We start from the raw sequence: 288358 nt of genomic DNA, 5'->3' as shown, positions 1-288358 counted from the left end.
TGGGAGCTTTCCCCATGTTGAAATGCCAGTTGTAGAAATGCTGGGCTCTCACTGTACATGTTACACCCATTCTGGCAAGAATTTCATCTTTTAACCGTGTATAGTCTCTAGCAGCTTCTTCTTCCAAGTCATAATAAGCCTTTTGGGCTTCACCGAGGAGAAAAGGAGCAATGATTCCTGCCAAATGGTCTTGTGGCCATGCTTCCTGTATAGCTGTGTGTTCAAATGCCACCAAATATGCCTCCACATCATCCTCTGACGTCATTTTCTGTAAGCAGCCGCTTGCCTGTATCCTATTCACAACTTTTGCTTGCGTAGGTGCTCCCTGAGCAGTAATACGCTGCACAACATCATAAAGCATGGCAAGATCCTGTTTTTGGGCCTCAGCCAGGGTCCCAATTTGTAAAGCTAAAAGTCTGTTACACTCTTGCTGAGCTGCAACTGATGCTGCAGCCTGACGATTAGTCTCTCGTTGTATAGACGCAGCCTGCAACAGGGCCTGTAAAACATCCTCCATATTTATGTGGGTCTGTACCTTTAAGGCTTCCAGAACAGTAAAGCAGGCACTAACAATCCCACTTCTGACACCACTGTGACAAAGCCCTTGCAGGAATAGTCACTTCAGCACGAAATATAGTGGTTTAGGCTGTTTTATTTTTATCAGCAGTTTTAAACATGGGGTGTACTTCCCCTTTAAAACAAAACATAAAACAAACAAAAGCCTACTCCTTTTTAAGAGACTAACTATACATGCAATATTTCCTTACTAGCCAGTACTGGGCAGCTAAGCTGATCCCAGTTAACAAAACAAATCAAAATAAGCAGAATAGAACAAAGTTTGCTCACCAGTCTCTTGTTTCTACCAGCTATAAATTCAGACATGCAGCAAGGTCTCAAATCCTCCCTCTCTGGAGTAGCCTGCATAATGAGACACTGATTCCCTCTACAGAACTGCTTATAAAGGATCCAAATGATTTAACCAGAATCAGCTGTGGTGAGCTACTAACAAATTAACACTTTGTTAGAGGGGAAAAAGTGACCTTTCCAATCTTCTGCTAACATACACTCCTTCTCTCACCCTGTCACAATATATATATAGTATCTCACAAAAGTGAGTACACCCCTCACATTTTTGTAAATATTTTATTATATCTTTTCATGTGACAACACTGAAGAAATGACACTTTGCTACAATGTAAAGTAGTGAGTGTACAGCCTGTATAACAGTACAAATTTCCTGTCCCCTTAAAGTAACTCAACTCACAGCCATTAATGTATAAATTCTTGGCAACAAAAGTGAGTACACCCCTAAGTTGAAATGTCCAAATTGGGCCCAAAGTGTCAATATTTTGTGTGGCCACCATTATTTTGCAGCACTGCCTTAACCCTCTTGGGCATGGAGTTCACCAGAGCTTCACAGGTTGGCACTGGAATCCTCTTCCACTCCTCTATGACGACATCATGGAACGCATCCCCACCTTCCTTTGAGGATGCCCCACATATGTTCAATAGGGTTTAGGTCTGGAGACATGCTTGGCCATTCCATCACCTTTACAATCAGCTTCTTTAGCAAGGCAGTGGTCATCTTGGAGGTGTGTTTGGGGTTGTTATGTTGGAATACTGCCCTGCGGCCCAGTCTCCAAAGAAAGGGGATCATGCTCTGCTTCAGTATGTCACAGTACATGTTGGCATTCATGGTTCCCTCAATGAACTGTAGCTCCCCAGTGCCGGCCGCACTCATGCAGGCCCAGACCATGACACTCCCACCACCATGCTTGACTGTAGGCAAGACACACTTATCTTTGTACTCCTCACCTGGTTGCCGCCACACACGCTCGACACTATCTGAACCAAATAAGTTTATCTTGGTCTCATCGGACCACAGGACATGGTTCCAGTAATCCATGTCCTTTGTCTGCTTGTCTTCAGCAAACAGTTTGCGGGCTTTCTTGTGCATCATCTTTAGAAGAGGCTTCCTTCTGGGATGACAGCCATGCAGACCAATTTGATGCAGTGTGCGGCGTATGGTCTGAGCGCTGACAGGTTAACCCCCACCCCTCCAACCTCTGCAGTAATGCTGGCAGCACTCATTTGTCTATTTTCCAAAGACAACCTCTGGATATGACACTGAGCACGTGCACTCAACTTCTTTGGTCATCCATGGCGAGGCATGTTCTGAGTGGAACCTGTCCTGTGAAACCACTGTATGGTCTTGCCCACCGTGCTCAGCTCATTTTCAGGGTCTTGGCAATCTTCTTACAGCCTAGGCCATCTTTATGTAGAGCAACAATTCTTTTTTTTAGATCCTCAGAGAGTTCTTTGCCATGAGGTGCCATGTTAAACTTCCAGTGACCAGTATGAGAGAGTGTGAGAGCGATAACACCAAATTTAACACACCTGCTCCCCATTCACACCTGAGACCTTGCAACACTAACGAGTCACATGACAGTGGGGAGGAAAAATAACTAATTGGGCCCAATTTGGACATTTCCACTTAGGAGTGTACTCACTTTTGTTGACAATGGTTTAGACATTAATGGCTGTGTGCTGAGTTATTTTGAGGGGACAGCAAATTTACATTTATACAGGCTGTACACTCACTACTTTACATTGTAGCAAAGTGTCATTTCTTCAGTGTTGTCACATGAAAAGATATACTAAAATATTTACAAAAATGTGAGGGGTGTACTCAATTTTGTGAGATACTGTGTATATATATATATATATATATATATATATATATATATATATATATATATATATATAAATAAATAATAAAAAAAAATATATATATATATATATATATATATATATATATACATAAATACATAAGATTGAACGGATATAAAACCCAAAACATTTCTTTTGTGATTCAGACAACATTCCAATTTACTTCTATTATCTCATTTGCTTTATTCTTTAGATATCCTTTGTTGAAGAAATAGCAATGTACATGGGTGAGCAAATCACACAAGACATCTATGTGCAGCCACCAATCAGCTACTGAGCCTACTTATGTATGCTTTTCAACAAAGTATATCAAGAGAATGAAGCAAATGAGAAAATAGAAGTAAATTGGAAAGTATTTAAAATTGCATGTTCTATCTAAATCATGATTTAGGTTTAATTCCCCTTTAAATAACAAATCTTTTATAAGCTGAATGACTAATACATAATTACAAGGTAGATATCATAACAAAGCACTGAGTATAGGAAATAGCTTAAAGAAAAACATTAACATAATACGTACAAAGATAATTCTATAATGTATGCGTCATGTCAGTTATGTAAGCAGTTAAATAAATATATAAAGGGATATGAATTTCCCATGTTGAAACTTATGTGTAGATAGAGAGAGAGAGAGAGAGAGAGAGAGAGAGAGAGAGAGAGAGAGAGAGATGGATAGATAGATATATAGATATATAAGATAGATAGTTAGATAAATAGATGATAGATAGATAGATAGATAGATGATGGATAGATAGATAATGAGATAGATAGATGATAGATAGAAAGTGAGATAGATAGATAGATAGATACTCTCTCACACACACACAGCCCCCTAGAGAGCGCAACAGCCTATTGAGCATACCCTGTAACTTTAAGTAAACCTAGCCCTGCTATTACAAATGGTTAGGAAATAAATATATAGCAATACATTTATATGTGACCCTTAAGAAGTGTAAAATATTGATCAGCAGTACCCATGAGCTAGTTAGCTTTCCAAAACTGTTGTAAAAGAAGCAAAATATTCAAAGCCAAAGTAAACATGGAAACTAATTAATTCAACAATGATGATGACTGGCTGGTCTGTTTTTATTTAGATTTTGTTCACATAACCAATAATATGATGCATGCAATTAGCAACTTCAAACTACTTTTAATAGTTTTTTTTTATGACAAGATAATTTTTGTTCCTGTTTACCAGCCCCCTGTATCATGTGACATTCAACAGCCAATGAGAAAAAGAAAGGGCAGAAAAACCAAAAATATTTCATTGACTGAACTATAGTAAGCAGCAGTACTGAAAGAGCAATGTTTCTGGGCTCCCGTCCTCGAGCTGAATACAAATGGATGCATAAGTCTTAAGACCGCTGCTTCTTAACTCCTGTTTCCGGGGAGCTCACGCCGAAACAGTTACATTGGGGCCGATACGGGGATTGTTAAATCGGACCCAAAGTATCTACATAGCCTCTTTTCTCAATAGCATTGTATCCCCATCAAAGCCCATACCTCCCTTGGGGACATGATCTAATACCATGAAATGAAGATGATTCACCTGATGCCCCCTCTTAAAAAAATAGGATAGGACAGGTAGATGTCTCCTTTTAGGGTTATGAACAATAAAATTATTTTGAGTATTGTGCTCTTTTATTTGATGAGAGGTCTCCCCCACATATAGAAGGCTAGACGGGAATATAAACGCATACACAACATATGTAGACGGGCATGTATAGTACCTCTTAATGGGATATTTTTTTACCAGAAACGGTGACAAATATTGTCACCCCTAATACTACTATTACAATGAGAGCAGTTTAGGCATGGGAATGTGCCAAAACATTAAGGTTTCAACACAGTCGGTTTAACAAAAGAGGGAACTTGTCTAGCCCTAACAAGCTGTCTGCCAATAGTGTTACGCTTTCAAAATGCTTAATAGGCGGATTTTGAAATTCCTCAATATCAGGCATGGAATCTCTAAGCATGAACCAATTCCTACAAATAATTCTATGTAGGCCAAAACTGGTACCATTATAGCTAGACACAAAGGCCAATAGTGTATTAACCTCATTAACCACCCTGGGTTTCAGATCAATAGCAGCCAACTACTCACGGGAATAATCCCTATGTTAAAATCTATTGCACATCTCATTTAAAGGCAATTGTTGAGTGGAAGGATTTTATACTATTCTCTTGACCCTTAAGAGTTGTGATTTTAGGTATAGTCCCGAAAACCCTAGGTGGATGATGACTCTGTCATAACAGTAATGCATTTCTATCCGTGGGCTTCCTGAAAAGATCAGTATCATTATGAGATCTAGCAGTGAATTGTAAAGCAGGGGCCTGATCTTGTACACTCAAACAGAATTCCTCAATGGATTCAACGTCGCCTTTCCACACATATCATCAATGTATAGCCACCATGCCAAACAATTATGGAAATCAGAGTCAGTATACACTATACACTCCTCCACTCCATCCATAAAAAGGCATACATACGCAGGGGTGACATTAGAACCCATCGAGGTACCCCATAACTAAAGAAAGACCCTGTCATTGAAGGAAAAATATTTATGAGTTAAGACTTAATCCAATAATTCCATAAAGAAATTAATCTGATTATCAGACTATTTGCTTGATCTGGTTAAGGCCCCCCAGGTACTGTTCAAACTATCCTGATAGGGAATAACAGTATATAAACTCGAAACATCCCAGGTGGCCAAAACAACCTTACTAGGTAAATCAGGTAAATTATTTAATTTAGTTAGAAAATCCCCAGTGTCGTTCAAATAGGACCTACCCTTCCTAACCAGAGGTGTTAAGAACTTCTCTAGAAACTGAACTTTTGAGCTAAACCAAGAATCTATAGAAGCCACAATAGGTTTACTTGGAGGGTCATAAAGTATGGTATCCGTATGGCCCTTAGGAAGAATGTAAAAATAGGGAGCCTTCTGTCTTATTGGCATAAGAAAATCAAATAACTTTTCAGTGATAACCTCTGATTCTAAAGCATTCAATAGTTCCCTCAAAAACTGGGGCAATTGATCCAGGTCCAACTCCCTGTACTCCTTAGTATCACTTAGCTGCCTAAAGATTTTCTGCTTATAAGATGATGTATCCATCACAACAACAACTCCGCCCATATTGGCAGATTTTATGGTGATATTGGGATTACTTTTTAATTGTTCAAGAGCTAAACGCTCATCAGGGGTATGGTTAAACCATACTTCACTCGTATTCTTTTTCCCAATTACATTTTGAAATTCATTATTAATCACATGCATAAAGGTATCCACAACAATGCATGATTATAAACACTTGGCGTAAAAGAACATTTACAATATAGCCCAAAGTCAGCAGGGTCCAAACCTCTGTTACTGTCCTTAATTGTATTCAAAGGTTGTGAATCAAAAAATGCTTTTAATTTAATGAAACAGTATATATGTTGTAAATCAAGTTCCACTTGGAAAGTGTCCACTTGCTCACTGGGGGGAAAATATTATCCCTTTGACAATAAATAACTCTCAGCAGAAGATAATTGATAGCTAGAGATATTAATAACATTGTCCAGACTTACTTCCTTGTGTGCCGTGTGCGCCGCTGGAGAACCAGCATTTGACTTCCTCCTAAACCTACGGTGTCACCTCGCCTTGTGTAAAGCTGACATCCCCAAAGATGTTGATGACAATTTAGTATCTAAAAAGACAAGGCTGCCTTGATACCTTATTTCTTAGTGCAGGCTGACCACTGAGGCTTGGCTTTGGCCTGGTCACGGAACCCCATGGCTTGCCAATTATAGACTTTCCCTATCCCATAGTCAGCCTCATCATGTCGGAACTTCCGGCATTTACGTTCCTCAACTTCCTTCCAGAACATCACTGCTCCATCTTTGGCCATCTGTAACAGGCATTGGTAGTCCAACAACGAAGAAGCTTCCCATAGCATAACTTCCTGTGCCTTAATCTTATCTTCAAGGGTAAGCCTACCTGCCTCTCAGACCACTACCTGCCCTGACATTGTGGTTATTTCCCTCTGTTTGTGCCTCAGTTCTGTGCCTGTATCTGAGTTGTGTGGTTGTTTTCCTGGCTTCTGTACATGGCTTGTCTTTTGATCTTTCTCCTGGATCACCCCTGTGTTTGTGTCAGGGTTTCACCCTGCTTTAATTTGTTATTTGCTGTTGGCTGCCAATTTTACTCACCTCTCTCCCCTCGCTTTCTGCAGAGTGTGTAACGCTGCTCACTACACCTAGGCACCCTCTTATGACCAAACTGGAGAACAGCATCAGTGAGAGACAGGTTGCAATCCCAGAATTATTATGTAATCACTTACTATTTAAAGTGCCTCAGTTCAGTCTGCCTTTGCGCTTGTGTTATCTCAGACTTCTTTGTGAGTTCCTGTGTTCTAGTTCCTGTGTATAACATGGCTTGTTTGAGGTCCCTTCTGGTTCCTGATGCCTGGCTTGTTCCTGACTCTGCTGATCTCTTAGTTCCTGACCCCGGCTCGTCAGACTACTTGCTTTGGCTCCTAACCCGGCTCGTCTGACTACCAGCTCTGGCTTTGTCTCCTGGTTTGTCATTTGGCTTTTGGACCCTTTATTATTTTTTGTTATTATTAATAAAGGTGTGATTAATTTGGCTTGTCTTATGACTATTCTTCTGGATTTCCCCTATTTTTGGTGATTGATCGGACTGCTCGGCTTGTCTTCAGACTATTCTCCTGTTACTACCTGTGTATCCAGTCCTTGGCCCAGCCCGAGAGTGGGCACTACTCCAAACTTTCGCTCCGGTGTGGGCATTACTCCTGCTAAGTCCTGTGGTTCCCACCAAGGCTCTAAATCCTTTGTCCAGTATTCAACTCCAGATAGATTCCAGTACAATACACTATTCCTTCTCTGTCTTTGTAGCCCTGCCCTTTTTAACTCCCACGATGGATTTAAGTCTGACACCTCTACTTCTGAGTTCCAAACACCTGAACATGCTCCTCCAAGCGTAACATATATATATATATATATATATATATATATATATATATATATATATATATATATATATGCATACACTGAATTTGTGCACATGCTCAGTAGGATCTGGTGCCTCAAAGAGTGTACATATAAAAAGACTGTGCAACATTTGATAACGGAAATAGATTGGAAAGTCTCTTACTACTGCATCTTCTGTCTGAATCATGAAAGTTTAATTTTGACTTTAGTGTCCCTTTAACTTGTAAACTGAGCTTACAAAAAAAAATTTGCAATGAAAATGAAATGTGGGCAGCAAAGAAAACGTGACATAAAAGCATTTAAAAAATTGTATGGTTTCAACTAGATTGGAATGACTTTGAATTAGAAAGACATGTATAAAACAAACCTGCAAGAATCTTTTATGGGATTTCTGACTGGATTGGAATAAAAGTCATTGTATTATGCATAAGGAACCTCCTTGCTCCTGAGAAAATAAGGTAATGTGTTGTCTGTTGAAAAAGTCACCTCACATACTCTATACTCATATGCAGCTTGATAAATAATGGAGCCCTAAATATTAGATAAGGTATTGGACAGTGGGTGCCCATGTAAAAACAGTAGAAAAAAATGAAGCAGACAAAATATTTATTTATCGACTACTGCAACTCAGTCCTCTCTGGTCTACCTAGCTGCCGCATAGCCCCTTTACAATCCATTATGAATGCCTCTGCCAGGCTCATCTTCCTTACTCGTCGATCTTGATCTGCTGCGCCTCTGTTCACTGGCGTCCTCTTGCCTCTAGGATTAAACACAAAATCCTCACTCTGACATACAAAGCTCTCAACTGCACTGCTCCCCCCTACATTTCAGAACTTGTCTCTAGATACTCTCCCTCCTATCCCCTTCGATCAGCTCAGGATCTCCTCCTCTCCTCCTCTCTTGCTACTTCCTCACATTCCCGTTTACAGGACTTCTCCAGACTGGCCCATATCTTGTGGAACTCCCTGCCTCACTCCATAAGACTCTCCCCTAGTTTTAACAGCTTCAAGCACTCCCTAAAAACTCTACTATTCAGGGATGCTTACAACCAACACTAACCTTTCCTAACTCCATTGCTTTCCCCTTGAACCCCTTAGAATGTAAGCCTATGGGCCCAGCTGTTTACAGATCACCTTCATAAGAGCCGACTACAACAGTGAAACTCTCAGCAGGGCCCTCTAACCACTTGATCCCTGCAAAAGCTATCCTGTACACCGACTATGGCCTCGCTTCCATTGAGTCGTAATTCAGTTTGCGTGCACTCGCAAACCGTTAAATATGCTGTCGAAAGCAATAGCGTTTAACGACTGTTTCCAATGGCGCGTTATACCTCAATATCGGCTGCCGGACTTCGGCTGCCGAAAAGATTTTCGCGTCCCATAGAAAGTAATAGAAGCCGTTAATCGATAAATTATACCAGGTTTCCATTGAAAGCGCTAACCGTTAATACATTGTCGGAGGCTGTCGATACATTGAGATATATTACCCCCAGCTCAACTAGGTGTAAAAGAGGAATATTGTGCTTTTTGAGACCTATTTTCTATTGAAATTATAAAACTTGCAAATAATGCAAGTGTTTTAATGTAGAAATAAATTGTTATAAGTAATATTTATTGTTGTCTCATGTATAGAAATAGTTGAACTTATATTCTAATAGAAATATCAGTATATATTTAAATATAATAATATATCTACAGAATGCAAACTAGACCTATGCCTAGGGCAGCAAGAAATATTACTTATATTTATGAAGTGTTAAATATAATTATATTAGAAAATAGTATTTGATTATTAAAAATATGGATAAGTGTTTTTTTATTTTTCTTGAGATCTGATCACAGGTAATAAGCACGGACGTTAAACGTAAATTCTATAGCGTAAGGTCGGGTTACCTTAGCAACTAATTGATTTTCAAGAAATCTGACGTCAGATGGAAGCGTTAACACAACGTTAACTTACAGCTACACGAAAAGAGCGACTGCGCGCAACACGCTAATCTTTTCAATGGAAACCTGGTACTAAAATGCAGCCGTAAATTACTTTTAGCTGTCGGCCGCTTCGGTAGCTTACGGCTCCATTTTTAACGACTCAATGGAAGCGAGGCCTAAGTTTACAGCGCTGCAGAATCTGTTGGCGCTCTACAAATACCTGATAATAATAATAATTATTATTATTAATTTGCACTTTTTATCAATAAAGTTCTCTTAATAAAGACCTGTAAAAAACAAACAGTTTCTGCTTTGAGCACTGCATGCCATTGCACGATGCTCACAACAATTCCTGTTTAACCAGTACATACAGCCCTGCCTTGATTCATAAACCAGGAAACAAAATTACTAATATTTCCACCTATGTGGTCTTTGAGATGAGGCACTAAAGAAGAGTGTGCACGGAAGACTAGGAATGCTTACAACTTGCTTGACAGCTGGAATATTATATATTTCTTTATGTTTTTAATTGACTTTATACAGATGAATCGATATACTTCATTGTGGACATTCAGAGGGAATCACTTATGGTTTTTGGATCTTTCCAATTGATGAAGAGGTTATCACATTGTCTTCTCTTAATTTTAACTATTGGTGAGTTATTTTATTTCTTACAGACTGGCAAAATAATCCAAGCAAGTACACCAGGGACAGATTTCTGCCCTGTGACATAAAATAGTTTCATTCCACTAATAGTAATTGTACATGAAAAATGTGAAAACTGTTTAAAACATCATTAGTTTGGTTTTAGTGTTCTAATAATAGCCTATATTTATTTCAATTACCTTTCTGATTAAAGTACTGCAATATATTTCTAATGGTACTATGTATATAAAAGTATTAAACAGGATATAAAACTACCTTTTGATTGCATGAATAAGCTGTATTATTACATGCAAATATTGTCCAAATAATTACATAAGATATTGTTTAAATCTGGTCTGATGCCTCTCCGAGCTTTTATATATATATATATATATATATATATATATATATATATATATATATATATATATATATATATATACAGAGATAGGGAGCTGTCACTATAGTTTACTTGTGAGGGGTTATTAGCTCAGAGGGAAAAAATCCACTCAGTGTTAACTATAGGACAGCGTACAATTTGTTACCCGTCTGTTGCAATTTCTTAATCATGGAAATAGCTGAACAATTTGTAATAGTTATTTTTACTCTCACAGGATTGTTCATTACTTTTCATGTGCTTGCATTTTTGGATTGCAGATCTTTATTTTATTTTATTTGGCAGTCCTGTGTCCACTCTCATTGGAGATGCTGAAATGTAAAATACATTTACTGGAATTTTTCTTTTTTTTTTTTAAATGAACATTTTCCTGTCTCATTAAAGGCACAGTCCACTCCAGAATTTTGTTTAAGAAGATAGATAATCCCTTTATTACTCATTCCCCAGTTTTGCATAACCAACACGGTTAAATTAATATACTCTACTTTTTACCTCTGTAATTACCTTGTATATACTCCTCTGCAGACTGCCTCCTTATTTCAGTTCCTTTGACAGACTTGCATTTAAGCCACAGGGGTGAGCACAATGTATCTATATAGCACACATGTAATAGCACTGCCTAGTTGTGAAAAACTGTCAAAATGCAATGAGATAAGAGGCGGACCTAAAGGGCTTAGAAATTATTATATGAGCCTGCCTAGGTTTAGCTTTCAACAAAGAATACCAAAAGAACAAAGCTAATTTGATGATTACAAAAAAAAATTGGAAATTTGTTTAAATTTACATGCCCTATCTGAATCATGAAAGTAAAATTTTGACTAGACTGTCACTTTAAGGGAGTGTAAGCTCTAGTATTGCTTTTAGTTATTTCTATGCAGCTTATCTCACCTTTTATTTTGGCTGCATACTGAGTTCAACCATTAGTGTTTTTTGGGGAGATTTTTTTTTGTACAATGCTACCCTATGGTAGACTGTTTGTAATCAATACTTTATCTATGCACAATAGCGTTTTACACTAAAACTGGACTTGAATCAGGATGTTTACCTGTGTGCTTGCTTTACAATCTGTATACCACAATATGCAACAGCAGCAAATATGGAACAGAGTTTACGGTGCTGGTGTAGACAGGGTTTCTACCGTTACCCCATAATCATAGTAAATAAAATATGTCCACAGCACTGTATGCATGTTTTGTGCCTATGTTTTCTTTAAGAAATAAAGAAGAAAGCTTAAAAGTGTTTGAAAAGGGTTCAGCAGCAAAAGGGTTAAACATACTTTTTGGCAAAGTACCACTTACAATAAAATAAAAAATATTATATATTAAAGTAATAAAGAATTCATAATCACATTAATAATAAGACATTGTTTAAAACCATAGATACAAGTATATTAACTAAACATAGGAGTCTAATATGACTTTAAATGAAATAGTTTATTAAATATTCTTAGAAATGTGCTATAAGCCACACCCCTTTTGCAAAACTGCCTTTAAGGTTGCCAAGCAACCAAATTCACAAACATATTGGTCATTGTATATATTAGTATATATCAAAGTGATCATTAAGTTCAACATCCATTTTAATGTATCAGTAAACTTCATACAAAATCATAATACTAAACATATTGAATTCCTGAAAATAGTGATATTTACTTGGAATTCACTTGGTAGAACGAATAGTCCTGTGGACCTTTCTTTTGGACAATTGAATGTTGATAAGAAAATCCATTAAAATTCGGTAATCAAGGGCCTGATCCGATATGCAGCGTCGCCCACAAAAGCCGGCGACGCTGAATTTTGCGCTGGTTTGGTATCACATATACGGCGTAACCTAGAAGTTACGCTCGTATATTTCTGCCTTGGCCCGTAGTTTTTTGGGCCATAGGCAGGTATACCAAACCCGCGCAGTTTGGTATCCAATATACAGCGTAAGGACTTACGTGGCGAAAATGGAGAAATCTTACTCCATTTTCACCTCGCCACAAAATGCAGCCATAGTAAGCCTTACGCTGTGTATTGGAGCACCGTAACTCCCTAAACTACCTGCTAAATAAAACCTAACACCTAACGCATGCGCAATGTCTATCTACCTGTCAACCGCGATCCCCCGCCGCAATCCCTAATAAAGTATTTAACCCCTAAACCGCCGCTCCCGGACCCCGCCGCCACCTACATTAAAAGTATAACCCCCTAATGTGATCCCCCTACACCGTCGCCAGCTACATTACATACCCCCTAATGTGAGCCCCTTACACCGCCGCCATCTACATTATCTACCCCCTAATGTGAGCCCCTTACACCGCCGCCATCTACCTTACCTACCCCCTAAAGTGAGCCCCTACCCCGCCGCCATCTACCTTACCTACCCCCTAAAGTGAGCCCCTACTCCGCCGCCATTTACCTTACCTACCCCCTAAAGTGAGCTCCTACCCCGCCGCCATCTATTTTAAAAATATTAACCCCTAATTTAATCCCCCTACACCGCCGCCACCTATATTAAACACATTAACCCCTAATTTAATCCCCCTACACCGCCGCCACCTATATTAAACACATTAACCCCTAATCTAATCCCCCTACACCGCCGCCAGCTATATTAACTATATTAACCCTAATTATATTAGAGTTAATATAGTTATTATATATATTAACTATATTAACCCTAATTATATTAGGATTAATATAGTTAATATCGTTATTATATTATATATATATTAAGTATAATAACCTTTTCTAACTCTAACATCCCTAACTAAATTCTTATTAAAATAAATCTAATTAATATTACTAATATTAATTAAAATATTCCTATTTAAATCTAAATACTTACCTATAAAATAAACCCTAAGATAGCTACAATGTAATTAATAATTACATTGTAGCTATTTTAGGGTTTATATTTATTTTACAGGTAACTTGGTATTTATTTTAACTAGGTACAATAGCTATTAAATAGTTAATAACTATTTAATAGCTACCTAGTTAAAATAATTACCAATTTACCTGTAAAATAAATCCTAACCTAAGTTACAAATACACCTACGCTATCAATAAATTAAATAAACTACAAATATCTAAACTAAAATACAATTTAATAAACTAAACTAAATTACAAATAAAAAACACTAAATTACGAAAAATAAAAAAAATTACAAGATTTTTAATCTAATTACACCTATTCTAAGCCCCCTAATAAAATAATAAAGCCCCCCAAAATAAAAAAATTCCCTACCCTATTCTAAATTTAAAATGTTAACAGCTCTTTTACTTTACCAGCCCTTAAAAGGGCCTTTTGCGGGGCATGCCCCAAAGAAAACAGCTCTTTTGCCTGTAAAAAAACCCACAATACCACCCCCCAACATTACAACCCACCACCCACATACCCCTATTCTAAACCCACCCAAACCCCCCTTAAAAAAACCTAACACTACCCCCCTGAAGATCTCCCTACCTTGTATTCACCCAGCCGGGCAGAACTCTTCATCCGATCCGGGGCGATGTCTTCAGTCAAGCGGCAGAGAAGTCTTCTTCCATCCGGCGATGTCTTCAATCAAGCGGGAAAGAAGAAGTCTTCATCCCGGCGATGTCTTCAAGCAAGCGGCAGAGAAGTCTTCTTCCATTACGGCGATGTCTTCAAGCAAAGCGGCATCTTCAATCTTCTTTCTTCTCTCCTCCGCCGCGGAGCATCCATCCGGCACGACGACTGAACGAGGAATGAGGTACCTTTAAATGACGTCATCCAAGATTCTATCAGCCAATCGGAATTAAGGTAGAAAAATCTGATTGGCTGATTGAATCAGCCAATCAGATTCAAGTTCAATCCGATTGGCTGATTGGTTCAGCCAATCGGATTGAACTTGAATCTGATTGGCTGATTCTATCAGCCAATTAGATTTTTCTACCTTAATTCCAATTGGCTGATAGAATCCTATCAGCCAATCGGAATTCGACGGACGCCATCTTAGATTACTTAATTTAAAGGTACCTCATTCCTCGTTCAGTCGTCGTGCCGGATGGATGCTCCGCGGCGGAGGAGCGAAGAAAGAAGATTGAAGATGCCGCTTTGCTTGAAGACATCGCCGGATGGAAGAAGACTTCTCTGCCGCTTGCTTGAAGACATCACCCGGATGGAAGAAGACTTCTCTGCCGCTTGATTGAAGGCATCGCCCGGATCGGATGAAGAGTTCTGCCCGGCTGGGTGAAGACAAGGTAAGGAGATCTTCAGGGGGGTAGTGTTAGGTTTTTATAAGGGGGGTTTGGGTGGGTTTAGAATAGGGGTATGTGGGTGATGGGTTGTAATGTTGGGGGGTGGTATTGTGGGGGTTTTTACAGGCAAAAGAGCTGTTTTCTTTGGGGCATGCCCCGCAAAAGGCCCTTTTAAGGGCTGGTAAGGTAAAAGAGCTGTTAACTTTTTTAATTTAGAATAGGGTAGGGAAATTTTTTTATTTTGGGGGGCTTTATTATTTTATTAGGGGGCTTAGAATAGGTGTAATTAGCTTAAAAATCTTGTAATCTTTTTTTATATTTTTTGTAATTTAGTGGGGGTTTTTTGTAATTTAGTTTAGTTTATTTAATTGTATTTTAGTTTAGATATTTGTAGTTTATTTAACTTATTGATAGTGTAGGTGTATTTGTAACTTAGGTTAGGATTTATTTTACAGGTAAATTGGTAATTATTTTAACTAGTTAGCTATTAAATAGTTATTAACTATTTAATAGCTATTGTACCTAGTTAAAATAAATACCAAGTTACCTGTAAAATAAATATAAACCCTAAAATAGCTACAATGTAATTATTAATTACATTGTAGCTATCTTACGCCTAGATTTAGAGTTTTGCAGCCAAAGGGGTGCGTTAGCTACGCTTGTTTTTTCCCCCCCGCACCTTTTAAACAACGCTGGTATTTAGAGTTCTCTGAAGGGCTGTGTTAGGCTCCAAAAAGGGAGCGTACAGGCATATTTACCGCCACTGCAACTCTCAATACCAGCGGTGCTTACGGACGAGGCCAGCTTAAAAAACGTGCTCGTGCACGATTCCCCCATAGGAAACAATGGGGCAGTTTGAGCTGAAAAAACCTAACACCTGCAAAAAAGCAGCGTTCAGCTCCTAACGCAGCCCCATTGTTTCCTATGGGGAAACACTTCCTAAGTCTGCACCTAACACCCTAACATGTACCCCGAGTCTAAACACCCCTAGCCTTACACTTATTAACCCCTAACCTGCCGCCCCCGCTATTGCTGACCCCTGCATATTATTTTTAACCCCTAATCTGCCACTCCGTACACCGCCGCAACCTACGTTATCCCTATGTACCCCTAATCTGCTGCCCCTAACACCGCCGACCCCTATATTATATTTATTAACCCCTAATCTGCCGCCCCCAACGTCACCTCCACCTACCTACAATTATTAACCCCTAATCTGCTGACCGGACCTCACCGCTACTCTAATAAATGTATTAACCCCTAAAGCTAAGTCTAACCCTAACCCTAACACCCCCCTAAGTTAAATATATTTTTATTCTAACGAAATAAAATAATTCTTATTAAATAAATTAATCCTATTTAAATCTAAATACTTACCTGTAAAAGAAACCCTAATATAGCTACAATATAAAAAATAATTATATTGTAGCTATTTTAGGATTAATATTTATTTTACAGGCAACTTTGTATTTATTTTAACCAGGTACAATAGCTATTAAATAGTTAATAACTATTTAATAGTTACCTAGTTAAAATAATTACAAAATTACCTGTAAAATAAATCCTAACCTAAGTTACAATTAAACCTAACACTACACTATCAATAAATTAATTAAATAAACTATCTACAATTATCTACAATTAAATCAACTAAACTAAATTACAAAAAAAACAAACACTAAATTACAAAAAATAAAAAAAGATTACAAGAATTTTAAACTAACTACACCTACTCTAAGCCCCCTAAAAAAATAACAAAGCCCCCCAAAATAAAAAAATGCCCTACCCTATTCTAAAATAAATATTTTACAGCATGCCCCAAAGAATTCTGCTCTTTTGCCTGTAAAAAAAACATACAATACCCCCCCCAACATTACAACCCACCACCCACATACCCCTAATCTAACCCAAACCCCCCTTAAAAAACCTAACACTAAGCCCCTGAAGATTTTCCTACCTTGTCTTCACCACGCCGGGTATCACCGATCCGTCTAGAAGAGGGTCCGAAGTCTTCATCCTATCCGGCAAGAAGAGGTCCAGAAGAGGCTCCGAAGTCTTCATCATATCCGGCAAGAAGAGGAGATCCGGACCGGCAAACATCTTCATCCAAGCGGCATCTTCTATCTTCTTCTATCCGGTGCGGAGCGGGACCATCTTGAAGCAGCCGACGCGGATCCATCCTCTTCTATTGACGTCCTAAGTTCGAATGAAGGTTCCTTTAAATGACGTCATCCAAGATGGCGTCCCTCGAATTCCGATTGACTGATAGGATTCTATCAGCCAATCCGAATTAAGGTAGGAAAAATCTGATTGGCTGATTGAATCAGCCAATCAGATTCAAGTTCAATCGGATTGGCTGATCCAATCAGCCAATCAGATTGAGCTTGCATTCTATTGGCTGATCGGAACAGCCAATAGAATGCGAGCTCAATCTAATTGGCTGATGCCGACCGAGTAACCCTCCTGATTGGGAAATTGTCAGGGAGAGCCTTGGATGCCTTCCAAGCTATCCCCTCGGAGGACCAAAAGGACTATGACCGGGTAAAGGCACACATCCTAGCCCGGTATGCCCTCATGCCGGAAGCTTGCAGGCTGAAGTTTCAGGGACTAAGAAAAAAAGAGGGGCAGCCTTTCACAGAGTGGGTACCACAGCTCACCCACTCCTTGGACTACTGGTTCGCAGGATGCCAAGTAACCACCCTGGCTGAGGCCTCTCAGCTCATCCTCCTTGAACACTTTTACGATCACTCCCTGCTGGAGGTACGAGACAGGGTCAAGGACTGGAGGCCTGAGACAGTTGACCAGGCTGACGTTCTGGCGGATGAGTTTTTGGATGCTCTGCATCAGATTCGACCTGAGCACCGCCCAGTGGGCAGCTCCAATGCAGCCCCAGCTCACCCATCGGCAGGCCCCTGGTACCCTCCAGCTCTAAAGACACACCCTCGCTCCTCCGGGCCCAGTCCACCCCTGCCGACGGCAACTGGGTGCTTTGAATGCAATCCATTGGGGCATGTCCAAGCCAAATGCCCGACGCTGGAGAGAACAAGGAATCCACTTGTGGCTCAATGGGCCAGAGCACCTACTGGGGGCTACAGGGCCACCACCCACTGCTTAGAATCAGAGAGCCCAGCTGACCAAGCACAGTGGGCAGAAGAAGTAGGGGTCCTACATGAGGTGGACCTCGTCACAGCAGCCACAAGCGACAACCGATTGCACCACTGCCAGGCCATCTGGATCAACAGCTGGCAGGCCCAGGGACTGCGGGACAGAGGAGTGACTATTACCCTTGTCCAGCCAAACTTGGTCACTCCTTCAGACCCAGACACAGTTCGTGTGGCTGGGGGTAAGGTGCTCAGATCTCTACTGCACAGGTCCACCTGGATTTGGGTGCCGGCTCCCGTGCCGTGGAAGTAGGGGTCATGAACCATCTACCCGCAGAGGTACTACAGGGCAATGATTTGTTGAAAGGTTTATCTAGGTAAGTTCAGGAGCAGCAAATAACCTAGGTTCTAGCTGCTGATTGGTGGCTACATATATAAACCAATTGTCATTGGCTCACCCATGTGTTCAGTTAGAAACAGAAGTGCATTGCTGCTCTTTCAACAAATCATACTTCAGAGTCAATTTATCAAGCTCCGTACGGAGCTTGATGCCTCGTGTTTCTGGCGAGCCGTAAATTATGAAGCAGCGGTCTAAAGACCGCTGCTTCATAACCTGTCCGCCTGCTCTGAGGCAGCGGATAGAAATCAACCTGATCGAATATGATCGGGTTGATTGACACCCCCTGCTAGCGGCCGCAAATCTGCAGGGGGCAGCATTGCACCAGCAGTTCAGAAGAACTGCTGGTGCAATGATAAATGCTGACAGTGTATGCTGTCGGCATACATTGATGTGCGGCGGACATGAAACGCTACATCGTATCATGTCCGTCCAAACAAAAATAAAACGACCCACAAGAGAAAAAAAGCAAATTTGATAATAGAAGTAAACTGGAAAGTTGTTTAAAATGCTATGTTCTACCTAAATCATGAAAGAAAATGTTTGGGATTCTTGTCCCTTTAATTCAAATGCATAGAGCTGGGCATATGCTCTATTCTATGCCTTACCAGGAATATAACATAGAGAACATTCCCATGCACAAAGACGTCACAGGCAGGTGAAACCACATAAACTCTATGACAGCCATCCCAATACACAGCACCCAAGATACTTCAACCCTGGTACTGAGCATACTTGTGGGAAGTGAGCTCTACATTTCTTTAGTGAGAGCAGCAGAACTGTATTACTATTATTTTATTTTAAAGACACCTTGCTGCTGCTATCACAAAACAAAAACAAAACTAGCTGCACACAGGTCTGCCCCTATTATGATCTGAGAAAGGGAAGACGATTACTCCATGCCTAGGAGACAGAGAACAGCTCATCTGTCTATTGGTGGCAGGTGCACCGACATTGTTGTTCATTACTCGGCCCCTCACTGCCTACTCAAATATAGATCTAAAATGAAAATATTTTATCCAACATCTGAAATTGCAGAACTTAACAACGGTGAGTTCAGATACCAACCTGAAGTTAGACAGTTTTTTTGTTATTCATTATTCATTATGCAAAATCTAATGGGGAATTCCATGTTAAATAAAAACAAATAAACAAATATGAAAAATACGTTTTGTGTCACTTAGTGACTACTACCCAACCATACCGCTGACTGAGCATAACAAAATAATATCAAAGTTAAGGATCTAACTTGGGGATAAGACACCTCAGAAGCCATCTAAATGTACTGCCCCTTTTCACCCTCGTAGGTGATAATGCGAATACATAGATCATATAAACATCTGCCCTATAAAAACTAGGCTTTGTGTCACTTAATGTCATGATCCGGTGTACAAGCGCTCAGGAAACAGACCCTCTGGGCAGTGGTAGGGATCTGAAGACACCGACCCCTGACCCGGGGGGGGAGTATCCTGGACGTGGATAGATGATATTCTGTGATTCATAATTGATAGAAGTTATTGAAGAATTAATGTAGAGTGCAATATTTGTATACAATATATTCTGGCTTCACTGTAAGTTATAATTAGTTAACAGGAGTAGCTGCAGGATTCAATGAGAGAAATATATAGCAATGTGGAATGTACAGGCTTCAGAGTAAACAGGTAGAAGTTTGACACTTAGATGCAAACTAAGGTTTGTTGCAGGTTCACAGTATATAATGTTATATAAGGTTGTATGTCAGAGTTAAGCACAGCAGTGATAAGCAAGTTGCAAGTCTTAGGCATTAATTACTGTTTTGTGCATATATGTGCAAACCAAGGTTTGTTGCAGGTTCACAGTTCATAATATTATGTAGAGCTGTATATCAGTATAAGCAAAGTAACACAAATGTGACAAGTTGTAAGTCTTAGGCATTAATTACTGTTTTTGCATATATATGCAAAGCAAGGTTTGTTGCAGGTTCACAGTTCATAATATTATGTAGAGCTGTATATCAGTATAAGCAGAGTAACACAAATGTGACAAGTTGTAAGTCTTAGGCGTTAATTACTGTTTGTGCATATATATGCAAAGCAAGGTTTGTTGCAGGTTCACAGTTCATAATATTATGTAGAGCTGTATATCAGAATAATCAGAGTAGCACACGTGATGGACAAGTTACAAGTCTCAGGCATTGTTTGAGCATATATATGCAAACTAGGTTTGTTGCAGGTTATTTCAGCAATGACAACTAGAAGCAGAGAAATAGTTATAAAGTTCTGAGTAAGATGATGTTATTGTAATTAGAGAGTGATGATAAGCAAAAGCATACTTGATTTATAATAAAGTTCAGAGTTTGTTAAGTAGCTGTGTCCAGGAAACAGAATGGGATTATTTTTGATACTTGCGGTTTGATGATATTTAGCATAGGTAGTAGAATATGCTGTATCTTGGAATAGTTGGTAAATTCATGCAGGAATCAGTCACAGATCTCAGTTGTTCAGGATCACAACTTCAAAGTTAATGCAAAGCACATTAGACCTGAGAAGGCTTAAAAAGAGGCTGAGGTAATCAGGTGCATGAATGATTAATCAGGCAGGCAAGCAAGCTGAATGTAAATACTGCCCAAATGCAGCAGTCAGAGAAGGAAGTCTTAAAGGGATAGTGACATTAGGCTGAGATATGTTACACTTAATGACTGCTACCCAAGTATACCCCAGACTAAGCAGAATTCAGTGACACCAAAGTTAGGACCCTAAATTGGGGATCGGACCCCTCAAGAGCCCCCTGAATACACTGCACTTATTCACTCTCATAGGCGATAAAGGCAAACACATACACTGTATATACATCGGACCTATAAAAACTAGGCTTTATTTCAGTGACTACTATCCAAGTAAACCCCAGAGAGAGCATAATACAATGACATCAAAGTTAGGACCCTAACTTGGGGATAGTACCCCACAAGAGCCCCTTCAATGCATTGCCCCTATTCACTATCATAGGTGATAAAGGATAACACACAGAGGATCTTCTTTACTGTACTCTGAAGGGGGCAGTCATGCTCCTGCCTTTTCCTCTTGTGGGTGTGTATGCCGGATTGTAAGAAAGTGCCCTGCTCTATCCATTGCATTGGGGGAGCACAAATTATTTTACAGGATACATACATCCTCCAAATCTCTCCGTGTATAAACAATTACATGAAGGGATGAGCATGTGCACAGGAGATGTAGATTCCCATAAGTTTGAAAAGATGCTATTTCACTCCCCACAAGTTTAGTTTTTAATGCCAACCAGGTTTCCCACCACATGCCTGCTATGGCGACGTGGAAAACAAGCTGTATACTGTAAAAACTGTGCAGTATAAACTGTTCTTGAGGTTGTGCCCAAGTGGATAAACTTCATAATCTGAAAATCTACTTTTTTTTTCTTCTAAAAACTACCAAGTTGCTCATCATTAAATGAAAATGGGAGAATGGTTACACTTAAAGTGAATGTAAATTTTGCTGCTAAAGTGCCCAGTTTTAAAAATTTGATTAAAAACGTGGGCACTTTAATTCATCAAAATTTACATTTCACTCGTTGTGAAAAAAAACAACAGGAGTGAAATGTAAATTTTTATGAATTAAAGTGCCCCTGTTTTTAATCGAATTTTTAAAAAACAAGCACTTTAGCATCAAAATTTAAATTCACTTTAACACCTGATTAATTGTTTTGTGCAACTGTAAAATACAATGATGCCATAGTAAAAAATGGAAGCCAATATCACTTTACAACAGCCAAATGGTGCTTTTTAAAGGGACATGCTTCCCAAATGCTGAAACACTTAAAAAGTAATGCAGCGTATCTGTAAAAAGCTGACTTAAAACATCACATGAACATCTCTATATAAAGGAGGAATATATTTTCCCTTAAAATTTCCTCAGCACACACATCTAATTGTAAAGGGACTTTAAACATCCAATCAGAATGCTGATAAACAAAACTGTCCATGTCAGGCCCAGGAGATTCAATATGCTTTAGCTCCCAAGCTGTATTTTATCTATGTATTTTTGGGATTAAACCGATGCTTAGCAAGTGACATTGATGCAAACATGACATGCTCTAGCAATTATACCATTTAATTATTGCTTTACAATATACAATATCCGTTTAAAAAGTACCAGCTAATTGGACTAGCTATGTGGGGTCACAACAAATGAACATATTCACAGTTTTCATCATATGAACAAAACAAACTTTAAACCATTTCCTGAACAGGAGACTATAGTATTATCTATTTTATATGTGTGTTTATTTCACATTGTTTATTAAACATTATTTTGCAGAATGCACCGTTTATGGCTGTCAGAACTTCTCAAAGAAAAATGTGAAGTTTAATGCAACTAACTTTGTTTACCTCTTGCTATGGTCCAAAGAATTGAAATTCAAAGAAATACAATGTTGAGATGCATAGATTATTTTATTAGAGGCTGGCATTTGTGAACATTAGTTTTACCAGCAGATGTAGAGTTCAGTGTCCAATATTTAAGGTTAGTTCAAAAATGTTCTATGTATAATCCTAAAGATCTGTTTAATTTAGCAATTAGCATAAACTGATACAATCATGGCAAATTAATTAAAGTGTTTTTCAACCAGTGTGCCGTGGCACACTAGTGTGCCGTGAGAGATCCTCAGGTGTGCCACGGCAGACTGACAACAGTGTGACATATTTTTTAAACTTTGCTTGTTTTTTACTCCCAGTGCAGGGGTAGTTTGTAGGAGGCATGGCATAACAGCACAATACATACAGTATGTGTGTGTTTGTGTGTATGTATATATATATATGCTGTATTAGGCTACAATGTGTGATTTTTTTAAAAAATTTGGGATGGTGGTGTGCCACAGGATTTTTTAATGTAAAAAAGTGTGCCACGGCAAAAAAAAGGTTAAAAATCACTGCACTAAGGGGCCTATTTATGAAAGACCTGTCGGACATGATCCAACATTGCGGATCATGTCCGACAGACCTCGCTGAATGCGGAGAGCAATACGCTCTCCGCATTCAGCATTGCACCATCAGCTCTTGTTAACTCCTGGTGCAGCGCCGCCCCCTGCAGATTCGCGGTCAATCGGCCGCTAGCAGGGGGTGTCAATCAACCTGATCGTATTCGATCGGGTTGAATTGCAGCGATGTCTGTCCGCCTCCTCAGAGCAGGCTAACAGGTTATGGAGCAGCGGTCTTTAGACAGCTGGTTCATAACTGGTGTTTCTGGCAAGCCTGAAGGCTCACCATAAAAACGCGCATTCAAGCTCCATACGGAGTTTGAAAGATATGCCCCCATATAAGTAATATAATTTATAACATGGCATTTAAGGAATTTAATGAAGAGTAGAATATTTTTACTATGTTAAATTAGATTTGCACAGATCTTTGTGTGTTGCATTTTCACACAAATAAATCCAGCCTATCAAAGAGCCAAATTCTTCTATCCATGTTCGTATTTGGTATTTGTTAATTAAACAAATCGCCAAATGCACATGCGTAGTGTGCAGTACATGTGTGCAATAAGCAACTCTTTCCTGCTGCACATTACCACTGTTATTATTATATCCAAGAGATTACAATTTTTTGCCCCTCACTGGAAAAATCTCTCCAGATGCCCATGTAAGGGCCAGATTATAATGTTTGCATGCGAGTGATAGGGGGGTTTATCTCGGGTGTTTGCGCTCATTGGGTTTACCACGGGTATTAACAGATGAAAGTAAACGCAATCGCTTGAGCACAATCGGGATTTATGCTGGAATAATTACCACATCCTCAGAACTCTGGATAATTGTTTTGCGAAACTAAAAAGTTGCACAAAGCACATCAAAAAGTTGTACAAAGTATAGTTACACTCATAATAACAATATAACATTTTATAAAAATATTGCACACAAAAGTTATAAGGGCTCAAAGATATGAGGTCTCAGGTGTTAGAAAACAAAAAATGCAGGCAAAGGGCCTTAACATAGAGAATGAGATACATACATATACATGTCTAAAGATGGATATGTATGTATGTATGTATATATATATATATATATATATATATGTATATATATATATATATGTGTGTGTACATACTGTATGTATTTATGTATTTATATGTTTGTATATATATATTTACAGACATATATCTATACTATAATTGCATTTGTAATGCGTCCGTTAGTGTCGCCAGTTGCGCACACATCCTCAAAGGAATGTTGGCGAGGCAGCCAACAGAATGATGCATCCAGGTGGATTCCAAAAATGGCATTTCGGAATCCACCGGGATGCAGCGAAGGCAAACGGAGTGTTACAAAAAAAAAAAAAAAAAACGCCCGCATTAAGTTTTTTAAAAAAACAAAACGCACGCAATAAGTATTTAAAAAAATAAAATAACCGCCCGTACTAAGTATTAAAAAAACAATAAACTAACTGGCCACACAAAGTATTAAGAAAAAAACAACTACCTAATAAAATTATTAACCCCTAAATCCGCAAACCTCAACATCGCAAACTACCTAATACATCTATTAACCCCTAATCTACCTACCCCCACAACGCATTAAACCTAATTTACCTATTAACTCCTACACCGCCAACCACAACACAAAAAACTAATTAAATGACTAAGCCCCATAACTTAACACCTTCTAAATTAACCCCTTAATTACAGTAAAAAAATTACTACATTACAATAGAAAATAAAAAAATATGTATATTACATTAATCTAATTTCAGTAAATAAAAAAACGCTAACATTACAAAAAATAATAAACAACACTATCCAAAATAAAAAAATTAAACCTAATCCAATGAAAATAAAAAAGCCCCCGAAAAAAAACAAAAAAAAACTAATCTAATGCTAACTACCAGGGCTTTTTGTAGGGCATTGCTCAAAGAAATCAGCTCTTTTACATTACAAATAAACCAAGTCCCCCCTAACAGTAAAACCCCCGCCCACCAAACCCCCCAAAATAAAAAAAAATAACACTAATAAACCTAAACTACCCATTACCCCTAAAGGGGCATTTGTATGGGCATCGCCCTTAAAAGGGCATTCAGCTCTTTTGCATTTACCCCCCCCCAAAAAAACTAATCTAAATAAACAAAATCACCCAAAAAAATAAACTAACACTAAAGCCCCAAATAGGTACTCATGGTTTTAGAAGTCCAGCAAAGAAGGTCTTCTTCCAGGCGGGTCTATCATCTTCATCCACAGCGAAGGCGTTGCGGAGCGGAGGTCCGGATCGGTCTTCTCAGAAGTGGCAATCCTCGGCGGTGGTCATCTGACCTCCAAAATCCTAACATAGGTATTTTTATATAGGGCATTCCCACCTTAATTTTGTGTAGTGCTATTAGTTGCTTTCTTGGTATAAAGAAATATGTATTTAGGAAAAAACAGAACATATTCTTGTATGTGAAGAACATTGGAATGTGAAATATTCATATTTTCATGTCAGGTTAGCACACATGAGAATATGTGATCGGGTTTGTACGTGAGTTGGGTTTTAGTTTTTTCCCCCACTTTTTTTGCTCCATTGACTTCTATGGGTGAATACGTTAACGTCCACGCGATCTTCTAAGTTTGGCTTTTTGCGCTCGTCGGGTTAGCAGTTTACTTTCAACTTATAATACCAGCACAACCTGACAATCACAAAAAGCTTACTTCTAGCACAGTTAATGCTCAAGTGGGAGCATTAATTAGCGCTCTAATTGTAATCTGGCCCTAAGTGTCCACACAGGGTAATACCGAATACAGATAGAAATGATATATTTGTGACCATCTAGCTGTCAATATTTAGTTTAGACTAGAGTGTTTTTTGTTTTTTGTTTTTAACATTAAAATGTATTTCGCTAACAAATTGTTCTTCTCATAGATATGGAGATAAAAATTGGAAAATAGCAAAAGATTGCCAGAACACTAGTACGCTATACTGCAACTTAACAAAGGAGATTATCAATGATGAGGAAGACTTTATGGAACACCAGTATTATGGGAGAGTTAGAGCATTGTCACAATATTGTTCCTCAGAATGGGTTATATCAAATAGATTATGCCCCAGAGAAGATAGTAAGTATAAACCTTTTCTAAGCAGCAGCACTATTTCATATACAGATCTCACTGTTTATTTAAAGCAGGGGTGTCCAAACTTTGCTCTCCAGAGGTTTTGGAACTACATTTCCCATGATGCTCAGCTAGATAAAATGCTGGCTGAGCATCATCGGAAATGTAGTTCCAAAACCTCTGGAGAGCTAAGTTTGGACACCCCTGATTTAAAGTAACCCCTCTTTCCATTTACCTGCATACTATTCTGCTTTTGCTTACAATGTTCCTTTTATGAAGTGACTATTTATATGGTACTGTCATTTATTTAGCTCCTCACTTGTTTTTACGTCGTTCATATTAAGATCATTTAGTGGTTTCTACATTATTCCACACAAAATCTTTCTTTGCACAAGCTAACTTCTTTTTAGCTTTGCCAGGGATTTTCAGCATTTTGGGTCTGATTAAAGGGACATGACACACTCTGTAATAGGAAATGTTTTTTTCATGTGTAGTAATACAGCTTTGCAATATACTTTAATTCTTTTTTACTCCCTTTATCTGTATTTTAACTTAAGTATGATATTTGGAAGTGTGTGCTGCAGACTTCACAATTCTATCTCTGCCACATATCTGTCCCTAATTGGCTCAGCAGTGGTGATAAGATACAATTCTAAAAATTATTACAGTTTTGCTAACAAAATGACACTGACAAACCTTGCCTATTACAATAACTAGCCCAGATAGGTTTCTCCAGATATGTGGAGTTTAGCAGCAAATAAGGTGTTAATATATCCAGAGTGTTTTTTTTACTCAGCTTTATAGCTCCCAACCGTCCTGCACCCTGCTATGATTGCTTTGGGTTGGGAGGTATGCCCCACTTCCCGCCTGCATACCTTCAATATCACGGTTTTAAAGGACTGGTCAAGCCCCACCATGACCCTCTCAGACACGCCCATCCTCTACCCAGACACGCCCCGACATTCCATCCCAAATATACCCCCACCCACATAATGCAGGTAGGCCATTTTTATCAAGTACTTTAACCTCTAGCATCCCAGAAAGCATCAGGCAAATGTTGGGAGGTATGCAGCTTGTATGGTAATTTATTGCAAGACTAGAAAAGATGTTGTATGTCCCTTTAATAACATCACAATTATTATTTTCCTTGGCAAAACTAAGACAAGTAAATATATTTGAAGTAATAGGTGAACATTGGTCGTAACCATAACTTTGTAAGGTTGACCTTGACCCAATAAAGGCCATAGCAAGATAAGAATTTTCTCCAAGGAATAATATACTATATTAAAGGAGACACCCTATGAGTCTTTTTTTAATTAATATGTTTAATTATTTTTATTTTGTCAGCCCATTTTAGCCAACCAGAACTGAACTATATTCAGGATGTCCACTCCGTAAAAATCTTTGTACAAGCACCGTCAGTACAAAATATTGAAGAGATATATAGTAATGAAGTTGAATATCACTTGAGTTTGTCCAAGCCAGAGAAGCAGGAATTGGTAAGCATTTATTTTCTGTAATCCTCCTTTGTCATATTAGATAATTTGGACTCCAAATGAAGATTCCATTTTGTTTTATAACTGTATGGCTTAAGAACAAGAAAAGACATTTAATAATATTAAAGTGAATTGATACTGTTATGTCATTTTATGTAGAGTGCATCTGGACCTGTTTTTGAAAATATCAACAAGATTTAACTTCAAATGATGGGGTTGATCACAATCTATCATTTGTTAATTATCTGTAATTTAATGGCTGCAAAAGATCCCTATTCTATGTCGATTTGATCACAGTCAGCCATTTTCAATATTTATTAGCACCGCCTTTTTCTTTATCGGTTTGCTTAAAAACGGCCAATAATATATTTAGCACATCCTGTTTTTGTTGATCATAATCAAAATTTTGATAATTATTAACAATTTTTAGGGCCATTTATTTATAAAGATGACATTACAAGTATTCAACAATTGACATAGATCATCTCATTAATCTTTCTAATGACTCTCTGGAATTCTATAACCAAGATGTTAAGTTCTCTCTAAGCATGAGTCCATCTGAACGAACGATCTATTCCATTAAACTTCAACATTTTAAAATAGAAAAAACAACCTTCAACATTAATATCACTTGAGGTGGCAGAAGATAAACAGAGTACACAGCCAGCGTCACAACTCCCCAGGGTGCCAACCTCTCTTGTAGAAGCTTTACACGTCAAAGAGTAATTAAAAGAAATCAGAGAAATCAAAATGCCATTGACCCCTCAGCTGTGCATGTAACAAATAGTTTGAGTTCCTAAGCGGATACAGAATTTATTTTTGCAGTCAAGACTGAAGTGTAAGTAAATAGGATTCCCATTTTCTCATAAAAGTAGTTCTATTTTGCATATCTCCCAGAGAATGTGCTTGTTCATAAAATAACTGTTGAAGTCATCTTTCACAGACTTTGCATCTAACCATAGCTGCAAAATACGTTTTGTGGCTAACAGCACAACATTGTACATAAGATTATTCTTCGTTGCTATCCTTTCTATCTGCAAACTGACAACTGATTCAGGTGTGAGCACAATTTGAGATTGGCAAGTGGCTTCCAATCAATATGTATAATGTTATCACAACATATGTAAAATATCCATATCAGGTGAAGAACACTTTGGGCATTCCCCTGAGGTTATGAGGGTTCATTTATGAAATCATTGTGGTGCAATAAATGTGTTGTGTAAGAACTTAGTATAAGCCTCTCTTATGTCAGCAACTAGTGTGGCTTTTCCTGACATTTTGTATGCTCTGTTGTACAAGGGCTCAGAAACATTGTCACCCAATATAGCAGTCCATTTTCCACTAACCTGCTGTAATGTAATGTTATTAGTAGCTTCTAATAGTAATTTATATGTCAGCGATAATGAGGTCAGTCCATTTTCCACTAACCTGCTGTAATGTAATGTTATTAGTAGCTTCTAATAGTAATTTATATGTCAGCGATAATGAGGTCAGTCCATTTTCCACTAACCTGCTGTAATGTAATGTTATTAGTAGCTTCTAATAGTAATTTATATGTCAGCGATAATGAGGTCAGTCCATTTTCCACTAACCTGCTGTAATGTAATGTTATTAGTAGCTTCTAATAGTAATTTATATGTCAGCGATAATGAGGTCAGTCCATTTTCCACTAACCTGCTGTAATGTAATGTTATTAGTAGCTTCTAATAGTAATTTATATGTCAGGGATAATGAGGTCAGTCCATTTTTGGTCAAAGAGATCATTTTGTAGATGTGATTATTAGTAAATTGTAGTAAAATTTGTAAAGTTTAAAGAATTAGTGCTCAGTATCTAAAACTAATCTAAACTTTACAAAGATGCTTCTTTTTTAAAATACTTACCATTGTGTTATGGAAAACAGAGTGCCAATCCTTCTTCTTCTGTATTTAGCATATTGATGACGAATTCGGCTTCCTCCAATCGTTGCGTGCCCCAAGTTTTTTTGGGGGGTGTTTTTTTTAAATTAGATTAGGGTTTTTTATTTTTTGGGCAGCAAAAGAGCTGAATGCCCATTTAAGTGTCAATTTAAGGGCAATGTCCATCCAAATGCCCTTTTCAGGGCACATTTTAATTTAGGTTTTTTAAAGATATGTTTTTGATTTTGGGGGGTGGGGGTTATAATGTTAGAAGGTTTAGTGTGTTTTTTCACCAAAAGAGCTTATCGCTTTAGGGCAATGCCCTACAAAAGGCCTTTTAAAGGCTTTTGGTAGTTTTTTTTTCAAATAAGGTTTTTTTATTTTGGAGTTCATTTTTTTTAAGGGCAATAGGATTAATTTTTTTGGATAATTACTTTTTTATTTTCTGTAAATTTAGATTTTAAATTTTTTGTAATGTTATGATTTTTTTTAAAGATTAGGTTTAATATATTTTTACAGTTAAGTTTTTTTTTATGGTAGTTAGGATTTATTTTGTAATTTTTGTGTATTTTAATTTGGGTTAAGTTAGGGGGTGTTAGGTTAGGGGGTTTAGATGCTAGTTTTTGCGATGTGGGGGGCTGGCGGTTTAGGAGTTAATAGAGTGTTTAGGTACATTGAGATGTTGGGGATGGCGGTTTAGAGGTTAATAGTTTTATTTAGTGTTTATGATGTGGGGGGATGGTGGTTTAGGGGTCAACAGTTTATTTATGAGTGTAAATGTACTTTGTAATGTATTTTTGATGTGTTTTGTATAAACTTACTTTTTAGTTTCGGAAAACAGTCAACCACAGCTCTTAGATGGCGGAAAGGATTGAAGTGTAAAAAGCGATTGCGCTAGTGCATTTGCTATTTCACTGCACCTGTAATATCAGCGGAATGAAAAAAGCTTGTGAAAAAGTGATTGCGCTAGTGCAAAACCGTTTGCGCCTCACTTGTAATCTAGACCACTATGGGGTGTCTGGTATTACTGAGGCCAGTGCTCTAAAAAAGTATAGAACCAGGTCACAAGTGGAGCGCTAAATATCCCTTGTACACTGGTATTACAAGTTAAGCACGCTTCCCAAGGCTTCAAAGGGAGACAGCATCAGAACCTAAGCGCATCGAATGAGGTAAGTAGCGCAGCGATGGCAGCAAATATAAATATATGCATTTTTATTATATACATATATATTTATGTGTTTATATGTGTATATACACATATTTACACATAAATATATACAGTATGTATATAAGCATATACTGTATATAGAGTTCCGTTAGAACACAATGTAAAGGCACTTTTAAGTGCAGTTTTTTTTTTCTAACACCCCAATTTCATCATCTCTACCCCCCAAAATACTGAATTGTGTTGTTTTTTTATTAAAAAAATAAAAATGGTACAATTTTTATTTTTTAATAAAATACACTACACTGTATTTTGGAAAGGGGGTTTGGGGCATATTTATAAAATTAACCAGAGGTCTGATCTGTGGTTAATTATATAAGCGCTAATTGCTGCTGCAAGCTCGATTTAGCAATAACCACTTGTTATGGCTGGTTATTTATCGAGGGCACATTTGTCCATTTGCAGGCAAGTTATGAAAAGAGCTTTTCTACACCAGCAAGAAGGGCCCTTCTTGTAGGTGTAGCCCAGCAGTCATTGCTTTTCCCCCTTGCTGTAAACTGATTGTTTTATAGTGGTTTCCAGGCCACATTGAAGCCGCACTGCACTGCAAGAAATCTCAGGCTTAATTCTCTCCCCAATGCTAAAAAATATAGTCACCATCCGCTTGTCTTTACTAGACCACCTCTGCCACGGATTCTGGCAGCGCTCAAACAATGCATCTCCTCTGCACCTCTAGCAGCACCTCTAATGTTGCTGTGGTTTCCCTCTGCCTCCCAGTGGTGGAGCTTCAGGAAACCCTCCTGCCTACTGTAGGCTTCAGCTGAGAGAAAAGTCTCCACCAAGAATTTGCGGCAACTAGTCTGAATGGCGGACTGTGATATTGCCGGGTTATGTATAAAGCTTGGCAATTCAGCTATCATTCAGGTTTCCCACCCACTGTAAGTCTCACATATATATTTTTATACCAGGAATTTTTTTGCCAAGAATCTGCTGCCTGTAGTTAATATTGCAAATAATCCAAAATGTGGCAGCAAAATAGGAGTTTTATTATAAACACACACAGGAACAGCAGAGCAACGTTTCGGGAGTAACCCCTTTGTCAAGCTGATTTTACACTGTTCAGAACATCAATTTATACATAGCCCCCATTAGAGGGCGCTAAAGAGCATATAAAAATTAACTCTATCATATCCATTGTTAAATCATTACACATTATGACAGATAACTTGATATACATGTTTACATTATTTACCAAAAATAATATACTGTATCTAATAAGGTGCAATAGAGTACAATAATATATTTCCTACATTTGATCAGAAAGCAAAAAAGGAATTCATATATATACACACATACATAAATTCAATGTTACATTTAAGTTATTTCAAAAACAACATATCCAAAAACAACATATCCAAAAATTACAAAATAGGCATATCCTTTACAGGGAGATTGTTTACAAAAACACAGATAGATCTAACTCTCTATTTAACCCAGAGGGCTCTATTGTGCCAAGCTTCTGAATCCAGAATGATTCCTGTTGTTTTAATAAACATTCTCTATCACCACTATGACGTGGTCTATGTACACATTCAATTACCTGAAACCTAAGTTGGTTTATCGCATGACCCATTTTTAGAAAGTGGTATGCCACTGGTGCAGTGACTTTTTTCATACGTATATTACTTTTATGTTCAATTATCCGGTCGCGGATACTACGGGTAGTTTCACCAATGTAACTCCGCCCACAAGGGCATTTAATTACGTAAATTACAAAGGCAGAGTGACATGTGAGGTATCCATTAATATTATATTTATGACCAGTGGTTGGATGGTAAAACATAGATCCTTTAATAAGGTTTCCACAGCAGGAACAACCTAAACAAGGGAAATATAACTTTGAGTATTCTCTTTCTTGCTAGTGCCAATGTCAGCTCTAACTAAATATTGTTGCAAATTAGGTCCTCTTTTATACTCCGGCATAGGAGTATTTCAAAACTCTGCCACTTCAGGGTTATATTTACTTAAAATGTCCCAATGTTTCCTAATGATTCTCTGGATAACACAACTTTGGGCATTGTATTCAGAAACAAAAAACATTCTTTGACTATCTTTAATCTTTTAATTTCCCTTTCTTGGAGCATAATAAATACTCTCTTGGGGTATATAGGGCAAATTGTTTCTCATTTTTAATAATGGTCTCAGGGTAACCCTGCTCCAAAAACCTATCACTCATCTCATCTAATCTGTAATTAGAAACCTTTTCATTGGACACAATCTTTCGGACCCTAAGGAATTGACTTTAAATAAAGAGGGAGGGGGCACTATCGTAGCATAAAAGACTATTATGATCAGTTTCTTTTCTAAATAAGTCAACTTGTAAACCAGATTTAGATTTAATAATTCTTCTGTCCAAAAATACCATGCTCTCTTCACTCCATGATAACTTAAATTTAATGTGACTTGTAGTGGCATTCAGATCATCAACAAAAGCCAACAGGGATCCAACGTCGCCCAACCAAATGCCGAAAATATCGTCGATATAGCGCCACCAACAGGTGCCATATCTATTAAATAAATCATGAGAAAAAAAATTAATTTCTCTTCATAAACATTCATAAAAATATTAGCATAATTGGGGGCGACGTTGGATCCCATGGCTGTACCTTGCACTTGCAAGTAATAATCATCTTCAAACAAGAAGTAATTGCAATATAGGACAATTTCAAGTAAATGGATAGAAAAATCAACCTGAGTGGAGTTATATTTACCATTATTGCTAAGCACCAGTTTAACAACACCTAAGCCACTTTCATGAGTTATGGATGTGTACAAACTTTCCACATCAAGGCTGAATAGTAAATACTTATCAGTAGATAGATTCAATGTGTCAATCTTCTGCAAAAAATCACCTGTATCTTTTATAAATGAGGTGGATAATTCCACATACGGCCTTAGTATTTTATCCAAGAAGATTGAGACATTTGTAGTTACTGAGCCATTGCTGGAAATGATAGGGCATCCTAACATTGCACAAGCAAATGCTCTGGAGGCTCTGGCCCCTGCTCTCACGCAACTAATAGCGCAAGATCAAGGCTTTTCAATCATCCTGATCGGATCTAATTGGGATGTTTTAACTCTGCCACCTTAAAGGGACACTGAACCCAATTTTTTTCTTTTGTAAATCAGATAGAGCCTGCAATTTTAAGCAACTTTCTAAGTTACTCCTATTATCAAATTTTCTTCATTCTATTGGTAACTTTATTTGAAAAGCAAGAATGTAAGTTTAGATGCCGGACCATTTTTGGTGAACAACCTGGGTTGTTCTTGCTGATTGGTGGATAAATTCACCCATCAATAAACAAATGTTGTCCAGTGTACTGAACCAAAAATTGTCTGGCTCCTTAGCTTAGGTGCCTTCTTTTTCAAATAAAGATATCAAGAGAACGAGATAATAGGAGTAAATTAGAAAGTTGCTTAAAATTGCATGCTCTATCTGAATCAGGAAAGAATAAAATTGGGTTATGTGTCCCTTTAAGACTGCAGAAATGGCACCCTATACATTATATTGTATAGTCTATGGGGACTTGTGTAGCTAAATAATTTGCTAATCTTTTCTAAAGTATTGTAATCAACCCCTATGTTAGAATCAAGTTCTGTAGAATACAAGTAAATCTAGAAATATTTGTATACTGCTCTTTAATGTACTTGCTAAAAACTAACTGTTAAAAGTATCCTTTTAATTGAACATAGATATATAAATATGTATTTAAAAATAGATTAGAAAAAATGACCTAGAACTGTAAATGCTGCTTCTTTATTCTAGTTGGAAAGGACACAGGACAACAATATATTTGAGTTTTCTGGCTTGAGTCCTGACACCAAATTCAATGGAAGTGTTTATATTCTGATCAGCAAGGAGAAAAAAAGTGAAACTCTGGATTTTGTGGTACAAACACTCCCAGGTAAAATGTGTATTTTTCTTTTGTTTTCACTTAAATATATCAACAGAGCCATATATTCAATAACTAAACAGAAGAAGCATGACCTAATTCTACTGATTCCTCAGACTCACAAGGCTTTAAGGGACAGTATACACCAATTGTCATATAACTGCATGTAATAGACATTACTATAAAGAAGAATATACACATATAGTGATATGAAAATACAGTATAAAACCTTTTAAACTTACTTAGAAGCTCCAAGTTTAGAACTGTTGATGAGATTAGCCTAGGACACCCACTATAAATTGCTTAGAGCAGAACCTCTTCCCCTTCACCTGCATATGAAAAGACTCATTATACAAACAGAAGCAGTCTGAAGTCTGTATACCTCAGTATACATCTAAACATTTGGGGCTTGGGTAGGAGTCTGAAAATCAGCACAATGTTATTTAAAAATAAGCAAAACTATACATTGTTACAAAAACACACCCAGATGGGCTATATAAATGGATTGTCTACAAAACATTTATGCAAAGAAAAATCTAGTGTACAATGTCCCTTTAAACACAAGACCTAAATATAAATATATATGTGTTTCTTTTCTCTCGCAGACAGTTTACCAGTGACCCTGATTGTGTGCGCTTTTGTTACCTCTGCTTGTCTGTTAGGCGCTGGCGTAATCTTCCTGGGTTACAAATATGCCAAAAAAACTGAAAAAACTCCAGGCTCATTGGTAAGGTTTACCTATAGAAATAGTAATATTTGTTTTATGTGTAGCAACTTACATGCACACTGTCAAATTGTAATATCTATTTATATTAAAGGACATCTTCAAAGTAGCAGTTCATAGCAAAATCATTTTTATATAACCCAATCCCTTCTTATTTTTCCTAGATCCAACTAGGTCCACTGCTTTGTTACATCTATGATTTGCTATATTAATTGTGCAAATTGTGTAGTTGAATATATATATATATATATACAGTATATATAATTTTAAAGGGACAATAAAGTCAAAATTAAACTTTTGTGATTCAGATAGAACATGTGATTTTAAACAACTTTTCAATGTACTTCTATTATCAATTTGCAGTATTGCTTTGTTCTCTGTGTATCTTTGGTTGAATAGCAGGCTCAGGGCAGCAATGGACTACTGGTTGCTAGCTGAAGACAACTGGTGAGCAAATAACAAGAGGCATGTATGTGCAGCCACCTCTGACCAGCTAGCTCCCAGTAGTGGATTGCTGTTGCTGAGGATAGGAACATATGTTTTTCCACAAAGATACCCAGAGAACAAAAAATAAAATTTACTTTTGATTTTACTGTCCCATTAATGTAAAACAATTAGATATAATCGTTCAGAACTAACAGATTATGTGGAGTAGGCAGATGGATATAATGAGCTGAAATTTACAGAAGAAAATAAAAAGATTGGTTATCTGTCAAAAAAGTTAAGAGTTAAGAATAGGCATCGTACTTTGCCTATGGTAGTGTCAGTAAAGTCAAAATTAAACTTCCATGATTCAGACAGAGCATGTGATTTAAAAAAATACCAATTCACTTCTATTATCAAATTTACTTAGATATCCTTTGTTAAGCGTAAAGCTAGGTAGGCTGATAGAAGCTCAGGAGGGTGCACGTGACTTTAGCAGTCTATGGCAGCAGCGTTTGTATCTATATATAACATTGCTATAAACACTGTTGCAAACACTGGTACCAGATGGCTAGACACACGTGCATGCTCCTGAGCTCACCAAGGATTACTCTTTAATAAAGGATAGCAAGAGAACTAAGCTATTTGATAACAAAAGTAAATTGGAAAGTTGTTTAGACTGTCATGCTCTATCCAGTCCATTTAAGTTTAATTTTGACTTTACTGTCCCTAAATTGGAAAATTGAAAATGAAAAGGGCACATTTTTGTGTACTTTTTCAGAGAATCCCCCCCCCCCCCCCCCAAAAAAAAAAAAAACAACCTTCTCATCTTTAAAATATATATATATCTAGGGAAATTAAAACAAAAATACCTATGTTTCTATGAGATACATTGCAGTCGTTGTTACTTGTGCTAGGTGTAACTCACTATACTTCATTTTTCTCTTTGTCACATGAGTCAAAAATCCAGCAATTCTGGATTCCTTGACAGCAAATTCCTATTGATCATTACACAATTTGAACTTCTACTTGTGACTCAGAAAATGTCCTCAACTTGATATTTAGACAGTTTGAAGGCCTTCTTCCTTACTGAAGCGTACTAGAGGTTGTGTATATACAAAACTAATTTGATGGCTCTGTGCAAGAGAAATAAACTAGTAATGGCACTGCTGTCATCAGAAAGCTTACAAATCATTGAGGGTTGTAAATTTTGAGTTTTGGGATTCTCTTTCCCAGAATTCAGAAGAATAGTTTACTTTTGTATGAATACATCTTTCTTAAAGGACCAGTAAACACACTAGATTTGCATAATCAACAGATGCATGATAAAAAGACAATGCAATAGCACTTAGATTTGTTTCTGATAAATTTCATTTATGTCTATTTCCACTCCCCCTGTACCATGTGACAACCATCAGCATATACGTATAATTTGTGAATTCCTGCACATGCTCAGTAGGAGCTGGTGACTCAAAAAGTGTAAATATAAAAAGACTGTGCACATTTTGTTAAAGGGACAATAGAATTGTTATTGTTTTAAAAGATAGATCATCCCTTTATTATCCATTCCCCAGTTTTGCATAACCAACACTGTACTTTTTACTTCTGTGATTACCTTGTATTTAAAGGGACAGTAAACCTTAAAAATAATGTTATATAATTCTGCACATAGTGCAGAATTATATAACATTATTTAAGTGCTATAGTTCTAATAGCCTTTTTTCTCTTTAAATATGTAAAAATTACGGCGCTTTTACAGACCTGCTCTCTGCTCTCTGCTGAGCGGGTCTGTAATATTTAGTCAGCGCATCGGGCCAGCTGTATAGTCACAGCCCGGCCCGACCGCGCCATAAGACTAAGTGCAGCTCGTTCCTGTGACAGGAGCGAGCTGCACTTAGTGCTATGGCGCGGTCGGGCCGGGCTGTGACTATACAGCTGGCCCGATGCGCTGACTAAATATTACAGACCCGCTCAGCAGAGAGCAGAGAGCGGGTCTGTAAAAGCGCCGTAATTTTTACATATTTAAAGAGAAAAAAGGCTATTAGAACTATAGCACTTACATAATGTTATATGTGCAGAATTCTATAACATTATTTTTAAGGTTTACTGTCCCTTTAAGCATCTTCAGACAGCCCCCTGATCACATGACTATTTTTTTCTTTGTATCTATTGACTTGCATTTAGTATTGTGTTGTACTAAATCTTAAATAACCCCTCGGGCGTGAACACATAGTTATCTATATGGCCCACATAAACTAGCAGTCTCCTGTTGTGAAAAGCAAATGCAAAAGCATGTGATTAAGAGGCTGTCCATAGAGCCTTTGAAACAGGAAGAAATTTTGAGTTTTAAATGTTATAAAGTATATTAATCTAACAATGTTGGTTATGCAAAGCTGGGGAATGGGTAGTAAAGATGCTATCTATCTTTTTAAACAATAACAATTGTAGTGTAGTCTGTGCCTTTAATTGAAGTAAATTGGAAAGTTGTTTAAAATGTAATGTCCTATATGAATCATGAAAGTTTAATTATGACTTGAGTGTCACTTTAATTTTATAAGAGATTGACTACAACAATGGGAATTAGGGCGGAAGGGAGCAGTATTAGTAGAAATATACAACAAATCTTTTTCTATCTATAACTAGCATAAAATTGTTCTATACTAACAAAAAGCCTGCAGGAGTCTCTGCTGTTATAACATAGTCCATGTGATGTTCCCCAAGCAGGCTTGGTTGAAACCTTTGTAGGTATAACATCCATAGCACTGAACATATAAATACATACAGTATGGTTACAAATACACAGTTTACCACAAAATAAAAGACAGCTTATTTGCATGATATAGTAGTAAGAGTTTCATGGCACAAGACTAGGATTGCCATATTGCTGCTTTTACCCCTTAAAGGGACAGTAAACCCAAAAACGTTTTAAATATTTTTTTAAAGTTCATTATATATATTACATATTTCAAATAAGTACCTGTTAAACCTTTTCACTTGTTTTCTAGTTATTCCTCAATAAAAGTATTTATTTTGCCAAACCCATTTTGTATCTCCTTACGTGGACCCTATAATGATGTTCTACTTAGGTAGAATCATCATGGCGACCCACATGCGCATATAATTATTTTAAAAGTAACGCATGCGCATCTTGGCCCCTCAAACCTAGCTAATGCGACACGTCACTATACTGACATGGGAAGCAGGGCGGACTTCATAATAGTGACGTCGACGTTGGTGGGAGTGGCGCACCCGGACGCTGAACATTCACCGAGCGCAGGGGGAAATATCTGTGTTAGGTTGCTTGAGTTAAGTTTAATAAGTAGCCCTAGGCTAACGAGCAATTCAATTTGATCTTAGTAAAAGGAAGTAAACCCATAGACTAACAAGCATTTTTTAACCTCTAGAAAACGAGCATGTTGGTTTTTATTTCTTAAAGTAGACAACCCGCAGTGTGACCAGCAATTATTTTTAACCACTAGACTAACGAGCAAGTTTTTTTGTTCTTACAACAGATTAATCGCAAGAGCTGCAAAGATTAAAAGCAACAGCAATTTAGGATGTGACTAAAGTTAATTATTAACATCCTAAGTTGCTGTTGCTTTTAATCTTTGCAGCTCCTGCAATTAATCTGTTTTTAAGAACAAACAACTTACTCGTTAGTCTAGGGGTTAAAAATAATTGCTGGTCACTTTGCGGGTTGTCTACTTTAAGAAATAAAAACCAACATGTTCGTTTTTCTAGGGGTTAAAAAATACTTGTTAGTTGACTTCCTTTTACTAAAATCAAATTAACTTGCTTGTTAGCCTAGGGGTATTTATTATACTTACCTAAAGTATAAACCCCTGTAGTATGTGGACACTATTGACATTCGCAACCTCGCGCATGCTAGGTTTCAATAAAGAGCGTCCTTTTAATATTTAAATAAGATGGGCAGAAACAATTGCCTATTGGATGTTGATGATCAATTAATTTTGCATAAACTCTGCCTATTTTATGGGCGGTCGTTACTGCTTGTTGCTTGTGAATTTTAAAGTTAAATTAAAGATATTTAAAAGCTTCTTTTCAGGAAAAAAGTAAGTTAATTTTATTGCATATATATCTCTAATTTTAATTATGTATTTTGTTTTGCTAATACTTGGCAAAGATTTCTAACCCTTTAAGGACAAGGCCATTTTTTAATTTCCTTCCCTTAAGGACCAGGGCTATTTTTACATTTATGCAGTGTTTGTGTTTAGCTGTAATTTTCCTCTTACTCATTTACTGTACCCACACATATTATATACCATTTTTCTCGCCATTAAATGTACTTTCTAAAGATACCATTATTTTCATCATATCTTATCATTTATTATAAAAAATATATAAAATATGATGAAAAAATGTAAAAAAACACACTTTTTCTAACTTTGACCCCCAAAATCTGTTACACATCTACAGCCACCAAAAAACACCCATGCTAAATAATTTCTAAATTTTGTCTTGAGTTTACAAATATCCAATGTTAACATGTTCTTTGCTTTTTTTTTGCAAGTTATAGGGCAATAAGTACAAGTAGCACTTTGCTATTTCAAAACCATTTTCCCCCCAAAATTAGCGATAGTTACATTGGAACACTGATATCTGTCAGGAATCTCTGAATAACCCTTCACATGTATATATATATATTTTTTAGTAGACATCCCAAAGTATTGATCTAGGCCCATTTTGGTATATTTCATGCCGTCATTTCACCGCCAAATTCTATCAAATAAAAACAATCATTTACTTTTTTACAAACTTTTTCACAAACTTTAGGTTTATCACTGAAATTATTTACAAACAGCTTGTGAAATTATGGCACAAATGGTTGTTAGTGCTTCTCTGGGATCCCCTTTGTTCAGAAATAGCAGACATATATGGCTTTGGTGTTGATTTTTGGTAATTAGAAGGCCGCTAAATGCAGCTGCGCACCACACGTGTATTTCAATTTACTTTTGTTATCAAATGTGCTTTGTTCCCATGATATCCTTTGTTGTAGAGATACCTAGGTAGGTGTCTGGAGCATGGATGGGCTCTTAAGAATATGTCCCTGCTTTTCAACAAAAGATACCAAATGGATTTACTACATTATACTTTAAATAATAGGTCCGTTGACTCCCAAAAATATATGGTGATGCACAGGTTTTAAAAACCTTTATACTGTCCCACTAAAATACATAATAAACAAAACAATTGTAAGAATTGAATATATCTTAGGATAATATTTCAAATCTGTAGAGGAAAAGAAGGGAAAAATATCACCTTACAATGAAACACTTTATAACTATAAGTTGCATGTGACTAATATTTATTTATTATATATTTAGGTTTTTGGAAGCACGCAAGCTGTCCAGCCAATGAAGCCATCAATGGATAAAGTGATCAGTTTTCCCATTAGTAATCCCTCCTGTCTGATACATTTTACACCATTAATGCCTGTCAGAAGTCCTCATACAGCACTTGACAATAAAGGTCAAACTGTTTACAACAATCACTTTCAGAATCACACAACCATCAGTGAGCAAGTGCTTAAGTGCTCCATGCCATCCTCATATTGTCCCCAGCCACAGAGAAATCTTACAGATTATGGATTGTTTGAGGATAAGACTGAGTTGGAAACCATAGTTAAACCATACCTCACTAATAATACAATATCAGAAATGAGGGAATACAAACAGACTCATGTACAAATTGAGCCTTCACCAGTAATTTACCAATCACCAGAGATTCCAGAGAAGGTGGATAATGACATTTTGTGGCCGTTTTTAAATGGAACTTTCTTGTTAACAACCGTCAAGGTCTCAGATGATACGGATAATATGGATTCAGAGACACTGATGGAACAAAACGAGGATCCGAACACCATTATGTTATCAGACACAAGCACTCATGATCCACTTATTGATATCTTCAGAGAAGAACAAGCCATAGAGGACTCTTCTTTAATGATGCTCATAGACAGACCATATTCTTTACAGTGTCAAAACAAGAACTTGCACTCTGAGACACTTGAGAGCTGTACCAGACAGGAACTGTATATGACACAGCACTTTGTTGCAGATTAGACTATATAAAAAATGCCATCTTAAAGGGATAGTAACGTCAAAATGAAACGTCCATGATTCAGATAGAGCATTCAATTTAAAACAATTTTCCATTATACTTTTATTATCAAATTTAGTTTTCTTTCTTATATTTTGTTGAGGAGTAAACCTAGGTAGGCTGATAAGAGTTTACAAGCAAATGTCTATAGCATGCTATGGCAGCAGTTGTATTTTTACAAACACTAATTCCAGACAGATAAAGATACGTGCACGATCCTGAGCTCACTAAGGATTACTATTTAACAAATAATATCAAGAGAACTAAGCAAAATTTATACCACAAGAACAATGGAAAGTCGTTTAAAAGTGTTATGTTTTATCAGTCCATTTAAGTTTAATTTTGATTTTAAGATGATAGAACCTTTATATGTTTGTTCTTATGATTTGAACAAAATGACAAATGTATTTATGTATATAAAAATATATTTTAACAGCTTTTTTTTGGTTTAACTGCATTTTTAAATAGATTTACACACGTAAGAGATGTTTATCTTCCCATGAATTAGGTTATCAAACTGACCTAACACCTACAGATTGTTTCTAGTTCATTAATCTATAATGACTTCCTCAATAAGTGCCATATAATTATAGTTGTCTTTTTGTATTATTGTATCTATTTAAGCCCAGGGTATTTACTGTATATTGCTAAGTGGTAATAGGAAAATATAAATGTTTCAGAAGGATTTAGACATAAGTAATATAATAACTTCTTTCTTCTAATGTGAAAACATGTGTTATTAAAAGATTAAAGGGATATGAAACCCAAAATATTTCTTTCATGGTTCAGATAGATCATGTGATTTTAAACAACTTTACAGTTTGCTTCATAGAAACATAGATTTTGACTGCAGATAAGAGCCATAGGCCTAGCAAGTCTGCCCTATATTTCCTTAAAGTATAAATGTATCTAGTATGTAGGATAGCCTAATGCTTGTCCCATGCATTCTTAAAGTCCCCCACAGTGTTTGTCACTACTACCTCTTGTGGAACTTTAGTCCATGAATCAATCCCTCTTTCTGTAAAGAAGTGGTTCCTCAAATTACTCCTGAATCTACTACCCTTTAGCTTGAGATCTTGAATATTTCTTTTAATGTAAAATACTAACTTGTTTAGCTTTACTAAGCCCTTTAACATACTTGAAAGTTGCTATCATATCACCTCTTTCTCTTATCTCCTCTAAGCTATACATATTTAGGTCATTGAGCCTCTCCTGGTAAGTTTTATTTTTTAGACCATGTACCATTTTGATAGCCCTCCTTTGCACAGATTCAAGTTTGTTAATATCCTTCTGAAGATATGGCCTCCAGAACTGCACACAATAGTCAAGATGAGGCCTAACTTATGATCTGAATGTAAGTTAAGATGCCGGTCTGTTTTTGGTGAACAACCTGGGTTGTTCATGCTGATTGGTGGATAAATTCACCCAGCAATAATCAAGTGCTGTCCATTGTCTTGAACCAAAAATTGCCTGGCTCCTTAGCTTTTTCAAAGCAAACTGATATTACAAGTACATTGGAAAGTCATTAAAAAGTATTGTTTTATTAGTCCATTTAAGTTTAATTTTGATTTTAAGATGATAGAACCGTCATATGTTTGTTCTTATGATTTGAACACAATGACAAATGTATTTATGTATATAAAATATATTTTAACAGCTTTTGTTGGTATCTTTGCATTTTTAACTAGATTTAAACACAAAAGAGATGTTTACCTTCCCATGAATTCGGTTATCAAACTGACCTAACAGCTACAGATTGTTTCTTGTTAATTTAACTATAATTACTTCCTCAATAAGTGCCATATACTTATAGTTGTCTTTTAGTATTATTATATCTATTTCAGCCCAGGGTATTTACTGTATATTGCTAAGTGGTAATAGGAAAATATAAATGTGTAGTTGTTATATATTATATTACGTTTGTGTATGGGCTTATCATGGTAGTTTAAAAGAAGATTATCGCATATCATGTGGCTGGTAATTTACATGTGGATGTAAAGGACCAGTAAATACAGTAGATTTGCATAATCAACAAATGCATGATAAAAAGACAATGCAATAGCACTTAGTGTGTATTTTAAATGAGTAGTAGATTTTTTTCTGACAAGTTATGTCTAGTTCCACTCCTCCTGTGTCATATGACAGCCATCAGCCAATCACAAATGCATATACATATTTTGCACATGCTCAGTAGTAGCTGGTGACACAAAAAAGTATAAATATAAAAAGACTGAGCACATTTTGTTAATGGAAGTAAATTGGAAAGTTGTTTAAAATTGCATGCTCTATCTGAATCATGAAAGTTTCATTTTGACTTGAGTGTCCCTTTAAGGACAGCCTATGACAGTGCTGCTAACATGTATGTGGCCTTAGAGAAAGCTTTTCACAGTGCTGCTAACATGCGCATAAGTCTGTGGGTAAGAACAAAGTATGAGGCCATTAGTATGCACTTAGTCTTAGAATAAGGGCCCAATGCAAAGCCAATGGGAAGGGCTTTGTACATGGCTGATGTGCACAGGCCTAGCTTGAGATAAAGAGATATTTATGGAATAATATAAAGGGATAACAGTGACACGTACAGGGCTACAGTCTGAAGCATTTCTATACATTTTAAAAAGCCTAGAACTCAATATTGCTGCTGAACCAGTCAATTAATCATTATTTCCTACCATTTAATGAGGATTTAAAATAGTATATACTTTTGATACAAATGCCATCGCTTCTGTTGTCTCATTTGACAGATGTTATTGATAAGTACCACAACATCTACATTTCCTACAGATAACACCAAAAAAGGCAGTAAAGGAGCCTAAATATTGCTAGAAATCTCTAATGAACCTGTGGCAACGTTAAATTTAATCTATATATATATATAACAAGTTTTTGTTGGCGGATGTATATAACAAGCTATGATGTTTGTTTATCAAGGTTTTTTTTTTTTTATCTAAATGACCATTAAATAAATTAAACACATGGATAAATTACTGAAGTGCCAAAACAAAGTTTAAAGCATGTCATTGTTGCTAACTAATTTGAAGAATATTGTTTATAAAGAATTTTCATGCATCATTTGTTTGTTTTGAAACAAACTGGTAAATTCAATTTGTTTTCTTTACAACTGGATGTCTTTAAGCATTCTTTAAATAACTTCTTTCTTCTAATGTGAAATAAAGGTGTTTTTAAAAGATTAAAGGGATATAAAACCCAAAATGTTTCTTTCATGGTTCAGATAGAGCATGTGATTTTAAACAATGTTCCAGTTTATTTCATAGAAACATACTGTAGATTTTGACGGGAGATAAGAGCCATAGGCCCAGCAAGTATGCATAATATTTAAATTAGAAATATATATAATATAGATATAGCTCAGTGGTAGAGCATTTGACCGCAGATCAAGAGGTCCCTGGCTTAAATCTGGCTGTCCACTTTCAAATATCCTTTGAAGAGCAATATCTTAAGGAATATTTACTCAAAAAAGGAAGCAACACATAAAAATGTAAGAATAAACAGGTACGTCTTTGGCACAGATAAGGGGATGTGGCTCAGTGGTAGAGCGTTCAACTGCAGATTAAGAAGTCCTTGGTTCAAATCTGGGTCCCCTTTCAAATATTCTTTGAAGATTTTAGGTTATGTTTACTAAAAAAGGAAAGCGACACATAAAAATAGCTCTGTGGTATCCCCCGCATTCCTCAAGAAATTGCAAGCTAGTATTAATTCCTATATATGGGGCCTACACAAACCTAGGATAGCAAAAACAACTATTTATCAATCTTTGGATGAGGGGGGACTCGGTGTACCTAATATGACATTATATTATCAAGCAATAACATTGCAGAGAATCCTAGAGTGGCATACGGCAGTTAACTCCAAGGCGTGGGTTTCACTTGACTCACAGCTCTTAAAGGTGCCACAGGTAGGCGCACTATGTTGGATTGCTAAAAAATACAGACCACCAAATATACAAAAAATAACTCTATTGCGGCAGGTATTTCAAAATCGGGATAAGATGTTAAATAGCTACACAGGACTATCATCTATAAAATCCCCACTGTCCCCTGTCTTCACAAATGCTGAATTAAAAAAAGGGCTAGAAATAGGAGATAGTGGAAGAGGTGAGATTGGCTACTCAATACCATTTTGCGTACTAGTCCACAATAACAAACTGAAACCGAAGGCTGAGCTGCAGGACATAGCAGGGGGAATCTTTATAAATTGGTTAAAATATGCCCAATTAACACACCTAGTACAAACCTCTCCATATAGGGATGACCTCATACGACAACTCACTGATTTTGAAAAACTATGTTTAAACACTGCACCACTTAGAGGTACATTATTTATAGCAAGAAAAATATTAAGTAAACTAAAAAATACCTCACTGCCCACTTATGTTAATAGATGGCATCAGGAGCTGTCAACAAACATGGAGCCCAAACATTGGAAACAATTGTTCTATAGTACTCATAAAGCTTCAGGGTCAGCTAATATTTTAGAACTAAATTTTAAGATTTTGACAAGATGGTATCTGACCCCGCACAGACTGAAAACCATCTACCCACATTTATGCTGGCGTGGGTGTGGGGAAGCGGGTACTATGATACATATCTGGTGGGCATGTAAAGAATTAAAACCAATATGGAGAGAAGTAGAAACACTGGGAGAATTTTTGTTTGGTAAAGGTTACACATTGCAGGTACCTCATGCAATTATTTAATCAGAAACCTGGAAAATTCTGTAAAATACGACAAGCGGTCTTCCAGATAGCACTCAATAGCGCCAAATCTACTATAGTGAGAATGTGGAAACTAAAAACACAACCCACAAGACAGATGTGGATCAATAGAACAGATGAGTTATTTATATTAGAAACGTATGGATTCTATAAAAAACAGAAAATGGAAGTTGCCCTCCCTTGATGAAAGCAAGCAAGCAAAAGAACCCTCCGTCCACCCCTTCCCCCCTCCCTTTTTTTTTCTTCCTTTTCCTCTTTTTCACTTCGTTATGAGAACATTAGAGTACAGGAGGAATTTAAAACAGATCATAATTAAAATAGAGGTTTTTATGTCTTGTTAAAGGTTGGCCTTTACCGAAAAGTTTACCATGTTACCTTATCCTTGTTTTATTATTTTGTAAGGATGGATAGTATTACGAACAATGTGTTTCCATTGATTGTATCCTTGAAAATGTGAAAAATAGAATGAAAATTAATATAAAACAAAAAATAGCTCAGTGGTAGAGCATTCACCTGTAGATCGAGAGGTCCTTGGTTCAAATCCAGGTGTCCCCTTTCAATTATTCTTTGAAGAGCATTATCTTAGGTTACATTTACTAATAAAGTAAGGTAGAGAAGCCCAGTGCAATACTGCATGACATGATAATTTTGTTACATTTACCCTCAAGGCTTTTTATTTTATCCAACTTTTAGACCAGATTGGGTCATTTAAGTTTTATTACACTTAAGCTTTGCACTTTCTATTTTGTTATTTAATGCATTTAGATTCTGTATACAGCAGTGATTTTATACATTCAAATTATGCTTTGACATTTTCTGTGTTACTTTAACAAATTGTGGTCATACTTTGCAGATTTCTATGTATCTTTTACAAATACCCTGGGCTGAACATGATATGCTCTAAGGATTTTACACCATGTGGTCTTATGTGGTTTTATCTCACTAGCTATATCAAGGTGATGTTTTCTCAAAATTCATAATACACTTATTTAACTGACAAAAAAGTAATATAAACTAGAGGCAAACACAAGTTTAATTTTATTGAAAAGATTTCAGTTTAATTTAATTGTTCATATGTTTTAGTAAAAAACTAGTTTTTTTAATTTGGGTGGTTTTGGTATAGGAACAAGATTAACAGTAAAGTGAGATATTATAGTTGTGCGATAAATAAGCAGCTCATTGGCTTCAAAGGTAGAAATTGCTCCTTTTTACAAAACATGTTTTACAGTGTGATAAATATTTAAAAGCTCAATATTGTGACCAGAAAAGCTGTGCCCATTTTTATGCAAAATATTAATATACCGTACTGTTAATCTTGTTTCTAGACCAAACTAAAAAACACTTTTTTAACAATAAATAAATAATGAACACAATTACAGTATAATGCATAAATGTTACACATCATACAAATGTGTACTCTATACCCATAATGCCCCAGCTGAAATGTATTTCTAATTAATTTACAAGTTTTGCTATTCTTTTAGAAGCAAAAAGGCTCATTTCAAACATGTAAATTGCTAGTGACCTTTCACAATGTATAACAGTATTGATGTAAACATTTTGTATTGCAAAGGATATTCATGCTGTATGGCATTGTATTAGTGATTTGCATTTGCATAAGGAGTAACTGGTAAGTTTTTGATAACTTTGCAGTGAAATGGTTTACTTTCAGCTCTGGTAACTTTAGGGCTGGCTTAACAAGGGGACCAAGTGGGTCCAACCAGGGGTTAAGTCTACACAAAAGTGTGGGGACACACCAAGACTTCCACCCCATCACAATTAATATTATTTTATACACACAAGTACACACAAACTGTATTTATATGTATATAATCTATATACTCTGGTTAATAAAAGCACATGAAAACCAATGAAGGGTTGAATGGTTGCCTTTGGGCCTGAGGATAGACACCCATGGTTATATTTTTACATGGCAGGGGTGAAATTTTTATTTGTTATTTAGGATTCAACTGATACTGAATACTGAGAAGCCAGATACACACTTTTTAGAACACATGAAGGGACATTTGTATAAAGATGATGTTGAATAATCCAAAAAGCTAAGAGCCTTAGTAAAATTTTAGTATATGATACAGCCTGGCTCTCAGGATGTGTAAGGCTCTGTAAGGTAACCATCAGATATAATGTTCTTGATAAGGTTTGTGTGTGCACACAATCTGCAGTAGAAGCAATGATAATGTGATTAAGTAAAACTATGGTCACAAGGCGTCTGAATGTCATTTTCTTTTACAGTTAAAACGTATACCAAGTATATGTGAAGCAAGTAACACTGGCAGATGAAGCAGGAGGCATCAGGGCACAGTAACATTAAAAGCAAAACTGGGCAATTTGCACTTTGGGATGAAATTGGTAAGGTTGAATTGGATGAAACTGGTAAGGTTGAATCTGCAACAAATACATTATCTTCCACAGGAAAGTATTCTGCCTGCTGACCATAAATATATAGACATACAGACACCAGCATAGATAAACAGACTGCACATACTATTGGTGTATAAAATAAAGTATTTTGTCTTATCCTACTACAAGATGTTTCACAAACACCTTTAATTTTATTTTCCTTTATGTGTACAAATGTATTTCCCATGCAAACCTCACACCAGTTATCTCTGGAAGAACTAAAAAGGAATTCCAATCAGAGAGAAAGGAGAAAGCTGGAAGGACATGACTCTTCCCTACTCGATGAGCAAATTTTTTCTTTGGTGAATTACTGAACTTTTTTAAAACAACTTTAAAATAACTAAACTAGACACACATGATTGCCTGTTGTTTAATGTCAAGATCCAGAGTGTCAATACTTTGTTTTTAACTCACATGGTACATAGCGAGCTTAGCTACAGTTTCTCACATCCTTCTTCCTCCCCCCACCTTCCTTTCTAGGGTGGGTTAAGACCTCCTTGTCTGACAGCAACTTCAGACTCCTCCTTTGTTACAGAGTCTCACCCACTTAAAGGGACTGTGTACACATATTTTCATAAAACTGCATGTAATAAACACTACTATAAAGAAGAATATGCACAGATAATGAAACAAAAATACAGTATAAAACATTTTAAAAACTTACTTAGACACTCCTAGTTTAGCACTGTTGTTGAGGTTAGGCTGGGACCCCCAATAAAAGGGGCTGGGAAAGCAAGAAGAGAAGACACTCCCTACCTACCCTGCATAAGAAAAGCTGCATTACACAACCAGGAGTCTGAAGACATCAGTATACATCTACAACTTTGGGCTTGCTTAGGAGTCTGAAAATTAGCACATTGTTACTGTGCTTCATCTCCTCCCACCAGCAGCAGCAATGTTTACTGAAGCATTTCTGTTCTCTATCCAGTGGAAACTTAGTTCCACCTGCAAAAATAGTGCAGAAACTTTGTTCTGCGCTCCTGCTGGACTTGACCTCTGGGTCCAATGGACCCAGCCGGCACTTGACAGTGGCCGGCATTTCAGAGACTAAGGGCCTGATATTCAAAAGCTCTTGGGTGAGATGATCTAAGATGCCTCGTCAGTATGGAGAGGTCCCTAAAAAATGTTAGAAACACAAATTTTAATTTGAAAGTTATTTAACTCACTATGCAAGGTTCTTTTATGTGTAGAGACACCTACATTACAATATAAGGTCTAAAAACAACTCCAAATATTTTGCATGATTTCTCTCCATGCTGGTGTGCTATTGAATATCAGGCCCTAAGTATCAGACTTGGTGATAGTCAGACCATCTCTCCTGTCCTCTGTCTCTTCCTTTGTGGGGGAGTTTGATTTCTAATCCAGTCAGAAAGGTGGCATTGAAGCGCATTGTTTCTCTCCCCACACCAGCAGACACAACTATTGCCCCGCTCACAGCCTGGTCAAAAGAGAGGTTGCCTGATAGCAGAAACTCGATTAGCCCACATGAGCCCTGCCCCCACTGGACTTACACTGCATGCCACAATGTTAGTTGCTGAACCGGTTGTGAGCTGCACACCATTTGTGGCCAGTGGAGAGGATTGGGCTGCTCTCTCCTTACTGTGTGACACCGAAGTGCAGTAATCCTGGCAGCATGACTTTTAGGGCTGCTCCCCGCGAGTCCCCAGCAAGATTCAGAAGGTAACTCACATAATAGCACACCCAGTCCCAACCCACTGAACTTTAATGCACACAGTTTCACACTTTTTTAACAATAAATAAATAATGAACACAATTACAGTATAATGCATAAATGTTACACATCATACAAATGTGTACTGTATACCCATAATGCCCCAGCTGAAATGTTTTTCTAATTAATTTACAAGTTTTGCTATTCTTTTAGAAGCAAAAAGGCTCATTTCAAACATTTAAATTGCTAGTGACCTTTCACAATGTACAACAGTATTGATGTAAACATTTTGTATTGCAAAGGATATTCATGCTGTATGGCATTGTATTAGTGATTTGCATTTGCATAAGGAGTAACTGGTAAGTTTTTGATAACTTTGCAGTGAAATGGTTTACTTTCAGCTCTGGTAACTTTAGGGCCGGCTTAACAAGGGGACCAAGTGGGTCCAAATAGGGGTTAAGTCTACACAAAAGTGTGGGGACACACCAAGAATTCCACCCCATCACAATTAATATTATTATATTATTTTATACACACACGTACACACACAAACTGTATTTATATTTATATAATCTATACAGTATTTCACAAAAGGTCGTTATTTTGGAATACTGCCCTGCGGCCCAGGAAGGGGATCATGCTCTGCGTCAGTATGTCACAGTACATGATGGCATTCATGGTTCCCTCAATTAACTGTAGCTCCCCAGTGCCGGCAGCACTCATGCAGGCCCACACCATGACACTCCCACCACCATGCCTAACTATAGGCAAGACACACTTGTCTTTGTACTCCTCAACTGGTTGCCACCAAACACGCTTGACACAATCTGAACCAAATAAGTTTATCTTGGTTTCATCGGACCACAGGACATGGTTCCAGTAATCCATGTCATTAGTCTGCTTGTCTTCAGCAAACTGTTTGCAGGCTTTCTTGTTTCAGTCACCTCAGAGAGTGTCTGTATATTCATGTTTCAAACATTTATCTTGGATCAGTTTAATCTACATTCTAGTCTAACTTTATAGTATTATAAATCTAGTGTTATATCAAATATATTTTTACTGGCAATAGTGTATATTACAACATCCCATCAAAAAATTGTATTGTGTTTACATAAATTAAATAAACAAATGATGGCACCTCATTTGTCAAAAAAACAGGCACACATCAAGAGGTTTTTAATGGGGAAACTGAATGGGTTTCTCTTAATCAGTGCGTGTGTGTGTGAGAGGTATGGTGCACACAAAAAAAAAAAACCTGGTTACTAGATTTTTTTGGCCTGGCTCCTAGATTTTTAACACTCTTGTCAAGGACTGTATTAAAAATAAAATCACTCACACAACACGGCACCTGAACATCACTGACTATTATTATGATTATCGTTCATGACATGACATACAATATATATATTTTTGAATGATTCAGATAGAACATACAATTTAAAACAAATTTACAATTTACTTCTATTGCCAATTTTGCTTCATTCTCTTGGTATCTTTTATTTAAGGAACAGCAATGCACCACTAGGAGCTAGCTGAACACATTGGCAAGCCAATGACAAGAGGCATATGTGTGCAGCCGCCAATCAGCAGCCAGCTCTCTGCTCCTGAGCTTAACTAGGTTTTTTCAACAAAAAATATTAAGAGAACGAAGCAAATTAGGTAAAAGAAGTATTCTCTATCTCAATCATGAAAGACATTTTTGGGTTTCATGTTTTTTAAACGGGTCCCCAAAAATCTAGTTTGCAGGGGGGCCTAGAAAAAAAAATGTTTCGCCCCTGTGGGTGTGGGCTGATAATCTATTGATCTCATTCACTAGGACTGGAACATATAAATGGCCAATGCATGCTGGGATTGGAATAGTAATTTAAAACTGAGACCACTATTCCAATCCCAGGATGCATTGGATTTAATGCAGTGTTATGGATGCAGATAGATAGGTAGAAGTTGCTGGGGGGGGCGTCAGTTTCTTCTCTGACCCAGGCAGCACAATGTAAATTTGCCACAATACTGCTCCACTTGTAATCTAGGCCTAAAAATGTTTTTTAAAAAATCTGTCATTGGCCATTTTTGTACAGATGTGTATGGGAAAGGTGGACCAGGATCTGCCTGCTAGATCACTACCTGCAAATGAGTAGATCCAAAGCCTCTTAGTTTATTTCCTATTTCCTCTGAGTAAGTAGTGACAGCATTGAAAACAGATAAAAAAGATCATTCAGAAGATCAATTTTATGTGCAAGCTCAATTTTTTTTCTTTTGCTTACCACATGCATAAGTAGGCCACACTGACAAACCTCCCAAAAAGTAGACCCCCATCTAACAAACGTATTGGTCCCCTAAGTATAGATGTTACTTTGTGGCCCAGAAACATGTATTAGGCATTTCATATACTTATGAAAGCTCTGAACTTGTAAACACTTCTCTGAACCGATTTGTGTGAATAGAATCTTGGCCAGAGGCAGAAAGCAACAGTAGAATACTTTGATCTTATTTGCAATAGAATGAAGAATATAACTGTGAGTACAGGTGGAAAAAAGCAATATCTGCAATGAGCTATTACATTTTGAATGCTAAGAACCTAGGTGTGGTGAAATGAAGAAATTCACCAAATATTTTAGTTTTTCAGTGCTCAGAACCTGTGCTTTAGAAAGTAATCCCTAGGACTTTAGGAGTGCAGCCCTATACTAATTGATAATTCTGTTCTCTACTTGAGGATTACATATTACATTCAGACTTATTCTTTGCCAACTGATTTTCAGTTAACTGAAGGAATATATGGAAGGGTATTACTCATAAGGTATTACTCATAATAAGGCTAAAATACATTAACATTTTCTTGATGAAACAAAATACAGATTTTGTTCAATTGTTTTAATAATAAAAATAGGATAAAGAACAATTTGTCAATTTGTATTCAGTACTAAGTATTGACAAGTGTACAGATAATAGTTAAGCCCAGACTGATTTACAGCAGGAACATTCCTCTTTGGGAAAGGCACATTTGGGTTAAAATACAGCTGCTTGGGGGTGGGGGTGACTGCCATAGAACAAACTATTATGCCGTTGTTTGTACCCTGATTGAGCGCTTCTCTCTTTTTGTGTATGTTAATAATGACCCTTAGGTATTAGTCTCCTTTAGGGTGATGTCAGGTAACCAGGCGTGGAGCACAATGTGTCTAGAGGGATAAAGCTGCACCTCACCCAAGAGGTCCACACAAGGCTAAAATATTCATCTGAGGTTACTAGTCTTGTTCAGAGAGTGATTGCCTACTATTTCAAGGTTGGGCTGTGCTTTTTAGGCAGGCCCACAATGTTACACTGCAGGAAGGCTCCTCTTTGACAAAAGGCACATAAAGAGGATGCTGCTGGGGTGGTAACTAGCCACAAGCTACTATGCTTCTCTCATTTTGTTGATACTTCACATAAGCTGTTTAACTATCTTATAACCAGTCCTGTTTCATGTTACCGTTCCTAAAGCACACTTTGCTCACACTGATATTTTCCCATTCCAGCTTTTAGAACCTTTACCATTCTGAATTGAGTCTGTTGGAAGTCCCAACCCTCTCTTTATCAAATTCTTCCAGCTTTCATAACATCAAACTAAAGTGTCATAAATCTCAACAACATACCCAGTATCACAATAGCAGGTATTTAGCTTACTGATATCTAATTACCTAATTTCTTTAAAGAAATGTGTCCTTAAGACTCAAGATTATTCCTCAGCTGGTTCCTATTATTTTGTCTAAAAGGCATCAAAAACTCTGTGCCATTCAATCCCTCATCTTTCATTATCAATTACTAAAGTCTTCTATATATTTATAGAAGTTTGGCTCGAATACTTTTGGATCTGTGCCAAAGTTAGTAGTATGTATATATGTAGGTATTGCAGATCAAACAATACTGAAAATAATAATAATTATATGGTATTATATTCAGAGAGAATCTAATGGCTGTTTATAATTTCTAATTTTAAAAAAAATGTATATCTGTATCCACAAGAAAGAAAGAGAATGACTCTGGGAATTTGAGAAAGGAATCTGTTTCTATGGTAAATTTGCTATAACATAATATGATGTTTCACCCTAACAGACCAAAAGGTTGTGAATATGTGGGAAGCAGGCCAAAACCAGCACAAAACATATTTGCCAAAGACATCGAAGTAGAAGATCTGTCTGGCAGCACAAGTGTTAATCAACGCTATAGTTGAAGATGTGTGTCATTGGAAAAAGTAGGATGGGATTGTATCCAGGCCTGAGATCACATGGGCAGTGTAAAATGCTGGAATGTTGTGATAATCCTTTACACCTGCCACACCATAGTGACAGCAGTGATAGGGTCTCTAGTGTTGCTTGCTGTCTCTAGATCTGCAGGAACTTAGTAACATGCTATGTTTATACAGACTGACCCATCTTGCCTACAATATAACATGATGAATCTGATTTATTAAATAGATAATGATAAAATAAACACAGAAAAAATAAACCCGCAAATGGGTACATAGCAGGAGCAGAAGGGAAGGGCAAACCACTCAACTGTAGATTATTTGAAACCAAAAATGAGTGTTTGGGAACTGAATACAAGATTTTCTTGAAAGATTAAAAAAAAAATTAAAAAATCAACTTACAATATAAAGCATAATTGTTGTAAAAGGTTGTCATCTTTCATTTAAATATAATGATGGTAGAAAATATACAAGAGACTGCAAAATGTTACATACTAGCAAATAAATCAAATAAAACCTTTAACAGAATTTGCATGTCAATTGTTTCATTGGCTAAGGGGAAAACACAAATTCTTCACATGGTAACCTTAAATTAGTAATTATATTTAGCAGAAAATATTTCCACTCATGGTACAGTTATACAACACAATATCTTGATTTTTACTATTATGAATGTAGTTATATTACAAGGAGGTTACAAGTTAACAGTCTATTTCTGTATATCTTGTATTGTGAGATCAAACCCCTCCCAATGTTCTTTTTAAAAGCCCATCTTAATCCCTGGTATATTTTTATACCCATGATGAACTTTACCTTCCAGTAATAAATGGAGTCGGAAGCTTTTTTTGAAACGAATCCAAGGATTGTTTGGGATTCTATGCTCATAAATGACATCTTATTTTTATGATGCTGAGATCCACCTCTCAGGCTGATGAAGGAGTCGGAGCTGAAAGTCTGAGGTGAAAGTAACTTCTCTTCCATTGTCGTCTCAGTTAGTGTGAGTATAACTTTTTATTCCTTAATGACGTGCATTGTGACAAGTCTGAAGATAGAAAATGCCATTTAGAAAATACAAGCATCATTTAAAATACCTTACCTTTGTCAGGAATAATTTGAATAGATAATCATTAAAGTCACACTGTAACTCACAAATTGACTATATCTCTTTGTTGAAATCATTGCGTATTTTTATATAAAAAAATTTAAAGATGCTTTAGTGCTTACCCCTTGAAACAAATGAATTACATAATTGTATGTAAAACTATAAAATAATGCAAATGTATTGACAGTAATGCATTAAAATCTATATCTGATTACTTTAGAATGTTTATGTAGAATAGAGCTGGTTAATTACTTATAGGGTATTAGAAAGGCAAAGTGACTACAGGAAGAATAAAAGATAGAACAGTACTCCATGAATATTGTGGTCTATATAATTAGAAGCACAACTACTGAGAATCAGTATTATAAGTTTGTTATATACCTTATACTTAAAATACATGAAGAGTTTGTTTTTGATGTTAGGATATAAAAATATACACGCATAGTGCACTATTTGAACATATTAAAATATTTTTTTGCATAAAAAATTGTTTTAAACTGATTTTAAAAGGAACAGGAAACATAATCCATCCCTAAAGAAAGAGGGACGATTTATCAAGCTCCGTATGGAACCTAATGTCCCTGTTTCAGCGCGAGCCTTCAGGCTCGCCGGAAACAGAAGTTATGAAGCAGTGGTCTAAAGACCGCTGCTCCATAACTTGTCCGCCTGCTCTGAGGCCGCGGACAAAAATCAACCCGATCGAATATGATCAGGTTGATTGACACCCCCTGCTAGCGGCCGATTGGCCGGAATCTGCAGGGGGCGGCATTGCACCAGCCGTTCATATGAATGGCTGGTGCAATGATAAATGCAGACAGCGTATGCTGTCGGCATTTATCGATGTGCAGCGGACATGATACGCTTCATCGTATCATGTCCGCTCGCACTGTAATAAATATACCCCAGAGTGTTTACTGACTTAATATGGAGAACACATACAGCTCTATTAATTAAAAAAGAAGAAGCTGAAATATATTTTAGGCATAGAGCGGTAATAAAGCACAATTATTTATATCCCTTCATATGTAAAGAATTGTCTTAGTAATCAAGATGGTTAAATTAGATCAATCTAATAACCTGAAAACCAGTGCAAATTTTTTTATATATATAAAAAAATACTATTTGTAAAGGATCTCAAATGTATCTTATAGGGTTACTCAATGTAATCTAGCCCTCCCCTGGTCTCGTTTTACTCCTTCCTATGTTGGGGATTTTTTTTGCACATACTGCTCAAACAATTAGAGGGAACACAGTGTATAGGCTCTTCACACACGTGGGGGACAAACATACATGGAAGGTACATGAAGTTAGACAGTGAGTCTAACTGTTAGTAATTAGTAAGAAGACAAAACTTATTTCTTATTCTTGCATATAATTCCTTTACTTGTGTGGTATATTAATGTATAAAAAAACCAAAACATTGTGTACATGTCTGACAAGGGGTTTGTTTGGGAGTCTTGGGACTACTGTATATTCTAATAATGGGGTTACAAAACGTTTTCCATTGTAAAAGGGGAAGCTGTGCTACAGAATTATTATTATTATTGTCAGGTATTTTTAGAGCGCCAACAGATTCTGCAGTGCTATAAACATAGGCGTGGTATACAATGTAACATGTATAGGGATCAAATGGGCAGAGGGCCCTGCCGAGAGTTGCACTGTTGTAGTCGGCTCTTATGAAGGTGATCTACAAACAGCTGGGCTCATAGGCTTACATGCTAAGGGGGGGGGGGGGTTTAAGGGAATAACAAAGGAGGAGAGGAGCTAGGGTTAGGAAAGGTTAGTGTAGGTTGTATACATACTAATAACACTCAAGGGGCACTATCACAAAAAAGTGTGTCTGTAAGTGTGTAGTTAACAGACAAAAGGACAATGTATGATACTTTATACAAAATAAATAAGCAACATATATATGTATCAACTGTAAACAAACCGTAACAAGTGTACAAAATATCAACATATCAACAGAGTCATGAAAACATCCAAATCAGTTTCAAAACAGGCAGCTCTCCTCAAGATATAAGGCCATCCACTTCAAAGAAATCCTATAAGAGTAGAGAAGGCGCCACATCGCATAATTCTGTATGGTAAAGTTACAGGAAAGTAGCAGGTTGCGTAAAACAAGTGTTTCTTAAACACATATATCGTTCAGCAACGCGTTTCTCAGTCTCCAAACTGTTTCATCAGGCTGACAGCTAGTTAAACCATAAACAGGATGGAACCTTCAAATGGGATCCTATTGCCTGAATATGAAGAGGATGAAGAAAGAATATTCTTCAATTGTACTTCAGTTAAGATAATTCAATGGGCTGTGAGGTTTCTATTTTTCTATTTTATTTAATTTTATAATTCTGTAATTTTGAGGGCTTATGTATTGGAAAGGACATTTGTGAGGGGATTGCAGATTGGGACTAGATTTAGGGGTTTAAGATGGGAGAGGGATTCTATAAGGGGTTTATTAATGAGGGGCCCTGCAGAGGGCTTACTAAAGGGAAATATTGCACATTAGGAGTCCTTTGGGTGTTATTCTGTTTGGAACAGATTGAGGTTTGATTTGTTGCGCTTGGAAAGGATTGAAGATACATTTTGGGCTATATGGTCAGTACAGTTAAGTTAAACTTATTTTCTTTGGAGGAGGTCATGGCTAGGGTTAATGTATCAGGTCAACACAATCACTGTTATTTATGGTAGGGAGATTGCAGTTAGAGTTAACATCGTGGAAGGGGTTGGGGCAAAGTGTAACAAACTGCAGTAATGGGTGTGGAGTGGTTAGGATTAAAATGGAACATACAAAACACACATCCAAGTGCCACTTATGCTTAGTGCAAGGTTTAAAGGGACAGTATACTATAAAATGTTTTTTTCCTTAATGTATTTCCAATTACTTTTTTTACCAGCAGCAGAGTGTAAAATGTATGAGATTTGCTTTTTTAAGGTTTATTTATGTATATGAATTAGCTAATTTTTTGTTTTGAAGTCACAACCTAATAAAATGGGTTGAGCTTGTAGGTATAATCAGATTTCATTACTTTATCACATTGTGTACATAAACCTGCTTCTTTATTTTATATCTGTCAATAAACCAATCACCAATACTTGGACAGAACAATGGAAAATTAACATTTTATTACCTTATTTCTTCTATATCCCATTGTGAGTGTAATTTCTTCTTCAGGCTGTGTTAACACAGCTTGGCCTTCAGGCCAAAAACTTTAAGGATGGGTGGGGATACCACAGGCTAAATAAACTATTTCAAATGCCAATATAAGGGTAATGGAAATACTTGTAAACAATTTAATACACTTCAGCAGGTAAAGTGGATCATTGGGAACAAATTAAAGGAGGGGGTGGGATTTTTGAGTAAACTGTCCCTTTAATTGTCAAAAGTCAGCACTTAAATATTTATGTATATGCAATTGCAAATGGATATCTACAGATTAAATTATTTGGCTTCAATAAAAAAGAAAAATAAATAGTAGATTATTAAATGAAAATTAAATAGAACCTCTGTGATTACGCATTAACTTTTGATACTCTGGGGTCCATTTATTAATGTGCAGACGGACATGATCCAATATAGCAGATCATGTCCGCTGCACATCAATAAATGCAGACAGCATACGCTGTCAGCATTTATCATTGCACCAGCAGTTCTTGTGAACTGCTTGTGCAATGCCGTCCCCTGCCGATTCGCTAGCAGGGGGTGTCAATCAGCCTGATCGTATTCAATCGGGCGGATTGCTGTCCACCACCTCAGAGGTGGCGGACGAGTTAAGGAGCAGCAGTCTTAGGCCGCTACTTCTTAATTTCCGCATCAGCCGGAACTGAAGCAGAGTTAAATAGACCCCATTGTATGTAATAGGACATAAAGGAAAACTTTTTTTTAGCTATATTTATATATATATATATATATTTATATATATATATATATATATATATATATATATATATATATTTTAGCTAAGTGCAGCATCTAAAATGTCGAAATTTCTTTTCCATGAAAAAATTGAAATAAAAGTTGATTAAATTGAAATAACTAATACAGCTGTATCAGTTCTGTACTATGCTTATTGGCTGAGAGGTGTTGCCTCATAATGCTCATTGGTTGACAGGAACCTGTGCTAATGTTCACTTAGGAAGAACCTATAAGCTTATTAGCATTAGTAGGAAGAGTGCAGCTCGTACTGGTACATTATTAAAAAAACTTTTACGATGTATTTTCCAAGCAAAAAATGCCGGCAGGTTTGAAGGGACATAAAACACAAAAATGTTATGATCCATAGAGCATACAATTTATAAACAAATTTCCAAATTACTTCTATTATCTAATTTGCTTTGTTCTCTTGTTATCCTTTATGGAAAAGCATACAGGAGGCTGCACATATATACCTCTTATCTTTGGCTAACCAATGTGTTTAGCTAACTCCTTCAATACAGGATACCAAGAGAATAAAGCACAATTGATTATGGGCCAGATTACAAGTGGAGCTCTAAACATCGCTTTGGTGAAAGCTATATTTGCACACCACTGAGTAATACCAGCACACACTAATATAACAAGTTGACACAAGATGCGCTCCCATCGGCTCCAATGGGAGCCTCGTTCTCATGGCGTGTATCACTAGCGCAGCGAAAGGGGTAACTAACGCAGCGATGGCAGCAATATTACATATATATATATATGTATATGATTAAATACATATATATTTATGTGTTAAAATGTGATAAATTAGCACTCCACTTGTAATCTAGTGCAATATAAGTAAATTGGAAAGTCGTTTAAAATTGTTTGCTCTATCTAAATTTTGAAAGAAAAAATATGGGTTTGTTATACCTTTAAATGTTAATATTTAATATGAATGACAGAAAATATTTGTTTACAGTATCACTCTCCATCGATGCAGCTACTCAGGTATTCAAAGATCAGCACAGATGCTTTTGCTGATACAGCTTCTGAATGCTCAACCTTTTTTAAAACAAAAATTTTACAGACAAATACAGGGGGGATTGAGGGCCCTATTCCCGTGGGAAATTACAATCTAGATAGGTAGGAGGATGGAAAACAGGAGGTGGGGACTGCAAAGGTGAGAATGATATTAGTGAGGATATAGATCAGGGCAACTGTTAGGTAAGTGAAATTCATTTGTTACTGAGTCGGGTGATAAGCTTCCCTGAACAAAAAGGTCTTTAGGGAGCGTTTAAAGGAGGAGAGGTTGAGGGAAAGTCTGACAGCTCAAGGAAGGGCGTTCCAGAGGGTTGGTGCCGCACAAGAGAAGTCCTGTAGTCTATCATTGGAGGAGGTGCTGGTAGAGGACGCAAGGAGCAGGTCGTTGTTGGATCTTAGGGTGCGGGCTGGAGTATATTTGTTGATGAGTGATGACAGGTAGGGTGGTGCAGCATTGGTGAGGACTTTGTAGGCCAGGGTGAGAATTTAGAATTTAACTCTTCTGTGAATGGGGAGCCAGTGAAGGAACTCACAGAGAGGCGCAGCAGAAACAGCGCGTCTGGAGAGGTGGATTAGCCTGGCAGAGGCATTTAGGATGGATTGAAGGGGAGAGAGGCGGGAGAGAGGGAGGCCAGTTAGTAGGTTATTACAGTAGTCAAGTCAGGAAATTACCAGGGAGTGGATTAGCTGTTTAGTAGTTTCAGTGCTCAGAAACAGACACATTTTGGAGATATTGCGTAGGTGGTTGCAGCAGGATGAAGAGAGCAATTGGATGTGCGGAATGAAGGAGAGATTTGAGTCAAGTGTGACTCCAAGGCAGCGGACTTGGGGTGATAGGGAGATAGCGGTGCTGCCAAGAGTGGTAGAAAAATTAGAAACTGGAGTAAAATTAGAGGGGGGATTAGAAGTAGTTCGGTCTTGGACATGTTTATGTTTAGGTTGTGAGAGGCCATCCAGAGGGAAATGCCAGATAAGCAGTCGCTGATGTAAGAATTGACAGAAGGAGAGAGTGCAGGGGTGGATAGGTAGATCTGGGTATCATCAGCCTAGAGGTGATAGTTGAAGCCATAGCTGTTGATAAGTTTACCCAGTGAAGAAGTGTAAATAGAGAAGAGTAGAGGACACACATTAAAAATAAAATGTCGTCTTCATGAGTGGAAACGGAAGTAGTGCATTAATGTTTCCCCAAATAAACAGAAAAGCAAAACTACATTGTAAGCGATGTTAAGCATCATATTATTATTTTCAGGTGAACCATTTTTTTTGCTCAAATGGAGAAAACAGTCACAGTTCTTAAAATGGAGGAAGAAGAGTGTGAGCAAAATAAACACAGACTTCAAATGGAAACAGCAACTTACAAAAAGAAATTTAAGACAAGGTGAGTTCTATCCTGAATAGCATCAACAAACTTAGGCCTAGATTTGGAGTTTGGCGGTAGATGGGCTGTTAACGCTACGCGGGCTTTTTTCTGACCGCACCATAAAATTAACTCTGGTATCGAGAGTTCAAAAAAATGCTGCGTTAGGCTCCAAAAAAGGAGCGTAGAGCATTTTTTCCGCAAATGCAACTCTCGATACCAGAGTTGCTTACGGACGCGGCCAGCCTCAAAAACGTGCTCGTGCACGATTCCCCCATAGGAAACAATGGGGCTGTTTGAGCTGAAAAAAAACCTAACACCTGCAAAAAAGCAGCGTTCAGCTCCTAACGCAGCCCCATTGTTTCCTATGGGGAAACACTTCCTACGTCTGCACCTAACACTATAACATGTACCCCGAGTCTAAACACCCCTACCCTTACACTTATTAACCCCTAATCTGCCGCCCCCGCTATCGCTGACCCCTGCATATTATTATCAACCCCTAATCTGCCGCTCCGTACACCGCCGCAACCTACGTTATCCCTATGTACCCCTAATCTGCTGCCCCTAACACCACCGACCCCTATATTATATTTATTAACCCCTAACCTGCCCCCCTCAACGTCGCCGACACCTGCCTACACTTATTAACCCCTAATCTGCCGAGCGGACCTGAGCGCTACTATAATAAAGTTATTAACCCCTAATCCGCCTCACTAACCCTATCATAAATAGTATTAACCCCTAATCTGCCCTCCCTAACATCGCCGACACCTAACTTCAAACATTAACCCCTAATCTGACGACCGGAGCTCATCGCTACTATAATAAATGGATTAACCCCTAAAGCTAAGTCTAACCCTAACACTAACACCCCCCTAACTTAAATATAATTTACATCTAACGAAATTAATTAACTCTTATTAAATAAATTATTCCTATTTAAAGCTAAATACTTACCTGTAAAATAAATCCTAATATAGCTACAATATAAATTATAATTACATTGTAGCTATTTTAGGATTAATATTTATTTTACAGGCAACTTTGTAATTATTTTAACCAGGTACAATAGCTATTAAATAGTTAAGAACTATTTAATAGTTACCTAGTTAAAATAATAACAAAATTACCGGTAAAATAAGTCCTAACCTAAGTTATAATTAAACCTAACACTACCCTATCAATAAATTAATTAAATAAAATACCTACAATTACCTACAATAAAACCTAACACTACACTATCAATAAATAAATTAAATACAATTTCTACAAATAACTACAATTACATAAACTAACTAAAGTACAAAAAATAAAAAAGAACTAAGTTACAAAAAATAAAAAAATATTTACAAACATAAGAAAAATATTACAACAATTTTAAACTAATTACACCTACTCTAAGCCCCCTAATAAAATAACAAAGACCCCCAAAATAAAAAAATGCCCTACCCTATTCTAAATTAATAAATTTAAAAGCTCTTTTACCTTACCAGCCCTGAACAGGGCCCATTGCGGGGCATGCCCCAAGAAAATCAGCTCTTTTGCCTGTAAAAAAAAACATACAATACCCCCCCCCAACATTACAACCCACCACCCACATACCCCTAATCTAACCCAAACCCCCCTTAAATAAACCTAACACTAAGCCCCTGAAGATCTTCCTACCTTGTCTTCACCTCACCGGGTATCACCGATCGGTCCTGGCTCCGATATCTTCATCCAACCCAAGCGGGGGCTAGACATCCACTGAAGAAGTCCAGAAGAGGGTCCAAAGTCTTCCTCCTATCCGGCAAGAAGAGGACATCCGGACCAGCAAACATCTTCATCCAAGCGGCATCTTCGATCTTCTTCCACCGGTGCGGAGCGGGTCCATGTTGAAGCATCCGACGCGGATCCATCCTCTTCCGGCGTCTCCCGACGAATGACGGTTCCTTTAAGGGACGTCATCCAAGATGGCGTTCCTCGAATTCCGATTGGCTGATAGGATTCTATCAGCCAATCGGAATTAAGGTAGGAATATTCTGATTGGCTGATGGAATCAGCCAATCAGAATCAAGTTCAATCCGATTGGCTGATCCAATCAGCCAATCAGATTGAGCTCGCATTCTATTGGCTGATCGGAACAGCCAATAGAATGCGAGCTCAATCTGATTGGCTGATTGGATCAGCCAATCGGATTGAACTTGATTCTGATTGGCTGATTCCATCAGCCAATCAGAATATTCCTACCTTAATTCCGATTGGCTGATAGAATCCTATCAGCCAATCGGAATTCGAGGGACGCAATCTTGGATGACGTCCCTTAAAGGAACCGTCATTCGTCGGGAGACGCCGGAAGAAGAGGATAGATCCGCGTCGGATGCTTCAACATGGACCCGCTCCGCACCGGTGGAAGAAGATCGAAGATGCCGCTTGGATGAAGATGTTTGCCGGTCCGGATGTCCTCTTCTTGCCGGATAGGAGGAAGACTTTGGACCCTCTTCTGGACTTCTTCAGTGGATGTCTAGCCCCCGCTTGGGTTGGATGAAGATATCGGAGCCAGGACCGATCGGTGATACCCGGTGAGGTGAAGACAAGGTAGGAAGATCTTCATGGGCTTAGTGTTAGGTTTATTTAAGGGGGGTTTGGGTTAGATTAGGGGTATGTGGGTGGTGGGTTGTAATGTTGGGGGGGGGTATTGTATGTTTTTTTTTACAGGCAAAAGAGCTGATTTTCTTGGGGCATGCCCCGCAAAGGGCCCTGTTCAGGGCTGGTAAGGTAAAAGAGCTTTTAAATTTATTAATTTAGAATAGGGTAGGGCATTTTTTTATTTTGGGGGTCTTTGTTATTTTATTAGGGGGCTTAGAGTAGGTGTAATTAGTTTAAAATTGTTGTAATATTTTTCTTATGTTTGTAAATATTTTTTTATTTTTTGTAACTTAGTTCTTTTTTATTTTTTGTACTTTAGTTAGTTTATGTAATTGTAGTTATTTGTAGAAATTGTATTTAATTTATTTATTGATAGTGTAGTGTTAGGTTTTATTGTAGGTAATTGTAGGTATTTTATTTAATTAATTTATTGATAGGGTAGTGTTAGGTTTAATTATAACTTAGGTTAGGACTTATTTTACAGGTAATTTTGTTATTATTTTAACTAGGTAACTATTAAATAGTTCTTAACTATTTAATAGCTATTGTACCTGGTTAAAATAAATACAAGGTTGCCTGTAAAATAAATATAAATCCTAAAATAGCTATAATATAATTATAATTTATATTGTAGCTATATTAGGATTTATTTTACAGGTAAGTATTTATCTTTAAATAGGAATAATTTATTTAATAAGAGTTAATTAATTTCGTTAGATGTAAATTATATTTAAGTTAGGGGGGTGTTAGTGTTAGGGTTAGACTTAGCTTTAGGGGTTAATCCATTTATTATAATAGCGGTGAGCTCCGGTCGTCAGATTAGGGGTTAATGTTTGAAGTTAGGTGTCGGCGATGTTAGGGAGGGCAGATTAGGGGTTAATACTATTTATGATAGGGTTAGTGAGGCGGATTAGGGGTTAATAACTTTATTATAGTAGCGCTCAGGTCCGCTCGGCAGATTAGGGGTTAATAAGTGTAGGCAGGTGTCGGCGACGTTGAGGGGGGCAGATTAGGGGTTAATAAATATAATATAGGGGTCGGCGGTGTTAGGGGCAGCAGATTAGGGGTACATAAGGATAACGTAGGTGGCGGTCGGCAGATTAGGGGTTAAAAAAATTTAATCGAGTGTCGGCGATGTGGGGGGACCTCGGTTTAGGGGTACATAGGTAGTTTATGGGTGTTAGTGTACTTTAGGGTACAGTAGTTAAGAGCTTTATGAACCGGCGTTAGCCCAGAAAGCTCTTAACTCCTGCTTTTTTTCGGCGGCTGGAGTTTTGTCGTTAGAGCTCTAACGCTCACTTCAGAAACGACTCTAAATACCAGCGTTAGAAAGATCCCATTGAAAAGATAGGATACGCAAATGGCGTAGGGGGATCTGCGGTATGGAAAAGTCGCGGCTGAAAAGTGAGTGTTAGACCCTTACCTACACGACTCCAAATACCGGCGGTAGCCTAAAACCAGCGTTAGGAGCCTCTAACGCTGGTTTTCACGGCTAACGCCAAACTCCAAATCTAGGCCTTAGTTTTCAATATTTCTATATGTCAACATCTCTAATATTAATCTATATATCCAGTATTAGAATTGTCCTCAGTCCTGTGTTAGTAAGAACGTTTACCACTGAGTGGATTAGTTTGTAACGTTTTCTTTCCCAGCTAGTATTTCCCCCCCCCCTCTGTCTTGTATAGTGACATTTTTTATATAGTGACATTTTTTTATATAGTGACATTTTTTTCAGCCCTGTGTATATCTGTTGTAATATGTGATCTGTACAGTTTATGGTTCAGTGAGGTGGCTAGTTTTGTGAAGTCTACAATCTGTCAGGAATAACAAGAAGAAGCTTCATTTCTGGTATCCAATTACGGCAAGATGACCATGTTTAAATGAAAATAAACTCTGATGAGGTGCCACATGATATTCAATATCCTGCAGCAGAGGCTGTTCTGTTGTGTTAATGAAGTCACATGCAGTGATAACAAAATAATTGCCTGTTTATGGAATGGATTTGGAGAATTGTGCATATATAAAACCAATAAGAAAATGACTGGCAAAGCCAAAGTTCTCTTATGTGGTAAAAATCTCTTAAAGGGACAGTAAAATCAAAATTAAACTTTCATGATTCGGCTAAAGCATGCAATTTTAAACCACTTTCCAATTTATTTCTGCTATCAAATTTGCATCATTTTCTTGGTATTGTTATTGAAGAGTAAAACTAGGTAGGCTCATAAGAGCTCAGGAGTGTGCATGTGTCTTTAGTACTCTATAGCAGCAGTGTTTTGCAACATTATTTGTAGCTTTGATATGCAATGTTTCAAAACCCTGCTGCCATAGAATACTAAAGTCACATGCACACAAAAATGTGTAGAGACCGATAAACAGTTGGTTTGACAGAGGCTTTTCCAGGGCCGGCTCAAGACATTGTTCTGCCTGGGTCCGAGAATGAAATGAGGTCCCCCCCAGTAACATTACTGATTAGCACATCAACCCTCCAGCCTGGCTGCCCCTCTTACTCCTACCTGCAACCAATGCTTATGCACAATTGTACTATAAGTGGGGAGGAAGATAGGGAAGCGCTGTGCTAATTTTTATAAGTGTAAAAGTTAATTATTATTATTATATTTACCTTTGACTGAGTAGGTTGAGTTTGTATCTGGTTGCTTCCTAATGTCATTAGATTAATTAATAGATTAATAGATTAATTTTGCCCATGCACAAAACCAATTTTAAATGGATAAATTGACTTCAATTTTTTTACATCCATGTCACTTCAACTTCCTAAACAGCAACATCGGTGATCGGTGCTCTGTTACCATAAGGGTTCAGATTGCCATATCATTACAGATAGTGACATGGTCTGTGTTACTGTCTGTAACAGTCTCCTTTAATGCCGATGGGAGGTGCAGGAGGGAAGGAGGGAGGCGATGGGCAGCACAGAGGCGAGGGAGAGAAAGGGAGTGGGAGGCGCCTTAGCCCACAGAAAATAAAGTTTGGAAGTGAGAGGCAGGAAATGGACGCTACTCTACAAAAAAATAGGGAATCAGGGTGGGGGGACCCTACTTGGGAACCACTACACTACAGAAAAAAATAATAATAAATAAATAATTATACCTAAACTGGGTACTGGCAGACAGCTACAAGTGCTCACTAGGGTGCCAGTACTTAAGATGGCATACACGATTAGGAGGGGGAGGGTTAGGGGGCTGTTTGGGAGAGATCAGAGAGGTGGAATGATAAGGGGGATCCTACACTGCAGAAAATAAATAAATATATAAAATTAACTTATGTAAAAATAAAAAAGCTGTAAAACTTAATGGGATACTAAACCCATTTTTTTTCTTTAATGATTCCGATAGAGCATGCAATTTTAAGCAACTTTCTAATTTACTCCTATTATCATTTTTTCTTCGTTCTCTTGATATCTTAATTTAAAAAGCAGGAATGTAAAGTTTAGGAGCTGGCCCATTTTTGGTTCAGAACCTGGGTTATGCTTGCTTATTTGAGGCTAAGGCCTCTAGTTATCAAGCCGTCAACCACAAATACGCTGCAATTCCGCAGCGTATTTGTGGCGAGGCTGATTCGCCTAAGTTATCAAGCCCTACAGACCGGCAAAAGTAGAATATAGTGACGTAAGCTTCGATCCGCCGGACTCAGTCCAACACAGATCGATTCTTACGTCACTCCAGATGTTCCGAACGCAAGTTCGGCACAATCTGACTACTTTTGGAAGTTATCAAATGACTACCAGGTACGCTCGGCACTTTTCCGGCCCAGCGTACCTGGTTTTCAATCCGCCGCCCTGGAGGCAGCGGATCCCATAGGAATCAATGGGAGTCTGACCATAGCGAAAGTTCATGTTCGCTGCTGCCCGACATCCCATTGATTCCTATGGGAGATGTCTGCACCTAACACCCTAACATGTACCCCGAGTCTAAACACCCCTAATCTGCCCCCCCTACACCGCCGCAACTAAATAAATGTATTGATTGAATCAGCCAATCAGATTTTTCCTACCTTAATTCCGATTGACTGATAGAATTCTATCAGCCAATCGGAATTCGAGGGACGCCATCTTGGATGACGTCACTTAAAGGAATATTCATTCGGCGAGTAGGCATCGGTGAAGAAGGATGGCTCTGCGTCGGCTGCTTTGAAGATGGCTCCGCTCAGCTCCGGATGGATGAAGATTGAAGACGCCGCCTGGATGAAGACTTCTATCGGATGGAAGACCTCTTCAGCGCCCCTTGGATGAAGACTTCTATCGGATGGAAGACATCTTCAGCGCCCCTTGGATGAAGACTTCGGCCCGGCTGGGTGAACACGACTCAAGGTAGGGAGAACTTCAGGGGGGTAGTGTTAGGTTTACTTAAGGGGGGTTTGGGTTAGAGTAGGGGTATGTGGGTGGTGGGTTTTAATGTTGGGGGGGGTTGTATTTTTTTTTACAGGCAAAAGAGCTGATTACTTTGGGGCATGCCCAGCAAAAAGCCCTTTTAAGGGCTAGTAAAAGAGCTGGTTACTTTGTAATGTATTATAGGGTAGGGACTTTTATTATTTTTTTTTAATTTTTTTTATTAGGGGGCTTAGATTAGGTGTAATTAGTTTAAAATTCTTGTAATCTTTTTTTATTTTCTGTAATTTAGTGGGGGGGGGGTTGTAATTTAGTTTAGTTTATTTAATTTTATTTAATTGTAGGTATTGGTAGCTAATTTATTTAATTAATTTAATGATAGTGTAGTGTTAGGTTTAATTGTAACTTAGGTTAGGATTTATTTTACAGGTAATTTTGGATTTATTTAAGCTAGGTGGTTATTAAATAGTTAATAACTATTTAATAACTATTGTACCTAGTTAAAATAAATACAAAGTTGCCTGTAAAATAAAAACAAATCTTAAAATAGCTACAATATAATTATTAGTTATATTGTAGCTATCTTAGAGTTTATTTTATAGGTAAGTATTTCGTTTTAAATAGGATTAATTTAGTTAATAAGAGTAATTTTTATTTAGATTTATTAAAATAATATTTAAGTTAGGGGGTGTTAGGGTTAGTGTAAGACCTAGGTTTCGGGGTTTATTAGTTTAATATAGATGGCGGCGGTATAGGGGGGGCAGATTAGGGGTTAATAAGTTTAATATAGGTGGCGGCGGTATAGGGGGGCAGGATAGGGGTTAATAGGTATTATGTAGGTGGTGGCGGGGTCCGGGAGCGGCGGTTTAGGGGTTAAAATATTTATTATAGTTGCGGAGGGATCCGGGAGTGGCGGTTTAGGGGTTAATACGTTTTTTAGAGTAGCAGTGGGCTCTGGGAGCGGCGGTTTATGGGTTAACATGTTTAATATAGTTGCGGAGGGATCTAGGAGCGGCGGTTTAGGGGTTAACATGTTTAATATAGTTGCGGAGGGGTCTAGGAGCGGCGGTTTAGGGGTTAATAACTTTATTTAGTTGCGGGGGGCTCCGGGGGCGCCGGTATAGGGGGTAGAACAGTATAGTATAGTCTGAGTGCTTAGTGACAGCCTATCAATAAAGCTGTGAAAAAGCCGAAGAGCAGCGAGATTGGATGAGTGATAACTATCACAGTCCGCTGCTCATCGCCCCGTACTTGGTGCGCGGCTTTTTGACAGCTTTTTTGATAACTTTGGCGAGTGTATTCAGGTCCGCGGCGGCGATGTGAGGCGAGCTTAGGCGGGCGTATTGGGGCCGGCGATGGCAGGTACATACGGAGCTTGATAACTAGAAGCCTAAATGTAGCCACCAATAAGCAAGCGCTATCCAAGGTGCTGAACCTAAAATGGGCAGGCTCCTAAGCTTTACATTCCTGCTTTTTAAATAAAGATACCAAGAGAACGAAGAAAAATTGATAGAACAGTAAATTAGAAAGTTGCTTATAATTGCATGCTCTATCTGAACCATAAAAGAAAAAAATTGGGTTTAGTATCCCTTTAATACTGGCAGACTGTCTGACAGTACCTAAGATGGTATTGAGGAGAATGGGTGCGAGGGGGGTAAAGGTCAGGGAGGTGGGAGCTATAAGATAGGAGGTAATCCTTACACTATTGTACACTAACCCTTGCCAGTTAACTAATTAACTCCTTCACTGCCAGAGATTTCAGTAGTATGGTGCACAGCTGCAATTAGTGGCCTTCTAATTACAAAAAATCAATGGCAAAGCCATGTAAATAATTTCAGTGAAAAAAAGTTTGTGAAAAACGTAGCCATTTGTTTTATATGATCCCATTTGACGTTGACAGTGGCATGAAATAAAACAAAATTGGCCTACTTCAATACCTTGTGTTGTCTACTAAGAAAAATATAGGGCTAGATTACAAGTGGAGCGTTACATTATTGTGTGCCCGTAAACAAGCAAATTCACTCAGATCAGATCTCTGTTTAATTTTAAAAAATGTCCCCCAAATGCTCCCAAAATAAACTGTTTGGGGCTTTTATAAAATAAAGTAATGTAGCATCTTTCATTTTTTTAAATAATAACTGCACAAAGCAGTTTTTAGGGTGTGCAATGTTAAAAAAACAGCACTAAAAAGTGCATTTACTTTCCGGTCCATGGGGACTGTGGTATTACTATAAATATACACATATAAACACATACATATATGTATATATTCATATACATATACAGTTAGGTCTGTAAATTAATTGGACACTGACACAAGTTTTGCTATTTCGTCTGTTTACCAAAATAAGTTCAAGTTACAGTTAAATAATAAATATAGGCTTAAAGTGCAGTCTCTCAGCTTTAACCCCTTAAGGACACAGCCATTTTTCAATTTCTTTCCCTTAAGGACCAGGGCTATTTTTACATTTCTGCGGTGTTTGTGTTTAGCTGTAATTTTCCTCTTACTCATTTACTGTACCCACACATATTATATACCGTTTTTCTCGCCATTAAATGGACTTTCTAAAGATACCATTATTTTCATCATATCTTATAATTTACTATAAAAAAATTTATAAAATATGAGGAAAAAATGGAAAAAAACACACTTTTTCTAACTTTGACCCCCAAAATCTGTTACACATCTACAACCACCAAAAAACACCCATGCTAAATAGTTTCTAAATTTTGTCCTGAGTTTAGAAATACCCAATATTTACATGTTCTTTGCGTTTTTCGCAAGTTATAGGGCAATAAGTACAAGTAGCACTTTGCTATTTCCAAACCACTTTTTTTCAAAATTAGCGCTAGTTACATTGGGACACTGATATTTTTCAGGAATCCCTGAATATCCCTTGACATGTATATATATTTTTTTAGAAGACATCCCAAAGTAATGATCTAGGCCCATTTTGGTATATTTCATGCCACCATTTCACCGCCAAATGAGATCAAATAAAGAAAAAATTCACTTTTTCATAATTTTTTTTCACAAACTTTAGGTTTCTCACTGAAATTATTTGCAAACAACTTGTGCAATTATGGCATAAATGGTTGTAAACGCTTCTCTGGGATCCCCTTTGTTCATAAATAGCAGACATATATGGCTTTGGCATTGCTTTTTGGTAATTAGAAGGCCGCTAAATGCCTCTGCGCACCACACATGTATTATGCCCAGCAGTGAAGGGGTTAATTAGGGAGCATGTAGGGAGCTTCTAGGGTTAATTTTAGCTTTAGTGTAGTGTAGTAGACAACCCCAAGTATTGATCTAGGCCCATCTTGGTATATTTCATGCCACCATGTCACCGCCAAATGCGATCAAATAAAAAAAAATGTTAAATTTTTTTACAATTTTAGGTTTCTCACTGAAATTATTTACAAACAACTTGTGCAATTATGACATAAATGGTTGTAAATGCTTCTCTGGGATCCCCTTTGTTCAGAAATAGCAGACATATATGGCTTTTGTGTTGCTTTTTGGTAATTAGAAGGCTGCTAAATGCTGCTGCGCATCACACGTGTATTATGCCCAGCAGTGCAGGGGTTAATTAGATAGCTTGTAGGGAGCTTGCAGGGTTAATTTTAGCTTTAGTGTAGAGATCAGCCTCCCACCTGAAAGATCCCACCCCCTGATCCCTCCCAAACATCTCTCTTCCCTCCCCCACCCCACAATTGTCCCCGCCATCTTAAGTACTGGCAGAAACTCTGCCAGTACTAAAATAAAAGGCTTTTTTTTTTTTTTATGAATTTTTTTTTAAAAAAAAATATATGTTTAGCTGTGATGGACCCCCCCCTTAGCCCCTAACCTCTCTGATCCCCCCCAAACAGCTCTATAACACTTGCCCACATCCTATTTGCTGCCATCTTGGGTACTGGCAGCTGTCTGCCAGTACCCAATTTGCCTCCAAAAAATGTTTATTTTTATTTTTTTTCATGTAATTAAATGTTTTCTGTAGTGTAGCTGCCCCCCCTAATACCCTCCTCCCTCTCCCCCTCCCAGATCCTTTTGAAAATTATTTCCCCCCCTCCCTCTCCCTCTCTCCCCCCCCTCCCTCTCCCTCTCTCCCATTCATAAATTCATTGGTGGCAGTGGCTGTTACGCGATCGCGCGCACCTACGCGCGCGCCCGCGCGCTCCCTGCAGGCCCCCGCACGCTCCCGGCACCCGGCGTGCACATTGCACATTCAGGAACCGGATGCCGGGTAGCGATGGGCCGCCCACCCGCCTCCCTGAAGCTGCTCCCACCCACCAACGATCGGGCCCATCGCAACCGGTGCAGAGAGGGCCACAGAGTGGCTCTCTCTGCATCGGTTTGGGAAAAAAGGTATTGCAGTGATGCCTCAATGTTGAGGCATCACAGCAATACCTTGAAAGCGGCTGGAAGCGATCAGGATCGCTTCCAGCCGCTTTAAACCCTGATGTCGTACAGGGTACGTCGCTGGTCTTTAAAGACCAGGTTGTGTGCGACGTACCCTGTACGACATGTGTCGTTAAGGGGTTAATGTAAAGATTTTCACATCCAAATTGGAGGAAGGGTTTAGGAATTACAGCTCTTTAATATGTAGCCCCCTCTTTTTCAAGGGACCAAAAGTATTTGGACAATTGACTCAAAAGCTGTTTCATGGACAGGTGTGGGCTATTCCTTCATTATTTCATAATCAATTAAGCAGGTAAAAGGTCTAGAGTTGATTCCAGGTGGGGCATCCGTATTTATAAGCAGTTGCTGTGAACACACAACATGTGTTCAAAGGAGCTCTCAATGCAAGTGAAACAGGACATCCTTGGCTGCAAACAAAAAAGAAAGAAATCAATCAGAGAGATAGCTGGAACATTAGGAGCGGCCAAATCAAAATTTTGGTACATTCTGAGAAAAAAAGAACGCACTGGTGAGCTCTGCAACACACAAGGGCTTGGACGTCCACGGAAGACAACAGTGGTGGATGATTGTAGGATCCTTTCCATGGTAAAGTAAAAAAAAAACTAACAACATCCTGCCAAGTGAAGAACACTCTCCAGGAGAAGACTTCATGAGAGTAAATACAGAGGGTTCACCACAAGGTGCAAACCATTTATAAGCCTCAAGAATAGAAAGGAGAGATTATACTTTGCCAAAAAATATCTTAAAAAGCCAGCCCAGTTCTAGAACAGCATTCTTTGGACGTATGAAGCTAAGGTTTATTTGTATCACAATGATGGGAAGAAAAAAGTATGGAGAAGGCTTGGAACAGCTCATGATCCGTAGCATACCACATCATCTGTAAAACACGGTGGAGGCAGTGTGATGGCATGGGCATGCATGGCTTCCAATGGCACTGGGTCACTAATGTTTACTGATGATTTGACAGAAGACAGAAGCAGTTGGATGAATTCTGAAGTGTATAGGGATATATTGTCTGCTTTTTTCACTTGCTGAAGACAAATCTTAAGGCAGAGAGACCTACGAACAAACAACAACTGAAGAAAGCTGCACCAAAGGTCTGGCAAAGCATCCCAAAGGAGGAAACCCAGCGATTGGTGATGCCCTTGTCTTTTTTAGACTTTAAGCAGTCATTGGGGCCTATCTATCAAGCTCCGAAAGGAGCTTGATGCCCCGTGTTTCTGGCGAGTCATCAGACTCGCAAGAAACAGACCGCTGCTCCATAACCTGTCCGCCTGCTCTGAGCAGACGGACAGACATTGCCGGAAATCAACCCGATCGAGTACGATCGGGTTGATTGACACCCCCCTGCTGGCGGCCAATTGGCCGTGAGTCTGCAGGGGGCGGCGTTGCAGCAGCAAACTGCACACTCTTGTGACCTATTTATAACTGTCTCTAAGTGGCCACAGCAGGGAAGGTAACCTAAGTTACAACATGGCAGCTCCCATTGTTTTATACACACTAAACCTTTACAATTATTTTGTCAATATTTAAACAAATAATGAAAATTTAAAAAATACATCTACATGTTACTCTCAGACTGATCTTTTCATTGCATGCTTCATTCTATCTAGCATTTATTTAGTGTTTATTAGACATGTGTGATTCATTTCGGATCGATTCGGAAATTCGGCCGAATTTCTTAAATTCGGAGATTCGGATCGATTCAAATTTCCGAACTGAAATAGTGCCGAATCTACTGAATAAATCCGAATTAGTTTGTATTTATTCGGTAGATTCGGATGGCAATGGATTACACTAGTATTGTACAGTATATTAGGTTATATCACTCTGCTATGGGTTACATCTAATATACAGTACATAATACTAGTCTAATACACAGCACATCCCACCTAACACATATCGAAATTCCGAATCGAACCGAATCGAATCCAGACAAATTTATTTGAATCCGAATTAATCCGAAATGAATCCGAAACGAATCCGAAATGAATTCATTCGAATTTTTCCGAATTCGAATCAATCCAAACCGAAATTCGAAAAAATCTGAATCGATCCGAACCGAAACAAATTTTTCGATCATGCACAAGTCTAGTGTTTATTGTTCCTTTAATTACTTAATTACTGCTAGTGCAGCTGTCAGCACTGTGTTTTCTCATGGTCATCTTCTGCCCACCACAGCTCACTCACAACCACTAGAGCAACCACAACCACTGCACCAGCTCTATATACATTATAAAAGTTTGATTTTGGCTTCACTGTCCCTTTAACATTTGAACAGATCTATTTCTTTACTGATATAGATACCACATTTATTTGTAGAATATGAATGCATTCAAAATCATTGCTTACAATTAAAAATGTGTTATTAAATGCCAACAAAAAACAAGAAAGCAGATCAATTCTGGGTTTCTGTATTTGTTTAAAAGGGCAATAAACTCAAAACCGAGTTCCCCATACAATGTTAAAGAAAGGAAATAAAGCAACATCATTTATTCTGTTTGTATTTTCTATAAAATACCTCTCAGATTTGTAGCTGTCTTATTCCATTCTAGGAGACTGGAGTGCGTCGTCATACTTAAAGGGATATAAAAGTGCAAAAAATAACATGCTTCAAATGTGTTAAGCACATAGTTAAAGACAGCTCCAGAGCAACAATGCACTGTTGGGAGCTAGCTCATCACATCTGGTGGGCTAATGACAAGAGACAAATGTGCATTGCCACTAATCACTTGCTAGCTCCAAGTAGGGAAATGCTGCTTCTGAGCCTACTGAGGTATGCTTTTCAACAAAGGATACCAAGGGAAATAAGTGCTTTCGAGCTTAGAGGTAAAGTGAAAAGTCTGTTAAAATTGCATGCTCTATCTGAACCATGAAAGTTTAGTTTTGACACATGTTCCTTTAAGTGTAATAAAATCTACTTCCTCCTGCAACTTTCTAAACAGTGATTGCTTAGAACAGAGCACAAACTCATTTACACCTGTCCCTAAGGGACTGCAGTAAAGGAGACCAGGAACATTAATTACTCCAGGCTTTTCAAGGAGTGTATCCCTGAACTTAAATTGAATTGCAAATCATTTATATTAGGTAAGAAAAATTAGAATGTTAAATGATTAATGTTGAATATAAAAGTTTCTTTAATATCCCTTTAAAAGAAATTTGATACAAAAACTCAAAGTTTTGTGTTTGTTTTTTTATTTGAGAGTGGGGCAGGGCCGGATTGGAAATAAACATCAGCCTTGGCATTTTAAGACAACTTTCCAAATTACTTCCATTATCATATTGGCTTCATTCTGTTGGTGTCCTTTATTGAAGGCACAACAATGCATTACTGGGAGCTAGCTGAACACACTGAATGAACGGATGGCAATAGGCATATATGTGCTGCCACCAATAAGCAGCTAGCTATGTATGATTTTTAACAATCAGATAATAGAAGTAAATTAGAAAGTAGTTTAATAGTATATGCTCTATCTAAATCATGAAAGAAATATTTTGGATTCCATAACTATTTAAGAGAAATAATAACTTATGAACTTATGAATCCAGCTCATTATTTTTGTGCCTTAATCATAGTCCTGGTATCCTTCATTAGCTTCCAGTGCTATTAAAAGCTTCTAATTGAGAGAAAAAAGATTAAGAGGAAGTCTTCAGCTGTTACTAATGAGCTTCCAGGCAGTAATGTATCATTACATAGTTATGCTAGAAATAAAACGTATTTAATCTATGACATATCCATTCTTTCTCACTATACATTTATATAGGGTTTTCAGCTGTCCTCTATAAAAATACTGGGTGAGTAGAGTGTGTCTCAGGGAAATGCAGTCTGTGTTGTGATAAGATCTCAGATTAGACACCTGACCCTGTTGTCTTTCTATAAACCTAAAACTCACACTAGTCAAATCCAAATGTCCCTGATACCCTCTAGAAGCCACAAACCCACATGCAACTTCTGATCCAGCCCAGTGATACTACAGCCTTTTTAAAATCCAAATCAGACCTCACATCAGACCTAAATGTCCGTACAGCTTCTCTATCAGCTGCATATGCACATCAGATCAGACCCCTGACATTACAACACCATATCTTATACTTCTTGGGTTTCAGTCTGCTGCTCCTATTTTCAATGCATGCAGAGTGCTGTCTCCCAAAATGATCTGTGTGTAAAAAGGGCCAGAAGAATAGGACATCGCCAAGCCTGGCTGCTACACTGCATAGCATCCAGGCAGCAATGTGACAAGCATCTAAAGCAAACTACAAAGAGCAGGTGTGATACTAAAACCCATGTCACCCATTCACATGCCCCCATAAGTGTGTTAGATATACCCTGATTTGATCTGACCAGACAGTTAAAGGGACACTGAACCCAATTTTTTTCTTTTGATTTACATAGAGCATGCAATTTTAAGCAACTTTCTAATTTACTCCTATTAGCAAATGTTCTTCATTCTCTTGGTATATTTATTTGAAAAGCAAGAATGTAGGTTTAGATGCCGGACCATTTTTGGTGAACAACCTGGGTTGTTCTTGCTGATTGGTGGATAAATTCATCCACCAATAAACAAGTGCTGTCCAGAGTTCTGGACTTTCTTTTTCAAATAAAGATAGCACGAGAACAAAGAAAAATTGATAATAGGCGTAAATTAGAAAGTTGCTTAAAATTGCATGCTCTATCTGAATCACGAAAGAAAAAAATTGGGTTCAGTATCCCTTTAAGTATTTGTGTAACACTGGTGTTAGAGACAATTAATTAGCATGAATGTGGAGAGGAGCGACAGCAGGAGAAGGTATGGTCAGCCTTGTATAACTGCAGCCCTCTCATCTAAAATGATAAGTAATTACTAATGGTTTAACATGTGAAAGTGGTCACATGTTCTTAAAGGATTACTTTCTGTTATAATTTTTAAGCTAAACAACTAACATATTAAAGTTAATAAACATTAATTAAAACCTACTGACCTATATTTTCTCCAAAACAAAGTTTCATAACGTTCTAAAAGTTATATCTTTTATTCGCCGATGATGTCACATTATCCTGCCCACTATTTTCAGCACTGCATGTTCAAAATACTTAAACCAATAACTTTGTGTTTAAAGCGCCATTTTGAAACCTAGGTACTGTAAACAGATTGGTACAGAGCAAAGGATACCCACGGAGTGGGTTTGGAAAACAATTAAATTTGCAGACAAGATTTCTGATATACGGTAGAGATATGTTAATGAAATGCTATTGATAAAAAGCGTATTTGGGGTAGTTAGTTAGTAACAGGCATAGAAAATATTTACTTACAGTGGCCCTTTAAGCATTGAGAAGTCCATTTGCAATCACATTTTATGGTAATTGTATCTGCAATCTTTCATATCATGTCGCATTTCTTTTCAGCAGATAACAATTTATGAACGTCCGCCATTATTGTCAATGTACTTTTAAAATGATCACACTCCAAAAATGCTTCTACTGTTAATGCTCCAGAAGTTTGAAATCTTTACCAACCAAAAACGCAAAATTGTTATCATTGTCATTAATCTCCTGATTTCCTATTACAAAAACTAAATGGTCAGGATTGAGGAGAAACTTAAAGGGACACTGTACCCAAAAAAATTCTTTCGTGATTCAGATTGAGCATGAAATTTTAAGCAATTTTCTAATTTACTCCTATTATCAAATTTTCTTCATTCTCTTGGTATCTTTATATGAAATGCAAGAATGTAAGTTTAGATGCCGGCCCATTTTTGGTGAACAACCTGGGTTGTCCTTGCTGATTGGTGGATAAATTCATCCACCAATAAAAAGTGCTGTCCAGAGTACTGAAACCAAAAAAAAGCTTAGATGCCTTCTTTTTCATATAATGATAGCAAGAGAACAAAGAAAAAATTATAATAGGAGTAAATTAGAAAGTTGCTTAAAATTGCATGCTCTATCTGAATCACAAAAGAAAATATTTGGGTACAGTGTCCCTTTAATAGCGGTTCCATGAGTTTGAGTTTAGTAGTGACAATACAGAATGAGGGGCCTGCATGTTTATTCATCCATTTTAATAGTGTTTAATGATTCTAATAGGTGACATGTACAGTTAACTTTTGTGTTTCAAAACCATAAAGATATGTGTATATGCCCCTTTAAGGGATCTGATCAGGGCTGTTATCAGTATAGGGAGAATGTGTGTTTCTTGGATTATTTAAAAAAAAAATATTAGGGTAAAAGTTCTTATTATTACTTTTTTAACTTTGATTAAAGAGGTAGAGTTTTTGTTTATTTTGGAGACGTTGCTTTCTAATGTTTTATAATAAGCCAGGGTGATTTCAGAGTGTTTTGCCCATGTGCAAAAAAAATATTACATTCAAAAACTTTCAGAAGTTGTTGTCCTGGGTTTATCAAGTCCTTTTTAGGAATTTGATAAGCGAAACAAAGGCTCCATAAATGTGCCGAAAAGCATAAAGAATTTGGATTAAGATAAGAAAAACAGGACTGGCACATGTTAAGCATAGGGCCTTTTTTTTTTTACCAAAATCTATGATGAAAAAAGAGCTGTTGATAAACAATGAAAGTAGCTCATTGTCGGCAAAATTACAAGTTATGCACTTAACCTGGTGCGTAAATAACGCAAAAACATTAGCGGTACCGCACTTTCTATAGCGCTGCCATTACAAGTTACAAAAAACCTTCTTGTGCTGTGCGATATGGTGCGATAACCTCCATACCGCACAAAAGCCAAGGCCTGACTTGACATGCTCGTGCACGTTTTCCCCCATAGACATCAATGGAGAAAAAACTGTGATTGCGGAATGGCGATAGCTATAACACAATCCCCATTGATGTCTATGGGGACAAGAAGGTTATGTAAAAACCTAACACCCTAACATAAATCCCTAGTCTAAATACCTCTAATCTGCCACCCCCTCGACATCGCAGACACTAATTAAAATTCTTAACCTTTATAGTCACGATTGTGGAGTCCCTGGTCAGATCCATTATCTCATGAACTAAGTGTTATAGAGATTAAAGCATACGGATTAGATAGTCCCAAAACAGTTCTTATGATATGCTAGTATAACAGTCCGGGACAAAAGGTAAAAGGTAATGTTCAAGTGTCCATATGCTTTCCCCCTAGAGATACACAGCTTCTGCCTTTAAAGGTCCATAAAAATCAGCCTAATACTGCATATATAATAATTCATAAAGGTTTATTTAATAGTTTTGCATGTTTTTTTGTTTTTTAAACAGGTATGTTTTATAATAGAAATCTTACTTTAATGTTCATAAAAAATAGTCCCATGTGAAGGTTATCCAAAACGCCCCAGAAATGGGCGTTATTTTATTTTCCCATGTCCAACCCTGTCAGTTTCGGCAAACTGCTACAATGGGATTATAATAATAAATAAAAGTTATCCAAAACAAAAAGTATATGAGAGTTGAGATGTAAATGCCATATATCAAACACTCTGGCGGACTCTAAAAGGTTTATCTCCGTGAAGCTCCGTATATGCAAGGCATTATCAGTGCTCAGGATGCTTCAAAGGTTGCTATAGCAACCATTGCTGAGCCGCTCGCTTGTGAATGTGCAGGGGCAGGATAAGGTTTTGATTGGCATTTAATCTCAATGCTGCAACCTGCATTTCATAGAAGACGGGGAGAAGAGCTGCTTGAATGCTGGAATGCGCAGGCTCCGACCTACATGCTGGTCGTCCGAATCAGAGATTTATTGGATTTGAAATCGGAGATTTCAGTGGGCAGTGGAAGCAAGAAATGTTTGCCAGGCAAATATCTTTAAAACTGTTAATTATATTTATTAGATGTATATTGATGACATTTGGAACATGTAATGAGCTGTTGATTAACCTTGTGCTGGAAAATGACTACAACGTCCCTTTAATTATAGTGCTCAGAGGAATAATGGATAATTCCGGTTCCTGTTAGGTAAGTGATCCTCCCCGGTGCCGCTTGCACTTTCCCCAAAGTGCTGAGTAGTAGGTAGGATGTTTGAACTTACACCAAACTTCTGTTCCAAACGAACGATGAACCCCTCTAGTGCAGGTCTGGTTGGAGCGTCTTGTCGTAGGCAATAGCGGTGAGCGTGTTCCCGGTCAACCACTTCCTGATGCGTCACCAGCGAAGCTCGTTGATGATAGGCTATTGGAAGGAGAGAGGGGGAAGGTTCCTCTCATAGAGAATAGAGTTCCAGTAATAGGTACAGCAGACAAAAAAAAACGGTGTTCCCAGCCGTTATAGTAAACAATAATGGAGCAAAAATGGAAGTCACGCTGGAACAAATGCTCCATTATTGTAAAATTATTAACCCCTAATCTGCCGCACAACCGCATTGATAACACCTAAATAAACTTATTAACCCCTAAACCACCGACCCCCACATCGCAACACACTAAATTAAACTATTAACTCCTAAACCTAACACCCCCTAACTTTAAATTAAAGTGAAAATATAACTACCGTTAAATTAAAAAAAAACTTACCTGCAAAATAAAAAAATAATAATTTTAAGCTATAAATAAACCTATTACTATTTTAAAAAACTAAAATAAATGAAAAATAAAAAACCTAAGTTACAAAATGTAAAAATTTAAAAAAACTAACATTACAAAAAGTCACCAAATTTACGAAAAATAAAAAAAATCTAAGATTACAAAAAATAATAATTAAATTATCCAAAATAATAAAAAGTAAACCTAATCTTATTCCCCTATAAAAACAAAAAAGTCACCCCAAAATAAAAACACCCCCTAATCTAACAATAAACTACCAATATCCATTAAAATGGCCTTTTGTAGGGCAATGCCCTAAGTTAAACAGCTCTTTTACATAACAAAATTACAGAGTAACTCCTAACAGTAAAACCCGCCTACCCAACCAACTCCCCAAAATAAAAAATCTAACTCTAAAAAAACCTAAGCTACCCATTGCCCCATAAGTGGGAATTTGTATGGACATTGCTCTTAAAAGGGCTATCAGCTCTTTAGTGCCCATTAAAATAAAAAAATACATAATCTAAAAAAACAAACAAACACTAACCCCAAAAAATGTACTCACCGTTCCTGAAGTCCGGCGATGAAGGTCTTCATCCATGCGGCTCCATCTTCATCCATCGAGGGACCATCTTCTATCTTCTTCCCGGGGGTGCGGAGCAGTCTTCCCCAATACGCTGAACCGGATCGGTGGTCCTCTTCAGAGGAGGCTGTCTTCATAGGAGTGGAGGCTCCTCTTCATGCAATCTCCGCCGCACACTGAAGATTGAATGCAAGGTACCCCTTTTATATTTGGGGTACCTTGCATTCCTATTGGCTGAAATATTCAAATCAGCAAATGGGATGAGAGCTGCTTAATTTTGGTTATTTATTTTTAGTAATTTTAGTGTTTTGTTTTTTGTAATGTTATTTTTTTTTATTTTTTCATAGTTAGGATTTTTAAATTTTGCAACTTTTTTATTTTTCGTTTATTTTAGTTTTTAAAATAGTTATATTAAGTTTATTTATAGTTATTTTAGTAGTAGCGATGTGGGGGGCGGCAAATTAGGGGTTAATAGGTTTAGTATAGTATTTGCGATGTGTAGGGCCGGCAGTTTAGGGGTTAATAGGTTTAGTTTAGTATTTGCAATGTGGGGGGGCTGACGGTTTAGGGGTTAATACTTTAATTGAGTGTTGGTGATGTGGGTGGGCGGCAGTTTAGGGGTTAATAGGTTTATATTTATAGTTGTGAGGTGGGGGATGACAGTTTAGGGGTTAATAGATAGTTTATGGGTGTTAGTGTACATTGTAACATTTTTGTTATGAGTTTTGTGAAACATTTTTGTTTTGCAAAATCCACAACTACTGTTCTTTGATCACAGAATGGATTGTTGCGGTATAAGCTATAACGCTAGCTGAATAGCCGGACCACACAACCTGTAATACAGGAGACCTGAAAATCCCACACACAAAAGCCAATTTTTGAGTGCGGAATGGAGAGTTGTGGTACAGGCTAAAACGCTTGCGGTATAGCCGTATCACTGCGACTTGTAATATGGGCGACCTGCCATTCCGCCCACAAAGTCCAATTTTTCAGCGGTATAGCCGTACCGCAAAACTTGTAATTTAGGTGTGTGATTGCACACATTTTATAATGAGCTCATCTTCAGCCAATAACATTCAGATAATTATCAAACAATAGATTGTGATCAAGCACATAATTCTTTGTTTTTCCTCTTTTATATCTACCAGTGATGAAGATCTTGAGAATATCCCAGTATCCTCCATTGACCTTTCCATAGCAAGGGCTGAGCAAGTTCTGAGATCAACCTGGTGAGTAGCTTTACTCTTATTAAGATAATTACAAATATGTTGTTGAATTAAATCTCTCCAAATTAATAATACTGTGTTTATATTAAAGAACTGAACATGTCTACCATTTATGTTTTATTATACACTCATTAACACTAGCATTGTCAGCTTCCATTAAAAACATCACTACAGAAGCCATCCTTAAAGAGATAGTGCACTGTAAAATTGGTTTCTGTAAAGCAAGTTTCCCTTGACTTGTTAAACCAATTTCAAAGCATTAAATGTATGTAAAATTGCTTGTTTAAATGTATTTTTGTGTATGAAATCTGAAACCACTACAATAAAATTGTCTGAGCTAGATATCATTATCTGCTCTCATTCACCCTTAAAGGGATAGAAAGGTCAAAATTAAAATGTGCACAAATGCATTTCAATTTTTAAATATAAGCATTTTTGTATTATAATTCCATAACCAAAAATGCTTCTAGTTAAAGTTATTATTTCAAGTGCATATACACATAAGCTATGTGTGAATAAAGCATTAGGATTTATGCATCATTCCTGCTCAGAGAGCGCCTGGTGGTGGTGTGTATTGTGTCAGTCGAGACTTCATTTGTATCATACAAGCTGGTCCTGTGAGAAGTTGTGGTGTATGAATGCTGGTGTGCACGATATTCACAACATATGTACGTATGATGCTGTAAAACAGTAAACTATATGGCCCCTAGTTATCTAGCCGTCAACCTCAAATACGCTGGAATTCCGCAGCGTATTTGTGGCGAGGCTGATTCGCCTTAGTTATAAAGCCCTGCTGCCCGGAAAAAGTAGAATTTTGTGACGTAAGCTTCGATCCGCCGGACTCAGTCCGACACAGATCGATTCTTACGTCACTCCAGGTGTTCCGCACACAAGTTCAGCACAATCTGACTACTTTTGCTAGTTATCAAATGACTAGCAGGTACGCTCGGCACTTTTCCAGCCCAGCGTACCTGGTTTTCAATCCGCCACCCTGCAGGTGGCGGATCCCATAGGAATCAATGGGAGTCTGACCATAGCGAAAGTTCATGTTCGCTTCTGCCCGATATCTCATTGATTCCTATGGGAGATGTCTGCACCTAACACCCTAACATGTACCCTGAGTCTAAACACCCCTAATCTGCCCCCCCTACACCGCCGCAACTAAATAAAGTTATTACCCCCTAAACCGCCGCTCCTGGAGCCCACCGCCACTCTAATAAACTTATTAACCTCTAAACCGCTGCTCCTAGACCCCGCCGCAACTATAATAAATGTATTAACCCTTAACCGCCGCTCCTGGAGCCCACCGCCACCTACATTATACCTAGTAACCCCTATCCTGCCCCCCTATACCGCCGCCACCTATAATAAATTTATTAACCCCTATCCTGCCCCCCCTACACCGTCGCCACTATAATAAAATTATTGACCCCTAAACCTAAGTCTAACCCTAACACCCCCCTAACTTAAATATTAATTAAATACATCTAAATAAATATTATTCTTATTAACTAAATTAATCCTATTTAAAACTAAATACTTACCTATAAAATAAACCCTAATATAGCTACAATATAACTAATAATTATATTGTAGCTATTTTAGGATTTATTTTTATTTTACAGGCAAATTTCAATTTATTTTAACTAGGTAGAATAGCTATTAAATAGTTATTAACTATTTAATAGCTACCTAGTTAAAATAAAGACAAATTTGCCTGTAAAAAAAATCCTAAAGTTACAATTACACCTAACACTACACTATCATTAACTAAATTATTCCTATTTAAAACTAAATACTTACCTGTAAAATAAACCCTAAGATAGCTACAATGTAATTAATAATTACATTGTATCTATTTTAGGATTTATATTTATTTTACAGGTCACTTTGTATTTATTTTAGATAGTTAGAATAGTTATTAAATAGTTATTAACTATTTAATAACTACCTAGCTAAAAGAAATACAAAATTACCTGTAAAATAAATCCTAACCTAAGTTACAATTAAACCTAACACTACACTATCATTAAATTAATTAAATAAATTAGCTACAAATAACTACAATTAAATACAATTAAATAAACTAACTAAAGTACAAAAAATAAAAATAAAATACAAAAAACAAAAAATAAAAAGTTACAAACATTTAAAAAATATTACAACAATTTTAAGCTACTTACACCTAATCTAAGCCCCCTAATAAAATAACAAAGCCCCCCAAAATAAAAAAAATGCCCTACCCTATTCTAAATTACGAAAGTTAACAGCTCTACATGGAGTGCAGAATTATTAGGCAAGTTGTATTTTTGAGGATTAATTTTATTATTGAACAACAACCATGTTCTCAATGAACCCAAAAAACTCATTAATATCAAAGCTGAATAGTTTTGGAAGTAGTTTTTAGTTTGTTTTTAGTTATAGCTATTTTAGGGGGATATCTGTGTGTGCAGGTGACTATTACTGTGCATAATTATTAGGCAACTTAACAAAAAACAAATATATACCCATTTCAATTATTTATTTTTACCAGTGAAACCAATATAACATCTCAACATTCACAAATATAAATTTCTGACATTCAAAAACAAAACAAAAACAAATCAGTGACCAATATAGCCACCTTTCTTTGCAAGGACACTCAAAAGCCTGCCATCCATGGATTCTGTCAGTGTTTTGATCTGTTCACCATCAACATTGCGTGCAGCAGCAACCACAGCCTCCCAGACACTGTTCAGGAAGGTGTACTGTTTTCCCTCCTTGTAAATCTCACATTTGATGATGGACCACAGGTTCTCAATGGGGTTCAGATCAGGTGAACAAGGAGGCCATGTCATTAGATTTTCTTCTTTTATACCCTTTCTTGCCAGCCACGCTGTGGAGTACTTGGACGCGTGTGATGGAGCATTGTCCTGCATGAAAATCATGTTTTTCTTGAAGGATGCAGACTTCTTCTTGTACCACTGCTTGAAGAAGGTGTCTTCCAGAAACTGGCAGTAGGACTGGGAGTTGAGCTTGACTCCATCCTCAACCCGAAAAGGCCCCACAAGCTCATCTTTGATGATACCAGCCCAAACCAGTACTCCACCTCCACCTTGCTGGCGTCTGAGTCGGACTGGAGCTCTCTGCCCTTTACCAATCCAGCCACGGGCCCATCCATCTGGCCCATCAAGACTCACTCTCATTTCATCAGTCCATAAAACCTTAGAAAAATCAGTCTTGAGATATTTCTTGGCCCAGTCTTGACGTTTCAGCTTGTGTGTCTTGTTCAGTGGTGGTCGTCTTTCAGCCTTTCTTACCTTGGCCATGTCTCTGAGTATTGCACACCTTGTGCTTTTGGGCACTCCAGTGATGTTGCAGCTCTGAAATATGGCCAAACTGGTGGCAAGTGGCATCTTGGCAGCTGCACGCTTGACTTTTCTCAGTTCATGGGCAGTTATTTTGCGCCTTGGTTTTTCCACACGCTTCTTGCGACCCTGTTGACTATTTTGAATGAAACGCTTGATTGTTCGATGATCACGCTTCAGAAGCTTTGCAATTTTAAGAGTGCTGCATCCCTCTGCAAGATATCTCACTATTTTTGACTTTTCTGAGCCTGTCAAGTCCTTCTTTTGACCCATTTTGCCAAAGGAAAGGAAGTTGCCTAATAATTATGCACACCTGATATAGGGTGTTGATGTCATTAGACCACACCCCTTCTCATTACAGAGATGCACATCACCTAATATGCTTAATTGGTAGTAGGCTTTCGAGCCTATACAGCTTGGAGTAAGACAACATGCATAAAGAGGATGATGTGGTCAAAATACTCATTTGCCTAATAATTCTGCACTCCCTGTATTACCTTACCAGCCCTTAAAAGGGCCTTTTGCGGGGCATACCCCAAAGTATTCAGCTCTTTTGCCTGTAAAAAAAAAATACAACCCCCCCTAACATTAAAACCCACCACCCACACACCCCTACGCTAACCCAAACCCCCCTTAAATAAACCTAACACTACCCCCCTGAAGATCATCCTACCTTTAGCCATCTTCAGCCAGCCCACCACCGATGGAGCAGAAGAGGACATCTGCAGTGGCCAAAGTCATCATCCAAGGGGCGCTGACGAAGTCTTCCATCCGATTGAAGTCATCATCCAAGGGACGCTGAAGAAGTCTTCCATCCGACACCACGTATCTGTAGTGCAGCACATGTTTGTAGCACAGCAAATTTTAATTAATACATTTCTATTACAAGCACATTAGCACTTCACATAATTATGGAGGGGGAAGCACTTAGCCTCAACAACTCTATTTTTGATGTACAAGGTAGAAAAACCTACTTTCAGTCAATATTCTCATTGGGAGAAAAATAATTTATTGACAAGGATATAAAGAGCTTATTTAATCAGCTTGAAAGATTATTGATGATGGATCTTCGTTTAATGTGGGATGTAGTAGCTTTTGAGCATTATCTTCAATCCAAAAGAATCCCTAGGGGATTAAGGATAAAAAAGTTTCCTTCCTATGATTTAAATGATGATGAACTGACAACTGAGTGGAAATACGCACTTACTACTTGCTCACTAACGATTATTGACATTCTTATAAGGAGTAAAAACTTAAAAAGAGATTCCTTAAAGGGACAAATTCTTAACATTAAACAGGAACTCAAGAATTATAAACAGGATGAGGAGTACTCAGACTTAAAATCCAATATGAAGAAAAGAATACGAAAATGTGACAGTGAATTGGCCTCACTTAAAGGCAGAAAATTCAACAGGGATCAAGATGATTATTTAAAAAACAAAGTGTACGACCTCGTAGGTTTTCTGTCAACCATCAGAGGGACATGGATTCAAGTGCCAATACAGATGGTGAAGAAGAGAGCCGAAGGTTCAATAAAAATAAAAATAAAAACAAAAATAAAAACAAAAGTAAGAACAAGCACAAGAACCGGACACACTTGGCAAGCACATCTACATCAACAGTAGAACCGAAATCCATCTTAAAGAAAAAGCACAAAAGTAAAAACAAGAAAGTGGTGTTTTCATCAACTGAACATGATACTTCTGATCGAGATTCAGTTTCTTCAGATGAGAGTTCTTCTTCCTCCTCTTCCTCCTCTTCTTCTTCTTCTCTTTCCACCCTTCCCTCACTCTCGTTACAGGATTCATCACGTGAAGGTCGTGAGAAAATAGAGAAAAAAGAAAATGATGTCCGCCCAAAAGTGAAGAACCAAGAGATCCCTTTAGGAAAAGAAAAAGGACGCGCAGAGCTGGATCCAGGAGAAGGAAGAAGGGTCTCAAAGAGGGGATCAAAGAAGAATTAGCGCTCAGTGTGATCAATTTATCTGACTTTCAACCAATGATCACATTAATGTTCTATCTCGGGGTCTCGGTTTTTCCCCCACACATAATTTTTCAGTTTTTAACACCTTACTGGATGTCAATAAATTTGTCAGGAAGTTGACATTGTATAAGCACTTTTATACCTCTGTTGATTCTAGTAATGTTGATGATGATGCATTTAATGATGTCACAGGGGACAATGTGAATTCATTATATCCCAATACCATAGCTCCAGATACTGATTCCATTTTGAGTCTTGATTTCAAAGACATGTCCACTTTGGAACAATTCAAAATTCTGGAAGTTAAAGGTAATGGGATAGATGATTCACATATACCGAAGCCCAAAAAAGCAAGATCAACCTTTTATCCCACCCAATCAAGAGGTACACACATTAATCTATTTCAAAAACAAGTAGAGAAAGAAATTTTTGAATTGGGTAATCAAAGAACACGCACTAACTGCCATGACAACCTTAGCAATAGACAAAAGATAGCCATTAAGCAATTAGAAAGTCAACAAGATTTGGTCATCCGTACATCGGATAAAGGTGGGAATGTGGTTGTGATGGGCTAAACGCAATACATTGATGAGGCTTACAGGCAATTAAATGATGGCATAACATACAGGAAATTAACCTCTAATCCTGAGAAAGAATTCTCCAGGAAACTTGACAGACTACTTGATGATGCCCTAGCGTTGGGTTTTATAACAAAAGAGGATAATTCGTCATTAATACCATTACATCCTGTGATGCCGGTCTTTCACCACCTACCTAAACTTCACAAGGACTCAGTCAACCCACCAGGTCACCCAATAATATCTGGGATTGGCTCATTATTTGAGCCTCTTTCTGAGTGGGTTGACTCAGTCCTGCAACCCTTGGTTCAAATTTTGAGTAGCTATTTAAGCGATTCCTCCCACTTTCTTACAATTTTAGATAAAATCAAATGGAAAGTGGATTATAGGTGGGTGGTGATCGATGCGGTGTCACTGTATTCATGTATACCCCATGCTTTGGGCATACAGGCGATCTGTTTCTTCCTGGACAATTATACCAATTACTCAAGGGAGTTCAAACCATTTTTCTGTGAGACTGTCGATTTCCTACTATCCCACAATTATTTTATGTTCAATGTTGAATACTTTCTACAAGTGTGTGGTACCACGATGGGGGCGAAATTTGCGCCCTCATTCGCTAATTTATTTGTGGGATGGTGGGAGATCGGCAGTTTCTACATCAGTAGTAATCCGTTTTTGGAAAACATTTGTGTATATATATATATATATGAGATTTATTGATGATCTCATTTTTGTGGTCAAAGATAACTTTGTCTTTGAGGACTTCTTGGATTTTGTAAACAGCAATGATTTGCATTTGAAATTTACAGGTGAGATTCAAGACAAAGAAGTGCATTTTTTGGATCTCACTTTGTATGGTTCAGTTGAATCCAATAAGGTTATCACAGACACTTACAGAAAACCAACATCCGGTACCACGATCCTACACGCCACGTTGTGTCACCCCAAGCATTTAATAAAATCAATTCCCAAGAGTCAGTTCTTAGGATTCGCAGAAATGCAAACTCTGATGATCTGTTTAACCATCAAGCCAGCAAACTGATGGATAGATTGATTGCTAGGGGTTATGATTCGAATCTATTGCAGCAGCCATTGGACGATGTCAAGAAGAGTTACAACCCTTTGCGCAGTAGAACTGGAAATTGCGCTAAAAGAGAGGTATTTGATAAAGATGTAGTAGTTTTTTCAACAGAATTCTCCTTACAGTTCAATGACTTATGCAATATCATCAAAAAGAATCTTCCAATACTTAGGGGTGATGACACTTTAGTTAATCTTGTTGACAAGATTAAATGTGTATCAAAAAAGGCACCAACACTTGCCAAGAAACTCGCCCCTAGTATGATCAATAGCAATATTGGAGAAAGAGGGACGCACTGGCTTAGTAAGAAAGGAACTTTCAAATGTCTATCAAGGAATTGCCACTCATGTCAACATATTTCTATGGGAGTAGATTTCATAAGTCATTCAACCAAAGATAAATTTAAGATTGATCATTACGCCAATTGTGGCACCACTTTTGTAGTCTACCTCATAGAATGTACCCTATGTTCAGAACAGTACATAGGTCAAATCTCACGTGCCCTTAGGTCCAGGATAGGAGAACACAGAAGAGACATAAAAAAATATAATAAGGATTCCAGTGTAGCAAGACACTACAATGGTCTACATTTCACAGATCAACCCAAGTTCACAGTAAAAGTAATAGATGTAGCTAAAAGGCCTATTCGAGGGGGAAACATTTATACCATACTATCCAAAAAAGAGCTTTATTGGATATGGAAACTTAATACCAGGACACCCCATGGTCTTAACAAAGAATGGGACATCAGTTACTTTGTTGAATAAATATAATTAGCTTGTGGATGATCCTATGTGAACTGTTTGAGAATGTACAACATTTCATAGTATTTGCTAAATGGAATGCTTTTCACTATTGCAACTTTTATGGAATTGCAATACCTAATACCTATATTGATGCATGTATATGTTTTCACATTAACATAGTATTTATGTATAGGTTATAATAATTCTATGTGCTTCTTATCTGTGGTCAAAAGGTTTTGCCTCAATAATCAGATGTCATTTTATTTTGATCCACATCAATTTCAGTATCATCCTTCATGCCCCAATTGACATATTTTGACAATGAAACTTTAGTATATAGCAAATTGTACATGACAGTGCTAGTTTTCTAAGTACAAAGTTTTCACTTTTTTGGTGAGAATCTTTGAAAGGGTCTTTTTGGTAGACTCTTTAATGGAATTTTCTTTGCTATTTCCTATACATCATATCTATCAAAGTTTATTATATTGTAACATTAGACCAGATTATAAAAAGTAAGGTCTAATATTAAAAAACTTAGAAGTAGTTTGAGGCTATGTATAGAATTATGTAATTAAAATTCTTCATTATTGATATATTTATTGTTATAATTGCCTTGGTGAAATACTATTTTTGGCATATTTATGCTCATATGGCTTTTTCATGTATACATTTGAAACTCAATAGTGAGAATTTGCAATGATGTTTTTTTCATTTTCTATTTTGATTGTTTTTATTATTTTTTTTTCCATGTGTTTTATTATTTGTAATTGCATATTATTACATTATTCTTCCACCCTTTGTGATGCACCATTTACACCTTAGTATTTGATTGTGAGGGTGTGATTTGGCCTTTAAAACTCTGATTGGCTAAGAGATGGTTAAATTGTGCATCACACAGGTGGGGAGTTATCCTATGATTAAGTGCTGAATAGCACGAAACATGTTAGGACTCCTCTCCCCCCTCCTGTGAATTTTGCTTTTTTGCTTTTATGCTGTGCTCTGTTGTCTTGCACTGGACATGTTTTTCATTTTTTAAATGTCAGAATAAAGGTTTGCATTTTATTCTACGGTTCTGGAGTGCTGCTTCCTTCTGACTCTTGCTTCACGAAGTTTGCTTGACTTCTTCCCAAGCTGGCACCCCGCTAACAGTGCATTTGTATTAGCCGAATTTTGAGGGCTATAATTGGCCAGTCCCTCACACACCTCCTGGGCTGTAGCTACGTCACCCCCGTGTGTATCGATTAAATAGTTAATAACTATTTAATAGCTATTGTACCTAGTTAAAATAAATACAAAGTTGCCTGTAAAATAAAAATAAATCCTAAAATAGCTACAATATAATTATTAGTAATATTGTAGCTATATTAGGGTTTATTTTAAAGGTAAGTATTTAGTTTTAAATAGGATTAATTTAGTTAATAAGAGTTATAATATTTATATGTATTTAATTAATATTTAAGTTAGGGGGGTGCTAGGGTGAGGGTTAGACTTAGGTTTAGGGGTTAATAATTTTATTTTAGTATCAGCAGTGTAGAGAGGCAGGATAGGGGTTAATAAATTTATTATAGGTGGCGACGGTGTAGGGGGGGCAGATTAGGGGTTAATAAGTTTAATATAGGTGGCGGCAGGGTCCAGGAGCGGCGGTTTAGGGGTTAAACAATTTATTTAGTTGCGGCGGGGTCCAGGATTGGCAGGATAGGGGTTAAAAAATTTATTATAGGTGGCGGCGGTATAGGGGGGCAGGATAGGGATTACTAGGTATAATGTAGGTGGCGGTGGGCTCCGGGAGCGGCGGTTTAGGGGTTAATACATTTATTATAGTTGCGGCGGGGTCTAGGAGCGGTGGTTTAGGGGTTAATAACTTTATTTAGTTGTGGGGGGCTCCGGGGGCGCCGATATAGGGGGTAGAACAGTGTAGTTTAGTGTGGGTGCTTAGTGACAGCTTATCAATAAAGCTGTAGAAAAGCCGAAGAGCAGCGAGATCGGATGAGTGATAACTATCACAGTCCGCTGCTCATCGCCCTGTACTTGGTGCGCAGCTTTTTGACAGCTTTTTTGATAACTTTGGCGAGATTATTCAGGTCCGCGGCGGCGATGGTAGGTGAGCTTAGGCGGGCGTATTGGGCCGGCAAAGGCAGGTAAGTAGACACGTTGATAACTAGTCCTCTATGTATGTAATATTAATATATCCTGGGCTGGATATTTTTACTAATCCACTAATCCCAGACAGGACTGTAATGGACAAGTGAGAAATTATCATTTTGTCCTTCTTTAACATAGACTTGTAATTTTTTCTGTCTCCTATACAACACAATTTTCTTTAACTAATAAACGTTTTGATATTTTTCCATCCTAAAACCACAGAAATGCACACACACAACTATACAGGTACTGATTGGTAATAATACTAGGTATGCTCTGTGCACTGTGCTTGCATTGCTGATATAACATTAACAAAAGCAATCTTTGTATTGTATTTCCATGTCCCTTAATAACATTACAGAGCTCTAAATTATCCTGCATCTTAAGTCAAAGCTAGAATTTGAGAGCTCTGCTGCAGCTTCCTATTTCCTGTGAATTTCTGGATTTTAAAGTGAATCCAGGAATCATCCCAACTCCGTCCACAACACACCCTGACTGTGCCCATGACATGTCAGCCATGTCTTCGGAAAACATGTGACTCCACCCCCACCAGTCATAGCTCCACCCACAGAAACCTCTGTCTCCCATTATTACAAGTCTCCTTTATTCAGCCAGTCTGGGAATGCATCCAGGAAATGTTGGAAGAATGACAACATATATATAATGCATCACATTACATATCTTTAATCTAAAGACATGGAGCAGTCTGCTTCCTGCTTTAAAAAAATCATAATAGATAGATGATAGATATATATATAGTGAACTTTATGTGGATTACATATACTGCAAAAAGAAATGAAGTAGTGTTTTGGGAAGACAATCCTACTTTTGTGGCTGTCCTTCAAAACTCTGTACTAGATGTAATAAAATGTATTGTTCTTGTCTTGTTGTCTTTAGACATCAAAATTATTACAGATAGGAAGTGTTACCCTGCAGGAACCGCAAGCTTTGTCCCATGTAAACTAATTGACCTGATACTTTTTTACATTACTTTTACTCTTGCTTCCGGACTTCATTGAGAGGGCACTTGGCACCACTTTAAAGTGACATTAAACTGCTGGGTACAACTACGGCCTAATGGTTACTACTCACCATGTTAATGTTTTCCTCCTGTACTTGCAGCTCTCTTTAAAGTAATTCTCATATTTTAACCCTTTACAGAATCCAGTTTATAAATCTCTACATCTTTATACTGGGCACTGCCATCTTGGTACTCAAGCATTGTTGCATCCTTTAACAGAATCATTGTAGTGATGTTACAAGCTTTTTCATAGTCGTACCTTGCACTTTGGGTTAGCTTGCATAAAAGAAAATATAAACTTTAAAGGGACAGTCTAGTCAAAATTAAACTTTTATAATTCAGATAGGGCATGCAATTTTAAACAACTTTCCAAATCCCTTGTATCATCAAATTTGCTTTGGCTAAAATGCAAATCTGTCAAGAACTGAAATAAGGGGACAGCCTGCAGACTGAGGCTTAGATACAAGGTAATATAAGCATGTTGGTTATGCAAAGCTGGGGAATGGATAAAGGCATTATCTATCTTTTTAAACAATACATATTCTGGAGTAGACTGTCCCTTTAAGTGTTTAAACAATTTTTTTTACACAGTTTAAAAGTTACATAACAAACAAAAAAAAACATTGGGATTAATATAAAGCAGTGCAGCCACTAAACAAAACATACACCTCCCACTCTGTATTGTGCACACTAAACTGAATAGCATGATACAAGTTGTCAAGGAAATTCTATCACTATTACAGGGTGTGAAAATAATGAACTCCAAGATGGTAGCGCCCAGAGCGAAGATGTAGAGCTTCACTAACCAGCACTTAAAAGGGTTAAAATAACAGAACAGCTTTGAAGACAACTGTAGGCACAGGAGGAAAAACAATACTAAGACAAGTAATAACCAGACAACTGTAGTTGTACCTCACAGTTTAATATCCTTTTAAAGGGACATTAAAGTGCAAAAATTTCATGTAGACATGTGCGATTCGTTTCGTTCTGAATCTAAATTTGGACTAATTCGCAAAATTCAGAAAATCAAATTGATTCGAATTTCTGAATTACCCTAGCAACGAAACTAAACTAATCCGAATGCATTTGTAACGAATAAATCCGAATTGGTTCAGATGTATTCAAATGGCCATGGGCTAATCATAATTCAGTATAATAATTAAATTTAGTGATATTTAGTGAGATAGAACACTGAAATAATTCCGTTTGTGTAACTTAAAACCATCTGAATCAACAAAACACATACCGAACTTCCGAATTTACGAATCAATCCAAAACGAATACATCCAAATGCATTTGAATACATTGGAATCCGAAATGAATACATTCAAATGTATCCGAATTCGAATCAATCCGACCGGAAATTAGAAAAAATCTGAGTCGGTCCGAAAATAACAGAAACAAATTCTTCCGATGTGCACATATCTAATGTCATGCTCTAAGCATTAAAGATTTAGCACTAGTTACCAGCAATGCAATGTGTTTAAAACGGGTAGTCATAGTTTCGCGCACAAGCCTGAGAGCAATGTTGGTTTCAGGAATACAGCCACTAAGCCAATCAGCAGTGGCAGGGTCACTATAATGTCCCTTTAATTTGATTAAAATAGACAACATTTATTTAAAAACCACAAAAAAAAATGAATGAAATTTCATACATTTCAAAGCAATAATAGATTTGTATAAAAGTCAGTAAAAATTATTATTTGAAATAACAAGGTTAGATTGAAAGATTTTTTTCACATCGAACTGTAAGCAAACATTTTGATCTGCAACAAAACTCTAAACACACCCAAGGAACACTTTGTTCCACCTCTTTGCCAGTACTGTGAGACAAATTTTTTTACTAGAAATATTTCTTCCAACAGTGGGCTAGATTACAAGCGCCGCGGTGTGCTAATTTATTACCTCACATAAACGCAAACTGTGCACAAGGTAAAAAATTAGTGCTGTCAGGTTAGCGCTGGTATTACAAGTTGAAAGTAAAATGCGCAAGAGTGAAAGACTCAGGCACGCTAACTTCAGGACTTTGTATATTTCAACCAGGTGTATTGTGTCCCTCCACTTGTAATCTGACCCAGTATTTGCAAATAAAATATAAATCTCCTCTATAAAGTGAGGGTCCTCACATAATTGGTGTACTAGCAATCTACAGACATATATAAAGTAATGTTTTGCCAATGTGGAACGTAGAAACCGGAGAATCCAACTGTCCCACATATTGAAGGGTTGTCATTGTCTGTGCACTCTGCTGCTGTCCCTCCCACAGCTTTCCTTTAACTGTATATGTCCCAGTTTCTAAAATAAAACCAGGGAATACTTAGACTCCACCCATAGCTGTCCCATTTACCTCCATGGTCCATGCCATATCCGACCATTCCTATGGAACAGGACTACAACATCACAACTACACTCTTTCTTGCGATGACTCCACTCACAGAAAACTCAAAGCTCAACCCACAAGTCTCCCTCCCATGGCATAGATCATACTGTCCCAGAAGGCATCTGGGAAATGTTAGGAGGCATGCAGTAATTGTTTAAAGGGACACTAAAGTCAAAATTTAACTTTCATGATTCAGATAGAGCACACAATTTTTTTTATTTTTGTTTTTACAATTCCCAGCCATTATCTAAATATACACAATCTTTCTATATGCACACTTTCTGAGGCACCAGCTCCTGATGAACATGTGCAAGATTCACCAGTATATATACACGTATATGCATTTTGTAATTTGTAGATGATGGTCGCATGATGCTGTGGGAAGGGAGACTTTGCTGTGTAAAAATATTAATATTTTCATATGCATGTGTTTTTCTAATAGGATGTTAAGTATTTTGAATAATTTGATAAAACCTTGCCATCTTGTCATTCACAAGAAAAAACTGTGAGAACTGTAGGGCAGAAATATTTAAATAATTATGCTGGGATTTAAAAAAAATTACATTCGTTCGTTCGAATCGAATTTCGAATGTTTACATAACATTCTAACATTCGATTTCGAATGTTCGGTTTCAAATTTTACGATTACATTCCAAAATATTCTTTTCGAAAAATTCAAATTTAGATTGTAATAGTATTTCTAATGCTTTTTCTTTAAATGTAAAAATCGAATTATGCAATATTCGAATTCGAAAAATTCGAATTTAGATTGTAATAGTATTTCTAATTCTTTTTCTTTAAATGTAATATTCGAATTATGCAATACGTGTATTCGAATTCGAAAAATTCGAATTTAGATTGTAATAGTATTTCTAATGCTTTTTCTTTAAATGTAATATTCGAACTATGCAATATTTGAATTCGAAAAATTCGAATTTAGATTGTAATAGTATTTCTAATGCTTTTTCTTTAAATGTAATATTCGAACTATGCAATATTTGAATTCGAAAAATTCGAATTTAGATTGTAATAGTATTTCTAATGCTTTTTCTTTAAATGTAATATTCGAACTATGCAATATTTGAATTCGAAAAATTCGAATTTAGATTGTAATAGTATTTCTAATGCTTTTTCTTTAAATATAATATTTGAATTATGCAATACGTGTATTCGAATTCGAAAAATTCGAATTTAGATTGTAATAGTATTTCTAATGCTTTTTCTTTAAATGTAATATTCGAATTATGCAATATTCGAATTCAAAAAAATCGAATTTATATTCGAATTCGAAAAATTCGAATTTATATATTTGTAATAGTATTTCTAATGCTTTCTTTAAATGTAATATTCGAATTATGCAATATTCTATATGGAAACATTCGAAATGATATATTTGTATCTATTTATGTATCAATTTACTAGATCCCCGCCCTACCACATGAACTATTGAACTTCTGAATAGTATTTGTTAAATAGAATGTCAAATTCGAAATTTCGAATTTTTGAATTTTTAAGAATATTCGTTCTTATCGACATTCGGATTTTGAATTCGAATTTTGGTAATAACATTCGTTTTACATTCGAACATTTACACATTCGCCCATCCCTAATACACACCTATGGAATGCCCATGTTCAGCCCATTTTATGAAAAACACAACAATTACGCTCTGTATTTTGTACTTATAAGTACAAATGTTTATGTGTTTTTTTGCGCATGCAGTGTACTTAAATTACGATTTACTGTGTGCATATTTAATATGATTTATTCCGATATAATTTACATATAATTTTTGATGAGCAATTTTATTATGTTTTTTGATGCACATTAACAATTCCATTTTTCCTGTGTATTTTTGTGTGAATGGTTAAATTATTTGTTTCGCATTTTATATTACAAATTTAATTGTGCACTATTGTAATGTCTGCATCTCCTTCCCATAAGAAAATGCAGTATACGCCCCTTAGTGAAATAACATGTTTTCAGGGTAAAAAGCAACTTTATATACTTTCCCCAGGGAAATAGGACTGGCAAACATTCTTATATAATCTCCCCAGCCCAGAGACCTTTAGATAATCAGCCCCTAAGTGCTTTTGAATTGTCTATTAATTATGCATTTTTTGATTATGCTATTCTACATTGCTTAGTGGTGCATTTTATCCCACACATTGTGAATTGTACTGATTATGTCCCTTCAGTGATTCAGATATTTGTGCATTTTGTACAAAATTCTATAAATGGAGTAACAAGTCAGACAATTTACGAACAACTTAATTTGTTTGTTTTTTTATTATTAACTTGCATAAATACTATAAATTTCAAAACATTTTAAATGTAATTGCAGGGAATCAAGAGCAATATGTGATTTCCGAGAACTGAGGCTGGAGACCAGAGGGCAGAAAGGAGCAGCCTACGGGAATGACATGGAAAAGATGGAAATTGATGTGTTAAGGGCTTGCCGATCCTTGCGTGTAAGGGTTGATCGCAAGGCCCTGCATAGAAAAGTAAGAAAACAGTATAACATTATCTATGCTATCACTAAAAGCTCATGCTTATTGCAGCAGAATAATGTTGACTTGCTCCATCTGTTTTATATTCACATTTTCCTATTCTAGCTGATAATAGTAATATTAAAAATATCCATTCAATAAAGATATTTGTAGACCTCCCAGCTATCTCTATTTGAGAGGGACAATCTCTAATTTTGAGCTCTGTTCTGCTGTCCCTCTAGCCGTATGTCCCTATTTGCAGAAACTTCTTAGCCACACCCATAAACTGCCCAGACACGCCCACAATTCCAAAGCATGCAATTTTAACCAACTTTGCAATTTACATCTATTACAAAATGTGCTTTGTTTTCTTGGTATCCATTGTTGAATTCTAAACCTAGCTTGGGAATATGAACGTTTTTTTTCCTTCTCAAATTCCCAGATATATTATTCTAAACACTTTCTAGTAAATCTTGTGCATAGAGACACTTAAATAATGTTACAATTCTTAATAAAAAATAGCCATTTCTGTAATGATTGCAAGCTCTCCGCTCAGATGAGATGATTTAAACAGATCCTTCCGCACTGCGAGATCCCTAGTGAAATTTTTAAAAGGCAGAGTTTGCTTTTTTCTACTCCAAGGAGAGTTCCCTGCATTTCTGTATGTGAAGGTGAGACAAGCACAGTGAAATATAGCCCTGCATGACATGATAGTTCCGCTGCATTTACACTTTTTGCTTTGTATTCTATATTACATTACACTTCATATTACATTTTATTACATTTAAACTTTGCACGTTCTATTTTGTATTTTATTTTGATACAGCAGTGTATTTTAGAATTGGGATATTACAAATTCTGATTATGCTTTCACAGTTTCCGTGTAACTAACAAATTAGGATCATACTTTGTATATGTATGTGAATCTTTTAAAAATGACATTGCACTTTGCTTTTCTTTTAATTAAAATAAAACTGAAAAACAGTCATCTTAAATTTCCCAGAGAGCTTAATTATTTTCTATGGGCCAGGTTATAAAACATTCTCTAGTTTGGAAAGAAATTATCATGCAGACTTCACAGGGGCTGAACTTACTTAATTTTTTAAGAAAAATGGCAGAACCTGGAAGTCCCAGAGAGATGAGAGATGCCTTCCATAGAAAGTAATGAAGCTCTCTGGGATACAACATTTTATATAGGAGAGAGAATGTAATTGGAGGTCACCTGGGGCTAATATTAAAGCTCAGTTTCAATCAATTACAAATTAAACTGAAATGTTTTCACTACAATGTAACTTGTGTTTGTCTATATTTTTGTATATATTCATTTTCTGTTAGTTAAAATAAGTGTATTGCGAATTTTGAGCAAACTTCATCTGCATACAGCTGGCGAGATACCTTAGTGAGACCCACTTGCTTAAAATGCTTACATAATTTCAAAAGATTTGCAAGAGAGATTCAGACATACCCTGGGAATTTCCCTGTTTAGCCCAGGTTACTGCCCTTCCCCTCCCACTTTCTGAAACTGTCAGTTTTAGTTTAAAGAGAAGCAAATACAAAGTGCAATTTAATTTGGAAAAGATACACATAAATATACAAAGTATGATCCTAATTTGTTAAACGCAAAAACAGTTTTTTGGCCCGCAATAGTGCGGGTACACCACCAGCAGCAAGACTACATGCTATTATTTATAACCTCCCTCCCTCCTACAGGCTTCCTGTTATAGCGCTGTGTCACTGCTGGCGGCAAGAGCTGCTCTATCAAAAACACAAGTCCCATTAACGACCACAACATACCCTGTATGTCGCTGGTCCTTATGGGTTTTTTGCCCCGTAATAGTTTGGGTCTTGCCACGCGCTATTATATCCTCCCTCCCTCCTGCAGGTCTCTTGTTATAGCGTGGACTCGGCGCTAGCGGCAAGAGCTTTACTATTAAAAACACATGTCCCATTAAAAGACCAGCGAAATACAGGGTGTATCACTGGCCATTAAGATGTTAACAAAGGATACCAAGAGAACTAAGCAAATTTGATAATAGAAGTAAATTGGAAAGGTATTTAAAATGTAATGTTCTATCGATACATTTAAGTTTAATTTTGACATGCATCTAGTACATTCTTGGGTCAATGTTTTATTGACCAGGAATTGCTCATGTTCTGTTGACTCCGGTAAGACCCTAATGCTGTGTGCTGCTGTCTGAATTATACATAATCAAGAAAAAAAGGAAAGGACCCCTTGCTCCATAAAACACAAAATCTTTATTCTTGTCCTTAATATTGGATAGCAATTCTTCCAATTAAATACAGAGAGAATAGCGCAGCACACAGGCTTACGCGTTTCGGCAAGCAGCAGTAGTCTTAGCCTAATGTGTACGTTATTCTGGGTTCTTAAAAAGTCTCATTGGTTATCAGATTGCGCTAAACCTTTTTCTAATGCCTTGTTAGAGGTAATGTAAGACACCTGACAGATTACTAGTCTCTGTGACAGCTACAGAAATATATAGAACAGAGTAATTCATTTATGGTATGAATAAAACGAAACCTTAAACAAATACAAGTCAATTACGGTAACAAGTCTAGTAATACAAACTCTCCATTGCTAGATAGCCAACCGCTGTAAACTGTTCAAATATATAACATGGGTTAGTAAAATACAAATTTAACTGTCTACACAATGTCTGTGACAGTCTAGATAATTCTATAGATTCATAGTTAAAGATAGGAGTGAAACTCAATGTGCACATTTAATGTGCAAACGGTATATACATTTGTCATATCTTAAGGTCTTACAATGTTGTACTCTTCCTCTTTATAAGAACTAAATTCAAAGGTTTTTCGAAGTTATATTTATGTTTACTGTGTATTCTATCCTGATATCTTGTTTATATGTAATAATTTATAATGTACATATCCAAATATTAGATAGGTCTCATTATAAGACTATCAATGGAAACCTTATTGTAATACTGGTTTTAAAAATGATATCATATTTTTCCATCATGTTTTTCCACAAAGTGGCGTACTAAAGGGGTAGTAGATTTACCACGAGTGATGGTTGAGATATGTTCTCGAATCCGAGACTTGATATCTCTCGAAGTGAGTCCAATATATTGGACCCCACATGTTTCACATCTCAACATATAAAGAACCTGAGATGACATACAATTCATACAGGTTCTGATTTGAAATACCTCTCCAGTTATATGGGATGTGAAAGTCTTTGTTTTTTCCAAGAATTCACATGGCCGACACTTTTTGTGGCCACAGCCTTACATGCCTCTAGTACTCATCCATGTGCTAGTACTTGACTGTTCATTTTTGAGAGCTGTGGGGGAGAGCATATAGCCCAATGTTGGACATATCCTGGAAGTGCATTAAACCCCTTCCTTTACCAAATCCATTAATTTATCGTCTACTGACAGAATTGGAAAGTGTTTCCGAATTATGTCAGCAATCTGGGGAAATTGTGTACTGTAACTAGTTATAAAGTTAACACCTTTGAAGGTTTTATTGGATTGTGATTTTTTTTGCTAGCAATGAAGCTCTCTGATGGCTGCCTACTTGGTTCCTTGCTTTTTTTGTTAATTGTTTTTCGGGAGTAACCCCTTTCTTTGAGTCTATTTTCCAGATCTTTTGCTTCACGGCAGTAGACATCATATTGCAAGCAATTTCTCCTTAATCGGATAAATTCTCCTTTTGCCACTGCAGCCGATGTGTGATCTGAATGACAACTCTTGCCGTGAAGCAATGAGTTACAGAAATCCCCAATTCCAGTCTGGGGACCATCCCATATGAACATCAATGTACCTCCCGTATGAATAAATATTTCTTTTGAATGGGTTTCTATCTCCAAAGATGTGGAAGAATTCCCATCAACCTAAAAATAGGTTGGCGTATGATGGGGCAAATTTTGCCCCCATCGCTGTTCCATATCTCTTGAGATAGAACACCCCCTGGAACTCAAAGAAATTGTGAGTTAACAGAAATAATATACTTTTGAAACTCTCCTGAATACTCTGTAAGATGTCTAAGGAAAAAGGAAATAGCTTTCAGGCCCTCCTCATTAAGAATGGAGGAGTAAAGGGATACAGCATCAACTATCACCCAGATATTAGTATCTTTCCACTCAAATTTCTCCATTAAATTAAGAACGTGTTTAGTGTCTTTAATATATGAGGGTAAAGAGACAACAAGAGGTTGGAGTATAGTATCCAACCATTGAGATAAGTGTTCCAGTAATGAGCCTATTCCGCTCACTATTGGACGACCCTGTATTTGATTTAGAGTTTTGTGAACCTTTGGTAGGTGATGGAACAGGGGTATTCTTGGATTCTCCACATTAAGATTTTCTGCTGTTTAAGCATCAAGAAACCCATGTTCCATACCGTCATCCAAAATTTAGAACAACTGCTGTCTAAAATTATTTCTAGGGTCCCTAGATAACACAGTGTAATTGTCAGTATTAGAAATTTGTCGCTGTGCTTCTTCTATATAGGTGAGTTTGTTTAAAATAACTACTGTGCCCCCTTTATCTGCATACTTTATTACAATATTGGGGTCTTCCTGTAGTTGTTTAAGGGCTACCTTCTCTTTCCTATTTAAATTATGTCTTGTAGAAACTTCCACAGACTTTAGGTCAATAAGATCTTTCTTTATTCGATTGAAGAAAGTTTCTATTATCCCCCCTCTACTGTGTATGGGATAAAACCTGGATGTTGGTTTAAGAGAGATACCCCTATTATTGACTCCCTCTTCATCAGGATTATCAAATTGTGATTCACAGTCTTCTCGGAAGGTCAGGGCAGTGTAGTCAAAATCAGTTGTTCCTGTATCATCATTATGTTGTTGTTGTTCAATGTCTTTCTGACCATGGAAATGTTTCCTTAAGGTTATATGTCTTATCAGATGATTCACGTCCACTATGGTCTGGAAGACATTAAAATCTGTGGTGGACACAAAAGAAAGACCATAATTAAGAACCTTGAATTGTTCTTCAGTTAGTTCTTTATTTGATAGGTTTATTACATTTCCTACTTGTACTTGCTTTGTCCCCTCGACCCTCTTAACTGGTACTTCTCCTGTGGTTTCTGATTCTCCATAGGAACTGACATTAGTCCTGTATCCAATGGAAAAACCTGATCTAGGTCAGTTACTGCTGCCCCCTGTATGGTGGCCCTGGAAGTGTACTTGGTGCCCCCTTGTTTATGATGTTGATTTTTATTATCTTTTGGTCTAACTACTTGTGAATACTCAACTATGGTGTTCACTGTAGTATTTTTCATAATACCTGTGTGTATAGTTCCCATATCTTCATTTCCTGATTACTTTTTATCTGAGGAATATTCTCCCTCAGTCCCTGAAAAAGACACTGACTTACTCACTATCTTGCCTGCCTGGCCTTTCTTATTGTTTTTATTTATACATTACCAAAAAAGATTTTGATTTCTGATAATGAGGTAGAAAATAAGTATAAAAGCAAATGCATATCTTAGTCAGCTTTGAAAATCACACTTTTTATAGGGGTGCTGGGTCTGCTATCAGATATATCATAATATATTTGATATTTACCCCTTGATGCCACAATATTATTTCTCAAAGGCATATTATGGTAATATTGTGAAGAATGTATTAACATAGAAATTGTAGAACACATGTCTGTAAATAAATAACAGTTTGTTAACCATGATGTTTTATATTGTTCAGGCTGAAGAAAAAGCCAGACAGATGAAAGAATTTAAAGAGCTATGTGCAAGACGTGCACCTATGTTTTGGATACCACTAAGAGCACATTGTGTGTGGGAGAGGATGGGGGTCACACTAGCCTGTACTGTGATGGGAAATCCAAAGCCAGAAGTACAATGGTAAGATGCTAGATATTCACATAATCATACCACTTACAACATATGTTACTGTAGCAAATATATTGTTTTATATTGAGTGTTCTCTCGACTGCACTCCATTTCCAAAGAACCACTTTAATTGGCAGTATAACTGTTTGCTTGATTAGTAGAGGGCTGAAAATTCCTAATATATTACTTACCCACTTTTGGCCAGTATAACATATCAGTGTAATTTTACAGATTCACTTATGACCAGAACTCTGAGATTTCTTTTTTCAGATTAATTATGGCCAGTAAACAATGACAGTGTTATGTTATTTTATAGATTCTCTTATGACCAAAGATCATGGCAGCATCATATTATACATTCTCTTATGGACCAATTGAACATTGCAGTGTTATATTACAGATTCCCTTATGGCCAACAGAACATGGCATTATCATATTACATATTCACTTACGGGCCAGTAGAACATTGCAGTGTTATATTACAGATTCTTGTATAGCCATTAGAACATGGCAGCATCATATTACAGATTCTCCTGTAGCCAGTAGAACATATCAGAGTCATTTTACAAATTTACATATGACTAGTAAAAGCATTATATTTCATATTCCATTATGGCCAATATAACATATCAGATTCATACTCATATTACAGATTTACTTGTGGCCAACTGGCCAATATAACTTGAAAGTGTCATATTACAGATTCACTTATGGCCAGTAGAACATGGCAGTGTCATATTACAGTTTTAATTATGACCAGTAGAACATGGCAAAAATGGATAGCATACATAAAAAGAGAAAGTTTCCATCTGAATAGCACACACTTTTACCAATGAATCAGGGATTAAGCCAAAGAGGTAGATAAATCACCATAAAATAAAAATAACTTTAACTAAAAATAGGTTTAACAATATATATGTAATAAAACACAATGATTAAAACAATTATATCCACATTCCAAATGTATGGAGCCCCATGTTCTGCATGTTCTCTTGAATCACCATAAATACAATTTAAAGACAAATCAAAACAAATCTCCCGCTGCATGTTAATTGTGCTGTTCAGTCTGAGTATAAAAAGATTCCTAGTCAATTATTACTATGATTTGAGGAACTCCCAAAATGTGGGGCATTCGATTGGACTTACATATGTCTCTCAGACTGACAAAAAATACAACTGCCATATTTATGCCTTCTGATTTACAAAGTAATCATGAATATATCTCTATCACAAAATATAATATAACACAATATTTAAACAAGGAGTCACAAAAAGAGTACTGGGGCTCCAGGATGTGAACCATGGTGCCCTATTTTTTCTTAAAGGCCTGCAACACACACACACACACACTATATGGCCATAAGTATATTCAAACCTTACCATCAAACATAAATGAGCTTGTTAAACATCCCTTTCAAAAACTATGGGCATCAGAAGTAAGTTGTTCCCCCCCCCCCCCCTTGCAGCTATAAAAGCTACAACTCTTTTGGGACGGCTTTCCAATAGCTTTTGGAGTGTGTCTTCCAGAATTTGTGCCTATCCATAAAAATAAGCATTTCTTAGGTCAGGAACTGAATTTGAACCAGAATATCTGGCTTGCTGGCATTCCAATTCTTCCCAAAGGTGTTCAATGAGGTTGAGCTTAGGGCTCTGTGCAGGCCACTAGAGTTCGTTCACACCAAACTAGTTAAATATCTTCATTGGCCTCACTTTGGGAACAGGGACACAGTCATGTTGGAACAGGAACAGGAAAGCAAGCTTTTGCCATAAAGTTGGAAGAACCCTTATATGCATACAAGGTTTGGATTTCAGAGTAATTTGGATTTTGGAACATTTGACTCTGTAAAATGAGACAGTTGGGAACCAAGTGTAAACAAAAATATCTTGTGTCATTTGGGCAATATTTACATGTCATAAAACAGCTTATACATGCAACCTAAAGGTAGTTTTATATCCTTTCTAATACTTTTGTATACATAGTGCCATCAATACAGTACTGTAATCAGAAATGTTATAGTTGTTGTTTTAAATAAATATACACTAGCATTTTGGAACACAAAATCGAAACCATAGACACAGGGACCCCAATGATCAAAAGTTCCACGAGGCGGTGAGAAATTCAAAAGGGATCTGAGGCTTTTCTATTGGCTGATTTAAAGTTAAATTGGAAAATCAGCCAATAAAAATATGGGGGAACCTAGCATTTAAGCTTCAGTGTGCTGCTGTTTAAAGCATGGAGAAACATCAGATGGAAGAGGATGAAGGATCAGATGGAAGAAAAGAAGAGGACAGCCCCAGAGGACTAACGCCTTGGATGAAAACCGAAGAGGAGTGCCACCATGGACACGCCGCTGTCCCCCACTAAGGGCCCGTATTCAAGTAGGTGAGTAAAAGATTTTAGGGACTAGCTGTAGTTTTTTTTAAAGTTACATCACTTATGCCATTTCAGGACATTTTTTAGGATAGGGTTTTTTTTTTTTAAATCTCAGGATTATTTTAGGATAGGGTTATTTTATTTTAGGATTTTTTTAGGATAGTGTTTTTTCAATTTTAGGATTTTTTTAGTATAGGTTTTTTTTTTTTTTTTTTTAAATAGGCAAAATAGCTATATCACTTATGCCCTTTTAAGGGCCTTTTTTATGATAGATTTTTTAATCTTAAGATTTTTTAGGATATGTTTTTTTTTTCTAAAAAAAACAAAATAGCTGAATCACATATGTTCTTCTTAGGGTAGTTTTTTTTTAGGGGGTTGGGGTGCTACTTTGGTATTAATATAGTTTTTTTATGCAAAAGAGCTGTGATTACTTCAACTAGGACACTGGCTGACAAATGCCCTTTTCAGGGCAATTTTTAGAGTTAATTTTAGTTTCAGTATAGGGTTTTATTAGGGGTGAGACTTTTTTTAAGGGGACTTTAGTTTTAGGATAGGGCTTTTACCAGTAGTGTTTTTTATTTTTGATTACGGGGTTAAGTAGTACATACAGAGAGAAGCTCACTCACAGGAACGAGCAACAAGCTCAATAACATTGTTAGCCTGTTTCATGGTGATTTACCACCTGGGTGCAGGGTCTTTTAGCCCAGTAATGCTTTCCTTAAGTATATCAGTCTCATCCCGCCTATTACAGTCAGTCCAGAGCCGAAATACCAGGCAATTCCTCTCTGAACAAGGAACGCAACAACCCCAGATGATCATTTCGGCCTTTATTGGGCCTCATCAGTGAGGTGTAGCCATATTCCTCTAAACACACTGAGCAAGGAGTCCACGTCTGCTTGCCCCCTTTTTTTTTAATACAATGTTATTGAGACGGTTGTTCGTTCCTGTGAGTGTGCTTCTTTCTGTGTGTATTAAGTCTCCCTAAGGGAAAAAGGTGCAACAAGACGTGGACTCCTTGGTTAGTGTACTTAGAGGAATATGGCTACACCTCACTGATGAGGTCCAATGAAGGTAGAAATGAATGTCTAGGGTTGCCTGGTATTTTGGTGAAAGTTTTATTCTGTGAAAAACATTACTGGGCCAAAAATAGCACCCTGGTGGTAAATTGCCATAGAACAGGCTAACAATGTTATTGAGCAGGTTGTTTGTTCCTGTGAGTGTGCTACTCTCTGTGTGTATTAAGTCTCCCTAAGGGGGTTAAGTAGTGTAAGGGCACTTTGCAATGGTGATTGTAGCAGTTAGGAGGTAGTTTGTGATGAGGTATATGGTGGATTAGAGGTTAATAGTGTGGCAGGGTAGTTTGTGATGGGGGTGTTGAGGTTAGTGGATTAATAGTATAAAGGGTTAATAGCGATGTGGGTTATGGCAGATTAGTGGTTAATAGTGTAGCAGGGTTAGGTTACACTGGGGGTGAGGGTGCATAAGGGGTTAATAGTTTAGAGGTGCATTTATGTATATACAATTTTTTTATAAGCATTTACCTGTATGATGCATATTATAAGTATTGTATTGACTTTAAACAGCCTTTTTTTGCTTTTTCTTCTTTTTTTTAATAATATTTATTTTGCATTATATAAATGTGTTATAAAAGTCAGTAACCAAAACTTTACATTTTTACATAACTGCATTTTTTTTACTTTGCAATGTTAAACAGTATGCAGTTATGTAAAACTATAAAGTCGCTGCTACTGGCTTTTATAGCATATATATATATATATATATATAAATATATTATTGTTTTTAAAAAAAACATTAAAAAAACAGCTGTTTAAAATTAATACAATTCTTAAAAAACATAATATTGTATTATACAATAGGATAGATATACATAAAAACATTGTATATACATGTATCAGCATAGCTCCTATAGTTTAACTAGGTTATAATTTGTTGTTTGTTTGTCTTTATTAGTAAGGTAGATCGCAGACATAATGTAGATATAGGCATTCGGTCGTAGTCTGCTGGGCGTTCCATAGGAGTAACCTGCATTTTGCTTGGGAAATATTGCCAGTAGTGCAATATATTCCAAGCGCTGCCCTGCAGGTTAGGTACAGGTGTTCAGTCATATTTGTCTTGCCACCTTTTCAGTGTCAAGATTTCAAGTGTTAGGCATGTAGTGTAGCTACTTTTTAATTATTTGAAGTGTTCCTACACAGAAACCTCTTTTTGTTTTAGCAAATGCACTGTCTGTGCTGTGCAGGAAGACTTTAAATACAGTCCCCCTTCTAATATTGAAGATGAGTGTCAATATGTGCGGTCTTTTGCTGAAGCCGTGATCCCTATTATTTTCTATGGGAGACACATCGCCACTCGTCAGCACAGTATGGTTCATCCCACTTTTTATATATATATATATATATATATATATATATATATATATATATATATATATATATACACTGTATATATATATATATATATATATATATACACTGTATATATATATATATATATATATATATATATATATATATATATATATATATATATATGTATATATATCACAAATGTCTCTAGCTCACAACTTTCTTTCTTTTCAGAAACATTTATTGTCCAACGTTTCGGCCATAATTTGGACCTTTGTCAAGGTAACATACAAGGTAACATACAAACACAATGTGCAAACATTTATACCTTACAGGTTAATTAAACCACACCCATATTCCAGGTGCATTACATCCCTGCCATCTAGTGGAAGACAATATATACTGCAAATATTTTTACTTCATCAGATAAACTTTCTGTAATTGCTTCCTTCATTTTTCTTACTAGAAAAGACAAGATGCAATAAAAATAAATCTATAGTGCAACAAACGTATGTAAATTACTATTTACATTAAACCCACATCCTAATTATCCTTGGTGAACTAAAAAGATGTACCAATACATATTTTTTCAGAGAAAATATGCAAGGGATAGGTAGGTATTTAAACCTCTGGGGCATACCTATTTATACCTTGCATGTTTTCTCTGAGAAAAATATGTATTGGTACATCTTTTTGATAAAGGCCCAAATTAGGGCCGAAACATTGGACAATAAATGTCTCTGAAAAGAAAGAAAGGAGTCATTTGTGAAATATTGAAATATTGAAATTGAAAATTTCTGACTAGCTCTGAAGAATCTTTGAAAGTGTGCAGACCATATCTGTATATATATATATATATATATATATATATATATATATATATTATATAAAATATACTATGGCTATTTTATCCAGTACCGCCTCCAGTCCTAAGTATATAATTTTTGGGATTGGTAAAAATAATAGCTTGCATATTACAGAATTTCTCTTTATTTATAGATAAAAGTGGATATCTAATATCTTGATAAAAAAAACAAAGGCCTAGTTTCCATTGCTGTGTAAACTAGTGGTTACATAAATCGTCTATAGACCTCAATGGAGATGAAACTGGTTATCACCAGTTTAGACAGTTAACAATAGTGATGAAAACTTGGCCAAAGTGTTTCACAAAGTAATATATGAGAAATATTCTTAAAATTTCACATGATAATTCATATTCTTTCATAATATTTATTTAGACTATCATGGTAATTAAATAACAAGAAATACAGGTATGCATTAACTAAATACTAATATGACAGTTTACACACACCCATTTAACTAGAAATCCATCACTACTGCGTTTAGCAATTTACCAACTGAAGCAAATTATTAGAACACTTTGGACTAGATTACAACTGCTGCGGTAAATATTTTTTTTGAGTTAGCAAAAACATCGCTGTAGTTAAGCCATTTGTATTACAAGTTTAAAAAAAAATCTAGTGGTAACCCGAAAAGCGCAAATATCCTAAACGGAGTTTTCACGTGCATGTATTCCCCTATAGAAATCAATGGAGACAAAAAAGTGGAAAAAAACTAACACCCTACTTGTGCAAATGACCTCGAATTTTCGCATTCCTCATAGAAGTAAATGAAGAAAAAAAGTAAACAAAACACCCTACCTTAAGCCCCTAGCCTAATAACCCCTAAACTGCCATCCCCCCACATCACAAAGTACCTAAATAAAATATTAACCCCTAAACCGCAATCCCCCCACATCGCAAACACTAAGTTAAACTATTAAACCTAAACCTCATCCCCTCACATTGCAAGGTACCTAAATAAAATATTAATCCCTAAACCGCCATCCCACCACAACGCAAAGTTATAAACTAACATCTAAACCCTTAACCTAACTCCCTCTAACTTAACTCAAATGAAATACCCCTAAATTAACTAAAAAATCCTAACTACCTTAAAAAAAACAACTTACCTGTAAAAATAAATAAAAACCTAATCTTAACTTTAAAAATAAAAACCTAAGATTACACAAATAAAAAAACCTAACATTACAAAAAATAAAAAAAAATAACATTACAAAAATAAATAAATCAACATTACAGAAAATAAAAATAAAATTACCAAAAATATAAAACGTAATCCTATTCTAAAGCGATCAGCTCATTTACTTAAACCCCCACAACCCCTCTAAGATTATAACCCCCACTCCATCCCACCCCAAAAAATAAAAAAAAAACTAACTAAAATAAACTAAATTACCCATTGCCCTGAAAATGGCATTTGAATGGGCATTGCACTTGCAATGGCATCTAGCTCTTTTGCTGCCCAAAAAAATAAAAACCCTAATCTATAAAACTCACCCCCCCAAAAAAAAATAACACTAACCCCAAGGTTGGTTCTCACCGATGATTATGGACAGCGCTCCATCTTCATCCAGGCGGTGCTCCATTTTCATCCATCTTCATCGCAGATCCCTCTTCTAACTTCATCCTGTGGCAGCAGTGGTGGTGGGTGACGTTGGTACCCCTCTTCAGATCAGTGACAGGGAGCTCCTCTTCATGCGGTCTCCAGCCGCACACTGAATAGTGAATGCAAAGAACCCCTTTTATATAGGGGGTACCCTATCATTCCTATTGGCTGATTTTAATATTTTCTATTGGCTGATTTGTGCACAATGTTATCTATATGGGAGTGTGCACAAGTTTATCTATATGGCACACATGAACTATCACTGTCTGGCTGTGAACAGTTAATAAAATGCACTGAGATAAGCGGTGGCCTGCAGGGACTTAGAAGCAGGCAGAGATTTAGAGGTTGGCTGTGCAAAGCTGGGGAATGAGTGGTAAAGGTGTTATCTATATTTTTAAAGAATAAAGAAAATCAAGTAGACTATCCCTTTAAGTGTTATTAGCCTTCTATAATTCTATATAGGTTACCTTGATTTGACCTCTTAATTTGCCGCATGATCTAAATGATAATCAATTCAGTTGCCACTAAATTTGCTTGGGGTGAGGTAGAAAGGAAATACTAGATAAAATGATGTGTTCAAAGCAAAGAGTAGCTTTTGAATTATATACATAAATAAATTAAAGTTATATTTGTTATTTAAATATAAAAGAAATACTTGCAAACTTTTTTATTCATAAAGTATATAACATAATTTTTCCTAGGCTATTAAAAGACTGTTATTGTATCATATCTCTAATGCTGAGGCCTGTTAGTGACAGTTATTAATGAGCTACTAGAATTACAACCTCACTGTATTTATTGTCCCTTTAAACTTTGTATTAATATGTGTTTGACCAAAAACCTACAAACTTCAGCATGGAGTATTACTCATCTTTCCAAACTGTCTTATAATTGAAACTATTTGAAAGTGGGTGCATTATTAAAAAAAGTTATATACCTCTGATTTTCCAACCTATATACATACTTGCTACTACAATATAATGCCAGATTAAAGTGCTCTTTTCAAACAACCTGCCTTGTTTTGGAATGACTGTAATCATTCTGTGCCAGTATTACCGCCGGAGAATTTAGGGAATCAATTGTATAAAATAATACAGAATTATATTATAATGAAGCGGGGAGCTTAGAAAGATTTTACATATAGCACCATTTGAAAATTAATAAATAAATCAAAGGGACACTTTGCAGCTGAGCACTCAAGTAAGGAGTATTGACCAAACCCACAAATTATTTTCATAGCTCCACACCAAAAGGCCCACTGTAAATTGCACACAACATAACCAAAAATATTAAATATTATATTATTGTATCTAATATGTAAACTAATGGTCTACTACTTTGGTAATATCACTTCCAGTTCTATTATTCATCTCCACAGTGCTCAGTCTGTTCAAGCGCCACCCACAGGAGTAGAACACTTGGCCAGTGTGCTGGGCTTATTTACTCTTGGTGTAAGCTGTGGGAGACATAGATGTCAAAATATGTAAACAAATATATACATATGACCAACAAAGACCTCATGTCTGACATCCACACCAATCCTGTACCTAATGGCAAAATTTAACAAAGTGGGACATTTCCTGCACATTTATTACTGACCATGATCATGACCATTGGCCTGGGGGCCAAAATCTGTGACTGTCTAAAAAAGATCAGGGCAGATGGCAAGTGAACATTTAGAAAGTATGGCCTCTATCATACATTATGCATAAGACAGAAGAACAAGAGGTGTTCGTTTTGTGCGCATAATATATACAGTAGTATATTTTATTTTATGTTCATAACCTTTATCCCAAATTCAGTACTAGTCTTTACTTTGTTGGCAAGTACTTCAGAAATATTTGTAAACAATTTTATATTTAAAGGTGTCACCTTAATTAATTATTCTGCAGCAGAATGTAAATGAGGCTTATAAATATAATAGTCACTGTCAGCAACTTTACAAAACAAAGGATGATTAATGGATATTCCACCCTGATTATGTTTGAGATCAGTATTACTAGTGTGCAACCCTATTCGTGGGTGCCAATGGCATTGCTAGCTGTTTAGTACAGCAATTGTTCTACTGAGTTATAGTAAAGCACACAACTGCCTTCTGTTCCTCCATATCTATAAAATACATAGGGACATTTAAAAAACAAAAACAAATGATATGTAGACAAAAATGTCTTAGAATAGCTGTCATTTGTCACTGATCTTCAAAACTAACATCAAACTGACACTTTATGTCAAGAAAATAGTACAAATAGCATCAAAAGCACACAAAATAATTCAATTAACCCTATGCTAATGTTTGTTGTCAAAATCTCTTCCTGACTGAGATCCTTCAAAACTTGAGCTGTCATTCACAGACTATACAAGCAATTGTTTTACAAAGCTAAATTTACTAAGAGAAATTGAGATAGTATACTAAGGTCGATGTTTATTAAAGGGACACTGAACCCAATTTTTTTCTTTTGTGATTCAGATAGAGCATGCAATTTTAAGCAACTTTCTAATTTACTCCTATCATCAAATTTTCTTCATTCTCTTGGTATCTTTATTTGAAAAGCAAGAATGTAAGTTTAGATGTTGACCCATTTTTGGTAAACAACCAGGGTTGTTCTTGCTGATTGGTGGATAAATTCACCCACAAATAAAAAAAAATGCTGTCCGGAGAACTGAACCAAAAATTAGCTTAGATGCCTTCTTTTTAAAATAAAGATAGCAAGAGAACGAATTAAAAGGGATAATAGGAGTAAATTAGAAAGTTGCTTAAAATGGCATTCTCTATCTGAATCACAAAAGAAAAAAAAAATGGATTCAGTGTCTCTTTAAGCTGTTTGCTCAGGTCTCATGTAAAGGTACACTCACAAATCATAACTCAGACACTGACACTGTCTTCTCCACAGAAAATAACCTCTTTTTTTTTAGTTTCTAAATTGACAGGCCTGCATGGTTTGTCAGTAACTTAAAGGGACAGTAAAGTAAACATTAAAACATCCATGATTTAGAAGGAAATTGCAATTTTTTTTTTTTAATTTTTTTTTAAATCAAAGATTTTTATTGAGGCAATACAAGAAAAAGAAAGGACATGAACATAATTTCCATTTTGTGTCAATTTGGGAAATTTTGCATACAAGACATTGTTTATCCATTGGACAATGAAACCTTAACATAGAAGATAATAAAGAAATCGTAATTCAAATATTATATGTGTATCTCAACAAAAGAACATAATGAATGTAAAGGACATTGTATGCAAGTACAAAATCAAATACATATAATCAAGCATTACCTCTTTTTTCCTTTTGTTTCCTATATAAACGCATAAGAAAGTGATAGAATTTAAACAACCCAAAAAACTTATACTTCTTATAGAGTGATATGTTAATTATGAGATAAGTGTATTTATTATCTAATAATTTACAAATTATATGGAGTCATAACAAGTTGCTCCTACTGGATGTACGTAAATGGAGGGTAAAGTGCCTCATTTTCTTTGTAGATAGAAGCTCAGAGCAACTTATGACAGAAAGATATCAACTGCGGATAAATACCGCTTATTTGTCCACCTAAAGCAAGGGTGGACAGTAGCTAAAGGTGAGGGTGGGGGGCGGAGCCATAAGTTATGTTGGGTGAGCCTCTCTCCTGGGGAAATGTCAGCTGTAGACGATGTGGGAAAAAGGAAAAGGGGTATGACCCGCAGGCAACCAGTACTGGCAGGAAAGGAAGGAGAGGGGCCCAGCAGTTAGTAGAGAAGTAGGGAGGGGGAGGAGGGCGGCATGTACTTCTAGTTGCAGTTTGCGTATCTTACGGAGAATATGCTGATCAGTGCTGAGTCCAGGTGTGTAAATATCTTGGGCCTTATTATAGATTGAGAGGAAAAGTGGAAATTATGGCTCAGAAGGTTACTCTAGTGTACTCATGTACTCTTTTGTTATAGCATATGTGAGGCTGACAACTAACTCTATGTAGTAGCACAGAAACTACAGCATAGTAAATGGGGGAGCACAAAAATATATGATGTGAAGTGGAGTTTAATGTAAACACATAGGTTAGACAGAGAGTCTATGAAACATCTAGGAGCCCCAACAAGATTCAAGTATAAAAATATGTGCTCTCCTTGTGGAGCCTAGTACTAATATGTAGTAAGCAAACTACTCCTGCAATGTAAGGGGGCGTTGGTGCGAGCCTACTAGGAGCATAACAATGAAGAAACTATATGTATATATGCATATATACACTCATATATATGAATAAACTATATGTATATATGCATATATACACCCATACACATGAATCTCTTGGAAAAACAGTTTTCTATGTGTATTATAAGTGCCTAGGCGCAAAAGAGAGGACTATTGTGGAGTAGTAGAAGTATGTGGGGAAGGCTAGTAGGCTCTTGGGCCCAAATGAGTGTGAATATGTATAACCATAATCATGTAGGGTGTGGTGTGTGACTAAGATAAATCATTATCAAGTGGATGCTCAAATATCTGTATAAACAGTGTGTCATAGTAACTGATGTCGTGTAATTATAACAGAAAAAAAAACTAGTATATACTTTCTCACAATGCCCAATAGACACGGATGAAATGTCAGCCCAAGTATGAAATAGTATATATAAATTCTTGAATGTGAGCCTAGGGAATAGGAGGATATATATTAGCATAGGCAAGGGGGAAGAGCCTCTCTACACTTGAAAGTAAATGTTAGAGTTTGGAATACTGACACCTATTTTAGCAGCTAGATAAAAACATTAATATGAAAAGTTAAGTACAAAACATTAGTTATTGACAACTTTCACCTTAAGCAAATATACAAACTAAATCAACACATTAAATAAGGTGTACAAGAGAGAGAAACAATGGCTGAACATTAGGTGCTCTGCTGACCAAATATATGCGTAAACCTCAATTCAGGAAACATACATAGTGACAAGTGAATCTTACAACTGAAATGGCTACAACAGCTACAGAGAGTGTAAGCAGAGAAATAAAAACTATGGGTAAAACATTTGCCTTAATAAACTGCACAGTCTGATAATTGTGGACCTGCCTGTTTCTCTATCCCCATCACTAAGCAAAATCTAGCTGGCTTATGTAACAGTCCCTCAACTGGAGGCAATGAAAACTTGAGCAGAGTACATGAAAAAAGCTGCTGGGTAATATGTGGGGCAGCAGAAGAGGCAAACATATAGCATCATAGGGTCTCTGAATCCTGGGGGAGTGTGCTCTATGTTCTCTCACAGTCCGTGTAGAAGGGTTAAAACAGCGAGAGTATTGAGAGCTGAGCAGGGTAAAGTGTAGAGAAACAGGCAGACACATTCAGTTAATTCACTTTGAAGTGGTTTACGGCCATATTCTTAGGTTCTCTAAAGAACCATCATTTAGGCTATCATTGGGAAAATCTGCTGACAACTGTGGTAGATGGATAATTGTACTTCAGTGTCTGAAGAGTTGTGAGCAATTACAATCTAATACTAACGCACACCCAACGACATAATGAAGGGCTGCCTTACATAAGTTAATGTCTGAGTCACAGGATAGGTTAAGCCTTTTAAACAATCAGTAGTCTCCCATCCTGAGATGAAGCACCGTGAAGACAAATGTTCCAGATCGGGGCATAGTGTAAATTGGGTATATATGTCTGCCACGCATCGGCTATGTAAGTTAATTTGTTCCCCAAAGCATATACATTTCTGACTAATGAGTCGTCATGAGGAGGTACACTAGGGGTATGTATATCATACACAGCTATGCCCGCAGGGGCCATGTGTGAGAGTGACAAATTATTTAACCGATCCCTAAGCGCCTGGTCACAAATGTAGTGGGGAAACGTATAAGTCGGCACTCATGGCCGTTCAGAAAGCAATGCCTCCAGGCGTATGCATGCAACTGTATTCCAGCCACGTGTAACAAAGAGCGGAGATGAGTGTGGCGGCTTAATGTCATCCTAGGTAAAGTTCTAGCATCCATAAGAGAGAGTTCTGAAAGTCCGGCTGGCAGCAAGGGACCCACGCTGTCAAGTAAGCTATTTATGTGACAGGTAGAGTAATGCTTCGGGACTAGTAGTTCCTGAGGTCCTGTAATTTCTGGGTAATCAGCTTTACGCTGTCGGGACCTGTCCAGGGTGTGAGCCTCATGAACTGTTCTTGAGACAGGTAGAGTATGTGCCGACTTGGAGGTTTGCTCCGGCACCACTAACCTCTCAGCCGATAGTATATATCTATCAGCAGGATTGTGTGTAGCTGGCTTCAAGAGCGCTATGCATTCATTAAAGTTTTCCTCCATCCGCCATGATAGATTTACGAGCAGGGACTGCACGTATTGTAAAAGTTGTCTTCGTTGGCTACAAGCGTCATGTTTCTTTCCCTTTTTCTATTTTCTTTCTTTCTGTAAGTGCTATCAGTTTTATGGGAGAGATTGCGGTAGTCCAGGAGCCACTCTTCACATCTTTTGTTCGTTTCAGAATTTGTATCTGATCACTGTGACCTTGTGGCAGTCTCAAGACATGTAAATCGAAGTAAAGTTCCCTTCTTCTACCACCAAGCCCAAAAATATTTAATCTCTAAAGTGAGTTTGCAGGAGACCTTAGCAGGTTTTTTAGGCTTTAGAAAAGTTAACAATAAGCCCCCTACAACAATATTAAGAGCCGGAGCTCTTGCTGCTTGGCAGTTGGCTCCGCCCCCGGAAATTGCAATTTTAAACAACTTTCCAATTCACATATATTGGATAATTTGCATTGTTCCTTCTGTATCTTTTGTTGAAAAGTATACCTAAGCAGACATGCACTATTGGAAGCTATCTGCTGATTAGTGGCTGCACATATATGCCTCTTGTCATTGGCTCACTAGATCTGTTCAGCTAGCTCCCAGTAGTGCATTGCTCCTCCTTAAACATAGGACACCCAGAGAACGATAGTAGAGGTAAATAAGAAAGTTGTTTAAAATTGTGTGATCTGTCTGAATAATAAAGGATAACATTTAGGTTTTATTTGCCTTTAAGTCTTTAAATTGCCCTAATGCACATTATAGTATTCTTATTTTCAAAGTTATAATATCTTCAAATAGTGTAATCTTGTCACAAACTGAATCCAAAATAGGTTTTTAAACTCATCATCTTTGAAGTTGTGAACGTCACTGGCATCAACAAGAAGCCAGACTCACTTCTGGTGTTGCGAATAACAAATAAACAAGTGTAGGTAGGGCAGTACCTAGAAGATATTAATTTGACGCAACTAAAAGATATATACGACCTGACATTTTTAGTAAATACTGTGAAGATTAAAATCCTCTTGAATAAATCTGCCCCTAGGCAGATGAAAGGCACTGGGGGATTGTGGGTACTTACAAGCATTTATAGATTGTTTCCGGCATTGTCAATGAACTATCTTTGCATGATATATGATTTCTTCTCCGGTACCAGCAGCCGAGTATGGGCACTTTGCTTGCACGCAAAAGATAGTGTGCCACTTGTAATCTAGCCTAAGGTGTGAAAATGCACAATCTGGAGTACATCTCAAATTACATTTAAGGGTTAACTGTTAACAATTACAAAATTTCACCCCATTAACATTTAAAGGTATAAATATGAAATGACTAGTGCAAAGAATTGTATAACCTGTTTTTCCTCATGGTTCCTTGTCAGAATTAGAAATACCAATCATTTTATGAACCCCTGTTGAAAGGAAGTAAAAAAAATGTGAAGTTAACAGGTATATTTGTAACATTTTAAATATCAAGAAATTTGGAAAGCGGAGCATGCAGAAATCATCTTACTTTGAAACCAAATACATGGTACCTACTTCCTCTAAACAAAGTGCAAATCTCATTACTAATCTAAGCAAATCCAGGAAAAACTCTTGTTGTACACTCATGCAGTCAGTATATACAGGACTTAAAGGGACAGTCAACTCAAAAAATGTCATTGTTTTAAAAGACAGATAATCCCTTTATTACCCATTCCCCAGTTTTGCACAGAAAACAGTTATATTAAAGGGACACTAAACCCATAATTCAAGTAGAGACTACAATTTTAAACAACATTCCAATTTACTTGTATTATCTAATTTGCTTAATTCAGTAGATATGCTTTGTTGAAGAAATAGCAATGCACATGTGTGAGCCAAAAAAAATAATTTAAACAGCCTCTTCCTCAAAAGAGAGAAAAGGGGCTTTTAAATACCTTGGCGCTGCAGATTGCGGCTAAAACTAATAATAAAGAAATATGCTCTGTTATAAGTCAAGGTGCACAAAGTAAAAACTTGGCCTCAGATTGGATAACAATATAAAAAAATATATTTATTTGATACAATGTTTAAAAGCTGATCAGCGGGGAAATGGATTAAAAAATGTAACAAATATTTGCAATATATATTTGCACAAGAAATTACAGTACAAATGACTAAGGTGAGTGAAAACTAAAAATTGAATACACAAAATTGAATACACAAAAGTAAAAACCCCTGTCTAAATAAACCAAAAACAAACTAAAAACAAACTAAATAAGTGTAGCATCAAATAAATAGATGAATAACAAAACAAATTCGTTTAGTAGGAAAAGAGGACAAATTGAGCCCTGTGGTAAATCCAGCCGGTGGAAATCACAACGAAGATAGTCGACATCCACAGCTGAAGTTAGATTCGGCAGAGTGGTGCTGGAACGAGAAATTGATTCAGATAAAACAGAGGCAGAAAACCAAAATTAAGGTGTTCACTTTTACTTACACCATGTCTTGGTTTCTGCAGTGGCGATGAAATCCTTTGGGTGGGCTGCAGCAGAGCCAGATAAGTTTTGAAAGCGGTGAAGATTTTCCTTTTTGCGGTCCCGCTCAAGTTTGGAACAAACACAGATGCCGGTCTGTGAACGTAGTGCAGCGTCAATTGGCGTGTAGTGGGAGGAGCAACGCGTTTCAGCCCGATCAGGGCCTTTGTCAAGCTCCAGAAGAGTGTCTGGCAGAGACTTTTAAACCTGTATAGGCTGATACTCATTGGTTAACAGTTACTAATAGGCGTGTCAGTACAGATGCAAGATAAAATAATAGCAGCACTTTTGCTACAAATAACACAATTAGTTTGTTACTTTATGTCATATTTTAAGTAATTGCTATCCTAGTAAGCAAGGTTATAAAAATAATGACTAAATATATAATAAATAATCTATATGGTTATTTCAACCTTCCTTTCTGAGGCCAAGAAAGAATTAGAAAAAAAAGGAATACATTTTCCTTCTTTGTGCAAAAATACTGACTTGTAGCAGAGAACATTAATTAGCCTTAGAACTCTATGCTTACTTGAATGATATACAGAACTTATTATTTAGATAAAAAGCATTAATAAAAAATCAAAAAAAAATTCTTATAAAAAATCTAATAAGAAATTTAAAAATTTAAAAATCTAAAAAATGAAATATCTTGAATAATTAATATGTGAAGACAGCTCATGGGGGATAGAGGAACAAAATGCCTTAAACAGTTAATGTGTGAAAAAGGCCTATGGGGGATGAAGAAAAAAACAAATGGGGGATTAACAGTGAAACAAACATGGATTAGTCTCTAAGGTAGCAGCCTATATCAAAATCAATATTTAAACCATTAGGGTTTAAAGTTTTTAAATCAAAAATCCATTTGGTTTCTTTTTTAATAAGTTCAGACTGAATATTACTACCTCTCCAATTGTGCTTTATTTTTTCAATTCCCATATAGGAAAAGTGTGCAAGGTTACCATTATTGCAAGCTGCAAAGTGTTTTGGCACAGGGAGATCTTTATTTCTGTCTGAGTCATGCTTCTCAATTGACCATATGTGTTCACGTATACGGTCGCGTAGCGGTCTTTCAGACTCACCTATATACTGTTTGCCACAGCGGCATTGTATTAAATAGATTACATATCTGTCGGAGCATCTAATGGTGTCTTTGATTTTATAGGACTTTTTAGTGACATTAGAAGTAAACTCCTTTTCTTTTCTGGAGTGTTTACATGATATGCAGGTTAAGCAAGGAAAAAAAACGTTTAATTTTTTTACCTGTTAGATCAATCTGCTGCTGACCTTTGTTACCTTTAGTTCTTTTTTTATTTTTATTTTCAGTAGGGGCTAAAATAGTTTTTAAATTCCGTGCCCTTTTATATACTATTTGAGGTTTAGCAGGTAGTATAGTGCTAAGATGTTCATCGTTCTTAAGAATACTCCAATGTTGATTCAAGATCTTTTCAACTAAATGTTTATTACTGCAATAACTAGTGATGAATGGAATAAAAGATTTGTCCTCATTTTTTTGTAATTTCCTATTCTGAGAAATTGTACTTCTATGAACTAATTCTTGCCTATTAACATCTCTAACCTCTCTTCGTATTTTTTCAATTTTACTCTTTTCATAGCCTCTTTCTATAAATTTTTGGGTGAGTTTTTCAGACTGGTTATCAAAATCTAACATGTTAGAACAATTTTTCTTAACACGTACAAACTGACCCTTTGGGATATTTTCTATCCACCTCGGGTGGTGGCAACTGGTGTGATGAATATAGCTGTTAGCATCTACACTTTTGAAGTGTGTTTTGGATAAGATCTTATGATTATCAGTGAATAATTCTAAGTCTAAAAAACTAATTTTTGACTTACTTTTTTCGTGTGTAAATTTAAGATTTAGTTCATTATTATTCATTAAAAGTATAAATTCATCTAATAAATGTTCATCACCTCTCCAAATAATGAGAATGTCATCTATGTAGCGACTATATGACACCAGGTTTGCTCCAAATGCATTATTGGTAAGAAATGACTCTTCCCAATGTCCCATAAATAAATTTGCATAACTTGGAGCAAACCTGGTGCCCATAGCCGTGCCTCTTTCTTGGTTATAAAATTGATTGTTGTAATTGAAAAAATTATGTCTTAGAATGAATTTGATAGATTCCAATAGGAACTCTCTTTGTTCATTTTTCATCATAATGTCTTTGTCTAAAAAATATTTTATAGATCTTAGGCCATCTGCATGTTTAATGCAGGTGTACAAAGATGTGACATCGCACGTGACCAGAAGAAAATCTTCCTGCCACGGGATGTTCTCTATAAGCCTTAAGACATCAGTAGAGTCTTTTAAATAAGAAGCAAGCGACCTAACATATTTTTGAAGGAAGAAATCTAGATACTCAGAAAGATTGGATGTGAGAGACCCTATTCCCGATATAATGGGCCTACCGGGTGGGTTGGTCAGAGATTTATGAATTTTCGGTAAACACAATGCCGCTGTGGCAAACAGTATATAGGTGAGTCTGAAAGACCGCTACGCGACCGTATACGTGAACACATATGGTCAATTGAGAAGCATGACTCAGACAGAAATAAAGATCTCCCTGTGCCAAAACACTTTGCAGCTTGCAATAATGGTAACCTTGCACACTTTTCCATATATAATCATATGATTTGTAAAATTAATGGATAGATTGTCTTTTGCAGGTTAATCTTCCCCCCTCTGATGAGACGTTATATTAATACAATTTCACTTTAGCCATCTACCTCCATAATCTTTGACTGCAAATTGTAAGATCTGAGACAACAAGAAACAGGACCTAATAGAAAGTAAATGGTGGAAGGGAAGAACTTGAAGCTAGTGAGCACCATGCAGTCAGCTCAATAACTACTAGTTAGTTACTCGTTTTGGTAGCCACCTGCTGGGCAGAGGTGGTAACTGCAGCAGAATGCAACTTGATTGTAGAATGCCAATATCTGAAAGCAGAAGAAATATGTTTGTTCTTCACACTTTAAACTTATACCAAATTCAGCATTATGCCCAGGGGTCAAGTGCAGCAGGAACACATGGGAACAGAGTTCTTGCACTATTATTGCAGGAGGAACTAAGTTCCCCCAGGACAGAGAACATAAACCCTTCAGTAAACACTGATGTAGCACAGTCTGGTGAGAGGGTTAGTGAGATCCTCTAGTAATGGGCAGTAACACTTCCTACAATACACTAAATACAAGCCTGTCAGAGGTCCTGCTTTGTGCACCCTGCACTGTGTGGGACACATGGTGCTTAGAATTCTGGGTGGCTTGCTCTGGGTTATTTAGCTCCCCTCAGCATAAATAGGATTATTGCACCTTAAGTGGGTGTGACAGTTTTGGAGTCTCAGACCCAAAGGCAACCATTCAGCTCTTCATTGGTTTTAGTTTGCTTTCATTAATCAAAGTGTATAGATTACATACATATAAATACAGTGTGTGTATATATATATATAAAAAAATATTAATTGTGAGGGGGGTGGAAGTCTTAGTGACTTCCCACACTTTCTTTGTAAGACTTGACCCCTGAATGCCCATGTTCATTAGATAAACTTTTACTTTTTAAGCCACTTGTGCCTGTGTATATCACTACTAACATATCCACTTACCATTGCCACACCACAAATACTGGTGTTTAAGAAGAACCTCCAAATGCAGTTTCTAATTGGTAGTACAGTGCAGCCAATAGTACAAACAAGAAAGAACATACCCCTCTAAGAGAAAGTGACCTTATGCACTGATAACTTATGGTCCGATCATTGAAAAAATGGCCCAATACAGTTTTGTTTGTATTCAAGATGTATTTAAAGGGAACTTTGATTCTGCACATGGTCAAAAACCCTTAACATAGCCAGCAATGCCATATTGGATGAACTTATTAAACAAAGGTCTACATTAATTGATTACCCTTGGTTAGTGGGCTGTAATTTACGTATTTGATTGTATTATGTGGCCAAAGACATGATATCTCAGACAGGAAATGAAACACTGCTAGAAACATAAGCATACAAAAATCACAACCGCAACATCAAAAAAACATGTTGGTAAACACGTTCTTATGGTAAACATGTTCTAAAAATGCCTTATTTAGTTATTATTCACATTTCAATAGATATGAAATTCCTTCTTAAGTACCCTGTTTCGTGATCTTGTGTCACTGTTCAGGGAGGTTGTGAAATTCATGGTATACCTTAAAAAAATAACATTAGAGTACAGTAGTATATTGTTTTAAAGATGATGATGTGTCATTTTTGGAGATTTTTTTGTTTAATGCTGTTATCCTGCTTAGTAAACCCTGATTCTGTACAGTGATAATGTAAAGTTCTGGTGAAATTGAAGCAGCTCCATTGTTTCAGTGGAGTAAATCTCACAAGTTTTTGCTTTGACATGAAACAGTGTTAATGATTAAATTCCAATATTGTCAAGCAGTGCAGGCCACTTTATTCTATAAGATATTAATTTGTCTTCTTGATTCTAGATCAAAATCACATAAATCATAAAAAAGTTTCCACTCAATCAATTAACGTTTAAACAGGTATAATAAGGGCTTCTGCTGTACTATAGACATAAATAACCCATCAAACACACATGCCCACTATGCCCATCGTGCCCCTATAAAAAAGCCTTAAACTGTCCTAAACAATTATCAATAAGATTTTGGAACATAACACGTTAATTGTGCACATTTCACTTATTACTATCATTACAAATTATATAAAGAGATCAATCAAAACACCTCAAATGTATTATCTAAATCTGTGAAATAGTCATTGTATCTAACATATTTGTTTACATTTCATTGCAGATATTAAGAACTTAAAGGAACAGGAAACCCAAAATGTTTATTTCATGATTCAGACAGAGCATTCAATTTTAGAAAAAGTTTCCACTTTACCTCTATTATCAAATATGCTTTAGTCTCATGGTATTCTTTTTAGAAGATCATACCTAGGTAGGTTGTTTGCACATGTCTGGAACACTACATGGCAGCAAATTCTACTGTCATCTAATACTTTTTAAAATAAATAACTTTGTTAAAAGTATTCTTGCAAAACTGCAGTAATACAGTGCTCCAGACACGAGCACGCTGCAGAGCCTTCCTGCCTGTTTTTCAACAAAGGGTAATAACAGAACAAAGTAAATTTAATAATGGAAGAAAATGGATACTTTATAAAAATGATATCCTTTATCGGAATAATAAAAATATTGTGTTGCATGTCCCTTTAAAAATAAATAGTACGTTTTTGTGCTGTCTGTGAAAACCTTTTTTGGGCCTGAGGTCTTTTATCCACAGATGTAATTTGGGATTGTAATCACTCAAAATCCCTGCTGACAATATGCTAGATTATTGCTCCCTCTCCTCCGTTAACTCCACTAGAAGTGAGCTTTTTGCTTGCGTCAGGTAGCGTGCGTATTACAAGTTGAAAGTAAAACGTTTTTGCACGAGGTATAGATATATACAGATATACAAAGGAATATCTATTTATAAATACTTAGAACATATTTCCCGATGTAGAGAACATTGGAATGTGAAATATTTACAGTAAATATGCAAACACTTTATTAAATATGAATATTGCATAAATATGTTTTTACATGTTTTCAGCTACTTGACTGCAAAGGGCTCCAATGCACTTCTATATATGTCTATACATGTATACATATGCATTTATATGTGTATATATGTCTGTAAACACATAAATACACATATAAATACATACACAAGTGTGTGTGTATATATTAATATATATATATATATATATATATATATATATATACACATATAGTATATACCTGTATTGTATATACATATATTTAGACTTGATATCTACTGAAAACATTGGCAAGACCCTTTGGTAAGCTTTACAGCAGATACTGATAGTATTTTGGGTAAGCTTTGCAACAGGAATACGGTCTTAAGCAGGATTCTGGGAAAACAGAAGGGACAGTTGTCTACTACCCTCTCTTTTTTTTTCCTCCTTGTCAAACTGTAGGGTTACTTGTTAGATCTAATCTTCTGTAATTCCAGGTGGTAATGGGTACTATCAGTTTGAAATTATACGGAGGCGCGTCCCATATAAAAGCCTGGTAACAAAGGCACAATCTCATTTAATGGTCGCCTAGGCAGATTTACAGTTTTTAAGTAATATCAAAATATAGTAAAAGAAAATATAACAAGTCCTAATATACATATATATATATATATATATATATATACAGTATATATATATATATATATATATATATATATATATATGTGGGTCGAAAGAGAATATTCTCAAAAGTAAATAGGCGCACTGCTATACAATTATGAATAATGTAGTATTAATATACTGTATGGTGTATACAAAAAACAAAGTTCAAAACCAATCAGTTGGTACAGGTTAGTTCTTTCCCAGTAAAGTTCTGTTATAGGGTAAGTGATAGCGCTTACCAGAGCCAACCTCAATCCTATGAGGTAAGTGATCCGCAATGGAGTATAGATGATCCCTTTGGAACTGTGTGCTCTCGTGGAAATCTTTTGGTATCTGTTGCTCCTTGCCAATGAAGATCCTGGACTCTCTTATGAAAGCAAGAATGATTCTTTGGTTCTCTCTATGGTATTTGTTGAAGTCCTGCTGGTTTTTAGAGGAACTGACAGGTCCTGCTAGAATCGGCATCGATACTTATCTATACCTTATTTCCTTCACCAACTACCGGTACAGTACTTGAAATTACATGGTATCCTTGTACTTCATTCTTGTGGATTACACATTTATGTCAATTACAGGATAATCCAAAACTTATTACCGGTTACCATTGTTGTTTTTCACAGATTTAGCTATAACTGCTTAACTCTGTCACTTTATTAGCACCTTGCTATTACAGCTGAACAACCATTCTTTGCTGTTCTATAACAAATTCAATTGCAGCACTTCCCTGAACATAGAGTGACTTTCAGGGTTTTTCCATGCTGCTATTTTTTTTAACCACATACCAAGTTTAAAATGTTTTTAATGTAAGCATTTTTTAATTATTTATTATTCATCTGTAATAAATAGCTTCTCATATTTTACGGTATTACACTATGTCTCTGTCTCTACTTCTTGTATTTTATAACTAATCTCTCATGAGGACAAGTGACATCCCAATACCAAAAGAGAGAATAAATACTCAGAGAGCCCAGGATTCCATTTGGATAGAAGTCACTCAAGACACACTTGTGTTTAAAACCAACAAAGAGTGAACTAAAGGACCATTCCCACTCTAACAAGAGAGTCCAGGATTGCCATTCCCTCTGATGAAAAAAGACCAGGAATTTCTTGAAACATCCAAAACACCATCTCTAACATCTTGCTGATCACTTACCTCATAGGATTGAGGTTTGCTCTGGTAAGCGCAATATACTTACTTTACACCAGGACATACATTTAGTTTCTGCTTTAATCTTTTTGCAGTACTACTCTATGTTGTTTTTCTCTTTTTCTATTCATCTATGAGAATATTGGACATCCAAGCTTCTGAAAGAAGAAGGAATCCATTGAGAGTCCAAGATTGCCATTGCACCAACAAGTTCCTCTAAAAACCAGCAGGACTTCAACAAATACCATAGAGAGAACCAAAGAATCATTCTTGCTTTCATAAGAGAGTCCAGGATCTTCATTGGCAAGGAGCAACAGATACCAAAAGATTTCCACGAGAGCACACAGTTCCAAAGGGATCATCTATACTCCATTGCGGATCACTTACCTCATAGGATTGAGGTTGGCTCTGGTAAGCGCTATCACTTACCCTATAACAGAACTTTACTGGGAAAGAACTAACCTGTACCAACTGATTGGTTTTGAACTTTGTTTTTTGTATACACCATACAGTATATTAATACTACATTATTCATAATTGTATAGCAGTGCGCCTATTTACTTTTGAGAATATTCTCTTTCGACCCACATTTTATTCAGTGACACGGGTACACTGACTCACACTTTAGGCTGCACGCTCAGTTTTTATACTTATCTATATATATAAGTTTTGGTGCACTTCTTATCAACCAAGTTAGTGCAGTCTCATAAAAGCATTACATCTTTAAATACTGAACGATCTTTTTCATGCAATCTGTAACTTACTAGCTATTTCTTCTATAGTAGTTTTAGCGCTGGTGACCCCCCTTTCTTCCTCATATATATATATATATATATATATATATATATATATATATATTTATATGCATACATACACACAAACACACACACATATATATATATATATATATATATATATATATATATATATATATACGCAATTAGGCACTACATTGCCAAATCATTTAAAAGTTTAATTTTGTTAGCGAAAAGTGCATTGTTTTGTAGTCCAGGGACATACCCCTTGAAATATAGTAAATGTTCCAATTAGAAGCAAACATAAATGAGCTCCCTCAGAGATGAGAGGTGGTAAGACAGGCAAATAAATAATGAAAGTACATTACAAAGTTTTGAGGAGGGGGATTTACTACAGAAAATTCTTAATACATTTGATGTAGTTAATTATTATTTTTATAAACTCACCAAAGTAACTAGGTATTAAATGTATTCTAAATGCTTTTTCTGAATGTCTACTGCAGACACTGCACTGGCCACAAGATGGTGCTATTGGTAAATTATTAGTTGTAGGTGTCTAAAGCTAAATAAAGAATATAAACTAGAATAAGAACTTGACTTTTGAAAGCAAAATTATCAATATATAAAATAACAAGTAAATTTATATTAAACTCAAAAAAATCCAAGATGAAAGAACAATGGGGCCGATTTATCAAGCTACGTATGGAGCTGCATGCAGGTGTTTTTCTGTACGAGCCTTCAGCCTCACCGGAAACAGGAGTAAAGAAGCAGTGGTCTTAAGACCGCTGCTCCTTAACTTGTCCGCCACAGCAATCCGCCCGATCACATACAATTGATTGACATACGGTTGATTGACACCCCCTGGGCTGCGAATGTGCAGGGGGCGGCATTGCACAAGCATTTTTAGTGACATGCTTGTGCAATGATAAATGCCGACAGCGTATGCTATAGCGGATCATGTCCGCCTGCACATTGATAATTCGGCCCCAATATCTTGACTAATAAAAACGTGATACCACTAATGAACAAATGAAACTATAAGAAAAAAGTGCAGATGTTTAAGAAACTCTGATTATTTTAGGCAATAGATTAGATTTTCCACACTATTTTGAGATGTTTCAGAAACAAATAATCTAAAATTGTCTAGATTCATTATAGCTATATATTGATATCTGTTTTATAGTTTTTTGCTTTTGGTCAGTTCTGAAATTTGAATATTAAGCTATATCAAAATCATAACACAATTTTTCTCTGCAATCACAACATAGCAAACAGGACCTTATACTTTGTGCTTAAAGGGACAGTCTACTCCAGAATTGTTATTGTTTAAAAAGATAGATAATCCCTTTATCACCCATTCCCCAATTTTGCATAACCAACACTGTTATATTAATATACTTTTTACCTCTGTGATAACCTTGTTTCTAAGCCTCTGCAGACTGCCCCTTATTTAATTTCTATTGATAGACTGGCATTTTAGCCAATCAGTGTTCTCTCATAAATAACCCCACAGGCGTAATCACAATCGGCTAGATTACGAGTTGTGCATTAGGCTTAAACAGCAGTGTTGGCCGGTCCCAATGCTGCTTTTTAACGCCCGCTGGTATTACGAGTCTTGCAGGTACAGGTGTACCGCTCACTTTTTTGGCAAGACTTGGAAATACCGCAAATCCACTTACGTAAATTGCGTATCCTCTTTTTTCAATGGGACTTGCATAGCACCGGTATTACGAGTCTAACAAAAAGTGAGCGATAGACCCTCTCCTGTCAAGACTGGTACCGCATTTTAAAGTCAGTAGTTAAGAGATTTACACTACAACGCCGTAGCATAAAACTCTTAACTAAAGTGCTAAAAAGAACACTAACACCTATAAACTACCTATTAACCCCTAAACCGAGGCCCTCCCGCATCGCAAACACTAAAATAAAAAATGTAACCCCTTATCTGCCGAACCAGACATCGCCACCACTATAATAAATATATTAACCCCTAAACCGCCGCACTCCCGCCTCGCAAACATTAGTTAAATATTATTAACCCCTAATCTGCCGTCCCTAACATCGCCGACACCTACCTACATTTATTAACCCCTAATCTGCCGCCCCCAACGTCGCCGCCACTATACTAAAGTTATTAACCCCTAAATCTAAGTCTAACCCTAACCGCCCCTAATTTAAATATAATTTAAATAAATCTAAATAAAATTACTATAATTAACTAAAGTATTCCTATTTAAAACTAAATACTTACCTGTAAAATAAACCCTAAGATAGCTACAATATAACTAATAGTTACATTGTAGCTAGCTTAGGGTTTATTTTTATTTTACAGGCAAGTTTGTATTTATTTTAACTAGGTAGAATAGTTATTAAATAGTTATTAACTATTTAATAAACTACCTAGCTAAAATAAAGACAAATTTACCTGTAAAATAAAACCTAACCTAAGTTACACTAACACCTAACACTACACTATAATTAAATTAATTCCCTAAACTAAATACAATTAAATACAATTAAATAAAATTAGCTAAAGTACAAAACCCCCCCACTAAAGTACAGAAAATAATAAACAAATTACAATATTTTTAAACTAATTACACCTAATCTAATCCCCCTAAGAAAATAAAAAAGCCCCCCAAAATAAAAAAGCCCTACCCTACACTAAATTACAAATAGCCATTAAAAGGGCATTTTGCGGGGCATTGCCCCAAAGTAATCAGCTCTTTTACCTGTAAAAAAAATTACAAATCCCCCCCAACATTAAAACCCACCACCCACCCAAAAAAACCCTACTCTAAAACCCACCCAATACCCCCTTAAAAAAACCTAACACTAACCCCTTGAAGATCAGCCAATCGGAAGTAAGGTAGGAAAAATCCTATTGGCTGATTTAATCCTATTGGTGATCCAATCAGCCAAAATGATTGAGCTGTTCCAATCACTGTTATTACGGGTTTATTTGCTGAATCCTTAAGAGAAATTTGTATTTGTTTAATGTGAAACTGGTAGGTTTGTGGAAATGTAACTATGGTAAATAAATATGCTTTACTTGCTAATCATTTGTGCACAAACAATATTTGTGCTCAAGTGGGAAAAACCCCATTTCAGCTTGTAATGTAAGCACAGAGATGCTTACGGTTTAATTTGAGTATCAATTACACTCGAGCACAATTAACATTACATCTCATATTGTACAAAGACAATCTTTTCAATCCACCTGAGGTTCTGTGTGAAACTTTGTATGCACGTTTGGGCGCTCGTGACTAAACCATTAGAATTAAAGTGAATGTAAATTTTGATGCTAAAGTGCCCGTTTTTTTAAAACTTTGATTAAAAACAGGGGCACTTTAATTCATCAAAATTTACATTTCACTCCTGTTGTGAAAAAAACTTACCTTTTAATCTTCACAGCAGCTCCAGCTTCCTCCGGTCTCACAAGCCATTTCTGATGTCAGAAATGATTGATAGGTCATCCTCCAATCACAGCTACCACCCGAGGATTGATTCAGTGTCTGATTCACTGCTGTGATTGGAGGAAGCCGGATGCCTCATTTTAGACCCAGGAAGAGGCTTTGAAACGGGTGGAGGAAGCGGGAGTGGAGCTGCTGTGAAGATTAAAAGGTAAGTTTTTTTCACAACAGGAGTGAAATGAAAATTTTGATGAATTAAAGTGCCCCTGCTTTTAATCAAAGTTTTAAAAACCGGGCACTTTAGCATCAAAATTTACATTCACTTTAAGTAGAGAAGCTGTCATTTGAATAAGTTATATATATAATGTATATAAATTACATAACAGGAACATTTGGTTAAACATATGTTTCTTAGGCTTTTCAAGTGTGTTTATAAACCATTGTTACAAAACCTCTCAATATTTCCCAGAGGGTTTTCGGGGCAGGATGGTGATGTGGACTTGTTGGTAGTGTCCCAATTGTGTTTGGTGGGCGGAGCTGGGATATGAGGGACAGGGTTGCCGGTGTCTCATGTATGGGGTTGGGCGGAGTCACTGTGTGTCTGGTGAGAGCTGGGCAATTCCTGGAAACCTGCAGCTGAGGGAAGGAAAAAACGTGAAGATCTTCTAACCAGTGACTGTGTGATTATGGTTGGGCAGTATGTGCTGCAAAAGCGAAAGCAAATTCTGTCATCTAATTTATTCAGTACTGATGGCGACTGCCTCCTGTGTTTGAAATCATAAAGTTTCCAGACTTAAAGGGGACAATAAACCCACATTTTTTTCTGTCATGATTCAGATAGAGCATGCAATTTTAATCAACTTTCCAATTTGCTTCTATTATAAATTTAGCTTTTTGTTTGTATCCTTTGTTGAAGGAGCAGCAATGCACTACTGGGAGCTAGCTGAACACATCAAGTAAGCCAATGACAAGAGGCATATATCTGCAGCCATACCAGCGGAGTCTGAAAGTGGTTCGAACATGTTAACACCTTGTTTGCTGCAGTTGTTTTTCAATGTTCAAACTCCACCCACTACTTCCCTTATTTGGAGGAGCCAATCCAGACTTGAGCCTAAAGATAACATGGCATACCCCATTGTATTGTTTTGACAAAATCTCCATTGTTGGGCATCAGCTGAAAAAATACAATATCAAACCTCAAATTAGGTTAGGTTTGTGAAGCCTGTCTTCCTCTACCAGTTTTCAGGACAGGAAAATCCACAGTTTTTAGGCTTGAATTACAGAAAAAGGGGCAAATAAATAATGAAAGTATACTGCAAAGTTGTTCTTCTATGCATAATAAATCATTTTATATTACAATCTCAGAGTGCTTACAGTTCCTTTAAGTGACTTCTACAGGGTATTGCTGTCCATCAGAAAATACTTACGAGCAGTTTTTTACATTATTTTTGGGCTTTCCAAAAAAAACAACAGCATTGCACAAGAGCTGCTGGTGCAACGCCGCCCCCTGCAGACTCGCGGCCAATGGGCCATCAGCAGGGGGGTGTCAATCAACCCGATCGTACTCGATGGGGTTCATTTCCGACGATGTCTGTCCGCCTGCTCAGAGCAGGCGGACAGGTTATGGAGCAGCGGTCTTTGTGACCGCTGCTTCATAACTGCTGTTTCTGGCGAGTCTGCACACGGGGCATCAAGCTCCATTCGGAGCTTGATAGATAGGCCCCAATGTGTCCTGTATTTTCCTATAGAAGGCACATTACCACTTGTCTGTATAGTGAGGGGAAGCCCACTTTTTTATAATATTTCAGCCAGTGGGCACTTGATGAGACTGGAGAGACGGAAATAAGCATTTCTTGTGAACCTGGTGATTTTTAGAAAATGGAGCCTTAGGTGTGTAGAAATCCCCACGCTTCTTCTATTTGAATAATCCATGTAGCTATGGCAATTTACATTAGGAATCTATCCTCTCTAATTTGACATCCATCGACTAAATATACACGTTCATTAAAGCTTCATTTTATTTTCCTGAATTGGAGATGAGCCAATTGCAATGTACCTTTTTAAAGAGGATTGTGCTCACAGAAAGCTGTATTCTAGCCTTAGTATATAATGCAATAAACTGTAAACATATTTAACCTGAAATGTTCACAAAAGTGTAAACATACTGTAACTCATTTGATATGTAGAAATGACATGATTCACTTTTCAGTAGTAAAATAATTTCTGTTCATATCTAGGTATAAGAATGGGGTGCCAATTGATTTAAGAACTTCCCCGCCTGGGAAATACAAAATCCTTAATGAATATGGCATGCTGACCTTGGAGATCCGCAGGTAAGAGTTTATTGTGCTTTAGACAATGTGAGTTTGTGTGTTAAGAGTTTTCGAATCAAATGGTAAAAGGCATGGAAATTCTGAAATTAAAGTAATTTTAAAGTTTAATGAATAAGTGCCCGGCAACTAAAAATAATCTTAAAAACAGGGGCACTTTCATTCATTAAACTTTACAATGACGCTTATTTTTTAAAATACTTACCTTTGCGTTATGGTAAACATAACGCTGATCCTCTGCCCGCAGCTCCTGCTTACATTAGCATATCGATGACGAATCTGTCTTCCTCAAATCGTTGCGTGCCTCATGAGCTGGATACCAATGGGGTCACACAACGATTGGAGGAAGCCGGATTCGTCATCGGTCTGCTAAAGAAAGCAGGAGCTGAGGGTGGAGGATTGATACTATAACGCAAAGGTAAATATTTTAAAATCTAAGCGTCATTATACAGTTTAATTAATTAAAGTGCCACTGTTTGTAAGATTACTTTTAGTTACCGGGCACTAATTCATTAAACTTTACAATCACTTTAAACTTTCTTAGAAAATAACATATTGTATTACAGGTAGAAAACCCTTTATCCAAACTGCTTGGGACATGAAAAGGTTTACATTTTGTAATCGTTTGGATTTTGGAATATTTGCAACTATAAAATCAGACAGTTTGAAGAGGGGATGAAACCAAGTGTAAACAACAATATCATGTCATTTAGGCAATATTTACATGTCATAATACAGCTTATTCATGTAACCTAAAGGTAGTTTTGATATAATTTTTAATACTTTTGTATACATAGTTCCATCAGAAAGATAGTACAGTACTGCAGTCAGAGAGGTAATATTTGTTGTTTTAAATAAATATAGACTAATATTTCCGTTTTAGAACACAACAATCAAATAAAAACACAGGCAGAGAAGATTGTGACTTACAGACAGGAAAAACAGTAATTTTTGATCATTTAAAAAAATAAAAAAAATAATAATAATTAAAAAGTTTGGATTTCAAAATGTTTGGATTTTGGAATTCTGGATTTGAGGATTTGCATCTTTATTATATTATGATATTAAATTCTCCTCAGTCAGGGTTGCCACCTGGACACTTATGAGTTATACATGATGCAGGGTGTGCAGAGAGGAATAGGCATAGTGGCAGTGCTGTTCAGTGTCACTATTTGTGTGCAGTACAGGGTGGAAATTTGTGTTCCTACCTTCACACCCTGCAGCATGTGTAACTCATAACTGTCCAGGAAAACATGGCTGAGGTGGCAACCCTATCCTCAGTTGGGAGTTTAATTGTAGATTTGTCATGCTTTTTAACATCTGAATAGGAACTTAAACTCTGATATTAACGTAACTGACTTTCATAGATTATTTTATAATTGTAAAAAATATATGTGCGTGCCAATGTGATTTGTGTGTAGTGTGTGTAGCAGGTAAACTGTGTGTCTATGGCTGCATAAGCACATTTAGTAACTATATAATGTATAGGGTTAGATTACAAGTGTAGTACAAAAATATAAGATCTATTGTGCGTTAACATCGTCCAAGCATAATCAATAGTGCTTCTATTTCTGTGCTCATTACAAGTGCAAAGCTATTTAATTTTTTTTGTGGATCAATTGTCTAGGGCACATATCAGATAGCGCAGGGGCACTAACTATCTTAGATAATAAACTTGTAAGGGGATGCACAGTAAAATCCATGTCAGATATTGGGTTAAGCAGTTAGCCAATTATGGCCTAGATTATGAGTGGAGTGCAATATTGCGCTTTTGCAAGGGCGATACTTGCGCTCTACTCAGTTATACCAACGCATGTAAATATACGCTGGTATTACAAGTTAGGCGCAATGCATTGTCTGGAAACCTTGCGCTCACAAGAGTATGCTTCCATAGGCTCGAATGGGAGCTTCGTGGTTCAGATACGGCAAAGCACCTAACGCAGCGCAGGGGGCAATTTGCTCAGTGTTGGGCAGCAAAATAAAAAAATATATATGTATATGAATATATACATATATATTTATGTGTTTATATGTGTATATACAGTTGCAAGAAAAAGTATGTGAACCCTTTGGAATGATATGGATTTCTGCACAAATTGGTCATAAAATGTGATCTGATCATCATCTAAGTCACAACAATAGACAGTCACAGTCTGCTTAAACTAATAGCACACAAAGAATGACATGTTGCCATGTTTTTATTGAACACACCATGTAAACATTCACAGTGCAGGTGGAAAAAGTATGTGAACCCTTGGATTTAATAACTGGTTGAACCTCCTTTGGCAGCAATAACTTCAACCAAACGTTTCCTGTAGTTGCAGATCAGACGTGCACAATGGTCAGGAGTAATTCTTGACCATTCCTCTTTACAGAACTGTTTCAGTTCAGCAATATTCTTGGGATGTCTGGTGTGAATCGTTTTCTTGAGGTCATGCCACAGCATCTCAATCGGGTTGAGGTCAGGACTCTGACTGGGCCACTTCAGAAGGCGTATTTTCTTCTGTTTAAGCCACTCTGTTGTTAATTTACTTCTATGCTTTGGGTCATTGTTCTGTTGCAACACCCATCTTCTGTTGAGCTTCAGCTGGTAGACAGATGGCTTTAAGTTCTCCTGCAAAATGTCTTGATAAACTTGGGAATTCATTTTTCCTTCGATGATAGCAATCCGTCCAGGCCCTGATGCAGCAAAGCAGCCCCAAACCATGATGCCCCCACCACCATACTTCACAGTTGGGATGAGGTTTTGATGTTAGTGTGCTGTGCCTCTTTTTCGCCACACATAGTGTTGTGTGTTTCTTCCAAACAACTCAAATTTGGTTTCATCTGTCCACAGAATATTTTGCCAGTACTGCTGTGGAACATCCAGGTGCTCTTGTGCAAACTGTAAACATGCAGCAATGTTTTGTTTGGACAGCAGTGGCTTCCTCTGTGGTATCCTCCCATGAAATCCATTCTTGTTTAGTGTTTTACGTATTGTAGATTCGCTAACAGGGATGTTAGCATTTGCCAGTGACTTTTGTAAGTCTTTAGCTGACACTCTAGGATTCTTCTTCACCTCATTGAGCAGTCTGTGCTCTTGCAGTCATCTTTACAGGACGGCCACTTCTAGGGAGAGTAGCAGCAGTGCTGAACTTTCTCCATTTATAGACAATTTGTCTTACCGTGGACTGATGAACAGCAAGGCTTTTGGATATACTTTTATAACCCTTTCCAGCTTTATGCAAGTCAAAAATTCTTAATAGTAGGTCTTCTGAGAGCTATTTTGTGTGAGGCATCATTCACATCAGGCAATGCTTCTTGTGAAAAGCCAACCCAGAACCGGTGTGTGTTTTTTATAGGGCAGGTCAGCTGTAACCAACACCCCCAATCTCATCTCATTGATTGGACTCCAGTTGGCTGACATCTCACTCCAATTAGCTCTTGGAGATGTCATTAGTATAGGGGTTCACATACTTTTTCCACCTGCACTGTGAATGTTTACATGGAGTGTTCAATAAAAACATGGCAACATTTCATTCTTTGTGTGTTATTAGTTTAAGCAGACTGTGATTGTCTGTTGTTGTGACTTAGATGATGATCAGATCACATTTTATGACCAATTTGTGCAGAAATGAATATCATTCCAAAGGGTTCACATACTTTTTCATGCAACTGTATATACATATTAACACATCAATATAAATGTATATAAGCATATACATATATATCTATAGTAAAAACACAGTCCCCATTCACCTCAACGTAAAGGCACTTTCAGTAACTTTTTTTTCCCAAACACTTCACATCCCTCACTTTAACCCCTTATAGCTGCTTCATGTAGTTATAAAATAAAAATATGAGCATCTTCATTTTTTAAAATTTTAGAACTGCCCTCTTTATTTGGGGGGCAATTGGGGCTCGCGGGAGCATTAACCAGCCACTTGTAATGGCTCCACTTGTAATCTAGCCCTATGGAAGTGAAGTGTGTGCCAAGCTGATGATGCACATGTAGCGCTATACTATTATTAATAATAATTACAGTGGTATTTTGATTATGCTCAAAAGCATCACTTAACTCTCCATTTAATATGAGCTCAATTGGACCGATTTATTAAAGTGCAGATGGACATGATACGATGTAGCGTATCATGTCCGCCGCACATCGATAAATGCCAGCAGCATATGCTGTCGGCATTTATCATTGTGCAATGCATATCGGCCGCTAGCAGGGGGTGTCAATCAGCCCGATCATATAGGATCGGGCGGATTGATGTCCGCAGCCTCAGAGCAGGCAGAAAAGTTATGGAGCAGCGGTCTTTAGACCGCTGCTTCATAATTGCTGTTTCTGCGAAAACAGGGGCATCAAGCTCCATTCGGAGCTTGATAATTCAGCCCCAATGAGTGCACTGATTGCTCTCCCTGCACTATCTATTAAAATTGTAGGACCCATTAAAAAAAAATTCAGCTGTGTTAAGATGCTTTGTTTACAGGGACATGAAACACAATTTTTTTCTTTCATGATTTAGAAAGAACGTGCAATTTTAAACAACTTTCTAATTTACTTTTTTAATCTAATTTGCTTCATTCTCTTGATATCCTTTGTTGAAAAGCATATCTAGATAGGCCGGGTAGCTGCTGATTGGTGGCTGCACATAGATGCCTCGTGTGATTGGCTCACCCGTGTGTATTGTTATGTCTTCAACAAAGGATATCTAAAGAATGAAACAAATTAGATAGTAGAAGTAAATTGGAATGTTGTTTAAAATTCTATTCTCTACTTGAATCACAAAATAAATTTTTTGGGTTTAGTGTCCCTTTAAACCATCTACTTGTAATACCAGGTTGTGTATTATACCTTGCGGGGTGTTGGACTTTTGCTTGTGCCCCACTTGTAATCTAGCCCCTAATCAGAACTCACCGGACACTTAAATAAAGGAAATATTATTTATTTAGCATGATGTTTGAGGCTAAGGACTCAATGTACCAAGTAGCGGATGTTGCTTGTGAGCCCTTACAGGGCAGGCTCACTCTTGCGATTATTCTTTCTACAATGTAAAAAGCAGTGGTCATACAACCTCATGACTTTAGAGGTGGTGGAGATAGAACACCAGAAACATGGGGGGTGGTGTTGTATAAGGAAGTCCCTGTGCAAGGGTATATGAGGGTAGCAGACACTTCTACCATTGCATGTTGGGAGCCTTGCCCTCCTACCTTTCAGTACATAGGACCCTAATACTCTTCTATATAAATCTATTTGGAATTTATTTTCACCAGAATGCAGACATCTAAAGGTAGACTTGCAATTAAAATCTAAACAATATACTCTGTCTCCTCACAAACAGATGTTCACTGGAGGATGCTGCCGACTATAGTGTTGTTGCTACAAATATGTTCGGAGAGGCAACATCATTCGCTAATGTCCTTGTAAAACGTAAGTATATTCCCTCTTGGTTTTGAAGATGCGTTGCTTTGATATAAAAGCACTGACGACCTAACAGAAAATTGATTATATACACATTTAAATATACTTTACTTGCTTAAGACCAGGTTTAAGATTACATAATATCTAGCTAAAAATCAGAAGATTTGGGAAATACAAAATTAGGAATAGTTCATAAAACAAGTCTGTTAAATGATACATTAATGTATGTGTTACGGTTGCCTCCAGGCTGGCTGGAAGTTGGACCGTAGAAAAGGATGCTCCTAGCGCTCACCAAAGGAGCAGCAGCACCGTAGACACTCTAACTGCTGCAAAGCCACCATAAGTAACGCAGACTCTATGAACCACCGCTGCTGGGCTGGTATCTCGCCGTCTGCTCTGCGCCCTGGACCTACGACCAGGCTCCAGTAGGTGAACCTCTTCCTTCTGTAGCAATCCCCGTAGCTAAGGGAGTATGAAAAGCATAGCAATCCCTGTAGTAATTATAGCTGAAGCTGTCCCCTACAAACATGAGTCAAAGCTGCAAGTTAGAGGGTCAGAAATAGGTCTGATGTGCTGGAGCACACAGCCTGCTTTTTATTGAGGTTACATGCAAACAGGACACTCTCAGGGGGAGGCATAAAATCCCCCATCACACATTTGATATTAGATAGAGAGACACTCCCTTTGACAGGCCACAACATTACTTCAGCAGATAACATTTTACACACAATAAAACAATGCAGTCCACCTTATCACTACTAGAAGTCTGATTAGACAATGGGAAAGTTTATCACTAAACTTAATTAGAGCTGATCCCAGCAAACTTGTATTTAGAATGCTTCTTGAAGCTGAACAAAGTTATCTCTGTAGTTCTGACCGAAGGGTCTGTCACATAGCACTTAATGGCACACAATGAAACTGAACCAAGTGGGAGAAAGCCAGGGACAAGTCATTTCACAGGTCTGGGGACATAGTCTTAAAGGGGCATTGTTCACCAAAGTCACAATATGTCCCCAGACGGTTCTTAAAGGGCCACACACACCCAACAAAAGTCAATATGTCCTCAGGGGCACAATCTTCCAGGGGCCATAGTCATGTGGAAGGAGGCTGGCAAATAGGCTTCTCCAAAATCCAGGGAAGCAGGGCAATTTTCCATTTAAAGGGCCAGTTACAAACAAACATATCTCCCCTTTTGGAGGGAGACTAACCAGGCACCTGACCTTCTGCCGGTCAGTGCCTAAGTTAGTCTCGCAACCCACCCACAAATAATTGTTAGCAGCAAAGTAGCCCCCCCACAATACGTAGTACTGGCCTGTAAGTTCCAGGTTGTAGGATGAAAGTGTAGCATCCTCGGCCTTCCTGGCGCAGCTGGGCAAATAGCTGATGGTACTTGGGGGGCAGAGGCCAGCGGCACTCTGCCCTGGTGCCAGCGCTTCTGCTGGGGTGAGGGGTTTGCAGGCCAGTTCTGTAACAAGGACAAGGTCTGTAGGGCAGAGGCCAGCAGCGCTCTGTCCTGATGCCAGCTCTTCTGCTGGGGGAATTGGGGCATAGTCCTGCCCGGTGGCAAAGGGAACGTGGGGGTCAGTGGGGGTTAACATCTCCACTGTTAACCCTGGGCCCAAGTTAGGAGTTAGCTGGGGAGGGGGAGATTGGCTTACCTCCTCCTCCTGATACTCCGGCGGCCGTTGGGAAGGGAGGTCGATGCTCTCCGCTTCCTGTGGAACATGCTGCGGCTGGGGAGAGAGACCGGTTGTCTCCTCTCCCTGGAAGGCACACTCCGGCTGGGGAGGGAGGTCGATGCTCTCCCCTCCCTGTAGTTGGGTCTGTCGCTGGGGATCTGGGCCGCCTGCCCAGCATCCCTGTAGGGCCGGTAGAGAGACTGCGGTCCCATCTCCACCTGCCTGCTGGGGGTCCTCCCAGGACCAGTCTATGAGGCCTGCTGCCTCTGGTATCTCTGGTTGGGGTTGGGGAAGGAGACCGGTTGTCTCTTCCCTCTGCACAGTATACTGCCGCTGGGGAGGGAGGTCGCTGCTCTCCTCTCCCTGTGGAACATGCTGCGGCTGGGGAGAGAGACCAGGTGTCCATACCCTCAAACTCCACAGTTGGCGCTCAAAGGCTCGTGCCGCTTCGTTCTCAGTAGCCAATTCCCGGATGAGGCGACTGACTACCTCCTGTGCAGGGTCTGGACCATATCGGACTAGCCGCCTCTTTACCTCTGGAACGAAATCAGCACCCTCATAGCGACGGATCAGGTTGAGGTGCTCTTCACAGGGTTCTGACCAGTGTCTTGTCAGCTCCATGCTGCTGTAGGTAGGGACGCTGCGCAGTGGCTAGCGTTGCCCTCAATTACTCTCCTACGATACCAGTGCTGTTGTGGTGCTGCTCCTTGCGCTAGGACGCGATCCCACCGCTGCCGCCAAATGTTACGGTTGCCTCCAGGCTGGCTGGAAGTTGGACCGTAGAAAAGGATGCTCCTAGCGCTCACCAAAGGAGCAGCAGCACCGTAGACACTCTAACTGCTGCGTAGCCACCATAAGTAACGCAGACTCTATGAACCACCGCTGCTGGGCTGGTATCTCGCCGTCTGCTCTGCGCCCTGGACCTACGACCAGGCTCCAGTAGGTGAACCTCTTCCTTCTGTAGCAATCCCTGTAGCTAAGGGAGTATGAAAAGCATAGCAATCCCTGTAGTAATTATAGCTGAAGCTGTCCCCTACAAACATGAGTCAAAGCTGCAAGTTAGAGGGTCAGAAATAGGTCTGATGTGCTGGAGCACACAGCCTGCTTTTTATTGAGGTTACATGCAAACAGGACACTCTCAGGGGGAGGCATAAAATCCCCCATCACACATTTGATATTAGATAGAGAGACACTCCCTTTGACAGGCCACAACATTACTTCAGCAGATAACATTTTACACACAATAAAACAATGCAGTCCACCTTATCACTACTAGAAGTCTGATTAGACAATGGGAAAGTTTATCACTAAACTTAATTAGAGCTGATCCCAGCAAACTTGTATTTAGAATGCTTCTTGAAGCTGAACAAAGTTATCTCTGTAGTTCTGACCGAAGGGTCTGTCACATAGCACTTAATGGCACACAATGAAACTGAACCAAGTGGGAGAAAGCCAGGGACAAGTCATTTCACAGGTCTGGGGACATAGTCTTAAAGGGGCATTGTTCACCAAAGTCACAATATGTCCCCAGACGGTTCTTAAAGGGCCACACACACCCAACAAAAGTCAATATGTCCTCAGGGGCACAATCTTCCAGGGGCCATAGTCATGTGGAAGGAGGCTGGCAAATAGGCTTCTCCAAAATCCAGGGAAGCAGGGCAATTTTCCATTTAAAGGGCCAGTTACAAACAGCAGTTTGTAACAGTATGCATACAATTGTTAAGCCATCTGGCAGCCAAGCAGTTAACACTATGGAGTTGATCACAATCTCTCAGCTGAAACCTTTTTGTCTAAATAAAGAGCACTTTCAATTTGACATAATCACATTTTTAGCTATTTCAAGTTTTTTGCTTTACGATAGGGCCGAAAAGTTCTCGCAGATCACAGTCCATTTTCAAGAGTTTTTTCAACACATTTTAAAGAACAGTTTTGACTTTTCAAATTTCAAACCTTAAAGGGACATTAAACCCACATTTTTTCTTTCATGATTCAGATAGAGAATACCATTTTTAAACAACTTTCTAATTTACTTCTGTAATCTGATTGGCTTCATTCTCTTGATAGTCTTTCCTGAAAAGCAGTAGCTTCTGATTGGTGGCTGCACATATTTGCCTAATGTTATTGGCTCACCCGAGTGCAATGCTATTTCTTTAACAAAGTATATCTAAAGAATGAAGCAAATTAGATAATAGAAGTAAATTGGAATGTCATTTAAAATGGTATTCTCTCTATGAATCATGAAAGATTTTTTTGGGGTTTAATGTCCCTTTAAGGCACTTGTTAAAGCCCAGGAATGGCATTTTTGACATCTTAGACTGTTTCCAACTAGTCTTGGAATGCTTGAAATCATCTTGCACATGTGCAAGACTCTCTGAAATGGTCACAAGAGACATTTTAGAGTTGTATTAACATTTTTTTTAAATACATTTTACATAGCTCAAATGAAAAAGCCATGACTACTGTCAAAATCTTGTTTCTAAAAAGAAAAGATCACGCCAAAAGTTAAAGGGATACTAAACCCAAATGTTTTCTTTCATGATTCAGATAGAGCATTCAATTTTAAGCAACTTTCTTTTTAACTCCTATTATCAATTTTTTTTCATTCTCTTGGTATCTTTATTTGAATGTAAGCTTAGGAGCCGGCCCATTTTTGGTTCAGCACCTGGGTAGAGCTTGCTGATTAGTGGCTACATTTAGACACCAATCAAAAAGTGCTAAACCAAAAATGTGCTGGCTCCTATGCTTATATTTGTGCTTTTTCAAATAAAGATAAAAAGAAAACGAAGAAAAATTGATAATAGGAGTAAATTAGAAAGTTGCTTAAATTTGTCTCCTCTATCCGAATCATGAAAGAAAAAAGATGTTGGTTTAGTATCCCTTTAATTAAATACATAATATAGTATAGTATTTACAGTATAATACATACATATAACACAATATATGTGCATGTATAATATACTCACAACCCCCAAGTTCATATAGCCCAGCAGTCAGGCACAGCATCGGAAGTCATCAGACAGGCTTCTGATACTCTGTAAGTGTGCTAAGTGCCTCGTGGGTCGAGGCACTTAGTAAAATGACATAATATATATATATATATATATATATATATATATATATATATATATATATATAGCAATCGTTTTAATAAAAATAGCCCCATATAGCCACCTTTCCCCCTCCCCATGTGGCTTCAAAGATGGCGATGCCCAACGCATCATGGGGCTTCTGGGGGTGTCCCTAGCCTGCCTCATCATAGGGGCAGAATAAAAAAAAAAAAAAAAAAAATATTCCATTTGTCTGATCATGTCAATATTTGTAAATATTGGCACTGATCAGTGTGGATCTCCCTCCCTCTCCTCACTTGCATTTTTGTGGGAGAGAGAGAGAGAGATCTGTGTTCAGGAGAGAGAGGTTTATTTCATATATTTGTTAAAAATTGTAATACAGAAAGGTTCTTTTCAGAGCCATTAACCCCTAGCTTGCCAGTGATCACTATAAATCACTGGCAATAGCATAGCAGCACTTTTTTTGCTCTCTGCACATTTTTTTAGGGGTTAATATTTTTTTGTCATGTTTTTGTGAGACCCAAAGTTTCTTATCAGAGTCATTTAGCTAGTTTAAATACATTTTTGTAAAAAAATTGTGATCCATTAACCCATAGCTTTCCAGTGATCACAATAAATCACTGGCAATAGCATAGCAGCACTTTTTTTGCTCACTGGCTCTTGCACAAAAGCACTTTTTTGCTTACTGTGCATTTTTTTAGGGGTTCATGTTTTTTAGTAATTTTTCAGAGCCATTTAGTTTATTTAAATTAAAATTTTGTGTTGATTTTTTTTTAGTATTTTTTTTTCTCTTTGACAGATAAAATTAAATCATGTCACAGAGAACATATAGTGCTGAGGAGGCATATGCCTTTCTTGGTCAGATGCCTCTATGTCTGACTCAGACCCCAATTTTGACCCTGCCATATGCTCAGATACATCATTAGATACAGTCTCAACTGATAGTGATGTATCTGTGGCTGCTACCCCCCCATGTAGCCCCCCTGCCAGAAGGAGGCGTGTTGCTCCAGCTGCCATTGCTGCTGAAGAGTGGGTAACACCTCATCACCAGAGGCCAGATATCCCACCCTTCACTGCAAATCCTGTCATCAATGTGGATGTGGCAGGATTTAGCCCCCAACAGTTTATTGAGGTGTTTCTGGGCGATGATATATTGGGAAACATTGTCGCCCAAACTAATTTATATGCCCATCAGTTCTGTGCTGCAAAGCCTGACAATTTTTTGGCAAAGCAGCAATGGGCCCCCATCGATGTGCCAGAATTAAAAAAATTCTGGGCATGGACTATGCTGATGGGCATCATAAAGAAACCCTCCATTCGCTCCTACTGGAACAGTAGCCCAATTTGCTCTGCCCCCATTTTCTCCCAGAGTATGTCGAGGAAGAGGTATGAAATGATTCTACATTTCCTGCACTTCAGCGACAACAGCCTGTGCCCCTCTAGGGAGCATCCCCAGTTTGACAGGCTGTATAAAATCCGCCCCCTGATTACCCACTTTACTGCCAGGTTTGCAGAGGCTTATACACCTGGAAAGAATATATGCGTTGATGAATCCCTGATGAAGTATAAGGGAAGGCTGGGATTCAAGCAGTATATTCCTTCCAAGCACTCCAGGTATGGGGTAAAGGTGTATAAGCTCTGTAAGAGCGAGACTGGGTATACTCAGGCCTTCCGGGTGTACGAGGGAAAGGATATCCACCTTGACCCTCCAGGCTGCCCAGAACATATGGGAACCACTGGCAAGATTGTCTGGGACCTGATTTTACCCCTAATGAACAAATTATACAACTTGTATGTAGACAATCTTTATACAAGTGTCCTTTTGTTCAAGCTACTGTATTGTTTTGATACAGTAGCTTGCGGTACAATTCGAAAGAACCGCGCAGTTTTCCCAAGACAACTTGCACGCACCAAGCTAGTAAAGGGGGAGACCTCAGCTCTGCGCCAAGAGGAGCTGTTGGCAGTTAAGTACAGAGACAAGAAGGATGTATACCTTCTTACCACCATCCACACAGAGAGGACTGTGGAGGTCTCTGTATGTGGCAGAGCTGAGAGCACAATGAAGCCAGTGTGCATCAAGGCTTCTAACCGGCAATCTGGGTGGGGTTGATCTAGCAGATTAGCTGCTGCAGCCCTACCTAATTATACGGAAGACGAAGCCCTGGTACAAAAAGTTTGCAATTTACTTAATGCAGATTGCAACCCACAACACTTTTTTGTTGTTCAAAAAAGCAACCCCTGGAATGAAACTGACTTTTTTTACAGTTTCAGCTCCAGATCATTTCAGGGATTTTGTACCAAGATGCACCTGCTCCCCGGGCGGTGATGGGAGAGAGCAGAGTTGGGGCTACCCATTTTATTTTCAAAATCCCCCCTACTGCGGCGAAGCAGAGTCCTCAGAAGAAATGCAGAGCCTGTACCAAGAGGGGGCAGAGAAGGGACACCACCTTTTACTGTCCTGATTGCCCTAGACAGCCTGGACTCTGCATTGGGGACTGCTTCAAAAGGTATCACACACTGGTAAATTTTTTAAATTTTTTTTTACATTTGACATTGGTTTTTTTTTGGGGGGGGGGGGTTTGGTTACATTTACTATTAGAGTTTTTTCTTTTTGTTTTTTACTTTTACTGTGCCAGACTTATATAAGTTCTAAAATTGGTGCTGTATTTTACCAAAACCCCTGTCAAACCTATGCATGGGGACATGGGTGTACTCAGGGGGTCTTGCAGAAAACATCCTGGAGTGTTTTCTTGCAATAACTGGCTCTTCTAAATCATAGTCAAAAAGCAATGTGTGTAAAAATGAAAATTGAAAAATTACCCTCATACACTTTCTACAATTTTTTTGGCTAAAACGGTTGCATCAAAGGCATCAAAGCCCTCCATATACAATAGCTTGGGGTGTCAACGTTTCAAATATATACACTTTCATGGCAATAAATAAAACTGGGGTATGCAATAGGCCCCAAATTTAATATAGGCCTATCAATAGAAATACTTTCACTTTCAACTCAAATTACAAGTCATACAATTGTAACTGAACCTTCCCTAAATCCTGGCACACCTATGCATGGGGGGCATGGGTGTATTCAGAGGGTCTTGGAGAAAACAACCTGGAGTGTTTTCTTGCAATAACTTACAACAGGCTCTCCTAAATCATAGACAAAAAGCAATGTGTGTCTACAAATGATAATTGTAAATTTACCACCATACACTTTCTACAATTTTTTTGGCTAAAACAGTTGCATCAAAGCACTCCATATACAATACCATGGGGTGTCAACATTTCAAATATATATACTTTTATGGCAATACATAAAACTGATGTTTGCAATTAGGCTCCAAATTAAATATAGGCCTATCAGAAGAAATACTCTCACTTTGAACTCAAATTACAAGTAATGCAATTGTAACTGAATCTTACCAAAATCCTGGCAAACCTATGCATGGGGGGGCATGGGTGTAGTCAATGGGTCTTGCTGAAAATAACCTGGAGTGTTTTCTTGCAATAACTTACAACAGACACTCCTAAATCATAGTCAAAAAGCAATGTGTGTGTAAAAATTAAAATTTAAAAATTACCACCATACAATTTCTCCAAATGTTTGGGCATCAAAACACTTCATATACAATACATTGGGGTGTCAACTTTTCAAATATATGCACATTCATGGCAAGCAAATAAATTGGGGTAACTAAAAAGGACCCCAAAAAGAAGATATGTTAAATGTAAAAACAAATCACAAACCCATGTCAGAAGTTTGGCATTGCACCCCCCAAACAAGCCAACAAACCTATGCATAGGTGGTATCACTGTACTCAGGATATGTTGCTAAACACATATTGAGGTGTTTTGTGCCAGTAACACATAACAGGAGCTGAGAATCCATGCCTAAATTACACTTTGTGTGAAAAATAACACAAAAAAAGACTACCCAAAAGTTTGACAAAGACTGGTTGTTGAATTAGTGCCTGGAAAGTTTTAAAATACCAGCATTTCAAATACCCTAGGGTGTCTACTTTTAAAAAATATATGGTTTGATGGGGGTAAATTGCATTGGCCGGCTTCAAATATGTCCCAAATAGGACATGGGATCATGAGATGTGAAAATTCCAAGTTGGAAAACTGGAATGCGCCCCCTAAAAATAAGGCCTTTTAGCCCCCTGAGAACCCGACACACCTAGTCATGGGTGGTATCACTGTACTTAGGAGATGTTGTTGAACACATATTGAGGTGTTTTTTGTATCAGTAACACATAACAGGAACTAAGAATCCATGTCTAAAGTACAATGTGTGTGAAAAATAACACACAAAAAATGACTACCCAAAAGTTTGACAAAGACTGGAGGTTGCATTAGTGCATTAAATGTGCTCAAATAAGAGCATTTCAAATACCCTAGGGTGTTACTTTTAAAAAATATATGGTTTGATGGGGTAAATTACATTGGCCGGCTTCAGAAATGTCCCAAATAGGACATGGGTGCATGATGACAGATGTGAAAATTTCAACTTGGAAAACTGGAATGCGCCCCCTAAAAATAAGGCCTTGTAGCCCCCTGAGAACCTAGCAAACCTATTCATGGGTGATATCACTGTACTCAGGAGATGTTTTTGAACACATATTGAGGTGTTTTGTTTCAGTAACACATAACAGGAACTGAGAATCCATGCCTAAAGTAAAATGTGTGTGAAAAATAACACAAAAAAAAGACTACCCAAAAGTTTGACAAAGACTGGTGGTTAAATTAGTGCATTAAATGTGCCCAAATAAGAGCATTTCAAATACCCTAGGGTGTCTACTTTTAAAAAATATATGGTTTGATGGGGTGCATTACATTGGCCGGCTTCAGAAATGTCCCAAATAGGTCATGGGTGCATGATAACAGATGTGAAAATTTCAAGTTGGAAAACTGGAATGCGCACCCTAACAATAAGGCCTTTTAGCCCCCTGAGAACCTGGCAAACCTATTCATGGGTGATATCATTGTACTCAGGAGATGTTTTTGAAAACACATATTGAGGTGTTTTTTTTTCAGTAACACATAACAGGAACTGAGAATCCATGCCTAAAGCACAATGTGTGTGAAAAATAACACAAAAAATGACTACCCAAAAGTTTGACAAAGACTTGTGGTTGAATTAGTGCATTGAAAGTGTTAAAATTTGTGCCCAAATAAGAGCATTTCAAATACCCTAGGGTGTCTACTTTTAAAAAATATATGGTTTTATGGGGTAAATTACATTGGCCGGCTTCAGAAATGTCCCAAATAGGACATGGGTGCATGATGACAGATGTGAAAATTTCAAGTTGGAAAACTGGAATGCGCCCCCTAAAAATAAGGCCTTTTAGCCCCCTGAGAACCCGACAAACCTATTCATGGGTGGTATCACTGTAAACAGGAGATGTTGTTAAACACATATTGAGGTGTTTTTTGTCAGTAAAACATAACAGGAACTGAGAATCCATGCCTAAAGTACAATGTGTGTGAAAAATAACACAAAAAATGACTAACCAAAAGTTTGACAAAGAAGGGTGGTTAAATTAGTGCATGAAAAGTGTTAAACTACCAGCATTTCAAATACCCTACGGTGTCTACTTTTCAAATATATATTCGTTGTTATGAGGTAAATTACATTGGCCAGCTTCAGAAATGTTCCAAATAGGACATGGGTGCATGATGACAGATGTGAAAATTCCAAGTTGGAAAAATGGAATGCGCCCCTAAAAATAAGGCCTTTTAGCCCCCTAAGAATCTGACAAACCTATTCATGAGTGGTATCATTGTACTTAGGAGATGTTGTTGAACACATAGTGAGGTGTTTTTGTCAGTAACACATAACAGGAACTGAGAATCCATGCCTAAAGTACAATGTGTGTGAAAAATAACACAAAAAATGACTAACCAAAAGTTTGACAAAGACTGGTGGTTGAATTAGTGCATTAAATGTGCTAAAATAAGAGCATTTCAAATACCCTAGGTGTCTGCTTTTAAAAAATATATGGTTTGATGGGGTAAATTACATTGGCCAGCTTCAGAAATGTCCCAAATAGGACATGGGTGCATGATGACAGATGTGAAAATTTCAAGTTGGAAAACTGGAATGCGCCCCCTAAAAATAAGGCCTTTTAGCCCCCTGAGAACCTGGCAAACCTATTCATGGGTGATATCATTGTACTCAGGAGATGTTTTTGAAAACATATTGAGGTGTTTTTTTTTCAGTAACACATAACAGGAACTGAGAATCCATGCCTAAAGTACAATGTGTGTGAAAAATAACACAAAACAATGACTACCCAAAAGTTTGACAAAGACTTGTGGTTGAATTAGTGCATGGAAAGTGTTAAACTACCAGCATTTCTAATACCCTAGGATGTCTACTTTTCAAAAATATATGGTTTGATGGGGGTAAATTACATTGGCCGGCTTCAGAAATCTCCCAAATAGGACATGGGTGCATGTGTAATGACAGATATGAAAATGTCAAGTTGGAAAACTGGAAAGCGCCCCCTAAAAATAAGGCCTTTTAGTCCCCAGAGAACCCAACAAACCTATTCATAGGTGCTATCACTGTACTCAGGAGATGTTGCTGAACACATACCGGGGTGTTATTCGGCAGTAACCCTTAACATTCTCAGTAAATGTATTCTTAAATTGCTATTTTGTCAAAAAATCACAATTATTTTTTTTTTTTTTCAAAATTTAGCATAGATTGGTGGTAAAATGGTTGCATAAAAAGAGTCAAAATACCCCAAGTTTAATACCTTAGGTTGTCTTCTTTTAAAAAATATATACATGTGAAGGGATATTCAGGGATTCCTGACAGATATCAGTGTTACAATATAACTATCGCTAATTTTGAAAAAAAAATGGTTTGAAAATAGCAAAGTGCTACTTGTACTTTTTGCCCTATAACTTGCAAAAAAAGCAAAGAACATGTAAACATTAGCGGCTAGATTACGAGTTGTGCATTAGGGTAAAAAAGCAGCATTAAGAGGTCCTAACGCTGCTTTTTTACGCCCGCTGGTATTACAAGTCTTGAAGGATTAGGGTCACTGCACACTTCTTTGGCCTTACCGCAAAACGACTTACGCAAACTTCGTAAAGTTTTTTTTCTATGGGACTTCCATAGCACCGGTATTACGAGTCTGTCCTGGGAGGCCAAAAAGTCAGCGGTACACCCTCTACCTCCAAGAGTCCTAACGCATTTAAAAGTCAGTAGTTAAGAGTTTTATGGTACAACGCCGTAACATAAAACTCATAACTAAAGTGCTAAAAAGTACACTAACACCCATAAACTACCTATTAACCCCTAAATCGAGGCCCTCCCGCATCGCAAACACTATAATAAAAATTTTAAACCCTAATCTGCCGCTCCGGACACCGCCGCCACCTACATTACATTTATGAACCCCTAATCTGCTGCCCCCAACATCGCCGACACCTATATTATATTTATTAACCCCTATTCTGCCGCCCCAATGTGGCAGCAACCTACCTACACTTATTAATCCCTAATCTGCCGCCCCCTACTTTGCCGCCACTATAATAAACATATTAACCCCTAAACCGCCGCACTCCCGCCTCACAAACATTAGTTAAATATTATTAACCCCTAATCTGCTATCCCTAACATCGCCGCCACCTATCTACATTTAATAACCCCTAATCTGCCGCCCCAACGTCACCATCACTATATTAAAGTTATTAACCCCTAAACCTAAGTCTAACCCTAGCCCTAACACCCCCTAACTTAAATATAATTTAAATAAATCTAACTAAATATTCCTATCATTAACTAAATTATTCCTATTTAAAACTAAATACTTACCTATAAAATAAACCCTAAGTTAGCTACAATATAACTAATAGTTACATTGTAGCTAGCTTAGGGTTTATTTTTATTTTACAGGCAAGTTTGTATTTATTTTAACTAGGTAGAATAGTTATTAAATAGTTATTAACTATTTATCCTCTTAAGGACATATGACTGAATTTTTCCGTCATAAAACAATTGAGCAAACTGAAAGCTGTGTCCTTAAAGGGTTAATAACTACCTAGCTAAAATAAATACAAAAGTACCTGTAAAATAAAACCTAACCTAAGTTACACTAACACCTAACACTACACTATAATTAAATAAATTAACTAAATTAACAACATTTAAATCAATTAAATTAGCTAAAGTACAACCCCCCCCCAACTAAATTACAGAAAATAATAAACAAATTACAAGATATTTAAACTAATTACACCTAATCTAATAGCCCTATCAAAATAACCCCCCCCCAAAATAAAAAAACCCTAGCCTAAACTAAACTACCAATAGCACTTAAAAGGGCCTTTTGCGGGGCATTGCCCCAAAGCAATCAGCTCTATTACCTGGAAAAAAAATACAACCAACCCCCCCAACAGTAAAACCCACCACTCACATAACCAACCCCCCAAATAAAATACTATCTAAAAAAACCTAAGCTCCCCATTGCCCTGAAAAGGGCATTTGGATGGTCATTGCCCTTAAAAGGGCAGTTAGCTCTTTTGCAGGCCCAAAGTCCCTAACCTAAAAATAAAATCCACCCAATATACCCTTAAAAAAAACCTAACACTAACCCCCTGAAGATCGACTTCCCGGGAGAAGTCTTCATCCAAGCCGGGCCGAAGTCCTCAATGAAGCTTCGTTGAGGACTTCGGCACGGCTTGGATGAAGACTTCTCCCGGTAAGTCGATCTTCAGGGGGTTAGTGTTAGGTTTTTTTAAGGGTGCATTGGGTGGGATTTATTTTTAGATTAGGGTTTGGGCCGCAAAAGAGCTAACTGCCCTTTTAAGGGCAATGCCCATCCAAATGCCCTTTTCAGGGCAATGGGGAGATTAGGTTTTTTTAGATAGTATTTTATTTGGGGGGATGATTGTGTGGGTGGTGGGTTTTACTGTTGGGAGGGTTGTTTGTATTTTTTTTTTTACAGGTAAAAGAGCTGATTACTTTGGGACAATGCCCTGCAAAAGGCCCTTTTAAGGGCTATTGGTAGTTTAGTTTAGGCTAGGGTTTTTTTTTATTTTGGGAGAGCTTTTGTATTTTGATAGGGCTATTAGGTGTAATTAGTTTCAATATCTGTAATTTGTTTATTATTTTCTGTAATTTAGTGGGGGGTTTTGTACTTTAGCTAATTTAATTTAGGTAATTGTATTTAATTTAGTAAATGTATTTAATTGTAGTGTAGTGTTAGGTGTTAGTGTAACTTAGGTTAGGTTTTATTTTACAGGTACTTTTGTATTTATTTTAGCTAGGTAGTTATTAAATAGTTAATAACTATTTAATAACTATTCTACCTAGTTAAAATAAATACAAACTTGCCTGTAAAATAAAAATAAACCCTAAGCTAGCTACAATGTAACTATTAGTTATATTGTAGCTATCTTAGGGTTTATTTTATAGGTATGTATTTAGTTTTAAATAGGAATAATTTAGTTAATGATAGTAATTTTATTTAGACTTATTTAAATTATATTTAAGTTAGGCGGTGCTAGGGTTAGGGTTAGACCTAGATTTAGGGGTTAATACATTTAGTATAGTGGCGGCGACGTTGGGGCGGCAGATTAGGGGTTAATAAATGTAGGTAGGTGGCGGCGATGTTAGGGACGGCAGATTAGGGGTTAATTATATTTAACTAATGTTTACGAGGCGGGAGTGTGGCGGTTTAGGGGTTAATATGTTTATTATAGTGGCGGCGACGTTGGGGGCGGCAGGTTAGGGGTTAATAAGTGTAGGTAGGTTGCGGCGACATTGGGGGCGGCAGATTAGGGGTTAATAAATAGTATGTAGGTGTCAGGGATGTTGGGGGCAGCAGATTAGGGGTTAATACATATATTGTAGGTGGCGGCGGTGTCCGGAGCGGCAGATTAGGGGTTAATAAGTATAATGTAGGTGTCGGCGATGTCGGGGCGGCAGATTAGGGGTTAATAAGTATAAGATTAGGGGTGTTTAGACTCGGGGTTCATGTTAGGGTGTTAGGTGTAGACATAAATTTTATTTACCCATAGGAATCAATGGGGTTGCGTTACTGAGTTTTACGCTGCGTTTTTGCACGTGTTAGACATTTTCTCAGCCGACTCTTCCCGTTCATTCCTATGGGGAAATCGTGCATGAGCACGTACAACCAGCTCACCGCTGACTTAAGCACCTCTGGTATTGGAGTGCGGTAAGGACCAAAATTTTGCTCAACGCTCACTTCTTGTCTTTTAACGCCGGGTTTCTGAAAACTCGTAATACCAGCGCTGCAGGTAAGTGAGCGGTGAGACAAAACTGCTAGTTAGCACCGCATAGCCTCTAACGCAAAACTCGTAATCTAGGACTAGGTATTTCTAAACTCATTTTGTTTCCATTTTTTCATCATATTTTATAAAAAAAAATTTAGTAAATTATAAGATATGATGAAAATAATGGTATCTTTAGAAAGTCCATTTAATGGCGAGAAAAACAGTATATAATATGTGTGGGTACAGTAAATGAATAAGAGGAAAATTACAGTTAAACACAAACACCGCAGAAATGTTAAAAATAGCCTTGGTCCAAAACGGTCAACAAATGGAAAAGTGGTCTGGTCACTAAGGGGTTAATCAACTTTCTAATTTATTTCTAGTATAAAATTGTCTTTATTTTCTTGGTATCCTTGATTTAAAAGCAGGATGGTAAGCTCAGGAGCGTGCACATGTCTGCAGCAATATATAGTAGTAGTAGGTTTGCAAGAACAGTAGATGGCAGTACTTTTTCCTGCTATGCAATGCTCCAGATGTGCATACTGCCTATCTAGATATCTCTTTATTAAATAATAACATAAGAACAAAGCAAATTTGAAATTAGAAGTAAATTGTAAACTTCATTAAAATTGTATGCTCTATCTGATTCATGGAGAAAAAAAAAGTGGGTTCGGTGTCCTTTTAAAATTGTATGCTCTATCTGATTCATGGGGAAAAAAAGTGGGTTTGGTGTCCCTTTAAAATTGTATGCTCTATTTGAATCATGAAAGAAAAAATCCATATACCTTTAACAGTACATTGGTTAATACAAAAATATGTTATACTTTTTTTTTAGAATACAAAGGATTAAAATCTGGATGGGATTCGGTGTCATATCCTGGTAAGATTTCATAATACAATAATCTGTGTTGACTATGTATTTTAGCTCTCAGAACTAAACTGTCTTTACAATGAATGGTGAATGAGAATATTGATAATTAGCAGGTCTGGTCTGATAATCTTTTTATAATTTCAGTTGTATATAAATACTGGTTAATCATGCAAGCACACCAACAAGCATGTCTGTGTCAGTTTTAAATAGTTTACTATATGGGAAATAACTAAATGTATAAATGTATACTATTTCCCTGATCACATTGACACTACATAACTGATATGATGTAATTATTATTATTTTAATAAATAAAAGTATACATTATAATTCACATTGTTTGCACTGTGTCCTTCATTATAGTTATACTGTATATTGCCTTATGCAATTACTGCTTAAAATGGTTATAACAGAAAATTGTAGATAATGTAACCAGCATGAGTTGAAAAGGTTCATGCAACATAACCTATTAATGCTTTAAAAATACAATATAATAATTCAGCTAATTTTCTAGGCCTTTGCATTCAGTGGTTTCGGATTCCGCCGAATGAGGAAGAAGATGGCCGCTCGCGGCATTCAGCTCTTTTAGGAGCTGGATTAATTCTAGTGAAAATGCAACACACCAAGACCTGTGCAAATCCAGATATTAGTGTGTTGCGCTTTTACAAGAAGAAATACGTCTCCAAAAAGAGCTGAATGCCGCGAGCGGCCGCCTTTTTCTGTATTCAGAGACATCTGAAATCTCTGAATGTACAGGCCTAGAATTTTCTATAGCCTTATATACAACAACCAGATTATACTACATTGTCACACTGCAACTCCCTAAAACAGAATGGTCATTAAAGGGACACTGTACTTACGGATGTTCCCTCACTAACATGATGGAGCTGCATATGAGCATTAGTAGGAAGTACAAATCAGCATTGATAGGAAATACTGATGTACATGAGCGTATGTAGACATTTTTCCAGGGTGGCAATAAAGCGAAAAAAATTGCCTAGACAATAAAACCAAACACACACTTATCGATCACACGCTATCCCGACACTGCGTTAAACCAACTGCACTAAAGCCGAAGGTATTTATGAATATTTAAAATTCCAATGTTCTTCATATAGAAGAAAATTTTATTTTTATTTTAATATATATATATATATATATATATATATATATATATATTATATATATATATGATTTCTTTGCAATATATATATATATATATATATATATATATATATATATATTTATATATACTGTATATATATGAATATATACAGGTAAAGATAGATATATATATATATAGATATGTATATACAGGGAGTGCAGAATTATTAGGCAAGTTGTATTTTTGAGGATTAATTGTATTATTGAACAACAACCATGTTCTCAATGAACCCAAAAAACTCATTAATATCAAAGCTGAATATTTTTGGAAGTAGTTTTTAGTTTGTTTTTAGTTTTAGCTATTTTAGGGGGATATCTGTGTGTGCAGGTGACTATTACTGTGCATAATTATTAGGCAACTTAACAAAAAACAAATATATACCCATTTCAATTATTTATTTTTACCAGTGAAACCAATATAACATCTCAACATTCACAAATATACATTTCGACATTCAAAAACAAAACAAAAACAAATCAGTGACCAATATAGCCACCTTTCTTTGCAAGGACACTCAAAAGCCTGCCATCCATGGATTCTGTCAGTGTTTTGATCTGTTCACCATCAACATTGCGTGCAGCAGCAACCACAGCCTCCCAGACACTGTTCAGAGAGGTGTACTGTTTTCCCTCCTTGTAAATCTCACATTTGATGATGGACCACAGGTTCTCAATGGGGTTCAGATCAGGTGAACAAGGAGGCAATGTCATTAGATTTTCTTCTTTTATACCCTTTCTTGCCAGCCACGCTGTGGAGTACTTGGACGCGTGTGATGGAGCATTGTCCTGCATGAAAATCATGTTTTTCTTGAAGGATGCAGACTTCTTCCTGTACCACTGCTTGAAGAAGGTGTCTTCCAGAAACTGGCAGTAGGACTGGGAGTTGAGCTTGACTCCATCCTCAACCCGAAAAGGCCCCACAAGCCCATCTTTGATGATACCAGCCCAAACCAGTACTCCACCTCCACCTTGCTGGCGTCTGTGTCGGACTGAAGCTCTCTGCCCTTTACCAATCCAGCCACGGGCCCATCCATCTGGCCCATCAAGACTCACTCTCATTTCATCAGTCCATAAAACCTTAGAAAAATCAGTCTTGAGATATTTCTTGGCCCAGTCTTGACGTTTCAGCTTGTGTGTCTTGTTCAGTGGTGGTCGTCTTTCAGCCTTTCTTACCTTGGCCATGTCTCTGAGTATTGCACACCTTGTGCTTTTGGGCACTCCAGTGATGTTGCAGCTCTGAAATATGGCCAAACTGGTGGCAAGTGGCATCTTGGCAGCTGCACGCTTGAGTTTTCTCAGTTCATGGGCAGTTATTTTGCGCCTTGGTTTTTCCACACGCTTCTTGCGACCCTGTTGACTATTTTGAATGAAACGCTTGATTGTTCGATGATCACGCTTCAGAAGCTTTGCAATTTTAAGAGTGCTGCATCCCTCTGCAAGATATCTCACTATTTTTGACTTTTCTGAGCCTGTCAAGTCCTTCTTTTGACCCATTTTGCCAAAGGAAAGGAAGTTGCCTAATAATTATGCACACCTGATATAGGGTGTTGATGTCATTAGACCACACCCCTTCTCATTACAGAGATGCACATCACCTAATATGCTTAATTGGTAGTAGGCTTTCGAGCCTATACAGCTTGGAGTAAGACAACATGCATAAAGAGGATGATGTGGTCAAAATACTCATTTGCCTAATAATTCTGCACTCCCTGTATATATATATATATATATATATATATATATATATATATGATTGTACAAGGAAATAACAGCGCTCACAAATCCTTATATAAACAGAGTAATGTGAGGTTGATATGTATGTTAGTACAATATCAGTAGAGTCTGAAAGTTGAGGATCAAAGTTTCTTAAAAATGTATGAAAATATCAAAGAAGATCCATATAGTGAGCTTTAAATGCAGTGATTTCCTTTACCAGAATTTACCTCAATCATATGAGGTAAGTTGCCGCACTGGAAGGGATATTCAGTTCCTTGAAATTGGTTGGTCCGGAATGCCCAGGTATGCTTCTAGACTTTCATCCACCCCTTGGAGTATGTAGAGATCTTTTTCCCTTTTTCTTGCTTCCAATGAATATCTCACAGGATGTGTGTGTGGATGTGCCCGTCACCTCTTGGAGTATGCAATCTTGGTATGCACTTTCTCATCGGCAGATGTACCCAAGAAAACAAAAAATCATATATAGTGTAATACTGTTTTATTATATGATCAGAGATAAAAATAAGCAATCATTGAACTCACATGTAATGTCCTCAAACACTGTGAGGTATGATAAGCAGCATAAAAAGCACTTTTCCTTATTGTAATGCAATGGGTGATACAGGTGACTTTCCCATTTGCCTCATAAGGTAGTTCAGTATAAGCACAAGTCCGGTATAAATACCAATATACAATAGTAAAATAATGCAGTAAATAATATGCAGAAAATTCCAAAGTCGGGTAGTAAGATACCCTATGGGCATCTACATAGGGTATCTTACTACCCGACTTTGGTATTTTCATGTCATGGTAACGCTTTGGCGGTTTTTCTGTCAGTGAGAGGGGTCTAACCCTTAAATTGTTTGTTACACTGTTCACTATTGTTGGTCTGATGAAGAGGTGAATACCCCAAAACGTCACTGAAAATAAACTAAGTTTGGACACTCTTCAAGACCAGTGAGTGCTTTGTTCTACACCTACTATTTGCTTGCTTCTTAGCACCCTGGCATTTGTCTATAGTTTGTGGGAGTGCACTTATCATACCTTCTATATATATATATTTATATATATATATATATATATATATATATATATATATATATAAAAACACACAGGTGTCCGGACAGATTTCTCAAAACAGGTTCCTTTATTGAAGAATATAACATGTAAAAGCTTGCACACAGCGGCTCTGCAGGTAACTATGAAGAATTAGCTTGTAAAATAGTAACTTGTAGGCATAGGAGGTAACATGGCCAGATGGATAAGGGCTGTTAGGTGCACAGATAGTGGGCTATGTCTTACGAGTTTCAGCTCCTATAGAGCCTTATTCATAGACTGCATAATGCCCACTACTGACATGCAGCTTTAAATAGGCTAACCTAACTTATTATTGGTTGTGATGTAGCCCTAATCATGTAACAGGTGTGTACTTTTGAATGGGGGAGGTATAGGGAGATGTGTGATTAACTTGAAAGCAAGCTATTAAATGTGTTATGTGCTGCATTCATATCCACTCTTGGTAATATCTCCTTAAGAGTAGTTAGAAACTTAATGATGTCTCCTCCAAAGGAGAAAAAAGTAATAGATTAATCAATTAGTTAATTAATTAATTAAAAACTACAGAGAGGAAAAAACAACAACAATGGTGTTGTTGAGCAGCACACAGCATGTCAAATAACTACAGCTTTGGGGAGACCCTTGTAATGATACATTTGTAATTAGATTGGTGCGAGTATAGATTAAGTTCAGAGCTATAGAGCACTAAACGTTTGTATTTTATAATTTTTGGTATTGATCCTGCTTAAGCTAGTTATCTAATAGCCAATCTCGTTTGAGTGGCATATAACCCACATATGTGCTCATGAGACGTGCAATAATTGCTTGCACGTCCCATGGGTACCCATGTACTATTGCATGTACTCAGTGTCAAATGCCTATTGCTGGATACTGAAAAAGAACTTAATCTTAAGATTTACGCCATATAAACAAAGTTATATATGGTAATACTTGATTAATTCTGCTTCTATTATAACAGTATCAAACGGCCTAATAATGGCACTTCTAGTAATTATTTTATTTTAGTGAATGATTCACATAAGTGATATTTTCAATATGATAACTTATTTGTGGTAAAAATACTATACTCAAGGCGCCAAGATATAGGATGTTGGGTTTCCCTAGTCCTTAATATCTCCCTGTGGTATAATAATACCAGTGGACCTCAAACTGAATGTCCATTGGATCATAATTGATCACTTGAGCTATTCAGGAGTTGCTTGGTAATGATATCCATAAATCCAATTTGTTAAAGGATGTATATATAATAGGATATAGCAGTAACAATATCTTTTTCAGGTATTGATAAATGCTAATGTATCCCAGGCTTGGATTAGTGGGAAATCGCTCTAGGATTGCCAATGGTTAATAAGATCTGTTTCTATATTGAGACCTAGGGGTTGTCTGGTTCCCAGTGTGAAGATCCAAAAGGCCTCCTTTCTAAGGAGGTCCCTTGATCTATCACCTCCCCGTGGCTTCTTTGGAATATGATCTATAATTAACCATGTAAAATTCCTGACATCTCTGTGATGTACCTCTATGAAGTGCTTGGCTGCTCCTGTGGTTAGGATACCCCGCTCAATTTCATTGAGATGGGCTCGTATCCTCTCTCTCGCCTCTCGGGAGGTACAACCTACGTACTGCTTATCACATGCCAAGCATGTAATCATATAGATAATATATGTCGTTCGGCAGTTTGTACAGTAGGAATGTGTGTATACCTTTTGCGTGACTGTAGATTGGAATGTCCTGTTGACACTCACATAGCCACAAGCTTTGCAAGTGCTGTTCCCACATTTGTAATGCCCTTTTTGAGATAACCAGCTGCTTGTCGGTTTTTGCTTTTTGAGTAAGAAGGGGGAAACTCGGTTCCCAATTGTTATGTTCCGCTTTGGGACACAAAAGCAACCCTCCCTAATCTCATCTTTTAAGATGTCATCAGCTAACAGAATCGGAAGATTCCTCCGCAAAATTTTGCAGACCTGGTAATATTGGGAGCTGTACGTGGTTACAAAAGTAGGTTTGTTCCTAGAAGGCTTTTGTTTTTGTTTCTCTTTAAGTAAAGTAGACCTATCTTGATGCAAAACATCATTGAAGGCCCTAGTTATGGTCTTTTTATTGTACCCTCTCTCAAGAAATTTTTGGGTAAGGGAGTGACTCTCTAGTAAGAAGCTGTCATGCTCTGAGCAATTGCGCCTTAATCTTAAAAATTGGCCTTTTGCAATCCCATAGCTTGTATGTCTAGGGTGACAGCTCCTAGCATGGAGGAAAGTGTTGGATGTGATTGGTTTAGTATATAGTGAGGTGCTTACTTTGTTCTCCAAGGGCCTACCTATCAGAATGACATCCAAGTATGGTACCTGGACTTTATCAAAGCTGTGGGTAAAGCTTAAACCCACCGTGTTGTCATTGATATACTCACAGAAGTTTGCTAAATCTCCTTGTGTGCCAGACCATACAATTAGAAGGTCATCAATATAGCGTTTATAGCTAGTGATTGATGACAGGAAGGGGTTCTGATCAGAGTATAGGTGCGTCAATTCCCACCAGCCCATGAAAATGTTAGCATAGGCTGGTGCGAATTTCGCACCCATAGCTGTCCCTCTCTGTTGGAGAAAAAAGCTTCCTGAGAACTCAAAATAGTTATGAGTTAACAGAAAATCTAACACTCTCACTATATATACTTTAAGGTCAGTGTTGTAGTTGCTGAAGTTATCCAGCATGTATCTTGTGGCTAATATCCCTTTATCATGTGGAATGGCCGAATAGAGGCCAACCACATCAATCGTTAGCCATCCCATTTTGTCATTCCAAGAGTGTTCTTGCATCAGTCTCAAGAGATGTTTAGTATCCCTCAAGTATGATGGCAATCCATACACAAGGGGTTGTAATAAGGATTCCAGCCAATTTGATAGATTCTCAAAGAGGGATCCTATTCCCGAAACTATCGGGCGTCCTTTCACCTCCTCCAAAGATTTATGTACTTTGGGGAGGTGATGGAATATCGGTACTATCGGATGCTGAACATTTAAATAATCAAATGTTTCGTCGTCAATGATCCCCTGGTGTTTTCCATCATCAAGCAAATCTAGTAGGAGGGACCCAAAGCGTTGTGTTGGATCCCCAGGCAATCTTGTATAAACCTCTTTATCAAGTAATTGCCTTTCTGCTTCCTTAATATAATAGGATTTGTCCAGAACAACTATGGATCCCCCCTTATCAGACTGCTTGATGATGATGTTGTCCCTGTCTTGTAGTTGTTTGAGTGCCTTTCTTTGTTGTGTGGTGAGATTCTCATGTTCCCTATTCTGAGACTTCAGAGTTTCCCTCTCCAATTTCAAGAGATCCTCCTCCATCCGTTTTTGGAAGCTCTCTAATGCTTGGCCCCTGCACTGCGTGGGATAAAAGATAGATTTTGGCCTATAGCCAGTGTGGCTATCTATTGCTACCTCATCTGTTGTATTTTCCACTTCCAACAGATGAAGATTTAGAAAGTCCCTAGCTTCAGCTGGGTTAAGATAATCATGCCTAGCACTTGTGTCTGGTATATGGAACTCTTTCTCTATAGTAGGGTGTAGTTGGTAAAACTTTTTGAGAGTGAGACCACGTATAAATTTATTAATGTCAATCAGGGTATCAAAGACATTAAACTTAGGAGTAGGAACAAAATTAAGGCCTAGACTCAAAACCTCTAATTCTAGGTTAGTTAAGGGGACACTGGATAGATTTATGATGTTGGATCCCTGTATTTGTTGGGCTGTCTGCCCCTCCTCAGTTGGTACTGGTCTTGATGTAGACCCCGTCTGGTGGATCCTCTTCCTCCTCCTCCTTCTCCTGGTCCCTGGGCCAGCTGAAAAACCTGTTGGCTCATGGTTCCATCTGCTGCCTGTACTGACTGAGCCTTTTTATACTTGTTGCCCCTGGGTGGCTTAGGGGCATCAATTTTTTTCAGAATGGCTTTATTAGGTTCTAATATGTCAGTAATCTGGGTATTAGATGCTACAGGGCCAGATTGAGGGGGTGGTGAGGGATGAGAGGGTGGCTGTGTTGTGATGTTATCAGCTGATGTTTCTTCTTCGTCAGAGGATTGTCCACTGGACATAAAGGCCACAAAGTCCTGAAGGTCATCATCTTCGTTGGACTCAGGGTCAGTATCAGAAAATGACACCTTTTTATCCATCTTCTTTCCTTCTTTGAGTTGTTTAGACTTGTTGTAATTAACTGATTTCCTTTTTCTTGAGTTCCTCTTAGGGTTCCAATTGTAGATCCTATTTACTTTGTAGTCATCTAGATCTCTGGAATATTTTTTATATTTGATAATGTCCAGTTCTTTCTTGGTCTTATCTACAGTCACTTGTAGGATGCTGTCAAGCTTAGGATAATCAGTGTGTTCCATGAACGTATTGAGATCTTTCTGTATATTCTCAATATTATCTCTTGCCTCTTTTAGCTTGATTTCTTTGTGTTGGATGATAAGGGCCATAAGCCTCAAAGAGCATTCTGTCAGTATGCTATTCCATTCTGTGATGAACTTTTCATCTGTAGTGATAAACGCAGGCAGTTTTTTGATTCGTAGGCCTCTAGGAATCATGCCTAGAGATGTGTATTTGTCTAGAGTCCGTTTATCCCACCATAGTTTATACTCCCTGACGAGAGCATTTTCCATAGCCATAAAGACATCTGCAATGTCTAGCAAATTTGATTTATTTTCAAATGTTTCCTCCAAGCTTGGTCTATTCCCCTCCAGGGTAGCCACTGTTAACATGGAATAAAAGCGGTGTGCCATGTTTGTATCGCTGTGTATGGTGCTATATTAGTAATGTTATTCTGTGCAAGGCTATGTAATAGCCAACTAGTCAGACCAATGAACAAGAATTGCACAGTCTTAGGGGTGAGCAGATAGAGGTAATTTGTTGGAGGTAGGAATCCCTTATGTGAAGTCAAGCTGAGAGTATGAATGAAGTGATTAATGATAATGAAAACAAATTGCATGAAGGGTATCACACTCAATCAAAAGAGCTTCACAATACAGGGAATGAGAACAAAATTCAATTCAAAGTGTCACTTTGTTATATCCTGGCAATTAGGAGGTGCTTGTGGAGAGGAAAGGCAATCGCCCTCTTACAGTCAATGGATACCAATGGGCATACAAACAAGCAAGCTAGCAAGCAAGAAAAAGAGCAAATAGCAAATGGCGAAAAGCAAAAAGACTGTAATCGCTTTAATATAGCAGTCCAAACTTTATGGTAGGTGCTTTTGAATAACAACAAAAGTTGTCGGAGGTATCCTCCTCTTACCCTCCAAAGTGCTGCTCATGCGGCTGACCTTTTTCGTTGGTTTGCTTCTAGACCGTGGGCTGAACTGTGGCGGTCTCCATGCCGCGCTCCATCTCCTCCGTCCGTGTCTGATGACGTCACCAATCCGCCCGTAGTCACAACTTCTCTACGGCAAATGCGGATAGTCACTATGCAGATAGATGCCAGGAATAGTTGAAATAAAGTGATCACTGTATATATATATATATATATATATATATATATATATATATATATATATATATATACACAGAGATATATATAGAAAGAAATATTTAAAAATAAAAAGAACATTTTCTTCTAAGTGAAGAACATTGGAATGCTAAATAGTTTTATTAAAAACATATATATATATATATATATATATATATATATATATATATATATAAAAGAAAGAAAGAAAGAAAGAGCAATCAATGGTAGTAAGAAGGCGCTCTGCTATAGTATACTCTACTGGTATATATAGAACAGTTTGTTCTATTAGAAAGTGAACAGTTCTTTGATGGTAAACAAACACAGTTTTTGTTGGTTTCTTGTTGTGAATGTCGTTTTCAGATAAAGTTGTAAAAGTAAGAATTCCTGCTTACCAGATGAGACCTCAATCTTTATGACGTAAGCTGTCTGCTCTGTGTGGGTAAAGATGGTTTTTTCCTTGTCCTCCCGAGTACTATTTTCTGGATGCTTTATCCACGTCTTGTTCAGTTATAGGGGGAAAGAGCATTGTGATCAATGGTATCCTTGGACTCTCTGTATATCTTTCATGCGATGGTGAGAATCTTAACCACCTCAATAATATAGAGAGTGGATGACAATGTCCCCCAGGTTCATGCAAAAAAGAGAGGTACACACATAGCGTAATACTGTATAAAATAGAGTGGAAATGTATTATATACAAGAGGTATTGTGCTTACATTCGTTAACCTCAATCCATAATGAGGTAAGATAAAAAGCTTAGACACAGTAATAATGAACTCCAAGCATGTGTCCGTAGGAGGACTGTTGTAGTGCAAAAGAAGTGTCTCTTTGTAATATATATATAATATAAAAACTTATAGCTCACATAACCCTATTTTTTTATATTTATCATTTGACATTACAACTTTTATTTTATTTAACTTTTGAGATGCTCTGCAGCATAATACCTTAAGCGTCACTACAGACTCCATGCCCCATATAGGGTTATGTGAGCTCTCTGTTTTGCATGAACCTGGGGGACGTTGTCATCCACTCTCTATATTATTGAGGCGGTTAAGATTCTCACCATCGCATGAAAGATATACAGAGAGTCCAAGGATACCATTGATCACAAGGCTCTTTCCCCCTATTTGTGTTTTTTTACCATCAAAGAACTGTTCACTTTCTAATAGAACAAATTGTTCTATATATACCAGTAGAGTATACTACAGCAGAGCGTCTTCTTACTACCATTGATTGCTCTTTCATTATTATTTCTAACAGTGACATGAGTACACTGTGTCAATAGTAAGGCAGCACGCTATTTAAAAATGTTATTGTAGTATATGTGGTGTACCTATATACATTGTTTCATAACCAATTCAACTATCTTTACACTAAAACAACAAACAAATAGTGATATCCATTATTATCAAAATTAAAATAGGATATTACAATAGCCAAACACACCACAGAAACTAATATTTTTAAACTACATATTTGTATATTGTAAGGTTCTAGTTTCTTAGATATACTAAATTTAAATGGATACTTGGAGAAGGAGACCTCTTTTACAGTTTAGATATTGTTGGATACAATCAAAGATTTTAATTTAGGTGAGAAATTTAACATTTCAAAAATCAAATATAACTTTTATTGGGGATATAAAAAAAGGATCCAGATTTGGACAGGACCAAACGCTCACAGTTAAATAAAAAGTACTACACTGGGGAATGCAGAGTAAATGAAGGGAAGATTATTTATATGATAATAAGTACTAGGGAATAGTGAAAAAATATTTACTTATTATAAATTGATTGGATATTGCTGTATCCACCCTATAAGTACTGTCCATAAATCAAGTCAAATATTCATTTATAAAATATGGGTGGAACCTCAAAGAGCTGATTAAATTTAATAACTTTCTAATATCGATACATTCACATACTCCATATACTTTAAAGAAAATAATGGCCAAATGCTACTTAGAAGTCATTCTGCATTAAACGGGGAAGCAAGCATATGTAAAAAGAAGGCAACGCTCCCTTGAGGACACTCCTTATGCACGTTTCACTTAATGATTCTTTAGAGGGGGGAGGCAAAGATGTGGAAGGTCCAGTATATGTTTACGAATGGGACCCTCCTAAATATTGCAATAGGCTCAGATTATGTCACATGATCATTTTTTATTTGTTGAGTGATTTGTCAATCATATGAATTAAATATATATATAAATAAATATATATATATATATATATATATATATATACATATATATATTTGAATACAATGTTCCTTTATATAATGCAGTTTTAAATTATTACACTACATTATTACATTACTGAAAGTGGTGATCTGATTTAACATATTGTTGTTTTTTCCCTCCAGTTATATTTTTAAAATGTTTTCACAAACAAATGAATTAAGCCCACATACTTATGTTTTTTTTATTTCCTAGCTTTGTTACCATCATATGAAGGGGAATTTACCAGCATTTTGAAACCAGTATTTACAAAAGAAAAGGAAAAATGTGTCTTATCCTGTTCCCTCTCTGCCAACCTTGAGAGGCATAAAGACTGTGTTAAGTGGTATAAGGATGGTACGTGAATTATTATTTACATTATTTTAATTTATTTGTATTGCGCCAACAGATTCCCCAGCGCTATAAACATAGGTAAAAAAGTTTCAAATATTAAAAAAATTACAGTGGAGAATAAGAACCTCAATGTATATATTTACTAGGGATGTGCATTAGAATGCTTTGTGAGGATCCAAATGTGCAAGTAAGCAGCCACTCGTTCCCTTCAGATATTTTCTAGCCAGATTGATTTCTGTAAAAGATCCCCACTCTAAGATATATTTATCCAGATCTGAGCAAAAAAATGTCCCATATTAATTTTTAAATTGGATATGTAAAAAACACTTAGCACGGCTATTGGCTAAGAGGTGAAAATGGCACCTCTCAGCGAAATAGCGTTCTGCCGCGGGCTGCTCAGTGCGGAGAACGCTTGAAACAAATAAAGGAGCTTTCAGCATAAAGTATTTTATACTTCATGAATTAGAGTCCCCTTTATTTGTTCCAATGGTCAATCCTAGCATTTCACAAACGCTAGGATTGACAATCACTTTAATGGAGAAATAGGGAAGAGTATTTAGATTGATAGCACATGATAAACTAATATTCACAGTAGTATGGAGTCTTAATCAAGGGTAAAAACCTCCTGAAGTCTTCAAAGGTTCCACCTCTACTTGGAGACACTTTCTACCATAACACTAGTCAGACAGAAACAAGGATACATTATATACAGATTACAGTACATACATTTGTCACTCTTAAGAAATTGGCTTTTTATGTGCTGTTACTTTAAACCTCAATCTTCACTTTTATTTGTGAATGTTTGTTTGTCAATTCTATTGTTTTATTAGATCATGTGAGTATCTGGCCAAAAAGTTGTGTTATTCATAACATCTACAATGTCACTGCTCACATAGACACTGATCTTGCAGTCCCTCAAATGCTTCTTAATGCTAAAGATTTAGTTGCAAAATTATTGTCATCACGTTTGTGACCCCCGCCCTTGTAATGGGGATTGAATGACTAGTAGAGTTTATGGGCAAGGCTTAGAAAAAGGTTGAATCCCCTTGGTGTTATTGAGGGCTGGTTTAAACACACTGCAGTCTTCACAGGCGTCCAATAGATTCAAAGATATTTGCAGATTTCTAAAATCTGTACTCCATCAGCAATGTCACTCAAGTCGATATAGTCACCACTTTATAGTGGCAGCAACATTTTGGCAGCTGTAGTATTGCAGACCCATACCATTATGAATGATATCTTAGTACATTAAAGGGACAGACTACTTTAAAATTGTCATTGTTTTAAAAGATTGATAATCCTTCAGTTTTGCATAAATAATACACTTTTTACTTCTATGAATCCTGAATCTAAGCCCATGCAGACTGCCCCTTATCTCAGTGCTTTTTGACCAATCAGTGCTGGGTCTTGTATAACTATTATCATTGTCCATGGGAATGAGCACAATGTTATCTATATGTCACACATCAACTAGCACTGCCTGGCTGTTGCACAAGATTTAAAAAATGAATAAAAGATACTGAGATAAGGGTCAACCTGCAAGGCTTAGAAGCAGGCAAACTTAGAGGTTATAAAGTATATTAACATAACAATGTTGGTTATGCAAAGCTGGGGAAGGGGCAGTAAAGGTGTTATCTATCTTTTTAAACAATAAAAAAAATTAACCAACTGGTGTCTTCAGTGTGCAAACGCTACTATGATTACACGATTGTCTCACCTGTTTCACATCACTTTCTTATTGCAACTTGTCACATCGCTATTAGGGGCCGATGTATCAAGCTCCGTATGGAGCATGATGCCCCTTGAAGGCTCACGGAAACAGAAGTTATGAAGCAGCTGTCTAAAGACCGCTGTTCCATAACTTGTCTGCCTGCTCTGAGGCAGCGGTCAGAATTCAACCTGATCGAATACGATCGGATTGATTGACACCCCTGCTAGCGGCCGATTGGTCGCAAATCTGCAGGGGGAGGCATTGCACCAGCAGTTTACAATAACTGCTGGTGCAATGATAAATGCTGACAGCGTATGCTGTCGGCATTTATTGATGTGCAGCAGACATGATACGCTACATCGTATCATGTCCGCTCGCACTATAATAACTATACCCCCTTAGTCTTAAATTGCCCCTGTCACAACGTTTTTAGAGTGTGTTGCAGTCATCATATTTGAAATTAGTGTATATTTTCAAAAAATACATTAAATTCACTAAGTAAAACATCAAATAATGTGTTATTAATGTGTTTTCAATATAGTACAGGGTGAATTGAATTTTCAAATGACTCTTTGTTTGATTTTTTTGCATTTTCCAAACTGTCCCAACTTTTTGGGAATTGGGGTTGTTTATATATATATATATATACTAGTCCTAAAGCCCTTGTACACGGGCCATTTTTTTGCAGTACAGCGGTCCCACCCCTTTCTCTCTCTCTATCCCCCCTCTCTTTTGCTCTCTCGTTCTCCCCTCTTTTGCTCTCTTGTTCTCCACTCTCTTTTACTCTCTCTCTCCCCCCTCTCTTTTTCTCTCTCTCTCCCCCCTCTCTTTTGCTCTTTCTCTCTCCCCCTCTCTTTTGCTCTCCCTCTCCCCCTCTCTTTTGCTCTCTCTCTTCCCCCTCTCTTTTGCTCTCTCTCTTCCCCCTCTCTTTTGCTCTCTCTCTTTTTCTCTTTTGCTCTCTTTCTTCCCCCCTCTCATTTGCTCTCTCTCCTCTCGTTTGCTCTCTCTATCCTCTCTTTTGCTGTCTCTCTCCCTCTCTTTTGCTCTCTCTCCCCCTTTCTTTTGCGCTCTCTCCCCCTCTCTTTTGCGCTCTCTCCCCCTCTCTTTTGCGCTCTCTTCCCCTCTCTTTTGCGCTCTCTCCCCCCTCTCTTTTGTGCTCTCCCCTCTCTTTTGTGCTCCCCCCTCTCTTTTGTGCTCCCCCCTCTCTTTTGTGCTCTCTCCCCCTTTCTTTTGTGCTCTCTCCCCCTCTCTTTTGTGCTCTCTCCCCCTCTCTTTTGTGCTCCCCCCTCTCTTTTGTGCTCTCTCCCCCTCTTTTGTGCTCTCTCCCCTTATCTTTTGTGCCCTCTCCCCCTCTTTTTTGTGCTCACTCCCCCTCTCTTTTGTGCTTTCTCCCCCCTCTCTTTTGTGCTCTCCCCCCCTCTTTTGTGCTCTCCCCCCCCTCTTTTGTGCTCTTTCTCCCCCTCTCTTTTGTGCTCTCTCCCCCTCTCTTTTGTGCTCTCTCCCCCCTCTCTTTTGTGCTCTCTCTCCCCTCTCTTTTGTGCTCTCTCCCCCTCTCTTTTGTGCTCTCTCCCCTTCTCTTTTGTGCTCTCTCCCCCTCTTTTTTGTGCTCTCTCCCCCTCTCTTTTGTGCTCTCTCCCCCCTCTCTTTTGTGCTCTCTCCCCCTCTCTTTTTTGCTCTCTCCCCCCTCTCTTTTGTGCTCTCTCCCCCCTCTCTTTTGTGCTCTCTCCCCTCTCTTTTGTGTTCTCTCCCCCTCTCTTTTGTGCTCTCCCCCCCTTTTTTGTGCTCTCTCTCCCCCCTCTCTTTTGTGCTCTCTCTCCCCTCTCTTTTGTGCTCTCTCCCCCCTCTCTTTTGTGCTCTCTCCCCCTCTCTTTTGTGCTCTCTCCCCCTCTCTTTTGTGCTCTCTCCCCCTCTCTTTTGTGCTCTCTCCCCCCTCTCTTTTGTGGTCTCTCTACCCCTCTCTTTTGGGCTCTCTCCCACTCTGTTTTGTGCTCTCTACCCCTCTGTTTTGTGCTCTCTCCCCCTCTCTTTTGTGCTCTCTCCCCCCTCTCTTTTGTGCTCTCCCCCCTCTCTTTTGTGCTCTCTCCCCTTCTCTTTTGTTCTCTCTCCCCCTCTCTTTTGTGCTCTCTCCCCCCTCTCTTTTGCGCTCTCTCCCCCTCTCTTTTGCACTCTCTCCCCCTCTCTTTTGTGCTCTCTCCCACTCTCTTTTGTGCTCTCTCCTCCCTCTCTTTTGTGCTCTCTCTCCCCTCTCTTTTGTGCTCCCTCCCCCTCTCTTTTGTGCTCCCCCCCTCTCTTTTGGCTCTCTCCCCCTCTTTTGTGCCCTCTCCCCCTCTCTTTTGCGCTCTCTCCCCCCTCTCTTTTGTGCTCTCTCCCCCTCTCTTTTGTGCTCTCTCCCCCCTCTCTTTTGTGCTCTCTCCCCCTCTCTTTTGTGCTCTCTCCCCCTGTCTTTTGTGCTCTCTCCCCCTCTGTTTTGTGCTCTCTCCCCCTCTCTTTTGTGCTCTCTCCCCCCTCTCTTTTGTGCTCTCCCCCCCTCTCTTTTGTGCTCTCTCCCCTTCTCTTTTGTGCTCTCTCCCCCTCTCTTTTGTGCTCTCTCCCCCCTCTCTTTTGCGCTCTCTCCCCCTCTCTTTTGCGCTCTCTCCCCCTCTCTTTTGTGCTCTCTCCCACTCTCTTTTGTGCTCTCTCCTCCCTCTCTTTTGTGCTCTCTCTCCTCTCTCTTTTGTGCTCCCTCCCCCTCTCTTTTGTGCTCCCCCCCTCTCTTTTGGCTCTCTCCCCCTCTTTTGTACCCTCTCCCCCTCTCTTTTGCGCTCTCTCCCCCCTCTCTTTTGTGCTCTCTCCCCCCTCTCTTTTGTGCATCTGGCCACGCCAGCGTCAAGTCCGTCCCCGCCCACATCACGCCCAGGCCCTGCCCATGTCACACCCGCCCGGTCACGCCCACGTCACAAGTTTGACTACATTTAAGAATAAAGTGCATATACATTTTAGTCACTTGGTCAAAAATTGCACATGTCAAGGGGGGGGGGGCTGATCAATAGTTAAGTAAGGGGCCCCAAAATTTCTATTGGCAGCCATGGAAATGAGGATAAACATTGGTTGGAAAAAAAGAAGAGTGAATGATAAGAAGTTAGAGAAACAGGTCGTGTGGGCATTCGGACGCTTCATCAGCAAATACAGAAGAAGGCGGCTGTTTGCGGCGTTCAACTCCTTTTGGAGCAGGATCTCTTCTGGTGAAAGTGCAACACACTATGACCTGTGCAAATCCAGATATTATTGTGTTACACTTTCATAAGAATAAAGAGCCGAATCCTGCGAGCAGCCGCCTTCTTCCGCATTATTGCACTAACGAAGTATCTAATTGCCCATACCCAGACATAGGAGCAGTAAAGCCTATGGGGTAGATTTATCAAATGTTGGATGGACCTGATCCGTTGTAGCAGATCATGTCCATCCGACATCGCTAAATGCAGACAGCATACGCTGTCAGCATTTAACATTGCACAAGCATTTCTGGTGAAATGCTTGTGCAATGCCGCCCCCTGCACATTTGCGGTCAAATGGCCGCTAGCAAGGGGTGTCAATCATCCCGATCATATCTGATCTGGATGATGGCAGTCCGCCACCTCGAAGGTAGATTGCCACATCCCCTGCTTAATAAATCTACCCCTTAATATTTTTAAAACAAATTAACATCTTGTTTGCTGCATTGTTTTACAATAGCCAACTCTACCCACCACTTACTTTATATGGAGGAACCAATCATGCCATGAATCTGCAGATGGCAATTATAGCCACTGTCTTTATATTAGCATGAAATGCATTGTTTTGCAGTTGTTGTCTGCTAAATTGAGGAAAGTGTATGTAGCAGGGTTAGCCTTGAGAAGTTCACAGGGTGCATTTCCAGTTTTGGGATTACAAAATCTACATATTTTAGAGCTAAATTACATTAAGAGTGGACAAAATAAATAATGAATGTATATTGCAAAGTTGTGCTTACTAAACATTTTGGGCTAGTTTGGAGCGCTAATTTATCGTGCACCTGTAAATGGGCAAATTTAGCCGTTTATGGGCATGCGCGATAAATAACTAGCCATTACAATTGGATGGTTATTGCTACAGCAAGCTTGTCGCAGTAGCAATTAGCATTCTGAAAATTAACCAGAGGTAATTTCTTAAATGTGCTGTGGGGTATTAGATAAAAAAATGGCACAGAAGAGGGCCTTTACATTGTGGTCTATGAGAACTGTGCATTCGCTGTAACTATATATGTATATGCTTATATACTGTACATATATATTAATGGGTTTATATGTGTATATATACATATTAACCCATAAATATATATGTATATACACATATTAACCCATAAATATATATGTATATAATCATATACATATATATTTGCATTTTCTGCCCATCGCTGCGTGACTTAAACCCTTTGATGGGCTAGTTCTCATGCCGTGTCTAACGGCGCGAGAACGAGGCTCCCATTGGAGCCTATAGAAGTGCACTCTTGTGAGAGCAATGCACCTCATTGCACCTAACCTGTGATACCAGCGCACATTAGCGAAAGAGATATTTTGCGCTCCACTTATAATCTGGCCGTTTATATTGAAAGACAAAGAAGAAAAATAACACAAGTTTTGCTGAAAATGAATTTTCAGAAAATAGAGGAAATCGTGAGAAGCAGTTTTGGAATTAAAATTGAGGGGGTAAGGTCACTGATAGACATAGAGTAAAGTAGATATAGGGCTATTAATAGTAATATTCATTATTAAAATGAGGAGAATTTGATGACTTTACTAGAAACATTGGAAATAACTATAGTCTATATTTATTGAATTTATTATAACACAGGGGCACTGCAGAAGGAATCAACACGCAAGAATATAAATTGCGCAGGGTATGACGTGTCTCTAAGTGCATCTCCTGCTTATAAAGAAGATGAAGGGTTCTATACAGTCTGTGTTCCGTCATCGTCTGGGAACAAGGAACAAAGTGCATATGTGTTTGTTAAAGGTACGTTTCAATTCCCTGTTAATTCCAAAGCGTAAATTCAGTACAGCTGAGTGTATAATTAGCTTTGTCTTGTTCAGGTGTTAATACGTTTGTATTAAAGCACTGGCTGATGGCATCTTGTATGTAATGCTACAGAGTGTTTTTTTTCTAGAGGCGCTAGTAGCATGACCGGCACACACATACTTGCCGTAGATCTAAGCTATTTGCATATTAGAGAGTTCCTAAAAATCTTATTTGCTTTAATAAAATACCCTATTGCATGCTGGTTCACAGATATGTGCAAGCTATATATGTATTTATTTTACTAATCAGGTTCTATAGAACGATGCAGATAGACTGAAACTGATAAATATGTAGCAATGCTAATCCTATACACACACACAAAAACTGAAAAATGAAACAAAGAGTCAGCAAAATCAAAATTAAACTTTCATGATTCAGATAGAGCATGCAATTTTAAACACATTTCAATTGTACTTCTATCATTTAATGTGGTGTGTTCTCTTGGAATCTTTTATTGAAAAGCATACCTAGGTAGGCTAAGGAGCAGCAATGCACTACTGGGAGCTAGCTACTGATTGGTGACTGTACATATACACCTTGTCATTGGCTCACCAGATTTGGTCAGCTAGTTCCCAGAAGTGCATTGCTACTCCTTCAACAAAGGATACCAAAATAATTAAGACATTTTGATAAGAGAAGTAAAATGGAAAACTGATTATATAAAAATGTGCATCATGTCCCTTTAATCTCTGCACCTACCGGTGATAAATTACTAAACTTAAATGAAGAAATAATTGGAAAGAACAGGAAGTGTACACAGTGCTATTGGTTCCTTCATTTATAGCAAATAAGCATAATGTTCTTTTGTCATTCAGTAGAGAAATGTAAACACCATACAGTGAATAAATAAGATATGTTTGCTGTTGATAGGGAGGGTGTCAAGCAAACAGAATTCTAATGTAAAGCCAACAAGGGTGAATCAGAAAATAAATGACCCCATACTAAAAAATGAATCTGTGTCTCTGTACAAATAGAAACAAAAATACCATGGAATTATGTTTTTTTGTATAGGAGGACCTACTTGTGTTTGATATCCAGTATGGCATGTAAACAAGGATATATAATCTCATTTATGAATGCTATATGAGTGATCCAAAAAGTCTAAATTACAGAATTAACATCTGAATAATAATGAGTGACTGCAATGTTACCTAAGTAATTTTCGGCTAGATTACGAGTTGTGCATTAAGGTAAAAAAGCAGCGTTAACAGGTCCTAACGCTGCTTTTTTACTACCGCTGCTATTACGAGTCTTGCAGGTTTAGGGGCCCGCACACTTTTTTGGCCTTACCGCAAACCGACTTACGTAAACTTTGTAAACCCTTTTTTCTATGGGACTTCCATAGCGCTGGTATTAAGAGTCTTTCCTGGGAGGCCAAAAAGGGAACGGTACACCCTCTACCTCCAAGATCCGTAACGCATTTTAAAGTCAGTAGTTATGAGTTTTACACTACAACGCCGTATCATAAAACTCATAACTAAAGTGCTAAAAAGTACACTAACACACATAAACTACCTATTAACCCCTAAACCGAGACCCTCCTGCATCGCAAACACTAAAATTAAATTATTAACCCCTAATCTGCCGCTCCGGACATCGCCGCCACTAGAATAAACATATTAACCTCTAAACTGCCGCACTCCGCCTCGCAAACACTAGTTAAATATTATTAACCCCTAATCTGCCACCCCTAACATCGCCGCCACCTACATTATACTTATTAACCCCTAATCTGCCGTCCCCAACGTCGACGCCACTATATTAAATTTATTATCCCCTAAACCTATACAATAATACCTAACACTACACTACAATTGAATAAATTCCCTAAATTAAATACAATTTAATAAATTAAATTAGTTAATTCACAAAAAAAAAAACCCCACTAAATTACAGAAAATAAAACTTCAATCCTGATTGGAACAGACAATAGAATGCCAGCTCAATCCTATTGTCTGTTTGCATTAGCCAATAGGATTTTTTCTACCTTAATTCCGATTGGCTGATAGAATTCTATCAGCCAATCGGAATCTAAGGGACGCCATCTTGGATGACGTCACTTAAAGAGATATTCATTACAAAGAATTGTTTGAAGAGGATGCTCCGCGTCGGATGTCTTGAAGATGGACCCGCTCTGTGCCAGAAGGATGAAGATAGAAGATGCCATCTGGATGAAGACTTCTGCCCATCTGGAGGACCATTTCTGCCCGTCTGAAGGACCACTTCTGCCCGTCTGGAGGACCACTTCTGCCCGTCTGGAGGACCACTTCTGCCGGCTTCGTTGAGGACATCTTGCCGCTTGGATGAAGACTTCTCCCGGTAAGTGAATCTTCGGGGGTTAGCGTAAGGATTTGTTTAAGGGTGTATTGGGTGGATTTATTTTTTAGATTATGGACTTTAGGCCGCAATAGAGCTAAATGCCCTTTTAAGGGCAATGCCCATCCAAATGCCCTTTTCAGTGCAATGGAGAGCTTAGGTTTTTTTAGTTAGTATTTTATTTGGGGGATTGGCTGTGTGGGTGGTGGGTTTTACTGTTGGGGGGTTGTTTGTATTTTTTTACAGGGAAAAGAGCTGATATCTTTGGGGCAATGCCCTGCAAAAGGCCCTTTTAAGGGCTATTGGTAGTTTAGTTTCGGCTAGGGTTTTTTTTTTATTTTGGGTGGGCTTCTTTTATTTTGATAGGGCTATTAGATTAGGTATAATTAGTTTAAATATCTGTAATTTGTTTTTTATTTTCTGTAATTTAGTGGGGGGGTTTTGTGATTTAGCTAATTTAATTTAAATTATTTAATTGTATTTAATTTAGGTAATTTATTTAATTGTAGTGTAGTGTTAGGTGTTATTGTAACATAGGTTAGGTTTTATTTTACAGGTAAATTTGTATTTATTTTAGCTAGGTAGTTATTAAATAATTAATAACTATTTAATAACTATTCTACCTAGTTAAAATAAATACAAACTTGCCTATAAAATAAAAAGAAACCCTAAGCTAGCTACAATGTAACTATTAGTTATATTGTAGCTAGCTTAGGGTTTATTTTATAGGTAAGTATTTAGTTTTAAATAGGAATAATGTAGTTAATAATAGTAATTTTATTTAGATTTATTTAAATTATATTTCAATTAGGGGGTGTTAGGGTTAGACTTAAGTTTAGGGGTTAATAACTTTAATATAGTGGCAGCAACATTGGGGGGCAGCAAATTTGGGGTTAATAAGTGTAGGTAGGTTGCGGCGATATTGAGGGCGGGAGATTAGGGGTTAATAAATTTAATGTAGGTGGTGGCGATGTTGGGGTAGCAGATTAGGGGTTCATAAGTATAATGTAGGTGGCAGCGATGTCCGGAGCGGCAGATTAGGGGTTAATAAGTATAATGTAGATGTTGGTGATGTCGGGTGCGGCAGATTAGGGGTTAATAAGTGTAAGATTAGGGGTGTTTAGACTCAGGGTTCATGTTAGGGTGTTAGGTGTAAACATAAAATGTGTTTCCCCATAGGAATCAATGGGGCTGCGTTATTGAGCTTTACGCTGCTTTATTGCAGGTGTTAGACTTTTTTTCAGCCGGCTCTCCCCATTGATGTCTATGGGGAAATCGCAAGAGCACGTACAACCAGCTCACCGTTGACTTAAGTGCGGTAAGGAGCACAATTTTGCTCTACGCTAACTTCTTGCCTTTTAACTCCAGGTTTATAAAAACCTGTAATACCAGCGCTGCAGGTAAGTGAGACAAAACTGCTCGTTAGCACCTAACGCAAAACTCGTAATCTGGCCGATTGTTTGTTAAAGCCAAATTAAGAGCAAATTTGACAAATTACCTTTTTAGCAAGAGGCATTTAAAGTATGCAATATTAAAGTGACAGTAAAGGCAAAAATGTAACTTAAAGGGACTGTATAGAGCATGACATTTTAAACAACTTTCCTCTTAGTTCTCTTGGTATCCTTGGTTAAAGAGTAATCCTAGGTGAGCTCAGGAGCGTGCATGTTTCACTAGCCATCTGGGAGGCAGCAATGTTTGCCGCATTGTCTATAGTAATGTTATATATAGTTACAAACGCTGCTGGCATAGACTGCTATAGACATGTGCTCCTGAGCTTCTATCAGCCTACCTAGCTTTATTCTTCATCAAAGAAAGGAGTACAAAGCAAATTATATAATAGAAGTAAATTGGAAAACTGTTTTAAACCACATGCTCTATCTGGATCATGAGAGTTTCATTTTGATTTTACTGTCCCTTTAACTTAGTATACTCAGAATTGTACATGAAAACAGAGAAATAAAGTTTTGTGTTTATACCTGGTTTGGTGGGGTTACTGATAATTATACACAATGTGCATGTCGTTGTGGCTACTACCTAATTATATGAGCAGGTACAATGCTATTGCCTCCAGCAAAAAAACTCTCACCTGCAGACCTTGGGTATAACTGTAGCAGTAAACCAAAGATTATTATTTGCATTATATTGCATATATTTTATGAAAACTGACATATTCTGCAGCACAGGCTACAGGCATAAAAGCAAATATTGCTTCCGACTAATTTGTACATTAAAGGAAAAAAGGTCTGATCAAGACAAGCAGCACCAATTATGTATTTTTCTGTAATGCTTTATTACCAGATACCTATTTCTGATTATTTTTAGGAAGAGAAGGAGTTAATAGTGAAAGGCAAATAGTTATTGATGATCTGCCATAGTCTGTATGTATCTCCAGGTCTGCAATAACTTTTACTCATATGACCCCACAACCTGATGGTTCATGCCCTAACATCCAACCCTCTTATCACTTGTAACAGAGAGTGACAGGTCATTGCACAGAGAATTTGTGTGTCTGAGTACTCAAGGACATGACACAAAAGCGCAGCACAAATCAGCGTTTTCTATCAGTTATTCACCGCAGATTGACACATAGAATTGGCATCAGATTAAAGTTAATTGTCAAAGTCTGCCAAATAACGTTTAATGTTTATTTCACACACTTTTAATTCTCCAATTATATTATTAAAGAGACACAATGCTCAAAAATGTTCTTTATTCAAAATGTATTACAGTGTTTTGTTTTTGAAAAATGGATATTCCTGTGAGGAATAAAAAAAAAAATTCTGACTGTGTCACCCAAAGAGCTAAATATTATTTGCACTTCAGGTTAGCCTCAATTTAAATAATACATTGTTTATTAAATCTTGAGTCCCTTTAATATAGTTACATATGAGAATAATGACTCAATTCCATCAAGTTAAACCTTTCACACATGCAGGTAACTACTAATTATCTAAAAGAAGGCAAAAAAAAATAATAATGAATGAAGCTTTTTCCAGCTTTGCCTCAAAGGGTAAAAAAATTCCTTCTTGACTACAAAGTGGCAATAAGATTTTTCCTAGGATCAACAAACTACTATATTGTCAATGCTAACTGTGATATCCTTGTATGTGATACTTTACAACAAAAAAAAACATCTAGACATTTTTTTAAAGCATCCAATAAATTTCCTAAAAAAAAAAGGTATTTGACACAAAGGAAGTCTGGAACTCACAGTACACAGCTAAGATTAAAACACAGAAGTGGACTGTGCTCTCAAACTGGACCAGGTACACATCATATTAATATTATTATTATCATTTATTTGAATAGCGCCGCAAAATTCTGTAGCAAATGACCCTCAATAGCACTAACAGGCAGCAGCACAGTCCCCAGAGCCCCAGGCAGTTAACCCCAGATAAGTTAGGGTACAAATCCCATAGGACAAATTACAAAACAAATTAACACAACACACAAAGGAAGTCTGGCACTCACTTGCAAGCACACAACTAAGATTAAAAGCAAAATGGGAAGAGTTAGTTAATGCATCTGGCCAAATGGGTCAAGTCTAGAGACCACGTCAAGGTCTCTCCAATCCTGGGTCCCTAATACAGCCACACAATGCATTCTCAATCAAACAAATTGGGGACCACCCACAGACTTATGTAATCTCCCTAGACACATAGAAAATATGGAAGTGGACTACACTCTCAAACTGGACCAGGTACACATCCAATGACCCTGCAAAATTCACAGCCCTGGGTGCTTAATAGCTCTCAAAGGTAGCTGCACAGTCTCCAGAGCCCCATGCAGTTAACCCCAGACAAGTCTGGGTACAAAGCCCATAGGGAAAATTACAAAACAAATTAACACAACACACAGAGAAAGTCTAGCACTCACTTGCAGGTACACAGCTAAGATTAAAAGCAAAAATGTAAGAGTTAGTTACCGCATCTGGCCAACTGCCTGGGACTTTGGGGACTGTGCAGATATCTGTGAGGGCTATTTAGCATTCAGGGCTGTGCACTTTGCAGGGCCATAGGATGTGTATATGAGGGTCTATGAGTAAGGCATAGCCGAAACGCGTAAGACCTAGTCTCTTCACCCTATGTTTTATTTGATGCTTCTGTTTAAATAAACTGAGCTCTAATTTCACCTCTTATTCATCCGTGCCTGCATTTCTGAAGTTGTTGGCCATAGGATATGTACCCGGTCCAGTTTGAGATTGCAGTCCCCTTCCGTGTTTTATATATATATATATATATATATATATATATATATAAAATAATAATTTGAAAGAGAGCTAAAGAAAATCAGCGCTAAGTGTAATGCCCCCAGACCAATATTAAAGCTACTAGAAAATGAACCGGCTGCCTAATACCTGAAATATGGAAAAAATGAAAGGTCCCCACCTAACAATTTCCTATTTCAAATTTGTTAAAAAAATATGAGTGAGAAGGATGGTATCAGAGCGCACTGTTCAGGTGAAGGATTACAGATATGTATCAATATATTTGACAGAGGATGTATAATATCAATTACCACCACATATTACAGTAGTGATATCTCATATATTTATAACCACAAAATTAGTTGACCTAAATTTCTAGATAACTTTTGTCAACATAAAACATGAAATAATATAATAATATACATGCATACCCAAATATTCACTATTTAGATGAAAGTTTTTCCAATTCTTTAAATTCTTTATAAAACATTCCCCAAAAAGAGTTGTTCTTCCCCCCTTAGTTATACAAAAGAGAGTTTGATGATATTGTCTGTTTTCAGATTGGTTTGTAAATAAGTTAGTCCCCAATTTGTACAATGTATGATCTTGTTCTTAAAGGGACAGTAAACCTTAAAAATAATGTTATATAATTCTGCACATAGTGCAGAATTATATAACATTATTTTTAAGGTTTACTGTCCCTTTAATCTTATTCTTAAAATAGCCACATATTAGAAGTAAGTGCCTACTTACTAGAAGTTACCTCAATCCTATGAGGTAAGTGAATGCGTCCCTTTAAGGAAAAAAACGTCCCACAGCAATTCAGAAAACCGCTTCTATGCCTCCTCAGTGTGGTAGAAGTATTTTCTTCATTCACAGATTAGTATAACGTTCTCCTCTCACCTCCACGAAAACTTCTTGAAACTGCCACGTTGAGGGTTGGGAATCGGATAATAGCAGCGAGCTTCCGTCCAGCTTCTTTATTGAGGACATATTTATCTATGTAATAAATAAAAATATAGGATATTCAATGACAAAAATATGTTATTGCTAGAGTTTGCTATCACTAAAATGTGAAAATGCAGGCAAATTCCTGGTTTCATCTCTTTTTGGAAAATTGAACACTTTGAAATAATAAGAATCTTATGATGTTAAATGAAAAGTTCATCAAGGGTGAATGATTTTCTTGTGCTACTTGCATACTTCTTATCATGTGCAGTTGAAAATAATAATTCTCAGATTGTTATTTGACATTGAGATAAATCCAGGAATTAATCAAATCGGGTAGTTTTAATTTATGGGGAAGATAATCTGTAATGGTATTTGTTGGTAAACAATAACTTGAATTTTAACTAATGCATAAACCTTATGTCATAGTTTGTAAAAAAAAAAAAGCTGAAAGTAAATGATTTATATAATTTCTTATGTCACAAAAGATGCAGATCCAGAAAAACGAGGGGCCCCTGGGGCTCCTCTCTGTGTACAGTGTCATGATGTTCAGAAAGACAGCTTGCTTGTGTCCTGGACCCCTCCTAGTGATGACAGAGGGGATCATGTGAGTGGATATTATGTTGAAAGGTGAGCAAAGGTTTTCTTTATATTATTATCAATATTCAATTACAACATTAACATTCTGAAGGTTATTTAAAAGCAGTAATGTTGCCTGCACTAGTTATGGGTACATGGAAGTAATGTGTTAACTTTAGAAAACAAAGGATTTTCCAGCAGAAATAGAACATTATTGTTTTACATGATACATGCGCTAATTTACTTTAGCAAAGACTCCACCATCTGCCTCAGGCTGTGTATGTTTCTTTTCCTGCAGCTCTACACATACAACCAATCAGCGGTTGCAGAGATTAGCAGGTGCATCTAATTGCGATTAGGAAGCAAAGGAGACACTAGAAGATAGATATAACGTTTTAAAAAAATTACAGTAACATACATTTAAAGAGACAGTCAATTCAAAATTAAACTTTCATGATTCATATAGGAAATGCAATTTTAAACAACTTTCCAATTTACTTTTATCATCAAATTTGCTTTGTTCTCTTCATATTCTTTGTTGAAAGCTAAACCTAGGTAGGCTCATATGTTAATTTAATCTTATCTCAATGCATTTTGACAGTTTTTCTCATTTTCATTAAACATTTACATTCATTTTCGTTAAAATAAGTAAGTGTTTTGAAGCTACAGGTGAAAGGTTCTCTGGAGAGCGCGCTAACCCAATTCTCTTCTTGCCAGAGAACACCTGGCTCAATGTTCTTGGTTCTTAGGACCTGCACTAACTTTAGTGCTGGTCCTAGGAGCCGAGCGCACTAGGGCCTCTAGTTATCAAAGTCTGGCGGACCTGATCCGACAGTGCGGATCAGGTCCGCCAGACTTCGCTGAATACGGCGAGCAATACGCTCACCGTATTCAGCATTGCACCAGCAGCTCACAAGAGCTGCTGGTGCAATGTCGCCCCCTGCGTACTCGATCGGGTTGATTTCCGGCGATGTCTGTCCGCCTGCTCAGAGCAGGCGGACAGGTTATGGAGCAGCGGTCTTTGTGACCGCTGCTTCATGACTGCTGTTTCTGGCGAGTCATCAGACTCGCCAGAAACACGGGCCATCAAGCTCCATACGGAGCTTGATACATATGCCCCTAAGCCTCCTGTTAGCGCAGCAGGGGGTCTGGGAAGAAGAGGACTCGGATAGCTCTCTCTCCAGCGTATTAAGGTAAGAATTGAACACTTAAAAAAAAAGGAAACAAATGAATACGGACAAATTTCGTTTTAGTTGGTGCATTCATTTGGATTTTTGTTTTTGTTTACAAAAACGAAAATACAATTTTTGTGGCGAATGTACATTCATCCAAAAACTAATGCACATGCCTACCAGAGAGCACTAGTTCATGTGTGCCATACAGATAACATTGTGCTCACTCCTGTGGAGTTAGTTATGAGTCAGCACTGAATAGATAAAATGCAAGTCTGTCAAAAGAATAATAATAAGGCAGGGAGTCTGCAGAGGCTTAGATACAAGGTAATCTCAGAGGTAAAAGTGTAATAATATAACAGTGTTAGTTATGCAAACTAGGTAATAGGTAATAAAGGGATTATCTATCTTTTTTAAAAATACAAATTCTGGTGTAGACAGTCCCTTTAAACTTTATTTACAAAGACAGATCTGAGGCAATGGGCTCCATGTTCTAAGCTGTCTGCGAGGTCTTTGTGACTATTTCCGTCTAAATTTCTGCGTGCGGATGAATAACCGTATGTACTATGCCACGAATCCATTAAAAACCTTACATTTACAAATGTCGAGCGAACTTGTCCGCAACTCTTGAATTACAGTCTTTTTTGTAGCTATAAAATACTCACTCGACATAAATCTCGCACAAAACAGTAATTACTAAACTATCTATTTATACGCTCGTGAATTTTTCCGCACCTACCTCGTGAAAAATCCCTCGCCAGCTAATAGGTGGTGATCACCATAATAAACAATAGGGTCTATAACATATACGCCTACAACTGATTTAAAAGAGGGACAATACAATTGAATCGTTACTCACTTTTGATCCTGCTAGCCATGGAGATACTTCTTCAACTGTATATTATTCGTCTGATGCAAATCAGGGGTAGAAGGCAAATTCGTCAACCTGATGCCATACCGAATGTGGTTAGAAGAAGGAGATTACGAGTACAGCGGGTATTCCTTCCTCAGGTTCCTTTAGATGCCCTTTCCGATAGAGAGGTTATTCAAAGGTTCCGTCTGGATCGACATTCAATATTAACTTTATATGCTAAAATAGCACATTTTCTAGAGCCTGTGACGGCTCGTTCAAGGGCCATTCCCAGAATACTCAAGTCTCTTGATGCCTTGCACTGTTTTGCCACAGGATCATTTCAGGCAGTGTCCAGCGTCATCATTGGTTTCAGTCAGTCTGCCTTTTCGCGTCATCTATCCATCTATCCAAATATACTTCTATTAACTAATTTGATTGTTTCTTTAGATACCCTTTCTTTAATAAATAACAATTCACATGGGTGAGCCAATCAGACGAGGCATCTATGTTCAAGCAGCTAGTAAGCATTTCTAGATATGCTTTACAGCAAAGGATATCAAGAGAATGAAGTAAATTAGATAACAATAGTTATTTTGAAAGCTATACAAAAATCTAGCAGTAATAGGCCTACATTTTACATAATCAAAATTGTCGCCAATAAAAATTGATTTGACAAAATATCTTTAAATAATAAATATTTTGATAAACCGACTCTACTGGATAATTACAATATGATCATCATTCAATTTAAATACTAGTAATTAAAAGGACATGACACCCACATTTTTTCTTTCATGATTTAGAAAGAGAATGCAATTTTAAACATCTTTCTAATTTACTTATATTATCTAATTTGTTTTATTCTCTTGATATTCTTTGCTGAAAAGCATATCTAGATATGCTCAGCAGCTGCTGATTGGTTGCTGCACATAGAAGCCTTGTGTGATTGGCTCACCATTTGCATTGCTTTTTCTTCAACTAAGGATATCTAAAAAATGAAGCAAAATAAATAATATAATTAAATTGTAATGTTGTTTAAATTTCTATTCTCTATCTGAATCATGAAAGAAAGATTTTGGGTTTAGTGGCCCTTTAATTAGAGTTATGTTTTACCTCTTAGGTCGCTATCACAATCATCTGTGATCCCAACGATTAAATAACATAAGTTATTTAGAAAGCTATACAAAAATCGAGCAGTAATAGGCCTAGATTTAATATACCGTAATCAAAATTGTATGCAATAAAAATTGATTTGACAAAATCGAGCAGACACGTTGTCGGCGAGAAAATTGATGCTTTAGTACATGGAGCCCAATATGTCTACATTCAAAAAAGAGCCTGCAATGTAAATCTTGTGTTTACATAGAAGTACCTATCAGGGAAATATCTAATTTGCATATGTTACCCAGAATTCTCTGGTGCAATGTTTACAGACCACTTCTGTTGGAAGGCAAGCAGGGATAGATGTGCCAATTGGCTAAACAATAATTGTTGGGGTTCTTAGTTTTATGAAAGAGAGGATTTTTATCTCACAGTTTTACCTCCATCATAACTTAAAGGGATGTGCAACCCCAAAAATGATAGAGGGGTCGATTTATTTAGCAGCAGATGCTGCATCAACGCCCCATTGTTTCTGGTCCGCTAGAAACGGAAGTTAAGAAGCAGTGGTTGGGATAATTGACGGCTCCTGCTAGCGGCCGATAGACCGCCAGTGAGCAGGGTACGGCATTGCACAAGCATTTCACCAGAAATGCTTGTGCAATGTTAATTGACAACAGCGAATCATGTCTGCTCGCCGCTTGTTAAATTTACCCCAGAGTGTACAATTTTAAACAACTTTACAATTATACTAATGTTACTTCATTTGCTTTGTTCTTTGATAGCCTTTGTTGAAAAGCACACCTAGCTGGGCTTATGAGTAGCATTGTGCTATTGGGAGCTAGCTGCTCATTAGTAACTGCACATATATGCCTGTTGTCATTGGCTCACCCAGTGTGTTCAACTACCTTCCAGTGGTGCATTGCTGCTCCTTCAACAAAGAATACCACGAAAATTATGCAAATTTTCATAATACAGGTAAATTGCAAAGTTTTTTTAAAATTGTATGCTCTAAGTGAATCATGAAAGAAAAATGTGGGGTTGCATGTCCCTTTAAAGTACTTCTTATAATGCTTATGCATCTATAAATAGATTCAAATATGTACGGAACGTCTAAATACATTCAATTTAATTGCTTATTTCCCGTTAACTTAAACAAAATCATGTGGTTCTTTACATAGGTGTGATGTCTCCTCAAATCAGTGGATAAAGTGCAATGAGCACCCTACAAAAATCTGTCGGTTTCCTGTATCTGGTCTGACTGAAGGGAAAACCTATCAGTTCAGGGTGAAAGCTGTCAACCAGTCTGGCATTAGTCTCCCATCTAAAGCCAGTAAGCCTGTGACCATGAAAAACCCTGATGAAAAGCAAAGAAATATAGGTTTGTATTGATAAAAATTGTGATCTCCTATTTAAAACAACAGTCATTGAGTTGTATTATGTTTATTTAATGCAATAGGGGTATTGCATATCAGTTCATATGTTTGTTCTTCTACAACCTCTGTAGAAGGTTGTAGGTACATTTTCATCTAACAAGTCCTTTCCTTGGTCTTACAGGTCTTCATTTTCCACTTTACTTAGTTCTCTTGTCAGCCTTATCAAATATGTATCTGAACTCTTAGAATAACGTGGTACAGAAAATAACCAACATAGAGATTACAATGATCATCTAAAATAAGACATTGATGATCAAATAAAGACAAAACACAAAACGTAATATTATGGGGCCGGTTCATCAAGCCCAGTATGCATTTAAATGCATCTGTTTCCGCGCTAGCCTTCAGGCTCGCCAGAAACAGGAGTTAAGAATCAGCAGTCTTAAAGGGACAGTCTAGTCAAAATTGAACTTTCATGATTCAGATAGGGCATGCAATTTTAAACAACGTTCCAATTTACTTCTATTATTTAATTTGCTCAATTGTTTAGATATCCTTTGTTGAAGAAATAGCAATGCACATGTGTGAGCCAATCACACAAGGCCTCTATGTGCAGCAACCAATCCGCAGCTACTGAGCATATCTAGATATGCTTTTAAGCAAGTGATATCAAGAGAATGAAGCAAATTAGATAATAGAAGCAAATTAGAAAATTGTTTAAAATGACATGCTCTTTCTAAATCACGAAAGAAAAAAATTGGGTCTCATTTCCCTTTAAGACCGCTTCTCCTTAACTAGTCCGCCACCTCTGAGGCGGCAGAGAGCAATCAGCCCAATCAGATACGATCGGGTTGATTGACACCCCCTGTTAATGGCCGCAAATGTGCAGGGGGCGGCATTGCACAAGCATTTCACTGCTTGTGCAATGATAAATGCCGACAGCGTATGCTGTCGGCATTTATCGATGTGCAGCGGAAATGATCCACTACAGCGGATCATGTCCATCCGCACAATAATTCAGACCCTTAGACTTTACAGTAAAATGCAGTTGTTTTAACTTGCAACTTGAAAGTAAAAATGTGATCTTTTTTAAACTGCGTATTCTATCTGAATCTGAACATTTAATTTTGACTTTCATGTTCCTTTAAAGGGATACTAAACCCATTTTTTTTTCTTTCATGATTCAGATACAGTATGCAATTTTAAGCAAATTTCTATTTTACTCCTATTATTAAATTTTCTTTGTTCTCTTGCTATCTTTAATTAAAAAAAGCAGGAATTATTTATAAAATATTTTACCAGGAATGATACATTGAGATTTCTCTCGTTTTCAAGTATGTCCTGGGTCCACAAAACATTGCATTGATACAATAGGGTTCAATAAAATACAAAAACAATATTAATACATAATATATGCAAAATGTAACATAGAACAGGTAGGAAATAATATAATCAACCATGATAGGTTCATTCTGTTTTGAGATATGTAGAGAGGGATCTCTTATGCAAGGCCTCTGGAAACAAAAAAACAGATAAAAGTGAACTTGGTGAGCATACGCAGGTGTACTTTTCATTCCAATACCAAATACAAACTTTACAATACAATGTTTGTTTTTCATTACTAGATCGAGTTTTATCAGCTTTGAGTGCCATGCTGATTGTATATATCTAAATCAAGTTTAGTACCTTTCTGTACTGACCAGATCACAACTAACCAGCCATACTGCTCAAGATTAAATATCAGACTAGTTGGTATATATATATATATATATATATGTTCCCCAAAGGCTGCTCTGATCTCTTCTCTGGCTCATTTCATCACCCCCTAAGTATTAATATAGGTCATACGACGCTGATTACTGGACCCTGTGATCCAACAGGTGAGCATTTATAGGCACTAATTTCATCCGCTTGATCATTTACTCATTTGGGATATTTGCATTTCTCTGTATCCTTTCCAACATATGCACATGAGGAACGTCTTCTGCAAGCGCTATTAGAACAAACCCTTTTCCCTATATATATATATATATATATATATATATATATATATATATATATATATATATATATATATGTGGATATTTAACATTAAAGAGAGTTTCATGGTTTCTAAACAGGGAATGAAGAAGTTTGAGAATATATTTTTTGTTTGTTTATGGATTAATCTCTGTTTGGGATTGTTTGGTAACACATTTCATCTGTGTTTATGTTTCATCTGTGTTTATGTTGAGTGACTTCATTATAAAATGGAAAACTGCAGAGAAAATTGCTAAGCATTCAGCTAGCACAGGGCATGAAGAGCCTTCCTGTTTGACTTTACTTCATAGGTTCAAGTGTGCCATAAGGCAGTTCTGAAAAAGAAATCTAGGGAAATTAAACTAAAATTGTTTGCTCTTATTCACACATGAAAAAACAATGACATTTCTGGTTTTTAGCTATGTCTTAATGGAACATTAAACTCTAAATGTAATTCCTCATTGAGGACCAGATTACGAGTGGTTCGCTAACGTTTGCTCACAAGCAATAAGGCGTTTATTGTGGGTGTGTTTTCTCGTTATGTTTACCACTGGTATTACGAGATGAAAGTAAATGGCAATCGTGATCCATTATAGAATGATTACCGTGTCCTCAGAGCTTTGGTTAACTGGCTTCACTAAAAAGTGTCACAAAACACTTAAAAAATATACTTCAAAGTACAGTTACACTCATAACACCATCTAATAAAAATTATTCTAAAAAAAAATTGCACATAAAAGTTATAAAGGGGTCGATTTATGAAGCAGCGAATACTGCTTCCGACCCACTCCAATTCAGGTCCGCCTGAAACAGAAGTTAAGAAGCAGCGGTCATAAAACCCCTGCTTTTTAACTCGTCTGCCACCTTTGAGGCGGCGGACAGCAATCAGCCCGATCGGATACGATCGGGTTGATTGATACCCCCTGCTAGCGGCCGATTGGCCGCAAATGTGCAGGGGCAGCATTGCACAATCATTTCACTAGTGTATGCTGTCGGCAGTCGGCATTTATCAATGTGCGGCGGACATTAGTAAATCGGCCCCAAAGGCTCAAAGATATGAGATCTCAGGTGTTAGAAAGAAAAAAAAGGCACCTCCACCTCCCCGCAGATTTTAGAGTTAAACTATAAGTTGTTGATGCAGTAGTATATGACCCCCTAAGATTGCACTCCATCTACCCAGGTGCCTCCCGGCTATGTTGGAGGGGCTGTGGGGAAGATGGTTCCTTGATTCATATTTGGTGGCTGTGCCCCAAGATCACCCCTCTATGGCATTCCATCGAATAGAATCTCACAGGACCAGATCTTATCGCCTGAATGGGCATTACTTAATGATCTTCCCAAAATAAAATGCAGATTACACCTTATTCTCATACAAATAGGTTTAAACGTAGCTAAATCTCTGATAGCTAGACATTGGAAATCCCCCTGATCCCACCATATACTCTATGGTTAGACAGAGTTACCGAACTTTTAGGTCTTGTAGAACATAGCCATATGAAAAACAACTCATCTATTAATTTTTTAGATATTAGATTCTTATGGGAAGAGACGACCACGACTTGTACAAGCAAGTTGGAGCTTGTCTAACGAAGCATGAGTGAACAGGTTTATTGTTGGCTCTTTGTTCCTCTAATGTTTGTTTTACAAAAAATTAATTATATCTACCATAAAGATAGTAAAGTAATGATGAGCAACACAAGTCTGCTTAGATCAATCCGTGTACATTCCTGTGTCTTCAATAATTGATGTTGTATTTTTGTGATCGCTGTATGTATACTTTCCTCAATAAATAAATAAAAAAAAGGCACCAAAGGGCTTTAATATAGAGATACATACATCTCTAAAGTATGTGTAATATGTATATATATATATATATATATATATATATATATATAGATATAGATATATGCCTATATATGTTTACATATTTATTTACTGTATGTGTTTATATTTGTATATATGTATTTACAGACATATAAACACATAAATACATATGTACACAAAGCTTACTTCTAGCGCAGTTAACACTCAAGCGGGAGTGTTAAATAGTGCTCCACTTGTAATCTAGCCCTAAAATATATATATATATATATATATATATATATATATATATATATATATATAATCTTTGCTATGCACTCAATTTATTATGCCTGCATTTTCTGCTCTGAAACTTGTAACTTGTTTATTGACATGACCTCAGTGAGACAAACAGTATATCAGTATTCATACGCCTGACCTAACAAAATTATATGCAGCCAGTGATTGTATTTATATTTGTCCATAACTATCCACAGTGCAGGAATCAAGAGGCTTTACAATGTATATACTGTATCACTGTACTGCAACGTATACTAACAAAATAGATATTTAAATGTTTTTAAAAGATTTAAATTGTTTGCAGATCTTTTTCAATGTTGGTCTAGAGTTAGACTATGTACTCTACCCTTCTCTCTCCCCCCAAAAAACGTAATTTTCTTGCAGTGTAAAGCAGATGAAACTAGAAATATCTGAGATTTTGTGCCATTTAATTACTTGTGATAACCTTGACTGTTCTTTTTTTATCACAAGTAATACCATATGATGAAGGAAAGAAGATTATTGTTTCTAAAGACGACCTTGAGGGTGAGTCTCTCCTGCAGGTTAATATCTCATTGGTACATTATGTGGTAGAGAATTAAAACATGGCACATGAGGCAAATGAATAAATTCCACACAGGATATTACACTTAATAGTCCCCCTATTTTAATCCCTAAACAACCATAATTAAATATTTCTATTATTGACAGTAATTTACTTTATCTTAATAGCTGTATGAGGACGTTTAGGGCCCAACTTTATCACTTATTTGAAAGAAGCAGACTGATATATAGTGCAGAACACACTTTAAATACTATTACTTTTCTCTCATTAATAAAGAAGAAATTACCTTGCCGTTACCACCAACCAACGTCCATGCTGGTGAAATTAGTGAGGACTACTTTGTACTTTGCTGGAATGAGCCAGATCCTCGTGGGAAAGAACCTTTGACTTACTATATAGAACAGGTAAGGACAACGTGGGTATGACAGAGACCATGACAGAGACCACACACATTATTACAGGTACAAAACCCTTTACAAAAAGTGCTTGGTTTTGCACAATTATCCCTCGAATCCACCTGGATCACATTCAATAAATCCACTTTTTACATGCTCTGGATAATATCCTCTGCGCTGTGTAATAAATGTAATAACCCCTAGTGTCACCTCACTACACACTTGTACACTATTCACCTTTACCAACAATCCCAGGTAAATATTGTATGGGCTCAGTTCTTTACCAGAGAGAGAGCTTTAATTAGAATCTGCCCAAATTACAGAAAGGTTACAGAGACAGCTACATAAAGAGGTTTTCAGTCCTACTCCCAAACACACAATGTATCCTATCTAACAGTTATTACAGGGTGGGTGTCTCTGTGTGTGTGTGTGTGCACTTACCAAAGCCCTTTCTTCCTATCTAGATTGACTTTGCGGTTGCATGTGTTTGTGTATGTGAGTGCATGTGTGTTTTGAGTGTCAGTGTGTGTGTGTGTGTGTATACCTACCAAACTTCCATCCCAACTGCCCCCTATCCCTCTCAGCTGTCCTGCTTATATCCTGAGATCTTTCTTGGAAAGGGTGAAGTACTTTGCATATGTAAAGACCTTGGCTTCTAGTTATCAAGCTCCGTAAGGAGCTTGATGGCCTCTGTTTCTGGCGAGTCTTCAGACTCACCAGAAACAGCAGTTATGAAGCAGCGGTCACAAACACCGCTGCTCCATAACCTGTCCGCCTGCTCTGAGCAGGCGGACAGTCATCGCCGGAAATCAACCCGATCGAGTACGATCGGGTTGATTGACACCCCCCTGCTGGCGGCCTATTGGCCGCGAATCTGTAGGGGGCGGCATTGCACCAGCAGCTCCATCTTGACTGGTATATACATCTTTATACCAACACACTCCCCTACAGATCGCTTACTAAGGTAAAGTTAATAATTACTGCCCTTTCCCCTCGTTAATTCATTTTATTTTGGAGGCCTAAATTTGGATAATCTAATAAACATGTTTACTATGCCACCTCTCATAGTACAAGACACATTATTATTGTTTACTGACCCCCTAAGAGCATTCACAGACCTAGTATTAATCCACTGCAAATCTGCAGTTAGTATGTGAATGAACTGTCCCATCAGATCAGTTTGACTAGAGTGAAAAATTTCACTCATCCCACATTAAACATAATTTGTAACAAGCCATCTATATCAAGTTGGGGTATCCTATATAATCTCTATTTTAGATTCATTAACCCAAACTGGATCCTCACATTTGTATCAGTATCCAGTTCCCTTTTAATATTTATCTCTAAATTGAGCCCTTGTATTGTATCCTAGAATAAGTACCTTATCCTAATATATATATATATATATATATATATATATATATATATATATATATAAACAGCATGAGGCAGGTGCACTCTCACGAACAGTACTCCAAGTCCCAGGGTGCTAGAGTATGCAAGGATATATAGAAATAGAAAACAGCACTCTCTGGACTTAACAGCAAGTAATCAATTTATTAGGTAACATTTCGGGGAATGCTCCCCTTCCCCTACACAAGTGAGACAAACCTTTATACACACATAAACCCCTCCCCCAGTGCAAAAAAACGCCAAATATTGTTGCCAAGGCAACCAACTTGTAACAATTTAAAGCAAGCAATTAGTAACAATTTCATTGAAACATCAATGGATGGATAGATCTACTAGCATAAGTGAGTCACCGTCCTATAATGCACCAGGGGGACAGTGTGGTTCCAGTTCAAGCAGTCCAGGCGGCACCCTCTCTTCCTTAATGTCCTCACAAGAAGCAATGCCAATCAATCCCCATATTAAGGCCTCTGGGGTGTACAGTGTCCAATTTGTATATCCATTTTGCCTCCTTCTGAAGCAGTAGTGTATCCCGATCACCTTCTTCCTCTTTGATACATGCCCCGGGTCTAGCGCGGTGCCCACTGTTATTTGAACTTGTAGCAAATCTGATGACACGAAGGTTTTTACAGTAATACATGTATTTATTGAGTCATATATATTTTTTATAATGTGATGGTTTTATGTCTTGTGTTAACTGCATCACTAGGAGTGCATTTTAGTTAATTTAACCTTTGATCTACCAGACGCTTGCAGGGGCCTATAATGGTTCAAATCCTGATTGTCCTTTTGTTATATCATCTTGTGGCTTACATAATAACACCCCAGGGGCCAGTTCAGCATATGTCTATGGTATTTAGACAATATGTGTTTCCATTTGCATATGGTAATTTACCTATTGATGTTTCAATGAAATTGTTACTAATTGCTTGCTTTATTTTGTTACAAGTTAGTTGCCTTGGCAACAACGTTTGGCGTTTTTTTGCACTGGGGGAAGGGTTTATGTGTGTATAAAGGTTTGTCTCACTTGTGTATTGTTGGTCTGATGAAGGGGAGCATTCCCCGAAACGTTACCTAATAAATTGATTATTTGCTGTTAAGTCCAGAGAGTGCTGTTTTATATATATATATATATATATATATATATATATATATATATATATACAGTATACATATATATATATATATATATATATATATATACCAGAAAAGCTTTGGATTTTGGAATAGTTTAGGTTTCGAAATATTTGTATATTTACATCTGTAAAATAGGGCAGTTTGGAGAGGGGATGGAACCAAGTGTAAACAGCAATATCTTTTGTTATTTAGGTAATATTTACATATCATGATAACGGTTATACACGTAACCTAAAAGTAGTTTTATATAATTTGTAATATGTTTATATACATAGTACCACATGAAATATAGAACAGTACTGTTATCAGAAAGGCAATAGTTATTGTGTTAAAAAAATAGAGTAGACTAGAAATTACAAAGAAAAACAAAAAACAAAGACAAAGGAAAGAAGATTGGAACCTACTAGCAGGGAAAATATGAATGAAAAAGTCTGGGTTTTAAAATGAATTCTGGATTTGGGGATTATTTATACTTCTATTTATTTTGAATATAGATGTAGGTAAGTTTGTGGTTGTATTTATCTTTATTTGTATAGAATTATCAATGTACACAGCACTTTACATTTAGACAATTCAAAGGGTATAAGTGCATTTTAAAATGAATAAAACAGTATAGAATCCAATGAATATGGTGCACCTGTTCTAAAAAACAATCTTCCAAAATGTCTAACAGTTTGAGGAGGGAATTTTTAGATTTAAATGTTAGACTGATAACCAAAGGTAACACACTCCAGAGGCATTGGACAATGAGATAAAAAAGCAACTGTAAGGGGTGGAGAGGAGGCATTATTGAGCAAGAGATAAGGAATAAAAAAAGAGATATTTGATTATTATTATTATTATTATTATCATTTATTTGTAAAGCGCCGCCAAATTCCATAGCGCTGATTATAAATAGAGAATAAATATTCTTGAAAGAAAGTTGAAAAAATTTAGCTAATCAGTAATTTACAGGGAAGTTATTTGAAGGATTCCAACAGGGAAGAAGGAAGGAATTTGATTTGAGGAGAACAAGATTAAAAGTAGGGAGCCCAACAAGAAAGTTGTAAAAGTCAGTAGTTGCAACCTTTAAATTCCTGACACATAGGGGTCTATTTAACAGGGGCCAGACAGACAGGGGTGGAGATGTCGACCCAGCATCGCGGCTAGTGGGCAGCAAAATGTTGCCTGAATTTATCATTGCATAAGCTGCCCCCTGCCCGCACTTTGGCTGTCAATCTCTCGGTCAGGGAAGTCTGGGGGAATTGAGAAACGCCACTTTATAGTTACTGTAACAGCTAAAGAAGTAGCATTTTAAGCTGTTTATATGGAGTCCATAGAATGACTTCCACTGTCAAGGACACCAATATCCCATAAATGTTTTAAGAACATAGCAAAACACCCTCTTTAAAACAGGTCACTCTAACATATGCACAAAAGAATACTTGATAAAAGTTAAAGAAAAATAAAATTAAAAAAAGCAAACTCCTTGTCAGCTTTGATATAGAGAGACGATTGCTAAATGACTTACTTCCCGCAAGTAATCACATATTTCTAAATGCCGCATGCTGAGTGATGGGTTAGGTGAAAAATCCTCAATGCCTTATGAATGTTCTAAAAAAGCCATCAGATCATGGTGCAACATACGTCAGAGTATTTACACAATTTAATAAGTCGTGGCAGGGCTTTGAAGCATTTGTTTAGATGGTTTATGTACAAAGGGATTGCAATACATTATTATTTCCTATTGCCCTGTCAATGGTGGTTTGGACATATGTCCTTCATGACTTAATCCTGTACTTTAAATTGCTTGGGGCCGATTTATCAAGGGCCGAATGGTTCGCCGTAAACAGCAGTTATGAAGCAGCGGTCTTAAGATCACTGCTCCTTAACTGGTTTGCTTCCTCTGAGTCTGTGGATATCAATCTGCCTGATCCTATATGATCGGGTTGATTGACACCCCCTGCTAGCGTCCGTTTGGCCGTGAATCTGCAGGGGGTGGCATTGCACAAGCAGTTCGCTAGGAATATATATTTAAAAACATAAAGAACATTTTCTATTAAGTAAAGAACATTGGAATATAAAATATTGACATTAAAATCACAGTAAAAACCTTTTTAAAATAATAAAAATGATTAAAAATGCTTGTTCAAGTTTTAAGGTATTTGAGTGAAAAGGGCTCCAAAGTGCATATATAAATATATATATATATATATATATATATAAATACAAGTGTATATACATATAAATATATATATATATATATATATATATATATATATACACATACATACATGCATAAACACCTAAATTCGCATGTATATATATATATATATATATATATATATATATATATATATATATATATATATATTTATATATATATATATATATATATATATATATATATATATATATATATATATATATATATAAAACCATACACATATTTAGATATATACTGTATATATAAACATAATAATTTTATCAGATAGTGTATATATAAGTTTAACACTTTATTTTAATGTATTTATGTGTATGGTGCACTCACGCTAGGTCTTCGCTCACGATAAAACCGACGCACGCTGATTTAGTTTGCGCTCAAGCTAATTTGTTGACTAACAATAGCGCGCCACTTCTAATCTAGCCCACAATTTTTTGTATGGATAACTTATGATTATAGATCACTTTATTGTCACTAGAACATTTTTGAGTAATATTCAGCCCTTTAAAGGGACACTGAACCTAATGTTTTTCTTTCATGATTCAGATAGAGCATGACATTTTAAGCAACTTTATATGTTACTCCTATTATCAATTTTTCTTTGTTCTCTTGCTATCTTTATTTTAAAAGCAGGAATGTAAATCTTAACAGCCAGCCCATTTTAAGTTCAGCAGCATGGATAGCGCTTGTTTATTGGAGGCTGACATTTACTCACCAATAAGCAAGCATACCCAGGTTCTCAAACAAAAATGGGCCGGCTCCTATGCATCACATTCCTGCTTTTTAAATAAAGATAGCAAGAGAACAAAGAAAAAATAATAATATGAGTAAATCAGAAAGTGGCTTAAAATTGCATGCTCTATCTGAATCATGAATAAAAAGATTTGGGTTTAGCTTCCCTTTAACAAGAGCAAGACCAACCACAAAAACACCTACTGTATAAGAAACTTTTTATATCTGTTAACAGTTGCTAATGTAATTAGACCTTAAGGGGCATATTTATCAAGCTCCGTATGGTCTAAAGACCGCTGCTGTATAACTTGTCCACCTGCTCTGAAGCTGTGGACAGAAATCAACTGGTTTGATACCCCCTGCTAGAGGCCGATTGGCGGCGAATCAGCAGGAGGCGGCATTGCACCAGCAGTTCACAAGAACCGCTGGTGCAATGATAAATGCCGACAGCGTATGCAGTCGGCATTTATCGATGTGCGGCGGATATGATACGCTACTTCGTATCATGTCCGCTCGCACATCGATACGTATGCCCCTAAGTTGGATGGCAATCAAATCAGTTTTGATGAACTGTTTCTAAAAGTCATTTGGGCATACTCAAGATTAGCTATTATAGTGACAGTATTGCATTTGAGGAAGAATATTAGTGAAGTGAAAGTACAGAATCTGTTAATATTCTGCATAAAGGGATGGGCCATTTTTTACTTGTCATACATATTTAATTCACTAAAATGAATGTGAATTGTTTATATAAGTCAGATATGTGTATAAATACAGATTTTATTTCTCTAGGCTATTGCAGGAAGCAACATTTGGCAAAGGATAAACCTGGAAGCAACTGTGAATTCTCCACGCTTTCCTCTTTATGACCTTGATAAAGATACATCATATTGTTTCCGAATTCGATCTGTGAACAAGCATGGAGTCAGTGACCCTTCCAAACCAAGTGATCCTATCTCTCCAAAAGCAACGCTAGGTAACTGTGTATTTTACCGCTAGGTTTATATGTGGTGGTGTTTGTGTATTCAGAACTTAAGCCATTTATATTTAGGATAATGAATGTTGGTATGCAGTGGCGTAGCGTGGCTTCTCAGCGCCCAGGGCAAGGCAAGAATTGCGCCCCCCTAATCCATTAGCACTGACTGAGTCTCTTCCACCAGTACAGTAGGGATTGGCAAATTTGCTTTGAATCTAGGAGACAGCTCAACAACTTAGGAGACAGGTTTTTGTTTTAAAACAAACAAAGCTTTATTTTAATAACAAAAATATATACTATATATATATATATATATAGAATTCTAAACTCTACATTCATCCTTAAAAATTAGGATTCAATATGGTTGCAGGCAGCCATTACTTTATTATATACATTAAGTACATTATATAACTTAACAATTACATTTTTTATGGTTTAATATTTAAACATGGGATTTCATTTTTAAAATACATCTGAGCCAGCATGCCAGAGTGTGAGAGTGATCTATGCTGCTTTAAAGTGAAAGCCAGTTATTTTTTTTAAATTAATTTTTAACCTGGGTAAAACATACAAGATGTAGATCATCTACATCTTGTATGTTTTATTTTACCCAGGTTAAAAATGAATTTGAAATAAAATAAACAGCTTTCACTTTAAAGCAGCATAGATCACTCTCACACTCTGGCATGCTGGCTGGCTCAGACTGTGGGTCCTTTGGAAGTTGGAATTTAGCTGGCTGGCTCAGAGTGACTCTGGGTCCTTTAAAACTTGGCTGGCTGCCCCTGCGACGTCACCTGGGTAACGGTAGAGGCTAAGCTGCATTTTGCGTGCGTTGCCATTTCCAATCCCTATTCCCCAGGGCCCAGGCAAAAACAGGGGCTATAATAATTTAATTATAATTCTGGCTGGCAGTGGCACTGGTGGTCTGGTTCTGATACGGACCCGGTGATGAGTTTGGTAATTTCTGTTGACACTACTTACCTTATCATTGCGGGCGCGGGGTGCTAGTCAGTCTGACTCCACTCTGGCTCTGCTGCTCTGACTTCTTCCTCCCTCCTGACATGTGCGCTGGGAGTGGGAGTGGACCGTGCTAACTAGTGGCGTAAACACTAGTCTAGCAGCAGGTAACGGTCGGATAGGATTACACTCATAAAATTATGATAATTAAATCATTACACAGCACGTCTTGACTTCAGAGTAGTAGACAATTCACTTGAGAGACAGAACGTCTGGGCGCAGGCGCCTGTCAGATTTTTAGCCTCCCTGTAGCGCCGCTGGGAGTGGGACTGGGACTGTGACTGTCTACTGTCTTGAGATGGTGGGGACTGGGGAGGCTGGGAGCCAAGCATTTTGCGCCCCTCAGAATTTTGCGCCCGGGGCAACCGCCCCTGTGGCCCCCCCCACGCTACGCCACTGTTGGTATGTTATGGATATTTTAAATGCTTGATTGTATAAAAGGCATTATAGATGAAAATGTAAAGGATCAAAAAGTATCTAGTGTATTAAAAAATAAGGGAACAGTCTCAGTATATGAGTCAGGTGATTCGTATCTGTCATTAAAGGGACAGTCTACACCAGAATTGTTATTGTTTTAAAAGATAGATAATCCCTTTATTACCCATTCCCTAGTTTTGCATAACCAACACAGTTATATAACTACACTTTTTAGCTCAGTGATTATCTTGTATCTAAGCCTCTGCAGACTCCCTGCCTTATTTCAGTTCTTTTGACAGACATGCATTTTAGCCAATCAGTGCTGGCTCCCAGGAACTTCACGTGGGTGAGCACAGTGTTATCTATATGACACACATGAACTAACACCTTCTAGTGGTGAAAAACTGTCAAAATACCCTGAGAGAAGAGGCAGTCTTCAAGGGCTTAGAAATTAGCATAGGAACCTCCTAGATTTAGCTTTCAACTAAGAATACCAAGAGAACAAAGCAAAATTGGTGATAAAAGTACATTGGAAAACTTTTTACAATTACAAGCCCTATCTGAATCATGAAAGTTTATTTTGGACTAGCCTGTCCCTTTAAGTACATTAGAATAATGACCTGCTATGCAGATTGGTAGCATTTTTTGTAATAATTTTTTTTGGTGATAATGGTTTGCTCACAAAAGGCATTTTGTAAAGGAAAGATTTTGATGACATAAATGTAACCACAGGAAAGCCACTAAAAACAATGCTAGTATTAGGCTTAGTTGGAGACAGAGATCAGTAATTAAATCACAACTTATTATAAATACTAAATATGCAGATCAATATTGCATGATTTCTTAATATTGTTTTGATTCTCTTGTGCCCAAAAGGTCAATTTCTGTCTACTAGGTGATCTCTGGGTGCTGACCACAACTCTTTCCAATTTCTCTAGTTCAAAGGGGTCTCAGTAACATCATCCACCATTCTGTAGAATACTTCTCAGTGTGGTTCTTTAGCCCTAATAGTATTTCTGGTGTTGGGAAAGTATAGCTAGTGTTTATGTATATACCTCATTCCTGTTCAGAACCAAGTAATTCAGTAATCATAATCTTAAAGTAAAATTAAGTTTTGATAATGAAATGGATTTATGGATTTGAGGGGAAAAGATTGGAATCAACTTGTCTCCATTGCTCTACAGTCACTTTAAAGGGGCAGTCTACTCCGGAATTTTTATTTTTTAAAAAGATAGATTATCCCTTTATTACCCATTTCCCAGTTTTGCATAACCAACACAGTTATATTAATAGACTTATTGCCTCTGTGATTACCTTGTATCTAAGCCTCTGCAGACTGTCCCTTTAGTTCAGTTCTTTTGACAGACTTGCACTTTAGCCAATCAGTGCTGACTCATAAATAACTACACAGGAGTGAGCACAATGTTATCTATATGGCACATGTTAGCTAGTACTATCTAACTGTGAAAAACTGTCAAAATGCACTGAGATTAGAGATGACCTTCAAGGGCTTAGAAATCAGTTTATGTGCTTTCAACACAGAATACCATGAGAACAAATTTGATGATAAAACATAATTTATGTAAGAACTTACCTGATAAATTCATTTCTTTCATATTAACAAGAGTCCATGAGCTAGTGACGTATGGGATATACATTCCTACCAGGAGGGGCAAAGTTTCCCAAACCTTAAAATGCCTATAAATACACCCCTCACCACACCCACAAATCAGTTTAACGAATAGCCAAGAAGTGGGGTGATAAGAAAAAAGTGCGAAGCATATAAAATAAGGAATTGGAATAATTGTGCTTTATACAAAAAAATCATAACCACCACAAAAAAGGGTGGGCCTCATGGACTCTTGTTAATATGAAAGAAATGAATTTATCAGGTAAGTTCTTACATAAATTATGTTTTCTTTCATGTAATTAACAAGAGTCCATGAGCTAGTGACGTATGGGATAATGAATACCCAAGATGTGGATCTTTCCACACAAGAGTCACTAGAGAGGGAGGGATAAAATAAAGACAGCCAATTCCTGCTGAAAATAATCCACACCCAAAATAAAGTTTAATGAAAAACATAAGCAGAAGATTCAAACCGAAACCACTGCCTGAAGTACCTTTCTACCAAAAACTGCTTCAGAAGAAGAGAATACATCAAAATGGTAGAATTTAGTAAAAGTATGCAAAGAGGACCAAGTCGCTGCTTTGCAAATCTGATCAACTGAAGCTTCATTCCGAAACGCCCAGGAAGTAGAAACTGACCTAGTAGAATGAGCTGTAATCCTCTGAGGCGGAGTCTTACCCGATTTAACATAGGCAAGATGAATTAAAGATTTCAACCAGGATGCCAAAGAAATGGCAGAAGCTTTCTGGCCTTTTCTAGAACCAGAAAAGATGACAAATAGACTAGAAGTCTTTCGGAAAGATTTAGTAGCTTCAACATAATATTTCAAAGCTCTAACAACATCCAAAGAATGTAACGATTTCTCCTTAGAATTCTTAGGATTAGGACATAATGAAGGAACCACGATTTCTCTACTAATGTTGTTGGAATTCACAACCTTAGGTAAAAATTGAAAAGAAGTTCGCAACACCGCCTTATCCTGATGAAAAATCAGAAAAGGAGACTCACAAGAAAGAGCAGATAATTCAGAAACTCTTCTGGCAGAAGAGATGGCCAAAAGGAACAAAACTTTCCAAGAAAGCAATTTAATGTCCAATGAATGCATAGGTTCAAACGGAGGAGCTTGAAGAGCTCCCAGAACCAAATTCAAACTCCATGGAGGAGAAATTGACTTAATGACAGGTTTTATACGAACCAAAGCTTGTACAAAACAATGAATATCAGGAAGAATAGCAATCTTTCTGTGAAAAAGAACAGAAAGAGCAGAGATTTGTCCTTTCAAGGAACTTGCGGACAAACCGTTATCTAAACCATCCTGAAGAAATTGTAATATTCTCGGAATTCTAAAAGAATACCAAGAAAAATGATGAGTAAGACACCAAGAAATATAAGTCTTCCAGACTCTATAATATATCTCTCTAGATACAGATTTACGAGCCTGTAACATAGTATCAATCACAGAGTCAGAGAAACCTCTTTGACTAAGAATCAAGCGTTCAATCTCCATACCTTTAAATTTAAGGATTTCAGATCCGGATGGAAAAAAGGACCTTGCGACAGAAGGTCTGGTCTTAACGGAAGAGTCCATGGTTGGCAAGATGCCATCCGGACAAGATCCGCATACCAAAACCTGTGAGGCCATGCCGGAGCTATTAGCAGAACAAACGAGCATTCCCTCAGAATCTTGGAGATTACTCTTGGAAGAAGAACTAGAGGCGGAAAGATATAGGCAGGATGATACTTCCAAGGAAGTGATAATGCATCCACTGCCTCCGCCTGAGGATCCCGGGATCTGGACAGATACCTGGGAAGTTTCTTGTTTAGATGAGAGGCCATCAGATCTATCTCTGGAAGCCCCCACATTTGAACAATCTGAAGAAATACCTCTGGGTGAAGAGACCATTCGCCCGGATGCAACGTTTGGCGACTGAGATAATCCGCTTCCCAATTGTCTACACCTGGGATATGAACCGCAGAGATTAGACAGGAGCTGGATTCCGCCCAAACCAAAATTCGAGATACTTCTTTCATAGCCAGAGGACTGTGAGTCCCTCCTTGATGATTGATGTATGCCACAGTTGTGACATTGTCTGTCTGAAAACAAATGAACGATTCTCTCTTCAGAAGAGGCCAAAACTGAAGAGCTCTGAAAATTGCACGGAGTTCCAAAATATTGATCGGTAATCTCACCTCCTGAGATTCCCAAACTCCCTGTGCCGTCAGAGATCTCCACACAGCTCCCCAACCTGTGAGACTTGCATCTGTTGAAATTACAGTCCAGGTCGGAAGAACAAAAGAAGCCCCCTGAATTAAACGATGGTGATCTGTCCACCACGTTAGAGAGTGTCGAACAATCGGTTTTAAAGATATTAATTGAGATATCTTCGTGTAATCCCTGCACCATTGGTTCAGCATACAGAGCTGAAGAGGTCGCATGTGAAAACGAGCAAAGGGGATCGCGTCCGATGCAGCAGTCATAAGACCTAGAATTTCCATGCATAAGGCTACCGAAGGGAATGATTGTGACTGAAGGTTTCGACAAGCTGTAATCAATTTAGACGTCTCTTGTCTGTTAAAGACAGAGTCATGGACACTGAATCTATCTGGAAACCCAGAAAGGTTACCCTTGTTTGAGGAATCAAAGAACTTTTTGGTAAATTGATCCTCCAACCATGATCTTGAAGAAACAACACAAGTCGATTCGTATGAGACTCTGCTAAATGTAAAGACTGAGCAAGTACCAAGATATCGTCCAAATAAGGAAATACCACAATACCCTGTTCTCTGATTACAGACAGAAGGGCACCGAGAATCTTTGTGAAAATTCTTGGAGCTGTAGCAAGGCCAAACGGTAGAGCCACAAATTGGTAATGCTTGTCTAGAAAAGAGAATCTCAGGAACTGAAAATGATCTGGATGAATCGGAATATGCAGATATGCATCCTGTAAATCTATTGTGGACATATAATTCCCTTGCTGAACAAAAGGCAATATAGTCCTTACAGTTACCATCTTGAACGTTGGTATCCTTACATAACGATTCAATAATTTTAGATCCAGAACTGGTCTGAAGGAATTCTCCTTCTTTGGTACAATGAAGAGATTTGAATAAAACCCCATCCCCTGTTCCGGAACTGGAACTGGCATAATTACTCCAGCCAACTCTAGATCTGAAACACAATTCAGAAATGCTTGAGCTTTCACTGGATTTACTGGGACACGGGAAAGAAAAAATCTCTTTGCAGGAGGTCTCATCTTGAAACCAATTCTGTACCCTTCTGAAACAATGCTCTGAATCCAAAGATTGTGAACAGAATTGATCCAAATTTCTTTGAAAAAACGTAACCTGCCCCCTACCAGCTGAACTGGAATGAGGGCCGTACCTTCATGTGAACTTAGAAGCAGGCTTTGCCTTTCTAGCAGGCTTGGATTTATTCCAGACTGGAGATGGTTTCCAAACTGAAACTGCTCCTGAGGACGAAGGATCAGGCTTTTGTTCTTTGTTGAAACGAAAGGAACGTAGGAATGGTAGTACGTTTAGCAAGGGTAGAAATAGCCCCATCAACTTTAGGGATTTTGTCCCAAAATTCTAACTTGTCAGGCGGAACAGGATATAATTGCTTAAAACGTTTAGAAGGAGTAAATGAATTACCCAATTTATCCCATTCTTTGGAAATCACTGCAGAAATAGCATTAGGAACAGGAAAAACTTCTGGAATAACCGCAGGAGCTTTAAAAACCTTATCCAAACGTATAGAATTAGTATCAAGAGGACTAGAATCCTCTATTTCTAAAGCAATTAGTACTTCTTTAAGTAAAGAGCGAATAAATTCCATCTTAAATAAATATGAAGATTTATCAGCATCAATCTCTGAGATAGAATCCTCTGAACCAGAAGAGTCCAAAGAATCAGAATGATGGTGTTCATTTAAAAATTCATCTGTAGAGAGAGAAGATTTAAAAGACATTTTACGTTTACTAGAAGGAGAAATAACAGACAAAGCCTTCTTTATGGATTCAGAAACAAAATCTCTTATGTTATCAGGAACATTCTGCACCTTAGATGTTGAGGGAACTGCAACAGGCAATGGTACATTACTAAAGGAAATATTATCTGCTTTAACAAGTTTGTCATGACAATTATTACAAACAACAGCTGGAGGAATAGCTACCAAAAATTTACAGCAGATACACTTAGCTTTGGTAGATCCAGCAGGCAGTGATTTTCCTGTAGTATCTTCTGGCTCAGATGTAACGTGAGACATCTTGCAATATGTAAGAGAAAAAACAACATATAAAGCAAAATAGATCAAATTCCTTATAAGACAGTTTCAGGAATGGGAAAGAATGCCAAATATCAAGCTTCTAGCAACCAGAAGCAAATGAAAAATGAGACTGAAATAATGTGGAGACAAAAGCGACGCCCATATTTTTTAGCGCCAAATAAGACGCCCACATTATTTGGCGCCTAAATGCTTTTGGCGCCAAAAATGACGCCACATCCGGAACGCCGACATCTTTGGTGCAAAATAACGTCAAAAAATGACGTAACTTCCGGCGACACGTATGACGCCGGAAACGGAAAAGAATTTTTGCGCCAAAAAAGTCCGCGCCAAGAATGACGCAATAAAATGAAGCATTTTCAGCCCCCGCGAGCCTAACAGCCCACAGGGAAAAAAGTCAAATTTTTGAGGTAAGAAAAATATGATAATTCAATGCATAATCCCAAATATGAAACTGACTGTCTGAAAATAAGGAAAGTTGAACATTCTGAGTCAAGGCAAATAAATGTTTGAATACATATATTTAGAACTTTATAAATAAAGTGCCCAACCATAGCTTAGAGTGTCACAGAAAATAAGACTTACTTACCCCAGGACACTCATCTACATGTTTGTAGAAAGCCAAACCAGTACTGAAACGAGAATCAGTAGAGGTAATGGTAAATATAAGAGTATATCGTCGATCTGAAAAGGGAGGTAAGAGATGAATCTCTACGACCGAGAACAGAGAACCTTATGAAATAGACCCCGTAGAAGGAGATCACTGCATTCAATAGGCAATACTCTCTTCACATCCCTCTGACATTCACTGCACGCTGAGAGGAAAACCGGGCTCCAACTTGCTGCGGAGCGCATATCAACGTAGAATCTAGCACAAACTTACTTCACCACCTCCCTTGGAGGCAAAGTTTGTAAAAACTGATTTGTGGGTGTGGTGAGGGGTGTATTTATAGGCATTTTAAGGTTTGGGAAACTTTGCCCCTCCTGGTAGGAATGTATATCCCATACGTCACTAGCTCATGGACTCTTGTTAATTACATGAAAGAAAAGTAAATTGAAAAGTTGCCTAAAATTACATGCATGAAAAATGGAGCAAATACTTAGACAAGTATGTAGGACTCTTCATCATGCTCTTTAGAAATGGCACACTACCTGAATCCCTTGCATTTTGTCCTTGCTTTCAAGAGAAATATCTCTGTTATCTCTATTTTCTAAGAAATATCTTGAAATATATATTTATAAGGATATAATCACTAAGAATCCTTGCCAATTACTTGTTTGTGTCCCTGTTAAAAGCAGTCCTCATCCGATGTAATATCATAGCATTATTCAACTTGATTATATATTCATCTGTAATACAATTTAAAAGTAGAAAGCCAGTTATGCTGACAAAGAAAAAAAGGCAGCTATGAAAAGTATGTAACACTATCTAAAAATGAAAGATGATAATATTAATTTAAAAAAAAAAATTAAGGTCAGGGAAAGTTAGAAACAAAAATACAGTGTGCATATTCTCTACTTATTAACAATACTAGATTCATATGTGAAATAGCAGCTAACAGGTGGGTCCTAGAGACTGGCTATATGAATTCTTGTAGGAACAATTTGCCAAAAGTTATGAATTTCAGCACAACAGTACAATATTGTACCCGTAGAGATCATTGTACAAAAGTCACACATATGCGGCTGAGACTATCACACCAGGTTTACCAGTATTCCAGATGCTAAGTCCTATGTGACATGCTTCTAAGGAGTGTGCGTGCATGACACCACCAAAAGATGTCCACTTATTAATTTACAAGATTTTTTGGATGGACTTTATTATTCGTTGTCCTTTTTCCAACAACACAATACTATTTTTGTCATAGTTGATCATTTTGTTAATATGTTTAATTTTGTTTGTTCCTGTGTCTGATTGAGGTACCTGGCTCACATCTAAGATCTGGTTCTGGAAAGCATTTTTACACCCTGAAAATTAGTTTTTTCAATTCCCTTAGCCTATCACCCTTAGAAGAAAATGTCAGATAAAATGAAACCAACAGAACAACATTTTAAAGTTCTATATTCATCAACAAGGCAACTGCTACCAGCTTTTGCCCTTGGCTGAGTTTCTGTCCAATAATAATAAATATAGCTCTAAACAATTTTCTTCTTTGTAAATTATGGATTCCTTGCAGCCTTTTAATCCTATTTTTAAACTTCAGAAGTGGTTCCTGAAGTTTCTGAAATACTTTATTGAATAGCTGATCATTTCAAGGTAGTCCATGATGCTTTTCTTTCTAGAAGCCTGTTATATGAACACTGCAGACCAGCCATGTGCCATGTTTCTGAGTACAAATATCAGATACTCAAACTGCCAGCAAAGCACTCCAGAAAATGAATTTGCAGCCAGTCTTCTTGCAGTTCAGTGTTCTTCATGCTGTTTTATAAATCTCACTTCATGTGTGCTACAGAAGCAATGACACCAGAAACAACAGCTGTCTCAAGCCAGTGCCCAGATAATAGAGTCCCATCACTGCTCCAATGTAACAAACAATGTGGAAAAAAATCTGTCCCTGCACTTGGCTTATAGAGGTGCAATAAAAAACAGGATATCATATTTAAAAACAATCTTTTTTTTTCATTTTCATATATCAAAAACAGTGTGTGAATGGATAAGTCAAAGACTACATCATTGAGAAAGTTTACAAATATAAGGGTACATCTGGCTCTCCTCCAATGGTTGTCAGTACCTTCAAAGAAATTGTCAAGCAAGGTAATCTACCATTGCTGAACAGTCAAATTCTGATTCTTTTAAACTTAAATTGTTATTTACTCTGATTATTCATACTTGTTTCATTTTTCTATACTTAAGGCATACAATATTTCCTATTTGAACTCCTCCAATCATGGTTAATAGCCATAGGAATTTGAGGTAGACACTATTCTGAAATCTCTATTTGTTCTGTTACATTGGAATATCTTATCCAAAGGAAAATATATGGCTCTAAGAAAAGGTCTTGGGAACCTGCCTTTCGGGATATTGTTCTGGCAGTTTTTGAGTCTTTATGCTAAAAATTTTGAGAAGTTTTGTCTTTTTTCTTAAAACATATCTTTTTTACTGAAACTGTATTCTCCAAATTGGGTGGAACCTTAGAGATTGTGTAAATATTTATTAGCCATCAATTTTCTTGCAGTATCTGTTTAACTCATTATGCAGGAATTCTGGATTTTTAGCTAATGACTTTGTCAGTATGTTATCCAGATAGACAGCTATCAAAATGGCATCTTTGTTTAGAACAGAAGAGATGTTAGTTCTTATTTGAAGCCCTTAATGTAGCTTGTTGTAACCAACACAGCTGAAACAGCTTAAAATTGTACCTGTTGAATGTTAACACCAGAGAAGTTTGACGTTACCATTAAGAACAGATGTGAAAATATATATTTTTAAATCTTTGATTGTCAGGGCCTCGCTCTAAACACTAACAGACTTAAAGAAATAATGGTGGCACCATTTTAAAATCCTAAAATTGTTTCACATCACGAATCCTTCAAACTGAATTCCCTTTCTTGGGACAATTAAAGTGTATGCTGAAAAAAAAAAAATCTTATAAAGGGAGCAGTCAGATCACTTTGTGTCCTGAAGATTTCTGATAATATGGCAAAAAGGCAACATTTATTAGTGGTAAACTGGAGTCTGTAATGTGTAATATGTTTGTTGAAGGTTGATGAAAACATATCCTTTATCTTTGTGAAACTACCGTCCGAGGAGTCAGAAAGGGCCTGAAGTCACAGCCTTGAAAATGAATTCACCTGCCTCTTCTAAACTGCTTAAACCTTAGCCACTTTTTAAGACAAAAGTCATCATATATTATTAATGGATATGTTAAGCTAAACTTATATCCTTTGGAATAGCATTGATACAATTCCTTTTTTTTATTTGAAACAAGCTAATATTTTTGTTGTGAATAAACTACAGTATGATTAATTGAATTTTCTTAATTACAAATTACATATTTATAAATGGTTAATTATAGATTAGAGAAAAAAAGGTTAATCAGCGTATGCTTGTAACTGCTGTAGGCAAACTAAATTTAAACCATACGGTCATGCATGCTTTATTACAGAATGCAGAAATCTAGTAGGAGAAACAACCTCTATACATGGAATCACTGAAACATGCAATGTGTTTAGTGTCTGATTCAGAGATACTGCTTAATTAATTCATTTATTTTTAAACATTCAAGCCACTCACTGTTGCACTTTAAAAGCTACATTTTGCAGCACTCCATTTATAAAATAGTGTTTTCTACAACAGCTATTCCCCCCGCACCCGGGCATATATTGGCTGTCAGGGATACAAAGACATCTGCTCTGGTGCAGTGGGAGAAGGTTGAGGATGACCCAGAGATTCTTGGCTATTATCTGTACAGTCGTCTCTCTGGAGAAACAGAATGGCAGACGGTGAATAACAAGCCTTTAAAGTGTACAAGGTAAGTTTTGAAAGGTTCTTTTCAGATATCTGGAAAACTTGAAATAAAAAATATAATTAATCTTCACATGCAGGTGCCAAAAAAAAAACCCAATGCATTAGCTTACTTTCTTTCAAAAGAACTTAGCACTTTCTATACCTATCAACATCCATCTGACTCTTTGTGATCTGTATATTAATTTTTCTGTAAAAATGAATAAATGGATTCATTAAACCCCAGCACGATCAGCAAGTGCTAAATATGGGGTAAATAAGAGGCCTAGTCTGTATTCACCATACTGTTTCTGTAAAGGAACACTAAATACCTCCTGCTTTTGTATAAAAACTGTACTTTCTTCCACGCTCCCTAGACAAGCCAAAAAAACATTCTGTAATCTAGGTTTTCAAAATTCTTAAAACTGACTAAACCAGCTCTTTAATTTGCAGTATTTGCTCATTAAAGAATTTCCGTTTTAGCTTCTTAGGGAACGTGGGACATTAACAAAAAACTTTCTTTACTACTGGTTTGAGCAGTCACATAGACACATATCATTGCTTTTGCTATAGTCACAAATCTTATAGTGAGAGTTGAGATTCTGCCAATATTTAATACATCTCACCATTTGAAGATGATAAATAGGTCAAATAAGAAAAATCTTAAGGGCAGTATTCCTCTCGGGTATGTATAAAGAACATTGATAACGCAATGGCAATAATCACATTATTTTTTTTAATTGTAAAATTAAATGAATAGCATATGATATGTCTGGAAAAAAATCTTGCACTGCTATTCTATTTAACATATACTTTTTACAACATAAGTGATGAGGGCAAAACAGAATGTTTCCTTGCTAGTTTCACTGATATAACAATGATAACTTACTTAGTAATTTACATTGTAATCTTTGAGTCACATATTATTCAGTATTTTCTAAAATCATTCCAGGTTTACTGTCTATGAACTAGAAACTGGGAAAGACTATGAGTTTTGTGTGCGAGCAGTAAATGAAGCTGGGCTGAGTGAGAGGTCGCCTGTCTCTGTCCCACTGAACATCAACGAAGCCATCCGTGAGTGAAAACTATAAAGTGTAATGTGGTTGGCCCTCTCTCAATGTGAAAAATGTTCACTTCCTGTCAACTGTCTAATCATTGGCCAGAGCTGAGTACCACTATCAGCAATAGACTTTTACCCCCAAATAATCTTCACATTAGGTATTCTTAAAGTTTATTGTGAATAAAGCATTCTCTACAATTTATAATGATATAATTCTATTTATGTAGAAGTGTGTTATTTGTAGCAAACATACATGATCTACACCTACTATTTACCTAAATACTAGTTTTATGGTTGTGACTAATAATGACTAATAATGTCTCCATAAACCTCAAACATTTACCGAAGATCAGCTTGACTAGTTCTCATTTCTTCTTTTGTAGACTGCCCATCTGCTCCTTATGACTTTGCTCTTCTGAGCTGTGGGAAACATGAAATGGTGATTGGCTGGAAGGCTCCAAAGTTTAAATCTGGGAGAGAAATTCTTGGATACTTTTTGGACATGCATGATTCATCAGAGGTGGCCTGGCGAGATGTCAAGAGTGAGCCAATACAACAAAGAGTTTGTAAGGTGTCATATACATATAAATTCATATTTTGATGTCAGATGGTTGGTTCATCCCCCTCCCTGTTTTTTTTTGTTCATGAAAGATATTTGTTTATCTTGTTATAAGGTCACAGATCTTATTGAAGGTAACTTTTATGAATTCCGTGCTCGAGCAATGAATTCAGCTGGGGTTGGGAAGATGTCAGAGCCGAGTGACTTATTTAAATGTGAGGAATGGAAAATGCCTGAACCAGGTAATGTAAAAGCAGATTTGCTAGTTTAAAATTGTTAGGTTATTTTGGAATGGCTAAAAGAAAGTATAAATTAAAATTGTAAGAGACTTTTTTTACTGCTATTATGAAATGTATTTAATTGTTTTTGTACCATTTGTTTAAAACCATACATAGGTAGGCTCAGGAGCACAAATGACTACTGGGAGCTAGCTCATAATTGGAGGCTATCCATATATGCATCATGTTGCTCTGGAAATGAATTTATCTATGTGTTTAAACCCTTTACAGGTCTTAAAGACATAGTTATATGCAAGGAATATTGCAATGATAAAATGCTCTAACACATCAGAGCATACTATTTTGTATAGTTTATGTCCCTTTAACTTAATTGTAATTAAATTGAACAACAGGTTATGTAAAAATGCAAAAACACTACAAACTAAACAAAAAATACAAAAGATAATATTGATTTTATATATCTTTAAATTAATTTTAAAGAGGCATGTACAGTATAAATACATCTAATGAAGAACTTACCATACACCTATATAAAGAGTATGAAATACTATAAAAGCACATATAAATAGATCTAAAATAATACTGTGGCCTCAATGAAGTAAATGAACAACCACATATAAATGATAAAATAATGCTAGAGTAATAGGAGGGACTTACAATGTAGAGCTAATACAGAAGCCTTACTCCTGTATTGGTTTTGGTGTACAGCCTACATTTCTGTATATTAACCATATGATATCACTATCAATTTGTTCTTTCATAGGTCCACCCTATGATGTCATATGCAAAGAGGTCCGTAACACATCACTTCTGCTACAGTGGGAGCCACCTATCTATACAGGAAACAGTCCAGTCACTGGGTATTTTATAGAACAATGTGAAGAAGGATCTGAACAATGGAAAAGGATTAATGAAAAACCCATGTCTGACACCCATTTTAAGGTATGCAATAAAAAAACAATTCTATATTGGGTTTTCAAAATTGAACTCTAAGCACTTAGGTGCAAGGTGCGCTATCAATATCACTTGACCACGCTAAAATTAGTGAGCAAATTAATATGACAAGTCCATGGTAAAACTGAATAACCATAAATATTTTAGCATGCCCTTTAGCAAACTCTATACTTTCGATATATATTTTCATATAACTGCATGTAATAGATACTACTCCTCTCATAATCTAGCCCTAAACTGCTTTCTAAAATTAACACCATCTGGTAACCATATTTCATATGTGTACGTTTGACAGTACATTTAAATTTTATTTGCAAATTTGGAATAAACCATGAAATGATCATGTTTATTACAACATGGTATTCAAAATGTGCCAAATGGAGGGTTTTCAAGTGGACAAGGCTGTTAAATTTGATTTAAAAAAAAAAATACAACAAAAAAAAATTAATTTGGCAAATGCTGGACTGGAATTACTTTGATGAGACCCATCAATGCAGAATATTAGAAAACTAAGCAAAAACAGTTTTGTCATAGATAAGAGTTAATCTGAATTTGAAAACTCTTGTATACAAACCACTTTATAGGGCTCAACTAATGGCTTGAGATATAGGGGTCAATTTATCAAGCTTGACGCCTCGTGTTTCTAAAGACCGCTGCTCCATAATCGGTTTGCATGCTCTGAGGCAGCGGAAAGAAATCAAACTGATCGAATATGATCGGGTTGATTGACACCCCCTGCTAGCGGAATCTGCAGGGGGCAGCATTGCACCACAGTATCGATGTGCCGCAGACATAATACGCTACATCGTATCATATCCGCTCGCATTAATAAATTGACCCCATAATCCATAAGTGATTTAACTTAACTGATAACCCACATCACCCTGGATTTATGTATAGCATAAATGATTTAAAAAGGAAACAAAACAAAAAATATAGGCTGAAATGTTACTACAACTATTAAATTACATAGCATTGGTGGACACCCTGCTGCCTAATTTACAAATGTCTTCACAAAACTAACATGATTAATGTTTTTTCCCCCATAGATCTCTGGTTTGGAGACAGGAAAATGCTATTTATTCCGCGTCCTTGCAGTTAACTCTGAAGGAACTGGGGTCCCATCTTTACCCTGTGATCCTGTGGTTGCAGAAACTAAACCAGGTCTTTATAGTATATAATGTGGAAAAAAGCAATTTCGCAGAGCAAAAACATATAGAAAATGTATAGGAGATGGCAAAAACACAACTTTGAAATAATAGGGTAAATTCTAATCCTTTAGAAAAAAAATTCTAATTATTTTCTACAGAAAATTACCATTAAATTCTATGATGATTTTTGTAAATAAATCAGTTTATTTGTCATTTTAAAGGATTTTAATCAATCCCAATATTTTAAGTATATGTGTTATTCTGTTGTACAGCTTCATTATTTTATAAATGAATGTGATCATAACCAGCGGTAATGAACCTAAGGGGTTTGCCCACCTAACATAACATACACAAGAAAAATGAAAAGCTTCATTTCACAGAATATACATCTTGGGCTAACTAGGTAGCTTGAACAAGTAATCAAAATATAAGGAAACACATATATAAAAGTGTTTTCTTAAACCTTATCTACTGGGACTAGGCATATATGCTTATAGGGACAGTATAGTGATATAATGAAATTCTTTTATTCCCAGAGCATGTCATTTTATCACTAGTGACACAGTAAAGCTGTGTGTTTAACCACCAAAAGGGGTTAAACACATAGTTAAAGTACCATTATTGAGTTGCAAAGCAATGCTGGTCCCGATCGGAAGCTGCCACTAATCAGATCAGCAGTGCTAGTTGAAAGCTGGATTGTGCAACTAGCTTTGCTGATGGGATTAGCAGTATCCACTCTGGGCCAATAGCACTCTTCAGGTCCCTAGAGGTACTTTAAATATGTGTTTAACCCCTTGCGAGAGTTAAAAACAAAGCTTTGCCTTGTTGTTAGTGATAAAATGACATGCACTAATTAATAAGGGCATTTAATTGTTTTCACTGTAATGGCCGTTTAATAAATAATGACACTATATTAAACCATAGGGTCAAACTGGATACATTTTGTAAAATTCTTCATCAAAGAAAAACTAAAAATGTTTAAGTAATTCTAAATTCCTCTGAACGTTACATCTGTTTTGCAGGGACAAATGAAATTGAAGTTGGTGTGGATGACGATGGACTTATATACATGTCTTTTGAGAACCCGGAGCCGATAGACTGTCCACAGTTTATCTGGTCAAAAGATTACAAGGGAAGCCCTGATCCTGACAGAACAGAAATATCTGCAGAAGGAAACAAGTAATCAACACGAATCGGAACTGCATTGCTTGTCTACTAATTTGTTATATACTGATCGTATCTATATACCTGTTTACTCAATTCAGCTGGAGAAGGGAATTTGTCAAAGAACTATATTTTATTTACTCTGTCAGATAGGTTTTTATTTTATTTTTTAATTTGGTAACAGGGAAAGCTAATACGTATGAATGTGTAGTTAATATCCAATGCAAACAAATTCATTTGCTCGTAATATACAATAAACAGGTCTCAAAAAACATGATTAATGGTGAATAATGAACAAATGTGTGAAGTTTTAAGGGAATGAGCAACACATTATACAAACTATAAAATACATTTAAAATAAAGTCAAGGGAAATATATACAAATATTCCTCTGTGAAATTGTTTTACAATTTTTCATTCTGTAAAACTGGAAAGCAATAAAAAAAAACTGTGAAATTACTGTTTTATGCAAAAGCTAGAGATTGAGGCAGCGAAAAAATTGCAAACTATTGAAGGGACATGAAACCCAACATTTTTTTTCATGATTCAGATAGTAAATACAGTTTTAAACAGCATTCCAATTTATTTATATTATTTAATTTGCTTCATTCTTCAGGTACCCTTTGTTGAAGAAATAGCAATGCACATGGGTAAGCCAAATACATAAGTCATTTATGTGCAACCACCAATCAGCAGTTACTGAGCCTTTAGATATAAAGAAAATGATTTAAAGAATATAAAGAAAATGAAGTAAATTAGATAATAGAAGGTCATTGGAAAGTTGTTTAAGACTGAATGCTCTTTCTAAAGCATGAAAGAAAAAAATTGGGTTTCATGTCCCCTTAAAATAATACAAACGTTAAATGTTATTTCATCTGTAAAACAGAACTAAAGGGTCGCTAATAGTGTCAATCTTATGGTTAATTCCTTTGGTGTAATATGATCATCTTAATTATTACTAATTTGCTTATCCAAAACAGATACAATTGACGCATATAATGGAAGTATTTAGAGGTATAGGTTTATTGGGTGTTTTTAGGTAAATTAATGCCTATGTGTTTAACAGATACAGTATATTAAAACAATTAAATGTATATATTTTTAGACCTTGAAAACTCACATATTGATTTATTTAACATAGCTTTACTCTTGTCCGTACTGTAATATTAATCCAATTAGAGTGGGAATCACTTTTTTAAATATGTGATATCCAAATAGAAGCATTTTTCAGTACCTAAAATATACATTGATATTATATTAGCACTGATCCCTATAAGCATTGCCATGGGTTCTATAGCTAGATTATATAATGGATTTTGAAAAGAAGCCCCTTTCTTAAATCTATTGGGCATAATCTATTGGACATTTTTTTTATAAATAATTATTCAAAGACAAAAGTTTTCTTCCAGGTCTATATCATACTGTTGTTTGAGATATTGGCATCTATTTATCAAGCCATCAACTTACTTGCATTCGCCGGCACCAATACGCTCGCCTAAGATTGCCTAACATCGCTGTCGCGAACCTGAATACATTCTCCAAAGTTACCAAAAAAGCTGTCAAAAACCCACACACCAAGTACGGGGCGATGAGCAGCAGACTGTTGTTAACTATCAGTCATCGATCTCGCTGCTCTTCGGCTTTTTCCCAGCTTTATGGGTAAACTGTCACTAAACACCCACACTACACTGTTTTACCCCTATACCGCCGCTCACGGAGCCCACCGCAACTCTAATAAATGTATTAACCCCAAAACAGCCGCTCACGGACCCCGCCGCAACTAAATAAATTGTTTGACCCCTAAAACGCCGCTTCCGGAGCCCCCCGCCACCTACATTTTACTTATTAACCTCTAATCTGCCCCCCTACACCGCCGCCACCTACATTATTCTTATTAACCCCTAATCTGCCCCCCTACACCGCCACCACCTACATTATACTTATTAACCCCTAATCTGCCCCCCTACATCGCTGCCACCTACATTATACTTATTAACCCCTAATCTGCCCCCCCTACATCGCCACCACCTACCTACATTTATTAACCCCTAATCTGCCGCCCCCAACGTCGCCGCCACTATATTAAATTTATTAACCCCTAAACCTAAGTCTAACCCTAACCCTAACACCCCCTAACTTAAATATAATTTAAATAAATCTAAATAAATATTCCTATCATTAACTAAATTATTCCTATTTAAAACTAAATACTTACCTGTAAATAAACCCTAAAATAGCTACAATATAACTAATAGTTACATTGTATCTATCTTAGGGTTTATTTTTATTTTACAGGCATGTTTGTATTTATTTTAACTAGGTAGAATAGTTACTAAATAGTTATTAACTATTTACTAACTACCTAGTTAAAATAAATACAAATTTACCTGTAAAATAAAGCCTAACTTAAGTTACAATTACACATAACACTACACTCTAATTAAATTAATTCCCTACATTAAATACAATTAAATACAATTAAAAAAAAATATCTAAAGTACAAAAACAAACAAACACTAAATTACAGAAAATAATAAACAAATTACAAGATTTTTAAACTAATTGCACCTAATCTAATCCCCCTAACAAAATAAAAAATACTCCCCCAAAATAAAAAAAGCTCTACTATACACTAAATTACAAATAGCCCTTAAAAGGGCCTTTTGCGGGGCATTGCCCCAAAGTAATCAGCTCTTTTACCTGTAAAAAAAGTACAAATCCCCCCCAAACATTAAAACCCACCACCCACATAACCAACCCTACTCTAAAACCCACCCAATACCCCCTTAAAAAAAACTAATACTAACCCCTTGAAGATCACCTTACCGGGAGAAGTCTTTACCCAACCGGGCTGAAGTCCTCAACGAAGCCGGCAGAAGTGGTCCTCCAGACGGGCAGAAGTGGTCCTCCAAACGGGCAGAAGTCTTCATCCAGACAGCATCTTCTATTATTATTATTATTATTATCATCAGGTATTTGTAGAGCGCCAACAGATTCCGCAGCGCTGTATCTTCATCCATCCTTGCATCTGCCAATAGGATTTTTCCTACCTTAATTCCGATTGGCTGATAGAATTCTATCAGCCAATCGGAATTGAAGGGACACCATCTTGGATGACATCACTTAAAGGAACCGTCATTGTTCAAGAAGACGTCGGATTAAGAGGATGCTCCACGTCGGATGTCTAGAAGATGGAGCCGCTCCGCGCCAGATGGATGAAGATAGAAGATGCCGTCTGCATGAAGACTTCTGCCCGTCTGGAGGACCACTTCTGCCGGCTTCGTTGAGGACTTCGGCCCAGTTGGGGATTAGATTAGGTGTAATTAGTTTAAAAATCTTGTAATTTGTTTATTATTTTATTTAATTTACTGTTTTGTTTTTTTGTACTTTAGATAATTTTATTTAATTGTATTTAATTGTATTTAATGTAGGGAATTAATTTAATTATAGTGTAGTGATAGATGTAATTGTAACTTAGGTTAGGTTTTATTTTACAGGTATATTTGTATTTATTTTAACTAGGTAGTTAGTAAATAGTTAATAACTATTTACTAACTATTCTACCTAGTTAAAATAAATAAAAACTTGCCTGTAAAATAAAAATAAACCCTAAGATAGATACAATGTAACTATTAGTTATATCGTAGCTATCTTAGGGTTTATTTTATAGGTAAGTATTTAGTTTTAAATAGGAATAATTTAGTTAATGATAGGAATATTTATTTAGCTTTATTTAAATTATATTTAAGTTAGGGGGTATTAGGGTTAGACTTAGGTTTAGGGGTTAATAAATTTAATATAGTGGCAGCGACGTTGGGGTCGGCAGATTAGGGGTTAATAAATGTAGGTAGGTGGTGGCGATGTAGGGGGGGCAGATTAGGGGTTAAAAAGTATAATGTAGGTGTTGGCGGTGTCGGGCGGCAGATTAGGGGTTAATAAGTATAATGTAGGTGGCGGTGGTGTCAGGGCGGCAGATTAGGGGTTAATAAGTATAATGTAGGTGGTGGCGGTGTAGGGGGGCAGATTAGGGGTGTTTAGACTTGGGGTACATGTTAGGGTATTAGGTGTAAACGTTACCATAGGAATCAATGGGATATCGGACAGCAGCGAACATAAGCTTTCGCTGCTTTCAGACTCCCATTGATTCCTATGGCATCCGCCGCCTCCAGGGAAGCGGATTGAAAACCAGGTACTCTGGGCCAGAATAGTGGCGAGTGTACCTGGTAGAAATTTGATAACTAGCAAAAGTAGTCAGATTGTGCCAAATTTGCATTCGGAACATCTGTAATGACGTAAGCATCAATCTGTGTTGGACTGAGTCCGGCGGATCGTATGTTATGTCACAAAATTCTACTTTTGCCAGTCTGTAGGGTTTGATAACTAAGGGGAATCAGGCTTGCCACAAATACGCTGCGGAATTCCAGCGTATTTGCGGTTGACGGCTTGATAAGTAGATGCCATTGACTTAAATTAGCCTACAAGAATCATTGCCTAGAAGTCTGCATAAAAAATATACTTCTAGAAAGGCGGTATTGCATGACATCACAAATGTACATTTCCAGGGGCAAAGTGTCCATAATATTTTGTTTGTTCAAAATATGGCAACCATGGTTGTAACTAAAACTAATGGATGTGGCAACTTCTAAAGTACTTTTTATTTTAATTAGGTCCAAGCTGATACTGACCAACCCATCAGAGAAAGATCTGGGTATTTATTCTGTGGAAGTCCCAAACACTGATGGAGTTTCTGCAAGTCACACTCTGACAGAAGAGGGTATGATACACTTCTTTGGTTGCTGATGTTGTTAGTTATGTATACAAATGTACATAATAAAGTTCTAAACATTTATTGTAAATATAATGCTAAGTCCTTTATGTAGTTGTCTGATATGTGAATATTTTTACAAATACACTATGAGATTTTAATCTTCATAGCTACTACCTTAATCACAAGAATGATTGGCAAGAGATAGATGACTAAATGCAATTATAATGTAAATTACTCTTCAAAAAAAAAAAATATTCCCACCTCCTATAATATCCTGTGTCCGCCATACTAAAATTTGTTTACCTACTTCACACCTTGATGCAGAAATGTCTAATTATAGGATAAAAGGTACTTGAATTGTACCCTGAATTCATGGTTTATTTAGAGTTCAGTGTTTCTCAACTCCAGTCATCAAGTAATCCTAACCAGCCAGATTTTCATGATATCTTAGCAAGAGCACAGGTGAAATAATCAGCTAAAGGGTGACAGGATAGTTACCATGGCTACTGATCAGCTTATAAGTTCACCTGTGCTCAAGTTAGGATATAATGAAAATCTGGCCTGTTAGGGTTACTTGATGACTGGAATTGAGAAACATTGATCTAGATAACTATAACAGCAAAAATATGATATTAGAGCATTCTCTTGCCTCCTTGTGATGGTTATATCACTTCCTCCGTACCCTTAATTCAAAGGTCTTCAGTAGTACTTTGCCAACCTGAAAATGTTATGTAATACCTCTACTTCTCTACATCATGTTGTAATTAGTCCTTATGTAATGTTACTGCAAATACTAAATAAAAATTTACCATTAGCCCTGTTAATGCCAGAACCACCCTTTTTGCAGGTACAGTGTTCTATTTAGTTCCATAATTGCTGCTCAGTCATGTTTAGTCCTACTCCTCAAACCATGTAACCAGAAGCAACAGTATCATGGTTTCTCATCAGTAGAAGGTTAATAGCGGGACAAACATCTGACAAAAATAACATAACCTCAGGTTGGCACCTTCTAGATCCCAAGGTGGACAAATTAGGTAATCATTCAGATGCCTATTGGCAGAGTGTTATGTCCCTTAAATGCAGATGAATAAAACATAAGAGAACAGAGAGCAACAAAAAAGGAAAAATAAGGAATAAGGTTTGAAATAACAAGACAGGCAAGCTTGATATTATTTAGCTTTTTAGGCAACTTTGTCTGCACCTCTAAATTTTAAGGTATGGAATTGCCCCTGGGGAATAGAGGGAGTGGCAAAAGAGATGCCCTATGAAGTATAAAATCAAAGGTCAAAATGACAAATAGGGGTAGATTTACCAAGCAGCGGAAGCTGCTATCTACCCCCGTACTTTCTGGCTAGCCGGAAATGTAAGTTAAGAAGCAGCGGTCATAAGACCGCTGCTCCTTAACTTGTCCGCTACCTCTGAGGTGGCAGACAGCAATCAGATATGATCGGGTTGATTGACACCCCCTGCTAGCGGCCGATTGGCTGCGAATGTGCAGGGGTGGCATTGCACAAGCATTTCACCAGAAATGCTTGTGCAATGACAAATGTCGACAGCGTATGGTGTCTGCATTTATCGATGTGCTACAGCGGATCATGTCCACCCGCACATTGTTAAATTGACCCCATAGTTTAGTGCTTCAGAAGATAACAAATGGTACCTTGTGCCGCATCTGACCTGAAGACCTTCACTGATTTAAAACAAAAACTACTTTTTTGTTCATGTTTCCATTGACATCTATGTTGTAAAATCATGCTTTATTAACTAAGGGGTCGATAACAATCCATGGTTTGATCATTTTTTGCATGTTTTCGTACAACAAGCACTTTTTTAAATTGACACAATCACAATCAGTCATTTTCCATTGTTTTTCAGCACTACAAAATCATTATTATAAGTTTTTAACATTTTTAAAAAATATTTTAGAATGTTTATTGTTTAAAAAGAAAGATAATCCCTTTATTACCTATTCCCCAGTTTTGCATAACCAAACACTGTTATAGAAATACAGTTTTTACCTCTGTGATTACCTTGTATCTATGCCTCTATAAACTGCCCCCTTATTTTAGTTCTTTTGACAGACTTGCATTTTAGCCAATCAGTGCTCACTACAGGGTAACTTCACGTGCATGAGCTCAATGTTATCTATATTAAACACATGAACTAATGCCCTATAGTGGTCAAAATGCATTCAAATTAGAGGCAGTCTTCAAGGTCTAAGAAATTTGCATATGAACCTCCTAGGTTTAGCTTTCAACTAAGAATACTAAGAGAACAAAGCAACATTGGTGATAAAAGTAAATGGGAAAGTTGTTTAAAATTACATTCCCTATTTAAAGGGACAGTCAACACCGGACACAACTTAATCCCATACCTTAGATCCAAAAAAGAAGATGCGTCTGCACTGTATCCCATGTTCAATACCTCTAACATTACATGTGTAATCATCCAAAGCACATACAGTTTTATCCTGTAGATATGGCCAACAAACTTCTCCTCCTCTGTCTTCTTCTCTATTAAATTACTCATTCACGGTGACGCTGTTTCTTTGCTAATGAGCATGCACATTACAATTTATGTCCGCTCGCCAGCCGAAATAGAAAGTGCAGCTGCAAATCACTGTGAACGCATGTAAAGAATCCAACCGAGCACTGTATTCTGATTGGCGGATGCCTTTAAAATGAAAGTTACTACGTAACGGTGGGGGGAATTTGGCCATATCTGCAGGAGAAAATCGTATGTGCTTTGGATGATTACACATAAAACGTTAGAGGTATTGAACATGGGATGCGGTGCAGACGCATCTTCTTTTTTGGATCTAAGGTATGGGATTAAGTTGTGTCCGGTGTTGACTGTCCCTTTAAATCATGAAAGTTGTTTTTTAAAAATTAAAATTAAAAAATCCTGTTATTAAAAATGGTATAACCTCCTTCACTTTCTTCTGCAAGATATTAATTTCCCACACAATTCTCCATGATTGTAATATAACCCATCTCTGAAAAAAAATATACAACATTTTTTCTTAATCAAAATTCTTTAGAGTTCCATTTTTTAACAAGAACTAAACAAGTGAAAAACAAATTTTTGGGAGGTTATCTGTAGAAAAGTATTTTGTGGCAGAGGCCCCTTTATTTGCAAAAGCAATTTAAGATTGTGATCACTCATCAAAACAGACAATATCAGACAAATTTGAGATAGGCCAGAATATTTTTTTTAAATTGTACACTCATATCTGAATAAAAAAAAAAAAAATGTAACTTCTGTATCTACTTAAGTATTTTGTATAACATACTTTGCAATGTCTTCAGTAATCTAGGACAAAGCATATCCCTGATATAAATTGAGAACACAAGTGCCGTCAGTATGTGAATGGTAAATTTTGGTGTCTTTTTTTTCAGAATTAGAAAGTCTAATGCGAAAAAGTCACGAGAAACAACATCCATGTAAGTAAAAGTCTCATGAATTGTTACTTAATTTTTTTTTAATTGTGTTATGAAAAAAAATGAAAAGTTGAGTACTGTTAAGTATTGTGTAACCTGTCAGTGTTATTTTTTTAATTTAAAAAAAAAATAAAAGATTAAATGATGAACAATTATAAGTAACGTCTTTGATAAGAATCGTATTACCTGTGAAGTGAGCATCTCAACATTTGTCATAACATTGTCACGCTCTTTAGTAGAATTTTCTTTAAGGTAGTTTGCACTGATGTCATTGCTTATATTGCCTTAAAGGGACAGTCAACAAAATAATTGTTGTTGTTTTAAAAGATAGATAATCCCTTAATTACCCATTCCCTAGTTTTGCATAACCAACACAGTTATAATAATACATGTTTTACCTCTGTAATTACCTTGTATCTAAGCATCTGCAGACTGCCCCCTTATTTCAGTTCTTTTGACAGACTTGCATTTTTGCCAATCAGTGCTCACTCCTGTAACAACGAACAAAGAAAGAAAAAAGAAAGAACAAAGAAAGAAAAAAATTAGCATATGAACCTCCTAGGTTTAGCTTTCAACTAAGAACACCAAGAGAACAAAGCAAAATTAGTGATAAAAGTAAATTGGAAAGTTGTTTAAAAATACATGCCCTATTTGAATCATGAAAGTTTGTTTTGGACTTGACTGTCCCTTTAATTCCTTTAGTATTAATACGATTCTGCAAAATCACTCAACAATTTTAAAATCACATTGAAAAGTTCCTCAAATGAGCAATATATAATGTAAAATTAATGAAAGTACAAAAAATAAAAACAAACAATAAAAACACAAATATAAACACAAACAACATTTTGTTCATATAACTGTATACTACTAGTCAAGTACTTAGATAAGGAAATTAGTAATATGTTAAAAAAAAGTTTACAACCATAATAAATAAATAACTTTTACATTATAACTTACAAAAAAAAAATGTTAATTGTGAAGTTTATTTGTTAATCTAACTACTGTACATTTAATTATCTTGTAGTCATATAATTTGAAAATACAGTGAAAACCATAAATGTTTCAGGGTTAATAAAAATATCATTATGCTGGGGTTTTAAAAAGCCTAAAAATAAATCAATCAGAAACGAAATCCTCATTCACAATCTATTGGCAGTTGCTTTTTCATGTACGCTAAGTTTAAATGCAGTCACGAGAGTGCCTTTCAAAGTAGAACTTGCAAACTGTAATGAGCATTTGTGACCGTGAGGTCCATAATGTAAGTAGTTTCATGATTTACAGTTTAAATAATGTTAAAATCAATTAAAGAGTCTTTTGCATAGAAATTCATAGTCGCTATTATGTTTTCAGTTCACGCCAAAATGGAAACTGTACTTTTACAGTTTTGGGAGACCACCCAGTTTTCATTTTGAAAACAGGTACTTAACACACAAAAAGTCCTTTTCAAGAGGTTTTTGGTTGAAACTCATTCACTACAGAAAGGTTTTAAGAAAGAAAACAATATGTGGTGATCACTTGAGAAGCTTAACTACCAATTCTGTTGCTGAACTGTTACAGTTCGTGGATTAGTAGGGATTTGGCAGAGTCCCTGTCTTCACCTGCGCAAGTCTTTGTGTTGCTGTCTCACTTCTAAATTCTGTTGCTGAGCAAAAAGCCTTTTCGGAAGCAAATCACCGATAGATTGTGATCGAGGCCATAACTGTTAAAAACTTAAAGGTACAGTCTACTCAAGAATGTTTATTGTTTAAAAAGATAGATAATCCCTTTATTACACATTCCCTAGTTTTGCATAACCAACACTGTTATATTAATACACTTTTTACCTCTGTGATTACCTTGTATCTAAGCCCCTGCAGACTGCATCCTTTTTTTCAGTTCTTTTGACAGAATTGCATTTTAGCCAATCAGTGCCCTCTCAAAAGTAACTCCACCACAATGTTATCTATATGGCACACGTGAACGAATGCTCTCTAGCTGTGAAGAACTGTCAAATGCATTCAAATAAGAAGAGCCTTCAAGGTCTTAGAAGAAATTAGCACATTAGCCTACCTAGGTTTAGCTTTCAACAAAGAATACCAAGAGTACAAAGCAAATTTGATGAGAAAAGTAAAGAATGGGAAAGTTGTTTAAAATTACATGCCCTATCTGAATCATGAAAGTTTAATTTGGACTAGACTGTCCATTTAATGGACAAATCCACAGATAATGCTTTTTGGAATGATTGGAATAGGAGTTGAAATGCAGCCTTGTTTTTTTTTAAGTAATCTTAAAAGTGCTGATTGTGGCAATAAATACTGATTGTGATAGCTCAGTGCTTAAAAATGCAGAATTGGAATATTAAAACTGGTCTGGGGTTGCTTCAGGGCAGCGACCAAGATGGCAGACTTTAGTGCTCTGCGGGCTCACTGATGAATCCGCTGCTTATCAGTGCTTATAATCTACATCCATGTTTAGTTTTTGCAGGATCTGAAACGATATATAATACTGAGCAAATTGATCTGTTTAGCAGCCGTATACACTAGTGCTAAGGTACTGGAACGGTAGGCCTGCAGTGGCGATACGTGAGTGTCTGACAACGACCCACCATGGAATCAGTAATGGCCGCTATCACATTATGGGAGAGATAAAGTTTCTCATCCAGAGACACTATAAGGACTTGGAGCAAGAGCTACACAGGATCCTATAGTTGCCGATCTTCCCAGGGCCCCTAAAGATAACTGAGGCACTAAATGGGACCGGTAAGGGATCGTCAGTTGGGGCAGTGCCAGGTACCTCTTTAGAGCAAAGATCTACATTGGTCCCAATACAAGAAGTTAATGCCCCGACCTACCTGAACAAATCCGTGTCTGCACCCCTGCTATCAGAGCTGCTCAATCTTCAGCTGATGGCCACACACGAGGAGCGCAGCTCAATAGCGGGTTGGAGATGTCCGACTGCTACAAAATATAAAGAGAAACAGATCTTTCCCCCTTCATGGGAATTGAAGATGGTAATAAACGTATGCCTCAGGAATCTTCTGCCCCCCATTACCAGAATGGAGACACAGATTTACTAAGACCACAGAGACCCTAAACTCGGCACCTGAGCAAATAGAGATCAAAGTATTTTTGAGCCCCCAATTCAGGAGAAGAGTTTCTATCTCATGGTCTCTACAGAGAAGTGGTGTGGGTTAAGCAGTTTAATGTATATACCATATTCATATGTGAGTAACGTATAGAACTCTTGTTGGACTCCTTCATGAAAACATTAACCGTTTGATTATAGAAGATCCCCACCAGCTTAAGATATGGACACTGCAGATATTATACTCACCTCAACCCAAAGGGGTTTGCTAGACAATACTAATATGTACAAAATGTTTAAAACATATATTGTTCAGTACCTATATATTTGACTAGCTTACTATTTGATCCCTAAAAATGCAATTAACAGTACTTGTGATGACTTGTTGTAGCTTCTCCCGCATTTATTGTGTTGTGCCTGGTTAGTGAGATAGGTCTTATAAATATCTTAATGCATCTTGTTACTACCCTTGAGTAATTGACTATTTTAGCCTCTTAGCTGCATATCTGTACATAACTAGGTACAACATAAAACGGAGGTGTTTATTTCCAATAGACAGACGCAGCCTGTGTAGCATCATTTCCTCTTTGCCTATACCTTATTCCTATGACAATATTATATGTGTTTGCATGTTTCACTATTTTTGTTGTGCCTCATTAGAGTAATCTTAGCCCTGACACCAAACCTATTGATAACAAAACCTAGGTAGGCTCATATGCTAATTTCTAAGCCCCAAGAGACTGATAAGTTCATGTGGGTCATATAGATAACACTGTGTTAATGCACAGGGAGTTATTTAAACGGACACTCAAGTCAAAATTAAACTTCATGATTCAGATACAGCATGCAATTTTAAACAATTTTCCAATTCACTTCCATTAACAAAATGTGCACAGTCTTTTTATATTTACACTTTTTGAGTCACCAACTCCTACTGAGCATGTGCAAGAATTTACAGCATATACGTATATGCATTTGTGATTGGCTGATGGCTGTCACATGATACAGGGGGAGTGGAAATAGACATAACTTAGCAATTTAATTAACAAAAATCTACTACTCATTTGAAGTTTAGACTAAGGGGCATATCTATCATGCTCCGGAAAGAGCTTGAGGCCCCATGTTTCACACACTAGTGAATTTTTTCACCACTTTTGATTGGAATATGCATAATCACATGATTTATGACATTAGCCAATCTGATTCAAATATACATTATAAACTATCACTAACAAATCAAATTGCTCGATACTTGTGTCATTGATCACTCATCAGAACTTGTAAGTGCCATTTGTTACATTCTGTATTGTTACATTGTGTATTATACTTTGAAAGTATGTATATGTGAAATTAGTATTAAAGATAAACATTGATGCTAAGATTAGGACACCCAGTGTAATATTTTAGACAAGGATTTTATAATTTGAATTGATGTTTGATTCAATATAATCTTAAACTGATAGCTCAAAGGGATAGCCCACCTAACTTTAAACTGTCAAGATTCAGATACAGCAGAAATTAAAATCACCTCTGTATTGGCATGCTATTTTCAGTGTTTTTCTTCCTTCTCTTGAATTTCTTTTTCAGTAAGAAATGTAATCTTATATGCCAGCCCATTTTATAACACCTATGTACGGGTGGATTTTAAAGATAGACTGCAATCAGGAGGGGTTAGACAGTTGCAGAGAGAAAACTGTCTCAGCTCTTAAAGGGACAGGAAACCCCAAAATATTCTTTTATGATTTGGATAGTACATACAATTTTAAACAACTTTGAAATTTACTTCTATTATAAAATTTGCTTCATTCTCTTGTTATTCTTTGCTGAAGGAACAGCATTGCATAACTCATCTATTTAGCCAATCACAAGAGACAAATGTGTGCAGGCACCAATTAGCAGCTAGCTCCCACTAGTGTAGGATATGTGTGTATTTTATATATACATATAGTGGTATAAATAAACACAGAGATATGACAGACAACATTGTTTAGAACAAAAAAAAGGAACTTAGGGACATGTAAGTATGTTTTTAATTGATTTCTGACATAACATATATATATATATATATATATATATATATATATATATATATATATATATATATACAAATAAAGAATTATGGGAATATGCGCAGAAAGGACCTCAGGAACAAAATTAGTCGTTTGCTGCCCAAGTCTATCTATCAAACCTGGGGTATCCCCATATACTCCTAGTTTGATAGGGTACAGATATAGAAACAAAGAGAAATGATAGAACTGAAGGGCGCACTTGACAATCACAAATCAATTAAAATTCAAATTGAAATTCACGTTAGAACAGAAACTCAGGAGTGTGCACGTGTCTGGAGCACTATATGGCAGCAGTATTGCTCCAGACAGGTGCATGCTACCTACCTATGTATCAAAGAATACCATGACAAAGCAAATTTATAATAGAAGTAAATTGGAAAGTTTTTTAAATTGTATGCTCTTTCTAAATTACTAAATAAACATTTTGGGTTTCATGTCCCTTTAAATTGATAAAAAGATAAGTAAATAAAGTTATTGGGAAAAAAAAATAGAAAAATAACAGATTACATTTGCCACTTGAACATGTGAATATATTGTTTTCTGGCTAAAAAAAGTGTGCACTAATTCACATACTTGATGTTTTCAGTGATAAAACTAATATCTGGATGGAATAAGGAAGTTTTGGAGACTGGGGATGTACGACTCTGGTTACAAATTGAAAAGCTGTCCCCTGCCGCAGAATTAGAAATGATTCTCAATGATAAAGTAATCGGAAACACAACGGTATGTCTGCCTATAATTTCACATTTATTGATTCCATTAATACTATCTTGCAATGTCTGTAATGTTGAAACAGATAGTTTGAATAAAAGTCTGAAGAGACCAACACCATTTGGAAGCAGAACAAATATTATCCAAGCTCAAACCCGTAAGCAGGTTTACCTGTGTACAACAAGTTAAAAGTAAAAAGTTAACGTGCGAGCAAAACCCAATGCGCGCTAACTTCAGGACTTTGGATATTGCAACCACGTTAACTTTTCCCCATAGACTTAAATCAAGCACGCTGATAAAAAAAAAGCTATAATGCTTAGCGATTGCGAGGTAACCAACAATACGTAAGACCTACAGAGCTAAAGCCGAAGGTAGTTATGAATATTTTACATTTTTCTTCACATAGAAGAAAATGTTCTTTTTATTTTTAAATAATTTTAATAATGATGATGTTTTTTGTAAAATATATATCTATATTTATATATATCAGAGGAAGAAGGACTCCCACAAAGCATAAGTATAAACTCAGTATTCTTGAGTAGCAACACGTAGAAATTGATACAGGCTAATTTAAGACACTATGCACAAAGCACTTTGGTAAAAACAATTGTTGAAAATGTATTTGATATGCATTAAAAGTTCACACAGAGACTGTGTACAAACACACTCACTCACGGATTACTGAGAGACAAGGGTAAAGGTGACGTCATCTCTAGATACTAGTGACTAGATACAGCCATACCTTACCTTAAATGCCTTTGTCTATATTTATATATCTATATAAATATATACAGGTATAGATATATAAAGATATAGATTTTTTAAATGGTACACTCTAGCTGAATTAAGTTTGATCACCATGTTCCTTTAAAATTAGGCAATTCCTACTTTAAGTAATAAAATGGTTTGGTAAATAAAAGACATGTACAAATATTAAAGATTCTTTATCAGTAAGTTAAATGAATACCAAAAATGTCTAACGTCTGCAGCATTCAGCTCTTTCTGGTGCTGGATTTATTGGGAAAAAAATGTAACGCACAAATATCTTTGCAAATCCAGATATTTATGTGTTGCACTTTTTGCCCTATATATCCAGAGCTGCAGCCCATTATAAGGATTTGTAATGAATACCAAATATTTACATATGTCTAGTAAATAATCAGATTGTTTAATTTATTATAATATTTTTCTCTGTTAGTATATACTTTAAATCAATTACTTTTTCTCCCTCCTAGAAAAGGAAGATAACCTTTGATAAGGAGAATGGTCTAATTGAGATATTAAAAGAAGACTTTGGTGAAGAAGACAGAGGCACCTACACAGCAAAGGTGGCTGATGGAAAAGCAGGAAACAATTTTAGTGTGACACTTACTGGAGAAGGTCAAAGAATTTTCATATTTATCATCTTAGTTTTTGTCTATAGATTTTAGACTAAAATTTTAAGATTTACTTATCTTATACATGATATGACCGTTATGACTTTCTGTGGATTGAAAAATTCTTGTCCACTTTATCTGCTGTATACATCCAGACAAGAGGAGTATTATGTTCTCAGTGTTCTCCACATAACATTTTGCCAGCCAGGTGGCATTATAAAGTAGCCGGGTGGTCGCAGTGTAATACTTTATAAAAAGATAACATTTTCTGCTTTCCAAAGCACAAATTAATTGCACAATTTAAAATAAACTTATTTAAAGATAATTTGAGCAATAAACATTGAAACATTTTATTATTAGCTGATTTTAGCTTATTTATAGTTAAAATTGTAGCTAGGTGGCTAGTAAAATCAATCGGGTGGTGCACCCATTAAAAAGATGCTGGGGAGAATAATGGTTCTTATTACCATGCTTTTTGGAAAGTTCTAAATAGAGTCAGATTTAATGGCAGTTGTAAGGGGATTTTGGTGGGCGCTAAGAACTCACAATAATTATTGTAGCCCCAATTTGCAAACGTGTAAATTGTTACTAATTTGTAAATCATGTCTAATAAAGGGACACTCAAGTCAAAATAAACTTTGATGATTCAGGAAGATCATTCAGTTTTAAGACACTTTCCAATTTAATTCCATTTTCAAATTTTGCACAATCTTTTTATATGCACACTTTTTGGGGAACAAGATCCCACTGAGAATGTTCACAAGCCCACAGGGTATACATATACTAGTCTGTGATTGGCTGATGTCTGTCACATGATACAGGGGGCCGGCAAGGCGGCAACATGGGAGAAAAAATTAATTTGTCAGAAAAAAAAACTTCTGTGTATTTGAAATTCAGAGTAGGTGTTATTGCCTTGTCTTTTTATTATGACCTTGTTAATTATACAATTCTACTGTATTCAGGACACTGAGGAAGGTAAATGGGTGATTTAAAGGGGCATCGTATTGTACTCTTTAATGTGTTCACAATGATCCATTTTACTTGCCAGAGTGTATGAAACTGTTTACAAACAGCTTGTTTATCTTTATTTTGACATTTGAAATAGCAGTGTTTACCTGTTGAAACCACTGTTTATACTGAAAATATGAATACTGCAATATTCTCTAAAGAAAAACTATATAAAGAAGCAGCAGCAGAAGTTAATCTCCCAGCGCAGGAGAGAGAGAGAGGTTTTTGCAAATGGTTTAGCTCACTGAATCCCCCACTGCCTATAATTATAATGCCTATTTGCCATTGTGTAAAGAGAGAGATAAAAAGGGTACGTCTGCTTTTCCTTCAGGCTCAGTCCATTTAGTATTCTGCAGCAGCATAACAAGTCATTGGAACACATTAAGGGGAAACACATTGTACAGTGAAGTGCCCTTTTAAATAAAGAAAACAGGTATAAGTAGTAGAAAATAGTGACCCCCCACCACTAGTACCGTACACTATTGCCATGTAGCTTTGTGGCAAGCAATCTTAGCACATCACAATTTTTAAGGTCTATAACCACCCTTGATCTATGTGGCCCCTCCAAAACTCCATACCACATGAGAGTCAAACCAAATCCTCAACTCCATGATCTCCCCACAGCAAAAACAAAACACTACACCATCTGCATCCTCATACACAAATACCCTAGATACTGACACTAATATGTTCTAGCAGGTCCCAGAGACAGTAGTAACTATTGCACTTGCTTGACAGCTGCTGTAGGGCTTTAGCCATATTTTGATCTGCTCAACCCTCAGCTATTGATAGCATCTTGACTTGTATAGGAATTAACCCACATTTAGCAATAAAGATCTTTCCATAAAACTATTCTAAGTTCTCAATTGATAAACTATATACAGATCCTAGGATATATACCTATCACCAGTGGCATATTTAGGATTAGTGCTGCCCCCCCCCCCCCCCTCCCAGGTTTTAGGGCCTTTTTTAGATTTTTAATATTTTTGGTGAGGATATAATGTGACTTTCTTTCCATGGCATTTTCAAAGTAAATGTTCAGGTTCAAGTGCGCATGTGTATGTGTGCAAACTCAAAAAGTGCTGCCCCCTCCCCCAAATCTGCCTCCCTAGTGCCTTGTTTGCCTAGGCTAAAATATGTCCCTGCCTATCGCCACTATCCATATGGGTTATATATTTATATAGTTGAATAGTTCATACAGTTTACCACATACAGTTTATCTATATTAACTATTTATTGCACAAACCATAGCATAGTAAAACATTTCAGTTCAATGGTCCACATTGATTTCCCTGCCTGCTGGAATTTAAGTTTGAACAACCAATCACTTGTGCCGCCCCACCCCTGTTCTCACACAGTCAGTTGCACAAGAGCAAGGCTTCCAGGATGTTTTCAGGCTACACCACAAGGGTTACCAAGCTGTGCCCACAGATTTATAAATTAAGCCCAATGCCTCTTAGTACACACATGAGAAGGTACCCTATGTTAATAAGATAAGCTTTGATTTTGAGTTAACATTTTTAGAATATTTTAATATTCATATTTGCAGATTTTGATGGAATACTGTCTGAGTCTAAGGCAAAGAAGAACCAGTGGAAAAAGAAGCAAGGTAAAGTATAGACATCTTCATATGTACATCCTACATTGTGATACATACAGTAAGTGGGTATAATTTAACTGAAACCAAAAGCCTGTTTTATATCATGTCAGTTTGTTATACCTCTTCCCCTTGCCTCCCCGGCTCATCTCTTGGAATTCAGTTCTTAGTTTTTCCTTTGAATGAATTTAGTGTGTTTGGAGCACAGCTCATTGTTTACTAATACCTGTGGATTTTGATTACACAAGTTTCCAATTTGACCATTTTTTGTTCCACTTTAGATAATGCAAGCAGTTGTGTATTTATATTTTTAAGCTGCCCTAGGCACTGAGAAATTGGCTGCCCCTCCCAACAATTTTAGCTTTTTGTTGTCTAATATATTTCTAAGAGACAGAGGTCAGAGACACTTGGCAAACAGGGATCTGCAATAAAATTAATAATTAAAATGTTTGTTAGATCATAAGTGTGGGAAGACCTTGTACCATAGAACTATCCTTCAAAATCTGAAGCCCTACTTAAGTCCTGTTGTCCTGGAAACAATTCTAGTTGACCTAGGCTAAAATACTTACTCTGAGGTTCTAGTTCACCTTCTCTACTGCCAAAAGATTTTTAATCATTCTTTAACGCTAATGTTTTTTTTTTTTCTTGAACCTACGGTATTTTATGTCCCTCCCTATTTGAATGAGTAAGTAATGAAGATTCTGCATTCTCCTATAATAGTAAGCTCAATACATTTGCCTATAAGAAAGAGCTTAATACATAATAAGGAATCATTATTCACCTTATAGTTTTTAAATATGGGAAAAGTCCTAACATTTAGGTAGTCATTGCTTTCTCGATTGCTCACTTTATTATGGCGTTGTGTATCTTCTCATGTAATTCCTCTGTGCTTTATATTGTCACTGTTTTCTGCATGTCTTGTCCTCACCATCTGTATATTCAAATTTGTCCTACTCCTCCTCCATTTCAACCTGCACAGTGCCTGCTTAACTGCAGATTCCCTTCTTACCCATTGTGATGAATGACTAAGGGCATTTGGCCTATGTGTTACCTCATATTTATACCCCATGTGAAACAGGAAGTCATGGTTGAACAAGTTCCTGTCCCTAATCACCCAGGTATACTTAAAAATGTAAAACATCAATGGGAATATACTTCAAATATATTTTCTCATATAAATTCATAGGGGTGCCAATAATTGTGGCTCACATATATTTAACAAATATTTTTTTTATATATAAACCTGTGTTGTGTTTGCAATTGTTTGATATCCATGAGAGCAGAATATTTTTGTTTATTTTATTTAACAAAAGATCAAAAGGTTAAACAACAAAGACACATTTTCACAGCCTTCTTTGCTCATATTTATCAAGGGTGCCAATATTAGTAGAGGGCACTGTAGTTCTAGCTGTCCACCTTAGCTGTGTTGCAGCAGCTTGTTCAGGATCCTATTCTAAAGTCCCATGCAGAAAATCTTTTTCTAATCACTTTTACTTCTGAGTGCATTCTGCTGTTCCTGAATCAATGCAGGCCCATTCTCAGCTTTAACATCCTTGTGAACGTCCACTACCAACAAACCTGTCCAAACGTGCATGACCTGCTATGTCGTCAAGGTCTGACCCTTACACATAACACACATGACTAATGTACTTTCTCAAACAACCCAACAACATAAATAAAGACACTAGACTTAGCATTTTTGCAAATTGGCCACAGCTCCTTTATTTAAAATAAATAACTTTTATAGAAAAAACTTTAATAACTCAATAAATAACAGTGCAAATATTGTAACCACATTGTACATAACATACACATAAACAGTGGTGCTAGTCCATACTAATTTCTTTATATCTATGGCCGTCACTCCACCCACTGGACCCAACCGTGCAAGTGATTGAGCCCGTCAGCAATAAACAACATAAGTCTCTAAGGAACCCCTTGCCCTTAGAGACCCCCAACTTTAATTCCCCCATGGGAATGCAAAATACCACCACACTAACAATTGGCCATAACCTGCTGTAATTGTAAGGGCTAGCCCCCCCCGCCACAGACTGGCCTGAAACCTCAGCCCAGTAATGCCAACCCTGCAACTTTACTTAAAACCTCCTTAAAGTCAAGGATAAACAACTGCAGACCAAAGTCATTGAGATGCACCCCATGCGGCAAATAAAATTCACCCTGACCCACCTCTGCTAAGTCTGGATGATGAACCACCGAACCACCCAGTCTCCGGACAAAGGACCCCATAAGCTTGTTAATCTTTCGCCTGCTTTTGTCTAACCGCACCGGATCCCAAGCTGCTCTCCAAACCCTCCTGGGCAAAATTTCAGACCACACAATCCTCAGTGCAGGGTATAAATACACCAACCTCCCAATGTCCTTCTTCATGCTTCTCACCAACTCCCTCTGTGGCAGAAAACCAAGATTGTTGCCCCCAGCATGAACCAACAACACAGTTGGAGGCTGAAAGTGCCTGCAGTAATCCACCACCAGGGGCAACAACCTGTCCCAACGGAGCCCCCTAACACCGAACCATTTAACATCACAGCGGGACTTGGGAAAACCCAACTGTAAGCCATCCACTTTAACTGAAGCCACTCTCCGAGCCCAATAAATAAAAGAGTGGCCGACTAGCCACAAACGTTCCACACCTAGAACACAGAAAATAAAAGTAACCAAACTACATTAAACACCCAACTCAGGACGGACATACAGGCAAAGTCGCCCAGATCCCCACCTACCAATGCCCTTAACTACCGTATCATATAAACCCCTCACTGAAGCCTCAGTTGCCGCCACTATGCGGAAAGAATGAGACCCAAATTCCCTTGTATTAAAACCCAACTGACTCAATGACTTGTTTAGAACCGCCCTGAACTGGAACTGCAACAAAGGCCTAGCGTCTTGGTGGACCAACAACGAACCCCCCACCAGGGGCCGGACACCCAAATAAGTCCTCAGACAAAGCCAAGGACAAACCTCTAAACCACTGGGAAAAAGGACTATCATCCTACCCTTTCCCACCTGGTCCGTTTTACTCCTCCTCAAAAATATCTCGACTTTGGAATTAAACAAGGACACATCCGTCAACGCCAAACCACTCATGGAGGCTAAATTTTTACTAACTAGCTCCGATATTCGGAATGCCCCAAAAAAGGTGAAAACAAAAGCCAAATGGAACAAACAGACCTCAAAATCAGACACACATACTACCGCTAATACCCGATAATACTGCTTAGCAGCGAGAAAGTAATAGGGCGCCTCCAATCAGAAGGAGACCTAACCGAACCCTTTTTCAAACTCTTGAGGACTTGCCGAACACAAAAACCTTTAGTAATATCTCGCAAACCTAATAGCTTAAAGCGAAAGGCTAATGCCGTCAAACGCCTGTCCATAGCAGAATGTGACAAGTTCACAGACCCCCATTCCCACATCCATTCCAACAAGAAACCTGTGAGGTCAGATTCCCCTTCACATACCACTTTGGAAGACAGCCTGTACTCCCATTCCCACCCCACTCTAGAGTAAGCCACCCAAGTACTTGACGCCAGTGAAGCCTTTACCATTCCACCCAGTCCTCCACTCCAAGCTGCCACAGGGAACTCAGGCATGGGCAACCCTCCACATCTGCATGAGGGGCCAACTCCCGAAACCGCTGCCACTGAAAGCGAGAGAGGGAGTCTGCTATAGAATTACAAACACCTGGAATGTGTTTAGCCTTAATGCAAACATTCATCCGCAAACATTTCAGGACCAGCAATCGCAACAATCTCGTCGCCGTCAATGTATTCAACGCATACACGACTCCCATATTATCCGAATAAAATACAACCGACCGATTGCATAAATCCACCTCCCAGACAAACGGCAAAACCACAATCGGGAACAACTTCCAAAACACCAGGTTCTTAACCAAACCCAACGTAGACCATTCAGCCAGCCACTCAGCAGCACACCAGTGGCCCATGAAATAGGCCACAAAACCACAACCACCTGCCAAATCATTCACAAGCCCCAGCTCCTCATTGGACACTCTAACTGTCTGAATCAAAGTCGAGCCATTAAAGCCCATCAAAAACCGCCTCCAAACCCTCAAATCATCTTTCATCTCTTTGGATAGCCGTACAAAATGATGCGGTTTTAACACCCCAGCAGTAGCCAACAATAACCTTCTGCAGAAAACCCTCCCAATCGGGATAATCCTACTCGCAAACTTTCCCACCAAGGATTGGAGCTCTTGGAGCATATCCTTCTTTGCCAGCAATGAGTGGTCAATAACTTCTAATAGGTCAGATACCTTGTGACTAGGAAGCCTACATTCCATGTTCACAGAATCAATTGTAATGCCCAAAAATTCGAGTGACGTCACAGGTCCCTCGGATTTTTCAAGTGCAATGGGCACGCGAAAGTCAAATGCCACCTGATGGCAAACATCCCTCAAAAGCTTACAAGCCCCCGAACCAGCTGGACCCACAAACAAGAAGTTGTCAAGGGAGTGTACCAATGACGAAAGGCCCGACCGTTCCACGACAACCCATTCAAGAAATGTGCTAAAATGCTCAAAGAGCACACATGAGATGGAGCATCCCATGGGCAAGCACAGGTCAACATAGTAAAGGCAATACACAACAATCCAACAAATGGTGTGATGTCGGGTGCACCGGCAGAAGCCTAAAGGCCGCCTCAGTGTTAATTTTTGCCAACAATGCGGAAGGACCCGCCTCCCTAACCAAACCAACTGCCTGATCAAAAGATGCATATTTAACAAAGGCCAACTCCTGCGGAATACCATCATTAACCGATCCCCCTTTAGGGAAAAATAAATGATGGATTAGCCTGAACTTTCCAGTCTCCCTTTTTGGAACTACCCCAAGGGGCGATATCCTAAAATCTACAATGGAAGGACCATCAAACGGACCAGCCATGCGTGCCAAAGACACCTCCTTCCGCAGCTTGTCAAGGACCACACCTGACCACAAGCAAGCAGGCTTCAAATTACCGCGAAAATCCCCCACAAAACCCTTGTGAGGGAATCACAAAACCAAACTGGAAACTATGAAGCAACAATGCCGCTTTCTCACGAAAACCCCAACGTCTAGGCTACAAGACGAGTCAAGGTTCCATTACGCCTATTTTCACCGGAGTCACCCCCTTTGTCAGTCGCATCACTGGCTCCGCCTGGCTTACCCTTTCGGAAACACTTCGCATAGGGGTGGGAGCCCCCACACCCAGAGCATTCATGTCCTCTGAGCAGCTGCGACCTTGTCCAGGTAACAAAACAAAACCCCACCCTGGTCTGGGAACCTTCCAGAAAAAAACAATTGCATATATTACAAAGGCCTGGAACCAATTTGTAAAGGTTTTTGGCAACTTCCTATATCGTTTTTTCCATTCTTCCTCCTCCTTCTTAGCCACGTCCTTTTTGGAGTACTCAGGAATCTCAAAAGACTGCTCAAGAGGGAGAAGGGAGAACAACTTAATAAATTCCCTCTTATAGATTTTCACTTTCACCTCTAATGTTAGATGCATCCCCAATGGCCCGATGGAGCAGAGGCATGACTGAGACATCGCCGTGTCGGCCACCCTAAATTCTGCCCCATTAACCGGCTTAGGGCCGACGCTAGGGGGCACCCATGGCAGTCCAGGCCTTTGAACTGCGACAGTGGCACCACCCTCCTCGACTACGGGGACTCCCCAACCCCGGAACACCCGGTGCACCGGCCACAGGGACCCATGCCCTCTCCTCAGAGGCTCCAGTAGCAGAGCCGACCCCCTCCAACTTCAACAGCAACTCCCTCAAACAAGCCACTACTCTACCAGCCACAGAATCACTTTCAACACCCCAAGCACACCTTTCCATTACATCCCTCCCCCGTACATTCAACAACCCCATCTCACCTGACGAATTTTCCGCCAAATACTGACCCCCTGAGAAGCCGTAAAGCGTTGCCTGGATCCCGCCTATGCGTTGCTCCATCCTCCTTTTTCCACCTTCCTGTATCATGACAGCCGTTCGTCCATGCTGATCCGGCTGCCATGGTTGTTCCTGAAAAACAGCAGCACGTGAACACATATCCAGGGGAATAAAACCTCTACCTCCTCTACTCCTAGCCGTAAGCACCCCATTCCCCCTCTTGGGAGCTCCACCTTCATTACCACCAGACCAGGCAGCCTCCGCCACTGGCCATTGTTGTGATCTACCCCTAGTCACACCAACGGAGTCCCCAGGCCTTTCGGCCGTATGGCGCCCCCCCTATTACCCCGAGTGGCCACCGTATATAACATGGCCCAATTCAGATCACCAGCCACCTCAACCACCCTGGCCAAACACCCCGCCTCACCTGGCTTTCACCAACAGGTCGAACCTCCTACTGCATGCTTTCATCAGCCAAGCCAATAGAGTCCGTCCAGGAGCCGTGCAGGCCAGAGAAATCCTCCTTAAGGCCGTCATAGGCATCCGCCGCTGTGGATGGACCAGGCTGAGGCCCTGGCCGTTGCCCAGCGGGACTAGGGTCTGTAATAGAAAAACTGACATGTGAGTAACCTACCTCACCACCCCCAACCACCCTCGCAGAAACGGGGACCCCTGGAGGAGAGTGGGACCCACCAGGCCTACCACTAGAATAAGACTTATCACAAGACCCCCCCAAAACGACTAACATGCTTAACCCTGGACCCAGGAGAAGGGGGGACAAAATCCTCATCCGATGAATTCAAATACAGGTCCACTACCCTTGTATCAAGCTCAAACTCGTCACCGTCCTGCCCTGACCCATATTCCATATCTACTAGGGCCCCGGTAGGCCTAACAGGGAGCTCAGATCCACTCACACATGATAGCCCACCCTCAATAGCCCTGAGGCTTGCCGTGGCCTGATTGGAATGTTCCCTATCCACTAAAGCCCACAAACCCTCCCCCTCACTCCCACTATCTTCGACCACCCAACCAAAGGAAATGGAAGGCCCACCAGGGCCGTAAGCTACATGCTGCTCTGAAGATCCCTCCCCATCCACCTCAGACCCAGTCGGGCCGTAAGCCACCCTGCCGCTACCTCCATGCTGTTTAGTGGCAGGGCCAGAGCGGCCCTCAGCTCCGGTTCCCTGCCACTCATTTCCGCCGATGACGTCACCGCCGCTGTCCCCGCTGATTAAGGAGCACCCTCCAATGCCTCCGGACCAGCTTGCTTCCTCCCAGGACCGGAACCAGGCTTCTTACCACCACCAGAACGCCTGCTCACCTAAGGACTGAGACGCGATGGAGGCTTGTTTTGTTTGTTTTTTTTACTTGTCATTTTAAATGCATGTGGCATGTTAGTTATCTCTGCATGTGGTATCTCATAATATCATATCACCTTGTGAATTTTCCATGAATTGCTCCATACAATTGCATTCTTGGTGCCATTAAGCTCAATTGGTTTTGCAATAACTAATTGTATCCTTTGCAGGACCATATTTTCTGGAACAGCTGCAATGGAAGGTTACAGAGGAATGTCATGTCATACTAATGTGCAAGGTATAAAGTATTAGACTTAAGTATAGTCCAGCATAGCAACAAACAAAGAAAAATAAACAGTTATAAACTATTCAATAACCCCTTTTGTCAGCTGCATTTAGAAAATGGCTGAACGCCATCCTGTTGGACAGAAAAAGTAGTGATTAGCCACTCCTTGCCATCCACATATAAACTAGTCATTTGGTCATCCTGTCAGCAGAACAGCAGAGTTACACAATCCTAGTATTAAGAAATCTGATATTTATCTGAATATTATTATTATTATTTATAATAATAATAATTATAAAAACGTAGCTACTTGTATTGTATTTGTATTTGATTTAGGAACATTTCTGAATCAGTATGGTTTTCATCTTGGAATTCAAATTTGCCAACAGGTGACAAATACAAAAAAAGAAACAATTCTCAAGTGGTTGTTGGACAAAAAGACTGAACCTAGGGGGCAATATGAGGACCAGAGTGGGACTGGAACACTTGTGATTGAAAAGGTAACAACACTGTCAAACACTAACACCAATAATTCTAAGGTACATTGTAATCAGAAGACAAATATGTGACCTTTAGTGCTTTGGAAACTCAATTCCTGCCCTTCAAAACAGAAAATATTACTGATTTTTTTTTCCAACTATTTGTCATTTTTATAATCATTGATAATATAATGACATAATACTAACAGAAACACATACTGACATAGTCACTAGCACACATTTACACAGACACAGAGATTACCCCATTTATCTGTCATTATTTTTCTATTGTATTAATATTATGTATGCATATGCAGTAACGGCAGATTGAAAAGAGAAAGTACACAGAATTAATGTAACTCTAACTTATAAAACTACTTATATTACTACTTATATTTTATTACCATTCTTTGCTGTGTTAATAGTTCAGTAATGAGGAGAAGGGACATTACAAAGCTTTGGTGAAGGATAACAGAGGAGAGGACACCACTGACCTTGACCTTAACAATCAAGGTAGGACTAATTGGCTTTATGTGTTGTGTTGAGAAATATTTTGAGCTTTTCCCTTTATTTGGTTTACATTTGTATAATAGCACTTTTTCTTTTTGCGTACCTTCTTATTCAATGTCCTTCACTCCTGTTGCCAAAACCTAACTTACATGTACAATGACATGATGGGCTCCATTTATCAAGCTGCGATAGCTGCTTCGGAGCCCCAACTTTTCATACTCCGCCACCTATGTATTGTGGATTGCAATAATCCAGATTCGATTAAATTGAGATGATTGACAGCCCCCTCTTACGCTCGATTGGTCACACATGACCACTAGGCGGCAATGCGGACAGCGTACTGCTGCCCACTCATTGCAAGGCTGGGCAGATAAGGTTAGCCTCCGAAGAAGCGCATCCACGCATGCGCGAAACGCGCCAGGCATTCCTGACTGTGACCTCATTAACTTGTTACTAATTTTGGACTGCTAATAAATTTTGTTATCCAGCATTTATTCATCTTGAGTCAGTGCATCCTTGCTCTACTATTTTAATGACAGTAAACCTCATCTGCCCCCTTGATGACAAATTGAGCTCAATTTTTTTTTTAATAAAGAAAAAAATCAAAGGTTTGGCTGATATTTTTAGAGAAATTTATATATATATAAATTATATGATGTGGAGATTTGTCTCATGTCCAATCACATAAATACTTTAATTTTTCAGGGTTTGAAGACATCATGAAGGAGATTTGCAGAATTAGTGGTAAGTATCTCAAAGCTAATCAATTAATTTCTTTGTCAGATATTTAGAGCTATTAAGAAATTATCATAAGTAAATGTTATTGTAAAACTTATAATGACTTAAAAGCCTCAAGTTTTTAATATGAGGAAATACAGATAAGATTATAGCAGTTCATTTCCCATATCCATAAGTGATCTGATTTTACATCACTGTCAACAATCTATGTAGATGAGGGAAAGAGTGAGTAACTGTCCCTCCCCAAGAATATTGATCTGTATATCCAATTTAAGTCACTCACTAGAGAAGCTTTTTAATGCTAGAGAGTCACCATTTTTAAAATGATGTGCAGCTCATGACTACAAAAGAGAAACTCTCTCCTAGTGCACATGTTGCAACTATTATGTGGATACCATTGTGCATTGGACTTTTCCATAGACAATTCCCTCCAAGCACTATGACATGTATCCTCCTTGCCTACCCAGGAATTTATATTGGCCTGCAGCAATGGACAAAGTCTAAAAGAATATAATTTATTTATTATTTTAAGTTGAACTTGATGGACTTCTGTCTTTTTTTCAACCTCATCTACTATGTTACTAGGTTAAAATGATATATAGGGTAGGAGACTTGGTTGTGTCAAAAAATATCATTACCACATCCACATTTGTTAATCCCTAGAAGATCTAGACACTAACAATGTATCATGGCCCATGAGAAAATAATAAATATAGAGGGCCAGTCACTTACATTAAACATAACACTTCTAAATTTAATTAAATTTAAATCACATTTTCATTTTAAAATAAAATATATAGGATGTTACTATTAATACATTTAAATATATATATATATAATGGTAAAAAAAGCAGTCCTATAAAAGATTAATGTATTAAGAAAAATCAGGATTAAAAGCCCTCAAAATCCCCACGATATTGTTTTTCTAGTAAACTGTATATACTACTATCACAAGGATAGAGTATTAATTGATTTGTGTGCCATAATGTAACCTGCTAATGTCTTGAAAAACAATATTTAGTAATGTGAGCTACATGTGAGGGCTAAATTGCCCTCAAAACATACCTAGTAAACGCATTGGCTTAATGGGAATATAAATCTGTGTTATACAGTAAGGGTAGCCCTTGTAATAATCCTTCTGTGACAGACGACTTCCCTATCCTGTCTTAATTGATTGTACCCCCTGTATAGCACTGTGGAGTCTGTTGGTGCATTACACATGAAGATAATAATTGAGGCTGTGAAGATTGTATATAAGATTGTTGTGCTTTGTTTACCTTTTTATTAATTATTACTGTTTCATTTTTATAAGCACTTTCTGCCTCCCCGTTGAAATGCCAGGGCACTGGAGAAGGAATTAAAATATACAGCGATGTGAAATATTTCACAGAACAAATGAAGCCAGTTTGGTACCACAAGTATGTTGCTGATTTCATTCTTGCATACAAGGTCACAAGGGGAAGGTCAGAGGGACAATAAGAGAAAAGTATATCAAAAATATATTTCAATGAGTATTGTATGTGCTAGAAGGACTGATCAGGGAAACCCTTTCAGTTGCCCTTTTCCTATTCTAATACTTCATGTTTATCCTATCATTCTAAAGAGAACATTATGTATATGCAATGTATTATCTTTAAAACATTCTTCTTTCTAAACAATGTGCATAAAATCATCACTCCTCTCCTCTGTAGTGCAAAGTTTAATTTTATCACAGTCTAGACCATGACTCATAAATAAAGAGGATAGTCAAAGATTTTGACAGAATAAACATAACCAGACTAGTATTTTCTCCACTCCATATTAATATTTTATATTTAGACATCTTCATTATTTAATCAATTAATCTAGAAATAACCCTTAGTGACTTATGGACTCCTGTAAATATAGAATTAGTGGATTAATGCTTAGTATTTATCTCTTTCAGAAACAAACCATTAGCCAGTTCTGATAAGTTGAAATCAGGCAGCACAATGAACCAAGTGTGGCTTCATATAATCAACCCAACTGAAGCTGACAAAGGCTTGTATACCCTGGAGCTGTTTGACGGTAAAGACACGCATAAAAGGACCCTTGACCTGAGTGGAAAAGGTAATACACGCTAGGACTTTTCCTCTAGTTTTGATCTTTCAATATTTAGCTCATTATTATGTAGTTTCATAATAACTTTATTAACATGTCTCATAATTATTTACATTATTTATCTCACCAGATGTTTCTGATTTCAAAAACGATTTCTAGTTAGAGGGATAGTAAACCTTCTCTATAGGTATATACAGATATATATACCAAAATAACATTTATAAGTAGACAAGCTTTCAGAAGGATTCCTTCCTTTCAAAAGCGTGTCTACTTATAAATATATACGGCTAGATTTAGAGTTTTGTCGGTAACGACCCGCGTAGCTAACACATGCTTTTTTTTCCCCGCACCTTTTAAATACCGCTGGTATTTAGAGTTCACAGAATGGCTGCGTTTTCAGTGCGTTAGGCTCCAAAAAAGGAGCGTAGAGCATAATTTACCGCCACTGCAACTCTCGATACCAGCGGTGCTTACGGACGCGGCCAGCTTCAAAAACGTGCTCGTGCACGATTCCCCCATAGGAAACAATGGGGCAGTTTGAGCTGAAAAAAAACCTAACACCTGCAAAAAAGCAGCGTTAAGCTCCTAACGCAGCCCCATTGTTTCCTATGGGGAAACACTTCCTAAGTCTGCACCTTACACCCTAACATGTACCCTGAGTCTAAACACCCCTAACCTTACACTTATTAACCTCTACTCTGCCGCCCCCGCTATCGCTGACCCCTGCATATTATTATTAACCCCTAATCTGCCGCTCCGTACACCGACGCAATCAACATTATCCATATGTACCCCTAATCTGCTGTCCATAACACCGCCGACCCCTATATTATATTTATTAACCCCTAATCTGCCCCCCACAACGTCGCCTCCACCTACCTACAATTATTAACCCCTAATCTGCCGACCGGACCTCACCGCTACTATAATAAATGTATTAACCCCTAATCTGCCTCACTAACCCTTTAATAAATAGTATTAACCCCTAATCTGCCCTCCCTAACATCGCCGACACCTAACTTCAAGTATGAACCCCTAATCTGCCGACCGGACCTCACCGCTACTCTAATAAATTTTTTAACCCCTAAAGCTAAGTCTAACCCTAACCCTAACACCCCCCTAAGTTAAATATAATTTAAATCTAACAAAATAAATTAACTCTTATTAAATAAATTATTCCTATTTAAAGCTAAATACTTACCTGTAAAATAAACCCTAATGTAGCTACAATATAAATAACAATTATATTGTAGCTATTTTAGGATTTATATTTATTTTACAGGCAACTTTGTATTTATTTTAACCAGGTACAATAGCTATTAAATAGTTAAGAACTATTTAATAGCTACCTAGTTAAAATAATTACAAAATTACCTGTAAAATAAATCCTAACCTAAGTTACAATTAAACCTAACACTACACTATCAATAAATTAATTAAATAAAATACCTACAATTATCTACAATTAAACCTAACACTACACTATCAATAAATAAATTAAATAAAATACCTACAAATAAATACAATTAAATAAACTAACTAAAGTACAAAAAATAAAAAAAGCTAAGTTACAAAAAATAAAAAAAATAATTACAAACATAATAAAAATATTACAACAATTTTAAGCTAATTACACCTACTCTAAGCCCCCAAATAAAATAACAAAGCCCCCCAAAATAAAAAATGCCCTACCCTATTCTAAAATTAAAATAGAAAAGCTCTTTTACCTTACCAGCCCTTAAAAGGGCCTTTTGCGGGGCATACCCCAAAGAATTCAGCTCTTTTGCCTGTAAAAAAAAACATACAATACCCCCCAACATTACAACCCACCACCCACATACCCCTAATCTAACCCAAACCCCCCTTAAATAAACCTAACACTAAGCCCCTGAAGATCTTCCTACCTTGTCTTCACCATGCCAGGTATCACTGATCGCTCCAGGCTCCGAAATCTTCATCCAAGCCCAAGCGGGGGCTGGAGATCCATCATCCGGCTGAAGTCTTCTATCAAGCGACGGCTGAAGAGGTCCAGAAGAGGCTCCAAAGTCTTCATGCTATCCGAGCAGAAGAGTAGATCTGGACCGGCAACCATCTTCTTCCAAGCGGTGACAAGCGGCTCCATATTGAAGACCTCCGGAGCAGATCCATCCTCTTCTTGCGACGTCCTAAGTCTGAATGAAGGTTCCTTTAAATGACGTCATCCAAGATGGCGTCCCTCGAATTCCAATTGGCTGATCGGATTCTATCAGCCAATCGGAATTAAGGTAGGAAAAATCTGATTGGCTGATGGAATCAGCTAATCAGATTCAAGTTCAATCCGATTGGCTGATCCAATCAGCCAATCAGATTGAGCTTGCATTCTATTGGCTGATCGGAACAGCCAATAGGATGCGAGCTCAATCTGATTGGCTGATTCAATCAGCCAATCAGATTTTCCCTACCTTAATTCCGATTGGCTGATAGAATCCTATCAGCCAATCGGAAGTCGAGGGTCGCCATCTTGGATGACGTCATTTAAAGGAACCTTCATTCGGACTTAGGAAGTCGCAAGAAGAGGATGGATCCACGCCGGAGGTCTTCAACATGGAGCCGCTTGTCACCGCTTGGAAGAAGATGGTTGCCGGTCCGGATCTACTCTTCTGCCCGGATAGCATGAAGACTTTGGAGCCTCTTCTGGACCTCTTCAGCCGTCGCTTGATAGAAGACTTCAGCCGGATGATGGATCTCCAGCCCCTGCTTGGGCTTGGATGAAGATTTCGGAGCCTGGAGCGATCGGTGATACCTGGCATGGTGAAGACAAGGTAGGAAGATCTTCAGGGGCTTAGTGTTAGGTTTATTTAAGGGGGGTTTGGGTTAGATTAGGGGTATGTGGGTGGTGGGTTGTAATGTTGGGGGGTATTGTATGTTTTTTTTACAGGCAAAAGAGCTGAATTCTTTGGGGTATGCCCCGCAAAAGGCCCTTTTAAGGGCTGGTAAGGTAAAAGAGCTTTTCTATTTTAATTTTAGAATAGGGTAGGGCATTTTTTTATTTTGGGGGGCTTTGTTTTTTTATTAGGGGGCTTAGAGTAGGTGTAATTAGCTTAAAATTGTTGTAATATTTTTATTATGTTTGTAATTAATTTTTTTATTTTTTGTAACTTAGCTTTTTTTATTTTTTGTACTTTAGTTAGTTTATTTAATTGTATTTATTTGTAGGTATTTTATTTAATTTATTTATTGATAGTGTAGTGTTAGGTTAATTGTAGATAATTGTAGGTATTTTATTTAATTATTTTATTGATAGTGTAGTGTTAGGTTTAATTGTAACTTAGGTTAGGATTTATTTTACAGGTAATTTTGTAATTATTTTAACTAGGTAGCTATTAAATAGTTCTTAACTATTTAATAGCTATTGTACCTGGTTAAAATAAATACAAAGTTGCCTGTAAAATAAATATTAATCCTAAAATAGCTACAATATAATTATAATTTATATTGTAGCTATATTAGGGTTTATTTTACAGGTAAGTATTTAGCTTTAAATAGGAATAATTTATTTAATAAGAGTTCATTTATTTCGTTAGATTTGAATTATATTTAACTTAGGGGGGTGTTAGGGTTAGGGTTAGACTTAGCTTTAGGGGTTAATAAATTTATTAGAGTAGCGGTGAGGTCCGGTCGGCAGATTAGGGGTTAATACTTGAAGTTAGGTGTCGGAGATGTTAGGGAGGGCAGATTAGGGGTTAATACTATTTATTATAGGGTTATTGAGGTGGGAGTGAGGCGGATTAGGAGTTAATACATTTATTATAGTGGCGGTGAGGTCCGGTCGGCAGATTAGGGGTTAATAATTGTAGGTAGGTGGAGGCGACGTTGGGGAGGCAGATTAGGGGTTAATAAATATAATATAGGGGTCGGCGGTGTTAGGGGCAGCAGATTAGGGGTACATAGGGATAACGTAGGTGGCGGCGGTGTGCGGTCGGCAGATTAGGGGTTAAAAAATTTTAATTGAGTGGCGGCGATGTGGGGGGACCTCGGTTTAGGGGTACATAGGTAGTTTATGGGTGTTAGTGTACTTTAGAGCACAGTAGTTAAGAGCTTTATGAACCGGCGTTAGCCCATAAAGCTCTTAACTCCTGACTTTTTTCTGCGGCTGGAGTTTTGTCGTTAGATTTCTAACGCTCACTTCAGCCACGACTCTAAATACCGGCGTTAGAAAGATCCCATTGAAAAGATAGGATACGCAATTGACGTAAGGGGATCTGCAGTATGGAAAAGTCGCGGCTGGAAAGTGAGCGTTAGACCCTTTCCTGACTGACTCCAAATACCAGCGGGCGGTAAAAACCAGCGTTAGGAGCCTCTAACGCTGGTTTTGACGGCTACCGCCAAACTCTAAATCCAGGCGATAGTTAGTCCAATAAAAAAGTATCATTGCTCAATGCAATACTCTTGTTATTTTGGTATCTAAATCACTGGACTAACACGGCTACCCCAATCAACGTGATATATATATATATATATATATATATATATATATATATATATATTATACTGTATATTTAAAAACACATAGAACATTTTCCTCTATGTGAAGAACATTGGAAGTTAAAATCTTTACAGTATAAACACAGTCAAACACATTATTAAATATTAAAATTGAATAAAATGATTTTTCTTGTTTTCAGGTATTTGAGTGGAAAGGGCTCCATGTATACATACATATGTATATATGTGTTTATATGTGTATATATGTATGTATATACAAATATACACATATAAACATAAATACACATGTATAAACATATATACATATGTATATATACATAAATGCACATATTTAGACATGTATATGTATGTATATATCCATTACAGCCCTTTCCATTCAAATACCTTGTCATATACCATATACGTTTTAACCCTTATAACTTTTTTAATATATATGTGAATACTTTTTAATAGATAGTGTATATAATATAATTGTAACTGTTAATAATGTTAATGTATTTATGTAATGTTTAATGCAACTTTAATTTTAGCCCTAACCCTTTATGCAAGGTCTTTATTCACGTTGCCCCAATGAGAGCAAATCTAGGGCTCAATTCCATTGAGCGATTAAAAATGGAGCCGTAAGCAACCGAAGCGGCCGACAGCTAAAAGTAGTTTACGACTCCATTTTAGTACCAGGTTTCCATTGAAAAGGTTTCCGCTTTGCGTGCGGTCACTCTTTTCGTGTAGGTGTGTCAACGCTTCCACCCGATGCTGGCTTTCTAAAACATTAATAGGTTACTATGGTAACCCAACCTTACACTACACTCATACAAGTGCGGCGCGTATATTTTCCCCGTCGCTTGCTGTTAAAATAAAATCAAACACCTAATGCATGCGCAATATCTATCTCTCAACCGCAACCCCCCACCACAATAACTAATGTATTAACCCCTAATCCGCCAACCCCCATATCGCAAAGTATCTATTTAAACTATTAACCCCCAATCCGCCATGCCCCATATCGCAAATTAGCCAAATTAAGCTATTAACCCCTAAACCGCAATGCCCCACAACACAATCTAACCATTTAAACTATAAACCCCTAATCCGCCATGCTCCACAACACAATCTAGTCATTTAAACTATTAACCCCTAATCCGCCATGCCCCACAACGCAATCTAGCCATTTAAACTATTAACCCCTAAACCGCCATGCCCCCATATCGCAAATAACTAGTCACTAAGCCCCCTAACCTAACACCCCCTAAATTAACCCCATTATATAATTTATAATAATCCTAAATTACAATTAAAATAAAAAACCTAACATCAATTTAAAAATAAAGAAAATTAAGTTTAAATTAAACTAAAATTACAAAAAATAAAAAAGTCTAACACTGCATAAAATAATAAACCAAATTATCAAAAATAAAAAAATTATACATAATCCCTATGGAAATGAAAAAGCCCTCCCAAAATAAAAACACCCCCTAATCTAATACTAAACTACCAATAGCCCTTAAAAGGGCCTTTTGTAGGGCATTGCCCTAAGTTAAACAGCTGTTTTACTTTTAAAAAAAAATAAGTTCCCCCCTAACAGTAAAACCCCCCACCCACCAAACCCCCCAAAATAAAAAAACTAACACTCAAAAATCCTAAACTACCCATTGCCCCTAAAGGGGCAGTTGTATGGGCATAGCCCTTAAAAAAGCATTCAGCTCTTTTATTGCCCTTAAAATGGCATTCAGCTCTTTTTCAATTGCCCAAAATCCCTAATCTTATAAATAAAAAAAACCCAAAAATTAACCCCTTAACGACCAACGACGTATGGGGTACGTCCTGCAAAAAAATGCAGTTAAGGACCAAGGACGTACCCCGTACGTCGTTGGTCTTTGAAAGCCCTGGAAGCGATCCTGATCGCTTCCAGCCGCTTTCATGTTATTGCAGTGATGCCTCGATATTGAGGCATCCTGCAATAACAGTTTTGAGCAGTCCGATTTAGAGAGAGCCACTCTGTGGCCCTCTCTGCATCAGCCATTGATCGCGGTGTTCGTTGGTGGGTGGGAGCTTATCCAGGGAGGTGGGTGGACGGCGATCAATGGAGGAGGGAGGCAGGATCGCGTGTGGGGTGCGTGTCAGAATGCGCGCGCGTGCACGGGAGCGTGCGCGCGCGTGCACGAGGGTGGGTGCGCGCATGTGCGGGTGGGAACCCTACACTATGGAACAATTATAAGGACTCAGTGGGAGAGACTCAGTGGGAGAGAGGGTATAAATAAATAAAAGTAGTAATCTGGGAGAGGGTTGGGGGTTGGGGGTTGTGGGGGGGCAGCTACACTACAGAAAATAGTTGTTTTTTTTAATAAAAATAAACAAAAACTTTTTAATTTCAAACTGGGTACTGGCAGACAGCTGCCAGTACCCAATATGGCACACAATAAGGCAGGGGGGGGGGGGGTTAGAGAGCTGTTTGGGGGGGATCAGGGAGGTTGGGGGCTAAGGGGGGATCCTACATAGCAGCATATGTAAATATGCTAAAAAAATAATAAAAAAATAAAAGATAGCTTTTATTTTAGTACTGGCAGACTTTCTGCCAGTACTTAAGATGGCGGGGACAATTGTGGGGTGGGGGAGGGAAGAGAGCTGTTTGGGAGGGATCAGGGGGTGTGATGTGTCAGGTGGGAGGCTGATCTCTACACTAAAGCTAAAATTAACCCTGCAAGCTCCCTACAAGCTACCTAATTAACCCCTTCACTGCTAGCCATAATACTCGTGTGATGCGCAGCGGCATTTAGCGGCCTTCTAATTACCAAAAAGCAACGCCAAAGCCATATATGTCTGCTATTTCTGAACAAAGGGGATCCCAGAGAAGCATTTACAACAATTTTTGCCATAATTGCACAAGCTGTTTGTAAATGATTTCAGTGAGAAATCTAAAATTGTGAAAAATTTAACGTTTTTTTTTAATTTGATCGCATTTGGCGGTGAAATGGTGGCATGAAATATACCAAAATTGGCCTAGATCAATACTTGGGGTTGTCTACTACACTACACTAAAGCTAAAATTATCCCTAAAAACTTCCTACATGCTCCATAATTAACCCCTTCACTGCTGGGCATAATACATGTGTAGTGCGCAGTGGCATTTAGCAGCCTTCTAATTACTAAAAAGCAACGCCAAAGCCATATATGTCTGCTATTTCTGAACAAAGGGGATCCCAGAGAAGAATTTACAACCATTTAAGCCATAATTGCACAAGCTGTTTGTAAATAATTTCAGTGAGAAACCAAAAGTTTGTGAAAAAATTAGTAAAAAACTGAACGATTTTTTGTATTTAATCGCATTTGGCGGTAAAATGGTGGCATGAAATATACCAAAATGGGCCTAGATGAATACTTTGGGATGTCTACTAAAAAAAAATATATACATGTCAATGGATATTCAGAGATTCCTGAAAGATATTAGTGTTCTAATGTAACTAGCGCTAATTTTGAAAAATAATGGTTCGGAAATAGCAAAGTGCTACTTTTACTTATTGCCCTATAACTTACAAAAAAAGCAAAGAACATCTAAACATTGGGTATTTCTAAACTCAGGACAAAATTTAGAAACTATTTAGCACAAGTGTTTTTTGGTGGTTGTAGATGTGTAACAGATTTTGGGGGTCATAGTTAGAAAAAGTGTGTTTTTTTCAATTTTTTCCTCATATTTTATAATTTTTTTTATGGTAAATTATAAGATATGATGAAAATAATGGTATCTTTAGAAAGTCCATTTAATGGCGAGAAAAACGGTATATAATATGTGTGGGTACAGTAAATGAGTAAGAGGAAAATTACAGCTAAACACAAACACCGCAGAAATGTAAAAATAGCCTTGGTCCCAAACGGTTCCTGAAGTCCGGCGGTGAAGACTTCTTCCAAGCGGCGACCTCTTCTATCTTCTTTCAGAACCGTGGAACTGAAGACTGGCAACCAAGGAACTGAAGACCGGCGACAGCGGAGCCAAGGAGTGTGAAGGATCCTCTTTGTACGATCACTGCCATACACTGAATATTGAATGCAAGTTACGCTTTTAAATATGGCGTCACTTGCATTCCTATTGGCTTATTTGATTCTTCAAATTCAAATCAGCCAATAGGATGAGAGCTACTGAAATCCTATTTAAATCCTATTGGCTGATTTATATGTGTCCCTGACTGGACAGTACAAAGAGGGTCAAATAAATAACATTCAATTGGTCTGTCCCATGCCTGAAAAACTATTTAAAATATAATAATACAATGACAGTTAGAAATCCTTTTTTTTTTTTTTTTTATATGCAAATATTTTGTAAAGTTGTTTGAGATACAGTAATGTTGGAATTTAATCCCTTTTGGGGAGCTACACTACAGAAAAAATGTGGGGTTGGGGGGGTCCATTACACTACAGAAAATACCCCATACACACACATATTTAGGTATTTTATAGATAATGGCAGACAGCTGCCAGTACCTAAGATGTCAACACTAGTTAGAGCGAGGAGGGTTAGAGAGCTGTATGGGAGGGGTTGGGGAGGTTGGAGGGTAAGTGGGGATCCTACACTGCAAAAAATAGAAAAAATATATATATATTTTTTTTTAATTGCCTTACATTTTCATATTGGGAGACTGTCTGCCAGTACCTAAGATGATGGTGACCAGTGTGTGTGTGGTGGTGGGGGGGGGGAGTGGGGGGATGAGGGAGGGAAGATTGCTGTTTGGGAGGGATCAGGGAGTGGGAAGTGTCAGTTGGGAAGGTAATATCTACACTAAAGCTAAATGTAACCTTACAAGCTACCTGTTTAACCCCTTCACTGCTGGGAATAATGGAAGTGTGGTGTGCAGCTTCAATTTGCAGCATTCTAATGACCAAAAAGCCATGAATGTCTGCTATTTCAAAGGGGATCTCAGTGAAGCTTTTTCAATTATTTGTGCCATGATTGCACAAACAGTATGTAAATCATTTCAGTGAGAAAGCCAAAGTTTGTGAAAAAGTTAACTTTTTTTTCGCATTTGGCTGTGAAATGGTGGCATGAAATATACTAAAATTAACCTAGATCAATACCTTTGGTTGTCTGCTTAAAAAAATATTTAGTTTTGACAGGTAAATAAAAAAAACAAGGCTATTTAAATTCTGTTTAAATTGAGTGATAGCAAAAATGCTAAAAATTCTCTGGTATTTTCTCTGAAAGTCCTGGTAATGAAGGGGTTAAGCATATGATAAGGCTACAGTTAGAGTGTGTTTCTATATGTTGTTTAGTTAATTCTGCAGTACTCTTTGTTTTTAAAATCTTGTTCTATCGTCTAATACACTACAAATCAATTACCAAAAGGTTAAAGTCCTCGAGATTGTTGTATAAAAAGTTTAGTTATGCATAGTAAAATAACTTTACAATAATCTCCTATTTTCCCCCTTTTCATGTAATTTAGCCTTCAAAATTTTGACTTTTCTTATTCTTAGGACTGAAAAAGCACATTGCAAACACTTTTCAAGGCTAACATATTTCCCTAATTGGATTTATCAGATAAAAACTGTAAAACAATGCACTTTTATACTAGCCATATGACAGATTTACTACTCGAAATAAGGCAAGTGGTGGGTGTACTTTGGCTATTGAAAAACAATGGCAGCAACCAAGATGTTAATTTGTTTTAAAAACTTGTTTTGACTTGGCTGATATGTCATTCTATGGCAAGACAAAATGTATTGTCCCTTTAAATATTTGATCATTTTATTCCACATATGTGTTTGTATTAAACATTGCTTGTTTATCTCTTGTGTGATACAGCTTTTGAGGATGCAATGGCTGAACATAAAAAATTGAAGTAAGTATTTGCATATTGTCTTCTTTCTTGTTTATGTCACTGCATCTTTTCTTCCAACTCCAAACTGACTTCTCTGTTATAAGTTTATTTTTTTAAAACATTTATAAATGTTTTGCTTTAAGCAGTTTGGCCACAATTCCAATTCAGTTTTGTAAAAAAAATTTGAATGGATTTAGATTCCATTGAAAATAAAGACAAAAGCCATCCAAGTTGAATACAAAGGGGTAGATTTATCAAGCAGCGGTCTTAAGACCACTGCTCCTTAACTCGTCTGCCACCTCTGAGGCAGCGGACAGCAATTACCCCAATCAGATACGATGGGGATGATTGACACCCCCTGCTAGCGGCTGATTGGCAACTAATCTGCAGGGTGCAGCATTGCACAAGCATTTCACTAGAAATGGTTGTGCAATGTTAAATGCCGACAGCGTAAGCTAAAGAGTTTTTATCTAGAAGTATAGGCAGTGTAAAATAAAATAAACTTTCAAAAAGCACACGGAAGCTAGGTTTTGTAATGAAATGAAAAGACTTTCAATGTGAAACCAGTCAAGCAAGCACAATGGCCCATATTTATCAAGCTCCGTACAGAGCTTGAAGGGCCGTGTTTCTGGCGAGTCATCAGACTCGCCAGAAACACAAATAATGAAGCAGCGGTCACAAAGACCGCTGCTCCATAACCTGTCCATCTGCTCTGAGCAGACGGACAGACATTGCCGGAAATCAACCCGATCGGGTTGATTGACACCCCCCTACTGGCGGCCTATTGGCCAGCAGCTGCTGGCCTATTGGTCCAGAAGCTGCTGGTGCAATGCTGAATACGGCGAGCGTATTGCTCGCCGTATTCAGCGAGGTCTGTCGGACCTGATCCGCGCTGTCGGATCAGGTCCGACAGACCTTTATAAATAGAGGCCATTGTGTTAAAATGTGTTACAGCCATCATAATGTTCTGCTTCCAATACTTTATATTTTATATTAAAGGGACAGACTACTCCAGAATTTTTATTGTTTTAATGTTACAAATTGTCTAAACCAAGTATTTGATGCAAAGCAGCGTTGCTTTTTGGCCTCCTAGGGAGCGTGTAAAAAGTAACATTTTTACACAAAAGCAAGAGGTGTTGAATGATGCATGCTACATGAGTTTTATATCATATATGTATTTTTAAAGTCAGGAAAGGCCTAGATTAAAATTACATATGTTAATAAATTTAAATTATAATTCATACTTAAATTCTCAGTTTTACTGTCAATTTGTTTTTTGCTGCAATTTTAAAATTGCTGATAAAATACTTTAATTGCTAATATGCATGAATGAATGTTTATAGATCACAGTATTTTTTTTTAAATATGTTCATACATTTTAATGCCAACTATATATTAGTTTATATATTATTCTCATCTCATATATTAAAAAAATAAAAAATGTTTAATTGAAATATTAATTTAATGTTAATATTATTACTATTATAGTCTTATAAACATGTTATATAGGTATAAAAATATAACGTATTTTATTATTTTATCATTATGATCGAGTAAACAGAATGCTATAGGTATTATAAAAGTTAACCATTTTATTCACATTGGTACATCCACTTACAAATCATTCATATATAATTGTGCTGCTTGTTAAGTCAAAATATATTAAAGTATTTCTTAATGCTCAAAAGAAAAATAGGTATATGCATCAATGATGTATAAGAAAATATGGCATATGCTGATATTTTATTCAAGTGGGACGATTTAACAATGTGCGGACAACGGATCATGTCCGCTTCACATCGCTAAATGCCGCCAGCATACGCTGTTGGTATTTATCATTGCACAACCATTTTTAGTGAAATTCTTGTGCAATGCCGTCCCCTGCAAATTCGCGGCCAATCGACCGCTAGCAGGGGGTGTAAATCAACCCGATCGTATCCGATCCGTCTGATTGCTGTCCTTCGCCTCAGAGGTGGCAGACGAGTTAAGGAGCAGCTGCCTAAAGGCTCGCGTGGAAACTGATGCATTAAGATACATACAGGGCATGATAAATTGGCCCCTAGATCTATTTTTCTGGCTTTTAAATTCTTTTTATATATTGTTTTCCAAATAAAACAAAGTAAACAAACAAATAATTGTTTATTACTGAAGATGCAGAACCATATACCATACCAAAAAGACCAAAAAAGCATGATAACAAAAATGTTTAACACTGACTTAAACTTATTGCATAATGCTAGTTTAAATATTTTCTATGAAAATCTATTCTACCTTATTTCCCTAAAAACAATATTTCTATTTTGTTTTTTCAGAGAAGCAGCAATAACAGAGACCAGTAAGTAAAGTGTATCTATAATGAGAATAAAAAAATGAGGAGGACTATTTCATAGTTGAAAAAGTTACCAACATATTTTTCTATAGAAGAAGCTATTCATGTCAATCTGGACTTTTGTATGTACATTTTTGTGATAAGCTTGTTATCTGAATTATAATATATTCCCATTTGTCTTACATTATCAAAAGATTTAAACTAGATACATAACCACAGTTTTCTCCCTGTCTACTCTTCACCTCTCTGTTTTAGTTGTATTCTAACCAGGTTCTGTTTTACAAAGAACAAACATCTCAATACAATAAAATCAATAGTGGGTTCTGTCCATTGTATTGTTTTGTATCAGGGCACTTTTTTTTTTTTAAACTTTATTTATTGTCCAGATCCATCACACACATAGGAAATATAATTACTGTAATGAAAAAAACACATAACAAGATTAGTGAACACACCAACCCACTCTGCTACTGCAGGGTAGAACAAATAAATAATTTGACATACCATTTAAACTTTAATGGACTGTTTTTTTCCAGTGATATTTATGAAAGTGTCAGGATAAAAATAATTGCACATCCTTTAAATTATTACTGCACTTCTGCACTTAGAGGCATGTTCTATCTACTTAACTTTGTTTTCTTTTTATTAGTGAGATATTACTAATTGTGATCACATAAAAATAGTACTATAAATCAAAATGTATTTTCCTTCCTCACTTTAATAATTTGTTTTAACACTTTTGAAGTACTATTCAAGCAGGGATTAAGTTACATACTTAGGGTCAGATTACGAAAGATGTGCTAACAGTGTTTAACTATGTATTGACTATAAATATTTCAGATTCCAATATTCTGCACATATGGGAATATGTATTTCTGAATACCTATTCCTATATATATCTGTATATATCTATACTTATGTATAATCAACTATATATATAGGTATAGATATATATTTTACCAAAAAACACTTCAGATATATATATAAATATATATTTATGAAGAAATAGAACATATTCTGCTACATAAAGAAGAATGTGAAATATTCATATCAGGTTTGCGCGACTTGGATGGTTTATTTCCACTTTTCGCGCTCCATTGAAGTCTATGGAAGAATATGTTAACGCTATTGCGATATTGTAACTTAATTTTTTTTGCATGCAAAAATCCTTAGTTGAGCACAGTGAGTGCATGATCAGCAATAAATAGCAATCCACTCCTAATTCAGCCCTTAGATGTGTATTTGAAAACTAGGCAATTTAACCACAGCATAACGTTTTTTTTTCTTTCTTTATTTCTTTTTTAAAATGAGGCATATTATTATCTTTTTTATTCCATATGGATATTGTTTCTTTAGTTTCAGAAAAATTTTGTTATGTCCAAAGTGTGTCTAAATAAATGTGTATTATATATATCTTTGGAAAAACCACTGCAAAATTATCAGTTTCTCTGGTTTTACTATTAATAGGTGTGTGTTTAAGTAAACTGAACATTTTTGTTTTATTCTATAAACTACCTACAGCATTTCTCACAAATTCCAAATACAAATATTGTCATTTAGAGAATTTATTTTCAGAAAATGACAACTGGTCAAAAAAAAAAAAAAAAGATGCAGTGTTTTCAGACCTCGAATAATGCAAAGAAAAGTTTATATTCATTTATAAACAACGCAATACTAACGTTTTAAGAGTTTAGAATTCAATACTTAGTGCAATAACCCTTATTTTCATTTACAGCTTTCATGTGTCTTGGCAGAGATAATTCACCAAATACTGATTTCGGAACTCTTGCGAAGTTAAAACATTAGTATTGGGTTGTTTAAAAATGAATACAAACTTGCACTGTATCATTTTTTTGTTATTTTGACCAGTTGTTATTTTCTGCAAATAAATTCTCTAAATGACAATATTTTTATTTGGAATATGAGAGAAATTTGTCAGTAGTTAATAGAATAAAAACATACATTTTCATTTTACTCAAACACATACCTATAAATAGTAAAACCAGAGAAACTGATAATTTTGCAGTGGTCTCTATAGATAGATAGATAGATAGATAGATAGATAGATAGACAGACAGACATAGAGAGGGGGTTGTAATTTTTAGTGTGTAGATGTTCAAAAATATAGAATTATCATATGCTGACATTAAGCACTCTTTAATTTATATATATGAATGGCAAATTGCACAGTTGCATGTTGCTTTTCAAAAGTATAAAAAGCTTTAGAACTTTACGCCAAGAAACAATCCTATAATTGTACATGTTGGCGTCTTAGACTTCCAGACTGATCACTAGTTCCTTAAAAAAATAAGGTACTTTATTCTTTCCCACTTACTCCAATCATACAGCCTATTTCCATTACCTCTTATGCCTGTATTTAAACATGCATTTTGTCTCCTTCTTTCAAGATGATTATTAAAAACGAATATTTCATGTTCTGTGTTGTCCCATATTACCTTATATACTGTACATACATTTTATTATGCATTTATTAAACATTCAAATAAAAATCATACATAAATAAGTAATTCCTATTGGTGTATTACATTTTCAGAGCGTGCCAAAGTTGTTAGAGGTCTGCCTGATCTGGCAACAATTCAGGAAGATAAGGTAACTCTTAACAGTCTATTCTGCCATGTTGTTTCATATATATTTTGTTAAAATGATTAACCTTAGGCTATTTTGATTATTAAAAAAAAAAAAAAATTTAGGTACTACTAGAGATGTTTACTCCTTCAGTATAAAATATATACACGGTTTATGTAAATAAGTTCATGCATGTGCGTTTGATATTTAAGGGTGTAATTCTCTCTTTTGCCACTAGATGACAATACAACATTTTGGGACAGATTATAAGCGGAGCGCAATATATTGTTTTCGCAGAAGCAATATTTGCGCCCCACTTTGTAAATACCAGCGCACGCTAATGTGCGCTGGTATTACAAGTTAGGTGCAATGCGACTAATAGGGTGTATTGCCTCATACATGATGTAGAACTCAGATGTATTACATAATTTAAAGTTCATTTGCTTTAGAGGATATTGCTCTGTTTAATGTTTACTAAGCTTTAAATCAGATCATGTTGTGTTAAGGTTATGTTGCCTCTATCACTGAAACCCTTTTCTCAATGATCAGTTAATTTGAGATTGTAGATGCTTACATTAAAGGTATTGTAAAGTCAAAATTAAACTTTAATTATTCAGATAGAGGATGTAATTTGTAACAATTTTTATATGTATTTCTATTTTAAAATTAGCTTTCTTCTCTTGGAATCTCTGGTTAATTTTCTGAGTGCTAATTGCTACCGTGAGCTCACGGTAGCAATAACCAGCCACTTGCCTTTGTGAGTTGACCATTTTACTGCATTTACACTTATAATTATACTCATATGAGTGAACATATGAAATGCAAAAACTAAACCCTTTCTGTGCATGGGATCCCTAAAATCCAGATCAGAAGGGGGACCCCCAGAATAAAGACACATTATATCTATTATTATGCATTTAATGGATCCACAGGCAATCTTGTATGAAGAAAACACAGATTTTTTAATGCAAACTCGTTTAATGTATTGCCCATGACCCCACACACTCACATGATCATGGAGCCTTTTCCTGTTGTACCAGTTATGTCATTAGATGGGTAAATTAGGACTGTAAAGAAATTTTCAAATTTGAACCCATTTTCAGCAATAAACTTTGGCCTGTGATGAATATTTAACACTGGGCAAAAAAACTTTGCTGTATTACAGTCCTTCTAAAACAAGCTATAATGTATATTTTATGCTTGAAAAATCCAATTTTATTACTTATTTCTCCGAACCCCAATGGGAGTGTAATTTCTTCTGCTGGCAACTTTTCTATAGCCAATACCTAAGTATGGAAATGTTAAGTATAAGTAGGGAAACCACAGGCAAAATCAGCAATTTCAAATGACGAAATGAAAGTAAATTAGCTATTTGTAAACAATTTAATACACTCCAACAAATAAAATGGATAATTGGGAACAAATTAAAGGGGAGAAAAATGTAGGGTACACTGTTCCTTTTTAATGGCTGGCAGGGGGTACCAATATACTGACAGTGATTTTTCTTAGAGTAGTTGTAAAACTGGCCATTGCCATTGTTTAATTACAAAATAGTAAATACAAGTAGCTTAACAATGAATGCCTTTTGAAATACACAAACTAGTTTTTGTACTTTATTATCAGAAGGGTTATATAACTAGGTAAGGCGGTATATAAAAAACTGCACATGCTAATTTATTGGTGTAAACCTTTGATTTATTTTGTTTTATTTTCATTTTTGTTATATTATCTCAATATGTTTAGGTGTATAAGTATGTATTCAATGCCAACACTTGTCACCCCTTCAAAATATTTTTAAATTAATTATTAAATTACCACACTAATAGAATGTATTGCCTCATACATGATGTATAGCACGGTGTCTCTCTTACATAACTCAGATGTATTACATCATTTAGGGTTTATTTGCTTTAGAGGATATTGCTCTGTTTAATATTTGCTAAGTTCATGTTGTGTTAAGGTTATGTTGCCTCTATCACTGAAAACCTTTTCTCAATGATCAGATAATTTGACAAATTAGATGCTAACAAACTTGGATTTTATGTTACATATATTTGAAAAGCAAATATTTTAAGTATATAAGTATAGCTGAAATAGCATTTGTTCTAATACAAAATAAGGCTAAATCATGAAATGGTTATGGGGAAAACACTTGAACTCAATAGTTAGTAGGGGCATCCACATACTTTTAGCCATAGAGTCCACTCTACATAACTAAACAAAGGAAGCTGACATGAAATGTAAATTAATTAGTTTATTACATATTTAAAAAGATATGTGCATTTATATTGTGAGCTGATCACAGGTGACCTTATACACAATCTTGCTTGAGTTGCTAACCAACACACTCTGTCATTTCCTCTAAAAATGACAAAGTTGCTGGATGCTAAAGGGATAGGACACACACATGTTTTATTTCATGATTCATATAGAACATGCAATTTTAAACAACTTTCCAATTAACTTCTATTATCAGATTTACTTAATACTTTTGATATCCTTTATTGAATGAGCAATAATATTCTACTGGGAATTAGCTGAAAACATCATGTGAGCCAATGACAAGAGGCAAATAGGTGCAGTCACCAATCAGCAGCTAGCTCCCAGTAGTGCAGTGCTGCTCCTGAGCATATTTAGGTATGCTTTTAATGGTGGATACAGATCGAACAATGCAAATTAGATAACTGAAGTAAATTGGAACGTTGTTTAAACTTGAATGCTCTATTTGAATCGTTACATTTAATCAGTTTAATTTTTGTTGAAATTGCTTTTATTATCATATATTATATTATACATCTTTGTAGTATACATTTTTTTCTCAATACAGAAATATTTCAAGCTTTAGAGTCAAACGTCTTCTTCTGTACTGCAAATCAAAACTTATTAAAACACTGATAACGTAGAAAATGCACAAATTAACATATTTTAATGTAAATATAACAGTGATTAAAACCTGAGTTCCTTTCTCTCACTATTATTCTGTAACTAGCTGTGGTGTAGATGTAGTCAGACACTACCAGATATGCTACTTGTCAATGTAGTTTCTATCTCCCCTATGACTAATTGGGTCTGCGTCTAGCTTCAGTGTACATAATCCAGGGCTCCCATATAGAAAGGAACTGGTCTTTGGTCGCTAGCAGGTCTGCTGCCAAGCTGGACATCTTATAGAAATAATCTATTTTTCGATCTATTAGGAAGAATCCTGGGGCGTTCTGTTTTCCAATATTTGGCACATTCTGGTCGCTGTGCAGATTAAAGCTATCATCTTATTTTGGCTAGAGGTATATCCTATAGCTGGAAAGTGAAATAGTGCATTTTCTGGGAGAAATTCTATTTCTTTTTCGAAGATTTTACCTAGTAAATTAGCTGTGTTTTTCCAGAAAGGTTGTATCCTACTACAGTGCCACCACATATGTAAATATGTCCCTTCCTCCACACAACCTCTAAAGCATAGATTATTATCTCTACCTGTAGTGAAGAGCTAAGGGTGAAAGAGGTCCCTTGTCTTAATGTTTTAACCCACAACTGGGTTGGCCATTCTTTACCCAGGTCGTTCTCCCATTTTTGCATAAATGTTGTTTTGGTGTTGGGATCAGATTTATTAAATGTAGGATACAGTTTAGCTATTGACCTCTTTGGTCTTTGTTTTGAAAGGCAAAGAGTTTCAAAAGAGGTGAAACTATGTGCAGGTGCGGTTCCTAGGGCTTCTGATACTCTGAATCTCAATTGAAAATAGTGAATCCAAGTATTTCTGTCTGTTGAATCTAAATCATTGTATTGTTGTATTGTGAGAAGCTTTCCATTGATGAGAGTATCCGCCATCCTATAGAGGCTTCTGTTTATCCATTTACCTTGCACTATTTAATCTAAGGATGAATTTAGTTCTATTAGTGGGGCCACTAATGAGTTAATGTTTAGTAGGGGGAAAAGTTTGGTGGTTCTGTCCCACATAAACAATGTGTGCGCAATAGCTTTTCCCCCTCTAAAGGTCTATTTGTCTTATTTGTCTTAGTCATCCACAATAGTTTGGTAATATCATCCATTCCCATTATGTCGGCTTCTAGTTTTATACAGTGAATGCCACCTGATCTATTATGCAACAAAGTGATTTGCGCCATTCTTGCAGCATTATAGTATGAGACTAGATGTGGTAGGCCCAGTCCTCCTCCAGATCTATGTCTAGTTAAAATGTGTTTGTTAATCCTTGCTATTTTGTTGTTCCAAATAAAGGAGTGAATGTCTCTTTGTAGGTTATTAAGGTCTGTGAGTGGTACTGAGATAGGTAATGATCTAAAAAGATAGAGTAATCTAGGCAAAGTTGTCATTTTAGTTGCTACTATTCGTCCCATGAGTGGTATTTTATATTTGGACCATTTAGTCATACGCTTTCTTATATATGACATGAGGGGTTTGTAATTTTGTCTGTACAAATTATGTATGCCTGCTGTAATATTTATTCCCAGGTACTTGATGGACTTGTTTGCCCATTTAAAAGAAAAATTGATTTTGAGTATTTTTTTTAGTAATGTTTGGTATGTGGATGCCTATTGCCTCACATTTGTCTTCATTTATTTTATAGCCTGAGAGGGCACTTAATCTTTGTAGAATGGAGTATAACGGGGGAAGTGATAATAGGGATTTCGTTAAGGTCAATATTACATCATCTGCGAATAGAGCCATCTTGTATTGATTGGCCTCTATTGATATACCAGTGATGTCTATATAGTCCCGTATTTTGATTGCAAGGGGCTCAATACAGAGGGCAAATAGCAATGGCTACAGTGGGCATCCCTGTCTTGTACCATTGTGGATTGCGCTATTCCTTGATTGATATCCAGGTAATCTTATATATGCAGATGGGGTGGAGTATAGGGACGATATTGCGTTATGAAATTCACCTTTAATTCCCACTCTTTCTAATAGGGCCGGCATATAGTTCCAGTTCTTTCTATCGAATGCCTTCTCTGCATCCAAAGACAGGCGCAGAGAAGGCACTTTGTTGATGAAGCATAATTTATCAAGTTTATGACTTTACGGATGTTATCCGGGGCTTCCCTTGCTTTAATGAATCTGACTTGATCGGTGTGGATTAGGTGGGTTAGTGGTCCGTTCAATCTATTAGCTAAAATATTCGTAAATAGTTTGATATCCTGATTTATTAGCGAGATGGGTCTATAGTTCTTGCAGTATTGTTTATTTTCCCCTGGTTTGGGGATAACCCAGATTCTTGCTAGCAGCATCTCACTAGGTATCTCACTACCCTTCATTATAGCATTAAATATTGAAACTAGCTGTGGGGATAAAATGTTTTTGAATGTTTTGTAAAATATGCCTGTGTATCCATCTGGGCCTGGGGCTTTGTTAGTTTTTAAATCTTTTATGACTGTTAGTACTTCTGATAGGGTTATGGGTGAGTTTAAAGTTTTTATGTCTTCATCGGTAAGGGAAGGCAGTGCGCTGTCATCTAGAAATTTGGTTAAGGCTTCTCCTTTTGTCATTTCTTTGGATTGTGTTGGAAGATTATGTAGAGTGTGATAGAAATCCGCAAAGGTATTGGATATCTCTATGGGGTCATTACACCTGTGGGGGTTTGGATTTGAGGGACTGCAGTGGCTCTTGTTATTTCATTTAGTTTATTTTCTAGCATCCTGTTTGGTTTGTTGGAGTGTATGAATTAGTGTGTATCTAGAAGTTTAATGGATCTTGTAACTTCGTCTGTGAGTATGTCATCTAATTCTTTGTTTTTTGTTTTAAAAGTTGGGTTGTTTTCTGACATTTATTAGGTGCCTCGTTCATTTGTAGGTGTTTGATTTCTGTCCTTAATTTTTCTAATTTCGCCTTTTGACATACGTTTTAAGAGCACCCCAGAGATGCAATGGGTTACCTGTAGTCCCCTAGTTTATTTCTATGAATTGCATGATACTGCTTTGGAGTTTTTGTAGGATTATTTGGTCTCCAAGAAGTCTAGGGTTAAGCACCCAGGATCGGGTTCTGTCATGATTTATAATGCCATTAAGGTGTGCTTCTAATATAGCGTGGTCTGACCATGGTCATGGTTGAATGTGTGCTTGAGTTAATAGTGGTATTAGTGTTTGACTCAGTAAAATATAGTCAATCCTCGAATGTGATTTGTGTACTGCAGAATAGTATGTATAGTCTCTTGTTATTTTATTCATGGTCCTCCAAGCATCTATTAAATTATGGTCCAGTATGAAGTTTCCTAAGAGTTTTTGATTATGTTCCGCTCTCTGGTGTAGTTGTGCAGTTTGTTTAGATCTGTCTAATTGGTTATTAAGGGTCAGATTGAAGTCCCCTCCTATTATCATTCTGTATTTTTTCCATAAAGTGAGTTGTTTACTAACTTTAGAGATGAAGGATGACTGGTTCTCATTAGGTGCTGTAAACATTAAAAGATTTATCCTTAAACATTTTACATGCATTTGTGAGTGCTATTAGTTCTGCAGCTTTCCTTCTGCAGGCGCACAAATGTTACAAATAACGATGGGGGTATTGTGTATACAGCCCTTAACTATAAGATATCTTCCTTCCTTATTGGTAATTATTTCTTCTTCTTTGAAATTAAGAGACGCATGAAGTAGTATTGCGACTCCCCTATGGTTTTCGGAGCTAACAGTATGGTATTGTAGGGAGAATGATTTGTCCCAGTATCTGGGAGTGTTAGTCTTAGTAAAGTGTGTTTCCTGTAATAGTACGATATGCGCATTAAGGGATTTATACTCAGTGATCACTTTTTTGCATTTTATATTGGAGTGTAGGCCTCTCACATTATGTGAGATTATTTAAATGGGAGCCATAAATAAAAAGTAGGGTTATATTGAGTTATGCCATGTTTTTGGTGGTTATTAAATCTGAAATTGACAGGTGTGTGACCTGAAAAGAGAGATGTACCTTTCTATGAATCTGAGTCAGATGCATCAGTGTATCAGTTTCTACTCCAGAGGTGGTTGCAAGTGTCATGTTACACAGTGAGAGAGTATATACTATAGTGATAAGTTTAATGAACAAAACCATTTTTAACCATATAAACATAAATAACAGTTTTTCAACTATAACAAGTTTACCGCGACAATATAAGGTGAGCTTATTTGACAAGAAACCAAATCATGTTAATTGGTAATACGATAGATTATGAGTATGAAATAGGGTGGGTTATGTTAGGGAGGTTGAGGTCGATGAGGTTTGGAATGGCAGGGGAGGGGGGATGGGGAAAGAAGGGGGGGAGTGAGGTAAGAGTGGGAGCTTTTCCACCCATGTGAGAGAATGGGCGAGCTAAGAAAGTAGTTTCAATACATTAGCAATTTTGCATATATAGATTCAATAAACATTAGACTTTACAGAACATTAAATCAGCAATCGTCTTGAACATAAGGGTGATAAATGAACAGAATGATCATGATCAACCCCTGATCAGAGTATTGCGCATACTCAATAATAAAATATTAAGTGAATGAATACTTAAGTCAGGTAATTGAGGCCTCTTCTTCTTGTGCTTGTTCAGCCCAATCCGGTGTTCTAGGATTTCTTGAGTCCTTCCTTGACTTTTTCTGTCTGTTCACTGGTGTTCATTCCCGTTGAAATGCTTTCCTCTGTGGTTTAGGTGGGAGTGACAGTTCTCACTGATCTGGCAATAGGTGCAGTTTCTTTAGTATTCCTTGTCCTTCCTCTATCGTGCAAGAATAAGTGACATTTTGGTAATTGAATACCAATCTGAAAGGAAAGTTCCATCTATATTTGATCTGGGTATTGTTGAGAACTGTGAGGATGGGTTTCAATTCTCTGCATCTGCGGAGGGTGACCAGAGCGAGGTCTGTATAAACTTGTATTGGCTGTCCTTCAAATGATAATGCAGAGGAGAGTCTTGCTGCTTTAATTAGCTGGTCTTTAATGTGGAAGTAGTGAAGTTTCACTATTACATCCCTAGCAAGGGAGGGTTGTGGTGGTCTTGAGAGAGCTCTGTGTGCTCTATCCATTAGAAACATGGTGCTATCAACGTCTGGAAGGAGTTGATGGAATAACTTCTTTAGTGTTTCAGGGAGGTTGGTGTAGCTTTCTGCAAGATTTCGTATGCGAATGTTGGATCTTCTAGACCTGCTTTCAAGGTCCTCGATCTGGTCCTCCAATCTCTGTATTTGGGCTTCTTGGTCACGTATGATGTTGTGTATGTTGGTATTTCTTCTACAACATCATCTAGCTTCTCTTCTATCTCAGTGATGTGCCCTCTGGAGTCTGAGGTGAGCTATTCACCGTGGGAGTCAAGGAGGTCTCAATTGTTTTTTGTCTTGATTAGGAACGCGATAGGTAGTTCTTAACTGTTTGTGACTTGTTCTTCATTGTTAAATATGTGAAAAGCTGCTTATGTCGCTTAAGTGTACCCCTTCTGACACAGCTTTACTTCATGTGGTTAGCTCGCTCACACAGGCCTTGGTCTTCTTGATATGTAATTTAATTGCTGCGGCGCATCTGCTCAGCAGATCAAATAATAGTGTATTCTGTTATTGTGTGCTGAATTACTCTGGCAGCTTTAGCTGTATTTCCTATCTATTCTGGTTTATATTTAACTGCTAAGAGTTAGATGTCCCTTTCATTTTCCCCCAAGCGTCTCCTTCTCGGTGTCACTCTTTGCTCTACTGATAGGGTTGAGGTATCTGTTTTTATAATAAAGGGACAAATTTGGGGGGGTCTTTGCTTCTTTGTGCCGAGTGTCTTTTTGTCTGCTATAAGTACTAGCAGGGGCTTTTGCGTTTATGTGCTGTACATACAATGTGTGATACAGACAATTAAAAATGGCGATTTCCCGCTTCTTGCTATGGTCAGTCGTTGGGGTCTAAGATTTAGCTGGAAATCTGCTAAGGTCACTGTACTATTAGCTGATTTGTTCAGGGGTTAAGGTATCTCCTTGAAGTATATATGTCCGGTTTGTAATAAGTCACGTCACAGATTTTAGGCCCAAACCTCAGTCTATACCTCTTTTCAGGTCGGTTTGGCTTCCAGTTGTGATTCACAGTTAGCAAGGGCGATCCACTGTTAGATGTGCTGTCCAGACCTTTTACTGTGGTTTTTTACCTCTCCGGTGTATGTATCAGTCTGTTTGCCTTCTGGAGTAGGCCTCAGCCGCGGACTTTCCTACCGCTATCCCGGTACTGTTCAGGCAGAGGTCAGTGGCGATCTATCTTCCGCTATTTATTTGTGGTTCTTGTGGTCTGGAGCGTCTTGCTATTGAGTATGGATGTTATCAAGTCTTTTTTGGAGCTTTTTAACTATGCTAAATATGGTTTTTAAACTCTTTTCTAGAGGAGCTCAAATGTCATGCGACTGCTCTGAAGCACAGTCGGCTCCGCCCCCCCTTAATCAGTTTAATTTTGACTTTACTGTCCCTTGAAATGAATAAGGGGAAATGGTTATGTATAACACTTTACAAAATGTTAACGGTTCACATACTTTCAGAATAATAAAGTATGTGAACTGCGTGAATAATGGAAGTTGATTTACACCAATTGTTTTTTACAATTTGCATCTCAAAGTTAAAGGAACACTAAATCCATTTTTTTTTCATGGTTCAGATAGAGCATGCAATTTTAAGCAACGTTCTAATTTACTCCTATAATCAATTTTTCTTCGTTCTCTTGCTATCTTTATTTAAAAAGCAGGAATGTGATGCATAGGAGCCGGACCATTTTTGGTTGAGAACCTGGGTTATGCTTGCTTATTGGTGGGTAAATGTAAGCCTCCAATAAGCAAGCGTTATCCATTTTCTGTGCAAAACTGGGGAATTGGTAATAAAGGTATAATCTATCTTTTTAAACAATAAAACTTTTTGAGTTGACTGTTACTTCAGTGTACATTTTATCTATACTTTCAATTGTGTATGAATTGTTACATATTAGACACACCCATATTTTTTTTTCGATAGCCTCTCATTTTTATTTTATCTTGTGTTGTCAGATTTGTGCAATAAAGCATTGATAAAAAACGAAAACAACATTTCCTCTTGCTCTTTTCCAACATCTGTGATAATATTTTATCTTACACAATTTTAAAATATAATAATCTTTAAACTTTTTTTTATTTATTTTCACAGACCTTGTGTTTGACATGCCACATATCAGGAGACCCAGCTCCTGAGGTCTCTTGGGTAAAAAATGAGAAAAAGGTTGTTTTCAAAGACCGTTACAAACTGGATGTAAAGGGCACTATAGTCACTATGACCATAGAGAAGATATGCGCTGATGACTCAGGGAGATACAGCATCACCGTGAAGAACAAATATGGTTCAGAGACTGGGCAGGTTACTGTAAGCGTCTTCAAACATGGAGAAGAACCAGAGGAGCTAAAGAAGACATGGGAAAAACAAACAAACCCCTAAAGTGATATCAGCTTTAATACAATGAAAAGAATCATTTGAAATGTCTTGAATTTACGTGTTACCTATTGTTTAAAATTGCTGTACCTAATGAAGATATATTAACAATTGTCTCGTCAACATTATTATGTAGAAAAAAAAGGATTGACATCACTGTATATGACAATATTTTGCAAGTAAAAGTAAAACACTGGTTGCATTTTAAGTGTTTACCTTCAATCCAGATTTACGTACAAAATATTCATTTTTAAAATGTTATTATAATGATCGCATCTCTAATACACCAACAAATTCCATCCCAACTTCCCACCCCTCATTCATACTATAGAAAAGCATTTTACAAACCAAAGCTAATACACTGCAAAAGAATTATTGTCTGCCACTATGGACTCTCCACTCACACATTCTTTTTATACTCTATAGAGCCAATTCACTAAAGATGACCCACCTCTTTAAAGGATGGTTTCCATAAAAACATCACACAGGGACTATTGAAACTCGGGAGGCTGTTAAGTTGGTCCACTAGGTTTATAAAGCATTCTACCTTAATAGCGTCTGAAAATGTAATTAAATTTTTCTTGCAAATAACATTGCTTGGGTTTTGTGGTGTTTTCTACATCCAAAACCATTTCAGAACTTACAAAAACTTTCAAAAACTTAGCAGTAACCCACTTTTCTATTTTTATTTCAAATTCATTCAGTCACAAAAACATCCCTATACCTTGCATGGGGACAATTCAACATCAGTATTCCAATAGGTCAAGGAAACATTTCTCTGGAAGGAGATTTTTTTCAAAAGATTTTTAGGACTTTGATGAAGAAATAAGTGTCATTTGTTGGCTGTTTTTGTAAAACTTTTCTAATATTAAAGTTCTTGCACATACTTAGTTCACGTTAATAAACTAGATTACTTTTTGGGTAATAAAAAGTTAAAAATAAATTTCAAACCAGTATTTGTTTAAACCTACATGAAAGGCCTACAAGTCACCTGCTTTTTTATTTGTTTTTCACATGTTAAATAAGATTTTTATGTCATATACTTTTCTAATTCAAAGGGTTTGTCAAATTAATTAATTCATTATTTTCTAATTAATTGGTGGCTCTCCCTGCTTAATAGAATAGCTTTTAAATCAATAATAAAAAAAATAAAAAACACCCAAGCTGTTTTATGATGATCTTGTGTAACAATTCAAACTAACTTGAAAGAAGCACAAATTTGTCTCTTGGTGTTGTATAATCAGAAGAAACACAATATTTATTTCAAGAAATATAAAACAATGTGGCTGTTAGCTATATTGGGCAAGATTGCAACTGGCACGCAAACAGTTACGTGCAAGCAAAAAGGGGTTTATTGCCTGTATTTGCGCATGTCCTGTTTATAAATAAACGCTTGAGCGCAATCACTTTATACACTAGAATGGTTACCGCATCCTCTGTGCTCTGGTTAACTGTTTTGCGAAACAAAAAAGTTGCACAAAACACATCAAAAATACATTACAAAGTACAGTTACACTCATAATAACACTATCAGATAGTGACTATCTGATAAAAACGATTAAAAAAAAGAATTGCACAAAAAAAGTTATAAAGGCTCAAAGATATAAGGTTTCAGGTGTTAGAAAAAACATTGAGATACATACATACATGTCTAAAAATTAATATGTATATATATATATATATATATATGTTTATATGTATGTATATATGTATTTATGAATTTACAGACATATATACACATATAAACACATATGTGCATATATATATATATATATATATATATATATATATATATATATATATATATATATATATATATATATATATATAGACATATACCATATATAAGAGCATTGGAGCCCTTTACAGTTAAGTAGATGAAAACATGTAAAATCCTATTTATGCAGTATTCATATTTAATAAAGTGTTATATTATGTATTTACTGTAAATATTTCAAATTCCAATGTTCTGCATTGTCAGGCACACTTGGTTGTCTAAAAGACCAAGAACTATATGTAGACCACAGCTGCTGAGATTACCTGTATTTAAATATATTTTGTAGCACAGTGATTTATGGGGAACTACATTAATTACTGTACAAGTAATGTGGAACACCCAGTAATCAAGTAGCTAATTAGTATGGAAGTAAGGTAAGTAAAATTACTCTATGGCTGCCACATGTGAAGTACTTCACTGAACAGGTGCAGCAGAGCCACTAACTTACATAGCTTCTGATATATAACGTTGCACAGATTATACAATATATATATATATATATCTTAGTAATAGATATTTGTAACAAAAACAGGCCTACAGTTGTGAACAGAATGGCTTACATAACGGAACTACACATAACTGGAGTGGAGAGAGTTAACAGATATCTGAATACCTTAGAAGGCCTGTAGTAGCGACCTGGGGGGAGAGCGGTTATGGAATGGCTAGCTGGAATAACCTCTGCAGGTTATTCAGGGAATCCGGAGCTCAGTGCGGTTTGCGGTAGTTGCTGGCATGTGACGTCACCGCGGAGTGATACGAAGTACCGGTTACAGCCAAGTAGTGGATCCGAAGGGAGAGAGAGAGAGACTGCTGTGTCAGGCAGGGAGACAAGTCCGTAGATACTGCAATTAAGATCCGAAAGATCAATCTCCTAGGAATCTCCTTCAGGCTGACCGGCTTAGATAGTGAAGTGCTGAAAACAATACCAAGCAATTAATGATGGGCAGGTGGTGATTTATACAGAAGCCAATCTGAGAGCTATGAGAATTTAAAGGAACAGTACTATTAACAATAAGTGCCTGATAAGAGGTAATTTGTAGGAGACCTGAGGATCCAATTCCTGACAGGACCCCCCTCAAGGAGCAACTCCGGTGCTCAAGGTCGGTGACGATCAGGTGCAGAGATGTTGCTAGCTGGTTCCCAGGAATCATCATCCTGTGTGTAACCCTTCCAACGAATTAGGTATTGCAGTGCTCCTTGATACCGTCGGGAATCCAGAATGGAAGGTATTTCGTATTCAGTGTCTGGATTGATAAAGACTTGGGGAATAGGAGATACTGATGAAGTGTCCCTGACTGCCCTATATCGCTTGAGTAGGGACACATGGAAGGTGGGATGGATTTTCATGGTATCAGGCAACTTGAGGCGTACTGCATTGACGTTGATGACCTGCAGAATAGGATAAGGGCCAATGTATAATGGTGAGAGTTTCTTGGAAGGAGTGTTGAGTTTTAAGTTCTTTGTTGACAACCAGACTAAGTCTCCTATGGAGTAAGAGGGAGATGGTATTCTTTTTCTGTCGTAGTAAAATTTTTTAGTCCTTTTTGCCTTGTCAATAGCAGACTGTATGGATGAGAAGCTGGAGGAGATGAGATCAGACAGTTCTGAGATGTTAGGAGAAGAACTTTGATTGTCCAGAAGAAGCTGGAATTTGGGGTGAAAACCATAATTAATGAAGAAAGGGGTTTGTTTAGTAGTGGAATGGACAGTGTTATTGAAACAGAATTCTGCTGTTCTTGGGTTTTCCTTACTCCAGGATGTCCTGCAAGCAGTGATTCATGGACTGAATGTAGGAGCAACTGCCTTAGAGATGGTGGTATGTATAATTTATCATGAAAATAGTAGAACCCATCATGTCTTTTCTGTAACTGTGTCAATGGTTTTGATGGATCATTCTCTTGTTCTAACTGTAGTTGAGGTTTGGAATCGATGATGAAGGATATGAAATTCTCCAAAGGAATTACCGCCTGTTCTGGTTCCTTATTGCGTATGTCAGGGGGAATCCTAGAGAGAGCATCTGCCTTGTGATTTTTATTAGCGGGTCGGTATGTGATTTGGTAATTGAACCTAGAGAAGAATAGGTTCCACCTGACTTGCCTGGCAGAGAGTGTTCTTGTGGATTTGAGGTATTGTAAATACCTGTGATCGGTATAGATTACAGTTGGAATGATGGTATCTTCCAGTAGATGCCGCCAGTGCTCGAGTGAAAGATGGCTAATAATTCTTTATCCCCTATGGGATAGTTTTGTTCAGAGGAAGTTAAAGATCATGAATAAAAAGCTACAGGATGCAGAGGTTGATCTATGCCATTGCGTTGAGACAACATTGCCCCTATGGCAAAGTCTGAGTCATTGTCAGGTTTTTTTCCCTGTTGTTTGCCATGTGCTGCTGGCAGCCATTTTACTTACCTCTCTTCCTGACTATGGTGCATTGTGGGGGATGCTGTTCATTTCCTACACTTCCTTTTATGGCCAGACTGGTGTGCATCATCCATGTGAGACAGGATGCAGTCTCAGAATTGTGATGTCATCACTTATTATTTAAAGGGCCTCTGTTCAGTATGCTTTGCCTTTGAGTTGTCTCAGACCTGTTTGTGAGAGTTCCTGTGTATTACCTGGCTGCCTGACGTCCTTCCTGGTTCCTGATCCCTGGCTTGTTCCTGACTCTGCTGTTTTCCTTGTTCCTGATTCCAGCTCGTCTGACTATTCGCTTTGGCTCCTGACTCGGCTCGTCTGACTACCAGCTCTGGTTTTGACTCCTGGCTTGTTATTTGACTTGTGGACTTTTTATTATTTTTTGCTATGAATAAAGGTGTGATTATTTTTGCACTTCTCGTCTAAGTCTGATTCCTGGCACCCTGACAGGCATCTACCTCCAAAATAAATTGGAGTTCTGGATTGGGAAATTTCAGTATGGGTGCAGTAGGGAATTTTGTTTTTTAGAATTCAAATGCCTTTTGGGAGTCTTCATTCCAGCGAAAGGGTACCAGAGATTTTGTTAGAGTGGTTAGAGGTTTGGTCAGAATAGCAAAGTTCTTGATAAATTTGCGGAAGAAGTTTGCAAATCCCAAAAACCTCTGAACCTCTTTTTTGTTCTTTGGGGTTGGCCAGTGCACAATAGCATGGATTTTTGTATCTTCCATACGGATACTGGAGGAAGAGATTTCATAACCTAAGAAAGTTATGTTTTGTGTGTTAAAGATACATTTTTCGGGCTTAGCATATAGATAGTTGTTTCTCAATCTGGAGAGAACTTGTCTGACGTGGGTTATGTGTTCAGCCAATGTTTTGGAATAAATCAGGATGTCATCCAGGTATATTACGAGGAACACATCCAAGATGTCTCTAAACAGATCGTTAATTAGATGTTGAAATGTGGCCGGGGTGTTACATAGCCCAAACGGCATGACGGTGTATTCGAACAAGCCGTAGCGAGTGCGAAAATCCGTCAACCACTCGTCACCATTTCTTACGCGAATCAAATTATATGCGCCCCTTAAATCTAGTTTAGTGAAAAATTTCGCCCCCTCCAGTCTTTAAATCAGCTCTGGGATTAGGGGTAAGGGGTATCGTTTTTTTATCGTGATTTTATTTAATTGTCTGTCATCCACTATAGGTCTTAGGGAGCCGTCTTTGTTTTTAACAAAGAATATTCCAGCTCCAGCCGGCGAAGTGGACGGCCGTATAAAGCCTTTCCTCAAGTTGTCTTCAAGGTAGGATTTTAAATGAGTGAGCTCAGGTTTGGACAACGGAAAGATATGCCCACAGGGAATCTCTGCACCAGGTAACAGTTCAATTGGGCAGTCATATTTCCTGTGGGGTGGTAAATTTTCAGATTCAGTTTTACTGAAAACATCTGAGAAGTCACAATATTCTGAAGGTATTTGAATATCTGAGGTAGCTGTTGTGGTATGTAGTATATTAATAGGGAAGCATGTTGTAGAACAGTATTTTGAGTTAAAGGTGACAGAGAGTGTGGACCAAGTTATGTGTGGATTATGTTGAGTTAACCATTTTAAACCTAAGATAACAGGAGAAACTGGGGAACATATTACATCAAAGGTGAAGTACTCCCTGTGGTGTTCGTGTGTGGATACTAGTAATGGTATAGTTTGATATTCCACTGGACCGGAGGAGATAGCGCTACCATCTATTCCCCTTAAAATAATAGGAGACCTTTTTTGCACAAGTGGGATTTTATTTATAACAGTGAAGTCCTTATCTATATAGGAGGCCGTTGCCCCTGAATAAATTATAGTGGAGACGTTGACCCGGTGGTGATCCCACTGCAAAAGAAGTGATAAGTTACAGTATGTTATTGTGGGGTCATGGGTACTGCAGCAAACACTAGATGTTAAAGTCTTACCCTTATTTTGTCTCTGAAGAGAGGGACATTCTTTAACTGTGTGTTCATCTGGGATGCAGCATAGGCAGAGGTTGTTTTCTCGTCTCCTAACCTTTTCCTGTGCGCTCAGCGACCCCTTAAGGAAGCCAATATCCATTGGTTCAGGAGTAGTCTTGTGGGTAGAAGGTGAAGTGTTACTGTGTTTCCTAGTGTATGGTTCCTGATAAGATCTTTCATGATGTCTCTCTCTGAGGAGTCTATCAATTGTAATGCTTAGATTAATAAGCTCTTCCAATGTGGGGGGTAGTTCTGTGCGAGATAACTCGTCTTTAATAGCCTCGGAAAGTCCGAGCTGGGATTGGTTTCTTAAGGATAGGCTATTCCATTGGGAATCTTTTGCCCACCTCTTAAACTCAGTAATATATTCCTCGACTAGTCTTTTCTTTTGTTTTAGAGCCCTCAATGCTGTTTCAGCGGTTTGCTGCTTAAAGGGGTATTCATACAGCTGACCCATAGCAGTAAAGAAGCTATCTAAGGAATTAAGTGTAATATCATTGGTCTCGAAAAAACTATTGGCCCATGAGCGGGGCTCCCCTCTTAAAAAGGAGATGGTAGTTAAGACCCTTATTCTATCATTTGGGTATGTCTGGGGCTTAAGTGTGAATAATAGGAGACAGGCATTTTTAAAATCTCTAAATAGTGACCTGTCCCCATAGAACTTATCTGGCAAGCTTACTTGGGGTTCTGGAGGGTGTGTTTTTGATTCAACAAAGTCTTTAATATATGCCTTAAGTGCATCATTTTCTGCCTTAAGAGAGTTTAAACCATCAATCAACATATCAACTCTCCGATTCAAGGTCTGCATGTGTGCTGTCATCTCAGCTGGGTCCATTCTATTAAATGGCTTGGTATTCTGTCAGGCACACTTGGTTGTCTAAAAGACCAAGAACTATATTTAGACCACAGCTGCTGAGATTACCTGTATTTAAATATATTTTGTAGCACAGTGATTTATGGGGAACTACATTAATTACTGTACAAGTAATGTGGAACCCCCAGTAATCAAGTAGCTAATTAGTATGGAAATAAGGTAAGTAAAATGACTCTATGGCTGCCACATGTGAAGTACTTCACTGAACAGGTGCAGCAGAGCCACTAATTTACATAGCTTCTGATATACAACGTTGCACAGATTATACAAAATATATATATATATATATATATATATCTTAGGAATAGATATTTGTAACAAAAATAGGGCTACAGTTGAACAGAATGGCTTACATAACGGAACTACACATAACTGAAGTGGAGAGAGTTAACAGATATCTGAATACCTTAGAAGGCCTGTAGTAGCGACCTGGAGGGAGAGCGGTTGTGGAACGGCTAGCAGGAATAACCTCTGCTATCAGGCCGTCGGGTGAAGAGCAGGGAATCCGGAGATCAGTGTGGTTTGCGGTAGTTGCTGGCGTGTGACGTCACGGTGGAGTGATCCGAAGTTCCGGTTACAGCCAAGTAGTGGATCCGAAGGGAGAGAGAGACTGCCGTGTCAGGCAGGGAGACAAGTCCGTAGATACTGCAATTAAGATCCGAAAGATCAAACTCCTTCAGGCTGACCGACTTAGATAGTGAAGTGCTGAAAACAATACCAAGCAATTAGTGATGGGCAGGTGGTGATTTATACAGAAGCCAATCTGAGAGCTATGAGAATTTAAAGGAACAGTACTATTAACAATAAGTGCCTGATAAGAGGTAATTTGTAGGAGACCTGAGGATCCAATTCCTGACATGCATATAGCAGAAAATCTTTTATGTATTTATAAATATATATTCCTATATATCTGTACATAGCTATACCTATATATAATCATGTGTATATATATATCCTATATTATAAAAGGCCAAGTGTTTGTCTGAAGCCGTCATGCGCAGTAGAGACAAACACTTGGCCTTGAGATAGGGAGCGCGAGTTACACAAACAGCTGTGAAGTCTGGGGAGCGCGAGGTAAGCTGATTGAAACAGCCTGTGGCAAGAGATATGGAGAGCGAGCTACTCAACAGCTGTGAGGTGTGCTGTGTGAGAAGCGGCCACACGCTCCCCAGACCTCACAGCTGTTTGTGGCCGACGGGAGCGTTGCGATGGGGGCGTGGCCGGGTGTCGCGATGGGCGTGGCCGGGCGGGTGCCGCCGCGATGGGGCGTGACCGGGCATCGCGATGGGCGTGGCCGGGCGGGTGCCGCCGCGATGGGGCGTGGCCGGGCGGGGTCTTGCGATGTGAAGACTTCAAGACAGAGCCAGAGAGGGAGCAGGCGAGGGGGGGAGAAGGAGCAGGAGAGGGGGGGAGAAGGGACAAAGAGGGGAGAGAGAGCCAAAGAGAATGGGGGAGAGAGAGCCAAAGAGAAGGGGGGAGAGAGAGCCAAAGAGAAGGGGGGGAGAGAGAGCAAAAGAGAAGGGGGGGGAGAGCCAAAGAGAAGGGGGGGGGAGAGCCAAAGAGAAGGGGGGGGGAGCCAAAGAGAAGGGGGGGAGAGCCAAAGAGAAGGGGGGGAGAGCCAAAGAGAAGGGGGGGGGGGAGCCAAAGAGAAGGGGGGGAGAGGCAAAGAGAAGGGGGGGGAGAGGCAAAGAGAAGGGGGGAGAGCCAAAGAGAAGGGGGGGGAGAGGCAAAGAGAAGGGGGGGAGAGGCAAAGAGAAGGGGGGGGAGAGCCAAAGAGAAGGGGGGGGGGAGAGCCAAAGAGAAGGGGGGGGAGAGCCAAAGAGAAGGGGGGGGAGAGCCAAAGAGAAGGGGGGGGGGGAGAGCCAAAGAGGAAAAAGAGCCAAAAGGGAGAGAGAGCCAAAGAGGGGGGAGAGAGAGCCAAAGAGGGGGGGGCAGAGCCAAAGAGGTGGGGGAAGAGCCAAAGAGGGGGGGGCAGAGCCAAAGAGGGGGAGGGAGAGCCAAAGAGGGGGGGAGAGAGCCAAAGAGGGGGGAGAGAACAAAAGAGGGGGGAGAGAGCCAAAGAGGGGAGAGAGAGAGCAAAAGAGGGGGGGAGAGCCAAAGAGGGGGGGCAAAGGGGAGGGGAGAGCCAAAGAGGGGGGAGAGAGAGCCAAAGAGGAAAGAGAGCCAAAGAGGAGAGAGAGCAAAAGAGGGGAGAGAGCCAAAGAGGGGGGAGAGAGAGCCAAAGGGGGGGGGGAGAGCCAAAGGGGGGGGAGAGCAAAAGGGGGTGGAGAGAGCCAAAGGGGGGGGGAGAGAGCCAAAGGGGGGGAGAGCCAAAGAGGGGGGAGAGAGAGAGCCAAAGAGGAGAGAGAGCAAAAGAGGGGAGAGAGCCAAAGAGGGGGGGAGAGAGCCAAAGAGGGGGGGAGAGAGCCAAAGAGTGGGGAGGAGAGCCAAAGAGGGGGGAGAGAACAAAAGAGGGGGGAGAGAGAGCAAAAGAAAGGAGGGAAAGTGCGCAAAAGAAAGGAGGGAGAGAGCAAAAGAGGGGAGAGAGAGAGAGCAAAGGAGAGGGGGAGAGAAAGCAAAAGAGAGGGGGGAGAGAAAGCAAAAGAAAGGGGGGAAGAAAGAGCAAAAGAGAGGGGGGAGAGAGCAAGGGGTGGGACCGCTGTACTGCAAAAATGGCCCGTGTACACGGGCTTTAGTACTAGTATATATATATATATATATATAAATCCAGGAAGGGAAAGCACAATCAAACAATTTCTTCTGATGCCAAGGCGCACTTCAAAAAAGTACAAATCCACATCCAAAAAAGGCACTCATTGGTCTTTGTAAAAGTAAAAAGCAATATTTATTAAATAACTTTTAAAACAGAAATAACGTTTCGGCGCACATTGGCCCCTTTGTCAAATGTCTCATATCAGGTTCAACAATACAAACCTAAAACAATTGACAAGTTAATCTAAATTCAAACTTTATATACCTTAACAAACGGCATCAATTACCAGCCATTCCTCACCCACGCCGCCCCGTGGTGGTGACGTCCTCATCGACAGCCATCACGTGAAGCATAACCAGTCATATGCAAACGTTGCTATGACAACCCACAATACACACCTATATTACTCCGCTAATGGCTAAGTGCAGCATAGCGGGCAAAGCATAGAGCAAGATCGTTTAACCTTAACACATCGGTACATATATTTAAAAAGGGTTGTTTTTCATGTGGCAACTGCATCACCTGTAACGATATGCTTAGGGGATCATCGTTTCAGCACCCACATAGTAACCAATGTTATACAATTTGTCACAGGCTGACCTGCATGAGCACCTATGTGGTGTATATGTTGATTTGCCCCTGTTCATTGGTCTACATTGGCAAGACAATTACTTCCTTTCATGATAGGATGGCTAACCATCGGTGTGCCATCTGGGAGACATTGTCAAAAGGAGAATCAGAAAAGCTGGTGGCGCGTCACTTCACCAATCATAAGCATTGTGTCTATTTTGCGATCAATGCTAATAGATCACGTGTCCCCTCTGGTTAGGGGTTACAATAGGGCCAAAGGGCTGTTGCAACTAGAGACCAAATGGATTTACAGGATGGACACTCTGGCTCCTAGGGGCCTCAACACCTCTCTGGACTTTAGTCCTTTTTATTGATTCAGACGTTGGATCCTTACTGGATGAGTGATATGCATATATGCTTTAATGGGTACTCACTGATTGTTATGTTTCTACACATATTCTCAGAGGTAACAAAGACTATGTTTTGTCCTGTATTAGTGGCTCCTATTATTATTAATTACTCAGACCAGTTAACATAGGTTGGTGTACTGTGCATGGACATGCCGCTCATGTATAATCTGCATGTTATCTGAGTTAATGTGATTCATTTATAGTCCATAATTTGGCATCGGTGTAACATCTAGTACCTGCCTGTTGCTGTGATAGAGGTACAGCTCTTGTGGGATTTTGATGGCTGTCATACGGTTTGTACCTGGACATTTACCATTTCAGTGACTAATTAGTCAGTGGCACTATACGTTTGTATCTGAGGCCGTACCTTTCCACATGAGCAAAGGGTTATCTGTTTTGATATATGTACCAATGTATAAAGGTTAAACGATCTTGCTCTATGCTTTGCCCGCTATGCTGCGCTTAGCCATTAGCGCAGTAATATAGGTGTGTATTGTGGGTTGTCATAGCAACGTTTGCACATGACTGGTGACGCTTCATGCGATGGCTGTCGATGATGACGTCACCACCACGGGCTGGCGTGGGTGAGGAATGGCTGGTAATTGATGCCGCTTGTTAAGGTATATAAAGTTTGAATTTAGATTAAGGTGCCAATTGTTTTTAGGTTTGCATTGTTGAACCCTAATATGAGGCATTTGACAAAGGCGCCAGTGTGCGCCAAAACGTTATGTCTGTTTTAAAAGTTATTTAATAAATATTTCTTTTTACTTTTACAAAGACCAATGAGTGCCTTTTTTGGATGTGGATATATATATATATATATATATATATATATATATATATATATATATACAGTATATATATATTGTACCAAAATGCCATCAAATATTTGTAGAAATGTGTGTTTATGAATAAATAGAACATATTCTGTTATGTTAAGAACATTGGTTAGCGCACTTGAGAATATGTGATTGGGTTTGCGCATGAGTAGGGTGTTTTTTTTCCTTCAATAACTTCTATGGGGGAATACGTTAATGCACGCAATATTTTGATCTCAGATTTTTTCATGTTAGTGCGTGAGTAAAAATGTTTTACTTTCAATTTGTAACACGAGCACTACCCATTCTGTGCAAAAATCATACTTCTTGCTGAGTTTGTGGAAGCGGGAGCGATAAATACCGCTCCAGTTGTAATCTGGCCCATTATGTTTTGAGTAGAGTGTTGTAGAAGGCTTTAAAGGGACAGTCTACCATAGAATTGTTATTGTTTTAAAATATAGATAATCCCTTTATTACCCATTCCCCAGTTTTGCATAACCAACACAGTTATATTAATATACTTTTTACCTCTGTGATTACCTTGTATCTAGGAACCTTCTTCCAGCCCCCTGATCACATGACTGTGACTGTTTATTATCTATTGTCTTCCATTTAGCATTGTTTTGTGCTAAATCTTAAATAACCCCCTGTGCCTGAACACAGTGTTATCTATATGTCCCACATGTACTTTCTTTATCTTTGTGTTGAAAAGACATTTAAAAAGCATGTGATAAGAGGCAGCCCTCAAAGGCTTAGAAATTAGCATATGAGCCTACCTATGTTTAGTTTAAACTAAGACTACCAAGAGAAAAAAGCAAATTTGATGATAAAAGTAAATTGGAAAGTTGATTAAAATTGAAAGTCCTATCTGAATAATGAAAGTTTAATTTATACTAGACTGTCCCTTTAAAATCAAATACGTTAAATAAACCTTTACAACAAATGTTTATTCTGAATTATGACTATTTGTGTGGTTTTGTGTATACAATACCAAATATGATTTACTCAGGTATATGTAAACAGCAAAATTAAACATCTTTATTAAATAAGCACCTAAAAATGTCCACACATATAAAATTGCCACAATTAAATGTGTTTAAAATATTTCTTTATAGAAAATGTTTAATAAAAGCTACTTAAATGTAAATGGGAGCTAATATGAAATGTCTTTTTATGCATAACTGACCAGTTACGTGTGGTGAGGTCAGTGGCTGGTGAGGCACTGGCTAGTATCAGAGCCAGATAAACAAACACATGAACCCAATAGAGGAAGCTTAAATTCCCCACCCTCTCAGCACATTATACAGTCTCACTGCTAAATGTTAAAATGCTCTTCTTCTTGCAAGCTGCCAATGCATTCCCTCTTCCCTGTTTGGTCTAACTGTGCTGCGTGCCTATTGTCTGACAGCAGCAGCACATAATACCAGGTAGCCAGTCGGAGGCAGGATGTTATGCAAGTTGTGTGACAGTTGTAAGATATTCTCAGCAAAAAAAGCTCCCAATATTAAAACAATTTGTAGAAAAATACTAAAATAGAAGCTCTTGTCTAATTTCTACCCTTCCTCTTTTTCTTGCATATTGCCCTAGTTGCCTTATGAAAAAATCTTGGACCTCCCAAAACCTGCCCAGGAACCCCCCAAGCCTTTAACCAGAGTTGTCCATCCTTGCCCCACCTATACAGACCACCTGCGTGTTCCTCCACCATCCTATTCCAGTATTCATCAAAAGCAGGAAACATATATCATTATCTAGGTCAGCAATGGAAAAATGAAATGCTTTATCTAGGTCAGCCATGGAAAAATTAAATTCGTATGCATATACATAAAAAATGTCCATTTAAACCATGTTGCAATGTTAATATTAATGCAGTTCATTACAAATATGCCTACCATTAATATAAACATTGCAACATGGTTTAAATGGACATTTTTATATATATGCACTTGTCCTGGGCTTGGCCGGGTGAGAATGGAAAAGTACATCCTCGGTTCGTCTGTAACTGACACTTTCAGGGAAGTGCCGACACAGAGTTTGTTTCGATTTACAACCATTCCTTCTGGAACCTAACCCCGGCGTAAACTGAGGGCTACCTGTACATATTTAGCTACCTCTTCAGCTTCAACTCTCATTCAAATATCATCAAACAATACATTATCTGTTTTCAAGCAACCAGCTGTTAATCAGTGTTAATTTTGACAGCAAATTTCAATTTAGTCTTAGTTTTAATGTTTTGACTAAAATGCCATTTTAGTTTTAGTCATATTTTAGTCATCTGAATTGTTTTAGTTTTAGTCGACTAAATCTCCAGTAGATTTAAGTCTACTAAAATCTAAGGGGTTTAGTTAAAGTGTAATGCATTATTTAAGCATTTCTCTATAATTTCAAAACTCATTATATACTCCAGGAGTAAACGTAACACCTATTATTATTTATAGTATTAAGGTTTAAACATGCAATACAGACACAAATTTAGCCGTTGTGATATATAATGTCTTTATTAAACTTAAAATTAAATAAAAGCAAGTTTCATAAACAAACATGTAGTGTATTTGTATCAGTGTTAATTTTGACAGCAAGTTTCAATTTAGTCTTAGTTTTAGTCTTTTTTCTAAAATGCTATTTTAGTTTTAGTCATATTTTAGTCATCAGAATTTTAGTTTTATGCTCATTTTAGTCTAGTTTTAGTCGACGAAATTAACACTGCTGTTAAAGGGACACTGTACCCAAAATTTTTCTTTCATGATTCAGATTGAGCATGAAATTTTAAGCAACTTTCTAATTTACTCCTATTATCACATTTTCTTCATTCTCTTGGCATCTTTATTTAAAATGCAAGAATGTAAGTTTAGATGCCGGCCCATTTTTGGTGAACAACCTGGGTTGTCCTTGCTGATTGGTGGATAAATTCATCCACCAATAAAAAATTGATGTCCAGAGTACTGAACCCAAAAAAAGCATAGATGCCTTCTTTTTCAAATAAAGATAGCAAGAGAACAAAGAAAAAATGATAATAGGAGTAAATTAGAAAGTTGCTTAAAATGGCATGCTCTTTCTGAATTACAAAACAAATTTTTTGGGTTCAGTGTCCCTTTAATGGATTTGCTCTCACACTAAGGACACATAGTATAACTCTGCCTTTATATCCCAATAGCCATACACACTAAAAACTGGAGCAATTGCATATTTTAGCCATGTATGATTCATCTTTATGTATCCCCATGCTACTCAGTATTATTTGAGGTAATTTATCACTTTAATAGCTAAAATGAGACTGAAGAAACTATTGACTACAAACAGAATCTTTTTAAACTATATGCGGCTTAATATTTAGCTATTTAGTTGTAACCTTGTCAGAATTATAAAAGGTTAGTGCCCTGAAAATTTTGCAACATAGCACTGTAAGTTTAGTGACCTGGCTTAATTAAAACGTTTGTAAGTCAGCACAGCTGCCACATTGGCAAAATAGAGCAGTATATATTAGAAAACACATAAGTACAAAATGTATTTAAAATTATTAGCTTGAGTTTTTTGAGACATATATGTTGCACATTTATAGGTGGCTAACAAGTTCTATACATAATAAATATAAAAGTCTTACATTTTTTTTCTTAAGCCTTAAGTAACAATATTGTTGTGAATGTGCTACAAGGACATTCATTAGGAACAAACTCCACTTTCTATGGAGCCAGTTTACTAGTGCAGAGAGATACCACACACTTAAAGGGACATGACACCCACATTTTTTCTTTCATGATTTAGAAAGAGAATGCATTTTTAAACATCTTTCTAATTTACTTCAATTATCTAATTTGTTTTATTCTCTTGATATTCTTTGCTGAAAAGCACATCTAGATATGCTCAGTAGCTGCTGATTGGTTGCTGCACATAGAAACCTCATGTGATTGGCTCACCCATGTGCATTGCTTTTTCTTCAACTAAGGATATCTAAAAAAATGAAGCAAAATAAATAATAGAAGTAAATTCTAATGTGGTTTAAATTTGTATGTTCTATCTGAATCATGAAAGAAAGATTTTGGGTTTAGTGGCCCTTTAAGTGAATTTTCTTTATAAGCTAATACGTTATTTGTATAAGATTTTCATGCTTAATTGCTTACCATAGTGAATTGTGCTTATCCGTCTAGGAGAAATATTCTAAATATCTGGTCCCTCCTTGTACTACCACTTGAGCATAAAGAGTTTGCGTACGAGGAGACACGTTGTCGCCCTCCCCACACAACATAGAGGAGGGAAAGATTTCAACATCAATTTAAAATCTGCATTAAATTTGTTTGAATTCCCAATTTTTTTTAATAATAAAAAATATAGGTATTAGTCATGGAAAATGTAATTTGACTTTGTGTATCTGTTATGATCTGAGTTTTCAAATGGTGGTTACTAGCTATTAAAAAGCCTGCCTAAAAAGATAACACAATACAGCAAAAGGATGTTTTTGGCTACCATTAAGGTCAAAGGGAATTGAAAAATTATCATTTGTATTGAGTTTTCAGTAAATTTATTCACAACTTTTGACTTAGCCATATGCTATCATTTGTGTAAAGTTTTGGTTTTCAACTGTGAATGACGGTTACTCATTTGGTAAAATATAGAGTTCCATTTTTTTTTTTAAAGCTAAACCCTTATAATCGTTACAAAGAGCACCAAACAAAATAAACTATATGTCAGTAAGTTTGTTTTTAACCCACCATTCTTTTTAAGGGTATTGCAAATGTAAGAAATTTCTAATGTCAACATTCACAAGTGTACAGGTATCAGTGGTACCGACCATTTCAATGAACCACAAGCTGTAAGCTTAGAACTCTTACCCCACAGTAAACCTCAGAGAGAGCAAGCATTTAGCATAGTGTAGCTCGTATAGACTAAGCAAACTTAAAAGGGAATATAGTCACAGACGAAATTCTGTAAAATTTGCTTCTGCGTTTATTCTCAGGATTTCAAGCTGGAAACCAGTTTCCCCAGCAACAACAACTTTACCATAAAAACAAAGCTCCATAAATTTAAAATTCTCTCAAATCGTTTCAACAGTG

The 288358-nt window shown here is 37.3% G+C and overlaps 2 protein-coding genes and 1 long non-coding RNA gene across 3 annotated transcripts; 2 read left to right on the top strand and 1 right to left on the bottom strand.

The window, feature by feature from the left end:
- Positions 1–8309: 8309 nt before the first annotated feature.
- Positions 8310–11237, bottom strand: LOC128651819 (uncharacterized). Its single transcript, XR_008401190.1, has 2 exons — positions 11195–11237; positions 8310–8479 (listed from the first exon to the last, which is right to left on the bottom strand). It is a non-coding gene; the product is annotated as an uncharacterized LOC128651819 (long non-coding RNA).
- Positions 11238–22863: 11626 nt separating this feature from the next.
- IL22RA1 (interleukin 22 receptor subunit alpha 1) lies at positions 22864–45437 on the top strand. Its single transcript, XM_053707176.1, has 6 exons — positions 22864–22904; positions 26263–26456; positions 27798–27949; positions 34834–34972; positions 35566–35687; positions 41453–45437. Exons 2-6 carry the CDS (start codon positions 26363–26365, stop codon positions 42188–42190), a joined length of 1245 nt encoding a protein of 414 aa, XP_053563151.1. The 5' UTR covers positions 22864–22904; positions 26263–26362; the 3' UTR covers positions 42191–45437.
- A 16962-nt stretch (positions 45438–62399) lies between these two features.
- Positions 62400–271979, top strand: MYOM3 (myomesin 3). Its single transcript, XM_053707175.1, has 36 exons — positions 62400–62696; positions 84281–84361; positions 99984–100143; positions 105829–105986; positions 135692–135787; positions 141109–141197; positions 157025–157069; positions 168944–169084; positions 175641–175802; positions 183825–183966; positions 188220–188419; positions 193005–193058; positions 193354–193481; positions 199747–199930; positions 211575–211749; positions 212674–212795; positions 213165–213352; positions 213456–213582; positions 214343–214521; positions 215583–215697; positions 216707–216863; positions 221515–221621; positions 225014–225058; positions 230777–230913; positions 232137–232281; positions 234835–234894; positions 242328–242395; positions 242773–242883; positions 243288–243375; positions 244078–244116; positions 245423–245528; positions 246035–246198; positions 256463–256499; positions 258791–258813; positions 261362–261417; positions 271493–271979. The coding sequence occupies exons 1-36, from the start codon at positions 62590–62592 to the stop codon at positions 271775–271777; spliced, it is 4281 nt and encodes a 1426-aa protein (XP_053563150.1). The 5' UTR covers positions 62400–62589; the 3' UTR covers positions 271778–271979.
- The last annotated feature ends 16379 nt before the right edge of the window (positions 271980–288358 follow it).

The sequence above is a fragment of the Bombina bombina genome, chromosome 3 (assembly GCF_027579735.1).
Source record: "Bombina bombina isolate aBomBom1 chromosome 3, aBomBom1.pri, whole genome shotgun sequence".
NCBI classification, from domain to species: Eukaryota; Metazoa; Chordata; class Amphibia; order Anura; family Bombinatoridae; genus Bombina; species Bombina bombina.
Note: the sequence above shows the minus strand (reverse complement) of the source record. Positions and strands in the feature narration are given on the sequence as shown.

What these genes read in the sequence shown, in the direction of transcription:
- IL22RA1 (XM_053707176.1), top strand. Translation starts at nt 26,363, where the DNA reads ATGGAACACCAGTATTATGGGAGAGTTAGAGCATTGTCACAATATTGT. An exon ending in ATTATGCCCCAGAGAAGATA is followed by an intron (nt 26,457 to 27,797) that starts GTAAGTATAAAC and finishes TTATTTTGTCAG; the next exon opens with CCCATTTTAGCCAACCAGAA. An exon ending in AAAAAACTCCAGGCTCATTG is followed by an intron (nt 35,688 to 41,452) that starts GTAAGGTTTACC and finishes TTATATATTTAG; the next exon opens with GTTTTTGGAAGCACGCAAGC.
- MYOM3 (XM_053707175.1), top strand. Translation starts at nt 62,590, where the DNA reads ATGGAGAAAACAGTCACAGTTCTTAAAATGGAGGAAGAAGAGTGTGAG. An exon ending in TACAACAAAGAGTTTGTAAG is followed by an intron (nt 213,353 to 213,455) that starts GTGTCATATACA and finishes TCTTGTTATAAG; the next exon opens with GTCACAGATCTTATTGAAGG. An exon ending in AGCAGCAATAACAGAGACCA is followed by an intron (nt 258,814 to 261,361) that starts GTAAGTAAAGTG and finishes TTACATTTTCAG; the next exon opens with AGCGTGCCAAAGTTGTTAGA.